At 43.7% G+C, this 288,358-nt stretch overlaps 8 protein-coding genes and 1 long non-coding RNA gene across 24 annotated transcripts in view; 5 read left to right on the plus strand and 4 right to left on the minus strand.

Annotated features, from left to right (window-relative positions):
* Window positions 1-21,942: 21,942 nt before the first annotated feature.
* rnf144ab (ring finger protein 144ab) lies at window positions 21,943-51,217 on the plus strand. 3 transcript variants are annotated; one of them, XM_064339792.1, is made up of 9 exons: window positions 21,943-22,096; window positions 22,198-22,284; window positions 39,440-39,593; window positions 41,245-41,349; window positions 41,884-41,944; window positions 42,846-43,056; window positions 44,793-44,940; window positions 45,213-45,302; window positions 47,147-51,217. In XM_064339792.1, exons 3-9 carry the CDS (start codon window positions 39,459-39,461, stop codon window positions 47,276-47,278), a joined length of 882 nt encoding a protein of 293 aa, XP_064195862.1. In that variant the 5' UTR covers window positions 21,943-22,096; window positions 22,198-22,284; window positions 39,440-39,458; the 3' UTR covers window positions 47,279-51,217. The 3 variants fall into 3 exon arrangements, with proteins under 3 accessions (XP_064195862.1, XP_064195863.1, XP_064195860.1); XM_064339793.1 differs by lacking the exon at window positions 22,198-22,284 and having other exon boundaries at window positions 21,959-22,096; XM_064339790.1 differs by lacking the exons at window positions 21,943-22,096; window positions 22,198-22,284 and adding an exon at window positions 22,294-26,707.
* Window positions 51,218-70,435: 19,218 nt separating this feature from the next.
* LOC135257250 (uncharacterized) lies at window positions 70,436-76,722 on the minus strand. Of its 3 annotated transcripts, none has more exons than XR_010330625.1 (3): window positions 76,257-76,722; window positions 71,590-71,771; window positions 70,436-70,949 (listed from the first exon to the last, which is right to left on the minus strand). It is a non-coding gene; the product is annotated as an uncharacterized LOC135257250 (long non-coding RNA). The 3 variants fall into 3 exon arrangements; XR_010330626.1 differs by lacking the exon at window positions 76,257-76,722 and adding an exon at window positions 75,018-75,876; XR_010330624.1 differs by lacking the exon at window positions 76,257-76,722 and having other exon boundaries at window positions 71,590-72,767.
* A 52,314-nt stretch (window positions 76,723-129,036) lies between these two features.
* On the plus strand, window positions 129,037-131,014 carry id2b (inhibitor of DNA binding 2b). Its single transcript, XM_064339806.1, has 3 exons — window positions 129,037-129,505; window positions 129,787-129,850; window positions 130,451-131,014. Exons 1-2 carry the CDS (start codon window positions 129,152-129,154, stop codon window positions 129,844-129,846), a joined length of 414 nt encoding a protein of 137 aa, XP_064195876.1. The 5' UTR covers window positions 129,037-129,151; the 3' UTR covers window positions 129,847-129,850; window positions 130,451-131,014.
* Window positions 131,015-133,151: 2,137 nt separating this feature from the next.
* Window positions 133,152-172,972, minus strand: kidins220b (kinase D-interacting substrate 220b). Of its 11 annotated transcripts, none has more exons than XM_064339797.1 (30): window positions 172,795-172,972; window positions 168,579-168,729; window positions 167,972-168,070; window positions 167,616-167,714; window positions 167,353-167,451; window positions 167,073-167,174; window positions 166,858-166,956; window positions 165,834-166,031; window positions 164,934-165,032; window positions 164,347-164,445; window positions 163,446-163,544; window positions 162,851-163,028; window positions 161,921-162,085; window positions 161,182-161,361; window positions 160,397-160,562; window positions 159,751-159,902; window positions 158,898-159,187; window positions 158,289-158,429; window positions 156,396-156,645; window positions 155,808-155,896; window positions 155,252-155,396; window positions 154,700-154,862; window positions 147,438-147,616; window positions 146,352-146,578; window positions 143,490-143,606; window positions 141,521-141,553; window positions 138,675-138,812; window positions 137,805-137,903; window positions 136,103-136,324; window positions 133,152-135,411 (listed from the first exon to the last, which is right to left on the minus strand). In XM_064339797.1, exons 2-30 carry the CDS (start codon window positions 168,708-168,710, stop codon window positions 134,173-134,175), a joined length of 5,298 nt encoding a protein of 1,765 aa, XP_064195867.1. In that variant the 5' UTR covers window positions 168,711-168,729; window positions 172,795-172,972; the 3' UTR covers window positions 133,152-134,172. The 11 variants fall into 11 exon arrangements, with proteins under 11 accessions (XP_064195867.1, XP_064195865.1, XP_064195868.1 ...); XM_064339795.1 differs by having other exon boundaries at window positions 168,579-168,735; window positions 172,795-172,971; XM_064339798.1 differs by lacking the exon at window positions 172,795-172,972 and adding an exon at window positions 170,763-170,922.
* A 3,077-nt stretch (window positions 172,973-176,049) lies between these two features.
* On the minus strand, window positions 176,050-236,289 carry mboat2b (membrane bound O-acyltransferase domain containing 2b). Its single transcript, XM_064339807.1, has 13 exons — window positions 236,019-236,289; window positions 204,510-204,655; window positions 201,412-201,489; window positions 195,325-195,420; window positions 192,941-192,996; window positions 187,873-187,927; window positions 185,996-186,179; window positions 184,238-184,430; window positions 181,300-181,403; window positions 180,738-180,802; window positions 180,174-180,306; window positions 178,218-178,369; window positions 176,050-177,766 (listed from the first exon to the last, which is right to left on the minus strand). Exons 1-13 carry the CDS (start codon window positions 236,100-236,102, stop codon window positions 177,595-177,597), a joined length of 1,518 nt encoding a protein of 505 aa, XP_064195877.1. The 5' UTR covers window positions 236,103-236,289; the 3' UTR covers window positions 176,050-177,594.
* Window positions 236,290-239,354: 3,065 nt separating this feature from the next.
* e2f6 (E2F transcription factor 6) lies at window positions 239,355-244,782 on the plus strand. The gene is made up of 8 exons (XM_064339808.1): window positions 239,355-239,774; window positions 240,323-240,393; window positions 240,516-240,568; window positions 241,246-241,468; window positions 242,106-242,261; window positions 242,738-242,852; window positions 243,279-243,426; window positions 244,227-244,782. The coding sequence occupies exons 1-8, from the start codon at window positions 239,448-239,450 to the stop codon at window positions 244,262-244,264; spliced, it is 1,131 nt and encodes a 376-aa protein (XP_064195878.1). The 5' UTR covers window positions 239,355-239,447; the 3' UTR covers window positions 244,265-244,782.
* Window positions 244,783-248,138: 3,356 nt separating this feature from the next.
* asap2b (ArfGAP with SH3 domain, ankyrin repeat and PH domain 2b) lies at window positions 248,139-277,216 on the plus strand. Of its 2 annotated transcripts, none has more exons than XM_064339810.1 (28): window positions 248,139-248,745; window positions 257,137-257,209; window positions 262,227-262,372; window positions 263,142-263,216; window positions 264,787-264,836; window positions 266,252-266,381; window positions 266,569-266,654; window positions 266,922-266,997; window positions 267,190-267,276; window positions 267,748-267,851; window positions 268,317-268,386; window positions 268,943-269,030; window positions 269,538-269,586; window positions 269,853-270,019; window positions 270,408-270,541; window positions 271,011-271,105; window positions 271,664-271,853; window positions 272,183-272,268; window positions 272,413-272,528; window positions 273,498-273,565; window positions 273,719-273,826; window positions 274,108-274,345; window positions 274,784-274,923; window positions 275,024-275,259; window positions 275,484-275,542; window positions 275,813-275,892; window positions 276,023-276,142; window positions 276,725-277,216. In XM_064339810.1, the coding sequence occupies exons 1-28, from the start codon at window positions 248,620-248,622 to the stop codon at window positions 276,797-276,799; spliced, it is 3,072 nt and encodes a 1,023-aa protein (XP_064195880.1). In that variant the 5' UTR covers window positions 248,139-248,619; the 3' UTR covers window positions 276,800-277,216. The 2 variants fall into 2 exon arrangements, with proteins under 2 accessions (XP_064195880.1, XP_064195881.1); XM_064339811.1 differs by lacking the exon at window positions 248,139-248,745 and adding an exon at window positions 255,904-256,112.
* Window positions 277,217-278,013: 797 nt separating this feature from the next.
* On the minus strand, window positions 278,014-283,215 carry itgb1bp1 (integrin beta 1 binding protein 1). Its single transcript, XM_064339815.1, has 8 exons — window positions 283,080-283,215; window positions 282,487-282,618; window positions 281,161-281,280; window positions 280,799-280,877; window positions 280,413-280,543; window positions 279,543-279,635; window positions 278,927-279,076; window positions 278,014-278,804 (listed from the first exon to the last, which is right to left on the minus strand). The coding sequence occupies exons 3-8, from the start codon at window positions 281,230-281,232 to the stop codon at window positions 278,730-278,732; spliced, it is 600 nt and encodes a 199-aa protein (XP_064195885.1). The 5' UTR covers window positions 281,233-281,280; window positions 282,487-282,618; window positions 283,080-283,215; the 3' UTR covers window positions 278,014-278,729.
* cpsf3 (cleavage and polyadenylation specific factor 3) overlaps window positions 283,167-288,358 on the plus strand; it is a 9,450-nt gene continuing 4,258 nt past the window's right edge. The window contains exons 1-11 of the mRNA XM_064339813.1: window positions 283,167-283,308; window positions 283,736-283,799; window positions 283,891-283,988; window positions 284,106-284,234; window positions 284,653-284,830; window positions 285,279-285,368; window positions 285,817-285,967; window positions 286,359-286,534; window positions 286,976-287,134; window positions 287,665-287,811; window positions 288,036-288,188. Coding sequence (XP_064195883.1) covers window positions 283,238-283,308; window positions 283,736-283,799; window positions 283,891-283,988; window positions 284,106-284,234; window positions 284,653-284,830; window positions 285,279-285,368; window positions 285,817-285,967; window positions 286,359-286,534; window positions 286,976-287,134; window positions 287,665-287,811; window positions 288,036-288,188 — 1,416 coding nt within the window. The 5' untranslated portion in view covers window positions 283,167-283,237. The remainder of the gene's footprint in view (window positions 283,309-283,735; window positions 283,800-283,890; window positions 283,989-284,105; window positions 284,235-284,652; window positions 284,831-285,278; window positions 285,369-285,816; window positions 285,968-286,358; window positions 286,535-286,975; window positions 287,135-287,664; window positions 287,812-288,035; window positions 288,189-288,358) is intronic.

A 288,358-nucleotide genomic window follows, 5' to 3' on the forward strand; every position in this document is an offset into this window, starting at 1 on the left:
CTGCTATTAAAATAAACCTCCCAAAGTGAGATGCTGAAGGACACTATGACCTAGTAAACTGTGGCCACGGGTCTTCCCTGGGAACATATCATTACATGAGAACATGTAAAACGCGTGAAACCCTGGATCCAGTGAAACGCCTAAGGGCTATGCACTATAACACAATATAGGACTTACTGTAGAATAAGGAACTAGCTGTCGTCATATGACTATGCAGAAGTGCAGATGTGGACGACTACGAAAATAGATTAAATTAAAAAATGATGACAACCAGAAGCTAAACGAGGAGAGGCCGTCCTCAAAGCTGCAAGAAGCTCTGAATGATTCAGAGAGAGAGAATATATTTATCTCCGTCAATAAGCCCCCCTCACAAAAAAAGGCAGAGGCACACAGGCAGTGTTTGCATAGCATTAATCCCAAACAAAATCCAGCTTTGGAGAAGCTGACTGTCAATATGAATAATGTGAGACAATCTGTCATTAATGGACTTAAGCTCGGATTGCTCAGAGCGCCACATCTGTTCTGTTTTTCCCCCCTCTCGGGTCAGGCCAGTGAATGGCTCCTGTATTCGGTCCCCCACAAGGATTAGCGGCAGTGAGGTTTCCTTAAAGACCCCCCCCCCCCCCCCCCCCCTCGCACGAGTCAGAGTCTCCCAGGGCTTGTGTGCGTCAAGCTGAGTCCTGCAGACTCGGCAGACTACGGACTGCCCGTACATTGAGGCGAATTAGCATTCCAGGATCATTCTGGACTGACATACCATATTTACCGACACGGTCCTAATGGGTCGTCTCATCTACAAGAAAAGTGACATTACAGGTTGTGCGGATTGTTGGTAATGATGTTTATGTATTTATTTATTTATTTATTTATTGTTACTGGCAAAGACAAATCTAACTAGGACAAATTATTTCTGGCCTAGACCTAGCTGTTGTCCAAGATGTTGCCTTTTATTTTGAGTTACATTGTACTTACATTGCCTCTGATTGCGTGAGATTGGCCATTTGGCATCTTTTGGATATTATGTGTAGAAGCTTATCAAGGTGGCACTCACAAGCTCCATTTTGGTCCAGACGTGGAAAGCCTTTAAACAATATGACAGCAGTACAGGGTTAATACAGCCATATGTAACCTATAATCAATGTACAAATTCATTTTTTTACTGAAGTCATCAAAGTGACCTTCCCAGGTTCAGGGTATGACAGCAGTACCTCCTCTGGGATTTGAGCACGCAACCCTCAGGCAGGCCTAGAGTCTGTTATCCGACCAGAAGCCTACCTGCCGTAATGATCTTCGCCTCATGCTTAAAGTATTCTCACCGGCCCATGGTCTCGGCACATTGTCAGACGCAGCATGCAGTACTCCCACTGGGCGGGCTAAGCCTTTGGTTGTAATGGGTTCTGTCTGAATCCTCTTTCTCTCTCTCTCTCTCTCTCTCTCTCTCTCATGTGTATCTTTTGCAATTTTCAATAGGTAAATTTTAAATGAAAAAAATGTAAAATGTACCAATTAATTTAACATTTAAAAAATAATTCTAAAAATTTAAAACTTTAAAAATGACTTATTTTTGCAAGGACTTAACACAAGCATTAGTATGAACACTTCAAGGGCTGGTCCAAAATAAGGAACAAAGGATGTCTTCCTTAGAGTCAAACAAACATGTGCATGCATTTGTGTGTAAACATTTGCAAGTATGGGTTTGTGTGTAAACTCATGCAGATAAGAACTGTACTGCATGAGGTGTGATTGTCCTTTTTACTGATTCTGTGTGTGTGCATGTGCGCCTGCTCGTGTAAATGTGTCCTGTATATGAATGTGGTTATACTGCAATGGGCTGTACATGTATGTGTGAGTTTGCTTGCTCGTGTAGATGTGTTCTGTATCATACAGAACTATCTACAGGAGTATGCACACACATACAGAACATTCCAGCATGCCCACATTGCGTGTGAATGTGTGTGTGTGTGTGTGCGCACATGCATGTGTGTATCCTGTAATGAAGATGAAATAAAAAACATCATATTTCAGTAATAAGTATTTTCATGTCACCGTTTGTTTTCTTTCTGTAAGGGTCAGAATTGTCATATTGACCTGGCTCCAGGCAACTTGCCCAAGTGAAACTAAAACCACTAAAGAATATTTTCACCCACCCTCCAAAAAAAAAAAATCCTTTGTATTTTTAATGAGAGCATCTGCTCTCACGTTCCTCTGTTCAAACTGGGCTGACTTAATCAAACCATTTATCCTTCGAGATCCCCTGACAGGCCAAGATACCAGAGATATCAGGTAGCGCCACTTGGAAGACTTGAGAGACAGAGATTATGCGATATTTGATATCAGAACTTAAATTTGCGTTTGATGTGAGTTAAAAGGAAAGAACGGGAGATTAAGCCAGAGAAAAATCTGTCAAAGAACTGTCTCCTGAAGGTGTTATTTCTTAGCACTATCTGCTTTAGGAGGAGGTAGGTGTTCTCTGTGCAGAGAGATGATGCTGGTATTTTGCGTAGAGTGAGAGGAGGTGGCTGTTATATCTGAGGAGAGAGGAGGTGCATTGTATGTGTGAGGAAAGAGGAGGTGGGTGTTATGTGTGAGGAAAGAGGAAGTTGGTGTTGTGTGTGTGGAGGTGGGTGTTGTGTGTGAGGAAAGAGGAGCTGGGTGTTATGTGAGAGGAAAGAGGAAGTGGGTGTTGTGTGTGAGGAGAGAGGAGGTGGGTGTTGTGTGTGAGGAGAGAGGAGGTGGGTGTTGTGTGTGAGGAAAGAGGAGCTGGGTGTTATGTGAGAGGAAAGAGGAAGTGGGTGTTGTGTGTAAGGAGAGAGGAGGTGCATGTTATGTTTGAGGATAGAGGAGGTGGGTGATGTATGTGAGGAAAGAGGAGGTGGATGTTATGTTTGAGGAAAGCGAAGGTGGGTGGCCCAGGGCAGACCTTTTATTCAGATAGAAGGGAACTGGTGAAAGTAGGTTGAGTGACTGGCTCAACCACCTGCCACTTGAACTGCCATTACGTCTGTAGGATAAAGGAAAGTGTTCAACCAAGAACATTCTTCATGTTTCCCTTATTGTGTGTAATTTTGAACTTTAATTCAATTTACTTTTTACTTTAAACCATTACATCTGTTTAATGAAATATAATATCAATATGTGATTCAGTCATTCATTGTAACCTCTGCTCTTTATCTGATAGTACCTGTGCAGGTATGTCTACAAAAGGGTGTTTGAAGGAACGTAACACTGTTAGATCATTGATTAATGACACGTTGATGTCCTTGTCTTATTTGTAACATGACAATGGAAGATTATGAGAATAGCACAGCTTTCTAGGAAGTGCTACTGCCCGCCAGTACAGTCTCACTCCGGGTGCTCTTGTGTGGGATTCCCAAGACAATTAGCAGACTGAAAAATTATAAAATTGACATAAATGTTCAGATCCATTAGCATAAACAAACGGTGCCCAATATGGTGACCTATGAAGTTACACAGCAAGTCAGCTTCCTGACTTAGAATGCAATATCAGTGAGGGGTTTTAAGCTCTGGTTCGCTAATGTGTAGCACACCTCTTATAGTCACCTTGCATATAGTCAAAGGTTGCATTTATAATGGACTGAACTATTCTGGTAATTCTATTTTTACACCAACAGCTGCCAGTTATTTATTTATTTTTTATTTTCTCTAAGAGGAATGTGATCTCGGGACGTTCAGCCATTCCGTTGACTTCACATTGATCTTCTTTCATTTACCTACTGTGGCTAATGACAGGGTTCCAATAATATCCCGCCGACTACTCCCAGACGCTCAGACTCTGTTACAAACTCTTTGAAAGAAATATTACCGGGACCGAGGGCGCACTTTGGACTTTTCTGCCCATGAGGCGCAGAGATCTGAGACAACAATGCGATGAAGCAAAGGTATTCATCTCCTCTGCTTCCTGTGAGCGGGGGGGGGGGGGGAACATCCAGCGTCAAATAGCGTGTGGCTAAGATAACAGGAGAGCCATGACATAACCCATCCCACCCCACACATCACTCTGCGGCTAATAACTGTCTGGCCTGGCAGGTTCATTGTTGTAACCCAAACGCGGCTGAAAGGAGATCCACCGCGCTGTCGTTCGCGTCAGTCTCCAGGCTGTATGTCATAGTTATAGAGTGAAGCCACTGCGAGTCGGTGCTCCGGCGAATGCAAATAAATCAAAGTCATTTCCAGCAGCATTACTGCTTCTCATCACCGAGAATAGATTTAGCAAGTAAACATAAAGGTATGATGATGAAGGAAGTGTAATGTAAAAAAATCTATAATGTAGTAAGGCTCCCCATGTCCTGTCTGGTTTTCTTTTCTACAGTAGTTGTTCATACACTATATGGCCAAATGTATGAGGACACCTGACATCCAACACCTCTTCCAAAATTATGGACATTAATATGGAGATAGTCCACCCTTTGCTTTTATAACAGCCTCCGCTCTTCTGGGAAGACTTTATACTAGATGTTGGAGCACGGTTGATGGGATTTGCTTCCATTCACCCCGAAGAGCATTAGTGAGGTTGGGCACTGAGTTAAGTTCTTAAGTTCTTCCACACCTTTCTCGACAAATCCTTTCTCACTGCGTGCCTATGGGCATTGCCATGCTGAAAAAGGAAACAGCCTTCCCTAAACTGTTGGGTAAGCATGGAATCACCCAGAATGTGATTGTATGCTGTAGCATTAATATTTGCCTTCAATGGAACTAAGGGGCCAAGCCCAAACCATGGAAAACAGCCCCAGACCAAGGGGTGCACAAATACTTGTGGTCATACAGTGTATAATATGTGAAGGTTTGTGGATGTATGGTATCTATGGGTGTGCAGAGACAACACTATCGGTATCTGTTCAACCAAAGAAAAGAATCTATATTCGTATTTGGAAATGGGGGGGAGGGACTGCATGCCAGAAAGCTGTTGACCAGGGGTTGTATGGGTTGAATCTGTCCTTGTGCATTGTGTCAAGAAATGCATAAAAACCTGCTTTATTGAGCAAAACAAATTCACATTGCTTCGTGTTCCGCTCAATGCATACTTTTCCCGATAATATCCTGTTCTGAATATCATTGCTCAACTTCAGGGAGAAATAAAATCTGTATAAAATGCATTAACTGTGCATTTCTGAGTGGTATTCAGGGTCAGATGCATCCCTGGTAGTCACGGAGAAATGGCTGAATGAGAGCATTCTGGGTTCTCATATTCGCTGCAGAATAAAAGCCTTCTGAAAGATTCACAATTATTGGCAGTGAGGGCTGTGCTGTATTGTGGGGCTCAGCATGACCCTTGACCCCCAGCCTCCATTACCACCACAGAAGGGGACCATAACAGCCATTTGCAAACAATCTCTAGTTTGTGTAAATTTCTGTGGACACCAATCAGCTCTCTGAGTGACGGGTATGGCTTTGAATGGGTGCCCAGGTTGTGAGCTGTGAACGCAAACAGGAGAACAGAACGCGCCCATTTGCTTATCGCATGATGTTGCAGGTAGCAGGGGATCAACGGGGGCTAGTGACTGTGAGCTTCTGTAGACAGGGCTCGAGTGGAGGCAGGGCGGGGCACGAGGACAGCCGGTGGCTGTGAGCTTATACAGCGCTGGTTCAAAATGTTTCATCTTCAGCCGAATTGTCTCTGCAGATACACCCTGGGAGAGGACTGCTCTGTATGCGTGTGTGTGTGTGTGTGTGGGTGGGTGGGTGTGCGTGTGTGTGTGTGTGCTCGTGTGTGTGTGTGTGTGCTCGTGTGCTCGTGAGCGTGTGCATGCAGTGCGTGCGTGTGTGTTTAAGGAACATCAGAGTCAGACGAGGCTACAGCATTCTTATTACAGATAGTACCTATTAATCGCATAAAAGCCTCTATCTGATTTATGTTGACAGTGTTGATATTGCACTGGTATATTTGTGCTTATGGGGGACACTTTTCACGTAAATTGCACAAACAATGCCTTTAAAATGATGTTTGGTGTTTGCGATGGTAATTCTGTCTCAGGGATTATACTGATGTATTCTGATAGTAGCTCATAATTCGCTTATTCACCTCTTTTGAGAGCTATACAAACTTTGTTGGCTGATATGCTTTCAAACTTTCCAGTGGTATAACTTTGTGTTCTTGGATTTTAAAGAAGGTATTATAAGGTGGTGTACCACTGTTCAAAATATTTTATTCCACGAAGAAGAGCATGTCTTTAAAAATGTATGATTATGGTTTTGCTGCAGTTGTTTAATTTCTTAGTAAGTGATTCTGTTCATTTTAGCTCTCTGAAGTATTGCTGTAAGGCTACATATTTTATTCATGTACTGATTTTTTTGCTTTTGAAGAAGTTGTCTGTTATATTCCGAAAGTCTCAAATGCATGGCTTCGCTGCTCCTGATGTTTTTATGATCCTTCTTCCCTTATCTCACCTGTCTGTCTCGTGGCAATATGATAGCCCCTTTTCACTGACAGAGCTGTGCTGAGCTGTGCTCTGTTGAAACCTTGCCAGGCCTCGAAAAAGTTCACTTGGTATCTTATAGCAAAGCAGGCTGTACTAAAGAAACAGATTTGAATCAAAAGGCACTGACATGCTTCATTTGAGTCTTCAAATTTCCCTTTCATAAACAACATGCACATAAATAGATTTGTTAACTATATTTTGTTTAAATCCTTGTTAGTCTATATGTAAACCTCCCTGAACAGAACTTTAACAGACCCTGTGAAACATTTTATGGTTAGTGAAGTTAGCAATTACTGTATTTTCATACGCAGCAAGAGAAACCAATGGCAACTCAGTGTTACTGGGCGATCTGAACATGCAGTCTTTTAATAGCCAAATTGCTGGCTCCTCTTCTTGGAATATTGACCGAAGCCTGCTGAGACATTTCCTCCCTCCCGGTGGCTTCGGTTCAGACTAATATAACCCTGTTCATTAACCCTGTGCCTGCCCTTCGTATAGTTTGGACCTCGTCAGGCTGGGGGATCACATCAATGGTTCTTTCTGCTTGACAAAAAATATACTCTTTGCAGTTGAAGGGTCATTGTTAGGCATGATTATATCTAGTTCCTGAAACCCCCTACATTTTGGGGCTCATGGTAAATGGTAAATGGACTGCATTGCTTGTGACATGCTACCACAGACAGAAGTTTGGAAAGGAAGTCTTTATTAAAGGTAATTCAACCAGGAGGGTCAGATAATTTCTCATTTGCAGCAGTGGCCTGGGGGTATGGCACGGTTAAAGGGATTATGCAGCTGGAAAATGGTCAAGTGGCAAAATGGAGTTAGGAACACAGCTTTAATGAATCCCCCGAAAAGAAAGCACCCGTTTCATGTATTATATCTCACTAAAGTACAGCATTGTCTTTTAGAGCTCTAAACTGTTTACCGGACAACATGTGCTCTCGGTGTACTTTATGTCTTGGTACGTAGTCTTCACTCCATGGGCTACTTTGTGCTTTCTAACCATAGAAAGACTGAAAAAAAGTAAAATTATGCTTGGCTGTGTGTGCTCGTTAAGTGCACATAGAGACATAATGTTCTTTATATAATTCAAATTCAAGACTTCCGATATTTTTTTACATAGAGCTACTTACCTAACGGCATCACTGAAGCTTGAAATCGAAAATGGAAGCGCTTTCCAAATGAATTAGAAACAAAAAGTAGTTGAGTGAAATTGATCTTTTTAATTATTATTTATTTTATTTTATTTTACTTTGGTATTAGTCTACACGGAGTCGGTACTTGCTAAAGGCTAAAGCGTGGGTTTCCGCGCCGTCGCCGGCAGCCAACTTGTCATTAGACCGTTACCGCCTGAGCCGGCTTGACTGCCGCAGAGAGCCGGGAGAACAGAGACCCGCTCTCGCATGTTGCTTTCCGCTGGGGTGGTCAGCCGGCCACATGGCTGATCATTAGGAGGATTTTTCACTGGAGCCGTGGGACGATTACAAAGCAGGCAGGAGATCGTCTTTTTTTCTCAGAGGCACAGACGGAGGAAGTTGAATGAAAACACGCACTTTTACTGGATAAGGAACTCACTTTCGTGCAGTTTTCGACTAACGGGCGGCGAGAGGGCAATCGTGAACGAGGCGGTTTTATTTTGCAGTTCAAAAAATGAACTGGCTTTATACCAGGAAGGTCGGTAACGAAGCACCATTTGTTACGCACTAAACTTCAGAGGAAGCTTTTAATATTTAGGAGATTAGACGCACGTGCTCAGGGTATGGCAGGTAATTCATGATAATACATTATAAAAAGCCCAGCAGGAGAGAAACATCTCTCTACAGCGTAGACTGTACTCCGGAACAATTTCTGCATCAGAGTTTACACAGCAATTGCAGCACTTATCCAAAACTCTCTTACCATTTTCTGCTATGTTATGCATAACACTATGAATAAATTATTATTATTATTAGTAGTAGTAGTAGTAGTAGCAGCAGCTGCAGTAGTAGTAATAGCAGTAGTATTCGCATTGTTATGTTATTAGCTGATTTGATTTTAATTAGTGATCACTGATGTTTCCTCAATGTCAGGGGTCTCTGTTGTCTGATTATGACAAAAAGAGAGCACTATTGTTAAATGTACTGAAAATAGATTCAAGAGTGTGAAAATTGACTTTTGAAAACAGTGAAGATATTTTCCTGTATTTAATTGGATGTTGTACCAAAATGAAGAAAAATACACAGGCTAAGTATGTGTTGAGCATCATGTGAAATGTAATCTGTATCTCATAAAAAACACGTTTTCAACGTACAAAAATGCCAAGTTACTAAAAAGTATTGATATCAAAATGACGCCAAGTTACGATACTACAAACAATATAGGCTATCTTGCCTCACCGAAATGACATAAGATGTATCTCAAAGCAATGCTACCCAATATTTCCTCAGTTCTTTCAAGTCACTTGGCCCTGTGTATAAGCATGCACTACATGGACAGGCCAAACATATGTGTGGATGGCTCTCTCACAGTCAAGATTGATTGAATAGGTGTGTGTATGTCCAATTTGTATTGGTATGTAGGCCTATGTATTTCGCTGCCCAGGCTTTCTGTTGCGTGAATGATAGTATGTTTCTTGGTACAAGTGTGTTCGTGAATGTGAATGTAAGATGCTGCCAGGGAAATGTCCCCATGCGGATAAAGAAGTTCTCTATGTATGTATGTACAATATGTGTTTTACATGCAGTATTTATTGTACGTAGCAAATATACAATAACTTGCACATGTACTCAAATTCAGTTCAGAAGCAAGTATAAACATGTTTTCTGGAGAAATGTGCTTCCTGTCGTTGCTCAGCAGCAGTTCTGTACATTAATGAATTTATACATTAATTTCAATGTACAATGTTCAATGTGTTCCATGAGGCAATTCGAAATATTTGTCTCTTTGATCTGACAGAAAGTTTGCATGACATTGTGAAATGGTAAGATTAGAAAACACAGGGCCAAGTGACTTGAAAGAACTGAGGAAATATTGGGTAGCATTGCTTTGAGATACATCTTATGTCATTTCGGTGAGGCAAGATAGCCTATATTGTTTGTAGTATCGTAACTTGGCGTCATTTTGATATCAATACTTTTTAGTAACTTGGCATTTTTGTACGTTGAAAACGTGTTTTTTATGAGATATCAGTTCTTTTTGCAAAGCGTTTTATTATGAGAGTGAGAAATGCGACCCTGCAAGAAACGGTTGTGGATTATGGCTATCGTTGTGTGAATCTGTACAGTCTGATGAGCGTGTACTGTTCAGCAGTTTCGGTTTGCTATATATGTAAAACAGTGGCTGTGAGAAAGGATGCAGTGGCGTAAGCGTAAACGCATCAGGAACGCAGATGGAATATGGTATGTACTCACGGATTTGACGTCCATCCAACGAGCCTTGACTGACAAAATAATCAACACGCCCGTAGAATTATAACTCCCTAGGTCGCAACTTGTGTAGCCTTCTGTCCTGCTCCGTTTTCTGTTATTTCGTGGAGATGCACTTTTAGTGTTTGTAAGGTTTATCCTTCTGTCCTGCTCCATTGTCTGTTATTTCGTGGAGATGCACTTTTAGTGTTTGTAAGGTTTATAAGGCATTTTGATAGGCTTATCTGCAGGTAGGAATCCTCTTCGCTGTTTTGCTAAACGAGAACCGGAAAACATGATAGTGGAGAATAGGAGCAGACGCATATGTCCCAGCAGGCTTTGCATATGAGAGAAAACAACAGTGTGAGAGAAATTAAAATGAAATTACGAAATTCCGTAGTTGAAACAATATGTTTTTAGCAGAATGGGCATGTAGGTGAAGGTTGACATGATCACGGAGTATAGTGCGAAGTAAATGGAGTGACCATGAGCGAGCTTATATTCCTTATCAAATGGTATATATAACAGTCGGTATTGAACATTAGTTGTTGAAGTGGAGGGTTAAATAACATTGTACTCATTATTTGCCTGTATTGTAATGTAATCTATTGCACGAATGTTTTTTTCTCATGTTCAGTGCTAGTAGTTATACTTATGAGTGAATCATGATTTTAAATGTAATGTTTTAATGCGGAGTTGCAGAACGTACACGTAGTAAGTGGCTAGATACTATGTGGCTAGATAGAGAACAGGGCGAGGTAACATGAATGTAGAAACGTGGCGTTTGCTGATATTAAGGTTTTGTACGGTAGCCAAGTGAAGAAATATAGTTAGTAGAAATGGCACAGTGGTGAACTGGTGTAACTTTTAAATAAAATGAATACATATGCGTCATGAAATGCATATGGGTGGCCGTGAGTGAGTGAGGTTTACCAGTCTGTGACTTCGTTAGCTAATGCCATAGCTATGCAATGCGTGAAATATCATTAGCGAATCTGTCGGTGGTTTTAAAGAAGAACACAAGCCAGTAAGCACGGAAGAGCTTCCGTTGAGTCCATATGGCTTAGCAATATTGTAGCCGGTCAATAACTGAACGTACAGACGGTAAGTCATAATGCATATATCTTAGCAATACTGTAGCCGGTTAATAACTAAACGGTGAACGGCGGGTAGATATGGTGCAAAAGCAATAATTAAGAAGTAGTAGACAATTATTAGTGAGGGTCGAAGCAAGTAAAAGAAACGTGTTCCAAGCTGGGCTTGAACATACGACCCAGTGTTCCCAAGCCTGTAACCTTACCCACTAGGCCACGGTCGGATTAGCTGTTCAAACTGCGGAGTTGCAGAATGTACATAAGTAGTAATTGTGTGTAGCGTATGTGGCTAGATAGAGAACAAAGCGAGGTAACATGAATGTAGAAATAGAAACGTGGCGTTTGCTGATATGAAAGTTTTGTACGGTAGCCAAGTGAAGAAATATAGTTAGTAGAAATGGCACAGTGGTGAACTGGTGTAACTTTTTAATAAAAGGAATACATTTGCCGTGATGAAATGCATATGGGTGGTCGTGAGTGAGTTTTGGTAAAGCAAATATAGGCGTAAGAAAACGTTAGTGTAAAAGAGGAAATTATCTGCCTGAGGGCGAGTCAGGGTTCAAGCCTGAAACCGGAGGTTTACCAGTCTGTGACTTCGTTAGTGCAGCACCATGCCATAGCTATGCAATGCGTGAAATATCATTAGCAAACCTGCCGGTGGTTTTAAAGAACACAGGCCAGTAAGCACAGAAGAGCTCCCGTTGAATCCATGTGGCTTAGCAATATTGTAGCCGGTTAATAACAGAACGGTGAACGGCGGGTAAATATGTTGCAAAAGCAATAATTGATAAGTAGGCTAGTAGACAATTATTAGTGAGGGTTGAAGCAGGTTAAAGAAACGTGTTCCAAGCTGGGTTTGAACCTACGACCCCATGTTCCCAAGACTGTAACCTTACCCACTAGGCCACAGGCGGACTAGCTGTTTGAACGGGAAATGTTTCTGAGTAAAAATGTATGGGTATTTTGCGTGTGTATGCGCGTTTTTGATTGGGTCGTGTAGGTGCAGATTTGGCTGGTGTCAGTGAAATGTCCAATGGGGAGACATGTTGTTAGTGGGATAGGCGGCAGGAAAAATAAGAATGAGAAGAAGAAGAAGAAGAAGAAGAAGAAGAAAGAGAAGAAGAAGTAGAAGAAGAAGAAGAAGAAGAAGGAGAAAACGCAAAATCCCCTTAGTTTGGGGCTTTATTGTGTGGACATGTGAAGTTGTTTATGAATTCTGTCTGTTGAAATGGGGTCAGAATGAACAGAATTTAATGTTTTTAAGGGCTGAGTGTCTGTGGCTGTTGTGGTTATTTCTGTGGGGAACCCTGAAAAGTGCCAAAGTCTCGGTGCTGTATAGGTATGGGGCATGCCCCCGCCAAGGCGTAACTTGGCGGGATGGCATACCTGCCATCCCAATAAGTTGTTAAAGTAATCTGTGTTAGTCACTCTGGATAATAGCTGCTGAATGCCAAAATGTAATGTAATGGCTCAGAAAAACTGACCTTCACTTCAGACCGGTTTCCTTTTGGGGGAAATTTAGGCTGTTTTGCTTATGGGTTACAGATAGTAAAACTATGAAAACGCCTTTGGTAAAACTTAACAGGACTACAAGAACTCACCATTGGGCAACCACATGCATTTGAAAGCACAGGAGTGCTGCAGCAAAGATTCATAATCTTATTCTAAATTCAATTAACTGGCCAGAATTTGACAAAAGACAATACCGAGCCAATGTTTTTCTCTGCAGGCTTTATTGTGTAACTGTGAAAGGGAAAAGGAAAATTCAATAAACGCGCGCTGCTTGTCGGAACTGTATTTTCAGTTAGGGCAGTTAGATCTGAGCTCGGTCCCAATCAGCTCCTGATATGCGGAGACCTCCCTGTTTCTGACAGAAAAATCATGATTTATCATGTCGTTTGCATCTGCCGTGAGAGGAAATAGGCAATAAGCAGTGTGTCACTTGAGCCCCATTGAGTTATGACAGAGCCTGATGGTGTGGACCAGGTCCAGAGGAGAGCCAATCTGGCCCAGCTTTGATAATGAGATTTCGCCGCATGTTTATGTATTTAGCAGATCGATGTGTGCCGTTTCTGTCCGCTGTCGGTTTTTGGCAGGCGAGATCTTCTCTCCCGCTAAAATATGAAGAGGAATCTGCTGAGAGCAGGAAGTGTCTGACCTTCATCTGGGGTCAATGACAAAAAAAGCATTTGATGCAAAAGTGAAAAAGCGGCGTGTAAAATGTAATGCCCGTACTTTAGAGTGTGTGTTTTTACAGAATAAAAGGGATTGCGCTGGTCTGAATTAGCATTGAATGTAATTAGTTTTATTACCTAAAATAAGTGCAGCAAGACCACTGATGGGGTGATGATAACCGAAGAATAAAAAAACAAAATTAAAACATCACCATCGATTGTCCGCCTTCTGACAATAGTTTGTCAGAGAAAAGGGCAATAATTGCATATTGCATCCGTACAGCACTTATCTCAGGTCCTTTAGGAGCGCATAGTGCACAGTAATTCTTGTATGCCCCATCATTTGGGGTGATATGTGACAGGCATTATGCTCACAACAACCGATGGGTCGCAGCAGGAATTGATTCGCCCGGTTGCATTGTGGGTGATCGCGCCTGCAGATAGGAGCGCTAAAGCTGCCGGGGGGAAACAAAGGTTACCGAGGTCTTTTACAAATGGCCGCCGACAGGGAGCTCGGCGGCGCGGCTGGGACGCGCGATCGGCGTTCAGCGACGGCGTCAGCCTCTTACAGCCCCGGCGTCGGAGTGGAACAGATTTTGATTCCCCTGTGACGACGCGGGATCAAAGCCCCCGCTGGCAGCCAGCCGTCCTCCCACGCTGAGGCGGGAGGGGGCGGGGGGAGGGGGAGGGGGAGGGGAGGGGAGGGGAGGAGGATGGGCGTGGCCACCAGCTGGAGCACCACGTGGGCGACTCGGGAGACAGAAGGAGGGCAGAGCCGCGGAGAGCCTTCCCCCTCAAGTGCCGGTGACCCCGCCCCCCTTCCCCCTTCCCCCATCCCCAACATCGTCCCCTCCCTCCCGCTGCTTCGGTCCCGCCCACTCTTCCCACTCTTCCCACTATCCGCAGTCTGGGACCCGTGCCAATGGAGCCGTCTCCCACCCAGCAACACATTACCCTGTTCCACACTCATCGGCCACATCCACTTTATATTCAGAGAGGCAGCACCCCAGCTGAGCTAACACACATCACTCTCATGAAGTTGCAGTGTACATTGCAGCAATGTGCTCACCCTTCCTAATGAAAAGCTGATATATGCTACAGCATAAAATACAGACATACCATTATATTTCAACTTAGAAAATAGTTTTACATACTGTATATACAAACTACATATTATGGTGTGTAACTATATTAATATTTTACAGTATGAAGTGGAATATTTGTGTGAATAGGGCACTGTTTTGTCAAATATTTTATTTCACATATTTTCCTTGCGTTTTCAAAACAGCATGAGAGCTCTGTGTTTGCAGGGTTTAACTTCAGTGGATCACTGACTCACAGAAGAGACTTTGCTTGTTATACAAGTCTGTTCGCACAGCCTACTTATTTCAAATAAGAACAAATGAAATATTGAAGCTGCTGTTGCATAAACACGCCTAGGGCTACTGGCAGACCTCAGGGCCTCCGTTCATTTCTCACCCCTGGCAATGGGGTGTCTACATTTCCTTTTTTTAATCTACAGACTGTTACAGATTATGCACAAAAGACCACATGCAACAAAAACACAACTCAAATGATCACAATGTTTGTTTGTGTGCATGTGTGTCTATGTATGTGTGTGTCCGTGAGTGTGTGCGTGTGCGTACATGTGTGTGCTTGTGCATTTGTGTGTGTGTGTGTGTGTGTGGAACAGAAAGTCTGTATTCCTGTAGTGAGTTCACCCACAATTATACAGGAATGGCAGACATGAATAGCATTGACTCACTTGTTAGTCACAAAGAGCATGACTTTACTTCAAGGTGAGGAGGTGTGAAGCAGTGTTTATGACCCTTGAGCAGAGGGCCGTGGGTTTGAAGTGGGTGCAAGATTTCCAGGCGGGAAATATTGCTCCCGTAAAGTATACGAAATGTCAGCTGTCCATGATAATGTTATGCAAATATGATGCTAACATACAGTAAAGTGAACATTTATTGAGTCGTACTGCATACATACAAAATTAAACATAAAAATTGAATAGCTGCCAGTGTCATTTATGATTATCTGGGGCCTTAGAATCCAATCATCCACCTACACATCATATTATAAGCTTTTGCATGACCAAGCAATAGATATAAGTGTTTATGATGTGTAAGTATCACATTAATTTAGGTTGTAACAAATCTTACAGGGAAAGAAATGCTTTACACACCATTTGTGTTTACACACCTTTTTATAATGAACTATATTGAGAACAGCTCATCTGCAAGAAGCACCTGTCAACAGCTTGCATTAAGCAGAATTACAAGTCTTCTGCTAAAATCCAAAGGTACAGGCTATCTCTCTCAACACTTAAATGACTGAGAAGTATATAAGACAATATTATACTTTTGTGGAAATTCATATTGTTCATTCATTGACTCATTCAACAGCCACATTCCATGTCGGAGACCTGAGAGCCCGTTTTATATTGCTGTTGTATTGCTTGATATAAAAAAATAATAATATTAAGAGAGAAATGTCTACACAATATGAAAGGAGAACATGCTGTCCATGGCAGGACACAGAATGTGGAAAAAGCTCTTGAAGCCATCCAGTCATTCGTTCTGTATTTGGGATGTTATTCAGGGTTATGGAACATGTTGTAGCATGTCCAGACATGTATACTGATGTGTCTACTCTTGTGCTGGCTGTTGGCTCTGTGCCTGTTCTATGAATAGTGACTGTAGCAGGCCTGTTTGCTTGCATGGGAGCAGACTTACATTTTACACTGCACTGCCATCTAGTGGAGCGGAAAGGCTGTGGTCTGAGCTGATGAAGACAGGAGGGGTCACTCTCTAGGTCTTTTACCCAGAAAGAGTAATCATGCAATTTTGACTTGCCCTTCATTGTTTACAATGGAAAGGACAGCACAATTTGTAGAAATAGACATGCAGCTTGCCACATTGTTGTGACTGTTGCAATCGATGCAGCCAACCAGTAATTGCTAAACTGTGAAACATGAAACATCTTAATGAGATAGCTGACAGTATGCCAGTAATGTATATAATAATAATAATAATAATAATATGTACTTTTAGGTTTATTAAAAAGTATAATGTAAGTTTTCGGCTTCAGCTTGTTAGAACTATAAAACAATGGTTCACTAGAATGTTATCAGTGAAAGTTATCAGTAGACCACTACTTTATCTGAAGACCACTACTTTTCGTGAGTGACAGCATTCTCTGAGCTTTTTCTAGCAGAAAGTTGAATTGCATTGTGCATGCACGTGCTCTCTGTCTGAAAGAGCCATTAGTCTTGACTGACAGCCACACTTTCTGTGCCACGTCCTCTCTCTCTGAGGAGGTACAGCCACCACAAGGCTGGCATAGTCCCATAGTATATTTCTTCAAATCTACACAGGCCTGAAACAAACTGCTCGCAGGCAACAAGTTACAGCAGTCATCACAACAGCCTCACACTCGCACTTCCTATCGCAGCGCAGCTAGCAATATGGCTCCTTCTGTTTAAAAGGAGCACTGATTCAGTGCTCTCGCAGATGGGTCTCTCAATTATTTTTTAGTACCCTTTCATCTTTCAGTCAGCTTGCTGTCTGCCAGATCACTTCCTCTCGCGGTGATTAATCTCGGGCAGATGTAATGTCTCCCATGCAGCCTAAGTCCCGGCGCACGGTGCTCCCGCTAAAAAATATCGGTTTCAAAGGGAGGCGGTCAGGGAGCCGAGAGACGCGGTCGATCGGCGTTCGGTTTCCGACGGTCCCCGAACATCGACATCCAATAAGGTTCTTTTCCAGGGGAGGTCCTCGGCCGGATTTACGTCCGCCGCGTCCGTATCGGAAGTCCATAGCGTTCGGGGCGAGAGAGTAAATCAAGGGGCGGCCGAGACCAGCGCTAATCACCCCCGACCAGCTCAGAGCGGCCGGACAAGCTCAATGGCGCTCTTTGTTCTGTCCAATTCATTCGCCGCTCCTGACAGGCCTTAAAATGGCTTGCCCCCGGTGAGGGAGCAGAATCAATGGTGACACGCTCTTTAGAGAGGCAGGAAGAGCGCGGGGCCAATCCATCACAGGGTTCAAAGGACTCCGGCCAGGTCGACAGCCCTGCACTTAAAGGACTGACCTGGCCATTTTTGAGAGCATGTCAAATATTCCCTCTTTACAATGTTATTTTCTATCATTTTAAAAAACATAATAATGCATTTAATATTATAATGCACAAGAAACTAAATGGGAACTGCTGAAGTGAGTAAAACTCAACTTAATTTATCATTACTAATAGCTTTTGACTCTAAAAAGCTACAATGCAGTCAGGGAGTTTTTCAGCATACTTCTAGAGTGGGATTTGATAAAGCTTTCTGTTTATACACTAACTAGTTCCATTTCTGTCTTTGAGACTATGACACAAAAGCATTTTTGTTTTTACTGCTCCAAAAAAATGAAAGAAAAAGAGGTCATAAAAGCAAAACACAATCAGGTCAAATCAGCCACAGTAGCCAGGGAAACCAATTTACCTGACTTTAAAAACACATGTGACCACATGACGTGATCAAAATAACGACAAATTTGTTTGGGAAATATGCATTGCGGTTTCACACTTCATTTTTTATAACAGAATGTACTCTATGGGCAGGCTTTGGAGGCTAAATAATGGGTAATAGTACAAATTGTATAATATGGTATATGTAGCTTAAATTTGTTTTTACTGCTAAATAGGAGCAGCTGATACAGTACAGTATGGCAAGGGATTTCAAATGAATATTAAAATGATAAAGAAATAAAATGAGTTGACAGTATGCAGTATTAACAACCTGGTTACACGTCTACAACTCATTTGGACTGCAGGTGGCAGTATTGTCAAGTATGAAATTAGTATAAATGTTGTGGGGTATCTCAATTCAAGCCATGCAACATATAATAGTGTGAACCACCAGCAAAACACAAATAAGCTACCACAGGCAATATCCACTGATTACAAATCAGATATACTATTGGATTGGTTTGTTGAATGAAACAACAGTATTTCTAAAATATATCAATTGAGCTTTATTGGGTAACTTAAATCTTATATAAATGATTTTAAGCCAACTATAAGCTGTTGCACATGTATCTATTGTATCAGTAGGTTGTCTTGTAAGCCTCCTCGGGTTGTGTAGAATTTTGTTGTGTCGTCATGTTTTTGTTTCAATCTTTTTATTTTCATTTGTATTGAATTCATGCTCTCAGGAAAAAATGCTTATCTTTTTATCCTTTAATACCTTATATAAGCAGCTTGCTCTCCAATCCATTGTCTCATTATATTTTTATCTGTTATGTAAATAATATGATTCGGTCCTTAATATATTGATTTGCAAAGCATCTGCCCTATACAACACACTGGAAGACAATGACTTTACATGGCTTTAGTATGAGTCTATTTCCATTCATTCTATAAGAATGCCTCCACTGAGCAGAATTAGAAGGCATGTCTGGCCAAAGCTGCTTCCTGTCCTAAGCAATGGGGAAGCTGTGGGTGTTCCATACACATGGGACGCTCCCAGGTAACAGACTAAAGGACAGTGTTTTGGCTGGGTTTCAGGCTGTGGAATGAGTGGTGGTTTCTTAATTCAGTGATCAGGACATGCCAGCTGTGCCTTTGCATTGTCATGTTTGTATATACGTACATACATACATACGTACATACTGTATATGCACACATGCATGCATACGTACATGCTTATATTGGTAAATGATGAAGTTTCATTAGTATGTTTTTCTTTGCATTATAAACCCTGTCTGATTTGACACAGCTGATGTGCAGTGTACTGGAGAGCAGCATAAAAATATTATGGCCATTACTGCTGCAGAGAGGCTGAGAGACATGCAAGCATTCACAGTAATTAGACGGGTGGGGTGGGGGCTCTACACCAAAACTATTCCGGCAGTATTTAAAGACACACACACACACACACACACACACACACAAACATGCACACACACACACTGTGTGTGTGAATGTGGGTATGCTGGTATGTACTGTATGTGTGTGTATACACCTGTAGATATGTTCTGTATGATAAAAAAAACACAACTACACGAGCAAGCAAACTCACACATACATGTACAGTCCAGAGCAGCACAACCACATTCTGACATACAGAACATATTTACACAAGTATGCACACTTGCACCCACACAGAATATATATATATATATATATATATATATATATATATATATATATAAAGGACACACACACCCCACAAACACACATAACATGTCTGCATTAGCATGGATCCATACAGTATAGTTCATACCTCCATGAGTTTACACACAAACACATGCATGCACATACATATTGTACATACGCATGCACGCATGCTTGTGTTTAATCCTTCCAAGATTTTAAAAAATGGCAAAAAAAAACTATTGGTAAATATCTTCTCATTTTGACATCAGCAGACGTGCAGCTTACTCACCCTTATTGACTCCCTTGTGCCTGCAAACAGGAAACAATATGTTCTCATGCTGTTTTAGCACTGCAGTAAGAGGCTAAATCTGTCTCTCCGTTCAATGCGCAGTGTGTGGCACATATGCAATCCACTTCAGGCAAAAAAAAAGAGCCAGACGTGATCTGTTCTCAAACTAGCAATTTATTCCCCTAATAAAGCCCTAAGAATGTTTCAAATGAGCACTTGCAAGCATGATGACTCATTTTTAGCTAATATTTATTGAATCATTTTGATATAGCAATTGGTGTCTGTCAATTTATTTCTCACCAGCTAAATCGACTGTCTCCCCATGTGAAAAGCAGTAATGCTACTTCCTTCTATTCTTACCAGTGGGACAGAGCCCACTGATCATTATCTTGGACCTGTGTTTGATTGTATTTCAAAAATAAAGAACAGGTCTATTGTAACAAAGTACAGTAATCAACAGATATTTCTCTTTTTAGTTAAATGTCACTTGTGACAAATTTGTTTTAAGTCGCGTGTATCTACAATATCTTTGTTATTGAATGAATGAATGAATGAATGTAGGTGTAGCCATAGGGAAACTGACACTTATTTTGTATATAAATTTGGCATCCAACGTGAGGCTGAGCGCATCCAATTCCTACGCCAATTTGGAATGACCAATCATCTGCAACCGCAGCCGGGTACATGCATGAACCCCGCTACCATTTCGGGAGAATGTAGTTCTTGTAGCATGCAGCCCACGGGCGCCCAATTGACCAGCGGTGGGTCGTTAAATAGCGATGAATGTGAATCCCCGTCTAACTGAACCCTCCAATACGCTGGACGATGCAATCGCCAGTCACGCGTTACCCTTTATGAAGGGGTGGCGGACCGTTGGGCCATTATGCGACTGCCCCTCAAGAGCAGAGGTTGGATCAGAGCCTACTGAGATCCGATCCTTTATCTATATGTACCCTCTCTGCTTTTTACTTGTCCGAATAAAGCAAAAACATACTTTATGAAGGGAGGGTGGGCTGTCCGCTGTACTTTAAAATAAAAATGTAATTCATGGAGCCAACTCCTTGCAATTAAAGTTTGAAATTTAGTAGTAGTGCAGCCTGTTTGCATGTTTTCACTCGACAATGCGTTTGCCCAGTGTATTCTCTCCAAATTAATCTTAGTGTTCATTTTACAATAATATGTTCTGATATATTAATCTATAAAATACAGATATATTTTTGTAGCTTTATATAGTCTCGTGATTGAAAATTTACTATAGTTTTAAGGAAAAGAATAAGAAGAAATATTCATCATTTTAAAAACACTGGTATTTCAAAATGTATGCTAATTTTATTCATCTACACACATTTATTCAATCTGATAATGTCTCCAGGATAGATATTACCAAGGCTATCATCATGCTTATCATGTTGAAATTTCCGCAATGTATATGGTAGATAGAGCTCAGTTTGAATTTGAATTTGAATTAAACATGTTATTCTGACAAGATTCTTGCCAATATGGTTTTTCAATTATTGCATAAATTTGACTGTAGCTCTTGAATAGCTTGCAAGTACAACTGTTCAAATTTCATTTGTATTATTACCTTGTGTAGCTTCGTCCAAGACTCCCAAACAATTCAAGTAGAGCAATCATTCTCCATACCAGTGACAGAATGCGGTCAACTGTTGAGGTTGTTAACACTGTGAAATATAAACAACTTTGAATCAATGCCAAGTCCCGTCCTTTCAGTCACGGATGGATAAGCTTGAAAATACTTCACATGGCTGTTTGTTCCACGTAAAAATTCAACAGCCTGCCTTGTATATCATACAAACAAGCAGCAAATGTATACATATTATTGGCTATCTGAACACGAAAAGGTAATTGCATTAGACTTTCTGTGTGTCCATTTGTTAGCCTTGCTAGCACTGGAGTAATATACAAGTCTCCCCTTCTTACATTCGTCACCAGAGGAAGCAAAGCAATCGGTGAGAATCAACATGCCCATGTGTTCAAAGAGAAAAATTGGTACTAGGTACGCTATCCAAGATTCAAACTCAAAATCTGAAACTGAGTGTTTTCGGCAAAATCCACATCAGCAGCAAACCTGATTAACTCAGTGTGGGCTGTCACTCACACATCACGAATACATAAATGCATGTATGGCCAATACAATCATTGGTTTTGTGTACTATTGGTTACAATGTAATTATTTATTATAAATCTCGGGGGGCAGGGAGTGGTATCTGCAACAAGTAGCAGTTAGCACAAAAGAAAGGAAAGTCACTGTAAATAGACGATACATTTATTTTTGACGTGACGAATGTAAGTATGTTTCCAGTATGAGTTTGTAGCCTCTAAGATAAAGCAATGCTTTGTCCCACATGCTGTCAGTGCTATGAGACGCAAGGCATAACTAATAACGAATGACGCCTCTTGGCCGACAAGGGGCGCTCCCAGTGATTTTTTGTCTTCAGAACAGCAAACCGGCGTTCGGTCGCTGAGATTCGCTTCAACTCCTCTAAACACGGACAAATGGCGTCAGTCCAGCAAGTCTTTGGAAACAGCTGATTTTCCCTGATGCGTTTCTTATATTGTAAGGGATTCTTGAATATTTCTTGAAGTACCATCACCTCGTGACGCAAACACGCGTACTTTTGGTGTAACATTGGGTATGTAAGTGTGCAATTGTTGCAGGGCTGTGAAATAAGACGTCACCTAGTCGTGGAGAGGAACCGGTGGCTCATGTGATTCTTTCAGCAGAGTGGTTAATTATATACAAAGGTAAGGTTGAAATGTATGATGCTACTTGCTATTTCACTAATAGTTTTCGGATTAATGTAGCTTTGTTTGATGCTTGTGTTCCACGGTCTATATAGAGTAGTCCCCACAAACGGTCCCCATGATATCAAGTAATTCTAAGCCTAACGCCGTGGGACGTGCCATTGATAGAATTATTATGGATTTCAGGTACGATGCAGTGCGATACTTGGTCCTTCCAACGTCATATGTAGTGTATTTAAGTATTCTTCCTGATTTTATTAGTAGTTACGCGTATGCCTGGTAGTTAAAAACATAATACTGGTTTAAGTCTGATTCAGAATAAAATCCTGGAAAACTCTCCAGATCCATGATCACCACTCTTGCGGCTCTCTTGCGCTTTGACGAGCGTCAACGCGGGCATTGTGCGTGTGAACATTGTTTATGTTTACATTGTATGTACTCGCTGCATTACACCATGTTGTTAACCTGCTGTGTTATTCCATTTTTGTTTGAGAAAAGCTGTTGATGTTTCACATTTCCGCCGGGACTCGTAAAATCCATCGTGGTTGTTATGTTTTTCCTCATTTATGTCTTCGTCTAGTTCATGGGTATGCAAACATGTAAAGGCTAAGTAAATTGTGTTCTTGGTGGACATTAGCTCCGCATACTGCAGCTGGAAAACTCCCTGTACCATGACTAGTACCAGAGCAAGGAGCAGTGCTGGCACAAGCCATTTTACCGGTATCTTAAGAACGTATCCATTTGGAGAAAGGGCACCAATTTAGAGATGTGCGACATAGGCTATCCAATGTCTATCAGCTGCATACAAACAGGACACCAACACGTTCCCGACAGTTACAGAAAGCTTGCTCAGTATAAATGTAGAGAGCCTGTCGGTCATGAAAGAAATAAGCGAACAAAGCTGGCAGTTCACCCCGTAATTGTTGTCTTTGAAGAACATGGTCTCCTTAAAGGTAGAGGGCGTTGGGCTCTCATCATCATCATCTCTATTAATGACGTAAGTTTCAGCTAGCTGTATGAATGTATGGGATTTATGATTCAACTGTTTATGTCTGGTTTGTGGGGAAACTGGGTAGTATGTTCTTCTTACAGGAAGACTGGATGAAATCATCACTGCTTCCCTGCTGTGTTTTAATGGTTCTCAGATCATTGGGGGGAAAAAATGTTGAAACAGAAGCGAGTCGCGAGGAAACTGTTCTTTCACTTGAAATGATTCCTTTGTAGTCACAACATGAACTTCGACCTTCAGAATGTCATTATGAAAGGACTTTTTTCAGCAGAGCGCTCAAGAGTTAACCACTCTCAAAATTAACCATAAAAAAATCCTCTTTCAGCTTCAGTTTAGGTAAGCTTTAGTTTTGGCAGGCTTTTATGGATATTTCAGTGATTGTCTTATCAATTAATTTAAGTGTGTGCATTTGCATATGTAGCGCATTGCACCTGGATGCTTACTGCAGAAATCAAGGTACAGTTGCTTGCCATTGGTTGCCAGGTGGGAGTCTAATACTCTTTCCGGCACTAGATATCACAGCTCCCTGGGTTGGGATTTTGGTTGTTATCAGGGTTTTTTTTTTTTTTGCATTTCTGCCAGCATGTCTCTTCACCATGCCTGTGGCGGTTGCATCTTAGCCTGTGTGATCCACGTGTCTGTAGATTAATCACCTGTTTGTTCTATCACACTGAAAGGAAACCGCTCATGTGTTTACATTAGATAAACATTGCAATGTGCAAATCAGTTGGCTGGACTCCTGAGGTTATGTTTTTAACAGAGCAGCACAGTCCATGTAATCTTGAGTAGAACCAGTCTGAAAATATTGATGTTGAAAACCAGTCCTGCTCAACCTCAAACTGCACAGTAGCAGCACATATCCAGACCTCAGAATGCACCAAATGCAGATATCTGGAATTGAATAAGAAGAATGACAAATAAGAACATCTAACCTATACATTTTGATGTCACTTGATATTTATCACTGACCTTTTTAACTCTTTCCTTGATTTTTAGCAGAATCTGGTGTAGAATTACCAGTTAGTGTTCAGGTGCACTGTTGAGACAGAGATGACACAGAAGGACGTGCCATCCAGGATTCCCTGACTTTTAACAAAGCTTTTAGCCCCTCCCTCAATTCTCCTGCTGGGGTGCCCTGTTACAGTAGCTTAACAATAGGAGACTGTTCAAGGTGATATAGCTTTAGAAACATGTGTCGCTTGTATAACAGACACCCAATCCCTTACCCATAAAAAAAAACACAACATGATTTCACATTGCCGAAACAGGCACTTAATCTCCATCTGACCTATCCCTGACCCATTAGATGTTGGAGCAGCTGTAGAGTACCATGCTAATAGAAGCATACTGTGCATTTATGACTCCTCGCCTCCCACTCCAAAAATAACCCCCTGGCTCATTGCTGCAAGTATGCCTTGTACACCCCTGTGAGAGATTCCTATGTTAGGGTGTAAGGGTAGGGGTTCAGCATTGATTCAGGGTTTAGCCTTTGATGAAACAAAGTGATGCCGAGGTTAGTTCATGGGGCATTGGGAGGGTTGCATTCATGAAATTGCTTTGTTCCCCATTGTATCCCCACAAACCTGCCATCTATTGAACGGGACTGAATACTAATATTGCAATACATCGTTAGAATATCTCATTGCGACATTAGTCAATGAAACAAATTGCTTTATTTATTCACTTTTCTGGCTTCCTTAGCCTGACTGCTCAGCAGTCTTGCAAGACCAATCTCTTTTTATGGCCAGGGGTTCTACAGCAGCAGGTGAGAGAAATTGCTTTGTCCAAATTAACAGGAACAACAGTCCTCCTGTGACCCCAAATAAATCAAGTTCCCTGACCCGACTGGAACTTGGAAAACATTAATCCACTGCTACCTCTATTTTTTGTAAATAATATTAATGTAAAGAGTATTTGCAAAAAAAAAAAGAAAAAAAAACCATAGCTTCATTGCTTCCATTCAGGACTTTTCCATTTCATGCCAGACTAGTTCAAGAATATATTCAGCAGACCGTGCTGAAAGTTTGCAATGAGTTATGGGGAATATTTTGCTCATTTAGTCTGCAGTTGCGTGACATTGCTCCCTCAAGAAAATCTGAAGCTGGAAAGGAGGCGTAACGCACTTCATTTTGATTGGACTGGCTCCAAAATTGGCGGCAAACGGTGCTTTTGGATCTCAAAGGGGATTCCTCTGAGTAAAGTTCTACAAGTGAAGTTTGTGAGGGTGGAGTAATGATAAGATTGGGACCCAGCCTATGGTTATAAAAATTGCACTTGTGAGATTTCTTCATTCGTATGTCATTAATTCTTAAGCACAACACTAAGACGTCTCAGATGCAATTATTGTCTCCCAGACACTCTGTAGCCTGCATTGCCTTGCACCGCAGTGAATCTGTGAGCCACGTAGGTACTCTTTTGCTCCCCCTTACATAACTTCATTCATTTCTATGACTGCCTTATCCAGAGCAACTTGGACATTAGCAGGTTTTGCTAATGAATCTTGTAATTGTCTAGGAGCTGCAGCTTCCTGGTTACAGCCTCAGACACCTGACCATTACTCCACGCTACTGCCTGAGCATACATGTCAGACAGCCACGTAGCATGATGGTTATGGAACTGCGCTTGCGACTCCAGGGGTGTATGTTCGTTTCCCAAGTATGGCACTAGAATTACACCCTTGCGCAAGGTGCTTAACCTGAATGGCTTCAGCAAACATCCATAAAACATCCTGTACTGTATATACACATTGTCTGCTAAAAGAATACAAGTTGTGTAAGTTGCTTTGGATAAGTGTGTCTGCTAAATGTAAATTCATTATGTTTCTGTAATGATCTCGATTTTATTAGAAATCAAATTTGCCGCATTCAACCATTGCAGATACTGTCCGTTAGTTGTTGCTGGGTAGTTGGATTCTTTTTTCTTTTTTTTTTTCTTGTGTTTTTTCACCCGAAAATGAGAGACCACTGGGTCCAAGTACATACTGTGCCTGCCAAGTCCCCTTCACCCATCAAAAAATGTCCCGTTGTCCCAGTTAATCGTGAACATCCGTGCACACATCCTGAATGGATGCGCACGTAGAACATACAGTGTACCTACTACTGGTCATCTGATAGTCACAAGAGTCTCTGTGCTAGAAGAAGGCTTGTATTAGAGTCTGAACAAAGATACACATTTAAAGCTATCTAATCTGTCTAAAATGGCTACCTGGCATTCTGAAGTAGAGGTGTCCTGTCAAGTTGTTCTTATTCTCTTGCCCAGAACTCAGTGTGCTGTCTCAGGTGTCCACTTTCCCCGTGATAGATTGCAGGTAAATAAATAGCCCGGCCCCTGAGTGAAAGGGTCCAGTTCTGTTTGGCTTTGATTTTAGGTGGACAGTCAGTCTGGCTCCCTTCAAATGGCACACTCAACTACTCAGTAAGTACGCATTGCTTTTTGTTGTTGTTGCTGTTGTTGTTGTTGTCTGTTTCTTTTTTCAAATACTTATTCAACAAAACACATTTTATTTAGTTTTCTATAAACCAGGATTGAAAGTCGTTGGGATACCTGCATTTCTTCTTTTAATGTTCAGAACTGTGCGAATCATTTTGTTTTTTAGTAAAAAGGTAGAAGGGTTGCTCTGTCCAATCTTCTACTGCATAATGTGAGTTTTAATTAGAGGATACCTATGGTGCATCATGCTGGGTGCACTGGGGGGTAGGTTACAGCATTCAGCCTATTGTTGCTTTTGAGGTGATTATATTGGAGATGATGGCCTGTGGAAGTTTTAATTGAACTTGTCGCTTGCTTAAATTCCCATTTCGCTGAGTTATTGCTGTTGATTTCATTTTTATTTGTGCGGTTGTGAGGGCAAGGTCCCGGTTTGAAGCTCTCTCCGGTTTTGAATAAGAAAGAGCCCTTGTTTTTAGAGCCGGAATGGCGTGAGCAGGAAAAAACGCCGGAATGCGACGATGACGTATTTCGCGGGTAAACGCAAGATGCGAAGTCGGGAGTCCGAGCTTCGCGTGCTGCCTGTGACCGGGATAGCGGTAAAAAGATGCGAAACTAAATCCTCTCCCTGCAGAAGCTTTCGTAATTAAGATATAATTGCTTTCCACCTTATTCCTACCTCCCAGTCCTAGATACTACCCTATGAGATGGCACCACAGCTCAGTCACTGATGCACTGTAAGGGAATGAGTTTCCCCATAGCGGGAGGGCCTTGTTAATTCTCACGGGCTCGTCAGTCTTTTCTTGGACTCCTCATAATCTTTTCTTAGCTCCCACATCTCTTGGATTTATTGCAGGAATGCGCAAAAACTGCTAAGCTTGACAACCTATTTTTAACTCGGAGCAGACCGAAACATGTCCTTCTGTCAAAGATGTGATGTTTTCTTCCACTTCATTAGCATCAAAGGCTGCCGTGCATATGCAGGATATACTGAGTTTTCTGTCTATTTTTTTTGCTCAAATGATGCATTCAAATGGTGAGTGTAAACAGCTCGACGTACCGTACTATATATCGAAGTCAAAGGGGCAACAGTAAAATGGTGTAGGAGATTAAGTCCACTGCTCACTCAGAATCCTTAGAAAATAAGAAAGAGAGGCAAAAGAGAGGATATAATTTGTATTAATCTTAAGAAATAAGTTCAAATGCACCGTGCGTGTGTGTGTGTGTGTTTGTCTGTACCTCTGTCTGCTTTCCTGCATGACAGAGACAGATAGAGAGATTGTGTGCTAGAATGTGAATGTATGCTTCTGTGTCTGTGTGTAGAGCTTTCACCAGCAGCGTCCCTTGTACTAAAGTAGTGCTACAAAGTCTGTCAGCCTCGCTGAATGTCCTGTTCTAATTCAGGGCCACTGTGCATCAGGATCCTAAGAGATGGAGGGACACTGGCAATCTCTCTCTCGCTCTCCTTTCTTTATTTCTTTCTTTCACTTCCCTCTGCACAGAGCTGTGCTGATAAGAGCTACCTTGATGAAAGATGTAGGGTTCTTTACTCGTCAAATACAAATACTACAAAGATGACACAATGATCCTTTCCCGTTTTAACCCGCAAGAACATACATTGCATGCTAAGATGCTGTTAAGTTACACGCAGTACAGTTTCTCAAAGGCAAAGGGTAAAGCAGTAAGGGGACAAAGGGCTCTTTATTCTGAGAAACGCATGTGTGAAGCCCGTGGTTTGTGGAAAAAGCAACTGAATTGCAGAAATTACTGTGAAAAGGAATTGGCTGTTGGGTATGGAATTGCTGTTACATAAAGGGAATTGGATATTTTATAAGGGATTAATACACACTTATGCCACCACCTGCTGTCATAGATGGCAAGCCTGCCAAAAATACGAATCAACTTAAAGGTTTTTAAAAATGTATTCATTTATTTATTGATTGACATGTGTCATGTGTTATTGGTGTGGTGAGGGCCTGGGCAGCTGAAAACATGTTTTTAACAATAAAGTTGACATATTTTCTTATGCGTGAGTAGAGTACCTTTAATTTAATTGAAATGTATTAGGCTGTTCTGTTTTTTTTTAAAGATTGAGCATAAATGCAGCCCTTTATTGATGTAACTTATTAAGATGTTTATGGATCTCCAGCAGGTATTATCAGCCGTGACACCAACAAAACAGTGCCCTGTTGCTTTACTTTACTTTTGGGAAGTGGTGCAGATACAGTATCCTGAGCTGTTTTATTAAAATGGGTGAATTAATGATGTGTTTAAAAGGTACGTAACCACATTTTTCATTTGAGCTGATGGTTGTGCTGTCTCCAGTTTGATTCATTTCAGGGCGAATGATTTATGTAGAGTTCAGGGTATATTACTACTCGGCCTTTGGCTAGTAAACTAAATGAACAAATGATGAATTGGTACTCAAGTGCCTTCGCGTGATCGTTGTGTAAAATGTGCCACTGGGAAGCTCTTTTTTCAACTTTTCGCATTAATATAATTTAAAGTTGCATTTGGCAATGAAAATACATTTTATGGATCTCCTGGGTTTGTTTGCCAAAGTTATTTACTCATTCATTTTGCAATGATCATTTCCTGACATTTACTCTTCAATATTTTTTATATAATGTTCGCTTTTACTGTAATTTACTATTATAATTTTGTGTCATATCATATAATATTAATACAAGTGATAGAATGTGCAACACACTCTTTAATGTATTCTCTAGGTTCAAAAAAAGTCCACGCAACAAATTTCCCTTGGTGACTACATTCATAATCTATCCCCTATAATTATTTTTAATAAAGATAAGGCAAGAGTCTTACGACCGTTCAACAGCGTATGAGCTTGGGGGAAAATGTTGGGTACCGCAGTTGGGTAAGAAGGTTTTGATTAGATTAGTCCCTCAACTGGTCTCTCAACGCAATTGATAGTATTTTCTCGACGAGAAGAACGGGTCAGGGAGAGCCCTCTTGCCCCGACGGAACGTTTGCAGCCGGATACACGATGGACTCCTGGAACGAGTGGAGGGTCGTGTGCCTGTCGATCCTTTCCGTTGAGGATGTTGAAGACGTTTACTTGATTGGAATTATGATAACAGGCTTTCTGCTGTTTGGAGCTGGCAGCATCCTGATTTATCGCAAAATGCCGAAGGCGTTGGCAGCACTAATTGGGAAGCTGCCCGCCATTGAGGGAATGGGCAGGGCTGTCAACACTCAGACTCAAGCGATTTGTGAGCTCAATCGCAAACTGGATGCGATTGGATCGCAAATTCGCATGACGGATACCAACTTGGAGAAGTTGTCGGTTCGGCTCACTGAAATGGGCCACTAATTCGGATGATTGGAACAACGCTGAGAGAACCACAGGACTAAAGGTAGACGAAAAATGCAGAGCCTGCCTGAACCCAAAACAATCCTTATCCTCATTGGCTCCCCCACATCGGCCTTGGAAGGCTGATATCTCTCCACTCTCCTGGATTGTTATGCAGACAGATGCTCGGCCCTACCCCCACCTCCCTGCTCCTATGGAACTTTGTCTCTGGATCAGGACTCTTCGAGGTTATCTCCACGGCAACGGCCGTGTCCTCGTCATCAGTATCAGACGGCAGAGACAATGTTGAGACTGTGGTGGAGATGAAGTCCATGGACTTACACACACACGCACATGAAGATAACACACACACCACCTCCTACTCAACGCCTTCTTGGCTCCCACCCCCCTCCCTCCCCGTTACAGTGCAGTCTGCTGAGGGTTGATGCGATGCGCCTGAGCGGCTGCGCGCTCCCCCCAGTGTCTGTGCTGCGACACTTCCCCTCCCCGACACCCTACCCCCTACCACATGTGCAAGTCTTCGAGTTTTTGTTGTAATGTTTGTAATGTTTGTAATGTTTTTATGATGTTGCTATGTGCTGAGGTTTTTCTTCGTTTCAATGAAACGAGTGCCCTCTCGTTTCATTGAAAGGACTGTTTTTTTTTCCTCCTCCTTCCTCCTGTTCTCTCATTTTTCATCTAATACGTTGGCGCCGCAGATGGCTGCCTCGGTGTGTTGACCAAAGCAAATTCCTCGTATGTGTAAATGTACTTGGCAATAAATTCGATTCTGATTCTGATTCTGATTCTGATTCTGATTCCTTTCAGCACGTCCAGTACTGCACAGCTGAGGTTTATTATGTCAGTTCTTTCACAGAGCGTTCTTTTTCCTGCGATATTCCACGGTTTGTGACCGCGCTCTGTTCTGCCTGGCAGAATCGGGTCTCAGCTCTCAGGAGACGGCGACTGCAAGGCGCAGTCACTAATGTGTAGATGAACGACAGGAAGTGGAAAGGTTAGCGGGTAGTTCCCACACTCTCGGTTTGTGGCTGAGCGATCCACAAGCTTTGGTTTGGCCGCAGCTGTGGTCAGGACAGGGCCCGAGTGACGGACAGCTTGCAAAAGAACAACCTCCATTAGCACGGCATTTCTGCTAACATTTATGAAAAATGAGAGGTGTTGAGATTCATGCAAGTTTGTATTATCTACATTTAAATTAGGTCAGTCAGCTGAGAACTTGATTTTCATTCGTATTGATTGCCTGGAGAATGAAAGTGGGTAGGGAATGCAAGGGGTTGTATAGCCAATTAGATGAAGTGAATGATTGGTGGTCAAATGTGGAGAGCTAGTTTTAGTGGGACCTGGACATTAGGGCTAACACCCCTCTTTCACCATATACCATAGGTTCTGTAATGACCAGTGAGTCAACTCCTTGAAGATGTCAAATGTTAAAGCAGTTCAGCTGGTATTGTAACAAAGATTCCTTCCCTTTAGCATGGGTGACACATTATATGAGCTGAAAGTGATCCAAACTTACCCGTTTGGCAGACATTCTTTGGATGAGTGCAATGAGAATGTGCTTCTGGGACAAATCCTTGCCATGCCAATGCCACCTGTAGCCAGGAGGGTGATGTATAGGCTAGGGTTGCCAATGCAGGAAAGTTTCGGTTGGCAGGGTAGTCCTTGCCTCATTGCGCAGTGGCAGTTTCACAGATTGACTGGGTGCTTGCGGTCTGCCAACATCAGCAATACAAGTCTCGCAGTTCTGAATTGGCTGGCTGCATATGCTCTGAAGGACACATGCTAATGTGCACCCTCACAAGTTGACTGTGAAAGTTCTGAGCCTACACTTATGATTGGGTATTCCTAATTACCAGAGAAAAGGAAAAACAGGGACTAATAATTTGCAACAAAAAAGGTTCCACTGGGAATTAAATTTTAAACAAATTAGAAATGGTGACACTTTCCAAATTATCTTTACTGAGTCAAAATTGTGCATTAATAATTTAGTTGTGTTGCTGTCTGTAACACACCATGTCATACCCCTCTCTCTAAGTGAGAGATGGTGGGTTTCAAAGGAGGGGCTGTGTGAAAGTGCTTTCTTTCCGTTAGCGATACACATGGCACCACTCCCTTTTCCTCTTCTTCCCTCTCTCTCTCTCTCTCTCAAACTCTGAAGCGTTCCCACCCATGTCTTGGGCATGATAACAGATGGTTCACTGTTAATGGCACCCGGAGAAGGCCGGTGATGTAATCCATTCTTGTGAGGCAGGCGGAGTGCGTGCCCTTTCTCTGACAGATTGCCAGACTGCGGTTTGACGTGAAGGTGGACGCGGACCTTTTCAAGGTCTTCCCAGCAGCCCTTTGCACCTGCCGGAATACTGCCTCATGGAATCAGGCTTCACCGTGTGTGCAGGGAAGTAGCCAGGCATTGCGGACATGCTGTGGTGGGGTGTGCTCCATACAGGAAGCATTGTTCCAGTCCAAGACACTTGGCCAGAGGGTTACTGCTTAGCAACCACATGCCAGTCGAGAGAGAGAGAGAGAGAGAGAGAAAAGGACACACCATGACCTGAATCCCAGCTTGTATAAAATTGGAAAATTAATAGCATGTGGTTTTGATACACACGTAAATACACGAACACATATTTGAAACGGTGTTGACACATAGTTATGAGAGGGTTTTGCTTCCTGTTACAATCACTCTTTGGGTAAAGGGGCAATTCTGACAGTTATTATGGGTATCTGTCAACAATGGTGGGAAAATGTGCAGTGGATGGATTTAACACATTTAATGGCATTTGTGTTGACGTGGATTTTGACTTTTTAAACCAATGGAGCGGAGCATGGGTGGAGTTTTCCCAGGGTTCTGGTTTCTGTGTCTGCGTCTCTGTGATTAAGACTATTTTGAGAACGTCCAGTGATTATTTTTCTTTTTACATCTATTGCTTTGTTATCTAGAGACAAACTATATCTAGGCTTGGGGGGGTTTGTTTATTAAAGTTAGACAAGTACAAATTGCATTCATTCTTGCTTATGTTTCCAGTTTATGAGATCTATTTTTGTGCAAAAATAGGCTTGATTCTAATTTGAAATTTGATGGCAAGAAAGGCCAATGTACAAGAATAAGACAACTGTAACATGAAAAACTTTTATCAGTCAGAACCATGTATTCACGTGATCTAAAAGCCAATTACTCAGTCCTCTGATCGCTGGCATTAATACAAGCTTTGCCCTGTACAAGTGAATGGTCAATGCGGAGGTGCACATAGTGGTGCAGTACAAATGGGCTGGACCATTAGAAAACTGTCAGCTGAAACTTTTGGGGTATTTTGAGATTGATGGTTTGGAGAATTCCCCAAATGGTTATTCCTGACAAGCCTTATCACATCCGAAATTCTTTCAGAGTTCAGTTTTTGCTATAACGCATGATGGGTGTGTGTCAGAAGTCACATCAGTTTATCTTCCATGTTTCATTTCCCCTTATGCTAAATGCTAGTGTCTGAAATTTCTGTAAGCTGCATTATTGTTTACAAAGCAACTGTTGGCTTACTGTGAACTTCAGGCGAACCTCTGCCAAGAAGACAAAGGAAGGCTTCTTCCTGGAGAGAATGAATGAAGAAGAAATGTAGTAAAACTTCCGCAGTTATAGAATTCCCCCAAAAGTCCCCAGTCATAGAATCGTGTCATTATCGACTTCAGTTTTTTTTTTAATGCTATCCTGAAATAGCCAGTAAATTGTTCTGTGGAACCAATAATGGTCTTGATGATGGTGGTAGTGCTAAAGTAGCTGTTAGCTCCAAGGAAAGGTTCAGAACAGGCACCTTTTCTAAAAACACAAAAATGGGGAGTTCTGGCATAACTTTTCAAGGTGCATGGCATATGCAGCAGCATCGGTAAAGATGAAAATTCCAGTATACGTGGAGTTTAATGGAAGAAAATAATCCGTTATTGTGAAAATCATCAGTCCATTTTCGCGTGCAGCTCTTTTCCAAGATGAAACCCTGGAAAAGGGTTTTTGCCGAAACACATTTTAACAAATGAATGATGGCAATTCTCCATTCAGTTCCAAGCGGAACTGGAATTGTTTTCTCGATTGATTTTTCTATCACCGTAAAGATTTTCAAGCAGAATTCTGAGATATTGCACTTTTGATTCCTCTCCATTAAGGATGATGATGCAGTAGAAGTGCTGGCTTCGGCATTGCTTTCTTGGGGAAGCTCGAGTGTTGTGAGGCTATGTAGTGGCCAATTACAATAATGAATCACCACAATGTTCCCCTGGCACAAGCAGCTGAATAGCCCTCTATGTGAGACATCCCAACGATCGCCTTTCCGTGTGTTTTGAGAAGTGGGAAAGTGACTGACAGCAGGTTGTATGTTATGTTTTGTGGTGGTTATATCTGTGTTTAGTAACATCAGTGAGGGCATCTTTATTCTTTTTTATATACTGAAGCTCAAAGGCCTCAATGTGCAGAAAAGAAATAGCTGCTCTGGGAACATTTCTGTTTGATTTGAATATTGTGGGCACACTTAATCTTTCAAAGGGCCTGTGGAGTCAGTTTACCTATTTCCAAAAAACTGTTCTGTGAGCGTGAACTATGTTAACTAGTTGTTTCTTGTTGCTTTGTGTGCGGGTCTGCATGTGTGCATGCGTGCATGCATGCGTGCATGTGTGTGCATGCGCACTTTCCTGCTTCATCCTTCTGTTCCATTCTCCTTCTTTAATAACTGCAAATATGATGAGACTGTTGAAGCTTGTTGCTTTCATTTAGTCCGTTGGTAAATGTCAAGTGGTAATAACTGGAGGAACTGTGAATCAATGAAATGGGGGGGGGGGGGCGGGGGACAGAAACTAATTCTCACGGGAAGCCTTAACAGGTTTATCAGGCATGCATAGTTCATTGCCGCAATAAGGTGCTGCTTCTGTCATGGTTTCCATACCAACGGAAGGCAACAGCTCATTATTTAATGCCGGGTCTGCAGATGTGACCTTTTAAAGAGACAGACGGATTATGAGCGGGTCGGCTCGCTGAGTGCAGACAGCTCCTCTGGTTTCAGCTAGGCTGGACAGCACTGTCCTATTGGTGGCGGTGGGGGGGGGGGGGGCTGTCACTTTAAAGAGCAATTCTGAAACACACAGGCTTCTGTGGTAATCCTAATATAACCTGAATGTGTGAATCCAGTTGGATGGATGCTATGTTTGGTTATTGAATATGTTGTTGATTGCACTTTGCTTGAAATGGAATGAATTGCAATTGGCTCAGTTGCAGTAATACATCGGCTTGGATAGAGTACATGGTACATACATTGATCTGAGACAACTACTGTTCTGCTCAGGTTCATGGCAAGTGGATTTTGTAGCAATAGATTTACCAAAATACTTGGTAAATATCAAGTAAAAAATATCATGGGTGATTTCTCAAATACTGCTCAAATCTACCAACAATGTAAGTCACTCTGAGTAAGACTGTTTGCTAAATTAACGTAGCATCGTATGCAGACTTGAATAATTTGAATAATCAGATGTGAGATTGGTTAGACGCATTTGATTGGTTAGAAAGGCTAGATGCATTTGATTCTTGAGGCAAATACCCAACCCTAGATGAACTGTACTTCTCATTAAATGTTTTTTTTTTGTTGTTTTGTTTTATGGAGAGGGTCCTTTAAAAAGGAGCGGATGACTTATTCATTTTCTTGGCCGAGATAAAGTGAAGGAACAGTGTGTCACGTTCTCTACCTTCTCTGTAATCATGTACCCTGCTTTGCTAGGCTAATTGTTAGTGGCTTTACTCTAATTTGTATCATCATTGCCTCCTTGGCCGTTTCCAACTTCTCCCGGTTTCCTTGGCTATCTTCCACTTTTGACGCGACCTCTGAGGCTCCACGGCTGAACTGTAATTGTTTGTGTGCCACCTCCATGTGCAATCCACTCTCTCTCTCTCTCCTTGTGTTGCTCTCAAATCGGGCAGTACGAGTCACTTCTCTGTCTGATTTGTATGGAATCCTCCTCACGCTGATTTGTTGGGAATGTTGCTAGTCACAGTCCTGTCTTGCGGCCATTTTTACGCTCTGATCTGAAGCCGAGAATAAAATCGCACGCAGTCGTCCTGTGAACTGTCGGACGCTCAGCGGAACACTGCGAAGGTGTGATTTGCCGTGTGCATACAGAATCATTGAAATAGCAGGAGTGTGGCTGGCATACCAAATTACTGGTACCTGCGATTAGGTATTGCGCTTGTATTCTCACACACAGAATAGCATTCGGTTTGCATATTTATCCGTATATGGTGAGACCTTTCCTCTTTATATTCACTGGTCCAAACTTCACTACTCGACAGATACCACAACCTTTGTCTGGTGTTGTCGTCGTCAAGTTTTTGTTTTGTTTTTCTGCTCATTAAAGGAAATTTCAAATGAGACTCTCTCTTTTTCTCTCTCTCTCTCAGATTTGCTAATCTCCCCATTCTCTTGATTTGCCTCATGAAGTACCTGTAACCAGTTCTTGCATTTTCCCCAACATATCAGGTTGGAAGAATTTTGTCGTCTTTCAGCCCACCTTGTTAAGCCCCGGTAAACTGTAAAGAACTGGATGGATACAGGTTCTCATTAAAAAATTACCTCAGTATTCTCCGCCGGGCGATGTCTCAATAGTTTGCTGCTTCCTGAGCGAGGCGTGCGTTCGAGTGGCAGTGCGTTGCAATGGCGAGCGATCATTTGATGTGACGTTATGAAATTACGCTGAGAGTTGCGTGACAGGTCGCAAATGAAAGCTGTCTGCCCCCCCTTGTCTCTCGACCGCTTTCGGATTTCGCCTTTTGAAGAAGAGGCTTTGATGATTATTGGCGGTGACGGTGTTACGGAATGCTCATGGCGTTGATGCTGTGGCGCAGGTGTTGATTTAGGAACGCGGCGCCGCGGCTCAGAACGTCATACACGGAACGCTGCATGCTTTTGAAGGAGAGGAAGTAGGTTGGGCAGCAGTTTGTATTGGTTGCAGAAATCAAACCAGTGGGGGAGGGGAGGGACCTCTGTTGTACTCATTAGCAAGGTGCAGTAATTAATGTGTAAAAGATTAAGCAATTCCATACCTTGATTCCATGTATTATGGCGGTACTCTACATGTCAAAATGTCTCTCTTGATTATTTTTGTTTATTTTTTTTTTCATTTGCACGCTGTCAAAGAAAACAGCTGTCGCATTCAAATGCCGCAAGTTCTCATACTCAGGCTCAATCGCTTCTCTTGAGTTTACAGCTGTTGCTTCTCTCAGAGCCTGCTGGCCTGACTGCTAAATGAAGACGTGTACAGTGGAGTCAGACAAGTCATGGACAGAAGCCACGTTTGAGACCTGACAGGTCATCCTGACCTTATCTGGATTTTTGTGACCTAGAATAACTTGACTGGACAGAGGTCTCTCCCTTTGTCACCTTTGTGAATTTTCTATGCCTTGTGTTGTTTTAATATCTTCTGCCAGTTATGCCTAAATCCCCCCCCCCATGTAATGGTACAGTTGATCATCTTTGATTATTTCATGGATCTTCGCGTTCATGGATCACGTCAGCGCTCCTCACTCGGGATGGATGGAGTACTGTGTGTTTTGCATGATTGCCTCTCAGTAGAGTGCGTGCGCGCAGTCAGCGCGGTGGAAGGTGCATTTTTAAACGGGAGCCTTCCTTCCCGGGAAGCTTTCCGCCGAAGAGCCGTTTGTCTCCGTCAAACGAAACCGCGCCGGTGCTCCGTCATGTGCGCTCGGGGATTATTGACTGTGCCGGCTCTTTCGATAGGGAAACGAGGCTGAAGCGGAGGTGGAGGAACACCGGATTGTTTTTCCCTCCGCGTCTGTGGGCTTTTCCTAACATGGCGCCGCAATCTCTCCGGAGAGATAAATAGACGGGGGGAGCACGGAGGTGGGGGCGGCACGTGGCCGGGCCGTCCCCTCCATCTGGTGGGAAGAGCCCCGGGTCTCCCCCCTCCCCGGTCACCTCAGCCAGACGAAAGTCTGCTGTTGTCTGCACTTCACCGGCCACGGGCTCTCCTCCCCTCTAACCCCGCCAGGATTGATGCACTTAACCTCAGGCAACAGGCTCCACCGGCTGCCACCGATCCCCCCCCCGAGCGAACGCGGCGGTTTATTGCTAATATATATCTTAAGGCTATCATTCTGTCGTTCTGCTGCAGCTACAGTAGGGGAAGTCAGAGATGGGAATATTTGTATTGTGGAGTTTTAAAAAAAAATCATTTTATGATTTATGTTCACCTGGTTTGTTCCCCCTTCAGGTGCCAGTAAACGGCACAGGTAAGAAAACTGTCTGGGTACTACTGCAAGAGCGGTCATAGAACTGTGTGTTAATAGCACTAGAATGTACAGCATAGAGTGTAGAGGCAATCGTATGGTGGGGGTGTGGGCAATAGCCCCCCCACCATATGATTGTCCGTAAACTCTATACATTCTAGTACTATTAACACACAGTTCTATGTATAGAGTGTACGGGCAATCATATGGTGGGGGTGTGGGCAATAGGCCAGCCATCAGTTGCCTAGCAGCCTAGGGTACGAGGCATCGGTGCATTTCCCATGAACACTTGAGGCTGGAGCCGCTCTGGACTCGTGTGTTTTCCATGGTGGGGTGAGGAGGGGGGTGCTGGGGGGGGGGGCAGTCAGGAATAAACCCATCCTTTCTTTAGCAGCAGCAGCTGCAGGTGACTGAAAAAGGGCCGTTTGGCTTGGCTAAGTGTCCACGCCGGGCTATGAATAACAGAAGACGCGGACAGCTCGCGAACGGCGTGCGATTTCTCTTCGGTTCCGACAGCACAAGAGGCAGGGTCGCCCCCCCCGCGATTGTTCTCAGGAAAGCGGAGCGGGAAAAAAAAAACGTTTCTGTAGACGTGGGTTACGCAACGCTCGCTCCCCCGGGCCGCCGCCGCAGTCGCTTCCACGTGTCGGAAAATTTCCGGCAGCCCCCGCGGCCGACGGGCGGCGGCCCGGGGCCCCCGTTGGGCACAGCGGGTCTCTGAGCGACAGCGTTTGGGGAAGCCACCGTCCAGGTTGTGTCCTTCTGGCTTCAAGCACTCCACTAAAGGGCCAGCCGTATAATTGGGTACACTGTGTACCGTGTTGAGATTGCCTGGGTGACCGTGTCCAGGGGAGAATGATCGTATATGGAAAAGAGATGGCGTTCAGTACGCCCCCACCCCTTGTTATATAGAAAGGTGTGATGTATGGGCAGTAGTGTAGTGTAGTGTAATGGGTAAGGTGACAGGTTCAATTCCCAGGTTGGATACTGCCGTTGTGCCCTTGAGCTGTATGAATGGATGCTATGTAAAAGTTGTGTAAGTCGCTGTGGATGAGAGTGTCTGCTAAATGCCTGTAATGTAATGTATGGTGCGGTCCATGTGTCTCTGTTTCAGGACCACGCCGCCCGACCACATGACCACTGCCAGGTACCGGCCCACCTGGGACCTGGCCCTGGACCCCCTGCTGTCCTGCAAACTGTGCCTTGGAGAGTTTCCTCTGGAGCAGATGACCACCATCACACAGTGCCAATGCGTTTTCTGTACTCTGGTCAGTAGTGTCAGTGTGTATTCTGTACTCTGGTCAGTAGTCTCAGTGTGTATTCTGTACTCTGGTCAGTAGTCTCAATGTGTATTCTGTATTCTGGTCTGTAGTGTCAGTGTGTATTCTGGTCAGTGTTAATGTATACGCTGTACTCTGGTCAGTCGTCTCAGTGTATTCTGTACTCTGCTCAATAGTGTCAGTGTGTATTCTGTATTCTGGTCAGTAGTGTCAGTGTGTATTCTGTACTCTGCTCAGTAGTCTCACTGTGTATTCTGTACTCTGCTCAATAGTGTCAGTGTGTATTCTGTATTCTGGTCAGTAGTGTCAGTATATATACTGTACTCTGGTCAGTAATTTCAATGTATACTGTGTACTATGGTCAGTAGTGCCAATGTGTATTCTGTAATCTGGTCAGTAATGTCAATGTATAATCTGTACTCTGGCCAGTAGTGTCGGTGTGTATTCTTTCCTCTGGTCTGTAGTGCCAATGAATATTCTATACTCTGGTCAGTAGTGCCAGTGTGCATTCTATGCTGTGGTCAGTCGTGTCAATGTTTGCTAAAACTAGTGTTCTGTGGCCTGGTGAATTGGGGTGTGCTTCCCAGCAATGTCCAGACGTGCATGTCTTTAACGAACTGCCTGTTGTCCTGAGGAAATCATTTTCTATTTAACTCATAAATATGTGGGTGTTAGCCTGGCTCCTGTATTGATGCAATGGTAGTTTGTCATGACGTTACCCGGTTTTGTAATAGGGTTGAGTAGCTAGAATGTCTATCCAATGTAATTCAATGATATCAGAAGAACTGAGATGTAACTGCTTCTCATCAGGGTGTGCTGTGGTCTACTTCCTACCTCCTCCTTACTGGCTTGCTGGTTGCCAGGCAGTGAATGCCAATTAAGTGAAAGCACTGTCATTTCATATTGAAGAAACAGGAGCAGATGTGTGGCTTTGCTGTGCCGTACTGCAGTATTTTTAGGGGGATTTTTTTTCCTTTGAGATATTCTCAGCTGAAAGGTACCGCTGTAGTATAAATATAGTCAAGTATTAGTCACGGGGACTGCAGTGAATTGGCTAAGCGGGAAAATGTTATCTGTCAAGGGCAGATGAAAGCAAAGTATGAAACGCAGTTTGTCTGAAGTGGAACCATGATGTAAAGGCGCCAGCTGTAAACAGAAGACTCAAATGAATGTTAGCCTTCTTCTCCTCTTCATGTTCGTTCCTTCTCATCACGGGAGTTCTGGCAAAGCCGTAATGGAATTCGGGTTTCAGGTTGGATTGAAGGGCGCCCTCTCCAGAGTGTGAACCTCTATTGCTCGGGGGCCCTGATTCACAAAGCAGGATTACTGAGTTAGCTGGATAACTGCACTGAGCGAACTGCGCTGAGTGAAATCTGGAACATGGACTGAAGTAAAAAGAGCCGTTCCGGGTTTTACTCAGCCCAGTTATCCAGCTAGTTCTGTAATCCTGCTCTGTGAAATCCTCCCCTCGCCCCCCCCAGTCTCTCGCTTTCTCACTTTCGCACTTGCAGCTGGATTCGGGAGCACGACGATGATGCTGTGATTCGCCTGTCTTCTCACTCTCTCGCTGTTTTTCTCTCTCTCTCCTCTTTCTCTCTCTCACTCTTTCTCCCCCTCCCTCCTCCCTCCCTCCCTCCAGTGCCTGAAGCAGTATGTGGAATTGCTGATCAAAGAGGGGCTCGAAACTGCTATCACCTGTCCTGACTCTGCCTGCCCTAAACAGGGACACTTACAGGAAAATGAGGTAATTAGATCTTTACCTTTACCCCCTAATGTTATTATCATCACCTTTCAAATCTGCCTGCCAGGCTCTCTGGGGTACTGCCAAAACTTAACTCGGATTTTCCTCAACTAGCCAAAGCTATTACAGTAAAAAAAAAAAAACAGCCATGTGTAAATATTACTGCAGGTTTCTGTACATAAACACCAGGTGCCATTTTGCTCACTGGAAATGGACTTGATTGACGCTGAGCACAAGGAATTTCGGACTGACTTTATACACTTACCGTTAATCAGTATCACCACGTTCATCATGTGATAAACTGCAGCTTAAATACTTCTGTTATCTGTTTACCTGGCAAAGATGTGATGTGGCACTGACACCACGACTTGATTTACAGTTCTAGATTTTACAATTCCAAACACAGATGTATGCATCTGTGTTTGATGTTCTGAGGCTGCGTTGGTTCTACTGTTCATTTCACGGTTTCTAACGTCACTGACAATCCATTCACAACGTTGTCACCATCGGTGACGTCTGCGGTTCTGCCTCCCACAGATCGAGCTCATGGTGGCTGCAGAGATCATGCAGAGATACAGGAAGCTGCAGTTTGAGAAAGGTGAGCACATCCTTGTCAGCCTCGTGTTGAAAGGTTTTCCTTCTCGTGCCTGCATCTATGCCACCTATACCTCTGGACATCATTTGTTAAATGGGCTCCTTGGAACTCCCAAGAAAGTAAGCGTATTGGGTGCACAAATGTGCTTTTGGCTCACCACAAATCACAGGGACCTTGCGGGACACAGAAATCGCTACAACGCTATCTGAAATTCAAAGCATCGAAAAGCCTTTGGAATTTGCCTCAAATCTACCTGTGTAATTGCAGGTTTTTATAGTAATGCTCACCTTAGCGAGGCTTTGTATATTACTTTACATACCGTATTTGTATGCAGAAGGAAGCATGCACTGTCTTTAACCGCTGCATATTTCTTGAGGCAATTCAGGTTGTATGAAAGTAAAATGCTAATGGTTTCATTGGCGGTGCCCGACCTGGGAATTGAACCTGCAGCCTCTAGGATTAGCGTACATCTCCTTAATTGATGAATTCCACTGGTGCCCCCCGGTGGCAAATCAAACTGATTGTGAATTCGGAGCGGCGCCCCGTGTTGTCTTGGTATTGCCGAAAATACCAGGGAAACCGAGAGCCCTTTGCAGGTTTTTTATCAGATTTATTTTAAATGGGATTTTTTCTGGATTTAATTACATGCTTCTTTCTGGAAATAAACCGAGACATTTCTTTGTATTGTTGCATTGAAATGTCGATCACACCGCCGTACACACTCTCAGTCATGGCTTAAAAAGCGGCGATCGGTATTAAAGAGTGAACGACCGGGCACCGCAGATACAGAGATGGTTTTTGTGTGGCGCTGAACGGTGCCATGCCGTGTAGCAGGCTGGCATCGTGCCCCTTTTGCCCTTTGCGGAGGGGGGTTGCCAACGCCGTGTCGTGTCCCGTGTCGCAGAGGTGCTGCTGGACCCGTGCAGGACCTGGTGCCCGTCCTCCTCGTGCCAGGCGGTGTGCCAGCTGCAGGAGGCGGAGCCCGCGGGGGCGCAGCTGGTCCAGTGCTCCGTCTGCAGCCTGGAGTTCTGCTCCGCCTGCAGGGCCGGCTGGCACCCGGGCCAGGGCTGCCAGGAGACCCCGCCCACCAGCTCCTTCCTGTCCGCGGAGAGCAGGTTAGGCCCCGCCTCCGCCTGGCTTTCATAATCACCGTCACCGCCATCATTATAATCAGCAACTTTACAGGCGGCTAACGTTCAACGCTTGCAGTGCATTCCGTGCTGATTGGACCAGCCACTCAATGAGACGTGCCTAATCCAATCAGAGATAAATTCTCATCCCAATCATTATCTATTTTCATCCTCATCACCAACATCGTTGTCGTTCCCATCATCGTCTCTGCTATTATAAAGCGTTAAACTGAGCAGTGGACTGCGTAGCTCTTGTCCATTTTTATATCTTCCATCTTACGGTCTCGCTAGTAGGACTGGAGGAGGTTTTAACACTTTGTGACTCATCGTCTTAAAATAGCATGTTATGTTTGGCGAACGCAGTGCATGGTCAATATGACCCAGACAGGAACAAACAACACACTGCTAAACACTCAGTTACCCAGGCCACTAATCCACGATACACAAGCAAGCTCCCAAACACTCATCCCCGGTGGAGCCCGGCAAACTTCTATTCTGATCCGACGGCGGATTCTTATTACTCCAGGGAATCGGCGCATGAATGGGTTTCCAAGGTTACAGAGAGGTTTTTTACCCATTTAGAAAAAAGAAAGCGTCGTAGTTGACTCCAGGCACCAGTGCGCGCGCCGCAACATAATTCTTTGTTAGCGCGCGAGCGCGCAGCGGTGCTTTAAAGTGATACGAACGCTCTGCTGAAAATCGGTCAGGGGCCGCCCTCCTCCGTCGTCGGAACGAGCGTTTCGGCTAGCCGATCAGCGTCACGTGAAGGAAAAACGAAAGGTGCGATTTAACTGCCTCCCGTTCGGATCGATACTCTGAGAATTGCCCTGGAAGTGCAAATCGGCTTACCCGCTCTCTGCGGGGGGAGAGAGGAAGGCCGCTCGGTTACTGAGCAGGTCGGTTTCCTGTCAGGCCTTCTTTCCGTCTCCGAGGCGCGGCCTCTGGCGACACGCGAGGGAACTGACGCGTGTAAGGGAGAGCAAGTTACCACGGAGATGGAGGCAATGCCTCCGTGAGCGTCAAAGGAGGGACCCAGTGTCACAGAAAATGGCCTCAAGTCCTTAAAGCCGTATTCTTCCAGAAATCGCATTCATTCAGCTTTCTCGAAGCTGAAATGTAGTTATATTGAACCGTGTATTGTGTAATATTATTATTTTTTTAAATATTCTGTCAGTAAAGCTATACAGTTTATCTGTTTTGGGCTGATGCCAGAATTAAAATTGATTGGTTGTCTCACTCTTCTCAAAAAACAAATCCCAAACAAATTAATCAGTGTTGACACAAATACACAATTAATCAAATACATGAGGCTTTAAAAATCATTTAAAAGTCATCTTTTTTTGATGGTGTAGTGCTGTAGCTGTAAATGTTTTTAGTTTGGATTTCATTTGTCTCTCTCATTTGGAGAATGGCCTTGAGGCTCTAAATGCTGTGTGCGATTTAGTACCACAGTAGATCTGGAATGATCAGGGAGTCACATGGTTCCTAGTCTGCAGACCCCATTTTGATCGTATAGTTTAATCATACAATACCCAGTTAGCTTGATATCGTTCCTAGCGTTGTTTATCCCATTGACCTTTGTGCAGTGATCAGATTCTATATTGTTCATGTTGTAAATGGTAGCATTTAACAGCATGACCAGAGGAGAATGTGCGCGAGGACGGGACGGGACTGTGCTCGCCGATCGCGTTTGACGTTGCCGTCGCCCCCGCTTCCCTCAGCTTGTTCTACAAGGGCGACGAGGACGACGCCCCGATCAAGCGCTGCCCCAAGTGCAAGGTGTACATCGAGCGGGACGAGGGCTGCGCCCAGATGATGTGCAAGAACTGCAAGCACGCCTTCTGCTGGTACTGCCTGGAGTCCCTGGACGTGAGTACGCCGCCGTCGCACGCCCCGCCGCGCCGCGCCGCGCCGCGCGCATCGCTACTTCCTGTCTCTACTTCCTGTGCGTGGCTGCGCTGGAATTTCTGTCAGGGCCCTACGGGCTGGCACCGTGCGCACTGCTGCTTCCTGTCTCTCCGGGCCCGCCATCCGCTCGCAGCTACGCTGAGGTTTCTGTCAGGGCCCTGCGGGCGGGCGCTCGCACATGTACGCGCTGTGGAACGCCACCAGTGTTTCTGTGCTCTCCTCTCTCCCCCCAGGACGACTTCCTCTTGATTCATTACGACAAAGGGCCCTGCCGGAACAAACTGGGGCACTCCAGAGCCTCGGTCATCTGGCACAGGACCCAGGTGAGGCACGGAGACGTCCCGCCTATGTCTTCCTTATTTTACTGTCCAGCTGGTCCTCTATTCGGTGTGTGTGTGTGCTCCTCTGTCCGATGTGTGTGTGTGTGTGTGTGTGTGTGTTTGTGACTGTGTGTGTGTGTGTGTTTGTGACTGTGTGTGTCTGTTTGTCTGTGTGTGTCTGTCTGTCTGTGTGTGTGTGTGTGTGTGTGTGTGTGTGTGTGTGTCTTTGTAACTGTGTATTTGTGTATATGTCTGCATGTCTGTCTGTCTGTCTGCTGGTCTGTGTGTATGTGCATGTGTGTGTGTGTGTGTCTGTCTGTTTTGATTCAGCGGTAAAACCTTGATCCTGGATGCCATCAGCAAAGCCTGTCATTAGACCGCAAGCTCGTATGGAGTCCATGTGTTCTGTGTCAGCTCCTCAGCTTGTGGATTCGCTCTGAGGCGCAATATCGAGCGCGACTCCATACTGAGTTCTGGGAAGCACGCCTGCACGGTGGACTCAGTCCAACCCAACCTTCGCCTCAGCATTAACTCTCCGGAGAGCTGTAGCTGTAACCAGTCATGAACGCGTCGTCACGTTCTTACAAATTCGCGCCACTTCCGCTGATGCAGGATTCCTGCCTCATATTACAGACCCATTCACACAAAGCAGGTCTATGCCTGAGAGTGAATTGGGCTTTGAATAACAGAAATTGAATTGCTGAGTTGACTGTCTGTGCTTTTGCGCATTCATACATCACATACCTTATGCCAATATAAATCTTTTTTTTTGTTCTCTGCTGCCCCCTTGTGGGAATTCTCATGTCAGATCAGGGTTGTATTATGGAGTATCGTGACAGAGGAGAGAGTGTTTGAAACTGTTACTGTGTTTGGTATGTTGTCACACCTGACTGGTGGCATGAAATACCCACAATCTTAAATTCAGTAAAGTTTCAGTTTTGGGAATTACCAGGCCTGTGGAGGTTTGACACAGGCCCTGTCCTAGCACAATTGGGTTGGGGGAGACGGAGCATCTGAATCTACAAGCAACTACAACAGCACACAGCTTGGTTTAGGTTTGGTCTAGAAATCAATTCATGATCATTTAATGTAGCTTAATTAAACAGTATCATTAACTATCCTGGTCATGATAGCTACACTACAAAATAATGAATGAGAATTATTTACTGATGTAAGAGCATTCAACAGTCCTTCAGCCAAAGGGGTGAATTTTAGTTTGCTGAACATAAATGGGCATTTAATGTCTGCCTTTCTTTGGACAGATGCCATAAATTCACAGGTGAATGGGGAGTGAAGGCTCTTGGGGGCTGAGTGGATGCTGCTGGTCAGCAATGGAAAGATTATTATTGAAAGTGATAGTATTTTGGCATCTTGCCAGTTTGTTTTAAAGAGATTTTAAATATAAGTGGACTGTGCTGTTATTTCCGCCCTTTGAGTTAAAAACTGGAACTCTACGGAATTCAGAGTTGACGGAGGTTCTGATTGGGTGACAGTGTAGTATAATGGGTAAGGAGCTGGCCTTGTAACCTAAAGGTCGTAGGTTTGATTCCCCGCTGCTGTTGCGCCCTTGAGCAAGGTACTTAACCTAATTGCTTCAGTATAAATCCAGCTGTGTAAATCGATGGAATGTGAATGCTATGTAAAAAAGTCGCTCTGGATAAGAGTGTCTGCTAATTGCCTGTAATGTCATGTAATGGTGGAGTGGTGATGCAGAAGAGTTCAAGATGGTCATTTCACTGATCAAGATATTATGTGCCAAAATGTTTTAATGTTGTAGCCTCATCTGAACTGCCAGTATTTTCTGAATATAGGCTCTGCTAATTCTCCCATTCCCATTTCATCCACAGGTGGTGGGGATATTCGCCGGGTTTGGGCTCCTGCTCCTGGTCGCCTCGCCCTTCCTCCTCCTGGCCACGCCCTTCGTCCTGTGCTGCAAGTGCAAGTGCAGCAAGGGGGACGACGACCCCCTGCCCACTTAAAGGAACAGACGCAGAAGAAGGAGGAAAGACTCGCTGGTTACCGATGGGCCAACTCCCCCTTTTGTTCTCGTTTATTTTTTCGCTCGCGCGTGCCGGAGAGCGCTTTGATTTTCGGCAAGTCAGGGTCTCCCGTGGAAAGCCGTGCGATTGGCCCAGCTGGGCTCACAACGCTGTTGAGGCAGAGCTTTGACTTTAAGGGGCGGGACGGTAGGCGGAGACCTTACGTGCTGCTGGGCGTGGGAGGGAGGCGGGGCCTCAGAGCCTCTGTGGTGTGGTGTAGCGCTGGTCAGCTGCTGCGTGTCCATGGAAAGCGGTGGTTTATTATAGGGTCAGGGGAGCATTACAAGGGATTTCTGAACTTACCTTTCTGACTCGGGTGTCTTGAATTCTGTATTGGTTAAGCGCAGTGTAATTTATGTATGGGTCTTTCTCTCCATTACCTCATAACATTTTTCCAGTGTGGATTTTGTGGGGTGGCACAAATTTAGTACTCCGATGAGATGAGCACACTCCCCCTGGTGGTCACTTCTGGTATGTGTGACTGAATTCTCCTTTACTGGTCCTGCAGGTGTGTGCTTGTGTTCAGGAAGCGATATTTTTGATTTGTGCATCTCGACAACAATGCACATACATCCTTTTCCACAGAACAGTGCGTTAAATTAAGTTTTTCATATCTTTGTCAAGTTCTGCTATTGACTATTCCTTAAGGATATCACTAAGTCTCTCTTCAACCCAAATCTTCAAGTCATACCGTGTCAAACATATTTCTAGGTTTTTTTCATATAGCTAATTGTGTAACATACATTACAAATCCCATGTCTCTCTTATGTGAAATGAACTGAGAAAGTGATGTGGTTGTTTTGGTTTTGTTGAGAGCTGATGTTTTTTGGCTTTATTGTAGATACGCAGAAGGTGCTTCGATTGTTTTCTTGCATTTTGCTTAATCTGATGTTCAAACTGGTAAATGGCTTGTGGCTTTATAAAAGGGGTAAAATTCTTCCTGCGTTCATGTCGCTGGAGTTCACAGTAGAAACTGCCCTTTGAAAGAGAGGGATTATTGAACAGTTGCTCATTCTGCGCTGTTGAGTTTGTGCGATGCTAAAAAATTTATTAGGAAACCTCACACAGTAAGATTTTGCTCTGAGCATATTCATTTTTCATTGAAGGTGGAAAGCGTGTGTCTGTGTTATTGCTGGCAGTTTTGGAGTTATGCATCATTCCTGACAATTTATTTAATGTCAACTTGTCTGAATCATGTTTTGTTTCTGAAAATCAAATTAAATGTTCATTTAAAGCAGGGGTGTCTACTCTTATCTAAAAAGAGCCGGTGTGGGTGCAGGTTTTTGTTTTTACCCGAGCACTAAGACACCTGATTCTACTTATCAAGGTCTTGACTGAAGACCATGATTAGTTAAATAGTTAAACGAGGTGTTGTAGAGCTAGGTTAAAACAAAAACCTGCACCCACATCGGCCCTTTTTGGATCAGATTGGACACCCTTGATTTAGTGGGGACTAAAATGAATATAATGCTCATTGTTTTCAAAATGGAAGACGGTTTGATAGGTTGGGACCGTTCGTATAAAATGTGCCGATATATTTGCAGACCAACGACGGCGACATAGCTCAGGAGGTAAGACCGATTGTCTGGCAGTCGGAGAGTTGCCGGTTCAAACCCTGCCCTGGGCGTGTCGAAGTGTCCTTGAGCAAGACACCTGACCCCTAACTGCTCTGGCAAATGAGAGGCATCAATTGTAAAGCGCTTTGGATAAAAGCGCTATATAAATACAGTCCATTTACCATTTATCAACACTTTTGTATCAAATGGATAACTTCATTGCATTGTTGTATCTATGCAAGTTTTTATGGCTTTTAAAATCAATTTAATACCTTAAGCACTGCTTATGCCATGCACTTCAGTAAGTTTCATTGTACAAAGCTGGTAAAAAAGCACTATATCATCAGAGAAACTTCATTTGACATTCAATTCATGTTGTATCAGGGACAGATGAACAGATTTTCAGTTATACAACTTAAGTCAGGTAAATAAAGGTAACACAGTTCCATTTGTTTTATATTGTAGCATACTGTGTTACAATAACATTTTTCTGAAGCATTGAGAATCCAAAAAAACAGCACTTCAAGTGTACTGTTCTTGAATGCTCATGAATCTTTTTTTTTTTTGTTGTCCAATCAGCTGGCAGCTGTAGCAGTCAGGCACCATTCTGACCTATCAGCATAGCTGTAGCAATTAAGTCATTTTCTCTGCAATCAGCACAGCTGTTGCAACTCAACCTCTTTCTGTCCTATTTGCACAGCTGTAGCAATTAAATCCGCCTATATGCAGTCAGCATCGCTGTAGTTGTTCATCCCCATTTTACCAATCAGTACAACCTTTGGAATCTGACGATTTTTTTGTCCAACAAATCTTTAATATTTTCATTTTAGTTATATTCAAAGTTGGAGCCCAACCAATGCTGAGTGGATGAATTATATATCATAAGATATTAGCTGAACTGTTACATAATGCAGTCATAACTAAAAGATCATTTGAGCATAAAACAAAGATCATTATTGATCAAGTTATGTTTTATTCCATTCATACCACACACTGTCACATTTCTTATACCCTTTTATTGTTGTTGTTGTATACTGTAGTCCAATTAGAACCACTGAAGTTGCATATCCATTTGTTTCCACACTTCTGATATGTATACAGTTCAGTACTGTTCTGTATAGGTGACAATAAGAAAACAAGATGTTCATTCAACTCAGTGGAACTTAATCGTACAACTGGCCCTGTAGCCATTAGCTGAGGTTTATGGAATGCAGGTCTTCGATTTTAATTGGTTCGCTTACTGCAACAAACCACTTTTTGTAATTGAACCAGGTGTGCCATGTTTGACGTTTTGAACTGTATTTCTTTGTGTGTGCATCATAGTAGGACCAAATTGTGACAATCACACCACGAGCCCAGAAAGTTTCAAAATGGCGCATGCACTTTGGTGTGCATTTGCAGTATTTATAAGAAACGGGACTGGATTTTGTGCGTTCACTCTGGATTCGGCGTTGATTCGTTCAACCATGCATGCGTTCATCTGATGCATTTGCACTACGTGCACCATTTTGAAACCACCGTAAATAAATAAAGGAGTTCTGTCACATTTGTTTGTTGAAATCCAACAGATGACAGATTTCCACTCAGTCAAGCGATTCAGGCCAGTGTTTGTGGATCGACCAAATCAGCGGTTTCAGTTTGGGTGGTTTAAATATTCTGGGGAAAATATTTATTCTTTTATATAATTCTCTTCATGATATTATATTCTTACTGCCATTTTTCGTAGGTTCACATGAGATGTGTAAAGCGAACACCTTTCACCGCCTGAAACTTGCTGCAGACAGGCAATATGAAGAGACGGCTATTAGAGGAAAGGCACCATGAAAGGCCCAAAACCATCTTTTAGCATTTATATTTGTGAAACATTTGAACCTTATGCTAACAGGCAAGGTATATGGCTGTATATGTTTGCGATCCTTTCAAAAACGGAAACATAATATTATGGACTAGTATCCTGAAAAAAGCCATCTTGAATGCTGCCATGGATTCTCTGAAAGTCATCTCTGATTGGTGTCAGATCCTTATGCAGTGCAGTTTCTGTACCCTTTCCAGTTCATCGGGCGGATTTCTTCATGTGATCTTGAGTTTGCCAAACCAGTTATGTGACGTCTTTGACAATGCAATGCCTTTGAACCCGAGGCTCACCTGTCCGTTTTGCTTTGTATTGCTCATCGTATTTATGGGTTTGCTTTATACAAATGGAAAAATCCTAAGTGTTTGGTTGAATTTGTATTTACTGTACATGGAAAAGCCTGTAATATAGTAACCTTGTATATTGCCAAAAAAAAAAAAAATCACTGTGACAATAAAAGAATTAAGTGTGTGAATGTTCAGCGTGCCTGATTCTTACAACAGGGATAGCTGGGATGTCCATTGGCCATGCTCAACTAAACTGGAGGTCACATTTTCTCTCTGTTTATTAAGACCTGTCTTGAGCTGCATAGGAATAGTAATGCTATCTGTTCACAGTAATTAGAAGCACTGTGATTACTATTGCACACAGCAGAGCTAAATAGTGAGTCTGTGGAAAGTGATATGAAATGATAACTCTGCCCTCTAGTGTTTAAAAAGAGTACTGTTTCTCTGTGATAATAGGCCACAAGAGGAGCAGGCTGGTTTCCTTTACTTTTGTTTCTTTCCATTTTTTTACATTGCCTACTCCTGATTATGTGAATATACTTCTTAAATAAGTGTTATTTGGGTTTTAACAATCTGGCAAAAGCAAAAAAATGTATTCCCCCCATTCTGTGCAATGATATAACATAGTTTTGTGACTCCCCTCAAACCAACCTTTTATCAATTTTGATAAAAGACCCTCCATGCTGACTGAGTTTAGTGGTGCAAAAGTTTCAATTCAACCAACAACGGCTGAAACCTCTTCTTACCTGATCTTTATAAGCTGGTTTTGTTCCTACAAAGGATGCCGCATAAATGCGATATTTGGCTGTGGTATGTCCTCTGGCATCTTTTGAGTGCATAAATAAGCAGGCGTGAATCTGCTGAGCCTTGAAATTGCTGATCAGAATATCACATATCTGACAGAACGCCGTTTCCAAATCGTTGCCGGCTGCAGCTGGTTTCCAGAGGAACGTGCCAGGAGGTGTCCAGCAGTCATTAGGTATCCTAAAGGTGTTTGCAGGTGCAGCCCAGCTGCGTCCCTTAATGGCCAGGTCCCATCCCCTCCATTCTCTGTGAAGTTCCACGGTTGCCCTGGAAATGTAGATGATGTCACAGGACCAACAGAATTGCTTTTCTTAGCCAGGGTCCAAATACAGTGCTGTGGAGCACCTATGCATATAGGAAGTATAATGAAGAAACAAGCTCAGATTTTCATATTAATTATGATCTGTTGATTGATAATAACTTAATTGGTTCATAATCTGTTAATTTATCTTCCAGATTTTAGTATAGGTATGTATGTGACTGAAGGCCAGTATTCAGTGATTTAAAAATGCGAACAAAAAGAAATAAGAGCATTTCAGCATCACATGACAATAGGGGGACTAAGCACCATTCCCTGGGGTTTTCACATGTTATTGGTAAGACCAGTGAGAAATGCAAAGCAGTGGGCATCACTCCCATACCCCTAACAGCAGACTGACTTTGGAATACTGCAGAGACCCTGATGGTGTGCTGATGGTAGAAGAAAAGGCTGAGCAGTGTTTAAAGAGTAGCAAGTTCAACTACGGTTCAACTGTTTTAGGTAAGAGAGTGACAGGGTGATTTACCCAGCCCTGTTAGTTTTTTCTGTCTGCAGACAGTCTGAATGCTAGCTAGCCGTGAGGGAAGGATTCCATCCATCCATTTTCTAAACCACCTGGTCAGGGTCACAGGGGATGGGGTGGGGGCTGGGGGGCACTGGAGCCTATCCCAGCATGCACTGGGCGAGAGGCAGAAATAGACACTTGACAGGTCGCCAATCCATCACAACACCCACACACCACTCACTCGCACATTCATACCTATGGGCCTTTGAGAGTCTCCAATTAGCCCACTGCATCTCTTAGGGGAGAGGGGTGGAAAGCCATGCAGACACAGGGAGAACACGCAAACTCCACACCCTGCGGGGTTTCGAACCCGGTACCTTCTTCCGGCGAGGCGACGGTTCTGTTATTCGCTGCACCGCCCAGGAAGAAATCCAGAGCGGTGAAATGAACGAAAACCACATCGGGCCCACATCAAGAGATCCAGAGAGCAGGTGGCCGGTGCTCCTGCGAGACGGCGGGAAGTTGGCGAGATCGGATCTGCGAGCGGGAGGGGAAGGCGCGGCGTGGCGGGAGGGGACGGCCAGGTGAGCGGGAAGGCTGCGGCTCGAGCAGCTGGAGGCCTCACGGAGCCCACAGATGTCAGCAACTTTGTTCTGGAAGAACGCCGCAAAGTCATCCGCAGCGAGAGGGGGGAAGGAGGGGAGGAGGCAGAGAACAGTTTAAGTGGGTTAGTCGCGGCGAAGCCTTTGACTAATTGTCATTCCCACAAGGGGGACATCAGGGGGAGACATACGACCTTATTTTCTGCACCTGCTGTTAAATGAAATTCCGAGCAGCGCCCCTTCTCCGAGTGACGTATAAATCAGACGCACTGCCTTAGCTCTCATTTTATTTCCTGTTTCATGCGATTTTTTTGAAGACTTTCTGGCCCGTCAAGTCCGTTATTTCATTTAGTCTGAGCACATACAGTACACTGTACGTGTGTGTGTGTGTGTGTGTGTGTCGGCACACGCGAGTACATGCTCTGAATAAATAAAAAAATGGGGTAAATGGGTGCAGGAATACATTGATGTACTGCAAGCAACACAGAATGCATTTATGTTGGCATATTCATTCCTTTTGTGTGGGTTAAAATAATCCACAGAAAATTACTTCTTGGACAAAACATTAAAGTGACTGTAAAGGGGCTGAAAATGGTTAAAATAACTGTAAATGATCACAATAATGTACCCACTACACATCCACCAAATATCTATTCAAAGTAATGTCATTAACTATAATAGCACACATTTCAAGTCAGACATAAACTCTGTATTGGAAGAAACCTCAGGATTGTGCTGCAATAAAGGCTATGTAATCAGTTTAAAAGGACGTTTGCTACTGGCAATACGACTTTCAGTGGCGCTTTTGGGAGATGTTGCTAACACTGGTGTCAAAATATTAGCACCGTTACAAGCCTACAGTGCTCTGAAAAAAGTATTTCCCCCTTCCTGATTTCCTCTATTATGGTTTCAGATCTTTAGACAAAACGTAATATTAGACAAAGGGAAACTGAGTAAACACTAAACACTTTTTTTATTTCACTTACATAATTTTTAAAGAGTTATCAAACATCCGTATCACCCCTGTAAAAAAAAGTAATTGCTACTATAGTTATTCAACCAATCAACTTACAAAATTTAATTGATAATTAGATTCGGTTGATTGAACACAGCCAGGCTTGATTGCAGCCAGCATGGAAGAAATTAAACATACCTGTGAACAACATTGCTGAAGTGCACTACATGTTAAGTGTTTATTGCCCGGGTCAAAACTGGATCGGTGCAGTAGTTCTGTGTGTTTGAAAGTGAAAGGCTGGGTCTTCCAGATCGGTGTTCCTGCCAGCGTGTAGGTGTTATACACAGATTCGTGGCTGCAAGGGACGCAGCGATTGGCCCTGGCTCCCAGCAGGCCGGGCATCCTGGGCCATTCATAATAGATGATGTTGATTTGGCAAGCGCTCGATCCTTATGGCCTGTTTCTCCCTCCACAGCTGCCCGGTCCCTGTGCTCTTTAGCTCCGCCCCCGGTCCCTGTGTGTGTGTGTGTGTGTGTGTGTGTGCGTGCGTGTGAGCACGTGCTTGTGTGCGTGCGTGCATGTTTGCATGTGTGCACGTGCGCGTGTGTGTGTGTACATGCGTGTCTAGAGGTGTGCGTGCATGTGTGCACGTGCGTCTGTGTGGCCGTGCGTGTCTGCATGTGTGCATGTGTCTGTGTGTGCGTGCATGCGAGCACGTGTGTGTGCGTCCATGTCTGCATGTGTGCGTGTGTGTGTGTGTGTGTGTGTGTGTGTGTGTGCATGCGTGTATTTTCATGTGTGAGTGCGTGTCTGCATGTGTGTGTGCATGTGAGCATGTGCGTTTGTGTGTGCATGCTTGCGCCTGTGCGTGTGTCTGTGTGTGTGCGTGTGTGCGTGCATACACATTCGCATCTGCATGCCCTTGGTTGCATTTGCACTCAAGCACCTCACCTGCCACCATCCGTCATTCACTGTCCAATGTCATATCATCATTCACTGTGTCAAAAACGCAAACACCGTACTGAAGTGCCACATACAAATATATGTTTCCTGACGCCATATAATGATATCATCTTTCACTATATCAAATAAATAAATCTACGTGTCAGTTTTAGCAATGAAAGCGCAAGCTTTAGACATTAAATATTCATGATATTTAGTATAGAATCATAATTCAGTGTACAAGGTATAATGCCAGCATTAATTTTGTCCAACATTAAAATGAAATATTGAATATTTCAACTAAAATTGCATGCAGGTAAGATCATTGTCCTATTTGTCGTATACTTGATAGTGTCACATTTAGTATCATCATCGTATACATCAAATATACATATTTATGCCTTTTTAATAAATTGCAGAACATCAGTCTTTAATAGCTGATCATAAATGTGCATCTCTCTCTCTCTCTCTCTCTCTCTCTCTCTGCAATCCACCTTGGTGCTATTTTCCAACCCCTGACATGTGTGTAGAATCCCTCCATGTATTCCTCATTCCTAGATAATGCCATATTTTGCATGGCTGCTGTAACGCTGCACAGAGTAACATGGAGAAATCCCACCCATTACTGAAATGCTCTCAGATACAGTTGTGTTTCATTCTATTTGTCCATGTTCATCACATCGATCCTTCTTCTGATGTTTATTTCAAATTTCCCTTGTCAGGCCTTGTTACTATGTTCTGAAAAGATGTACCTTTCAACTAAAGAGAGGCCCTTAAAGAATGTTTGATACAGGTGTTAGTTTTGGCTGAAGGCCGTTCATTTTAGATTTATCTTTCAGCTTCTGGCATTATAATTCTTGAAAGTTTGATCTCAAATGTAAAAGGCCTGGAGAATACACATTGAAAGATAGTAAAAGCAAGCATGCTTTTAGGTAATTATGTTAAAAAAAGACTTTTTGTGGTTGAGACCAAAATAACATTTCTGAACAATCAGACATAAATAGAGATGAAAGTATTATTAAAACTTCTAAACATCAAAACAAAATTGTGACATCAAGACTAGTATGCCTATTTTTATCCATTGCCTGAAGGGGGTGCTGTGACTTCAAATAGCCTCATGAAAAAATGTCCTTGAGCAGTCAATATACAAGTAGAATGGAGATGAGCAGAGTAAATTGCAAACAAACAACAGATTTCTAAAATCTGGCTTCTTAAGCTGAGAACCTACATAGCTCTCCCTAGCCCGGCTTCATATAATTAGTCTTAGTTTTCACACCTCAGTATCATTACTTTCCATTGGAGCTCATTTAACAAACACTTTGTGAATGCACAGGTGTTCGGCACCTGTTCGCATGATCACGCAGATGGTTACTGTATGCATTTTTCAAAGTTTGCTTACCTGACAGATGCTCGCGCTGATAACGGAATACTATTTTTAATCCGCGAAACAGGTGTGAATTTCCTATGAACCACACACCCGTCCGTGTTCTTAAGCGGTCAGGGTTGCAGGGTTGAAGCCTATCTCGGCGTACATTGGTTGAAAAGCAGGGATACTGGTCACCCGTCCATCGCAAGGCCTGCCCACCATTCGCTCACACGTTCATATCAAGGACAATTCACTCACACGGTCATACCAAGGACAATCTTGATTCAAACTCGGTACCTTCCTCCTCTAAGGCGACAGAACTACTTACGGTAACACCTTCCCACAGCCCATAAAACCAACTGAAGATTATATTCAAATGTATGTACATCCCCGTAGACTAAAATGAAACTGTGGGTTATCTACAAAGTAGTAACCACTGATTAAGCACAGGTGACTCACAGCACATGCTCACATGCACGCACACACACACCTCATATTAGTTGCTTTTATGGATGTTACTAATGCCACAATTTATAGCCACTCAGTTGTATGATTAGACTCTTCCTTGACTTGATTTGAGTGTCTACAGGGACCCCAGGAGGATAATGATTGAACTCCATACTGTGCCCCCAAAAAGTACGGGAACAGTAAAGTGAAATTTATCTTGCTATATAGATAAGGCGTTTGGATTCTATCAAAAGATGAATATGAGACAAAAGTACAGACAATAAAATAGATTTTCATGGTATATACAGTACATATGTATGTGTTTTGCCGCTTTACAGAAACAATTGATTTTGTGTAGAGTCCCCCCCCAGCAATATCACCTGCTATAGTAATAATCGAGACTCAGGAGAGACATTTACTCATCATTACCCTATGAGTGTGGCGTATGACACAGAGAACATTATGTATGAGTTTAACACCCCTGCATGCAGACTTATTAAACCAGAATCAGCCCCACCTCCCACACAGGGTCTGTGAGTATCCCACATAGCTTTCAGCACTGCATGTTTGAAGACAGTAACAGCTGGTAAGGGAGGCTAATGGGCTGGCATGCAAGATTAAATTAAACAAAAGGTGGGACGGGGGGAGTAAGAACAGAATCAGAACAGTGTTTTTCTTTGCTTCCGTTTCTTTAAATTGTCAAACATTGACTAGACTTACCATGCCACCGAACGCGGAGAAAACTTGGTTACAAAATATATCCTCTAAAAGCAGGAACAATAGACGGACATCTGCGGATATTGCAATTTGGCCCTCGTTGTTTTGCATTCTCTTTACCGAGGCTGGGTATCCTAAGGACCGATCTACAAAACATGGACAGCTGGTGCAGCTCTGTCGCAAAGCCTGCTGGGACCTGTAGTTCTTTGCGGCACCATGTGCAAATCCCAGCTGTGCCACCCGCCCCCAGCTCCGTCAGCCGGCGAGGGAAAAGCACCAGGGCCGTTACCAAGCCTGAGCTGTGCTCTCGCATTCGTCCTCTCATTTTCTGCGGGTTCCTCGAATTTCCGCTCGCTCCAGCACAGATTGTCTGCTTTGCTCGTGGAGATGGATGCCTTTACTCAAGCGAGATGTAAAATGGAGGCACCCATCTGCCGAGCGGATTTCTGCGGTCCCTAAATGGTTTGGCAAGCTGTCACTAGAGCCCCTTTTTATCCAGTGCAAACTTTGGATTAAACCTGGCCCAAGGCATGGCTTCGCTCGTTCTCCCACTAGCTCAGAGTATAAAGGCTGTTTGGGCCCAGCGATTCTCAAATTGTTAGTCAGAACTTGAAGTTATTGATGAGGGGGGGGGGTCAATGCAGGTCACATGGCACATATAAAAATTCCTGTATGTTATATGCATTCCTTAGACTTTAACACCAATAAAAAACTGCACTCACAAACCCACCAGCGTCTACATGTCAGTAAAAACATGTTTTTGTGAGGCCCGTGTATTTTTTATATTAATTATAGAACAGTTTTGTACATTCAATCCAATATAGTTTTCCTGTCCCCAGCAGTGACGCTCTTTCGGAAGATTATTTGTATTGCAGCATCTAAATTGTGTTCTCAAAAGGAGTTCTCATTCTGTTTTGACGTGTTAACAGAGGTGAAGTGGAAGATACTGGCCAGAGGAATATTAGAATGCAACAAATAAATACTATCGTGTATTACCGAGTGTCATCAATCTCACTGGTTCAATTTTCATCCAGACATAAAGGTTACCAATCTGCCAAGCCAAGCTGTTTTGACACACAAATGTCTCGTGATTTTTTCGCATATCAAGTATATATAAAGCAATCCACTCTTAATTATTTTTAAACATTACATTTACAAAAATGATATAATATATGAATAATAATATAAACAATTTTATATTATTGAAATGTAAAAGTTTATTTCTTAAACATATATCCCCATTAATATGATATCCATCATATTGATCTTTGTGTGCACATGAATACTTGAAATTCTCATCTACTGTTTTGTTTAGTTTTTTTTTTGTGGTGGTGACCAAGGTAGCCGTATGTAAATAAACTTCTTTATTTGTTTCTGCTTTCTTCTGCAGCTCTGTTGCATTGCATGCCTTGCAAACTTTGACTGTGGTTTTTTCTTTTTTTTTCAGTCCTACTTTCCCTTTCAGCCCGGCTTCAGTTTAACACTTGTGCCAGTTCTGAAGTATTTATAAAATTTGCCTATAATCTGAAAGTTTATTTATAAAGTTTAGTGTATTTTTAAATCATGTTGAATGAAATTATATCTTTCAAAATTATGCCAAAATGTATGAAAAGGATAAAGATGTCAATTAATGGATCAGATCAGCATGATAATGGAGAGAATATTATATGAGTGAAGTATGGTAATGTAATATTCAGTGGTTTAAACAAGTAAGAATTGTCACTAAACTAATCATTGCAGCACTTCATTCACATTGAACGTATTACCTTTATTTAAGGTGGACAACCTTTAATCCCTTCATGTTTTTTCCCCAAATACCTGTACATATAAATTTAATAAATATCTAATTTCCTGTCTCTGTATATATATATATATGTATGACAACACAAATAATCAAATAAACTAAAATTAAAATTATACTGTTCATCCAAAAATACTTTTAAACTCATCACATTCGATCACTGTTGTGCCAAAAAAGGTACCATAATTCCTCAAACAGAGGCTCAAATTGCTGTATCTGCTTGGGATTGACTGCTCTGATCTCAGCTGAGAAGGTTTCTAGAAACCACAGCGCGAGATAAGACCGAGCTTGGGGTCTCCGGTACCAAAACCGATGTCTTTCTCACGAAAGAGCTGAGTGTTGCTTCTGGGAATTTACGCGAAGCTGTGACGAAGTCAGTTTTTTTCATAATTGTGTGCGGTACTGCAGCTGCAGGGGTGTGATACATATTTGGAGACTCGTATAAAGTTACTAGGAAAATTGACCAGAAATATTAAAATGGGAAAGTCCCGAGGTGGATGACACTGCCATTCTACATAATGCGTTTAGTTTTGCTCTGACAGTTCTATTACCAACCTAGTGAATGTTTTATTTCTTAAGGTTGCAACCGAGGTATCGTTATGTCTCATTCCGCCAGAGACATGTGCCACAGCTCTTCTTGGAAAAAATAAATCAATTCTTTTTTTTTTTTAATATTTTGATTTCTTTGAAAGCAAATTTACCAAAAGGATTAAATTCCTATCGGTATGTGTTTACTCTACATAATAAAATGAAAAGGATAAAGACAGGCTCCCCAACCTGGTGCAGAACCATGAAAAACAGGGAGAATATACTTCATTCTCATTTCTCTCTTCTGGAGAGAGATCTTTCTACACCCATTCCCTGCCTGTAGCCTGCTTGTGTAGCTGGGCTGTGAGCGAGGCTCCGATCATCAGACGATAATGAGAATGCAGTATCGCTGCCGGTTTTGTCCAGTTCGGCGTAAAGCAGCTAGGCTACACTGTCCTCTCTGTATGGACGAATGTGAACCACGCCGCGTGGGTCTCTGGGGAGGCTGAAGGGCCGAGGGTTCGCCCGGTCTTCCCTCGCCCGGTGCCGCGTTCGTGGCCTGCAGCGCTGGGCTTCATCGCGAGAAGGCCTGAGGCGGAAGGCAGGATGTCAGCCGTCAGGAGGCAGAACCAGCAGGAGCATCGCACAGCTCCGCTGCTGAGTCTTGTCCGTTTGCACTGCGAGCAGAGGGGGAGCTTGGCACCCGCAAGGTTTCATCAGAGTTACGACAAGGGAGATGTTCTTTCGACAAGTCAGTCGAGCCGTAGAAAAGAACCAGCAGATCTTTAATGGTTGCACTGCTGAAAACATGTTTTTAGGATAGCATTTCCCTAGCTGCTTTACTAATTTTTTTTTTTTTAAATCTTTTTCTGTCTTATTGTCTGATTGTATTTTTCATATGTTTCTGGGGCGGTTCCATGCAGTTTAATGATTGTTTTTATTTGATCTCTGGAGTATGTCTTGCTGTATCTTGTCCTAATTTTACCTTTTTGTTTTAGTATCTTTGTAAAGCACCTCGTGCTATCTTACTGTAGAACATTCCTATAAAACTATTATTATTATCATTTTTATTTTGTTTATTTATTTTTGTTTTGTCATTGTTGTTGATGTTGTGAATAAAGGTTTAGATGGATATAGAAGATAGCATAGGCACACATTGGTTCAATACTTCACTCACATATGTGCTGCTCCATGATAATGATCTGTGTGTATATCTATGCTTGACATTCCTATTTATGTATAGCATAAATATCGTAAAGCTACCTCCCACATACCGTCTATTTTTTTTATTATTATTATTTTTTCTTTTTTTGTATTAGCAGGATGCCTCAGTTCCATTTCAGGTCTCAGTTAACAAATCGATGACTATGAATCATCAAACCCAATTCATTTTAAAGGAGACCAAACAGGCAATCCATGACCACCTGGATCCACGTGGCCTTTTCTTCTACATTTAACATAACCAAACTCTACTCTTAAGAGATGAAGCTTGCACAACGAACATTTGCAGTTAAACTCTGAAGATCTCATTCGCTAATTTGTTTTCCTATTTAAAATGTTGCCTAGGGCCATTCAAAGAAATAAGATTAATGCCTGGCCTTGCAATTTCTTGATGTTACTGTTGTGAATAATGAAAACATAAAAGTCAACTTTAACCTTAATTCCCATGTATCAAGTGCATACCAAGCCATCCAGGCTCACAGTGGGATTCAATTTCTGGTTCCTCAAAAAAAAGAAGAAAAACATTTCTCGATTTTATTGCACAGAGACCCATTCTACATGCCATTTAAGAGGAAGAGAGCAGTGTGGAAAGGTATTATTGTTGCTTGTAATACCAAGCAGACACTGTTCAACATTAAGACAGAGATAATGTTTTAAATGCCATCATTTCTAACTCTAAATACGCATTTGTTTTCTAAAACATATATAATACATAAAACACTGTTCATTGAGCTCCTAGAATAGAGTTGGTTGTCTGAACACAGCTAAATTCAAATGCACAGCTGTGGATAACCATATGAGATACACTGGTGCTAATAAACAATTAGAATCTATTATATACATACAGTACACAGTATGTAGACATGTATGTGTGTGTGTGTGGGTGCTTGTTTGCATGGATGTGTGTGTGTGTGTGTGTGTGTGTGTGCGTGTTTGTGTGTTTGTGTGGGTGTATGCGTGCCGGGGTTGGTGGGAGCTGGGGTTGTGCGTGTCTCAGACAGTGACCTGGGAGCTGACAGCACATCTGTCACATTTGAAGTGAACACTTTGGATTTCATCATTTCCTGCTCCGTCTGAGGGGATGGCAGCACCTGGTCCACACAGCTGTACCTCATTTGGAGAACAGATTAAAGGGAGGGAGGGAGGGGAACGAGAGAGCAGATTAAAGAGAAGGAGGGAGGGAGGGAGGGAGGGAGAAGAGGAGCAAAGCCCTGGTGCCTCCGCGTTGTCATTAAGCGAAGCAGAGTGGCTTTCACTCCTGAGACGGCAGAGGCAGAATATTAGCATCCCTAACGAACAGGGTGGCGATTGTTAATTCTATAGGAAACACCACCATCACCGTCCCTAAGAAACCCACTGTTTCAGTGTTACATATGTACATATTCAAATATTCTGCATAAATACTCGTACTTGTGTAAATTCTGAAGTATACTATAAGCATATTTATATTGAAAATGAGAATTCATTTCTGGACTGGCAATATGTAAATTCTGTGTACAACAGTGGAACCGTAATACACAGCAAATTTGACGGATGTTCTTTTCAGAGGACACACAGTAGCTTTTGTCTTGCCCACTGCACAGCGCAGGGAAACGAGTGAAAGTTTATCTCGGCTCCTGAAATAAGTCAGGTGAGTCAGAGCCATTACTCTGAAGTTGATTTTCATCAGGCTTGACAGGCGGAAAAAACAAAGTGGACGGCGATCAAAGGCGGCCACTTTACCACCACACCAGAGACCCCCCCTTCCCCCGCCCCCCTTCCTCCCCCCCCTCCACCCCCTTCCTCCCCGCATTTTCTATTCTACCAATCTGTTGAAACAGGCTGATGAAATCCTGCGACGGGGCTTCTTCAAAGAGCAGGCTGGGGGACCCAGGCCGTTTGACAGCTGCAGGGAGACTGCGCGAAATATGGACAAAAGCAGACTTCCTCCCCTGCGCGGATTGGACGAGGAGGGACGTGGCATGAGGACTGTTAATCGCATATTGCATTCCGTAATTAGACCCGCGTTTTCAATGTTCCTGCTGAATCCGCGCGCGAGCTGAAATAGCATGTTCATGAAGCGCTTGTTTCAATGGTCAGATTTTACTGAACTTACAGCTTTGTTGTTCGCTAGTCCTAAGTCATTTTACGGTTATAATTGCACATTCACAAGACTTATGAAAACACCAAGAAACAGTTTCTGACTCAATAGGGGGAAACTGAATAAAGGGCAGACATTTGACAGTAAAGACACAATCTCAGATTTAGGGTGACAAATAAGTCACGTTCTGTTTATCAAAGATTGTGGGTGTGCTGTGAGCATCTTGTATCACATTAAACATTTACTTATATATAGACCAAACTGTTAACCTGGTAGACAGTGTACCTGCCTTCCCAATTACAACTGTGTGGTGGCAATACACTGTAAAATATCTAGTAAATCAACTATAACTCTGGCTATAGTGGATTCATAGATATAAACTCTGTAAGAGTTGATTTAACACTGAACATTTTACTCTTTAGTAAGGCACAACAGATTTCTATTGTGTTAAAGGTGTTTTTGATGGTAAAGATACATATATGTAGCACAGAGAAAAGCATTTTGTTAATGTGTATAACATAAAGAAACTTACTATAATTTTAAGTATTAGTCATTGGCTGAATTCTAAAATTTCTGAATCCCCAGAGACCTAGCCACTGCCAATTGTCAATTTTGAGTCAATGTTCCCTAAGATTATGTCACATGCAGTGTAGGACCTTTTATATTCATATAATGACATATCTTGTCTCATCAATAACAGGTACGGTAGTGTAATGTTTCCTGTAGGTATTCAGGGGAATGAGAGCAGTCTCCATCAGGCAACAGAACTTTCTAGAACTTGAGTAGAGGAGCGACGTGTTAACGCATCGCCTACCTTTGTCCTGCAGGGGGCGAGGGGAACAGGGATGCATTAAGACTTGAGCGAAGTAGATACACACCTGGCAGCTGTGGGAGGGGCTGGGGGGATTTTGGGAGTGGAAAGCGGGGTGGGGGAGGGGGGGGGGGTTCTGTGATAATGGCCCAGGTGTCTCCTCCACAGCTGCAAGTCCCAGGTGAGCAAACTCAGAGCCTCCCGTTCCACGCACCTGCAGCGAGACAAAACGCATCAGTTCCACGCAGCCCCGCACCTCATCTGCTCCATCTAATAATTATAATCGCCCTCCTCATTAATAAAATCTCCGCAGGAACCCAGGTGCCACTTCCAAGTCAATTTGCAGCGGCGTGCTGACGCAGCACTGTGTCTAATTCGAACAAACAAAAAGACGAACTCGGAAAAAAAAATGTGAACGGCGAGCGAAACAAACTCGCGCTCATCCGCAGCGATGGCTAACTTCAGCAAGCGCTTTGTTATGATTGTGAGGGCGGAGTTATACGGAGGGGAGCGCTGGAGAAAGAGGGGCGAGAGGGAGGCGGTTCATCCGGACCTGCGCCCCGCGTCTCCTCTCGTCTCCCCCGTTGTTGGCCTCCCGTTCAGGCGGGACCCCGAACCAGCCCCCCGGATCAGATGGTCCGACAGCAGCCTCGACCCCCCGCACCACGCACCCCAACCCCCCCCCGGCGGGTCCCGTCCGGGCCGCGGCGAGCCACCCCGCTGGCAGATGGCGCGATGCCGCCGCCCCCCTCCTCTCCTCTCCTCTCCTCTCAGTAATTACGGGCCCCCTCCGCAGATGGAGGCCTCAGCCGGTCTCGCGGGCCCTGCCCGCCTCCTCCGCCTCGGCCCGCGGCCCCCGCTCCGCCCGGCCGCCCCTCTGCCAGGAGCTCGCCATGTGTTTCCCCGCTGCTGACTGGGCAGCCAACCAGAGAAGCCTCCTCATGAATATTAATGTCGGGGACACGGGGCGCACGGAGTGTCTGCCGTGCGGTTACTTCAGTTACCTCGTCTCTCTCTCTCTCTCTCTCTTTCCTCGCGCTGCGTCCCCCATGCTTTTTACGGCCCCCCAGGCTCACAACAAGCCCCCGCCGAAAACCGAAGCCCTTTTCGCCGATTGGAGAACTTCAGGAAGTGATGCGTTTCGTTAGCAGGTACATTTAAATGATTCGGAAAAACAACGCGGCTGCCAGGACCGTGGTAGCCCACGCTTGCCACAGGCATGTTCAGTCTCGCGAACGCAGCCCAGAAGAATCGGATGAAATTTAATTGGCCGTTCACGGATAATGTACCTGCGCCGCAGCCAAAAAAAAAAACTGCTTGCCTGTTCTCTCTGGCCATTTGTGGTGCCAGGCTCATCAGAGGCCTGATTATAAACTTGCAGTGTATCCTTGTATGCCACTGTTCTCTATCTGAACCATACCTTTTACAGATAAGAAATTACACTTGAGTGTTTATTGTTATGCAGATGTACAGTAGATATTATTTCCATTTTTACATTACATTACAGGCATTTGGCAGACGCTCTTATCCAGAGCGACGTACAACAAAGTGTACAACCATAACCAGGAACAAGTATGACGAAACCCCTAGAGAGAAGTACCGGTCCAAGTACAGGGAACAACCGTATAGTTCAACTTGGACCCTGGTGGTTAAACTGATTAACACTAACAACGAGAACGGCAACAACGCAATCTATGGAAAAATAAAAATAAATAAAAATACAAGTAGTCGTTAAGACTGGCGCATCAACTAAGTCACCTATTAAACAGCTGCCCAGCATTTATCGGTTAAATCAAGAGTCATATACATCTGAAATAAAAATCTCTATTCACACAACTTCATTAGAATGCAGTTTGCTTGCTTTTACTTGTGAGTAACAGTAACAGGATATTCCCAGATCATCGTTGTACCAGAGTGAAATTAGAGGTTCCTGACATAGTCGATGCAACTGGTTCAGGGCAGGGTTACTTTGCAGACTGCAAACCTGCTGAAGTTGTCGACCACAAGCGGTGGAGTGCAGATGCAATGGTGCAAATTGCATCTGCCAGTTGCATCATCAGGAAATCTTGGTTCCTGTTAACTACGAGATGTCCATAGGACACGTACTGCAAATTATTTAATGAAGGGTTAAGAACATAATTTTACTTAATTGTCACTGAAGACAGAAGCCATTCTGTCCAAAGCATTAAGTGAGTAGCCTGTAAAATATGACCCGATTTCCCCATATTGACTTTTTTTCTTTCTTTATTAAAATAATTTTTTCATATGTCTATGGTGTTTTCAGGAGGCTTGTGATTTTTCCCTTTCATTTTTGTTGGCACATAACATCAGAGGGCACTGTATGAATTAAGAACTTTAAAATTTGGGCTGCAGGATTCTCTTATGAGGTAAATAAAATCATAAAATCATTTGTGATAGAGAAGTTTGCAATTAAATGAAGACATCCTTCTCGTTTTGTTTCAAATTCAGTTGTGCTTTTGTGCATTTTCCGGTCCAAAACTTTGCAATTTAATAAAATACCTCAAGGCTATCAAGGTACACCTGGGGAGAGAATCCCGCAGGTTCCTCTGATTCTTTTAAATTTTTGCTGTGAAGCTCCGTTGCTCAGACTTTATGTAAAATATTGGCTGTTTATTTTATTGCATACATTTAGTTTATTTATTATTTCATTCTGAAGTAGTCCACAATTCAGGAATGTGTGTATTTGTGTGGGTACATTCCAATACCTTACACAAGGTGAAAAATAATCTTTTTATTCCTAAGTTAAAGAATGTTGATTGGATCACCAATGTTATTCTGCTCTCAGGTCACAGCAGTTATGAAAGCAGCTAGCACTGTAGCAGCGTGCACTAATAGCAGCTAGTACTGTAACTTCAATGGTGCCTGTTGTGGAGCCGGGGGCACTGATATTAGTACTGTCAAGGCTATTCTTGGTATTGAATGTTTGCTTTGTCTGTTCTGTGGAATAAAGGGAATTTTATAAGATGTAGTATTTGGCATGCTCTGGTTTACTTTCAGTGAATAAAATGAGAAAGGTCATGAAAATAGTTATTATGGTAAAAAAAAATAAAAAAATCCAGAGGGGGGCAATACAAGAGGCTCCAGGGATCGAAGGTCAGGCAGTGAAGAATGTTAAATGTATTGGCACAAAAAATTTTGCTCTGGACAAGGACAATGTGCCAAAGTTCAAAACTAATAGGAGAAGGGGTTAGCTTTTGCCTGTTATCCTCCTAATGTACAGTATAGGAGAGGTGTGTTCATGGTATTACAATAAGCTTTCCCCATGCTGTACTTTACAATACAGCTGATACAAAATTACTTTATATACCTGTCAGTAAGGTAAGTAGTGTTTTTAAGTACATATTAATTTTCAGGCATGTGAACTACAGCTTGATAATACCTTTGGATTATATGTGAATGTGTTTGGGCAGGTGACACTAATATTGTACTGTGCAAGACAATATTTGTGTGTGTGTGTGTGTGTGTGTGTGTGCACATGCGTGCATTTGGTATGCACGTGTGTGTGTGTGTCTGTGTCTGTGTAAAGGCGCATGGATGGAAATGATGATACAAGATGATAATTTTTAATCTCTGTTTAAATTAATATCTCAATTTAAGATATTCATTATATTGTCATTTTGTTTTTGTTGTAAAATGTATTTTATTTGTTTGTTGTGCTCACTACACAAAAACAGTATCACCTGTGCAGAACTCACTGCATTCATAATCTAATTGCTTTCATTAATAGCATTTGGCCATTGAAAGCACAACAGAAATTAACTTTAAGCACCTTAACCCTCCTGTTCTGTTCATTTTTTAGGTACAGCAAAAATGTTCCCGGGTCAATCCCCATACAGGGGGGGTTTGCAAATACATGAAATGAACCATTTTCATTTAAAATGTTGATTACACTAATTAAGGCTAGTAGAAGAAGTTTCATACTGAAAAAATAATTTTAAGTATTTTTCCTAGATTTTCAAACTTTAAAAAGGGTCAATTTGACCCGCAACATAACAGGAGGGTTAAGCAATCTTAAGCAATTGAAAGCAGAAGGTCAACCACCCTTGACAGCATTATGTGCTTCACGACTCCCTCTATTACCCATTTACTAGCTCAAATGAAACGGTAAACATGCTGGGGCCTTTACTTGGTCTTTGTTAAAAAATAACAAATTTAGTGCGTTATCCTTGACAGAGCAGAGCATTTCTTCTCGAGAGGCTGCAGGCCGGTAACACACCTGTTTTCATCTGCGTTCGCTCTCGGCAGAGAGAAGGGATCACGCGCCGGAATCGTGCACCGCTAAAGCGGCCCTTTCACAAACGAAAAGGTTTGTCTGCCGTCTCAAACTCAGCCCTCGCCGAACGGTACGCAAACCTCCACTCCGCGCCTCCCTTCGTTCGCCGAGGAGGAACACGTTCATCATTCATCGCCTACCATTAGTTTCAGGATATGATAGCTCAGTGTTCCCCGTTAACACGTTCATTTCATTCCTGACGAAGAAACAAAATGGCGGAGTATAAAAATAAGCTGTGTGTGATCTGTGACTGCGCGATGCCTGAGGGCCTAAGATTTCTGTAGGAGCCGCCACTCCATGACCGTAAACACTGCATACAATTCTCTTTGCTCGCTCCGGGCAGAAATTCCAGCGCCTAAGTTGTCGGCAGGAATACGTTATCATGGTGGATGCGTTCATCGCGGCAAACTTTTGCCTGTCCTCTTCCGTGTAGTGCGGGGTTGAAAGAAGCGGTAGAGAGAGAGAGAGGGGGAGAAAGAGCGAGAGGTGACCTTGTTACCAGCCCGGTTTGAATTGGACAGGCTGACAGGAGGCTGGTGTCTGTGGGGAGGCGCAAACAGATGCTCCTCTCTCCTCCTCTGGGCGCGGCGTCGCCCTCGGCGCCGCGCGGGCAGAGGAACATCTGGACCCGAGCATCTGTGACCCTAATGGCCACCGGTGGCGCCGCTCCCGCCCGGGCCCGGCCTCCTCGCGCCTCCTTCTCCTCTCTGACCTACAAAGCCAACCGCGCTCCCGAAAAAAGGGGGCCGGTCCGCCACCGCGCGCCGAGGAGCGCGGAGGAGCCGGGCCTTCGAAAGTTTTACATCCTGCGGTTCCTAAAACCGTAGCTCAGCCAAGGATGTGTTTGAGGGCTAAATGTTCCTTCTCTTTTGCTGCTTGCTCCCATGTCGTTCTCCTGGAATACAGCTTTCAGAACTGTGGGTTTCAAGCCATTTGTGTGATGACGCTTTATGTGATGTGAAAGGTTGTCCATATGTTCTCACTGTATCTTCACAGCATTATTATGACACAAAATACATAGGAGCAGCATTACGGAAACATAACACGGTAGGACATATTTGAAACCTTATCTTCCAGTTGTCAAAAAGGGCCTGAATTTGTATGAGCTTATTTTTATCACATTCTGTATGATGACCAATATGACTGTAAAACTTTAGTTAAGAGTTTATCACCTCTTAAACCAAGCTTGTTTCCTGTCCATGTATTTAAAGAAGCCCTCTAAGGCAATTTATATTGTTGTATGCATGTACATATTTAGGAAATTATTATTATTATTAGCATTATTATTAGAATTGTTGTTGTTGTTGTTGTTGTTATACAAACCTGCTGTATAGCATTTTACAAGTGATCTTTCCTTCCAACAGGGGGAGCTAGTTAGCTTAGTTAGCTTGTAGGCTCAACATCTGAGGCTTGAAGCTGACATTAAATCTTGCTTCGCACGCTGTGCATTGCACTGTCCATAAATACTGTATTCAAACCGATGCAGGAAGACATGACATGCACTTCAAACTACACCTATTAGATGTGTTTTAAAACATTACCAGGTATGTGCCATGTTTTTTCGTACTTTGTACAATCATACATGCCGCTATATGATTTGAGAGTGGATGTTGCTCATGGACATACAGCATGACATTTGAACGCTGTCCCGTTTAACCGCTCCGCGTCGGCGTTATTCGCCGCGCATCGTCCGCAGTTAATCGGCGATCCTGACGTGAACCTGCTCCAGCCGTCCCAAGGCCGTGCGAAATCGAAAGCCCTCCGGAGAGCCACTCGTTACTTTCATGCTCTGACAGCTGTGGGAAATTAGAGTCTGATGTCTTAAAGTGGAGCAGCTTCTTGAAAAAAAATAAAAATAAACAAATCCATTAATGGTGCCAGGAGACCCATTGTCTGCGCTCTGACTAGTCTGATCCAGCTCCTTTAGATCGTAAGGCTTTATAAAGTGGTGCTTTATTATCCCGTTTTAGGGAAATGCATTCTTAGTTGCCAATTCTATGCCTTATAAATAATCTTGACACAAAACATATAATAATATATTAAAGATAAAATATAGCAGTACCACATTAACACAATTAGTACTAATTTAATTTTCACAATAAAACCTTATGGGTGCTGGATTGAATGTGTCCCCTTATCTCCTTGTGTGCATTTAGTGAATTCCTCCATCTTACTTTATTTTCATAGTTTGACATGTTAGCGGCTGGCTAACATTGCCAAGGATTTGCTTTGCCTAAATCTCTGATACATGCTAATCTCTGCGCATTAAATTTCTCTCAGTTCCTCACCCCTGCTCTAGAATCAATATGGATTCTGGCGCAGGTACAGTAGTTTGGAACACTGCTGCTCATTTTCACTGGTCATCCCGCGTTCCTGACGAGTATCTGTCTGACAATAACGAGAACGTCAGAAGTCACTGGCACCTTTTCGCTGGTTGATGAGGCCTGACGGTTGGGACTGAAGGTGATCACCTTGGAGTAAAAGGGACGGCCTCTTTCTCAAACATGCCAGAGATCATGCTGCTCCTCTTCTTCCTGGCCAGCTAACCCCTCCAGCAAAAATGATGCCGAGCCAGCCACTGTCTCTGCAATGAATGGACACAGAGGAAGTAAGATTAAAGTACCTCAGAGGCCGTAATGAAAAACAACATAGCTCAATTACACAAACGTTCTGTAAATCGCAGGGCTACGGGGCAAAAATATTAATAATGAAACTCAAGTCAGTTCTTTTTTTTCGCTTTGAAAACATGCAATTCAGTCTAGACTGCAGGCCTGGTCATTTTAAACCAAGCCACTGGCCAGTCAAATACACTGCAGAAAAATGATCTGTGATTGGTTTTTTTTTTTGTTAGTTTTTTTTTGTTTTTTGTTTTTTTACTTTAAAATGTCACAGGAAACAGAAAACCCACGTAAGAAGAAGTATATGATATATATATATATAACTGGGTCGAATTTTATCAGGCCCAACTTAAAAATAGTGACCTGCCAAAAATTCTGTGTATTCGCATAAACACGTTTTTCTAGTATAAAGCATTCATTCGGCCCTCCTCCGTGATTCTGTACTCAAGCCATTTCTAACTATGAAAGTAAGAAGCAAACGATGGAGTGATCACTTCCTGTCTACCCTGCTGAACATAGCTTCACTGTGCCTCGCAGATAAGCATAATGCGAGTAATAAAAAGATGGTGTTCGAGAGATGCATTATTAAGGCTGAGCTTCGCAGACCTGACTCAGGGAAGTTGCCGTAGCGATGACCTCAGCGGAGAAGCGGGGCCAGCATGCTGGGTTTGTTTGTGTCAACATCATTGAAACTAATGAGGGTTGCTGAGGGACTAATTGAGAAGTAATGCCCTCATTTTAAACATTCTCCTGCTCCCTCTGCCTCCTCCTGTGGCTAAAGTGCCTGTCTGAGGTGAGAAAATTAGATTTTATATGCATGACAAATATCTGGTTTTTCAGAGGATAACAACATAAAAATTGATTGATTAGCATGTATCTTTAAATTTAATTTTACTTTCTGGGACGTCAAAATAACAAACACCTTTACACTATATTAATGGATACCCTTATCCAATGTGAGTCAAATTTTACATTATTGTACTTTTAGACAACAGAAGAACTTCAGGTGAAGTATCTCAGTAAAACAGTAGAGTAACCTTCTGTCCTAAGCAATTTGACAATGCCACCCCAAAGCAATAACACTGCATTTAGAAACTCCATTAGTTTTAGTCTTGGTACATACACTGCTGATGTACAGAGAAGAGAAAGATCATTCTCTGAAATTTGTCATTGAGTCTGAAAAGGAAATTGACTGCACCTGAAACCTGAATTATACTCGTATTTTATACAGCTAAATATTGCATAGCATTACATTTCTAAACAGCATAACATTTCCCCTGTAAAATTTGACGAGAAGAAGAACGAGAAGAAGAAGAAAGGTAATAACGTCGAATGTACATTGGCACAACTCTCTCAGACTCTTTCCTTGAACTGGTTGTTCTATCAAAGAGCATACAGAGCACGATTTTTCTATTTAAATACCGCCCAAATGCAGCGGGTGACATCATGCGAAAAAAAAGTATTTTGATGGAACTAAAAGTGAAATAATTCCATGTTGGTGGTTCAAAAAAAATCAGCCCAGAATGCTAATTCGAAGACACCCACATGAGGCTTCCTGAGGGAGTCCAGATTGTTTGCGTACGGGAGGTCCGGCTTTTGCTTCGGTGGGGAACCTGCTCCCACGCGAGCCCCAGCAGGGCAGATCCAGGATATCTTTAGCGTGTCGTGATAGACAGTCGCTAACATTGTTCTTTAGCATAGCCTCATCCAGAAAAGGCCTCAGAGCACGACGCCATCCCAGGATTGGCTCTGCCAAACACAGGGAGGATTGGGGGGGGGGGGGGGGAGCTGGGGGGCTAGCGGGTTGTACCAGCTGCTGAATATGACATTTTCTGGCGGGGCCCCCGAACCCCAGCGGGGGTACATCTGTGCGCTTCCCTTTCATCCCTCCTTCCCCCCGTCCCCTGGATCGAATCGCTGAGTACCTGTGCTGGAGCCGTACCAGTAGCTGCTGGCTGCAGACGCCAGGGGCAGATCTGTCACAAAAGGCAACCTCGTCCGAAACGATCCCGTCCACAGACGTGACAGGCCTCTCTGCAGTCCGTACGGATAGAGTCGGGGTCAGGGGCTGGGGTCAGGGTTCTGGGTTTCTTTGAACCTGTTCGTCTTTTTTTTTTTTTTTGAGCACATCTGGCTCTGACCGTTTCCAGGGAGACGTGAGAGGGGCCCGGTCGATGGGACTCGCCCGTCTGGGGCTCCTCGCTCCCCCCCGGGGCCGTGCCTCCGTCGCGGCGGGTCCCGGCGGCGACAGCTGCGTTCTGAGAGAGCCCTCTGATCAGCGGCCGACTGCCCAGGGCGAGGCGCTACGCGCTACGTGCTACGCTTCCCACACACGCTAGCCCTCTGCAGCCAGGCAGCTCGCCGCGCTCTTAGCTCGATAGCCGGCCTTGATCAAAGCGAGCGCGAGCAAAGCGACGTGAAAAAATAAAAGGTGAGGGGGGATGGGCTCTTGGGAAACTGAGTCCTGCCAGTCACGCGGCTCTCTGACAGGTTAACCCTGGCGACGCGCAACTGCGGCGTTGTCAAGATGGCTTTCGCGCGCAACGGGAAAGCGGCATCGCTGTTGTTCTTGGGCCGTGAACAGGCTGAGCGAAGCCATTTTTGATTTGACTCATTTTCTTATTTTTATTGTTCCCTCAAAACTCGTAAAAAGATGGGTGTGTTTGAAAATATCTCTCCCGTGGAGGCGGAGGGTCAGCTTCAGGGTGGAGACTCCTCGACGGAGAGGAGCAAAACCATGCGGAGAAGAGATATTTGTTTTATGTTATATGATGCTTGTTTTGAAGAGCCGTGGAGGCATCAGATGTAATTTACGTCGAAGGACTTTGAGACGCGTTTATTTTCTTTGGGATGCAACGTGTGTTCGCAGCGAAGACGTACGTGCGACTGTGTGTTTTGTTTATAATTGCCTTCCCTTCGGTAAATATGACATACGTTGCCGTTGCGTGTCCCACAAATATGTATGGGAAAAGCCCTCAAATTGTTTTTCTGGTTTCCGTTCAAACAAACTTGAACTTGACACGCGGGCGTAACGTTATAATGGGAGCGAAGAGTAAGATGCGTGTTTTCGAATCCTGTCATTTTCCAGGGGACGTCAGAGGCCCTGGAAATGTGCGCCGGCTGCCAGGGTGATGCGAGCAGAATGTGTGGTCTCCGCCGTCAACTCTTAAAGCCGTCGCGGACGTTGTTTACTGGTCGCTCGCCGTTCGGTTTTTTTCGCACTGAAGAGGGCCTCAGTTTCCCCTTTTTCCTGAACGGCGTCCAACACGCATACCTCGCATTTCCTCCACGCGTCATTCGCGCTGAGGACCGGACGTACACGTATTAAAAACGATTTTTAAAAAAACGAGATGAAACCGATTAAATTACCATCACGTGTAACCCGGCCTTCAGCTGTCTGTTTCGGGCAGGAGCTGGATGATGGGTTGTAGCGTGGTATCGACGTGATTCAGCGCATAGATTCACGGCTGCGGTCCTGCGTGTCCTTCAACCGAAAGAGGAACAGAATCCGCTCGGCGAGCCGCGCGGGTCCGAGAGCTGGCGGGGTATGGATCGGGCCCGAGCCGGATCGATACGGCCCTCTCGCGTTCCCCGTCCAGAGACTCGCCATGGATTTATGACTCAGCAGCCTTTCAGCGTGATGGAAAGTGCCTGCGCCCTTTTATTGCGGGGCCTGGTAAATTGCCGCTGTGATCAGAGGCAGTAATTGGACGGAGCTGGAGAGACGCTCGGGGGGCCACGACAGCACATCAATAACGCCCCCGGTCTCTGTCCCATCAGCCCCTGAATCCATCCCTGAATTCTAAATCCATCCGCGGCATTGTCCAGGTTTTTTGAAAAAGAACTCCAGAGAAAATATTGCAGAATTAAACTTTCATCAGGGTCAGTTAAATTATTATGTTCTCCAGTGAGATCATTTTAACGTGGTATTGTATGTGCTGCCATTGATATTCTTCTTGACTATTGTTGAGCCCATTTGTCTTTATTGATCTGATTGATTATTTCTACTAATCACGTTGTGCGGTTATACTCACCTCTGTCATGAATACGTCAATGCAGTCCTTCTTCCAAAAGCAAGACAATGGTGCCATTTAATGAGACTTATATTGTTCCGGGAGGTTATTTTATCTACCCTTGATAATCTTTTTCTGCTATGTCAGCAAATTTTGGCATATGCATCAAACAATCCTCAACTTCAGCCATTTGAAGCAATATTTTCATCAAACACAGTGAATATACTGGTAAATGCCACATATTCATTGTTTCATTTCAAATCCAATGTGCTGGAATACAGAGCCAAAACAACAAAAACTTAGTCACTGTCCAAATACGTACGGACTGCATATGTAACTATATATGTATATTACATATGTATATGCATAACGGCTGTTATTTTTAGCATTTGTGGCCATTCTGTTCGCTTGAACGAGTCTGCCCATGCTCCTCTGGCCTCTCTCATTAACAAGGTGTGTTCACCCACAGTACTGCCACTCACTGGATGTTTTTTGTCAATCGCACCATTCAAACCAGTGCATGAAAACCCCCCGGAGGGAAGTTTCTGAAATTCTGGAACTTCCACGTCTGGCAACGACAATCATATCACAATCAAAGTCAGTTAGATCACACATTTTTCCCATTGTAATGTTTGGTTGAACAACAAAAAAACAAACCTCACCTTCACCATGACCGCATGCTTTATATACTGAGTTGCAGCCACATGATTCATTGCTTGTAGGAGCAGCCGATTTGTGTTAACAAGCAGGTGTACCTAATAATGTGGCTGGTGAGTGTATATACACATCTGCTGTATATATATATTTTTTTTTTGTTCACTTTATATTTTGTTGCAGCAGTTCAGTTCACGTGCCTTTGAACAGCGATACTCCGCCCCGGATTCTCCTCTCACGGATCGTGATTTTGTGCGTGAGCCGAGAGCCGTGAAGCCGTGTCATGCACGGACGTAGACGAACTGTGGCAGCTCACTCAATAAAGTAATCAGGTCCTGAAAGCGCTGATACAGTTGTTCACTCGGTGCCACAAGTCTGGCCTCAGGCACCCCGAGTGCCATTTTAACAGTAATGCGCGTGTGGGCAAACACACAGAAGCACGCACACACAGAATTTACACAGTGAATGATAGTCTCTCTCTATCTCTCTCTCTCTCTCTTGCTCTTTCTCTTTTGGTCTTTCTCTCTCTCTCTCTCTCTCTCTCTGAAATACACACATGCCCTCTCACACTGACACATGCATCGGTTGTCAGACAAATATACTTACGCATGGTCTATCATACCAGCATAAAATCCCTCCCTCAGAACTTCATTTCTTCACAAATTTAGGGTTTACACGGAGCTTCACTGTTAACTCACTCTGGTGGACAGCTTTATGGCACCTTGGCTTTTTCAGTCACAAGTAATATCTCTGAACTGAGTCAAAACAAACAGAAATGTGCACCTACTCATCCGTATCTGGTCTCCACTCGGGGCAAGTATTTGAACAAATGTTCTGTCCAGCCCAGCACAAATTCCATTGGTGATTCTAGGCTGTGGTACAACAAAAAAAACCACATACATTTTTTCATCTAGAACATTTCAGTGTTAGCTGGGTTAAAGCACACATTCCTTAGTCATGGTCACTGTTAGCAGTTGTGCTCTTATTAAGTCTGAAAATTCTGCAGTCCTGGCAGCAGAGAATTATGATAAATCTGACTGAAAGCACTTTCGCTAAATGTTAATAGAAACAGAGAGCCAAGGCAAGGGGGTATTTATGAAGTAAATGGAAAAAAAAAGCAAACACAGAATGCACAATCTTGAATCAAAACAAAAGAACCATATAACAGTACTTGGCAAATGTGCATGCAATCTCCACTTGCGCCTATCGGTGGGGTCTGCATCTGAATGAACAGTATTCAGCATGTATGCAGTTTCAGATGAGAAAAAAAAAACAACAGCACTTTAAATCGCATATGTAAGCAATAATTAACCATTCTCAAACAAACCTCCAGAGGGGTCTTAGTTACCCTTTTCCAGAGCACCTATGACTTCAATTCAAATCTACGCCAGTAAGAGAGTCTTTGGGGGGTGGAAAGACATCACAGGCAAAACATTTTGGTGCCTTAAATGGAACTATGCAAGACGTTTCCTCATTCCAATCATTTGACCACCAGTGCACTTTGTTTGCTTACTGGCTCAAGTCATTTTTTTCATAGGTTAATCATTTTTGTAACTTTACAATCGCTTCTTGGGCAACATCTGAATACCATCTGAATGTTTCAATAGGTCACTGTTCTCCTCTACTGCACAAGACCTTTATTATACCGTTAAACCTCCATTGGTGCCTCACGGAAGAATGTAACTCATGTCACATTGTGAGGAAAACTAATTTTGCCACGGAATGAAAGAGTCGCAGCCACCAAGCAGTAAAATACGATGGTGAGAAAGGCTTTCTTGGCAAATAAGGTTTATGTGAAAAGAAACGCTAGATTTTTTTTGTAGGTGTGCAAAACAGAAACACTCAGAGAAACAGCAGAACACTTACAAAGTCAGGCTACTGTTTTGTGCCCCCCCCCCCTCCCCCTTCACTCAGTGCCCAGCTTCCCCCTGACGTCACGACGACCTAAAACTGACCAGCATTTAAATATGACAAGTCCAATATGCTTTACGGCCACGTTGCCCGAGATCGCGTTACAGGAATAACAACTGGGCTGTCACGGTCGATATCGCTCGCAGACTGCGAACAATCTGCGTGAGCCCCATAGCCGGAGAGACGGAGGAGGGGCTGTCGGGGCGGGGCTGGGTGGGGGGGGGGGGAGGGCGAAACAAACTCTCGACTGTAAGGGAGCTCGCGCCACCTCGGGGGTGCCGGGGTCCGAGACGGACGTGATGACAGGTATGAGGGAGAGGAGCTGTCTTCGGCGCCCAGGCGGTGGCCGGGGGTTCCTGCACGTGTGGGTGGGCCCCGCCCGCGTGGGGGTGGGGGGTGGGGGGATGGGTGGGCTTGCCTGTGTGGGGGTGGGGGAGGGAGAGGGAGCTCTGGCTGTTTGGATTAAAGCCTGCGGTCAGGGTTTGCGGAGGAATCAGCATGAGCCATCGCACCTGGAGGGGAAAAAAGACGGTGGAGTCCGGCTCCCGGTACCAGGACAGCGGCTCCGCCGTGTCTGGCCGGCATCTGGAGGGGGGGTCGCCCCCCCCCCCCCTCTGACGTATCTGCGCGGCGGCGCCCGCGTCAAACCGAGCCGGCGCAGGAGGAGAGCTCACGACGCGCGGCTGAGAAAGACGCCGAAAAGCCTCCTAATCTCCACTAACCCCCCCGAACTGTTGAGGTTGGATGAACGCGATTGCTCAGAAGAAATGCACATTTTTAACAACCTTCTCGCTCCCAGTTTGGAAATCCCGATTGCATTTTTGAGCCCGTTCCGCAGACGCGATATTCTCTATCGATTTGCGAGAGCGCAGACGAGCTCACACTTGTTTTCACTCCACGGTCTATTAGTTGAATCCACTTTTTGAGCAGTTGGTGCAGGCAGACTGCAGGCAAGCAATCCAGAACAGCGCGGCTCCTCCTTATGGAAAAACAGTATCACAATACATGCCAATACACTGTAACAAAACATCTTCCCCTAATGGAACATGGGTCTGAATTCCATTACAGGCAATGCCCTATTACGGGAACATCTTCCCCTTATAAAACAGTGTCCCATTACAGGTAATGCCCCATTACAGAACAGTTTTTCCTTAATGTCCCATAGCAGGTAATGCTCCATTACAAAGCAACTCTTCCTTATAAAACGATGTCCCTTAACAGGTAATGCCCCATTGCAGAACACCTCCTCCTTATTAAACAGTGTCCCATTACAGTAAGTATGTAATTCTTTGTTTACATACTCCAGCACTTTGCAAACCAGGGTTACAAAGTGCTTCAGAATAGAAACCAAAAATGTAACACGAAAACATGAAACATCATTTACACAACATCATGTACATAACTTCACAAAGACAAGAGGAAAGAAAGTAGGAATACCAAGAAATGGGTCTTAGGCAGTCTTTAAAAGTAATCGATGAGTCAGATAGTCTTATGTCCAAAGGAAGACAAAGTTTAGGGGTACATATAGTGAATGCATAGACCCCCTTTACTTTTAATCTTGTCCTAAGGCTGGCCAGCAACCCTCGGTTAAAGAGCCTAGGCAACGTCACGTTGCTATGAGGGGGCAGCAATTCAGGAACATCTCCATTACAGGACTGCTCTCCCTTACAGAACAGTATCCTGAAACAGACGTGTCCCATTAAAGCTGAGAGAAGCATGGCGTAGCATGCTGGGACATCGCATCCGGAGCGAGGAAACGCAGCGCGCAGCGGAGCGAGCTACGCCCCCCTCGCGCGGCCCGTCGCCACGGAGGCGGGGCCCCACCGCGTACGAGCCTTCATTAGCCGCCGCCGCAGTTCTGACGCGCAGCCAGAACAGCCCGGGCAGTCAGCACAGATGCTAAACAACCTGTTCCCTAATCCCGTCCAACCGCAAAGATGCATCGACCGAGTTCATCAGAGTCAAAGCTACAACCACGCTGGTTCAAAGTACAGTTTAACAGTCAAGCAGCGATTTTCATTTCGACTGTAATGGTCGGCCTGCACATAATGCAACATCATTATTCAAAATAATTGCAGTTTGCATGGAAAATAACTTTTGCTTTACACCACCGTAGTTACAGTACTAATGAACTGTGGAGTTTTCATATAGTTATAGTATATAGACTACAGTTCAAATAATTACATGAGTGGCAACAATGTTCCCCGTGTCCTATCAGCGATTAATCAAAGGAAACACAGAGTCAAGCCAGTCTCATCTAATCCAAGAGGAGACCATCGAATGACCCTGCAGCACCCAGAGCTATCGATCGGTATTCTCAGCCAGGGAGAATCGATACGGGGGCTGGGGAGAAGGGGGCCGGCTCCCACAGCTGCAGTCCCGCACACGGCGAGCCTGACATGCTCAGAGCTCCACCACCTGGTGGGGTCAGGCTCCTCCGAGGGCCGGGGAGGGGGAGGGGGAGGGGGAGGGGGAAGGGTAGCTTGCAGCTTAGTTCATACAGTAACATCTCAAAGGCACCACTGTAAACTGCCAACATGCTGCACGGTCCCCACAATGTCATACAGTCAGACACATACTTACAGACACACTGACACACACGCACGCACAGAAACACGCACACACACACACAGATACACTACTTGAAGAAAAGCGATACAGTGTGTACAATAATAGTCATTAATATATTATTATGGATTAAGGTGCATGCACATCCATAATTATTGTAGGTATAAAGTGAGACCAAAGTAAATAATAAGGATATTTTGAACCCTCTCACTGCTGTTGCTTACAAAAATGATGTTTTATTGTGCATTCACAAAGACCATTTTACCGAACGTCTTTGTCAGGTAAGATACCTGTAGGCTTTGTGGCTGCAAAATAAAACATGGTTTTCAGGAGCAAACTCAGCGTGCAGTTTTGGAATGTCTCCGTACAATGGTGTAGAATGCCTGCAGCTGCCACTCTTGTGTTGCTATGGTTTTGTTTTGTAAACCTCGAACCTTGAACTCAGAAGCCAGGGAAGCTTGCGGTAAGAATCAGAAAATCACCTATTTTCTGTTGTTTCAGAACGGAACAACGTGTAAGAATTTTGGATATGAAAATATGTATCCCGTACACATGACGGCCTATTCATTTAGACAGATACCGAGTCACCCCAGGAATGTGGTTCTCTGTAAAAATAAACAGAAACTAAATCTGAATAGCCCCTTCACAAGTCAGTTATGATGGATGTGGTGTTCCCCCTTCTCCTGATGTTAAAAGTGACAAAATCTTAAGATTTATATATATAGTTTGCCAAATGCAACTTTTTTTTGCTAATTTTAATTGAAAGGAAGAACATGAACATAAGCCTCATAATGGCCACATGACCCCCAGGTGTGAGTTTTCCTCTTTCCTTTCCCATCTGCTGCACAGGCATTGCTACGGCCGCTGGACAGTCTTTCACAGGAAACCCTCGATAAAATCCCTCTATAAAATCCTACCAATTAAAAACGTTTAGGCGTTTCGCCTTATGGCGAAAACCGTATTAGCGAAAACTGAAAAAGTCGTCAAAAAGTTTTTGCGTTTTCGCTTGAATTTCGTAAACCGATCGCATTTAAAAAAGCGTTATCTGCCTCTTTTCCTCCGGTCTGCTGTCCTCATACTGGATAGGAGCCTCAGATCCTGTGCCACGAGAGACGAGGAAGCCGGAGAGCTGGGCTTGGCGCTCATCTCGCGGCTAATTAAGGACCCACGAGAAAGAAAAAAAAAAGAGAGAGAGAGAGAGATTCATTAGACAGCTCTTCGGTTGGCCCGGCGCGCGGCCGGTAATGAGCGCGACTGTAAACAGGATCGCGGTTTAGAAGCGGCGTTTCGGTTTTTTTCTCTCTCTCTCTCTCTCTTTTTCTTTTTTTCCGAACCGAGCGGCGGCCCGCTCGCCCGTCCCCTCATTCAAATGAGGATTTCGGCGTTCGCCGCGCTCATTTGCATGCTTCGAGAGAGACGGTTATCCCGCTTCGGGGCTAACGCGCTTCGCCGGATAACGCGACCCGAAGGCGGGCTCCGGCTCCTCCGCCGGTGCGCTGAACTTAATCCCCCGGGAAAATGCAATTCCGTTAATGGCGCAGGGCCGTTTAAGTGTGCCTTATCGCGGGGTAAGGCAAAACCAGACCCCCCCCCCTGCCCGCTACGAGTCACCCGACATCGCTCAATATGCTATTCATGTGCTTAACAGATGCCGGCATCCAGGACGACGCGCGATTTTTCATCTTGCATATTCCGTAATTCCATAATCTGATTTTTTTTTTATTAGAACAATAGAGATGAAGGACTTAACCCGGCAGCAGAGTGGCGATTGGTTCAGAACCCCAATGCTCGAACCGCCGCGCGTTACGGACGACCTCACGCTGGAATCATGGTGATTTGCGATCTTCGCTAATTTCATTGCCTTCCTATGTATTCATTAAACCAATCGTTTCCTGGCGCAGAGTTTCTCAGAGTGAAAGGTGCATGATGCTTAACCTCACTATCTTTTTAATCACACTCCCTTTAAGACAAAGTCTTACTAGTTACAAAGCAGTGACTCTCATCTCCACTGTAAGCCCACTGCCCACCTCACTACATTAGCCACGCCCACATCCTTCAGCTCTGTTCAAACGCCCTCAAACAGCCTCTCTGTCTTGAGTCATCATGTTTCACATCATCAAAAGGACTGCTGCCAATGTCTCATATACACTGCTTAACCAGAACACCCTTCCAGCGCTGCCAGCACATTGCAGTATAGTATGTGGCCAGTAGGCCCCCTTATCAAAGGTCACATATCTTTTTTTATGGATACTTCCTGCAGCAATTCAGGTGAAGAGCCTCGCAGATAGAATACCAGGGTACAGGGGAATACATTTGAATAATGTAACCACAATGCTACAGTATGTCACCACCCACACATGGCCCCACCTCCCGCCCCATTTGACATCATCTCCATTCTTAGACGCCCTCCCCATCTCCGCTCACCCCCCCCACCCCCACCGGTGTAGAAATACAATCCGGTCTGGAGAGTGTAACCATACCCCAATCGATACAATGGGGACACTCAGCGCTGAAGACAACTGCAATTAACAGTGGCGGAAAGGGGTGGGGGAGAGTAACGTGTCCGTGCGATGTTAACCCAGGTCTGAAATAGGACACGCACCTGGGGCCATACCACCAGACCAGAGAGAAGAGGATCTGCGGAATGAGGAAGACATCAGACCACCACCCGCTCCCCCACACACACACACACACACGCATACACACATCGCTGGTTAAGAACAGGAGGAGGTGCTGCGATTGCAAAGCCAAGAGTGAAGTGAAAATGAATACCTTCAATGGAATATAACACATGTCAGTTTCAATAGTGGGGCCCCTGTATCAATGGTATGATACCTCTACAGCACACTGTATGCTGTATCTCTACAGACCTCAGACTACCTGCTGAGAGAACAAATCAGGTGTGTAAACCAGGTGAAACCATTTGCAGAACCGCTGAGCTGCCTTCAAAATATGTGCACACTATATAGAAACAGTGGAATGTTTTCTTAAACCAACCATTTTTCTCCAAATCTGGACAACCAAGCATATTCATATTGATGCGGGAGAGCGCAGACAAACATATGCTCTCCTCTGAAGCATGTGATGTCAGCCTCCACTTCTTATCACACCATGGTTCACAAATCGGGTTCACGCAGACATGAGTCGGGGGTAGAAACTTCATGTGCAGCTCGAGGGCCGGGGGGGGGGGTGCCAGATCGACCAGCAGTGGGGTGCCTGATCGACCAGCAGTCGGTGTGCAATGAGACGCTGTCTTCCCAGCCGACTGAAACCTCCCCTTCCCTGGGCGATGCCGCAGGCAGCTGCGTTATGTCGTACGGGGTTGTCGGCCACAGCACTGACACAGTCCAGATTCAATACCAGAACATGGGGGGGTCCACACACTAGAGCAGATCCATAACATGATGAGCCACCGCAGAATGTCAAAGCAATATCTGACTTCCTGCCAGTACCAGCCCTAGCCTTTGAGAGGCCCTAAGCAGGATTTGATTTGGGCCCCCCCAACCAAAATGATAAATAATATCTATATTTTAGAATTATTATGAGTCCCTTGGAGATCACGGGGCCCTAAGCGGCAGTATATGTCACTTACTGGGTCAGGATGGCTCCACTTCCTGTCATGAAGGACACAGGAAAGCACAATACATCGTACAACTGCTTGACACTGCCACAACATAACAGCAACAGTTGCCGCCAGTCAAGCTAATAATAAAGCAGTGTATTATTATGAAGAAGAAGAAATGACTTGCTGACTGGTACTGAGCAGAAACAGAAGCGGCATTTGAACTTAGAGACATGTGCACGAGAATTAGCGAGAAGCTTAGCGCGCTCCTTCGCGGCGACACACTCCAGCTGGCTTTCCGTCACCCTCCTGTCACAGAGCCCGCGCTGCTGTTCACTCAGAGGACACTTCCTCTCATGTTTAATTCAGAGGCCACTGGGAGATGGTGTTTCAGAGGGAGCCGCCGCTGGCCTCTTTTCCCCGCACCCAAAAACATAACCAATAAACTGAAAACTACGGCAACTGAATGCCAAAGGGAATAAAATGCTGCTAATGTTTCGCTAAAAAGACAAGCTAGTCGAAGTTTAAATTAGTTGAAACGAATGAAAAAGAAATTGTGCAAACCTGGAGCTGAGACGATGAAAACCTGCAGAAGCACTTACTCAGACACTCTTTCACAGCTCGGGAGAGGGTGTTTTTCGGTAACGGAAATGTCACTGACTCCGAAGTCTCGCAAGAGCTGCTTCATTATCAAACAAAAGGCCTCCACTGTCATGTTTAACAAAGGTGCGGTTTTTCAATACGTAAATAGGATGTAAAATAGAACAAAGCGATGTAGTGTGTTTATGACCTGGATAAGAACCGTTCTTCTATTCCCAATTAACAGGGGGTGGCCAGTGTCTGACAGTTCCAGTACCAGGGAAAAAATAAATCGTACTGATCGTTTTGAGAGCATTTGCTCTGCAGCTATTTAGCAAGAGTATGTTATGATAGTAGGTCCTACAGCTTTTCTCCTCCTCATTCCAAGAAGTCATTTTAAAGTGAACGATGTATCTTCACGAATCATGTGTACTGTATGAGGATGAGTATGCATGAGCTCTGTCTGCAGGGTCTTCTGATTGGTAAAACAGTGTGTTATGTTATGCATTAGCTGGATGGTCTGCATGCTTCGATGAGCTCATCAACCCTATTCGGAACAGCCCCGCGCTTCTCAAATAGCTTCAGGCTCATCTATGTCCATGACTGATGTGCACTAATATTCCCTGTGTAAGGATGACAATGATAATGAGCCTTTTCTTCCACTCTGGATCAGCTGGGACTCTGCACACTCATATAATGTAGGCAGAACAATCAAGGGAATAGGGAATATTTTATCTCATTAGTCGTTTTTCGTAATGACTAACTTGGAGGTGGACGAGCGTTAAAATGGACGGGCGTCACACGAGCGAATGTTCGACGCGCCGATATTCGTTTCCAATTTCCGACCGCTTGCTCTCAGTGTTCTTTCCTGGTAATTGCGAACCGGTTTTTGCCGATTTTTTGGCGAAAAGATCAACGACTAGTCCGAACGTCTCTGAGGCCCCGGGCTGGAGACGAGGCGTCTGGACACCGCGCATCGCGAGGAGGCTCGCCGCATCCAGAAGGTTCCGTAAGGAGCAGACGACTCTGCAGGCTTCACGCCGGCCCCCTTTCCTCTCGCATCAAAATGTCTGCTCCGGCGCTGATATAAAAAGCGGGAGCACCAACAGCGCCAATTAGTCTTCCCGACACCGAATCGTTTCCTGCTCACAGTGTGAGCGCCCGTCTCCCCCCGGTTTGTGTGCATAACACTTCCGTCTGTTGGCGCACCCCTGCTCTGGCTCTCTCCTCATGCTAATTAGCGTATACGGCAAAGCAACGATAAAGAGACAGGATGCAAAAGCCACAAAATGAGACTGTGGATACTAATGACAAACAGTTAAAAAAAAGACACCAATTTTTTTTTTTTAATGCGATGCGATGGCATTAGGCGAATGACCACTTGTCCCAATATTGACAGCTACGTTGTAACTGCAATTCAGTATGTATTGTCACTTCTAGAACTCAGGAATGAGATTCTTGGATATTTCTTTTTTCTCTGTAAATTTTCCCATTGATATCTGTTTGAAGTGAATTTTTTTGTCTTTGTTTCAACACGTTTAACAACCTGGAGCTGTAGACTGGAGCTGGCGTTGGCCAGAGGATAGCATATCTGACACAATAAACGTGTGCAAATGCTTCATATCAAGGTGGTGCCCACAGGTGGAAGGCATTCGGCACCTGTGTTCTCGGGAACAGGAATCGGGTGAGAACACAGCCTCGGGGCGCGAGTGGGGAGGGTGGAGGTGGGGGGGGGGACACAGGTGTTCCTGTCTTTTCCACCGTAGTCAAAAGAGCCTGTCCCACAGCACCTGTCACAGACAGGGGTCGCTGGGACCGGGGGGTGGGGGGGGGCTGATAAAAAAAAAGTTTGCATCTTATCCCCGTTAGCATCTGCCCTTTTGGCTAACCGCTGGCCTACGCTAACGCATGCAAAGCAGCCCTCGCCCTGCTCAAACATGGCCCCTCCGCTCCGCTCCGCGCGCCCGTGCCCAGTCCGCAGAGGATTCAAATTCCGCACAGGTGTCACGCAGCCGAATGCGGGGCTTTTTTTTTTTGGTTTTTTTTTTTTACAGTAACGCGCCAGAACGGATCATTCGCCCTCCTGACAACGACAAAACAGAAGTCACCATTTCTGCGTGCTCCCAGCCCATTGTTCAGATGGGCTGGCTTGCAAATGAACCGGTGATTACGAATTTGCAACTCAAAGTAACTAACAGTTAGGTCTCGGCCCAGGTGATTTGCTAGCGTACACTGGCCTGTTCGTCCTCAGCGTTTGGAAGATAACCGCAGCCGAGCCTAAATTTGTCAGAGTGACATTGACACAAAAGGACAGTTGTTTGTATTTATTTCAGTTAGAAGGGCATAGATCATAATGTGTGTCTTTTATTTGCTAAATAATGATCACATGCATTTAATTTCAATCTGATTTTACTGGCGCATGGTGACTAATCAGAATGAATAATATGTTCATGGATCATTAATTTAGTTGAGTACAGTAATATATTGCTACAAGCTTTAGGGTGGCTGAAAAATGATTAATGTAACTGAAAGATAACCGACAATGCCAACACATACTTTGAACGTCCTATCAACACATACTTTGAAAAACTACCTATTTATCACGTTCATTGTTTCTGCAGAATATGATCAAGGTAGGAGTGACCGGTTTTGCTTCTCACAGTTATCATTTAAACACGGAAATGTGTGCATTTAATTTGGGAACAGATGTGCAGAAAATGTCCAGAGACAGATCAAGAAAAGCACACGGAAATCACACGAAGCGACCTCCCAACCGACGCTCCGCGGAATAAAACGCAGCAAGTTAACAGCAGATGTGTCAAAAAATGAATAATAATAAAACAATTTCAGCTCAGTAATCAGTTCATGAGCTGCTTGTGAGGACACATATTTTACCCAGTGTGACATTGACCTCGCTAATGGGTTTACAATTCCCAGTGGCATGAGGAGTCATCTCAGTCGCAACTCTTTCATAATGAGATCTGTACATCTGGGGATCCTTCTGCGAGGAACACTGACGTCTCACAGTTTGGGGCTAATAAATAATGACCTAAATCTGCCCTTAAAGGGAGAAAACAAACCTTTTTTTCCCCTCCCCCGCCCACCTCCCCACCTTCCCCTGTTCTGTTTTTGTTTCAGGCGACAGCTTGGCCACCTCTTCGGGGACCTTGTGCATCGTGTCGCTGTTAGGCGACGGCTGCGAATGAAGCCCAGGTCCTCGGGGCCACCGCGACTGCTATGACTGTACAGCGTGATTGATGACTACCGGATCCCCCCGGGGGAAGTTCTGGAACGTTTCCATGGGCAACATCCCCTGAAGTAAACGCACAATAATTGATTGTGTTATTAGTGCACTGAGCCCAATATATTATTTGGATTTTTTTGCTGTTAATTGTGTCATTACACACATTCTGCCTCCCTGTTTCATTTCTGACAGCACGGAGTGCGTTTCGTAATTAAACATAATTGTATAATTGAACAAAACAGATTATCTCTCGATTCCCACTCACCAGCTGTAGCGAAAAACTGAGATAAAAGCCTGTTCTTATGGATCATAAAGCACTCGAAAGCAATGTGTTAACATAACTGGTCGGCTTTTGGTCCCCAGTGAAAACGTATATTATGCACCCTTCTAGTTCATTCCGAGAGATTACATTTACAATGGAACATTGCTTTTCCATATTTTCAAATATCATAAAAGCAATAATATTTTATTTGAATGGCTGTTTCCTGCAGCGCTGCATCTCTCCTGCTGCCAAACAAAACTAGTATGAACTGTATTTTTTAAACATTTTTATCCACATTGTGAGTCTCCAGATTTAAGCGTTGCTTTTTTACTGCCTCCATGATGTTCTAATTGTTTATTTTGTGCCGTATATCAATGCCTGATGCATCAATTCTACAGCTGCCAAGGTCTCTGTATATTAGATTAGGTCTAAGAGCTGCTAAAGTTGTGTTGTGGAGGTGAGGATAGGAAAAAATGCTCCTGCTCGCCCCTGCCTGTGGCCTGGCAGCCGAAGCTCATTTAGCCTCGTGTGCTCGCCTGCATCCACATCCCACTGTGCAGCATTGTCTTCACCCACATCCACAAACCCATATGTGCTGATTTAACTTCACTCTGCTGCTCCTATCTGGATCTAACCGGATCATTTTCTGTTGATGTCCAGACTCAGTGCCAGGCTGGATTTGCATTTTTAAGATGAAATTTAAATAGTCCTACTTCATCAGCTTTACTTTGTTTAAACGCGATGTTATGGGAAGCTTCGAATATCTTTTTTATGGTTGTCGCATACGGTATCTTTCCGTTTTTAATTAACTGAGCATAGTTTTTCAGCTTTGGCAACTGGTCATTTCAAGTTGAGTTTCCTGTAAAGATGGAGGAACAGGGATGGTTTGAATCAGTTTGTGAATGGTATGAAAGGAACTTTTGAAACTGTATCTTGTTTTGCATCTGGCAAGAGGAAAAGGTTGGGAAAAAAACTGTGAATGTGTCTCTTTAGCCAAAATCCTTAGTCAGCTGCATCTGATTCCAAATCCTAGGATATTAGAAGACCCCACAGTGGACACTACTAATACAAACCTGCTGCCCTGTTGCGGTTCTGTGGCTGTTTGTCATAGCTATAAAACTACAGCGTGATATAAAACTACAGCGTGATAAAACCCAGCATGCACCCGCAGAACTGACACTCAGCTGCAATGAATTATCTCAGCACAAGAGAATGATACAAAGGGGAGTCACATGCTACACCTCCGTTAATCAGGAAAATGTATCAGGGCAGGGAAAATTTGAAGAGCGTACACATTTGTAAATGGAAATTTTGAGGCAGTTTGTTAATCTGTGAAGAGGAAGGCCTGAAATGCCTTGTGTTTTTTTTAAGGTAATCCAGACAGAGGTTGCAGTATAGTTGTAGCTGAACCACTAGGGACAATTGACCACAGAGTAATTGCTTTGGGCGTATTTCGGCAAATAAAGAACACCTCTTCCAACTCAAGAGTTTCTTTTTTTTCATTTTAGATGAGCTAAATTTAAGAAGAGCGTGCAGTTTGTGGTGAATAAATAAATCTTTATGGGACTTTTTACCACAGAAAACATAACAAATCCAAATGCAACACTCTGCAGGTGGAAAATAACAATTTATGATGGGATTGCTTAATAAAAAATGAAAATGTTAAGTTGGGAATGTAATTGTTGATCTGAGTTTATCAGGATATAGAAATTTTATTTAAGTAGGAAAAAGTTTAAAAAAAGTCAAACCTGCAACTACATACAGTGTAGAGTATTGTATCTATATCTGAGCACAAGACTTAAAGAAGTATGTCAGAAGCTCTTGAGGAGGACAACTAATTTGGGTCCAGGTACAAAATTTTACAGTTAAGAAAGATATGTCACAGCTAAGAATGATATGTCACTTAAATTCTTCAGCCTTATAAAAAAGAGATTCAGTGAGGATTTGACTGAATTGTGTGAAAGGGCATAGGAACTTTGTTGAAGGTACATTTAGCGATGATATCAGGAAGCGTTGTGAAAACATAGAATAGCTTGCCGATATAGCCATGTCTGGAAAAAAAAACATTGCCATGAACGTGGAACGGAATATAGAGGCACCAACAATGCTGCTCCAGGGCAGACCGTGTCTTGACTTGTGATCATGCTCGGCTCAGAATTGGGCATCTTACAAAAGCAGCCCTTGGGCATTTCTTTATTCTTCTCCTCGTATCACATTCCGGGCGTATTTCTCCAAGCCCACTCGGCCACCTGAAGTCCTCTGCCCAGCGGTGGCCTGTCTGTGACTCACTTCTGCTCAGCGCTTGCTTCTCTGTGACTCAATCCAGCCAGCCATTTTGAGTGTGTGACTCACGCAGCCACAGCAGGGCTGGGAAACAAGGTCCTGGAAATCTGGATTATTTTCAGCCACGGCTGAAAGAAGCAAAAAAGAAAAATGGTGTGTAAAACAATTAAGGAGAAAAAAATCCTTAAATTCCATCCTTTTCCAAATTTGTCAATCAAAATTATGGCCCAGCCGCTAAGTACAATTGAAATTTGTGTATGAGCGATCATGCAATCATGCAATTTATACCCCCTGGGCCTCTGTTCAAAAATGCATTTCGCTGATATACGGGGAGGAAAAATATTGTGATTCCAGCTGAGACCCACAATCAATGAAAGCTAAGGCACTAAAAATAATTTAAGCTCGGGAGGTTATAATTACTCCCAATTATAGTGCACCGATACTGCGTGTTTGAATGAATGCACTGAGAAAAGCAGTGCTTGGAGGCTTAAATGTGAGAGAAAACAAGAGGACAGCGTGAAGACTGTAACAGTAGACTTCTAAACCATAACCTATTCCTGATTCTTGGATACATCACTACAGTTAATGTACAACATTTTTAAAATACTGTTGTAGCAAATTTTTAAGTGCTTTTGTACAAAATTGAATGAAACAAAGGCATGAAAATCCATGTTAACAATTGTCACTGAATGGGTCTTGCCATAGAAAATAAGAAAACGCTATATCTAGCCTGTGATGTGGATAGTGAACAGCAGTGCTTTGTTAAACCACTTTATCTTTACATACCTTGTTTTAAGTACCAAGTGTAACTTCCCCAACCTTGAGAAATTTCTGCTGCTATCACTTATACATACAGTATATCTGCAGTGGCCACAGCAATTACCTGTGAATGAAGCCAAAGGAAATAATCATTATAAGCAGCCAAATGTCAAATAACAAACAATGCATACTCCCCTTGGCCAACATACAGAGACTTTGATAAAGATGAACAACACTGAAAAATTAGCTGTTTTGTATGCTTCCAACACAACCCCATAATATCATGTGCCAATCAAAGTTCAGCACAGAAAGCTGAAGCTTCAGATGAAGAGTGATTATTTTGAAAAGGGTGCCATAAATATAGTCTTTCAAAGTCTGCCCTCGTCCTTGATGTTACAGGGTTGTTCTGCAGCTACTGCAACTGCTTGCGCCTACAGTCTAGGTTAGAAGACGGATACTGCTGTTCTGACCACTTTGGGAAGTTCATCCCACCACTGTGGGACGAGTACAGGAAGGTTTTTTTGACAAGGACAGGAAACCACGCAGGGAGGGGATAGACTTCTGCTTTAAGGCTGCCAAATGAACAGAGCTGGCCAGGGTTCCGTGTTTGAAGACTGGAAATGGGTGTGAATAATTACAACATATATCTTTCTGAAAAAACGTCTTTTTCTCTGAGCATTTGTATCAGTGTAAAAGAATATAATTTTCCCATTTTTGAATATGCAATATAACCCATTGCCTGTATTGTTTATTTTATACCAGAGCTGCCCCTGTTCCTGGAGATCTACTGTCCAGTACATTTTCACTCCAACCCTAACAAAGCGCACCTCATTCAACAGCTAGAGATCTTTATCAAGAGGAATTATCGATGTGGCAAGGAAACAAGTGTAATGACTTGGTAAAAACCATATAATATAATAAACTTGCAGTGTTGGAGTGTTCATTCCCTGCTTTGGCAGAGCCTTCACCCACAGACTTTGCCCACAGTCCACAAGATCTCAGCCAGAGCTGATTTTACTTACTTCTGATATGCATCTGCGATGTCTGCAAACTGATGGCAAAAATCCCCACCATGGAACAATTCTCAAAGGCCACCACGGACCATGGCTGCAATTCAATCAACATTTGTCCTTACCATTGACTAGCAATTAAAAGCAAGATTTCTTTTGTTATCACACTCATAGTTTGGAGAGTTCAGCAATCACAAACAAATTCACCAAATTGAGTTTGTGAAGAAAGTGCAATATTTGTGTTCACTAAAAGTTAAGAATCTTGATTGAATAGAAGCCCTTTCCTCCTGACTGCCTACACTGAAAAAGTGTCCACTCATTATCAGCATCTTATGCCTCGTAGCTGAGCAAAAACAGGGCGACTCCCCCCATTTCAGGTCACATTCCTGTTATGAATTGATATCTGTATCACCAACATAAAGCAAAATAAACCTACAGATTTATTGTTTGTGGAACTTGTGGCTACATCACACAATCTTTGTTGCACAAATATTACTCACCATATAATGTGCAGTATAACAGCGGACAAGAAAAGTGCTTAGGATGATTACATTTTTAGCTGTTCGAGGTAATGTTGTCTCTGTGACTTTTATTTTCATACATTTCTAAATATATGAGGATGGTGGAAACTGCAACCACCTCAACAAACAGCTTGTATATATTCCAGTGTCACCTGGCATGTGGTGGGGAAATAATAACCTTGTACTATAATTTTCCAAATGGGAAATATGGAGCGCAGCTGTAGAAGCAACCAAATATTTTCCACATTCTTCCAGGTACTTCACTCCTACTGAGATACCTACGGGGTAGTGCAGGAAGACAGCTGCACTGTATAATGAAGCGGGATGTATTTTAGGAACCTGACAGTAAATACGCGGGTGATTTAGCTGGTGGGTGGTAGAAAATAATTTCATAACCCCCTCCGAGCAGCCAGGGCCTCCGAGTCAGCTCCAGGACTGAAAATGTGCAGGTGGTCATGCTGTGGGCACACCGTGGGCCTCTCGCTGTACCCACAATGCACCTCCCTGCGGCGCAGCTGACAGCATGCGATCCACGGAGCGGTCCGAGGCAACATGAACACGGCACGCTGTCTCTTTCTCCGCACAATGCCACACACGACGGCTAGCCGTCCGCACATCTTCCTCTCCGAAGTACGCTCTTGGTCACATGGTCACATGGTCATTTCACTATGCTGTGTTCAGCTTGTGCCATTGCAGAAAGCACAGAATGGTTATTGTGCTTGCCTTTTGCTAGGCTGCTTTTTCAAACACGCATAATTCGCACGTCACACGACAGAAAGATTGCTCGACGGCATTTGGAGTTGACGATTCCGCCCTAGCGCATGAGGAGGAGCCGCTGAGTTTCCCGGTCCCCGAGCTCTGCGTTAAGTCAACGTTATGAGGGCTACCCGTAGGGCGGGGTCGTTTGTCAGATCGTCAGCGGATTCGGCAATTAATGGCCCGTGTCCCTTTCCCCCGACGCCCGGCTCCGCGGGCCTCGGCGTTTTAAGGGGACGCGTCTCCCCCGCTCGCCGAAGGGCCGCTCCGAGTTTTAATTCCTCATCGTTAGGAAGCCTTCAGCCACAGCAGGGCATTTGTTTGCTCGCAATGACAAACTGCCAGCCCGCTGACCCCAGACGTCCATTCCCATGTCCTGAACGCCATTTAAATGCTCCGTCTCAGAGAGAGAGAGGGGGGGGCTTCTATAGGAAGGTGGGGGGGGGGGGGAGTACCATTACCCACAAATAAGCTTTCAGTGCAATATTTCAGCACTCCCACCATGCATAAGGGGCACTGGAGTACAAATCCATAAAATTCACATTAGTCTTGTGCGCCTGTTTGTTCGTTCCAGACTTTTTTTTTAAAAGTCTACATCAGCATGTGATAGAAGATAGATAAGCTGCAGAGAGATAAGGCCATATGGACAGACATCGCTAAAGGAACAATTTCAGAGAGAAAGACACAGCTGGTGCTTACTGTATATTAACTGGGCAGCCTACTTTCCAGCACCATAGATATCCACAGCAGGGCTACTGGTTAAGTCCTGTGCTTCATTTGAACCAGGAAGTCCCTGACTACATAAGAAAGCATACACTGAATGAAAATGATGGTTTCTAATATGACTAATACAAACACTTTCTGCTTTCAGAATTGTGTCTGTGTTCATAGTACCTTTTTAATTATAATAGTTAAAAACCAGATTTATATTTACAGGAATATTTATAGCTATCCAGTATGTTCTCTTCATTTCCTGCTAAAATAAATCTCCTGTTTCAGCCATAAATAGTGAAGAAATCAGGCACCTGATTTAATCTGACAGGAAATGTCAGTCAGAGTTATTTGTTGCATGGAGGGACATGCCTAAAATGACAGAAGCTGAAATTTAAACAATCAATCTCGATGAATCTTGATTGACAGTCACTGACAGATGTCTAAATAAAACCACTATACAAAGAAAGGCAGAATGAACACAAATAATGAACACAACAGTAAAATGGTTCTGACAATGCATTTATTAGTATGGTTTCCCATACAAAAGGAGTGGAACAATTAAAATATAAAAACAATAATATTCATGCAATTATATCTGAATGGCAATACACTGTATTCTTTATTTTTAAATTACATGGTTCGTTTTGATGGCTGGCATTAATTTTCAGCGCTCATTACAAACACTAGCAAAGGTAGCTTCAAAGATCTAATTCTCAGGAATATCATCTATAAAGATCTTTGAGAATAAGGCCAGGGTGAGGCCCAATTGCCTTTGTGTATATGCTTTAGAATTTATAAGTGGTTTATTCATCTTACAAACACCACAGATCAGCCATTCAGTGACACAATGTGTATGATTTCACCCACAATGTGGGAGATATCCACTGGGAGATGTCAGAGATATGTTTTTTTTTTATTTATTTTTTTATCATTGTACATGCAGTGTGAAGCTATCATTCATTAAGTGAGATGGGGCAAGAAAGAAAGAAAGAAAGAAAGAAAGAAAGAAAGAAAGAAAGAAAGAAAGAAAGAAAGAAAGAAAGAAAGAAAGAAAGAATAATGGACTTGTAGCCATTCTAGACAGACCCAAAAACAGAAAAAACTGAGTGTTGTTTAGCACAGAAAAAAAACAAAACAAAACAAACCTGAACAGGGAAACAATTTAAAAGATTCCACACAAAGGCAACTAAAGCCTATCCTTTCCTTATAGGCCCGTTACCTCAGGGCTTTGACTATTATTTCTAGAGCAATCCATCTCCTCTCTCTCTCAAAGCAGGGAATTCTGGGAGTAATTTTCTACCCAGAAACCCCTGGTGGTTGCAGATGGGCGGCTGTGATAAATGTCTTTTGTGTTTATGTGTAGATGATGTCTCCCGGCCCTGAGCCGTTACGTCTGTAGGATGAGTCTGAGGGTGAGGAAGAGGGGGTCTATGAGAGATTGTGCTGAGCACCGCACGAGACTGATCCCCAAAGATACCGGGTACGGAGTAAGCGGCTGGCTGCGTGACCATGATGGGACCTGCCATTCCTCTATCCCGCCGAAATTATTAATGAAGCACATTTAGGATAGTCACTGGAGAGGGAGGGAGAGAGAGAGAGAGAGAGAGACAGAGGGGGGGGGGGAGAGAGAGAGAGAGAAGGACCACAGGTAAACTGGTTTCATTTTTAAAACGTCTTTAGTAATGTCCTTTCGAATTCATTACTGTCCCTTCATATATTCCTGTGATTTATAATTCAATTAATTTGAAATTGCAGAGGCATTTTGTACCGTACGATTCCTCAGAACACAGCACACTCACTGTAGGAATTTATCTACAGGAATATTAAGCAGTGACCACAGTCCACAGTCCACACTCAAATCAGCAGTGTGAGATATGAAGCAGTTTGAGGCTGCTGAAATATTGAGGCTGTTTATATTAGAATGTGGGACAGTCCTGCTCTGAAATATAGGGGCTGAGTTAGCCCTTTCACAGGATTTAGTACAGTACTATCTGTGGCCCTTTTAGATCCCGTCCCCTAATTAAAATGTCTAGACGCTGTTCGGTGAGGTAAAGTAGGTGGCAATTAGAGGCAGCGGGCCTGGGAGAGCATGGTCATTAGGCCACTGCTGAGCTCCCCAAGTGTGCCATGAGATGGATATCGCACTTACCTGAGTGAAGGAGAAAGGGATCTTAAATGGATGTCACTCGCCCTTGCACTGTAAAATGGGTATATTGTCCTTAGGACATCCTGTACAGGTTAAAATAAAAGGAAGCACAAACCGACAACCATCTAGAATAGGGGATTTTCAAGAATAAACTCACAGACTCTCACACATAAAGCCGAGTAGTCATCCACAGACCTTTAAGAAGGAGGTGCGACATGACTTGACTTAGCTTTTCTTTAAATTCTGACAATTATCAGACATGGTAGCAGACATTAGCCAGTCTTGGCAAAGGACAAATTCTGTTGTTTCTGCACAGCTAATGTTCTATTGTAAAGATCACTGAAGCCCTTGAACAATCCTCCATGAATGATATAAGAGCCCAGGATAAAAAGGAATTTCCCCTAAGCATGCAAATAATGCAATTGCAGGAAGGGACATTTCAGTAACCATACGCTGACCTGGCTGAATATGCATAAATAATAAATAATCAGAAATCACAATATTGCTAATTATTATGCATTATTAGTAATAATACATAATGATAATAAATATGTGTGCATGAATACCATTCCTGTTGGATATTAAAATACCAAAACAGCTGAATTCATGTCTTTTTAAGAAAAAATGGCTGAAATTCCTTTCTTTGTTTCATTTTATTGTTTTCCGTGCTGAGAAACAGAATAACAGCAGAGGTTGAGAGACTTGACACAGAACAAAGATGGCTTGATTACACTTATATGGTAGGGAGTGGGCTGACTGAAAAAAGGACCCTAGCATAGCCCATCCATCCTCTTATATCTTCAAGCATTGCTGGAATAATACACAACCATCAACAGCAGGAACATAAATGTTCTTAAATGCTTGAAGCTATGCTAAGCTGTAACATGATTCAAACACCACAGGGTTGATATGTGTCGTGCAATCTGTCTGTAGACCTACTGACTGCAATTCTAAAGCAGGGCTCAAATCGAGAGGAAGGGTCTAACCCAGCTGATTCGTGTGTTCATGCACAGGACTAGCCCTGCTAGGAAGGCCTAGCCGCCCCATCCTCAGTGCTGCCAGTAATCTCGGTGGTCTTCCATTGCATTTTTGCTCTCAACCCTCGTTTGGATGTAGCCCGCTCCGTCTCACGAAGTGCTTTCCGTGGACGCGGCTGAGGACAAGGGCTGTCGGGGCCACTGCCGATGGACGCGAAGGCGCTCTTTGATTTATAACTCGGTGTCCCACTCATAAATCAAGCCCGCGGCCCACCACTTTAAAGCCCTGCTCCCTGACAGCGTTTACCTTTTATAAATGATTGGAGTTTACCTCCCATCGCGATGCAACCCGCTGCAATTCCTTTTTCTTTCACCCCCCTCCCCCTTTTTCTCTCTCTTTCTCTCTCTCTCTTTCTTTTTCTCATGAATACCTATCCCCCCTCCCCCACACCTGTCTCAGGCTGCCTCTCATGCAAGACCTCAGGGACGGGGACTATCTTCCCTGAGGTACTTCTCTGCAGGTCACGTGACTGCTGAACACCCCACAACATAACTACAACCAGAAGCTGCCTACAACCACTTTGGGTGGAAAATGGACCTGTCAGTCTTATCTGCTGAAGTATATTTACCATTATGATGCATTGTACCAAATTCAATGCAGCGGGTTAGACGTACACATGAACATAAAGGATATACACTCGCATACACATACACACACACACACACACAAACACACACACACACACACACACACGATCTTCTAGCATAACAACAAGATTATCTAATATTAATCTATAATATTATATATTGCATTACAGTGGAACTGAATAGTGAATATATGAGACTACCTGACACATTAACTGATTGTAGAATTATAATACAATGGATGATGAATTGATATGACTTAATATGAAAAATTGATTATTCAATTCAATTTATTTGAACGTACAAACATTTTTCATAGTTTTTTTGGGACGTGAAATTTTCATGGACATAGAGAACAGCTATGTCCTTGAAAATTACACATGTCAAAAAATATGTGCTGGATGAAAACATGAAACTGAATGCTCATAAATTAATTAATATTTCTTTACTGCCCTTTGGCTGATGCTCTTTGCCACAGTGTCTTACATTGCAAACACAAGCCCAGTGATCAAAGTGCAGTAATTCCCTGGAGAGGGAAAGTATAGACCAAGACTGCCAGCAAATGCAAGAAGTGCAGACTCAATCCATGTGTTAAACATGGTTCCCAGTGACAGGCATGTGCACAAGCACGTATGCGCACAGACATACATGTGCACATGCATGCATGATTCTGTCCGGGTTGGTTAATCTTTTCCAGTAGTTTATTTCCCTTTTTTACATTTGGCTTTCCCCCATACATCAGAACATACTATCTGTCAGTACCTAATGGATGGCCAGATGATGGGGACAGAAGCTAACATTAGCATGCACCCTGGCTTGGTATCATTCGTCAACTATCTGAGCTTTAACTTAAAACCAACAATGGATTAAGGATTTAGCCTTTTCACCCCCCCTGAAATGACTTTACAAATGAATGGAGCACTTGGTGCGGTATGACACTTGTTAAATGAAGTTGAAATAGCTCACAGCGCCCTAGGTTAATTGATTCTGCCGCTGCCAAGGGCGATATTTGTCTGGTGAGGCATTTCATATCCCCCAACCGCTCACCGCGATAGCGTTATTCAGGTGGCCTTAATTACAGAGCGCGGCTACGAAGTAAGCATTTTCCGAATTGATTGAAGGCCTCCCGCCGACGGAAATATGTCCTTTATAGCTGCCTGACTGCTACCCTCTTGTGCCATAACGTACTGGGTTAGGAGAATGGCATCTGTTGAGAGGAATTTCAGTCAAAGGGACCGAAATTCTTGGACTTTTTAGTGCAGTAAGTTGAAACTGAAGGATGACGTATAGGATATTGTACCTATGTGGCACACGGAGAACATAACCATCCACAAGTCTAATGCCATTTTATTCATATGAATACCTTATAGAACTGTACTGAACAACTGCCAAAAATGGCCAAAAAAGGTTCTGTAGTGAAGCACTAGTAATACTGTACTATAATAAATAGTTCAGTTGTTCCTGAATTTGCATTTAATAATGATGACAGATTCATTTATATAGCTTCTTTCAAAGTTTTACAGTGAAGGGGGAAGCACACCTCATCCAGTACCTGAATGTAGCACCAATCTGGGTGATGCCTGGCAGCCATTTTGTGTCAGAGCACTAATAACACATTAGCTAAGATGGACTGGGAGGGAATAAAGCAGCCAGCTTTCAGAGATATCAGTCACTGAGTTTAAGGTTGTTTCACAACCTTGGCCCTTTATACACAGCCGGTAAACAGGTCTGTTTTTCAACTGAGTGCCCAGTTAAGGTTAATTGAATGCTGAGATGGATTTGAAGTCTGCCTATGACACCTGCTTTTGGCTGGTTATTACAGCTATGGGTTGTTGCAAGTGTGTTCTAATTAAGATGCAAGAATGGTTTTGTTTGAAGAATTGCATTAGAGAGAGCCTATGCTTAAAACTTGCTGCTGTCTTTCCAAGTGCATGCAAATTGTGGATAGTGCGGGCCTCTTTGTAAATTGACAGGCCGCTTTAAGATTGAGATTCCTTGTTGTTTTATCTCCCTATAATATGATCATATTGTATAATAATCATTGCATTTATATTCCTCACATCGAATGCTATACCTTCTAAAAAGCACTTTGAATTTGCCATTGCATTTTGATTTCTATAAACAGTGGCACTTGGTCTTCACCTATGATCCGTGTGAATGTTAAAGCTAGAGTAACTTTGGATCACTTTTATGAGTTGATAGCAGCTTTATTGGAGCCATAAAGTGAGGCATAAAGGTTTACTGTACTGTGGTATAACTCTGAAATTAATTTATGTCAGAAGAGGAATATGGGATTATTAAACTATTAAACATATATATGTTCTAAAATACATGTCACGAAGTAATGAATACATCGCTGTATAACATGATGAAGCAAGTCACATGGGAAAAAATTGTATTAAGCCAAAGAAAATGAGAAGCATAGAGGGTCATATTTGTTGCAGGACAGCTAAATTCAGGAATGACGGCACTCACTACTATGCATACGCAGGGTCTGTGCCCGTGTATTTATCTGTGAAGTACCACTCATAAATGCAGACAGGAAATATAAAACATTTTTCATTTTGTACCATTCCAGGGAGGAAAAACTTTGTCATCCATCTTTAAACTGCTTCTGACCTGAAATAAATCCGTAATACTTGATGTATATGAATGCTCACGGTTCTTGCAGTCCAATCTGTAAGAGTTAAGAGTCAGATTTAATTAACCGTTATTATTTGTACCTTTGGACAGTGAGAAGCAATCAGATCAATTGCAATGCTCATCCCCACTTCGATACATGGCGCTCCAGGCTAACTTAGGACTTACGACTTCATTCTTCTCTCTCAAGTTGGTACAGTATAGCTGATCCAGCATTCATCCCCGATCAAGGAAGCAGTTCCTTGCAGCTACTGCAAAAGCCAAAGACATCAGCAACTGCCTCATCAAGAATGGAATTCACACAACCTGATAGGAATTTGTCCTGGTTAATGCAGGTGAAGGCAGGCCTGAAAGAAGCCTGGCACTTTGCCTGAGGAGACTCAACCCTCTGCACTAGCTTTGAACTCCGCGAAAAGAGATTACAGAGGCTATCGACTCTCGGGCCCAGGCAACCTCCACCCACAATCCTTTGTCCTTTTGGGAAAACCCATCCTGTCTACGTGACAACGCTGTCCGCTCGCTAAAACGCCCTCGAATTATCACCAGAGGTGGCAGAGAGCCAAACTGTCTGGCCTTGTTCTGGCCTCCTCCCCATCAAATTCAAATTCACGGAGGGACATTTTCACCTACTCTTGAAACTCTATAAATGACTTGTCATTCCCAGAACAACAGGTTGTGGACTTTCAGGGAGCAGTTGAAGAATGGCAAAAGTGCAGGTGCTTAATGTATCTGGGGTTTATGATACTGAATTACACTGAAGCCCCTTAGCCTGAAACTGCCTCACAAAATCCTCAACGAAATCCTTCTTACACGAGAGCAAAAATCATTCTCCATTTTGGTGACATAATCTTTTTGGCCTCTTTACATTGATCGCTCAAGGGTCTGGTCACAGAAATAGCTGCTTAATTTGAAGCTGGTTATAATTCATATCTAGGATAGAGTCCCACACTGTGCTCTCATACAGCAGGACAGGGCCAAGAGAGTTTTGTTTAGCTGTTCAGGCAATGTGGGTCAAAATTGTCTTGTAATCTAAGCCAGAAGTCATTGGCAGATTATTAAAACCATGTGTTGGGGAGGGGAGAATGAATTATCTCATTCATGTCAAGCACTGAAATGCTGCTAATTGTCCAAATAATGTTGAGCATGAAAGATATAGTTAAACTGTGAGCTTTAGCTGTGGAGAACAAAGCACGGGTCAGGTGACTTTAATGTCTTTCTCCTCAGCAGAGGATGTTGAATAACATCACTAACCATCATGAAGAAAACCACCATGCTATACTTCCACGTACCATAACTCTGAAAAGTTTAATGAGCACATGTTGTTGATAGTCACTTTAGAGCTATTATAGCCGTGGGAAACTTTAAGAGCTATATCACGTAAACGAAAACAATATCTTATCTCCACTGCAATTTATTGCAAAAGTTTACAAGTTTAGTGTTTCATCCAGGGAGCAGAAAATTGTATATGGCTTTTTGTTTACTATAGAGAGTCAACAGGTCATACAGCAGTTGTATCCAGCCCAGAAAATGTGCCATACATCAAACAAGCAATAAAAATATGCCAACATCAAATCACATGAAAAAGGAAATTGCATTTTAGAGTAAAGCTTTTAAACACACTAAAGCCCTGGCAGACCAACACCAACAAAAAATGACAAGATATGATATACTTTTGTTTGTTTTGAGTATCTTTATGTACCAACTTTCTTAAAGTTCAGGTAGCAGTTGAAAACCCTGGCCAGTCTCTTTAAAGACAAATTGAGAACACAGGGAGAAAATCTTTCAGGAAAAGTTAAGCAACCATATTGTATGCTGTGTATATTAAAGACATATGTCCGCATCTGGGTGCACCTAATAGAAAATGATATTCTGCTTGACGCAAACATACAACTTTCCTCGCTTGATGACAGTGAAACCTCAATGCCAGATCCCCCCTCAGAGTTGGACCTAGCAGCAGAAAAAGGGCTAATTGTCATAGTGCACTATCTGCATTCTGCTCAGTCCTTAAATAACACTCTCACATAGGGTATATAATTACACCCAGGGCAAGCTGAACAAAAAACACTGGCCTCTAACAGGGGAGCCGCTATCCCGCCCCAAACATGCTGGATAGGCCTTAATGGCCGAGCATTCCTCCGTTTTGGGTCTCTTTTATAGTTGTTTTTTTTTTCATGGTTTACTGCTGCTGTCAGTTGCAGCCCAATTTCTCCTGGTAGATTAATAAAATGCTACGATATTATGGAGCAATGTGAAGCTCCATTAGAGAAATTCTGTCTCCTGTCATAAACGTGCTGCCATATAAAAGAGGGAGCCAAAGGCCACAAACAAGCGTTTATGTGATCAAGCCTTTACACCAACACAACAACGACTTCTGCGCTACTACATCTTATTCATAAGCCTGAATGAGACTTCTTGGTCAGCTGCCTATATATGGTCAATATGTCAACAAAGGCAAGCAGCTGAAGGGGAAATAATGAGCAACACATTTTGAGAAGATTTTGAGGGCCCCTTAAAACTTTTCCACCTCTGTTGTTTCAAACAACTGCCATGCTCTGCAGATTCAACAGGCCTCGGGCCTACTGGATTCAGGCCTCTGGTTGGTAACCCTGCCTTTTAGAGAGCATGCAGGGGAAACACCAATGTATCAAAGCATAGCCAGACCTAAAGTCTAGAGGGGTTTCTGGATTCTAATGAACTGATGCCGACAGGCTTTCCCACTCTCTCCTGGAGACAGTCAGCCACCTGCTGTCATTGTGGACCAGAAGCTTTGGCTGCAGGTACAGGTGTGGAGGTAACGTGTCTCAACATGTTTACTTGGAAAGTACTCCACAGCCCAGCTGTCCATAATTACAGTGTCCATAAAAAACACAATGTTCAGTCCTCACATTCAGCTGAGAAATGAATCCACTTTATCAAACTAACCTCAGGTGTCAAATGTTCCAGTTTCTGCCTCCAGGTGTCGAGTTAGACCTAGTTAGGCAGTGCAATGCTGGGTCAAACGTCACTCAAATTAACCATGGGAAAACAGCAGCTGTCCTACAACCTGTCATTGAAAATGTACATTGCTTGGAAATACTGTCATACGGTTTGTTGATTGTTTGTTTTTTGTTGCATCTTTTCTTTCTTTTTCATTATTGGCAATGTGAATTCAGCTTGTGTTTGTCATTTACAGCAAGATTACCTAATTTTGGAGTTAATGTAGCTGATATTACCTATTCAGTTGGCTATCCTCCTGTCCTCTTGTATAATTTCAAAGATCACATATTATGACACCTTGAATTTAGGCCTCTGATCTTCTGATTCTTTATCATAGGGAACCGTGTGTCTTGGCTTTTAGCCCATTTGCAGGAAAATGGAATGACGCTGGCCAATGGTAAGTATGAGGGGAAAGTCAAGACATAATTTAACTGGCTGAACAATTTAGCATGTTTATGACAATCATCAGAGACACCCCTTGCTTGCAATTGTTATTCTGGCAGTAATACAGTAATACACATTTATAGTCACTACCCTGAGATATACCAGTGTACTATCCAATGCTGGACAATGGACTAGAGGGCAACCACTGATATTTCTCAAATGAGTCTTTTCTTCTTTCTTATTTTGTTCTTTCTTTCATCTTCAGACTAGATGGTTGCAATAAATTGCAGTTTTTATCTCAACAATGTTCTTTTCAACAAAGTTCAGACTTTAAAATATTTCTGAGGCTTTCACGAAGGCCTGAGATTGAAAGCAATAGCAATCCACTTTACTTCGAAACCACTCACAGCAAAAGTAACCACATAATAATGCCCGAATCAATTTAACCCCACAGACCATGTCTCTCTAGCTTTTCAGACTGTCTTGCAAAAAATGATCTCTGTACGTTCTGAGATACAGAGCTATTGCTTGAGCTTCAACAGACAAAGAGAGGGGTGCTCGTGTACACGCAGAAGCACACACGCAAGCACGTGAACGCACTCGAGTGAAAGCGCACACATACACGTCCACGCGCAGATCACAAGGAACCCTGCTGTGATTCTCCACTTGCAAACCACGCAGTCACTCAGTACACAGCTGATAACACTCATGACCAAGACCTCCCTATGCTCATACTGCTCGGTTAGCGCCATGAAAAAAAGCCATCCAGATATGCGCCACATCATACTGACAAAATTTGCCCACCCCACCCGGAAACAAGGAACCATGATAATGCTGTGCGTTAGCTGGCTATGTGCACACTCGAAGCTTGTTAAGTGTGGCAAATCTTATTTTGTCTTTCAATTATGAATATGGCAGCGGAAAGACTGGCTGGATTATTGCTTTTTTGAGGCATAGATAGAGCTGAGCCAGTGGCTGTAAAATATTGTTTTTTATTACTAGCAGCTGCCAAGATTATTACTGAATGTCAGAAAGATGCAGCGTATATTGTAGAAACAGGGCCAGTAATGGCTTCTCTCACCGTGTTCATCTTTGTTTCCTAAGCACGCTGCTGCAGAAAGCCCCTCGTGTTTCCAGCACTGCATCATTCATTCATTTTCCTTCTCTAATAACTCTCCCTCAAACAGTACCTCGGTAAACGCTTGCATGCTTTTTCTCATTTTGTGTCTAGCCATTAATGTGATGGCGTCTCAGTGAGTCTCAGACTTCCTGGTGAAGTGCACCCCATGCTTCACAAGTCAGCCTCAGTATTGGGGAGCTGAATGGCATCGCTGTGCAGACTGGTCTGGGCGGCAGTGTAGCATAATGGGTAAGGAGCTGGTTTTGTAACCAGACGATCACAAGTTCGATTCCTGGGTAGGACACTGCCGTTGTACCCTTGAGCAAGGTACTTAACCTGCATTGCTTCAGTATATATCCAGCTGTATAAATGGATGCAAATTGCTATGTAAAAAGTTGTGTAAGTCGCTGTGGAGAAGAGCGTTTGCTAAATGCCTATAATGTAATGGTCTCTGGTGGGAGGCTATATGGTGAACAGGAGTGTGCGGAGGTTAGCGGGGACCAGAGAGAAAGCGGGTACCACTTTATCCAGCCCATCCTGGGAACATTCTTTTGAAAGAGGGAAACAACTCAAAAAGCAGGTTCAATAATTCAAGGTTAAAGCACGCCTGCACTCTTCCCTCTACTGTAACCGCCAAAATAGAGAACAAAGGGATGTTGTGTCTGCCATGAAAGGCGTAGCACCTGCTAACTGAAAGACCAGATTTTTTTTTTTTTTTAAAGAGTGGTGACATCGTATTGGTAAGGGCAAAGTGGGCAGGGTTTAGGGTAAGCTACATTCCTGTCAAGGGAAATTCACTGCCTGACCTTTCTGTCCATATACTACCATGACACATGCAAGGTCAACACCATAGTGATTTCATAACCTTTTAACTGGCTGATGGTGATGCTGTAAAGGCTGGTGTTTTGTTCTGATGATATATCATATCATATCATATAACTGATGTATAAATGAAATATACAAGAGATAAATAAGAATCTGGCAAGTCATCTTAAAGGTGTATGAAAGCAGTTATAATTATGCCTTATCAATAGCAAGTTTGTTTATAACTGATGCAAAAACGCAAACATTGAAGTGAAATGAGGGCCACTTTTGATTCACAATAAATACTATCAAAGAAACGGGCATGTCCTATCGTACTACTGACACGCAGGATGTGAAAATCAACAGGGATGAATAGAAAGTGAAGTCAGAGCAAAATCAAGGAACATACAAAGAGGCCAAAGAAGGTCAATAAGTAGAAGACTTACCATTCATGATGCTGACATTTATTAGAAATATTGAGTGCTCTAATCCTGATTATTGCAGGTTTCATTGCTGACTAATTTAATGTCCATGGACACAAAATACGGGTAACCTACTTTCAAAGTTACAAACACAATCATATCTCAGAGGATCTACTGTACTGTAATGTAAATATAAAAACATGTAAATATTATGATGTGCCTGATATAACCTTGGACAGAGGAGTCTTATTCCTGTCATTGATATAATACAGGAGATGTCCTGGTGCTAATACATAGCATGGTATGGTATGCTTATACATGGAGCATTCACACACAGTATGGTTCCGGAGGGGAGTGATAATTATCTTAATTAGTCCTGTCTTTGCTTCTCAAGCAAAGACATGACTAATAGCAATAACAACAGCACACAATAGCAATGAGTATAATTAGTTACTATGGTTGTCAAGCCAAAAGATGTCCATTTTATCATAGCCTAAGCTTTTATAACTTTCCTTCTCACTTCACATTTTTGCTTCTGTATATAGTTCATATTACATTCATATTATTTGACTTCTGCTACATAAAATAGCTCCATAAAAAGACAGGGGAAGTTCTAGAACATCTTGGGCTCTTTGTGTTCTCCCAGCCAAAGCAGAAACTGAGAGTTCTGGAAAACGGATATGGCATGCAGAATGTGCTGATTGACAGGTATTGCGCTGCCTGCCAAAATGACCACTTCTATCTCCCAGCATCCTCAAAACAGAACTCAATAATTCTGTGAGTTCACATTGACCTCATAGCCTCTCCACCCTGCTCCCCCACCCTCCTTTCCATGAGAGGTACTGTACATGATGCCCCATTAGAATTACAGCAGACAAAATTAAATTTAGTAATTTTTCTAACTCGGAACACAAGTTCCTGTGACTCATGCTCTTGTCCCCATTCACGACGTCAACAGTCGATACTATTTTACATTTCTGGGCCAAGGGTGTGGGAGTTTCAGTCAGAGGGATTTTTATGTCCTCGCTGAGCGGGAGCAACTCCTCAGGCCAATAGGGTGCTTGCAGTTCGCCTGCAGTAACCGCACGTGAAATGATCTCCAAAGCAATGATGACCGTTAGACTGCTGAGCAAAACGAAACAGGGGTTGGCCAGACACTCTTTGGAGGTTGGGTGTGTGCCTTACCCAAATCAACCGAGGACTTTCACAGTGAGGCTTAAGGCCTGCAAATAGCATTTATTGTTCCAAGTCAGATAAATAAATAAATAAATAAAACCCGATTTCATTTGGAGGCACTGAATGACAGCGTGTGAAAGAGGGGCATGTGTTGCAGGAAAAATTCACGGCGAGGCACAAAAAGAAAGACACTCTCACTCCCCCCGGCAGCTCTCGCTCCTGTCCGGAAATAATCGCCACACTTCCTTTGAGCGGCAGTGCCGTGTGAAACACACGGTACATTAAAAAGAATGAGGATCTTGTAGCCATTTCTGTGGAAACCTGGATAGCAGTGGCAGCGCTCACAAGGCCAACACTCCGACCATCACGAGCCACAAGGGGCAGAGCCGTGGGCCGCCAGAGAAACTTTCCTTTTTTAAACGTACGTATTTCCTGCCGTCAGCGGGCGGCTGGCATGCCCCTCGCGTGTAAAGTTATTACAACCTGGGGAAGATAAAAAGCCGCAGACTGCGTGATTCACCGGCGATCGAATGATCGACGAGGTGACATCAAAATCTGGCCACGAAATCGTTGTGCCGGCAACACAGCTGGCGTGGCCCCCGCGGCAACGTGGCCAAAGCTCTGCTTGCTTCGTTACTCTTTAAATGAACGTCCCGTTTCGACTGCGGTCACAAGAGTGGACACCAGTGTCTGCTTTCATCATAGATATGGAATGGAAAGATTTAGCACAGATTTCAACATAAAATCCCTCACCCAACTTGGTGCTATGAGCAGGCGTGGACTCCAGTTAACCCACTGTTTTTGTTGTTTTTATTTATTTATTGTTCTTTAAAGCCCTGATTAAACTGAAGCAGCTTAAATTACAGATTTACTTGCAGGCTCATTATAATATGGCTGCCCATCTTGCACACATCCTACTGTTGCCATCAATGGGGGACGTCCGGTCTAGTAATTCTGTATCCGCGATATTTATTACCTTGATGCCACCAGCTGCTAGTGCATAAACACTCATCTCGGCGTCGCTCGAATTGGAGAATTAAAGCCGTTATTCACCAAGTGTCTATTTGGCAGCAGTTTAAGCCGCTGATTTGACAACCAGTAGACATCTGGTGGGAAATCGGCTCTTTCTGGAAAAATATAAAAAAGAAAGTGTCTGTGCCAGTCGGCAAGCCTCCAAGTCATTCTATTGTCCCTTAAAAGGGGACCCACCCCCAACCCCAAACAAACGAAACATAATTTGTTTAGACACCCATCTATGGTCTTGTATGTTTCTGAATGTTGACACTTTTACTTCACTATAGAGGTCATTACCATGATATTGTAACTATCCATAACGGATTGTGGCAAATACACGACATAGATTGAAAACAACGCTGGCTCTCACAGAAATGTTTATCCCCCTTTGTAAAAAAAAAACTGCAAGTCAATGCTGAATGTAGATATTTGACATGGTTGCCTGAAAATTCTCTGTGAGGAGAGTAGGATAAATTAAAGGTTGGTTGCAGACATGCTCTGATTTACCTTGCAGCTCAATTAATATGCTCTTACTGTATATTTGTTTTATAATACCAATGGGTTTTCTAAATAACCCCGCCCTGGGCGTGTCCAAGTGTCCTTGAGCAAGACACCTAACCCCTAACTGTTCTGGCGAATGAGAGGCATCAATTGTAAAGCGCTTTGGATAAAAGCGCTATATAAATGCAGTCCATTTACCATTTACCATTTACCATTTAAATATAGTGTTTTTATGGATTTCTGTGTGAGAAAAATAAAGATTTTAAAGGTTCTTGGGGATGCTGAACAAAGCGTATAACCCAGGCTAAATGAAACAGGGGTGTGTCAGTGGACTGAGGTCACATGAAAGCTGGCACTTGTGAAGTGTCAATATCGGGGAGATGTAGGAAACCAATGTGTGCACACACATACACACACACACCTGCACGCATGCACACACGCACACACATACGCATGTACACATGGTCACACACACACACTTCTGGGAGAAAAGTGATTCTCCAGATTGCTTTTTATGTTTTATTGAATTTTCTATTAAGAATTGAACATTCAAACAGTGGTGAGTAATTTCATCACAAAAAATATCAATATAATGTTTTTGAATAAGCTAGCAATGTCTATGGAAACTGTCTGCAACACACTTACAGCATTGGGCTGCTATCTGCTACTGACTGCAACTCAGAGTTAGCATCTTTTTTAATTCTCCTATGACATAGACTGAGGTTCGAAAGACTTGGTCATCAAATGTAAAAATCCAGGTTCATCTAACTAGTGAGTCACTACTGTCACCCACACATTTGCAATATCCATACTTTTAATTTGAATTTGTGGGTGTGTTAGGTGTGTAGGCCTATTGTGTGTCACTTCAATATGGTGGTGGACAGTATTATTGACTCATATCACGGTTGGGAGCATATTGCTCTGACTGGCTTTCTTTATGACGATGTCATGATCCCACCGAGGGTCAATGTGTACGTAGGCCTAAGGGTGACTGTGCCAGTACACAGGTGTGAGCTGCAGCTGGAGGCTCACGAGGCCTTCATGTGAACTGTTCCTTCATCACCTCAGATTCCCTCTCACACATGCATGCAGGAAAGCTTCACCTCAGCCAAACATCCAGGTCCAAGTTCACAGGACTCCTGTACATTTTCTGTTTGCTTCCACTGGCTTTGATGTCTTCCCACTGTCCTGAGGTCCGGTGAGGAGCACCTGTCCCCTGACATCATGCCTGAAGCATCTTACACTCTATCTATGAAGGGAAAAAAAACACTCTACCAGCCAAATCAGTCCAGAGGCCCTCACCTCATACAACTGTTGTCTACCAGCAAAAGGTGCTGTGTTGCAACTGACACCAATTCCGAACCACTGTGTAGATATGGAAAACCATTAACAAATCCCAAAGTTAACAGACCCAATCCTACAGAAACAGAACCTGTCTTTGGGGAGGATTTTTTGTGCATGCTCGTCATTGTTGGGCGGGCAACGACTAAAACACGACACATGGCATGAAGAGCTCACAAAAACATATAAATCACTTATATTATTATGCACTGGTAGGGGAGAAGAATATTGTAACATATCATAGCTGCTCACAGTTCATGAGGTAAACTAAAAAATATTGGTATTGGTCCTTCTGCTGGTTAGACGCCAAAGCAAGACACAGTCTCTGGAATTTTTTCTTTCGTTATTTCATTTCTCGGAACCTAGAATGCGTAATGAGTTCTTAATCCACGCGACCTGTTAAACAGTGCACCAAATGGTAGCAAATGATGTAGCATTTCTGTCCATTCCTTTTTCTATGTCATGTTTGTGCGTGGTGGTGGTTACCCAAAAAAAGTCCCATTTTGCCATCAATTCTAGTGTTTTCCATAGCCCTCAGAACATGTCTTAACTTTTCTGCCTGTCAGCCCCGAACTTACCCATTACCACACCTCTCATATGGCTCTGTGGGTGCACCGACACACTTGTGTTTTCTGACCAAAAGCTCTCTGGTCCCAGAATCAAAGGAACAATGACACTATTGTCTGACACAAAGGCCATCAAGCAACCCAATCAATTTCCTGGATTTTGTCTTGATTACAGCTAAAATAATTTCCCTTCTGCTGTCTCACAGCCTGAAAATTGCGTTTGAATTTGCACATAGATTGTGATAACACCATCTGCAATTCAGCCTGACTTACAATTATTTCAACCATTCTGGTTATTTAAATCACATGCCGTGAAAGGCCTCCCAAGGCCAGAACACTCCTGTGCAGTTTCAGAATTTGATGGTCCGTAACTAAATACGACCCAGCAGCTACAGTGATGATTAAAGATTTACCAATGAATCACAGACCTGATAAGTCACTGATTTTTCCTGAAGTTATTCAGTAAAAATTCTAAGGAGGTTTTTCACAATCCAGGCATATACTTTTGTTTTTGTTTCTTTTTTTTGTTTTTTTTTTTTTAAAGGGGAAGGAAAGTTCAAAGCTGAAAGATTGTAAAGGGTTATACTCAATGCAGCAGACCTGGCCATTCCAAATGTTTTTTTCCTCTTCAGATTCAACTGCATAAAAGCATAAAAGATGGACATAGCTTGTGCAAACTGTGGTGTGGGAAAATCTTATTGTTTATTTAAATCCCATCAGTGTTGATTTTTTGCTACAGTAATTTAGCTAGGACATCTTGGACATTTTTCCTGGGTGGTATCAAAACTATGCACCTGGGACAATTAACCCAATCAGCTTTGGGCTGTTGCCCCAAAGGGAAGTTGTTATTAGCCCAGAGAACTGAAGCTGTTGATTACTGATTTGTTTTCACTTTTAATAACTGTGTCCAGCTACTACAAATGCCAGTCCAACTCATCAAGATGAAAATAATCTGAAAAGAAAAAACAAGCTAAACAAAACCGTATCAAGAACAGTTGGGGAGATTTAATCAATCATTGTTTTTCAGCAAGCTCACAGCTCATCACATTCCACTTTGTTGTATCTTTTGTGTTGACAAAAACTGTTTATTCTCTCATTCAATACCTCTTTTATCTTCATCTTTGCTTTTGCCAAATTGGCCCCCAGCAGCCATGACCATGGCTCACAGTATTTTTCAGATAATTTCGGGAAATTGGTGACAAAACAAGTCATTTATCACAATCAAAATGTGTCTGGAACAACGTCAGACAATCACCCACACTGTCCAATTATGTTGCAGCGGGGAAATTGGGTTGACAAACAGTGGACTTAATAGCCACCTCTTCTGATGTGGTAACATGACAGACAGCCATGTGTGTGTTGAGTCTTTTAAATCTTTATCTTCACTTAAATGCTTGAGATGGTCTCTGCAATCAGTCTTTAGGAGGAGGACTCGCAGTGTACAAGTCCCAATACTGAAAGGATTCTAGGTGATGTCATTTTTGGTGTTTGTCCTTTTTCACTGGAATTTGTTTTATTAAATTGTAAATTGATAAACAATTACCTCAAGGCCTTCGTACAATGCCAAAATCCAGATTAAACATGCTCATAAAGAAAAATTGGTGAACAAATTTTGGGGGATTTTTCAATCAAAACAGACAGCAACAAGTTTAATTGTTTAAGCTTATCGGGATTAGAGTAGCAGATAAGGTACCAGAGATGTCATCCCACAGAATGGAAAGATTTGTGTAACTGGAGTCAACTGATTCCATTTAATGAAGGCTGTGTCTTGTGGCTTCGCGATGCATGATACAAAATAAGGCTGCGGCCAAGTGGATTATGAAAGGCCACTGCATGTGTTGTCTCACCTGTGAATCAAAGGCCATTTTTATTTTCTGTTCCTAAAGATTAACTAGATAGCATGTGCACGCCCTTCACGTTCCAGGAAAAGCTCAGCAGCTGTGTTTTCAATATGCACATCTTCAGATGCAGTTGGTGTTCAGCTCTGGTCTTTTGTTTGTTCATCATAATTCATACAGTATAAATCAGTAGAATCATAACCCAGCGCTGAGTTCCAAGACATGACCATGGCCAAAAAATAAATGCTTTACATACCATTTTGAGCCAGCCAGAAAAAGTACACACACAGTAACTCCTGGGTCTTTCCACACTGGATCATTTGAAGAAAATGAATCTGTGAAACCAGTGATCAAGCTGAGCACCAACAGCAATTTTTTTTACGTTATTCTTTTTGGAAAAAAGATGTAAAAATAGTGTTTATTGTCCTCAGTAAAAAAAATTAAAAAAACACAGGATAAATGTACGTGCAGATGAAGAAACAACTGTTTATTACAAAATTGAAAAACCTGAAAAAAAAACTCTGAAACAAAAACTCCCAACCTCACCCTTCTAAACTGACCCAGGAATAGAAACTCTGGTCCCACAATTTTCCTGCCTACATGACCATGCTCCAAAATACATGCTATGCCCACAGTTCATCAGCGCCAAATGCTGGACTGAAAATTACCTTTGTCTGAAAGGGGGTGTGTACTCTACTGACATGGTGTTCCCCCAAAAGCTCTTCTTCCTTGGAGACAAAGTATGTCTCTTCCCCTGCAGATGGTATGCCCCGTCTCCCCCCAGCCCCCTGGACTCTCCCTCTGTTCATCCCGGGCCTCCTGCTACCATTCACCAGCAAGCTCACTCACTCCCCTGCTGCATTCTACAAGGTCAGCACCCTGCCAATAGCTCAACACAGCTTCTGCTGTTTCCATGGGCCTTTCTGTCACAGACACCAGCCTATGAGGGTAAGACAGCAAATCGCTAGCCGCAGATGAGTACATGCATGACAGGGGTGTCGATGTACATGAACAACCCCCAACCTCCCCCTCAGTCCTCGATCACTACCTCCCCAACCCCCTCACGATCTGCAATCTCGCAAGGGCAGCACAAATGTTTGAACCGTTCCTTGTTATTTCATTAGTCAGTAAAGAATGAAGGTGCTCAAGCAAATAGTAGCCTGTGATACTTCACATAGGAGGCATGTGTTGGAGCAAAGGTCACTATCACCTGAATACAGGTTAATTTGGACGTATTTTTAAAAATATCTAAATTGTGCTAGGGCTGTATGTCTTGTGCCACAGCAGAAGATATCAGGCTGAGCTGTAAAAATAAAATAAAAAAATATAAGTTGAAATTTTAAAAGCTTGGAAAATCTTCTTTTTTTTTAGGGCTAATCATTTAACTTTTTTCTTTTCAGCTTGTTTTACTGGTTTTAACACACTAAACCATGTGAAGGTGAGCGCTGTGATTTTTTGTTATAAAATCAAAATTATAAATACATATAGATAATGAATAATGTTGGACCTAAAAAAGAGCCTTCATGAACACGCATACTATACAGTCTTATCATTAACAAAAATACCAGGGGTTTTATTTAAAAAACAAACCGTATTTAAATATTCAAGCATTTTCTAATTGCTCCTCCTTACTCTAGTATCATCGTATAACCCTGCAATTCTATCCCTGAGGTCACTAGCAAGTAAAATATTAATTTGATAATGAATCAAAATATTGATTTATACATAAATTCAGTCCTGGAATTTTAAGGCAGTCAGGGTTAATGGTGAACCAAGGTTAATGGTTGTGAATTATCCCAGGGTAATTTGAATCAAAAAATCTAATGGGGCATAAGGGGTATTATCTTGCAAGAACACATTAATCAACAACGTGGAAAAGGCCATAGGGACGGGGAGGATTCTCTTGACTAGTACAGAATAATAACTTTTGAAAGGTAGATAACAGAATGACAGGCCACCCCATTGATCCCATATGCCCCTTGTATTCACTTGCATAGTACATTGCGGTGCTCTGAATGATTTAGGGAGAAATTAATAATGCAGGTTTCTCCTCAGCTAATTCGATAAGCATGCTTGCTCGCTGGCTGTTAAACTGTTCTGAGACCTGTGCCTTATGAAGGATTTACTGGTGGCTATGCTGTAATAGATAAGTATATGCTCAGTTGTTCAGTGCTCTCTAAAGCACAGGTAGCCAAAAATTCATTTCAAATCAAAGATTCATTTTGCCCTGAATGAACACAGAGCTTTTCCCTCTAGCCAATTCATTTTAACTGGTTTCAATACAGTAATACTGTACTTTGTAAGAGTCCTGTGTCAATGTTTAATGAGATATATTAAGCTGCTTTTTTGTTGACAAAAGTCATGTTTCACAGATGGTCAGTGGGGAGACAAAAATGTCATGCACAGTTTGTTCATCTGTGAAATAATCTTTACAACTTTCATTCAGCTGAGCATCTCATCTGGTGTATAGGGGGTCACTTCATATCCTTGCTGACAATCACTCTAAAATAATCACCGTTAAAAAAAAGAGGAATGAGCGCAGATGGATGTGTGCTACAAACACAGTGAACATTCCGGAACTTGGAGACGCTAATCTCAGAAATTCTGAAATCCGTCGTCACGTGTTTCGGGAGTGTGAGCTCGCAGTGTCGCCGGGATAAGGACCGACGTTGTGCAGATGTTGCTCAAACGCTTCCATTACCATAATCTTCTTCGGGGGGAAGACCCTTCTGTCGCTAAGCCCTTTTGCAGAGCCATTCGGGATTTACACATCAGCCTGATTTAACACTGCAGGACACACATGTAAGGCAGGCTGTGCTCAAGCTAATGGGCTTTGTGGCGTACCATGTGGGGCTCTGTTGTTGAGTCTATCAGAGATAACGTTGCCCCTGCCTGTGTCACCCCCCCCCCCCCCCCCCCCTTCAGTCCACTGTAACTAAACGCTACCCTGTGAGAGGATAGGATTCATTAATTACTAATGTGTCATGAAAAGCACATCCTGCTAAAATCTCACTTGATCTTGGCGTACTGGCAAATTATTTACTGTCACTAAAAATTACGTGTTTGTCGTGAAAATTCAAAAAAAAAATCCAGGGGAGCGCAGTTGAAAATAGCTTTCAGGCCCGTCCACCAGATGGAGTCCTCAGTTCCCTGAAAGTCTTTCTGCTAATTGATTCCTCCCAATTGAAACCATATGACCTGTTTAGAATTAACCCGACCAGGGGGAGACACCCCCCTATCAGATGAACAACATGGCAAAAACCCCATTACAAAGATGAGGGAAACCTTTGCATACATGCAGAACACTTGAAGCCCGTCCGAAAAAAAAGATTTACCCTCTGAAATGCACTTGCCATCCCACAAAATTTGACCCAGGGGAAATTCACCATCAGGAAAACCATACAGGACATTTTGAATACAGTCAGCAGCTACTCAAGATGACCATGTGAAGACTTGCTTAGCTTAGCTGAAATGCGCACAAATCAAATACACGCCCTTGAGAAATCTCTGAATATTTCTCTGTTCATCTTCTTCCACGCGCAGGTGCACAGTTGTGGCGCCACGCCGAAAACTAACAGCGTGTACATTCGCAGACCTCCAACTGCACGTGAGATGTCCGCTGAAATTTATGTGCTGTTGTCAGTGCTCTGACTGTTTAAATTGAATGTTGGTGAAACTGAAAGCTGAGTTTCTGATTGGTCAGTCATTGAAGGCAACCCTGTGGACGAACCTGGAGGGATAGATTGTTTTTTAGTGAGGCCCATTGGGTGTCAGTATAAAACAACTATGCATTTAAACAGCTAATAATGGAACAATGTATTTTTCATAGATAGATTTCAAGATATTGCAATTGTATGTACTCTACACTATCTATCATAGAACATATAATTAACAAGATTAATTTTCTCTGGTATGTGAAATGCCTGACTTGTTTGTTTGATGTGTCTATCCTATGTGTTCTGTATTAAATAAAGTTTGATCATTCAAATGGCAGAATACTGTTATTTTTCCATTTTCAGGCCTAGTAGCTTTTTTCAAACAGTGGAGTCACCAATCATGTGACATTGCAGGAAAAACACTATCAAGTGTCCTACATGTCTTTTACACTGACGTTCATGTGTGACCATTTCTTCTTGCTAATGGCAATTGTCACACAACAAATTCATCATGAATCTATAGCAGAATTAGGCAGGGCAAGAGATTTTTATGTGTGTTTTTCTGATTGGTCAACCAGGGTACTGATTAAATGTACTGGGTATGCTGGGTTGCTGCTCCAGTAAAAATTAAGGGAAACATATTGTACTATAGTCTTTTTTGCCTTGTGTTTTATAGCAAATAAATAATACTATGAATACTTATTTTTTAAGTGCTTTGTGTTGTGCGCTGCATATGTACATGTATATTTAAATATAGTTCAAAATAAAGGGGCTTTCCAGCATAGAATGACCTCTACCCTACCCCAGATGGAATAATGATCTGGAGAGAGCAAGCATCACATGTCACAAGAGGTGTGAACACTCTCGCAAACTTCCCTAAAACAAAAATAGAGAGCAGCCAGTCAAGAGAGGCGTTTGAAAACTTCTCAGTTTTTGTTGAGGCCTTCTGAAGCCACAGTATTCTGTCTTCCTTTACATTGTGTGCTTACTTTTATTTAAAATTAATTCCACAGTTGTTTAATGTTGTACCATTTTTATGTTGAATGTTTGCACATTTTCTTATTTCCTGTTTTACTTTTGTTCTCCATATTTGTAAGCGACCAATCAAATGTTCAGGAGACTCCCATCAGGAGATCATCCACTGAGAATTCTTTGCACTGTGAGATTCTTTCCACCCAGAGATTAGCACAGTGACAACACTTGAGGACTGTGCAACTGATGTCACTGGCACAGGCCCAGTAGACCAGAGAACTCACTATTGAATGATGACACCAGGAAAACCATGCCAACCAAAACACTCCTCCCATGGGTAGCCTTGGAGCCAAGTTAGAGTCTTCTCCGGGACTCATGGCTACAACTGGCATTGACAGAGAGAAGATCTGATTCTCAGTGTGGAGCACATCACCGCATGAACAGCTTTATATCCACCATGTATATAGACTGCATCAAAAGTAAAGATGGTCCTTTTCTTGTTTAATAATTTAATGAAATATTTTGCTTCAGTAAGATTTTTGTAAAAAAATAAATATGACTATATCATGCAGTAGATAATATGCATGTGGTCTGTGTTTGTTATCTAAAATATAGATATACAGCTATGTTTTTCCAATTTCCTGTAGAGCAATCCCTGGTACACCAGTGTTGCCTTTAATGAGTGCCAAATCAGTGATTACTTTCATTACTCTGAGTGTGCATGCTAAATCGCAGCGGCCGCCACTCCCACCTCCATTTTCTGATTAAGGTATAGTGCTCCATATGGTTTTGAGGTCAAGCTCTGTCCCTGGGGTGGAAAGCCAGCTTAATGGCTAAGCTTGTTATTTTCATGAATAATATTGAAAGGCAGGAGGAGACATCTCTCTCATATGCAAGACCTGTCAATGTGCAGTAAATTATGAAATATATAGGAATATTTTTACACACACACACACGCACATACACACACACACACGCAATCTGTATGTATGTGTATATATATATATATATATATGTATATTTATAAATGTAAATACATACTTAAAATGTATTATTTAATATATATTCCTTTCCTTTTGAAGGTAGTACTCCCCTCATTTAACCCAGCTGTAATTTACTAAATAGATCTCCCTCCATACACCAAGGCCTGCTGACGTTCATGAGTCTCCATGGGCTCCCACTGCTGTTGACAGAGCGGCTGCACCTGTGGTCCCCATGGCGATAAAACCTCGACTCCGCCCCTGGGAAGTCCAGCCTCTGTCCCCCGGAGCCCGGAGCCCCTCGTCTTCCCCTCTCCATATGCTGACCTTCGCGCCAGTTGGCTGAGGCGATCGGCTCTGAAATCCAGGATGATCACCTGTAGGAGCGGAGAGGCTGACCTCGTTCACCGGATGGTATTTTTTTTTTTATATCCGTCCCCGGGACTGGCTGTTCTGGCCGTCGGTCGGCACGCGGCCGAACGTGGTCCACGTGCGGAAGGTCGTCTGAAGAGAGGCACCCCCCCCCCCTGAGCGCTAGGAGTGCCGCCGCCTGGCGAACGTGCAGACGAGCGCCCAGGTGGCACTGCAGGGCTTACCGGCAGCCCGTGCTCTGGGGGGTGCCACGCCCTGGAGAGCCCGGAGGGGAACAGAAGGGCCTCATACGTGGGGAGGGGAGGGGGGGGTAAGCCCACTGCACCAGCTCCTCCCTGGCAACATGCCATCAGTGATCTCAAGTCATAAAACTTTATCACCATGTAAACCGAAGTTGCCAGGAATATGCTTTAGCGCTTGCTCAAACTTAACAAAAGATAAGGTATAAACACTTAAGCAAAATAATAAGCACTTAATATCTTAGCATTACATACACATTCACTTCATGAGTTCTGCAAAGCGATGCTGTACGGTTCGTATAAAATGGAGGCGTTCGCCACTGGAAGCCGTCTCCTGCCACAATAGCAATTGCATCATCCTTCCATGTTGAAACAGACAAAGCCTTACAACCTCTATCTGCTCGACGCAGATCCCCCCGTAGAGTTAGACTGTTTATCAGCGATGCTTTTGGGGGAACTTTCACCGCCACATTTACAGGGCTTAGGCCTAATCTCAGTCGGGGCTGCATCGCCACAGTCAGATGGATGCCAGCTAAGCCTTCACTCTTAGCGGCATTAAGGAGCTCGCTAACATCTGCTAATTCCCCTCTCCAGGGCGAAGAGAGACAGCCGGGACACTTCTTAAATACTCGCACATACTCGGCAAAGTCAGATAGCAAGGCCGTTTGTCTGAAGGGGGCATGTTCATAACCAGAGCCGTAAATATGTAAATAATGAAAACAGACAAAGGAGTTTACTCCTACAAAGCCATGCAAATCTAGACACACACACACACACACACACACATACACACACAGAATACACACTGGTAGAATAGACAGAAATTTTCAAATACATTATTATTTATATAAAATATATCATTCAATAAGGTATTAATCAGAACCAATGTAGTACACTCTCATGTAATGAAAGTGGGAAATCTTCAGTGGGACATATATCTTCCATTGGATCTCTCATATCAATTAGTCATCATCACACTTCCTCTGAGTGACCCCAGCAAGCTACACTGAAAGAATGAGGCTAAAGCTCTAGTGACATGGGAAGTAATGGAACTGGAGGCTTTGCAGGGGACTAGCTATGGTGTAAAAGCTGAGTGACAGCTGTTAGGATAGATACTGAAAGTCCAGAACTGAAACCATCTACATGGGGCTCACAAAGTGTTCGCTTGAACTGCCAATAATATAACACAACACACAATCATCTCCCAACAGGCCAATCCAGAAGCCTGAAGTCACATCATATATGTTTTCTTGCATACATACGTTCATGAACATTTCGTCTATTGCACAAGACTGGGTCAGCATTATTGAGTCATGCCACAAAACACATATCACTGCCTCTAGGTAACCTCCATCATCATGAATCATACTGAGGAAGCCCAGACTAATGTACCATTCAGAAAATTCATTGCTGATGAACCACCTGTGTCATTGAGCAGTTGACATCAGCAAACCGGGTGCATTGATGTTGTCAATGGGAAATTCCACTATCTGATTGTCTATACCGGATGTCAGTCTTGCTACAGTGGGACCAGAATGCGTCTTTGTAGTAATGTTGGTGTTGGTGTGACCTCTGCTACAGGATTCAAGCCCTCAAAAATGCTGTTGCAGACTCTGATGGGCAAATGTTTCTGCCTTTGTTGATATGATTCAGTCACTTAGTGGACATCCTTAGCTCAATGCTAAGGCCATACCTTGTGCATTGTGTTATCTGTGTACTTAGCAAGAGGTTGAAAGTCCCTTGATCAGGCACTTGAGTATGTGAGCACATTGCAAAGTGATACTCAGGATAAACTTCAGGTTCAATGCTGAAAACCCAGAGCTGTTGCCATTATACCAGTTAGCTCTCACAGTCTGCAGATCCCACAGTTGGCAGTATATTGAGAAAGTGTTATGTTTGTGCTAAGCATCTCTGGCTTTGCATATCTTTTTCCCCAACAGCAATACTGCAGAAGCTGAAAGCACAGAGCTGCAAGTTCACATCAACAAGCCAATGGACAGGTTTTAATGTCTGGATGCAGTGAGAGAAATGTCCTCATACATCAAAACATGTATGAAACAAACCCGCTGAGGACACAGCCAAGTTCACTTCATGGAAGGCGGTGACAGAAAGTGCTGATCGGTGGTTTTACTAACTCAAACTGCTGAAGTCTGTCAAAGAGATCAACCACACAGGAAGCACCCAACACAACATGGAAATCCCTCGACGTAAATAGGTTAGTCCTTGCGGTTTGGTCGCCATCTCAATCAGCAACGTGCACAGTAAAACAATGGAGCTAGAAAATCGCCAGACTTTCAAGACGGCAGGTTCAAAGGAATCGCTGTTTTGCTGCGGGTATACACTGGAAATATGTACTGTCGCACTCCATATGTGAACAGATGGTCTTGATTGTCGTTCACCAGTTATCAGCGCCCATAAGCCTACCTGCATCTGGCAAATCCCATCATACCTGTTTAATTTCATTTGAGAATGTACTATCACCCCCTATCTTCCCCAAAAAAACATCTTTTGATGATGATTTTGCTGTTTTAATCCCAATCATTAGGAAATGTACAATGGAATGAAGTGTGGCTGGTCTCCACAGAAAACAAAATGTATTCTAACCAGCTGACTGCTCATGCATAATTGCAGCACACATCTTTTCTGAAGATAGAGCAATGGCCTTTCTGTAACGCTACTGTTGTTCAGACTTCATATCAAACCACACGACCACTCTAATTCTCGCTCCGAAGACTAAATTTAGCTCACTCTTTTACACAGTCTGGGCCTAGTGAATTTTCAGTCACTTTTTAAAGAGAAATAAATATATCCAACCGAATCCCAACTAAGGAGCAGTAAGTGGACCTAGTCTGGGTACCTCATGAGGCCTACATTCCAGTCTCTATGAGAGAAAGTTTGAGCTGGGAAAAATAACAAAAATTCACAAGACAATTACACCAGTTCAGCAGCCCAATAGAAAATTCACCTCTGAAGTTGTGGGTGTTCACAAACTAACCCAGTCATCCTAAGGGCTTTGTATTCCTTGACTTCCTAGCTTCTCTTTGGGCTTCAAACAAGTTCAGAAGACCCTTCCAGATAGTCTGTTACCAAATCTCTTTAAACTCTGTTTAAATATTTTAAAATAATGGCACCTACTAATCTAGTTGGCTGAACTCATAATGTAGCAGATACTCAAATTAAATAGTCTTTTTAAGGTGACTTATGTGAGCATTTTTGTAAAGTTGTAGATAAGGCAGTCTCTAAAATCACTTCACGAGTTCGCCCGCCAAAGGCTTGTAATCTACTGCGACAACCAGGTGGGGATCATTTCATTAGCCGTTCTATGACCTTGGCAGGTGATTATCTGAGCAGATGCTTCAGCCAGGTCACCTGTGGAGAGGGGCTTTTGTTTAAGCTCTGCTTCAAAAAGCTGTCACAGGTGTTGGTAGTGCCTGAGAGTTACCTGACCAGGAGCATCGTGTCTTCGGTATGACACGACTCAGTGGTGAAGTCATCTAGCAGTGTTGTATTACTTGCTGACCATCATATCAAAATATGTTGATGGTCCTTCAACACAGCTGGCTGGAATACAGTGCTCAGTAGTATAACAGCAGTACACGGTTTGGGGTTCAGATCTATACTTCTGAATTCCAGAGTCCAGTATTCTAACCTGAGCACAACAAGGTCAACAGGGAATACTAATGAAGACCCATTAGGAGGCAGATGACATGCACAAAACTCAACGTTGCTGCATTCTCAGCACAAAAGCATAGTTCACAAGTAGCGCTTCTCCAACTTTAGCCCTCAGTGCAGGAAAAAATATGAGTTTTCTGCTCAAACCCCTTGACAAGGACAAGATTTGAGAGGTATTCAGCCCACCTGGGTGAATGACTTCATTTGAAATATTTTCATCCTTTAGACATCGAAAACATTCCTGTAGGTTACAATCATTTTTTTTTTTTTAATTGATTTTCTCCAATACTGAGAACAATTTTTTTTCATATGATTGTACCTTTTGGATAACGACACCTTCGATTGAACACCTTTCCCCTTTATCTCATTCATCCACATGTCATTGGCATCTAAAGAGTTAAAGTATTTCAAAAATGCATTTGACCCTGGTCTGGTATTCAGATGAAGTGTAACTGCCAGAGACATTTCTGTTCTCTCTCAATGTTCTCTCATCTGTGCGTGGGTACGCATGTGGGCGAACGTGCATTCCCATGCGTGCGCTTATGTGCCTCAGAGTCAGAGCACAGACGCACCGCTATCCACAAAACGCTGTTTGAAAAAAAAAATAACCTAAGAAAATAAATATGAAATATAAATTGTGCTGTTATTTTTTTAAATCGATGAACATAAATGAAGTATAAAAGAAGCATCTGAAAGTAGAGGTACTGCAAAAAAAAAAAAAAAAAGATATTCAACACAGTGGTAGAGAGCAGAGAGATGATGTAGGCCAGCAAGGAAGAGCAGAATGGAGGTAGAGATAGACAGAAGAAGCAGGGCAAAAAAGGAGGGTAACAACAGAGGAGGAAGTAAGAAAGAAAGCCAGCAAGGCACATATCTTCTGTAAAAACACTTCATGTGGTGACCTAGCCCAGCCATAACCTTGTGAAGGTTCCTAAGATAACCAGCGGAGTGATAAATATAAACGCACCTGTGCTACAGGCTAATATAGGCGTGAACAGCTGTGAGGATGTGACGGAGAGAGGTGCGATGCAGCTGCACTTCGCATCGCATGACAGACGTCTCGAAGTGCTTTTCCTGTCTCTGCACGCTGCGTACGCAAGGCAGCGCGTTTTCTGGAAATAAACTGTGAAACTGTGTAAAGCGGACAGATGGTCTAATCTGGCGGCCACGGCTAGAAATGTCGATCGCAGCCTTAGTATCGGTGACATGAGTTCGGCGCATTCGGACTGCCTGAGAGTTGAGGAGCACGTTTCTCCTTTTCCTATGAAAAACCGACGAAAAATGTGCGGAGCAGTGCGCGTTCGTATTTTTTGAGGCACCACAAATGTCTTACAAGTGCAACCTCAGATCGCGCGCGAACAGGAATGAACCGCGTCAAGGACGATACCTGTGACAGTTTTAGACGACTCAATGCTCTGAGCGCCTCGGCGTGTCCGGCCTGCGTACAGATGGAGATAACGCGAAGGCGGCTCAGGGACACAAAGCCGTGCGTCTATCTGTCGAGGCTCTGACAACAAGAGGCGGGAGGGAGGGGGGCGCGCTATACAGCTGGCGCTCCGATTCCGCACAGCCTGCGCATAGCCATCCAGAGCTCCTTAACAGCTTTCGCAGGCCCCGGAAAGGTGCTGTACAGCTTCCACATGGCACAGACGGCAAACCTGATTAGCAGCTCTGCCGCTCGCGCCCGGCCAGCTGCTGGGTGGGACCTACGCAAAGCGCGAGGCAGGTCCTCCTACCAGCCAGTTTCAGAACAGAGATTCTGAGGTTTTAATTTTCTCAGGTTTGTTGTGGTTCTGTGAACATGCTCGCGCTGATAAAAACGCCATTTTCTTCTGTCATGTTTTTTGCACCAGCTCACTCTCCAGAAATGTGCAGTCACGTTCCATTTAGGAAGGTATTAAAGTGCGAAAGGGGTTGGCCTGGTTGCATTGAGACATGCTTTTTTGAAAATCAGACACAAGCAATGCGACTGGGTGTGAATTCTTTCTAGCTGGTTTTCAATTCAGACAAGTATTAAACAACGGCCATTTGGGTTGCCAGGGTGGAGTCCTTAAACCCCTACCTTGTGGAGGTAAAACTGCTCTGGATAGATACTGAGTCTCAGTATTCATTTTATTCTCAGCAATAATATGTTTTTGTTCGTTTGTGCACGTGCTGGCTATTTTTAAAAATGCATCTCAATTTCCAGTACGGAAGGCTGAGGACAAGCTTCAGGCCGCAATGCAGCTGAACAGCCCAAGGACAGTGAAGGACCATTGAGTGCGAGGGTAAAAAACATTGTCTGCACTTACTATAGCAAGGTGAGAGATACTCAGAGCAGCATTTATCCTGCAGTCTTCTGCAACAAGTGAATCATATCGTAATTTTAAATACAGGAGTGTCTTCCTATCTTTCAAGGCTATTACTCATTTTATCCAAACTACTCATTTTCGCTCTACGCGCCTGTTTTTTTACTCGACCATTTAGCCTGTTAGCATCCACGTAAATGATTTCACATGTGTCGTGCATTTTTGACCATGGGTAAAGGGGTACAATACTAATGGAGACAACGGGGATGTTCCTGAAACATCTCTGACAAAATCTCTCCCATGGGCTACAAGGCCAAATAGAGAAGCTTAGACATGGTACACCTGGAAAACAGGAGGGAAGAAGCAAAATACAAGGTCCCCTCTCTCCCAAACAAGAGCCACAGAGTGATAAAGAGAGAGCCCTGTGTAAATAAGTGAACCTCTAGCCTCACAGTAGATGCAGATGATACTAGAGAAATGCCGCAATGGTACAACCCTGTCTTCCACATTTCTTATTACTATTACAGTGGAGAGTTGGGCCTTTGTTTCAGTCTAGTGGAGGTGCCAGGAGGAAGTTGCAGGCATAAGGGCGCACCAGGAAACAGGATATCAGCGCTTCACCAGGGGGCCTTCTCCCACACAAATCCTCCATGCAGTCAGCACACTTAAATTGTCCTGAGGCAGCACCCTCTACACATATGGGCCAAATCATATCAAGCCAAAACCTGCAGATGTGTCCATTCCCTATCAATTCTTAATAGTCTTCCTCTCCTCATAACAATTTCATGAATTATTCACCCAAGTTGCCTTGGGATGGTAATAATCATACCTCTCTGGAGCTAAATGCATACACATAAAACCTAACCTCATTGTAGGTATGCACAAACACACACTCACTGGCGTGCACACACACATGCACATGCGCACCCACTTCACCCAGCATGATGGTTGCACTTCTAAAACAAATTCACGTTTATACCAGGTGTTATTGGATCTACTAAGTTCAGTATGCAGACCCTTCAACAGTATTCAAAGTGTACACTCAATACTTCTACTGAAAACAGACTGACTGTAAGCATCAACTTTCATGAAATGCATTATATACATATTGCTTAATGAATTAAGATATGCTCCTTTGTTGCTTGTTATGCTTTATGTCAGCCAATTACAGACAACATTGGATAGAGGCTTATTTATTTACTTTATGGGTCTTTGGTGTAGCCTACTCCTCTGTGCGTTACTAAAATAAATAGGTAACTTCTCCATGACTTGCTCTGTGCCATTTAAAATACACATTCATAGTTCTTCATTTGTTTTCCTCGATAAACCTGTTTCACTGACGCTGCATCTTGATTTGACCTCAGTGCAGTTGCATTCAACTTCAGGCTTCTTCGTTGTGTGCATTCTAAACAGCAGCCACGCCTGTAGAGTGATTGCTGCTTGCAAGTGTGGCAGCTAGGGCACTGTTCTTATGTGTGAACTGTGGCACACGACCGGCGCGTGGTAATCTCTCAACGTTACTTATGCTACGAAGTTAAACTCTCCTGAACCATGACATGGACAGCCCGATTTTACTCATGAAATGAATTGGTACCCCCATTGCATTGTATTCAATCAGAGCAATCAGGGTGAAACCGCAATGTGCGTGCACCTGCAGTTTGGGAAGCTATCTGCTTTTCTTTTGCCATGGAAATTTTTTCTACATGGCAAAAGAAAAGTCGTAAGTCGTACAAATTCGCCTAAAATATGCACTTTTGACGCGTTTGGATATGGATTTTGAATTTAGCATACGAATAATCCGAATAATTCTTCTTTACAACGGTTTAGGCTTGAATGTTTATAGTTGTTTATATTTTAATAATAGGCTACAACGTGATTGGCAACCTAGTTTTTTCCAAAATTCAACTTTCAGTTTTTTTTTTATATATATAAATAAGTTTCCTTATTTGTCCTTCATCCTCGATTAAGTTTAAAAAATAAAAAAAGAACTTCGTAATTCTGGGTGCACGTAACTGCTTTGCACAAGTTGAATATTCACTTCAGAAAGAATCTGACAAAATTATTTCAGCGCGCCCTCATTTGGCACGGTAACTGCACAGATGTTGAACTGTTTCGGACTCTATCTTCCTCAGAAAAGCTCTTGCCTTTTTGTTAAAAAGCAGCTGGATTTCATCACGTTCAATTTTGTTTCTGACACGACTGCAAAAAAGGGAATTGTCCTTATTTCCCAATAAAATGTAGGCCCAATGTTGCCAACTTAAGAAATACAAATCGATCCAGGTGTGCGGCTCCCGAACGGAGAAGGACAGAGGTGACGCTGGCCCAGCGGAGTCAGCAGAGAATTCTAGTTGACTGGCAGCCCCCGTCGTCATAGCAGCCGCCTGAGCGGCGCCGTGCGGACTGGCTCTGAGGGCTACTGTGAATGGGTGACGTCACGATGCTGGCGCCGAAGAGTCGGCAGGATCAGGAGCTCGCGGCGCTGTTCAGTACCGCTGCTAGCTTGGTGCCAATTCATCACCCGTCAGGGATCACTCAGAGTGTCATGCGAAATGTACACAGCTGCTAGAACAAAAAGGAGGGGAAAGAAAATGGAAAAATCCAATTGCACCAGATGTGTACAGGATTGCATGGATCCCAGATCTCATTCCATTACATTATAAATGCAGGGGTTTGTTGTAGGCAGGATAGTTTTGGCACTTACAAACCTTTTTATGACCGGAAAAATGTTACGGCATAAGCCCAGGCAAGTATTTACACATATAGCGCAACAATTCGGCAACGTATTACATAAAAGCCATTGATATGATTTTGAAGTACATGGCCCCATGACAAAAAAACTATCCCCGAAAAAAACTGTTTGGGTGGAAGAGTGCTGACCCCACGCTTCTGGGTGATACATAAACATGTACCCTAAAACATGACGATTTAACTTCTGTCTGTAGGTTATATCAGTTCATATCGGTTTAGTGCACATGTAGATCTATTGGTTAACTTCATCATTAGTAAAAACGTGCAGGCCTTGTACGTTATGAGGTATCAGGGTACAGTAATCGGCTAATTCAGCATATTGACTGGCCTTCCTATGGTATTCATTGCGGTAGGCTACCATCCAGCTGTTTATCCATGCGCGCGGTGTCATTCTCCTGGAAAGAAGCGCTTATGTGTGGGGTCTGGGGTCGGATCTAATTTATTGCTCGTTCCGTGTGCTGGTATGCTATAAAATACGCATAGACTGCATCACCGAATTAAAGGAGGACTGAACAGTAAGTTTGACATCCCAGTGCAGCGAGAGAGACGTAGGACCCTTTGTGCCTCATTTTACCGTTTGCGCGCATCAAATCTGGTGCACCACCAACTAAGAAAAGAATTGAAAATCACATTTATGCACATTTTTCACCACCAAAACACTCATTCATGCAGTCCATTACATTTAGCAAGTATTGGTTTAGTAAATGTTCTTCTCGTCATGCAAGCAAATCGCCCCTCCTTTAGGGTCTTGCTCAATGTCGACACCACTGCCACACACGAAAGCATTTCCCCTCACTGTATGCGCCTTTCACTTATGTATTTAAAAATATATATATTTTCATTTATGCTATCGATAACTATCGAACATACATGCGTTTGTTCATTTGCAGGTCTTGTAATATATGTTTATATGGTACTGATTTAAAAATGATATAGACTATGTGCTATAGTAAAATGTGCAGTGATAAATCAGTCTTTACAGGGTACATGGTCCCAACATGTTTTCTGGTACTCTGAGTTTAATTCACGTTGGACATTTCACAGTGTAGGATTGTTGGACGGAGAGACGGCTGCCACTAAAACGGGAACATGTTTTCTCTTAGCACGACAAAAGCGTTTATTTGCATCATATCCAAACTGTCCGTTGCAGAGAACCAAACAGCTGTATAAACCTTTATTAGCCTATATAAACACAAGCCGGGTCCGTTAAGATTGCACATTAGCGCCTCATAAAAAGGCCAACCTCTAAATAAATTGACCGGGATTTATCCACTACCAACCCATGTTTTCAGGGTAAAATCAATTATAATCAATTTACTAATATCACAGAAGCTTTCTATATTGATTTAATCACCCAGATTACGCCAACCTGCATATAGTGCTCCTTTCGTGATCGAGGGAAATAGAGGGCGCATAAATGATAGGTGCGGAAATTCAAAATAGGCTACTTTAGTTGGGCTACAGACTTCAGTTGGTAGGCTACTCTCTCGACAGTTGCATGCACATTATCCAAGCCCTTTGTCAGAAACATGATAAACTGTATTTTCTCCAGAAATGCTGTGCCCATTTTGTACTTCATCCGGAGCTTCACTGGTTTGGTACATGACGTGGGAGGGATTTGCTACACTGCGACGGGCTAACCTATGTGGTGGCTTCAGAGCATTGATCGACGTGGCATTGTCAACCAATCTACATCAACTACAACCCCCAGATCAGCAGCTATATAGAAAGACACTGACAGCATGCAAATTCAGTTCCCTTTGGCTTCTTAGCAACTGTCTGTAAAACGCGGCGAGGACAAACACTACATTTCACTTTACAAGCAAGCACTGAGCGGCTCCTCCGTGGTGTCAAAATGAAAGCAATAAGTCCGGTGAGGTCTTTGAGGAAGAACAGCGCGAGCTTGTCGGAACATAGTCTCGGAATTTCTAGGAGCAAGACTCCCGTGGATGACCCGTTAAGTCTGCTCTACAACATGAACGACTGCTATTCCAAGCTCAAGGAACTCGTGCCCAGCCTCCCACAGAATAAGAACGTTAGCAAGATGGAAATTCTGCAGCATGTCATCGATTATATTCTGGACCTTCAAATTGCACTTGACTCTAATTCCGCTATTGTTGGCCTCCCACACCATCAGCGACCAGGGCAGGCTACATCCAGGACTCCCTTGACAACCCTCAACACAGACATAAGCATCCTCTCTTTACAGGTGACGGTAGCTATCTCCTGATCTTGCCAGTGTGCCTGGATTGCGTAGGAACTGTTGTTAGTTATTCACTAATCTGAGACAAAATATATGGTAACAGATACCAAATTTTAGTTAAAATGAAATGCATGCGTTTCACACGGCTCTTTTAAAGGTATTTAATAGTAGTTTCGCCGTGATTATTTATTTGTCAGACACACGGTCTTGCTGACTAATTAGCTAATGATACTGCGTGTTGAGTGTGGATGATGAAATGAATAATGAGCTGGTTTGTTTACTTACAGTCTGCTGAGTTTCCAACAACAGCAGTAAACACAGATGACAGCAAGAGGCTATTTCGCTGAACTGGTAAGCATTTTACTCTAACCTATTGCAGCTCAGTTCCATACAATTAAATAAACCTTAGTCTAAGCGCCATTCTAATGAAATTTTAACATCTACTCCGAGGTTCACGTGAAATTAAATATGACTGGGAGTGGATGTTGATGGAAATATTTGGAAAGCGGACTGCCATGTATGAAATCAGTTAAATGGTGGTTAGTGTAGGCTACTGCATCAGAAATGGTTCTCTCGTGTAGCTGACTTAATGCGCAATGAAATGGTACATTTATTATCTTCATACTTATTTAGAGAATAGCCTAGTGGTTGTTTGGATAATGCATGCTATTGATCTAAAGACAGGCGCCCGACACAAAAATCGAACGCATACACCCATACCCACACATGTTCAGTTGTCAGAAATGTTTGGGATGTACTCCTTGGCTGCGTGAATGCGCGTACATCTGGCGCGAGTGCACGCAGACTACATCTGGAGGCCAGGGTTTGCCCAGTATTTGAGTGTTTGGTTAAATGTTAGAAACTGCGGCTTCCTCCCTGGCGCCAGTCTGTCCGGATCTCTGCCCTGGTCGCCCTTTTCTAAACACTCCTCTCTTTCTCAATCTTTTACAGGTGTTTGGTTTGGACAGAAACACGGGACGTGACATTTTTTCAGTTTTTGTTCTGGATCTGGATTTCATCTTTAATTGAAGTAAGAGACAATATTTTCCCCAAGAAATAAAATAAAAATAAAAATAGGAAGGCAGAAAGAAGAAGGACTGCGTCTATGTTATATTATTTCGGACAGTTATTTATCAAGCCAGACTGTTCTTTCTTCAGATGGAAGACTTATAATATTCCCGACAACGGGAGCAAAATAAAAATAAAAAAGTCGCATGGAATCCCCACACCTCATGAAAAGTCTTTGCCTTCTTGCAAAGGTGGAGCGTGAATCGAAGAGAACTTGGATGTTGTTCATATTTTAATTCTGTTGTTTTGTCGAACAAGGAACTGGACATACCTATAGTAAAAATGAATGCGTGAAACCTTGTGACCTCTCTTGTATAGTTGCAGATTCCATGTTTCTGCAGAAAATATGATTCTGTACTTGATGCTGAATTGTTTTATAAAATAATATTGTAAATTGTATCTTTTTTTCTACAAAAATAAATAAATCACATGGTTTATTTAAATATTCCAAGGATCACCCTAGTAAGTTAATAATTCTAGTTTGGACGCATATATACATTTTTCGAGTCCAGTTTACGGAATGTTAATCCATGTTGATTTCTATGCCTGCTGATGAAGGCTGATTGATCTGTCTGTACTCTGGTAGTTTACGTGTTTTCACTCTAATGCCAAAACAGAATCCAAAGGCGTTTTTTTTTTTGCGATATGTGAAGGCATTTCGTTCAGTAAATTCCACAAAACACTGTAAGAATCGTTTGAAGTTCCCCTTGTTTGGGTGTTCATGTATCGTAATGCTTTGTTGCGTTATTTTAGAGCAGCTAATTGCTGTATGATTTGTTTAAATAATGCTAATTTTGGGGTTTTATTCAAGAGCATGAATCAAAAACATCGGCTATTTATGTCCAGTACTGGTGTCTGAGAGAGTCCTCTGAAGATTGCATCGTGGAGAGCATCGGCGTCTCACCTGTGCGCTGCATTGTCAAACTGGGTCACACAGGTGCTACGTTGGCGCCAGGCAGTCTGGAAGAACTGCCCAAAATGCCTCACGCAGACATACTCATCTTACCATGTAGCCGTTCGCCTGGTAATAATTAACAACACTGTGACTCAATTTAACTGAACACGGGGTTCCTAGCGGGTAGAGTGGTATCACAGAAGTTTAAGTTATTTAATGGAACATAGACAAGTGTCCCGGTGATTGTCTGCAGAGAAATTGCAATACTGTTGGGACCCACGACAAAACACCCCATATAATGATAACTATGGAGGGTAGCCAAAACATTTTCAGGATGAGTGAGATTTTGCTCATTTTAAATGTATTACACTGGAAGAACCATTTTAAAGTAATAGACCGAAGCTTTTAGTAATATCCTTTGCTCCGTTTATATTGGCCATTGTCAGGGCGGCTGTGTTGAATTATATTCCACAAACAAGAAATGTACGGTACTTAACTTAATAGAGATTTGAGTTACTACTAGTGCACAATTTATATGTAATGTAATCAGTGGAATTTTAAAGGCTAAACAATTTCCAGGGCTTTAATATCTCAAGCATTCGCTATGTCTAAGACTGTAGAAGACTATGGTCATTAAATGTGACACCACTGCCTCTTTCCCTCATTTCCCCATAAGTACAACATCACTGCACTCCAATTGTACAAAATAATATAAAGTCGTAGAAGGTGCGCCTCCTGCTGGTTGCAAGACATGAGGGTAAGGAAAAAATGGCCTTTGGAACAGACACGTGTACGAATATCAGGTGCTCATAACAAACTGAGGGTATGAAATTATTTATTTTACAAATGTTTATTATTGCACCACTCGTTAAATAATGGTTCGGGGGGCGGGGAGGGTCTCCGGGTGGGGCCTGTATTGCCCGAAGTGCCCCTTTTATTTGATAAAATAAATGTTTGTACTATTATTGTTGCTGTCATTAATTTCCATTCAATTTGGTCAAATATATTCTGCAGAATAACTGGGTGTCGTAAAAGTATTTTCCCACCCACTTCGAACACCTCTCACGGTGTCTCTGCACGGCCCTGCATATTGGTATTATGATTACCCAGAATTAACTCATTTGACAAATTCCTTCCCTAAAATAGATCGTTTTAACCATGCATTAAACCTGCTATTTTAAACTTTAATAGACGTTATTTGATATGTACTAAAGGTAAGCGAAGTCTTGAAGGACCGTATTATTAACATCGTACACGTGACAGCTATGCGCCTTTTCCTGCAGCCAGAAACCGGACAACGATTTAATGTGAAATATTAAGCGGCGTTCTTACTGAATGAACTCGCTTGTGACGGTTCAAGGTTCTCTTGGCACCTATGTGTAAGGTCGCACGTCGTGGCCAGGGTTTCAGGTAAATTACTGGCCACTAGGTGGTTAACGACACGCAGAGGGAATTATTACAAGACGGCAAATTTTTTTAGTAGTAGCCTAAAGTTATTTCGCTACTCCATGGTCAGGAAAACAATATAGCTTTGTGGGTTTGGATTATGGCATACAGAACCGTTTGTCATTGTAGCAAACTATCTCAGTCATTGACAGATCACCGTCTTTCCTCTGCAAGACATGACAGACGGACAACATCCTTAAAACGACTAAGGCTACTGTAAAGTGGTAAAAAGACGAGACACACTTATTATAGACGGACATTTATTTTTTCAATTATTTATTTTTTTGTCTTAACCACGACAACATCACAATGTCCTTCATAAATTCCAAAAAAAAGTACATTCGTGTTAGAGGTATGCTCAACATAAAGGTACACCACAGGTAGCATGTTGCATTGGGGAAAAGAAAAAAAGGTCAATTTACGCAATGCCACGATTCACACAGATTTTTATTACTACTTAAAATGCACAGCAACAGGCAGACCAAGTTACGCCTGGGGGTTTGGGTCTGGGGTCACAAACATATTATTAATAAATTAACGTTTAACCAACAATAAGTTCACAGCTAAGCTACACCTCACACTTTTGGCATGGGTGCCAAAGAGCTTGGGTTTTAAGAGCCAGGGAGGTTTGACGGCATTTTATAGCGTCAAATCAAGCAAACTTTAAATACCGCTAAAACACTATATTTATTACAATTAATCTACACTCAATTCTAAATCCGTAAACCTTGCAAAAACTATTTGAGTCACACTGGACATGCCATTTCAAGTATGTATTTACTCTAACACCACACTAAGCCATTTAACATTAGAAACGCCACAATCTTCTCTAACTACCACTTCGCAAGCTCAGTACAGAACTCGGCAGACGTAAGCAAACACGTCTCAGTGACATTAGCAACCATAAATAAATCAACGTGCTAAGTGCTTTTCAAAATATGCTTCTTTCATGCACAAGTTAATCAGCTTAGTTTAAGCATGAACATGCTTGGAATAGCCGTTGTTTTTTCAGCTACTTTTAGTTTTACAATCTACAAACATGCACTACGTTCTACTAAACAAAAAAAAACTGTTTTTAAACCTGCACTTACGAATTAACACTGCACCGTACTGCACTTTGACATACTACCTTACAAGTACAGACCATGAAACATGCAAGGTTTGTTTTTTTTAATGTCCAACTACCTATATTACTCTATATTACTACGCATGCACCATGGACGATGTCGATCATCTGGACCTACTCCAGGGGAGACCTGGGCCTTCACAGGATGCTCTCCCGCTCGTCCCCGAAGGTGACGGCGTCGGAGGTGGAGACGATGTGGATCTCGGGCGCCTCCCCCGGGTTCATGCTCCTCTTCAGGTGCACCACCCTCACGTTGTCGACGGCGGGCACGCCGGTGGTGGTGGTGGTGCTGGTGGTGTTGGCGGTGGTGCCGGCGGAGGGGGCCACGATGACCTCGGGGGCGGAGGTGGGGCCCTGGCCGGGCGGCCCGCGCTGGGCGTTGGAGTTGTTGTTGAGCGTGGTGTTGCTGGGCGTCCGGTTGAGGTTGAAGGTCTTGGAGGACGGCCAGCTCTCCTCGGGGCTGCTGGCCAGCAGGCTGCACTGGTCCTCGGAGCAGATGGACATGCGGGCCACGGCCGGGTCCTGCAGGCCGCTCAGGCTGTGCGGGAGGCCCAGGCCCCGCTTGCGCCCCAGGCCCTCCTCGTCCAGCTCGATCAGGTTGGCCCGCTCCAGCTGGGACAGGTCGGCCTCCTCGTCCTGCAGCGAGTGGTTGGGCGAGCTCTCGCTGGACCTCACGCCCGAGTCAGACGAGTCCTTCTTGTCCAGCATGGCGTCCGACAGGTACTCCTTGCCCTTGGCCGGGGGGCGGGCGCCGCCGCCGTCGCCGCCATCGGGGCCCGGCTTCTTGCCGTCGCCGAGGAGCGGGGCGTTGTCCGACTCCTCCGACTCGTCGTCGTCGCTGGTCAGCTTCTGGTAGCGCAGGCCGGTGCCCTTCAGCTTCAGCTCCGCCCCCTGGAAGAGCCCCGCCCTCTCCGCCGAGGTCCGGCGGCCCGGCGCGGCCCTGGAGGAGGCGTGGTCGGGCTTCTCGTCCTCCTCGGTGATGGGGTCCAGGGGCGCCGCGTCGGCCGCCGAGGCAGCGGGAGCGGCGGCGGAGGAGGAGGAGGAGGAGGAGGAGGAGGTGGAGGTGGAGGAGGCGTAGTCGGCCGGGTCGGGGGCCTTGACGCCCCCTCTCTTGCCGTAGGGCTTGCGCCCGTCCGGCTCCGCCCCCTCCTTGCCCTTGTCGTCGGAGGAGGAGGAGGAGTGCATGAACTGGCCCGGGTGCGGCTGCACCGGCTTCTCCCCCACGTTGCCCGACCCCTCCAGCCCGGCCATCTGGGCGATGTACTCCTGGTAGGCGTTGCGGTACTCGGCCTGCTGCTTGTCCGTCAGCTTGCAGATGTCGTTGGACGACTCTTGGGAGTTCAGGCTGGACATGCTGGGCGTCCTGTGTGTAGTCACCTGAGCGAGGGGTACAAGACAAAAGACTACTTAGTCTCCAATGACAAACAACCCAAAGTCACTGATCCTCGGTCCTGGTCCTGTAGATCCAAGGGTCTGCGGGATTCTGTTTAACCTTAAAACAGCCATCAATTCAGACCCAGGGATTCAGTTGAGCTGACTTAAGCCATCATAAATAAATCAGCTGCCTTAAATTAAGTTCTGATAAATACATTTAGAATATCCTGGGGTACTGCTGTTGCAGCCTTGCTTAGCCAAAATTGCTCCTGTAAATATCCAGCTAAATGAACTTAACACATAACACAAAATGTTACCTGTGGTGGACTGTTTAAGCAAATAAATAATTTAATGATTGACTGGCTCTAAATTTGTAGGTGTGCTTTGAGAAGCAGGAGAAAGTCATCACGTTCTGCTTCTCACCTCACTGGCCAGTTCCCTTGGCAACATATAAATTCACATATGCTTCCCGATGAACAAAGTACTGAATCAGTCAAACCGTAATGAATAATAATTTAACTTGGCACCACCACGTCATTCAGTTGCTTAAGAAACTTAGCCTGTATAACTCAGAAGCTCTATCGCCACTAGTCCATAAAGTAAATCAAGCCTGTGCCAACAGAAAACTCTGTCCCCGGGGAAACCGAGGCTGTAAAAGCGATGGTTCCGATTGCGCGGGCGGGCGAGCACGCACCGTCCACGGCGGGATGCTGTGCCTCGGCGGCTCCTCCAGGCCCACGTTGCTCAGCTCCTCGAAGCTCAGGTTGAAGTGGTACATGGGCGAGGCGTCAGGGTTCTCGTGGTGCGGGGGGCCCGCCCGGCGGGCCGGGTCCGCGTGCCCCGCCACGCTGCTGCCCTGCTCGCTGCCCGCCACCTCGTGCATCGCCTGGCTCTCCACGTGACGCAGCTCCATCACCTGCGGAGGGGGAGGGGCAAGAGAGAGAGCGAAGTGGGGGGGGTGAGGGACCGCAGTGGAACCCCACCGAACCAACAACACGCTGGTGTCTAAGCTCTAAACCCAACCGCCACAGTATTACTGCAGTCATACTGAATTACTTAAAAAAGCACTCTGCTCGAAATGCTATTATTTTCAGTATGTCCCATTGTCTGACAATAGGAAAATATTATGAACTGGTATGCGTGCTTCATTTATTGTGAATACTGAGGTTAACCCGCATACTGTATGTCCGCAAAAGCTGTCGTGACTGGCAAAACAGATGCAGCATTGCAGATGAAGTAATGCTAACAGTCACGTAGATCGGTGGTTCTCAAGTTCGGTCCTGGGGGAACACTGTGTACGCTGGTTTTCATTCCGACCGCAGTCGCAGCCCCAGAATTCCAACAAGCTGTTCATTTTTTCTTAATTACGCCGTTTCTTAATAGCCACGCATCCCACAATGAATAAAAGTCCCATATTCACGTTGTGCAATATCGTAACCGATTACATAAAGAGAGGTAAAAAAAAAAAAAAAGTAGAAAGTGAAAATGTGGACACCTGGCCACTAAAACAAACCATTTGGAAGATAATGACGGATTCAAAGACAAAGCAAATGATTACGAGCCAAACCTGTATCGCGGTAAGAAGTCATGAAAGAGCTAAAACACCTGTGTTCGACAAACTTAACTGAGCGAGAGAAGACTGGTTGGAACAGAACCCAGAATGCACAGTGGTCCCCCAGGACCGAATTTGAGAACCACTAACGTAGATGATGCCCGCCAACTGCCATGGCGGACTTTGAAAAAGCAGACGCACGGCTGAGACACATCTGCCTGGAGTCCAGATTGGCTGAAATGCACTGTTGCATTCCACACAAGAGTGGAAGCAACTACATCCATCTTATGGATGCTCATTGGCCGAGTGTATGGAGCGCTCTGGAATTCTGTCACGCCTAGTGCCATTTCATTTTGTTGTGGCATTTTGCTTCACCATATGCAGACTGATCTGGACCTTTTTATTAAATAAATACTAAAAATAAATATCCAAAATAAAAAGGAAAACGGTATTAGAAAAAAACGAAAGAAAAACTGAACCAGACAAGGGAAAATTAACGCAGCCAATGTTCCAAGTAGAATAAAAGTGAAAATATCAGACATGAGACAGCAGCTCTCCTCTGCTTCTCCTGTCAGAGTTAAGCCCCCTCAGACAGTGGAGTCTCACAGAAAAATCTCTTCAGCTTATTACTGATATTTTGGTATGGCTAGCTTGCTTTTCTTAGCAGCACAACATTCACTGAAGCAAAAATGAAATCTAGCCAATGGAGCTACCGTGTTGATAATTTTGACTTATCGTACAGTGGTTGGCTTTTTAAAGCTCCACTTCTGACAGTTTCAAACCATTGGGGAACAACGAACTGTGGAGAGCGAAAGGTGTTGTGCGCGAGTCGTCCAGTCCTTACCGCTCCTCGGAACAGCTGCCAGTCTCCGAAATTCATGCTCATCTCCTTCTTGAGCTCATCCAGGTTGCACTGGGACAGGACTCTGCCGTTCACGTTAGCCTGGGAGAGATGACAAGAGCGAGAGGTGGGATAATGGGGGGTGGGCTGAGCAGGCCTATCACAGGTACAGTCTGCTGAATATGTGCCACAAATCACTCATTGCTTTGAACCAGTCAGTGTTGTGCTGTGAGGAGAAACTCGTGTGAGCCAATCAGAAGAGTTAAGTCAGTGGCAGCGCGGTGCTGTCTTCCATAAAACGGGCTCGCAAATCTGTGTGATAATACTGTGGCAAACGTTCAACTGCAGGGCTGACTCTCTCACTGAATCACTCCAAAGCGTTTGTCTTGAATTAGCATCCTGTTATGCAACAAACAGGCTGACCGTGTGACAGTATGGGCTGTAAGTATCTGCTACTTTTATGTAGCAGATGCTAAGAGCCCATGGATTTCAGCCCAAGACCACATTCTGAGCTAAGTGGGTTTGGCGTTCAGCAGTGCTGAAATTTAAGAAACCTTCACAGTTTATTAAAGTGCTTCACAAGGCAAATAAACATTTCATAACTGCACAAAAAGGGTAAAATCACACACATTCCGGAAAGTATCTGACCAACATCCAAAATTCACAAGCAGAGCAAACTTGCTTAGAGATAAAGTCGAAGTGATAAGGCATGTATGTGCAAGCACACGCACACACACGCACACACACACACATGCATGCACATTCGCGCACACACGCGAACCACGCGACACACACACGCATACACACACACACACACACACACACACACACAGGGTCTACAGTGAGACACAGGTGAGCAGAGTCGTCCCTCACCTTCTTGATGGTGGCGGTGTACTGGGCCAGCATGCTCTGGTCGATGCCCTCGATCTGCTTGACCCGCTCGCACACGGCGTCGGTGTTCATGGAGCTCAGCAGGGTCACGGTGGCGCCGGACGCTACGGAGGCAGAGCCCTGTCCAGCGCAGGGGACACAACCAAGACCGAGACCAGACCGTCAGAAACGCGAGGGAGCCCTCAGCCTCTCACACGCACGCAGACACACACACACACACACACACACCTTCACACACTGCATGGTGTTCTAAAGAGGTAAGATCTCCCCCTTCATTGAAACGACAGTCTCTGGTCACTGGTTTGCTGTTTATAACATCAGTAAATGTGACATTATAAAAATGCATTTGCTTCAGTATGACTACCACTGACCACAGCAACATCTTCAAATGTGTTGTGGTAAAATGCATATGAACCTGAAAATAGATTCTCAGACCGTAGAACCAGTCATCTGCTTCTCAACACAAACTTCTTCATCCACAGCCCTTGTGCACTAAATCACACATACCTGTACTCTTTACTGGAAGCAAAGGCACAAGACATAAACCTACGGTTGCTAAAATCAGACCAGAACCAGAGTGTGAGGCCTTTAATAATGCAGTGACTTCTTCTCACTAAAGAGCAAAAGTACATGCTTTGTTGTAAAATCAGGACTGTTAACACAAAGATGGAACATCTTTGTCAAAAAGATTTCACTACCTGGATTTAAGCTTGTAAAAAATGGAATAAACAAAGATGCCAGAGGACAGAGTACCTCCATCATTAAGCACATTCACTTCCTGTGGAAACAGGAAGTGAGGCGGTCCAACAGATGCAGAAGCAACGCGCTTTGAAAAATATTCAGCATCAAATATGAATTATCATCCATTTTCACTACTATGTGGGAAAATCTTGAGGGAGGGCATAACATGGAGGTTTAGGGCAACATGCAAACAGTATGTATTATTTCTTTACTGAAACCCCTTGTAATCATGTATTTTTCCCGCCGCAGACTCCATTGTAACTAGAGGCTTTTAGAACATGACAGTGAAGGGGATGGGCGGGGAGTGGTTTAGGGGTGATGGAAACAACTCGGCTAACGCAGCACATGATGTCACGTTGCTACAAGCGCAGAGCTACGCCAGGCATGAGCAGTGAGAGCAGGCAGTGCTGAGGGGCTCTACCACAACAGTGCTTCCCTGAGACAGAGGCGCTTTGTAATCAGGCCCCAGTGGCTCCAAGTCAAATTTACAGCACAGCTATAGTTTCTCTCTCTAAAAAGATGCTTAGAAAGGAGGATTAGGGAACAGAGAATAACATATACTAAGGGAATATATGGAAAATGCCTTGTGCGTGTAAACAACTGTAATGAATGCATTTACATTAAAAGGAAGGAGTTTTATTATTTATAAGACTGAAGGCACTGCTTTGCCAGACTGCTCTTGCCTGAGGTAAATCACGAGGTATGCGTTGGCTGGTTAGCCTATTGTGCGCAGGGCTGGGCATTTGTACTTTCACAAACTTCAGAGGAACCTGGTGCGTATCCCATAATCCCGAGGGTATTAGTCTTTAGGGTGTCACATGGTGCACTAAGTTCAAACTGGCAGTGACTGAGGCGGGTTTAAGGGAGGAGAGATTACTGAACGTGCCTTGTGTTCTCCACACAAAAACAGCATTTCTCAACGTCTCTGGGACTACCATACTTATCAGGATCACTGTACACTGATGAAGAACATTCTAGTAGTCAAAGCAGGCAAAACATCTCATCAGTCCATAAGTTCCAGGCATTCAAAAATCCAAATTCTAATGAACTTTAATGACAATGTTCAACCTGTGTTAATGGTTGCATGGAATTGTGGGATACGCTTCCATTCCTCTGCTACCAAATGATAAATCCTAGGATGGAATCAGAAAGGAAGGGAAACCAGGCATTAACATCATTGCTGGTCTCCCACCAGCATACACTGTAGCATGTTTTAGTGTTATAGGTACATGACACATCTATACACTATAAAGGTAATGAGTAATCAGTAACCAGTGGAAAAATATAGCAGGTGAGGTTTAAAATCCAGCTTCACAGTGAAGTGATCTTCTCATATCCTGCACAATTTGTAGTTGAGAGAGGTCGGGTGAGGTTATGGTAATGCCCCCATAAAGACCTCTCTTTTATGTCTACGAATGGTGCCAAAGCTCAGAACACTGCAAAAAGGTCTGTCTTAACAAGTGTTTTAGTCTTGTAATAAGACTTTAAATCTTATTTCTTTCTCTCAAGTAGAAAATATTAGCTTGTTTTTAGTTACTTTTTGCTTGACAAGTGAAATTGTCTAACTCCATTGGAAAATATTAACATGAGTCAAACTGTTTCACCTCATTGGCAATTTTTTTATCTTATTTTAAAAAAAGTTAGGAATAAATATAAGACTTGTTAAGATGTGACTTATTTTTCGGTTTTTGCAGTGAAATACCAGGCGATGAAGACCGGAAAACATTTTCGGTAGGAGAGGAGAGAGTGTACAAGGGTAGAAAGAGCGACAGGGTGTTAGCAAGAAGGCCTGGAGCAAGTCAAACGTTTGAGCCTCCCACTCCTACCCAAAAACACGCTAGCGCTCTACAGACACAAAGCTGGGGGCAGCTCTGATGGATCAAAGGTTTGACTTGGCGCCAGGCTGTAGCACAACTACAACTACGTGTCTTTGACCCAATTCCCCCCCCCCCACGAGCTAAGTTTCCCGCGGAGCATGCTGGGAAGGTGTAAGACCACACCAGGAAGCGTTAGTCTCAAACTAGGGAGGGCGGCGAAAATGAGGTAGTAAGCCAGAGGTAGTTAGCGAGGTCCGAACATTTCTGTACCTGTTTCGGTTTGAGAGACTGTAACTTAAACTGCTTCAGGGGGGAAAAAAAAAGAGAGGGAAGAGACAGAAGGAGGAGAAAACATTAGACAACATGCACACGTCTTCACAATGATGGGGTAGAAAAACCAACCGACCACATAAGAAGTACATTCAACATTATAGTTGATAACAAGTGTATGTGTAACCTTTTTTCTCATTTAAATGACAAATTTCACATATACCCACAGAAAGAAACAATCAGTCTGTAAGAGTAGCATAGTATTACACACAACCCGCAACAGGTTCTACAAAGAGTCTTCTGATGAACTGTTCATGAAATTATTCAATAACTCATCTTCAAGGCTATATGGGTCTAGTTGAATATAGCCATGCAGACGTCATGTATATATATATATCCAACAGGCCAAGGTATCTGTCATAGTTCTGAGCCGATTCAGTCATGAGGGGACAGATTACAGAAGCCTGCACGACTGCATGTCATTGGGAATGAGAAAAGCGACCGATTCCAAAAATGATCGACTGGAAACCACCTCGGCTTGTAAAACTCAACCCTTATGAGCAAAGCTTTTCTCGGTGAGATCGGAGCCAATCAAGCCGGCTCGCGCACACACGCTCTCTCTCCCTCTCACACACACACACACACACGCACAAGTTTCTATAATTACATCCGCAAAACGGAGCGCAGAGAGAAGCCGCGCTCATCGTCCGCGCTTTCCGCGGAGCGCGCATCGGGCGCGACTCGGCCTCTCCCTTCTCTGCGAGCCCTCTCGTGATGGAGGTCAGAGCTCTGTGGGACTCTGTGGGCGAGTCTCGTTTTCTTCCATTCTCTGGGGAATGAAAGAATCCGGCGGTCGCCGCGGCGCCGCGGTAGCTCCGCTGGGAGAGTTAAGGCCGGCGGGGCCTGAGCGCCGTGCGTGTCCCGACCGCGAGAGGAGGCGACGCCGGGGTGCCAGCGCTCCACATGAACACGGGGAGCTGTCATTATGTTTCGCTGCCATGGTTACCGGGAGGGGGGGGGGGGATTTGCAGGGAAGAGGAGGCCCCTGATTGGCCATCTCCTTGACAATGGCAGGAGGAGTAAAAAAAAAAAACGCTGTGGCGAAGAAAAAAAAAAAAGGCAAAATAATTTCCACTGGCTGATAGCGATCCTATTGAGCAACCAAAGTATAAAGCTAAACAAAACAAAAATGAAGCAAAACACCCGGCCAAAAGCGAGGGCTCCCAGGAAGTGACACGCGCACGTACACACACGCACGCACGCACGCACACGCATGACCTGACAGTGACAAAACCCGGGGCCAGTTCAAAAATGAAGTACCATAGAGTTGCTGCGTTTCAACTCAAGGCCACTTAACTCTGCAGAAGATCTCGTGGCATTCAAGAAGATCGAATTTTAAACATGCTGGACCCCTGTAATTGTTTTTCCCCTAATAAGAAAAGAACTACCAGGGTTTAAAGGCTGGGTTGAACCGTGTTTGCGTAGGAACAAATTACGCAAGTGATACATACTTTTATAATTGGTCAATGAAAATATGGTTTCATAGGCAAGGCACGGACCAAGAAATAACTAATCTTCCTAAAGAAATTGACGATAAAATTGTATGACCGAAGTACACAAAATGATCAACAGTCCTACATCAGTCCAGGGTAAAACTGTCTAGCATGGAGCTCAATTCTTTATCTGTCCATTGAGAGAAACTGCCAATGAACACAGAATGTGGAAACATACAAATTACTTTCTTTTATAAGATGAAAAAATGGAAATGCCACTACAACTAATACTCTGGATAAAGCTTTCACAATGTCGTCATAATGTCACTATGACCTCACTATAACGTCAATGCAACGTTATGAAAACTTTATGAAAACACTACCTATTATGCAACCATGACAACCATACATACAACCATGACTACCATGCTTAATCTAGTCAGACTACGTTTTAGCATTGAGAGTTCTGTACTTACGAGTCCATTGCTCGGATCCCTGGGAAACGCAGTTTTAATGGGTGGGCGTAGCAGGATATGATGGGTGTTGCCAAAGTACTGCCTTGGCAGCTGATAAACATGATGGGGGAAATATGGCTATGGAAGGGAATTCAGGAAAAAAGGAAACACATTTAAGAAATAAAAGTAACATGCACAAACTCGGGTCAAAAATTTAAAATATACGTAATGGCATGGCTAACATGACAGGGGCTGCACACACAAGTGAACACACACACACATAGGGGTGGGCGACATGACATCATCACTGGTACAATTTCAGCCAAGATGCACCTTTTCGTGCAAATCAAACTTCTCCGTAAAGATACCTGAGTATGAATGCTAACCAGCTAACCTGCTAGCCAGTGTTATTTTGTAAAGACTTCAAGCAATGGTGATGGATTTCATCACCATGTTGAAGTAGAACTGCATTAAATCTTTATTTACGGGAGTATAACTGTCCTGAAAAGTTCTGTGGTAACCAAAGTTCCTTCTTCCTTGGTAACAGTAAGTAACAAATTCAGTGCTATAAATGAATAATATTTAAAAAATCACACTGAAATCACATGAAGAAGCAGATTCATAGTCGCTATTCAAGCAAAGAACTTAATTTATATAGACACTGAAGAACTGAGGTAAAAAAAATTTTTTTAAATCGTATATCAACCATCTGAAATAGAACAGTGATTTAGTTTTTTTCTTTTTTTGCCATATTGCCCACCCCTACACAAACCATATCTGTGATCAAAGCTTGGGAAGCACTTGGTCAAAAAGTGAGAAAATATCATGGAAAAAGAAGCAGGAATACAAATTCATGAAAAGAACAGTCGTGGGGTGAACCTATGCCAGTGATGGCCAATCCTCTCTGTACCCTGAGCAAATCTCCCTGGTCTTCCGAAGAAAGGCAGTGAGGTCACAACCGTTTGGTCACTGGTTATGGATGCAACCATTATTTACTGAACCTAGCCTAACGAACAAGTAAAAGCTCATCCTGAGGAACCTTTTTCCTCTGATGAGTTTCAAAATATGAAATGCATAAAATCTGTTATTGACATGAACGCTAACTGGCGTGTTATTGACGTGAATGACACCGTAAACTGAAAGCCTTAGCTAAATTAATTCTGCACCCTACAGTGAAGACAGCACAGTACGTTGCATCTTACTGTGGTATTGGCAAATAAGAGTAAATAAATCAACAGGAAATGGCAAAGCCAGGCTACCATCCTAGATGGCATGGAAGAGAAATACATACTCACCATATTATACAGGCACATACAGAAAGACTTTTGTGAGAAAGACTCACAATAGTATGGAAGAAGTGTAGAGGCACATACAGTAGAGAAACTCACCATGCTGTAGAAGAGGTGTAAAGGGCCATAGAGAGGCTCATGGTGTTGAAGAGGTACAGAGGGGCATTGAGACATACTCATCATGGTATATAAGACGCATTATGTGGGTGTGTTGTTTAAGAGGTACATAAGAGTGAAACCATGTTGAATAGGTATAGAAGGACGTGGAGAGTAAGACAGAGAGTATAGCATTGTCCCTGTTGAGGTAGGGCAACAGAAGGTTGAAGACAGAGACAAACCCTGTTGAGGTAGGGATACAGAGGGGTGAAGCGAGAAGAAAAAAAACAGAAAGAGACAGTCACCATAGGGAGAGACATGTGTAGACAGAGGGAGAAAGAGAAAGAGAAAGGAAGACTCCCCCTGTTGAGGTAGGGATACAGATGAGTGTAGATAGAGGAAGAGAAAGAGAAAGCAAGACTCCCTCTGTTCAGGTCGGGATACATACAAGTGTAGATAGAGGGATAGAAAGAGAAAAAGAAAGGAAGACCCCTCTGTTGAGGAAGGGATACAGAGGGGTGTAGAGAGAAGAACAGAAAGAGAAAAAGAAAGGAAGACTCCCTCTGTTGAGGAAGGGATACAGAGGGGTGTAGAGAGAAGAACAGAAAGAGAAAGTAAGACTCCCCTCTGTTGAGGTAGGAATACAGACGAGTGTAGACAGAAGGAGAGAAAGAGAAAGGAAGACTCCCCCTGTTGAGGTAGGAATACAGACGAGTGTAGACAGAAGGAGAGAAAGAGAAAGGAAGACCCCCCCGTTGAGGTAGGAATACAGACAGGTGTAGATAGAGGGAAAGAAAGAGAAAGGAAGACTCCCCCTGTTGAGCTAGGGACCCAGACGGGTGTGGACACAGACTCCCCCTGTTGAGGTAGGAATACAGATGGGTGTAGATAGAGAAAGAGAAAGGAAGATTCCCCCGGTTGAGGAAGGGACCCAGACGGGTGTGGACACAAACTTCCCCTGTTGAGGTAGGAATACAGACGGGTGTAGACAGAGAAAGAGAAAGGAAGATTCCCCTGTTGAGGTAGGGACCCAGACGGGTGTGGACACAGACTCCCCTGTTGAGGTAGGAATACAGATGGGTGTAGATAGAGAAAGAGAAAGGAAGACTCCCCTGTTGAGGTAGGAATACAGACGGGTGTGGACAGAGAAAGAGAAAGGAAGACTCCCTGGTTGAGGTAGGGACCCAGACGGGTGTGGACACAGACTCCCTGTAGAGGTAGGAATACAGACGGGTGTAGATAGAGAAAGAGAAAGGAAGACTCCCCTGTTGAGGTAGGAATACAGACGGGTGTGGACAGAGAAAGAGAAAGGAAGACTCCCCTGTTGAGGTAGGGACCCAGACGGGTGTGGACACAGACTCCCCTGTAGAGGTAGGAATACAGACGGGTGTAGATAGAGAAAGAGAAAGGAAGACTCCCCTGTTGAGGTAGGAATACAGACGGGTGTAGACAGAGAAAGAGAAAGGAAGATTCCCGACGGGTGTGGACGCAGACTCACCCTGTTGTAGAAGGGGTGCTGGGGGCCGGTCATGCCGCTGTAGTAGCTGCTGTGAGGCTGGGGGGACACCACGCCGGGGGGGTTGAAGGGGCCGTTGAACGAGGCGGTGGGGGAGCAGGCCGACGAGTGCTGGCTGAAGACCGAGGGGGCACGGGGCGGGGCATCCTGCAGGGGCAGCGTGGGATAGGGTCCTCCGATGGTCACCTGTTCTCGGGCCGCACGCACGTCTGAGGACAATACCAGAAAGCAAACCCTCATTAACCTCATCCAGACTTGTCTACAACCATAGTCTTCATTCAAAAGACAAAGGCAATATAATAAAATGGCACTTATCTTGCTTCAACACAAATAGTTTCTGATGATTTCCATAGTTCGTAATAAGGAATTATTGTATGCATTTTGGTATGAAAAGGCAGCCCCAAAATCAGTTCTCATTAAATTCCAGTTGCAACACTGTCGCCATATTGGAAACAATCAAAGTTCTCCTTTTGTCTGGCAGTCGGAGGGTTCCCGGTTCAAACCCCGCCCTGGGCGTGTCGAAGTGTCCTTGAGCAAGACACCTAACCCCTAACCCCTAACTGCTCTGGCGAATGAGAGGCATCAATTGTAAAGCGCTTTGGATAAAAGCGCTATGTAAATGCAGTCCATTTACCATCCATTTACCATTTAGTGAAACATCACAGCGGTTTGTGCAGTGCATTTTCCAGCGAATACATAAATTACATTTACAGTAGTAAAGAAGCAAAGTTCTGACTTGCAAAACTCCCCTAATGCTCCAAGAAATAAACAATGGTATTTATTTCACCATGTGAACGGTCTTCATCGGCGTGGTCGAAGCGTCAACCGTTCACATGGAAACATCAACCGTTCACCAGTGTGGTCAAAACATAAACTGTTCACATGCTAAAATAAACACCATTATTTGTTTTTTTTGGGGGGGAATTGAGGGGGTGTGTGAATCTTTTCTTTTCTCGTCTTAATTCGTTCCTGTGGCCCAGCACCACGCGCAAGTTTTCCGGTGTGTTTGTTTTCTCAGATACAAAGAAGAGAAGCTGCAATGAATTACAAGACCGGGAGGGGACTCACCCGAGATGATCTCCCGAAGTTTGGGGTCCAGGTTGACGGTGCAGGGCAGGAAGGTCTTGATGTCGCGCGCGCCGAGGACGGGGGTGCGGGACGAGAGGAAGACCTCGAAGCTGCGCACGTCCCCATCGATCTCCAGCAGGGGCTCCACGTCTTTGGTGGTGGGGATGTTCTTCGAGATCCTAACAGAGGTCACGTGCAGACGGGGTTTCGGTTACGCGCGACGAACAGGCTAGCTAGAGTGCGTCGTCTCGTTTTCGACTTTTCGTTCAAATCAAGCGCTTTCCCTTTGAATCTCAAAATGCCACCAACAGCTGCGTAAATATTATGATCGACAGACAAAGCAAACGTCAGACGCCAAAAGACTATTGGCTCTAAGAAACATGAGCAATTTTTTTTGTTGTGGTTCAAGTCTTGGTCGTCGTCCATTGAAATCTTTAAAAGAAATTTTTTTTAAAAAGACCTGGGAATATCTGCGTTTATATGTATAAAAGTATTTTTCCCTGCATTTGACCATTTTTTGTGTGTAAAAAATGCACGACCACTGCCAAATACAATACTTAACACGCTAAACCTGAGCTGCGTCAGCTGCTATTTAGTTGTCTAAATGTGTAAGAGCTGGTGAAGAAGGGAAAGAATTTCTCACACGCAGTCCTTATTTATTGGTTTATAACACCGGCCAGCCAACAATGTCCATGTGCACACTGGTCCTATGCAGTTTGACTATGTGCTTATGCTGTATGCTTTCAATAGTCAGAGATTCCACAACTGAACCACTGACCCAGATACAGTGATTCAATGGACTATAATGAACTTCATCTTTTCAATAACAAGGGAATTAAGCATTACTTTTTTCACATGATGAACATGGGGGGCGGGGGGGGGCTGCTGAAATGTTGTGTAAGACGCATTGTGCAAGAAACAAAGCTTCACTTTCCCACATTTAATACTCTTATGATATGAACAGAGTGTACTGGATCCGGGCCTGGAAAGCCAACCAAGTCAAAAACAATAACAAGGCACGTCCAAATGTTTCTGCTGCCAGTGCACTGTCAGTGAACTGGTATGTACTGTTAATTCACAGTACCACACCGGAGCGAAGAGAGGCTAAATCAGGACTCAAATCACATCACCTCTTGCAAAACTGATTTAAAAAAACCCTTTTAAGGTGGACCGCGGAAATGCTGGCTTTATCCTGAAGTTACAATGAATTAAAGAGTTACTCAAAAAAATCATTACCGTTGTTACAGGAAAAAAAGGCTTAAGCCGATTTGTGCCGATATTAAATCACTGAATTGTGCCGATATTAAATCATTTAAAAACTGTTCCAACTATCCAGTGCTAACGTGTTACATTGCTGTCTTTATTTTAAGCTCAGCTGCTGATCTTCAGAAATGCTAAAGGTGTTAAGTTCAGACTCTTCGTACTCAGCCAGATTGTACTGCTCTAATGTCAACATAGCATCCATTATGCCATTTAAAATGGCCACAGATGGAAAAGAACAGAAGTCTCCCGCTATCGTTCCCATCAAAGCAACTGAATGCCTGTGCTTCAGTCTGTAATCTGATGCCTCCTCCGACCACCTTGTGTACAGTAACACTGTAGATGATTGGGAGTGCTGTGCCCACATACATTTCTACGGGAGCCGCGAGAGGACAAAATAACAGGGCGAAACTGATTTAATCAAGCGAGAGAAAATTTTCCTTCTTAATAAGAAAAAGCGAAGCAGGCCGAGCCAGACGTGAGGCTGGAAAGCCTTCCACTAAGACGAGTTGGCTCACGGTGTTCCAACATCGACTCTGGGGGCTTCCAAATCGCACCGTTACCAAAACCAAACAAATGTTTTCGGTTTAAAGCCATGTCCTCTTATCTACTTTACATCTTCAGATTTTAGAAACACATCTTACTGTAGTGATTCCTTAATACTAAATCGCATGCCGTTTTTGGGCCTTCTCGACGGAGACAAACTCCTGAATTCAGGGCATTATGGCCAAAGCATAAAACCCATAATTGTCAGTCAGTTCAAGGAAGCCAGCTTTCCCCCGTTATTCCCCCAAGTAAACAGGGAAAATAAGCACAGAATAATCTAGAACAGACCACGGCTGATACAATCTGGGAGCCATAAAACGGTCCCTGATGAACGGATTCTGATTTGGGGGGGGGATTCAGACTTTCCCCGTTCGACCAAACTCATGCATTTGAGCGAAACCACGACCCTCCAGCAGCCAAGATCCCCAACTGAACTCTCCGAACAAACTAGCGGCTATGGTATTCACGGAGTGAAACGCTATCTATGCTATCAATCTGATGTTATCTAAATGGGCCCAGTAGTATGAGGCCCTATTTGACTTTTTTCCCACCATTGGATACAAAACTGACCACTAATACACACATTCTAACAATATCAACGTAGCATTGCAATGCATGGGAGAACATTCTGCATGGGGTTACGTTTCAGTTAGATTCTTTTTTCTTTTTACATCATCCCTTCCTTGATATTACTTCTCCTCTCCTTGCCTACCGGTGTGTAAGACAAAGATGAGATTGTCCCATTCTGAATGCTGCTTATCAGCCTGGCTCCAGCTATGAGTCATTTCTCTCAGTTCTTCTTCACCTGTTCCTATAAAAGAGGTTTCGGGTTGTCCGCGTTCGCACTTTCCTTTCTGAGCGCTGTCTGAAACGCTACGGTCGATCCAGCAACATATTCCGTCGGTAAGAGCGATGTCCATAGCTGCTCGTGTAGCTCGTTTGAGGAGCTTGCCGTCTGAAATAGTCAGTGGGCAGAAAATTCACCTAATAGACGAGGCAAATTTTCTGTGGAAATATGATAGTTTCCTTAAGTTCGCTGCTACCGTGTGCCAGGATTCAGAGCCAAACATGGGGAAAAATACGCAGATACATAGAGCTCCATCAATACATAGCGCTATGCTGTTCCCATTGACTTACAGTATACCACAAATCCCTCATGCTGCCAGCGATTCGTCATGTGCAGACATCGCCCGTAGGAACTCTTTATATTTCTGTATCACCCCCTGCTGTCCGCCATCTGCCAGCTTTCCCAGCTCATTAAATGCATATAAATGAATTATTTAAAACCTTTTATATAACCAGCAAAAAAAACAGAATAAGGAAACCTGGTACTGCAGGCTCTCCCTTCAGGAGAAGTTGTCCCTCCCTCACACAAGAGGCTCCTTGCACAAGTCCTTTTAATCTCTCATCTGGACTCCTGTAAAGCCTTGCCGGTTGGTTCAAATCAATTACACTGGCGAACAAAGCTGCGAATGGCGCTGCCCCCTTTGTTTCTTCAGACAATGAGCCTAAGTCACAAAACTTCTTAAATTATTCTTACTGTTCTGAAAAATGTGCCGATGAAAAACCAATATGGGATTTATGACACGTGTGCAGACCTTTGTTTTTGAGCATACCCCAGTTGTAGGAGATGATTGCTGACTGTTTGTAAATTTCATCCTGTTCCTGTGATTAGCATAAGGACACAGCCATGAACAAATACAGATAAGAAAAAAATCATGGATGCCAAAAAGTTCACGGAAACATTCTTACACAGCTTACGATCAAACATGATCGTACGCCTGTTTCGTGAACGAGGCCCAACGATTACACCACGCAAGCCAATCAGATCTCTCCGTTCGGCACCTTCTCGCCAGCCGGCTGTGCCAGCTCCTCACGCACCGGGGAGCCGCTCCTCGCGGCCCCCGCCTCGTCTCTGCCCCCCATCCCCCCCACGGCGGAACGACCTTCCGCAATCGGGCAGGAAGTCTCGCCCACTGGCTGCCTCCCACAAACGTCAAAGATCTTCTCAGACCTTTTCCTGACTACACCTCAATGTTTTTCATTCATTTTGAGCGACTGAACCCTTCTCTCCCTTTACCTTGTTGATCTTGAGACGGCGCGTACGGCTTTGACGGTGGCACGTGACACAGAAGACACTCTAAATAAGAATACGTGTGGTCAGCGTAAGAAGAAATAAATCAAACGTGTCAGTCATACTCTGCTGGAGTTCTGCTGGAGGAACACAGAGGCATTTCAGAGAAACAAAGAGACTCTTTCCCGCATTAGGCAACCACCCGTGAGCGTGCTAAAAATAGCAACGGGGAAAGATCAGTCAAGGAACCAGTGCAAAGGCTGGAAGGTTGAAGGGTCCTGAGAGGTTGCTTCAGAACGTTCTAGAAGAGAATCAAAACAGCATAAAGTGAGTGAGTCTGTAACCACTCCAGAAATACCAATACAGCGGACAAATTGATATCAGTCATTTGTGGTGTTAAATAGGCACTTTTACTGTAAGTGCCGGCACAGAGCACTGAAAACAGAAACTCGTAGGACTGCTCTTATGAGATAACAGTCAATTCGTCTTCAATGCCAAGGCTCCATTAAGTTTATAATTAAGAGTGCGGGACACATTTACAGCAAAGCTTAAGAGCCAGCATGTGCTTATGAAACACGGCACTTCAAACAAATCTTGAAATTCTGAAATGCGCCATCCCGCAAGCGTGCCTTTTGTCTCGTTAGCTAGACTAGAACTGCTTTTTATAAAACAATCTGCAAAATTTGCAGCTGGTTCCAGCCGGACCCTTGAGTTTCAAAACAAAAAATGAAACGATAATTCGAAAGACTGGTCTGGGGGGTAAAAATGCCTAAATACCAGGAAGGCGCCGTACGGGAGCGCTCGACGTTCGGGCTTCGCTACAAAGCGACGAGAGGCTCCGATCTGGCGACGCGCCGTGAACGTCGTGGGCTTCGAGCCGGTCCTTCGTTCGGAACCCAGAACGGAGAAGGACGCCGCTGACTAATCGCTCTGACGCGCGGCAGTTACAGTCAGCCATCGGGACGCCGGGGCTCGCAGCGGACGGGGGCGTCGAAGCCAACGCTTACTGTAAGCGGCGGGAAAAACACGTCTGAGACCAGCCAAACAGCTGGAGCTCCTTCACCTCCTAAATGAGTTGTGCAACAAGTCCTCCCCCAGGTACGCAGAGCTGGTTTCTGGAAGTCAGAACGAAAGCGAAAATGACGCGGCCAGCAATCTGTTACTAAATTTATCGAGGAGGCAGTCAGGATATGCTGCTGGAGAGGATTTGTTAGTGTTGACGTCTTAGCCTAGCTGTACTTTGGCTAAAGACTGGCCATTGCAAACTGGGGTGGGAACTGTACATGCTCAGCCCCATGTTGGATGCCAAATTTATTATCTAAATAAATAAATGTTAAAAACAAAAAAAAAGGCAGAGGATTCCAAAGAATCTTCTAGAACTGGAACTAAGTTCAGGTCCGCATTTTTTTCTGCAAGCACTACAGAAACTGACTGGCTCAAGTGAACCACGGTAGCCACCAAACCAAACATGGGTCCAAGTGATCTAATATCTATGTCAGACTGAAGAAGTGTACACTGTAACAACTGCAGCATAGTAGTAAAATAACAAGCTAATTTTAATGATGACGCTGTCCCTCTGTACAGGCTAGAAGGTGATGCGTTTCATTTCGGCAGCCAAGATCATCAGCCATAAAGAGCCCAGCAGAGTGGCAGTCTGCCCTGCAGTGTGTCTGTAATTACCAGCCCTGGAATACGACCGTTGTAGTCAGAGCTGGAGCACATTTGTAATAATCAGCCTTGGAGTGTGTCTATCGTGGTCAGGGCAGGAGTGGGTCTGTAATTATCTTCCCTTTGGCTGTTATGGTCAGTGCTGGAGTGCTGGCCGTCATGGTAACACTACCGAGCATGACCATTAATGTCAGACTTTGAGTATGATGTTATTCTCAGCTCTGGGGAGTAGCTTCAGGTATTTGGGCCTAGCATTTTTTCCTCTGTGTGCACATTGACGAAAATTCTTCCTTTAAGACAAATAAAACCTCCCTCTCTGGTCTACGGTGCCACACCAGTAGCACACAACTCAGGAGACCACACTGGGATTCAGGGTTCTGGCTACCTTAGAAAAAAACTGGGTTCCCCTGGGTTCTTAGTCAGCTTATCGACAAAAAGATCTTCAGGCTGCTGGGTAAGCACAGGCCACACAATTCTAGCACAGGCACGACTTTCCAAACACTTAATTCTTTCATTAAGTTGTAGTCTTGCTTCTGTTTAGGACAAACTGCTTCCAAGTAAACAAATAGAATTTCCTTTCTTAGACGTACTATATGTTTATGTACTACCTCATGTTCAGAATACTGTACCTCATTTAGCTGCGTGTACGAACCAAGCAAAAGCTAGTCATTGAAGGGGGGGGGGGGGGGCGAAAGCTCAACAAAAGTATTTTGGCGAAAAGAGCAATCCCTTTTATGAAAGCAGTCTTTAGCAGCTTATTCGGATTTCACGTTTTAAAAAACCCCCACCGACAAGGCTTAAATAAAAAGCTTTCATCTCAACGTATAATTATGGCTAAATGACAATAATTGTACAAATTAAACTAATCCAAAATGAACAGTGTCATCTTAACGCTTCAGTGCTTCAGAGGAAAAGTCTCTCTCTTAATTTTCCGAAAATTGCTTTCACGTACCGATTTCAGATGTCATTAGTCAGAAAGTCTGAAGGCCGAGCGGCTGCTTTAAAAAGCCACTTTTGGAATAAACACCGAGAACCAATTGTTCCCGAATGTACAAAGCAGTTACCCAGATATGTACCAAAATTATTTTGTTTTTTGTTTTTTTAAGAGGAGCAGTCGGCGAGGCTGCACGTGTCTAGACGGCTGGAGTGGAAAGAAAATAAACGTGAGCTTGTCTGAATTTGTTTCTATTGTTTGGTTTTACCACGGTGTTCTGCTGGGGGGCCATGCATTCACCCACACAGTAAGGTGCTGCACGCCCACACACCATACACTACAGGGTGCAGCAGTGCGGCCTTTCTGCATGTGCACACTTGGGTAAATTGACGCTAACTCTGCAGCACTGCAGTTTCCCCCTACCACAGAGTATTAAATTACTGAGGCACAGTAAGAAATATTATTACCATTGAACAGTAGGCTTTCTGGAATGTTCTTTCAGTGTTCTAGAACTCATTTTCTTTCCATTACGAGTAGTGATTGTTACATCAGCATTAGAATGTCCAGTGAAGAACATTCTGATCACGTATTTGCGATCGTGCACCATAAAGGCTTAATACATGCTTGATGCAGCTTACTCAGTTAACTAAACTGGGTATTAATGCTGCAGTCAAAATGGGTGATGTAATATTGCTCGCTCCTGATTGGCTGCCGGTAATGCGCAGTGGAGATGGTGTATCTGCGCAGCCCTTGCGCGTCTTCGTTCGGGGGCGGACCCACCTCTCGTATATGCACTTGAGCGTGGCCTGGTCGGGGATCCCGTCGGTCTCCTCCAGGTACAGGATGAGCCAGGACGTCCTGTAGGGCCACTGCTCCGTCAGGTTGATCCAGGAGGCCAGGCGGTCCCAGTTAAAGGTGATCTGATTGGCTCTCAGAAGCCGGCCTGACAGGGAGGGCGGGACCAGTCTCAGTCTAACTAGAACAGCAGCTAAAATGGCCACCGCGTCCCTTTCAGCCAATTGTTTCTTATCTCTGTCCATCTGTGACCCCACCACGCTCAACAGCTCTGTCTCATCAATCCGCCATCTAAGTTAATTACATCACTGCTACTAGTGATGTAATTAAAGAGACATTAAGTGACATTAACCAATGAAGTCACATATAGCTACAAGTGACAGTGCACCACTGTTAAACACTGATGTAAAACCACCACACATAAGATGGCTTTCTTAATGCTTATTTACAGGCTTATTATGAACTCCTATTGGACCGATCGGCCGCGTGAGAACCAGAGGCCACGCCTCCGCAACCGTGCATCCCCCAGGAGGTCACCTGTGACGGACACGATGTTGAGCAGCCTCCTCATGGTCTGGGGGCTGATGTCGCTGAACCAGTCCTCGGTGACCAGCAGCTTGGTCAGGTCGAAGGACATCTGGCGCGTGACCGTCCGCTGCATCTGCCGGCGGCGGTAGGTGTCCTGAGGGGGGGGGGGGGGGAACAGACGGCGCAGGTGCGGTCAATCAATCAGCGATCGTTCGAATTTACCCGCTTAGCGCCCGTAGCGAGAGGGGCTCTAATGATGTCTCTAATGATAATGCGGTTTACATGCTATCGGCTCTGACTGCGAGGAGCTCGCCTGTGCTCTCCGTGTCTGCAGGGGCTTCCTGGGGGTAATCCCGTAGCCCCTCAGTTCAAAGACAAAGCTTCAGTAATTCACCTGCCATGCTAATATGCTTTCTGTGATTGAGTGTGCGTGTGTGTTCATGCGTGCGTGTGGGTGCGTGCGTGTGTGTACGTGCATGCGTGTGTGTGATGCACGCGTAGACTTGTTCTTGCGCCATTTTCTCCAACTCAGCATCAAGGAAAACAAGAGCAGAGAAGGCCTCACCCTTCGGTTGAGCGTGGTTTTGCTGCCGACCTTGGTCAGCTCGCCCAGGCTGTGCTGGGACAGCTTCCTGTCCAGGTCCTCATGCCACCCTGGAGAGCAGAGAAAGGGGGAACGTACCAAATAAAGAAAAGGAATCAAAAAGAGAGAGGAGAAGGAGAGAGAGAGAGAGAGACAGGCTACAAACAATAGAGTACTTCTGTCCAAAATGATGGGGGTGAAACATGTATTGTTCTGTTATGGTCAGTTCTGAGAGCAGACAAGATAAGTCTGAGCTTCCATTAAAAAATAAAAAATAAAAACTTTATAATGACTGTGTTAAAGACTAGGCAGCTCGCACCAGAATTGCATGAAAATAAATAAAAAACAAAACGAGGGTCAGAAGTGATGAACAATTACAGCGAGAGAAGAGTACAGAGTAAAGAGTGAGAAAGAGTGGAGAGAGGGAAAGAAGGAGAGGGAGAGAGGCGTAGAGAAAGAGGAAGAAGGGGCAGGAGGGGAGGAAGATAAAGAAGAAATAAAGGGAGAAGATGAGAGAGAGAGAAACCGGGAGTAAGAGAGCACGGCGATGGGAATCTGAGGGGGCGGTACCGTCCGCGTTGGCGACGTCGCCGTTGGCGGGCGCCTGCGCGGGGGCGGCGGCGCACATCTTCCGGGCGCTGCTCAGGCCCCGGCTGTTGAGGAAGACGGGCAGGTGGACGATGTTGCGCATGTAGTCGTGCCCGTTGATGTTGGAGTCGCGCAGCACGCTGTTCAGGTTCTGGTTGATGGCCTTGATGATGATGTGCGGGTCGCTGGCGAAGATGGAGATGAAGGGCCCCTTGGAGAACAGCACCCTCACCTGGCCGGAGGTCAGAGTGCGTGTGCAGACGTTAGACGCGCAATGCAAAGCCAGGTTTACCCAGGGTGCACTGGACACTTACAGCTTAACACCTAACACTTAAACCTAATACTGTGCTTAGATGACCAAAGGGCAAAATCTGAAAGGAATAAAAGGAGCGCATTAACTGCCAATAATATGCTCGTATAAATTTTAAGGACAGAGCAAAAACTGGTTTGTAAAATTTGTTGTAAATGATGCACAAATCACTGCGTGGTATTTTATTCCTCTACCCATCTGAGCTCCTTTGAATGTTTTAGGAATCCGACTTCTGCTACTGTTTACTAACCCTAAGAGCTTCTTCAGGCACTTGCCAGAACATAATATTTTGTTTATTTTCCCGGTGTAATTCCTTTAGTTTCATTCCTCTGCCTTGGCACCGCGTCTCAAGGCGAGTCCCCTCAGCATCGTGTGAAGGCTTCGCCCTTTGAAGTCGGAGGAATCTTCCAGAAAACTTGAATTCTGCGATCCCTTTCAACCGTCTAGACAAAACGGCTGTAAATGCGAAGGAGTCGCTGACAATTAAAAAACGACAAAGGCTCCATTCACTGGGTTTCAATAGACTCCCTCAGAAAGAACACTGCATTAGAGCCAGGAAGTTAGGACACCGATTCAAAGGGGGTCATTTTCCTCCGAGACGAACAGCTGGCTGGAGGAAATTCTATTAATCCCACTGGAAAAAATTCATTTAGAGTCGGAGAAGTAAACAAAAAGCGGTTTATGTACGATGCGAGTTTCGTAATTAAACCGAAAAACCCAAAGTTTGGCCTGCTTGCCGCGACCTACGAGCTCGTTTGCGCGCGGCTTCTGTTCTTGCATTCTGAGAAGTTGCCCTTTTTTTGTTTTTCTTGTTGATGAGCAGCAGGTGGTACGGGGCCTGGACTCTGCGTGAACCCCGGTCCCGTTAAACCTCTGAGTAAGAATACTCGGGAACACAGCCCAGGCTGAATTTCCACAGCCCTCAGTCTGCCTCAGAGTAGCTCCTCGCTGTTCTGCCCTCTCATGCTCCGTCTACAGCGTCGGTCTGTTTGAGCTGATGTCATCGCTTATTACCAATCATGTCACTCCATTATTTTTGTTTATTGGTTCATGTCAATGATCTCACCATAAAAACAATACTAACACCAGACCCTGCCTGGGTGTTAAATTCGGTATTATATTACCAAATATAAAACTTTTATTAACTAATAGTCTTTCATTTAAATCAATTAATTTAAACGTTAACGTGTCTTACTAACATAGTGGCTGCTTGACTAGGATGTTTTTTGAATTACTGAACAGAATTATTAGTCAAGTAATCACTTTATATTTCATACAAATTGAAGACTTAAGGAACTGCAAAATTGATACACTTTTGTAATTAATGAGTTAACATCTGAATGATCTTTATCGTGTCTTTGCTACTCATCACTTCAAATTACATTTAAATATGTTTTAAATAAACAGAGGTGAAACAAACAATATGATCATATAGGCCTTATAAAACCTCTACCTGCTCTCTGCTGATAGGACCCAGTGCAGTGTAGCTCTTGAACAGTTAAAGGTGCAGCACTGCATCGTAATGACTGAGTGTGACAGACGGGACAGGGGCAGGAGGAGCTCACCGTGTCCAGCATCTGCAGGACCTTGTCCTGCTCGCAGGAGTCCAGCCCGTCGATGATGACGGCCAGCCGCGTCTGGTTCTGGGTGAAGCCGTCGATGGTCTTCGCCATCTTGGCCATCAGCTCCACCTCGCACTTGAGCACCTGTTAGAGGGAAGACACAGTGAAACGTCGCTTTCGTCTAATTTACCCAACCACTCGTGTTTCCTATTAACAAATCGGTTTCAAAGGAGAATGCATCCATTAGCCCCAAAGAGGAGGTATGGCAACATTCACTGTGTGTGTCATGAACACTGTACGTGTTAAGCTGTGTGTGTGCACGTGGGTGTGTGTGTGTGTGTGTGTGTGTGTGTGTGTATGTGTTGAGGGGCGATTAAGTGTGTGTCTGCGCATGTGTAATATGTCTGCTGTGGTGTGATTAAGTGTGTGTGTGTGTCTGTGCGCGTGTGTTATATGTGTGTTGCGGTGGGATTAAGTGTGTGTGTGTGTGTGTGTGCGCGCATGTGTTACAGCATGTATGTTAGTGTGTGACCATGCATGTGTGTGTGTGTTATTGTGTGTGCGCACATGCGTATGGAGACACACTAAGAGCACAGCCCCGCGCGCGCTGACCTTCATGAAGCCCTCGCTCTTGAGCTTGTGCATCTTGTTGGCGGCGCTGTGCAGCCTCTTCCTCTGGGAGTTGAGCACCGAGTCCAGCACCTGCCACCAGGTGCGGCAGTTGAGCACCAGCGCCAGGCCCACCACGCAGGCCACGGCGATGAGCACCGCGTTCACCGTCCGGTTCCGCCCGTCCACCTTGAACACCGCCAGCAGCGTCATGCCCGTCACCAGGCAGCCCAGGATGAAGGCGAAGATGACGAAGGACGGGACGCAGCACGTCTTCTTCCACTTCTTCTTCCCTGGACGCGGCAGAGGGCGGGAGAACGAACGTCTGAGCTCAGCCAAGGTTATTGACAACTTACAAAAGGAGAGGGGCTGGTTCTGCTCGCCAACAACAGCCATGATATCAAATTACGAACAAGATCATTTTGAATGGTCCCAGACGGCTTGCACTGACACACACGTACACACACGCACACGCACAGTCTCTATATCACTTCAGAATGATGCACAGCTACCCACGCACACACACACACACACGGTCTCTATCTCACTTCAGAATGATGTACAGCTACCCACGCACACACACACACACACACTATCTCTCACTATCTGTGGTCTCTGGGCTAAAGTAAGAATTAGGTAAAGTCCCACTCCCTTTCAAGGCTCAATGCTAACATTTTCTACAAAGAGCTCACATGCTCCTAAGTTTTAAAATTTAGGAGCAAAATAATGCATCCCAATCAGTAGACTCCTGAATTATTTTTTCCAGTTAGCACACCTCAATTTTCAGGAGCAAATCCGCCTAAAATGGGCGCACTGCAGAGCCCCGCCTCTCTGCACCCCGTGTCCTCTGCGCTACCTTGAGTGTCCTCCGTCTTGAAGACGCGGAAAAGCCGGGTTGCCATGAAGCCGAACTCGCGCTCGCAGGCGTCCGACAGCGTGGCGATCATCTCGGCCATGGAGGTCTCCCCCCCCACGCTGGAGAGCCGGTTATAATCCGTGAACAGGAACCTGGGGGAAGACCAGCGCAAAGGCCACGTTCACCAAGGAGAATGTGCAGGGCGTTCACGCTCTCATTTAATCACGCGTTAAGGACAGACCGCTCCCACTTTTTTATAAAAACCCACATAAGGCCTGAGGGGAAACAAGCCCGCATTGGGATAGGCACGGGTTGCCAGGTTTTTGGGGGACTGTGGTGGATTGAATGTGTGGTCAGGGTTTAGGATTCTCAGGCTGGCTGTTTTTATTTCTGAATTGGCGTTTCCCAAAGGTGACAGTGTAAGTGCAAGAGGTTCTGCTTTTGCAGGGATGGGATGTAGTTGAGAGATAATTACTTAGCAGGCAGGGTCTGGTTCTATGGCGGGGACAGGATGTGGGCGGGGCATGGATACCTGACAGACAGGGTCTGGTTCAATGTTGGGGGCGGGATGTGGGCGGGGCATGTTTGCTTGACAGACATGGTCTGGCTCTATGGTGGGGGCGGCATATGGGCGGGGAACAGTTACCTGACAGGCAGGGCACGGGTGGTCTGCTCTGGGAGCTCTGGCGGGTTCACGAACATCAGCTTGAGCAGCAGCTCCAGGTAGCCAATGTGACGAGCCAGGCGGGTGCTGAGGACCCACGCCCAGTTCCAGCTCTCCCCCTCCCGACGCCCGCCAAAGTACACCACCACTGCAGAGGAACGCAGCACAAACACACACATCTGAGCCCGTTTTAAATCATCTCATTTTGTCCCAGGATACGCCAGTTCCTTCTTAGGGAAAAGCTAGTTAATAATTCAGCGACACATTACATTTTAAATTCTTTAAACCTTTGAAGAGTAGGTTTTTTTGGAATGTTTTTTCTAAATTTTAAGTCAGTGTTCCAGAATTCCAGCAGTGATTGTTACATCGGCATTCAGTTAAGAACATTCTAATTACAAATTTGTGATTTTACGTATTAAAGAGTTAAATCACAGTGAAATCAACAATAACTTAAATCAGTGCTTACGTAACTTAAATCAAGATACAAGTTTTAAACGGACTTATGTAGCACATTGATAGTGCAACACTGCCCTCTAGTGTACAAAATGAATAACTTTCTTTCTACATTTGAGAGCTGCTATGAGAATAGCTTAGTCACAGGCAAATTGGCTTTTATAATAGAGAATTCCAGCTACACTGCATTGGGAATAGGTGAACTCAGAGGATATTCCCAGTCTGTGCTCGGACCCGCGGCAGCTATGGCAGCTCCGGTACGGTCCTGGGACCCGAGGTTGGGGGCCGGGGGGCCAGGGGGCCGGGGGCCTTACCGAAGAAGACGTAGAGCAGGGCCAGCAGGCTGAGGGACACGGCGATGGCCAGGTTGGGGTCGACGGTGAAGCCCAGCACCAGGGCCAGCGAGCCGCACAGCAGCAGGGACAGGAGGACCACCAGCCAGGAGAACTGGAAGAGCGGCTCCACCTGCTGCCCCGCAAACGTCTTCATTTCATCTGCAAGTAAAGGGGAAGCGGGTCAAAGCGGGTCAAAGCTAGCATGTGCTAGCAGCTACACAGTGGACACGGTATAGATGTAGAAGTGATACAGTGACTACAGTACAGAGGGGAGAAGATGGAGGAGAGAAGCAGTGGACACAGTAAAGATGTAGAAGTGATATAGTGACTACAGTACAGAGGGGAGAGGTGTAGCAGCCCCAGTAAAGATGGAGGAGAGATGAAGATGACACAGTACAGAGGTAGGAGTGGTGTAGCAGCCCCAGTGAAGATGGAGGAGAGAAGCAGTGGACACAGTAAAGATGTAGAAGTGATACACTGACTGCAGTACAGAGGGGAGAGGTGTAGCAGCCCCAGTAAAGATGGAGCAGAGATGCAGGGGACACAGTACACAGGGGAGTGGTGTAGCAGCCCCAGTTAAGATGGAGGAGAGAAGCAGAGGACACAGTACAGAGGTAGGAGTGGTGTAGCAGCCCCAGTAAAGATGGAGCAGAGACTCAGAGGACACAGTAAAGGTGTAGCAGAGGCGCAGGAGCAGAAGGAGCACTCGGGCACTCACCCTCCAGCTTCTTGAGCAGGAAGGACTTGCCGCTGCCCCACTGGGCGTACAGGCCCACGCAGATGGGCGGCTGCATGGTGGGCTCGCTCAGGATGTCCGCCAGCGCGCTGCTGTACAGGTCGTACCCCAGCATGTCCCCGTCCGACTCCGTGGGGGACAGGTGTCCTGGGACAGACACGCGACGCGCACAGGGTGAGGTCACACGTCCTCAATCGCAACCAGGAACCGAGCTATGTGAAGCTCTATGTCCAGGCACGCAACTGCACAGTGTTAACATACATACCTCCCAACTCATCACTGAAGTAAGATCCATGCCGTTAACGTGAAAGTGTTTACTTGCAGGAAATTGCTCAATTGCGTTGTTTGTCGCCATAGCAACGCAAACTCTACAAAACTCAAACCATAAACATAACTGGTTCTGCGGCCCTCAGAAAACGTAGTCACAAAACTAAAGTTTTCTGAAAAAAATATTTTAAGCTCTGAATTTTTATACTTGAATGGTACTTACACTATCCTTCAGCCAAAAGTTGTTTCCCCCACCCCCTCTCAACCCCCCATTGGTCAATGTCTTTAACAAAACCGAGCTTGTAACAAGCTGATTTCAGCTGAGATTACTAGGATGGGACTCTGCCAATGACCCCCTTAAGCTGTAGCAATTACTGAAGCAATTTACGCTACTTCCTGAAAACAGCTTCAGTAAACATCCAGCTGTATAAACGGACAAAGACGCACGGAACCGGAGAACAGTGTCCCTGGATAAGGGCCTGAGCCAAGCATCTAATTAAAGAACTAAAAGAACAGGAGGGAAAAAGTTACAGCCCAGAATGTGGTCTTGGGGGGGGGGGGGGCAGCAAGAGAGAGAGAGAGATTGAGAGAGAGAGAGAGAGAGAGAGAGAGAGAGAGAAAGAGAGATAGGGGGAGAAGGCTCACTAGCTCCGAAGATCTGGGTGAGGATGCTCTTCTGGTGGCTGCAGTCGATGTTGTAGGGCGTCTCCCCGGCCTTGTTGGGGCGGTACAGCAGCCGCCCGTCCTTGGGGTTGCGCAGGAGGAGCTCGGCCAGCTTGCGGCTCCGCCCCCGGATGGCGATGTGGAGGGGCGTGTCCCCTTTCTGCCGAAGAGCCAGAAATCAGACCACGGACGGACGTGCCGCCATTCTCATAGTCACACTCTTTCTTTATAACCAAACAATATGATTCTAAATGAAAGTGAGATCATTGGGATTATTGCATACATTTAAGATTCACATTCTTAAACCGTTATAAACCTATTAGAAGTTAAAAGTACCTTCCGTTACACTGGCAGGATGCTACGGTAAAGCTTCCGGAAGCAATGGATTCGTTTATTTAATTATGGATTCATTCAATTTCGTAAATAATGGATTCAGTTCCATCTGTACTGAGCTTAAACCTGTCTTCTCGGCAAAGTAAGAAAGGAGTTGAGGCTTAATGAATGCTGTCAAGTAAATGAAGTCAGTGCTCGTTATCACACCTGATACAGGCAGTAAGGAGCCGTAAGGAGACGGTACCTTGTCTACGGCAGACACCTTGGCCCCTTTATCCAGGAGCAGCTCCACTATGTCGATGTTCCTCATCTTGGTTGCCTTGATGAGGGGAGACTCGCTGTCCTGGAAGAGGAGGAGGCAGACAAAAACAGAGACCAGACGGGGTCAGGCAGGGGTCAGGCAGGGGTCAGACAGGGGTCAGACAGGGGTCAGACAGGGGTCGGCTAGAGCCCGCACACTCTGTGTCCAATAACAGCTGCAGTGCTAGCGGTTGCCAGACTCTGGGGAATGCACCATGAGAAGTCAGCCGATACACAAGTATTACATATCATCATTTTATTCCGTTAGATGTTTTGCGAGTGCAATTGGGTATATACTGTATGAACCTCGGGACTTGGAATCCCAGCTCCTGAACTGCTAAGCTACACTGTTTCAGTGTGATTATCTCCTTCTTCAAAGCCAGTAGAGCATGTCATTAAAACAGCTGTCAGGTAGCTACATCCAATACACTGTAGCGACCTTCACTGTTTGGCTGATCATAGATCAGGTAAATTCCATGAGGTAAATAGATTAAACCTGTACTGTGCTGTATATAAGTCAAGACCTTATGTATCTCAGCTTGGTGCAGGTGTCTGTATAGTCAGGTACCACATTATGTGCATGAGCAAAGATCAAGGCTTGGTGCCTGTCTCACCACGCAGGTCTGGTTCCTGTGTGTGTGTGTGTGTGTGTGTGTGTGTGTGTGTGTGTCCCACCTTGGTTCAGGTCATTGTGTCAGTTCTGTGAATGTGTGAATAGGTGTGTGTGCGCACCTTTATCAAGTCCTCTCTCTCTTGCCTTGGTGCTTTGGTTTCAGGTTTGTGGGGTGTTTGTTTGTGTGTGTGTGTGCGCGCGCGTGTGTGTGTGTATCAAAAACATCTCTCACCTTGGTGCAGGTCTCCGTGTCTGGGTTACACTGCAGAATGTCCCTCACCATGGTGGCATTGCCCTTCTCCACAGCCCAGTACAGCGCAGTCTTATTGTCCTACAGAACACAGTATGCTTCAGCTAAAAGGAACAGCGTAACATGAAATAAAACCACATCACCTTTACCACTGCTTTTTGGCTACAACTCATTTCTGACTGCTTGTATACACACACACATAAAATCTGATGCAGACTGAAAATTCCGGCAAACCGAATTTCCAGACTAAATCCAGCGCTGTTGTGAAAACAGCGTATGAAATACGACCCACCGCTAAGCCTGCTGTGGGCGTCACTGCTGAACACCACTGAGGGCCAGTAATGAAGAGAAGGTTTGCACAGTGCATGCGTAACTATAACAACCAATATGAAAGCAATGAAGCCTCCCAGCAGATCAGCCCAGGTGATGTAACCCGAGATGTGATTGGGCGTCCGGGCCCGTGGTTCTCCTGGCAGGGCCTGAGCTGCTGACAGCAGGCTGGGTCACACACCGGTGCCCCTCTGGAGGAGGGCAGATGGGGCACGGGTTCGGGGGCCACGGGCTCCTACCTGGCCTCTGATGTCGATGTCGGCGTACTTATGAAGCAGGGCGCGCACGATCTCCACGTGTCCCCCTCGCACCGCCCCGATGAGCACCGTGTCCCCGCTCTGGCACCCGCACACGCCAAACACACGCATACACACACACACACACATATACACAGAGACACACACACACGCCAGACACAAACACACATACACACACATATACACGCATGCACACACGCATACACACACACACACACATATACACAGAGACACACACACACACACATGCCAGACACAAACACACATACACACACACACACACATATACACAGAGACACACACACACACACGCCAGACACAAACACACAGAGACACACACCCAAACACAGACAACACATGCACACACACACACAGAGAGAGAAATGCAGAAGATCAGATTAGAGACACTGATCAAATTAACCTTAAAACACTACGAGCATCATGGTGAAAATCTAACGAAGCAATTGGCTTTTTCATTACTTTGCGACAATCATCTGCACCACCTCACAATCATTATATCAGGCAGCAGCCAACATTAACACTTTCAAGAATGTCTGTAGCTACAACAATCAAAAATCAAATCAGAACAGTATCCCAAATGCACGTCTACACATATATTACGACTGCAGTGGCATTAACTATGGCAGATTCCGGTTGTGTTTTAAGTTTAGCCAGGGTAGCACACATACACGATGTCACAACTATAAAGGTGCTAGGCCAATGAAAAGGCTGCATACTAATTTAGCTCCCCATGCCCTATATTTATCAGAGGGACCAAGCAATAACCTGCATGGGTATTAGTCAGGTCACTCTCCCCGTATTAAATATTTGAACATTAAACGCGAAGGCCCTCCTCCTCGGGCGCGGCCTGGCGCTACCCACCCGGTCGGGGATGTTGACGTAGGTGCCGGCGTCCAGCAGGTCCTGCACGATCTCGGTGTGGCCCTCCTTGGCGGCGATCATGAGGGCCGTGTTGCCGTCCTTGTCGGTCATGTTGACGTTGGGGTTCCGCTTGAGCAGCTCCTTCACCACCTCGGTGAAGCCGCCCTTCACCGCCACGATCAGCGCCGTCATGGAGTTCTGCGGGAAACGGCAGCGTGCAAAACTCACCCACCGTTCATCACAGTATGGGGGCGACCATTTCAATGGGCTAAAGGCTAACTAAAAGCTAACTGCTAAATTATACATCATAGATTCCTAGTGTTCACGGTCCACACTCAATATATGAGCAATGTTTCAAAATGACCAAAGTAGAAATGTTGCCAATACCAGCCTTACTTTCATTCTAAAATAACCAGGCTAGGAATGGATAACTAAAGTACGCTTAGTGACGTTAGCAGCCCATGGTAACCCAGGGAAGGGACGAGTTAAGATTCTCTATTGCAGACAGACTGACAAGCTACGCCGCCCTTCATTGAGACAGAAGGCAGGATCATCCCCTTAAAATGTGAAAATGACAGCAGTTTTTGCCTCTGTATTATCTTGTAGTGTCACTTTAGTTTATCTTCTTTCTAGACTCTACCAAAAGGTAAGGCTAATTTTCTCAGCTTTGTTTGCCATTGGGGGTCCAAGAGGGAAATTTTCACTTTTTCCCCCTCAGGATTAAAATATAATTTGGCAAGTCAATCAGGGACATGTTGAGGACCATGGACTAGGAGTCAGGGAAGGAATTCCTAAGTGTGTTTGCAAATGGAGCTGAAACTAGAGCAATGGTGTGTTGGCTACTGTTTGTTAATAGATGTCATTTTACATATTCCTACTCTTGATTGGTCACCCAGTTGACAGCAGAAAACAACCGGCATGATAGGTGATCCTACTGTATCACTCGCGGTTGGACAGCAATGTTTAACGGGGAGCAATCGGGATAAGTGTCGACGCGCATCCTAGCTCGACGAGCGCCACGTACCGCCCCCTCCTGGTCGACGTCTGCGCCGTTCTCCAGCAGGTGCATCACGCAGTCGAAGTGGCCCTTCCTGGCCGCCCAGATCAAGGGCGTGGTACCATACTGAGAGACAGCAAGAAGAGTCACACAGTCACCAAGCCAAATTTACCTTCAGACACTCATGTAAATATAACCCCCAGCTGTATGAACCACTTGCTGAGATTGTTGGGAAGTCTCACCTTGTCAGAGCAGTTGACTTTGGCCCCGTGCTCAAGCAGGAGGTGAACGATCTCCGCGTGGCCCCGCCCAGCTGCCCAAATGATGGGGTACACGCTATACTGCTGGAGGAGGAGGGGGAAGGGGGGAATTCACAAAAGCTGTTATCCCAAAAGCGAGGGTTGACTACCAGTCATGCACGCTCCTGACCCACCTCATGCTTTTTCACCCATCCACCCAGCATTACAGTATGTCCAAATAAGCCCCGCCACCTAGAAAGGTCTCCTCCCCCGAGCAGCTCACCTGTCCAGTGGTGTTGGGATTGGCACCGTTCTTTAGGAGAACTGTGGCCACCTCCACACGGCCCTTGTACGCTGCCCACATGAGGGCTGTCCAGCCACCCTGGAACACACACACACACCAGTGTTTAATCTGATTCCCTACAGAAATTCATAAATGGCCAAAGATAACCAAAACAGCTTCTACATATAATTAGGTGATTCCTGGTCAGTATAGCAGCCCTATTCTCATTTATCCACCTAGTGCTTTTAAAAGGCATCTCTCACCATGTCTCTGTGCTCTATGTAGGCACTGCTTTCCAGCAGTTCCTTCACAACCTCCACATGGCCCTCTTTGGCAGCCGAGATAAGAGCCGTCCAGCAATCCTGAGCACGGAATAGAAAACAGCAGGCCCGGGTTACCATGGAGACTCCAACGGAAAGAACACCGTTACCATGGAAACTCCAACCATTTCCTGGCCTTATCACGGCCCATACATTGTGAAGAGTGGCAATATCCTTCCTGGTCTTGGTATACATTTCAACATACTGCAGTACACTCCATGTTCTGTGTACTAGGTAACTTTATGCGCAATTCATAATCGGGACGTTGTATTCCAGTTGCAGCGGAAGAGCATGCTCACCACATCGTCCAGATTAACGTTAGCACCCCTCCGGATGAGCTCCTGTACAATCTCCAGACTGCCCTGCTCTGAGGCCAGCATCAGGGGCGTCTGTCCGTTCTGAGGAAGAGGAAGAGGAAGAAGAGTTAACTTTACACACATGTGCGTGCACCTGTGATAAATGGTCATGCAGTTATTATAACACCAGTGGCTTTTAATTCAATATGAATCAGCTGGCTTAAGAAATCCTTCATGTTTTCCCTCAAGATCCACATTTTTTTTCTTGAACGCCTCATCATTTGTATGACGTTCAAACATGTAGCCAGACGTTCAAAGACTACATCAGAAGGTACTCCACTGCAGCTCTACCCAACTCCTGGTCCTCAGGGCTGCAACATGTGCAGGTACTTGCTCCAACCTTGCACTACACCACCTGATTTCATCAGATATTTTTCCTGGTTTAGGAAGTAAGCTCGTTAGTGAAATCTGGTGGTGTAGCGTATGGTTGGAGCAAAAACCTGACCTGGAGTTGACCAGCCTTGCTCTACTGGAACAAACAGGCCACCTCAGATTGACTGAGAGGACCCCATACATACTGGTCCTCACAGGCCTTACGGAAGCCACTCACATCGCTCCTCCCATCCACCTCCTTGAACTTCTCCAAATGGGCTTTGATCGCGGCCAGGTTTTCCTCTTCCACATAGCTGAAGAGGTTCTGGATGGCCAGAGTGGTCATCTTTATGGATGTAGTGGTGTCCATGGCTGCCTCTTACACACCACTGCTCCTGGGGGGAGGGGCACAGAACCACAAAAAATAAACATATGCATGATATTCATCTCTTGCACACAGATACCCAAGCAAAGCAGGTACCTTACACAAATAAAAATTAATCACTGTTGACTGTCAGAATACTTTTTGTATTTATTTCCGACAAAAACGAACAAATGCAATATGACTGCATTCAAAAGACAGGACTTGAATGTCACTGTTTAGCTATCTGCAAATGGCAATACACACAGCAGGCATGGGAGGAACCATGATGTCACTAGGAACCAGTGCTAAATGCAACCCTGATAACGAGCAAAACTTGAATGACTTGAATCTCTCTAAGCCGCTGAAAAGCCAGCAGGCCGAGATGAAAGGGGCTCCTGTGAAGCGGGCAGGGTGGGCGACGGCCGCAATCCCGCCGCTCAGTCGTCTTCCCGTGGCTTATCTGCTCCTAAAATGCCAGGAGCCTTACTGGTGAAGGCAGATACAGCTGCCGTCTCCACAGACATACCATTCCGAGGGCGACTTCCTCTGAACCACAACTCGGAAAGCTTCACAAACATTCTGTTCTTCACAGATTCCCTTTTTTTTTTTTTTAACTCCACAAGATAAAGGTGTGCAATATATGTGGCAAAACATTAAGCTGGGTGGGTAAAGGGGGGGGGGGCTTAAACATAGCAGGTCATGGAATTACTCTAGGAGGAATGATGGTTCTCCTCTGGAAGACTTCTGACTGTACTTTCATTATTAACTCCCAGCACAATTTCACCATATTTGCCTTTCAAACCCACACCAGTGAGCTCAGATATGGGATATGCATGGGATACAGTGAAGGGCTCTGAACTTTTGAGCTAGAGGGCATTTGCCTGAATAGGGTACAATCTGTAAAAGGTGTAAAAACTACAGGAAAATCATGCAAAAATTATTAGTTTTAATTACTTGCAGATTGAATCAATACAGGCCCAGGATATATATGTATTAATATTCTGTGATGAAAGTTCCCCCCTCTTTGATACAGTAAAGTACTTCAACAATATTTAGCCTACAGTGAGCTGGTTTTAGAGCCAATGTCAGAAAAACACCATCAAGACAAGGCAAATGGACTGTTATATGCTAAATAATCCAACAACCCAGCCCCCATCAATGCCAAAAAGAGGTAACTGAAGGATTGGGCCATAAGCCACATTTCCCTGCTCTACATAAAACAAAAAGATCTCTAACATTCTGTCAAATAAATTTTCTCAATCCTCGCTGAATCAACGATGAACTGATATTTTTCATCAGTCCATTTTGTAACTAGACAATAACAACAGCCCCAAAACGGATGCTGGGAATGTGGATGTGTCAAAATTCCGCAAGAGACACGGTCGTCGCAGCAATATCTCACATCTAAACGCAGGCTGTTAAACATAACTTAAACCGATGATTTCACGGAGAGTAGCATCTCTTTTGGGTAAAATTCTGTTTATGGTCGAAAATAAAAGCAAGAACTGGAGCGACCAGATATTCCACTGGTGTAGGGAACACAATGCAATGACAACAGCGGGCAATGTTTCAAAAAGGCCTGGCATGAATCTGAACCCTTGTGACTCACTCACACATCGAAACCTCTAACCATACGATTTTCCTGTGAATACGAATATACAGAAATTCAAAACAAAATTACGATTAGCCAATATATTTCATTGATTAATGCAGCAATATGCATTTCCGAGTCTTGGGTCAGAGTGAAACAATGGGCTGTATGAATTCCTTTACCTCCGACAAACCCTTTGTTGAGACAGACTACAAATCTGTACACAGACCACGGAATTTGGAAAGAAAAGATGCGGTAAGAGGCGAAAAAACCGTGAGCCTTTTCTTTTGTGAACTGTGATCATGCGGAAGGGGTCTTTCGAAAAGACAGCATCGCAAGAAAAGAAAAACGGCTATCAACGATAAACAACAGCAGCTAGACTGACCACAAAGCTACAGCTTCCTCTCGCAAAAATTACATTTAAATCGTACGTCTTAAACACTGAACATCGGAGTCCTGTGCCTTACCTCTTTATGCGACTCTGTATATAAATCGTCGTTCCGATGCTTGTATTTTGGGTACTGTACGACGTCGCCTGATCTAAATATCAACACGCTAGCTTTTACTGCACATCTCCTGGCCACTATGAATTATGCATAAGGAGACGCCCACAGCAGCCCCATACGCACGCACGCACACAAGCAATTCAAAATCTGAAACACATTAGGAGCACCAGCTCTAATGCAGACTGCCTGACAGGGATTCGGATAACAGCACGACGATATTTTAAAGTACCTTATATAATTCAGAGAACGCCGAATATAATTTAAATCATATTTTTCATGCCATATAACTAGACTAGCTGCCATACTTTCATAATCACATGAAAGGTTCAACTACAGCGGATGTGTTAAAAACAACAATTAACCTGTCATTTTTTAACACCTCCACGTCTAGTTAAGGACAACACATTTTGTTACTTTCAGCACAGTACGTGTTATAAAAAAGTATTCATTTGTGACACATAAATTGTATATTTGTAATTGTAACACAAAAGTAGTAACTTTGACATGAAATATGTTGAATGTAACACAAAATGTATGGATATTAACACATCCTTTTTCAGACTGCAGCATTTTTCTTTGTTTACTTGACCGTTCATCCGTTCCACTAAAAGCTCAATGCTTATAAAATATCTAGTATTATTCTAGTATTGTGCTACAAAAACATTTTGTTGAAATTCTGCACTGGCCTGCAATACTTTTAAAATAAACAGCAGGTAGACCTAAGTTAAATATGAAACACTTGGAATAAGCTAGCGTTGCATACAATTAGGGAGGTTTTAATACAGACCCATGAAAACAATAGAGCAGTATGACTGATTTGACTGTGTGATACATAAACCAGATGTAGTAATGGTAATCTATCCCGTTAAACCAAATTGCTATTTTCAATGTGGTGATTTGTGTCCTACAAACCTGAACTTGGTTCACTATGGAAAGCCAGCAGCTAACCTTCTGAGATGTTGTACCAACATTCATTCAAGACCAATGTAACTTTTGATCTTCTGAACAAGATAAACACATTCTTGATATCATATTTCCTGGATGTTGTGGCTTGTGCTGGCGTTTGTGTGTATAGGCTACAGCAGCACTGCTGCTGGCTGAAAGTAAAGAAATGTGAATATGATTTTGCATATAACAAATGTCCAATCTAAAAAATAGGTCAGCTGATTAGCTAGCAAGATAACGAACGACTCGTGTGACAGTCACGAACAAGGTTATGAAATATAAACTTGCCGTAGACAGGGGCATTGCTTCAGTCATATAATTGACAGAAAAATCCAGCTATCATACATTATAATAATTGTATGAAATGTTACACAAATAGTCTAATAACGTTTCGTACGTTGATTGGCTAGGTCTAGTCTAGATATCATCACACAAAATATCCCGAGAATGCTCATAACGTTAAACGGCTGCAATGATACTAGTCTAACATTAAATATCGTTATATTATCGCCTTTGTCAGTTTATCACTTGTGATCTTCCAATATTTTCATGAAGCATCGATTACCAACTATCTAGCTATCGTTAGTTAAGTACGATAACTGACGTTACATGCAGTAGCTCCTTTATTTAGGTCTAGTGGTTATACGATAACGTTCGGTAGTTAACATTGAGTAACCAAGCCTATTCTTTAAAGTTAATTTGATATCGTATTAGTTAGCTTGCCAGCTAGACTAATGATGTCACATAATATCCACCGTCAGCAAGCCGTATGATTTTTCCAATAGCGATATACAAAATATACAAAACCAACAGACAGCAAAGTGACCATCAAGGAAGAAACAGTCTACAGTCAGATAGCTCTCGTATGATAGGCTTTGCTTGACTGAGGTTAGCCAGCTAACGTTATCATATTAGATCAATTGGCTAGCGATCTTGCTAGCATAGCTAGCTGTCACGACACCGGCAAGATGAGTCGGGGACTCGACTCAAACGACACTGCTCGTGGATCCCAGTTCAGCCCACAAAGAAACGTTAGTGAGCACCTTACCTTGTATTTATATGAGAAACAATACCACTGCGTCGCTTTACCGGCGTCCTACCGGGGTGAATTCTTCTCCGTTCTTACTTGGTTAATTTTACAACTGTAATCTCAACGACAGCCATTTTACAGTGGCAACAGATAACAATGGCCTATAGGACAACACTGTCCTCTCCGCCTACCAAAGTATGACGTAGTCGTCAGAGCATCCACGAACGATGCGGGAGGTAGCCTACTGACGCACCCTCATGGGTGATTGTTTTATTGTAGGCTAGCATATTTCGGAATACTAACTTATAATTGTACACAGTAGGCCTACATTTTTTTCAAACTACAATGTAATATTTGGAAGTCAAACGCGTTGCATTAACATATGTTGCTGCTGCCACATAGCCTACTTTCCAAATGGTCATAAGAATATAGGTGCAATAATGTGACTTCATTTGAAAGTAGTCCGCTTTTCAGACTGAGCGAATTGCTTAGAACTCATTCCAAAGTAATTTCGCAATTTCGAACAGGCTAACTGCTATAAACTCGCGTTGTTTTTGTACATTGATGCTAGCAGTTTGTGGGTTTTTTGTTGGATTTATTTATTTATTTATTAATTTATTAATACTGATACATCGCAAATGCCATCATATATAGGGTGCAGGTGAACTGACATTTAATCATTATATTAAACCGGTTTAATGAATAAGGAGCCGTAAATAAGTTTTCGCGATTCATGCACATAGCTTGCATGACGGTCCAAAGAACAGCATACAGTGTAAAGGGCAAACTTGTTGAGGCATTGCTATGGACTGATGGCATGCTGAAAGCACACGTGCTGCTAATAAATGAAATTCCAGAGTCTAGAGCACGTGCAGCAACAAACGTGAAGCAGCGAGTCAGATTAGAGGTTGGTGAGCCCCCAGCATAACCGAGTGCCAGAAATAACCTTGTGTTTTAAAAGGGCACTTTATCCGGCGCTTGAGCCCATAAACAACTTGGACGGTATCCAGTACAAAAATAGTAGACATAGCCTATATGTGTTTTGCATTTTCGAAAAGTCAAATCTGTAGGTACTTTCCAAAAATATGTTTTAAGATACTTGTGTATTAATGTAATAAACAGTATATGTCAAAGCTGAAGCTCGAACTGTTAAATGTGGATTGCAACTGGCTGAGCCACTGCAAATATTAAATTGACACCGCATTGCTGACAGACAGACCGACAGACAGACGGACAGACACACACACAAAACCTTTCTTTTCCTCAAAAGGTCACTCCACTGAACATAAAAAAATATTTGTCTAGAATGGAGAACCCATGCGAGAACAGGGTTCATATGGTATGTTTTCTTCTATTACACAACACTGACATTTATGGATTAAACAGCCAAGCAATCAAGAGACCAGAGTTCACAGACTATGATAAGAGAGGGAACATAAAAAAAGAAAAAGAAACACAGGTTTATACCAGATGGGAGCACATTGACAAAGAATTAGTCTTAAGATTGTTGTAGGTCACAAATCACTTCATAGAAAAGCACAAACAAAGTGAGTCACCACATCAATAGCCCATGGAAACAAGACCAGGTTAAAACCTAGTATATGGCTGGACCTAACACACGTGACCAATGGTGTAATTTCATAACTCGGCCGAGCAATGGTGTAACTTCATCACTCAGTCAGTCATTCGCGTTTGTAGGGCTGGCCCCGCTGTTGCAGTCCAGCCAAAAAAATATTGATGAACTTGAGTCTGTAGGCTGCAAAACAGCACATTGAATACATCCTTATTTTTCTATGCTTGTGATTCCTGTCCAGAATGCACACCACAGCCCATCGATCGACCACGGCACATTTTATTTATTGTATTACATTGTCCTTTTCAAGCCTGTGACGTACCCGATCATTTTGAATGCAGACAAAAATGCATGTGAATCTCATTCATATTGTATGGCCTTTAAGTTTGAGACCAATTATTAGCCTTGGCATTCTGGAAAATGCTTCATGAAATTCACAGTTCATGAAGATCACAAAGAAACATATTTTCTTCCTAGTTTATTTTTATTCTTTTTTTTACCAGTATCATGGATAACCAAGCAGTTAGAATTCTATTGTAGTCCCATTGTATTCATCTTCAGCAGATTAAAGAAACCTAAATGATGAAGGTTATGCAGAATTGTTGGTAAATTATCATTCCCTGTGTGGTTCAAAATTTTAGAAAGCTCTTGCTACCAGTGTAAAGAAAATAGTTCAGTTATTCAAATCTCTTGTCAAATCTCTTCTTAAAAGAACTTTTATTATGTGTTTGAATAAATAATTCAACAATTTCCAAGGACAAATTTACATTACATCCCACAAGGCCCCGACACAGTAATCCTCTCCGTTCCACCAGGGGGGGCTGATAAACTCCATCCCATAGATTAGCACTCCGTGCTGTGAAGTTGTTTGCATTGATCTGTTGATTTATTTTGCTGTAACATCGTCCAGTCATGTTTAAAAAAAGCCTCACAGCAACACTGCACTCTTTGAACTGTCAGACAACAGCCACACTTTTGTTCACATGTAACCTTGTACACATACATACGTACATCAGTAAACCACAATAATGGCCAGAGGTTCGATGAAAATACGCAAGCTTCAGTCTTTCTCTTCTGTTAAGCAAAAGTGCTTTTCATCTCCTGCTAGAAATGTTTACCTCAGCAGTTTCTATTTGCATTTAATTGATGAGATTATATGCCATGTGCTTACTGGCTAGGAATATCTCGCAGTTGATCAGAAGTGTTGGAAATAAAATCATGTAGGTCATGTACAAGCATTTCCGATGATTTTACCCAACCGGGAATAATTGAGAACCACTAAACATTAAAACTCAACACCATAATTTCCAATACATGCTTTGAAGCCTTCAGGTGCTAATTGCCAGTAACCTTTCCCTCCATCCCACCATACATATTATGCAAATATACCATATCTCCTTGTAAAATTTCAGCCCATTAAAATTTTCCATACCCTGCTGTGTTCTGTATTTTAGCTGATGGTGATGAATTGAAACAAAATGGCTGCCACATCTCGAGCAAAGGCAACACTGATGCTGCACAAAGTGAGTGAGCCGCTTTCAGTGTGAAGAGCACAGAGATCCAGGGAGGAAGAGTGCTTTTGATAACGTGCGCGCATTATATCCTGGAAGCACACGGCAGCACTGTCCCTTTCTCTTGTGATTCAATCTCCACGTGAGGGGCAGGGTGAGTGCGATAAACCAGATCTCCAGGGCCCCCAGTTCAAATTCATCCATCTTTTTAATCACATATTTCACAAAAGGAAGAAAAAAAAATGCAAACACAAAAAAAAAGTGACATACAAGAGATTTTCCAGTCATCGTGGCATAATATCTTTCACTGTAAAAACCTGACAAAATGCCCTTCCCTTAATCCTGTTACAATCTTTACCCCAGCACCCAGCTCTATCGCACTCCTCCAGTCCAATGTCACTTGGAACAGAAAGGAAAATACATTTTAAAAGAAATCCCGTCTCGTCTTCAATCGACTCTTGATTTGGACTGGCCTCCAATACGTTCTAATTCACACTCAACAACTGGAATAACATAAATACAAATTATTGGAAAATACCTTTCTCAAAATCAGTGACTATTGTTTACCTTCACAGTGGACAGTGTTGGCGAATGAAGATGATTACGGGTGAATGATGAGACCTGACAGACTGGATTACTGACGGATCTGGCAATTCTGACACACTGACATTACTTCTAGAAATGTGAATGAGGCAATTCTCCTTTCCTGGAAAACATGTTAAAATGTGAGACATGAAAAAAAAATAAAAGCAAGAAAAGGTCCTCCAACACATTCCTTCAAACTTGTCAACTGTGAATTCTCATGATTTGCCGAATGCCAGTCTTGAGGTTAATGACATTGAACACTGACACTGATTAATAAGGAACAGCACGGCTATTGGCTGAGGAGGCCTGCGGGGTGTGACTTGTAGAGAGAGAGCTGGAGGGACCACAGACTTAAACGATGGCAACAAAGACACTTAAAATTCAAACCATATCACAGAGATCAACACGCATCCCTTCAGCAACTGCCTCAGGCCCTGGACAGATGTACTTTGCCTGAGGAAAGCATCATACAACAGGTCCACAAGGTCAGCGAGTAAGAGAACAATTCCTCAGAGGACTCAGAAGCTCCTCTGAAGAGGTTGGCATCCAACATACATGTGGTGTTACAACTTTGTTTTTCTTTAACATGTTGTTTTTCTTCAAGATTTATTTTTCCAAAAGGAGGGGGGGATACGTTTTCACATAGACTAAAACCCTCTAAATACCACAACCAGCCATAAGAAGAAGCAACCCCTACTGGCCGATACTGGTGCCTGAAGACCACTGCTGACGTGTGCAAGTGTGACACCCTGGGGGTCAGTCCTCTAGGCCTTCAAACCAACACTCACCAAAGTCTGCGAACCTGCTGAGTAAATAGAGGGTTTTTAAAAGCCTTTCTGCATAATTCCATTTTCAATTTGACCACGTCAGCTGATCCTCCGATTGGCCTTCGTCGTTAAGAGTCCTCATTAAAACTGGAAAACTCGTCCTGCAGCAGCAGTCCGTTCTGCCTCCAGCCGAAACACAAATTCCCTCTCCGTAATGTGGCCAAGAGGACTTATGTGTGTTCGTCCGTCTCTGCGTAAAACACGATCTGTGCAGTGGTCTCAGTGCTGGGCAGTTCTCGTTAGCCCGTCTCTGCACGCGCTTCCCCCCTGACCCCGCCCTCCCCCCCTACCCCGCCCCTGCCCCGCCCCACCACGCCGTCCCTCATGTGGCCTTCCCCCTCTGGTTGCTGTTGCTGTCTGTGACGGACAGGCCGTCCTGGGGGAGGCTTTGTGGCAGGCTGTACTGGTGCTCCTTGGCCCGCAGGTGTCTGGTCTTCACCGGCAGGGCCGCCACCAGCAGCACGCAGCCGACGTGGATGCAGAAATACCATGACCTGGAGGAAGAGGAGGGAGAGGAAGAGGGGGCGACAGCGTGGTCATTACTGGACATTTAGACTTGAGCCACACTGGCAAAGACAGGAATAAAGAGTCAAAGAGACCAAAATGCCAAAGAGCAAACAGTAAGGTAAAGTATGTAACAAATGAATATAAATAGCAAATAAATATTCTACTTAGATCCTGGTAATATATTTGTATCGTTTATGTAGTCAAAAAGAGCCATGACCAGCACTGACATGCATTGGTATTTAGTGCTGAAAGGTCCATCTCTCTCAATCATAGCCTCATTAGTTGTATTACAGTTTTCTGGCATGAAGCTGTCATGTCGATGACTCTTGATAAACAGGAGTATGTGTATGAGCATAGGGAATATAATGTGTACAGTTATAAAGTGTGTGTATGCATCTATACACCAGTGTGTGTGTGTATATACTGTGCATCAGTTACCTGTAGAACTTCATAGATGGACCCACTGACAGTAGCACAAAGGGTACCACTGTGTAGCATATGGCAATCTGAGTCCCCGCCCACGTGATGATGTCATAGAACTGCTTGTGTGTTGCTGAACCCAGGAAATATGGCCTCACATTGTGTCTTATCTGAAATGGAGACAGGCAAAAATTAAATTGTGTTGCAGACCATTCCCCACACAGCATTATCAACAACAGTGATTTGACTGGTAGATGTCCATACAAAGAAACAATAATATAATATAAAAACACAACATACAGTACTGTGTAAGTCAGAGACCACAATTGTTCAATTTCCAGTCACTGAAAAACAAATAACTTGCACTTAATGGCAGTTTTCCCTTGAAAGTAAATAGAAGAAAGGATGGGTTCTGACTTTTGCACAGTACTGTAAAGTACAATAGGATTTGTAAAGGGTCCTAGTTTATATTAAAATCCATGATGCACACACAAAGACAATGTGTAAAATGTGCCCCACGTTCAGTGGTTTTACTTTCAGTGTGAAACATCCCCAATTCACTTCTAACCATCTGTAGTAGCCATAATTTGATAGGACATATGCGTTTACTGATCAGGAGTTAGAATTTGCTTTCCGTCACTGGATGACCATAACATTTATGTCAAGGTAGTGAAAGAAAACAATAAATGTGATAAAATGTGAGGATGAAATCCCCATCTCCTTGTAATCATGGCAAAACCTCCAAGAGACGAGCCACACTACACTAAGGAACTGTAAAGCAGGCCAAAGATAAGGTGTGGGAGATGCTGCTAAGTAGAGATGCTTAGAGGTTCACAATTTTAAAATTCAGGCTCTCTCACTAACCCACTTTGTGTCAGGCATAAAGCACAGCCAAAAAAAACCACAACAACAAAAAAAAAACACGTCATTACATCCTTCTTTTAAATGTATCCACAAGAGGGCAGTTTTAGCTTGAAGAACTTGCACTGAGATAACAGGATAATTAATTATCTATCCCCTTTTCAATTTGATGAACAAGGTGCACTGTCACCAAGCATTGCTTTTGAAGAAAACTGGCAATAAATCCACAAATTCCACAAATCTACACAGTGGACAAGACAGCCACATTTCCCCATTGCTCAGATAACACCTCTTCTGTCTGTCTGTCTCTCTCTCTCTCTTTCTCTCTCTCTCTCTGTCTCACAACATGTGCACCAGCATTGGAGTTTAAACCAAGACAATGTAGCACTTCATTACCCAGAATCCCTCATGCTCCTGGGTGACATGACTGGGCATGCTCACCGCCCCTCTGAGTTTATAAATAACTTCTACTTCACACAGGCCTTCAGTCCTCTCTCAAGGCCCTTTCATCAGTTCAAAGGATTAACTGCGGTTGATCTCATGCTAGGTACACACAAATAAAACCGCTTCAGGACCCTGGTGGTGTAGGGTTTTATAGATATACATATAAATAGTCAGTACGCTGAAGGCTCGAAAAGACATAGCAGCTCACTGAATGGTGATGGATGAGTTGTCACTGGAATACATTCCCTCCCACTCAGCACAGTTTTCTCAGGGTTCAGATCTGTCACTCTGACAGAGTGCGCCTTTCGCACAAACACCAAATAAATGGCAGCGACCAGGGTTATGGAATACATGCAGATTTATTATGCGCTCTAGCCATTTCAGGGAATCTCAGGGAGCAGACTAGAGGTCTTTTTAGAGACAGTTGAAGTTCATTCCATCTACCATCTGTTAAACAGTGTGAAAAGTGTCAGTACAACACTGCACGGTTTATACACTGTACCCGAGAAAGCAGAGACAGAGAGAGAGGGAGAGAATGAGGGAGAGAGAGAGAGAGAGAGAATGAGGGAAAGAGAGAAGAGAATGAGGGAGAGCGAGAGAGAGAGAGAGAGAAGCAGAGGGCTCAGGCTTTGAGACTGCTAGAGAGAGACGGGGAGGTGTGTCGCTCACCGCTCGCGCCGCTAATGTCATCAGGATGCCAGTGAAGAAGGTGAGGTAGTACCCGGGGTAAGCACCGTGCCACATGGCCGACAGCAGGAAGGTGGCAGCCGTGGGGTTGTAGGGACAGCGCTCGTAGCACACTCTGCACAGAGCCAAAGAGCACAACCAAGTCTGCACACAGCGCAGCGTAACCATACTATACACAGTCTATCTGGGCACAGCGATGTGTAGTTACAGTATACACAGTTTGGTCTACCAGCACAGCCCTGTAAATACATAATACTTTGGACACTATACAAAAGCTATTGTAGAACAGAAGCGTTATGACTTTATATGCAGTGCAGTGTAGTTGCTCCTTCAACTAGTTTGAATCCAAAATGGAGTTGTATTGTATGATATTTCCTCATAACAATTGACTGTGTTATATTATTGTCTAAAGTTCTTCTAAATCTAGATTTAAACAAAGGAATGTTATCAATGTTATCAAATTCACGGATGTTATTTAAAAAAATGTTTGTTTTTGCATTCTTCAAAATCATTTGATGCATGCAGCAATCAGACATCATTCCTTACCTTTTGAGCCAAAGTGCTGTTTGAATATTCCAATTATCAAGGAACATCTTAAAGCTGGTAGCAAACTGAAACAGAACATAAAAATGCAGGTTTTTAAAATTTGTTCGTCCTAATTTGGAAATGCAAAGTGCAGCTCTCTCAATGCTGTGCCACCCCCACTTCACAAAAGGAGCACTGCGGCTAAAGCACACACGCTCCTCCAACATGCTTACCCCTTGAGCCAGTGACAATTTTCCACCTCCACAAGGTACTACAGGAGAGCTAACACATGTATATCGCTCCCTGATGACCAGTAAATAGTGGGTGCTCATCATTAGCAGTCACTGACTTAAACCCACCCTACCCCCAGCTGAATGAGGGCAACAGTCCCCCTGATGCTGCAAACTCCTGCTCATTTTCACCTAATGACATAACCTTGACTGGAGCCCCTCTATAGGCTATAGGGCCCAGCCTGCACTCGTGGCAAGCGCCTTTCCTGACTGAGCTAGCGCGTACGCTACCAGCCTTGTGTTATCAAAGTGAAATGAAGAAGTGTGAAGGATAAGGCAGTTCTGTGTCCAACCTCTATATCCAGTATCCTCAGGTTTGATATCAGGTCCCACCGGGGCAAGCCGTCCACGCCGTAGCCGTTGAAGCCGAATCCCGCTGCGTTGTTGATGGCGTCGGCTGGCAGGGATACAGACGCGTCAGGGAGGCAGCTCTGGCTACACTGAACTTTATTCATCTTCGCTACATGCAATCTCATCCAGGCTGACTTCCAAAACACAAAATTTAATCATTTACACAGCATTTCAACTTGTCACATAATTACACCCTTTTTAGAAAAATACACAGAAGAATAGTGCCTAGCAGGGGGAGGAAGAAGTAGTTCTACCAAAACCAACATCCCTCAGGTATAGTATTTTAAGTGCTCTCCTACTCCACAGTCAGAAATGCTTAAATTATTGTCTCTCTTCGTTGGTAATCAAGCACGTTTCCTCTGGCAGAATGTTAATAAGGAAGATGAGGGTGCTCAAAAAATCTCACAGCAAAGAAAGGGGAAAAACTCAAAGGAGCTCACCGAGTAAGAAAAAAGACGACTTATTAGAGCACTCAGCAATTCAGCGCTTTTGAGCAGGTTAAGGATTAGCGGAATGAGTTCTCGGGAAGAGCTTATCACCGAGTCCACAGTCGCAGTCAATAATTACTCGGTTTTCAAACTAATAACATTTCTGCAGCTACACATTCGCCCTTAAATTTCTTCAGATAAACTATTGCATCAATCACCACGCCACTGCAGGCACCTTAAACTAATATGTTGTTCTTGTTGTTCACATCTAGAAAAGTTCACTTCTCTTTTAGTAGCAACTACCAACATAGTCCGATAGCTATGGAGTGAAAGAAGACCGATTATTGGTCACTTTAGGCTGATGATTCCCACCCATGTTATATGGCCGCATTCCAAAATTGTATATAAAAACATTGCAAACAAAAACAAAATCAATGCTTCAATAAATTATTATCATTCGACTGAACCTTGTTTAAACCCACAAGCTCTCTCAATTCTTATGCACGATCATCGATGTTGATTCGGAGATAACGTTTTCAGGCGAAATTCCCCATTCCGCCTGACGGGGGCAGCATCGAGGCAGACGACGACCTTCCCTGCCAGCTGCACCTTTACCTGCGCGAGCGCGTCATGAGCACAAAGCCCCAGAGACGCACTGCTGCAGGAGCGCGGCTGGTTCGGTAATGCCGCAGCTGCCGTCCCGTAAAACGACCGCCGGTCGCGAGGTCGGCCTCCCGAGTCTCAGGGCACTTAACGCGGCGGAGAGCCGCGCGGGGAGAGCCAAGCGGGGCTCCTAACTCCGTCTAAGTGCTTATTAATAATGCCCGTGCGTTCGACTGAATGAATTCGATTTCTGCATGGGAGATTAAGAGGAGGGCCCGGTCTCAGGACTCACTCTGCTCCCATGGCGCTGCTCGCACAGTAACGGGAGCAGGAACCTGGCGCCCCAGCCAAAATTCTCCCACCCACCCGCCCACCCCATCTCTCTCGCTCACTGCCATCCTGCCCACTTAATCGTCCCCTGAAGTTCATGAGCTGTGTAATTCCCTCCCCTTCTCCCTTCCCCTCAGCCATCACTGTAAATGAGAAACTCTGGCTCGCCAACATTTCTGGTTAAAATACGGTCCTTCATGTGTTTGTGGTTTTATAGCATTAGGCGGCTCAAAGCTGCCCGACCAAAAATGGACCATTAAAGCATTGCCACAGACCTTGAAGTTTACAGCGAGTGTTCATTTTCATGAAAGGAACACAGCATCTCTGTGTCCAAACAAGAGACGCTCGCACTGAAATCACAAACACATCAGGGCATCTCTCCTTATATAGCTAAAATGTACCTGTCCTGTGCACTGGACCCATTAAACCTACTCTCTTCTCTCAAATGTACTTCCATTTTCTTATTTGAAAAGCTGAAAATACTGTTCAGAACAAATGTCTAGTACAGTTTTTTTAAAAAGGGGTTACCTAGCGTGTATATGTGCCTGCAAATGAAAGGTAGGTATACAATTTCTGAAAGCTCCTTTCCTGAGAAACACATCCAACTTCCTCTTAAAATGGCTGCTGGTAGAGGGAACCATAACCTGCATCAATTTAGCCCAATAACTGAACAAACAACACAGGCTAATTGCTTACAATGAACAAACAAACAGATTCATATCCAGGGATCCAGGGCCAGGAACAACAGGCTCTGCCCTGGACATTAATTCTGCAGGTCATTTAAGTTCCCATGCATGTCAACAGCACTTTTAAATGGAACATGCCATGGCTGTATCAGCGGAAGCCACTTCAAAGCCATTACCCGTGTTCTATTTCCGTTCCATTCCAGTGAGCTTCAGTTAGAGACTAGAATCGACTACAAGTCTCAAGTTGACTACCAATGTAGAATCTGTGTGTGATCATGAATATGATTGGCACACTCTGACTGATCTGCTTTGCGTACTGCATTGCAGTGTACTGTGCAGAGTGTCACAGCCTTCTGCTTGTTTATCCATGGCTGTCTTTTAATTGTTTCTTACCCTGTATTCTTACAATTACAATTTGTTATTTAGCAGACACTCTTATCTAGACTTACATAGTAGGGAGTGAACATCAGGAGTGAACATTCAACGCTGGCAGGGTCAATGATTAACCTCTAAGTGCCATGAATATCACGAAATACATTGACAATAAGGCGTAGACTACAGAACATGCATATACACTTAGTACAGAGCAAAAGGTGAAGTATACATCCGACCTAATACAAATCAAGCAAGAAGAGAGCATCAAGTAGGGTCCAACTAAGTGCACAGTGTGCAAGGATGTTCTCCAGAAGAAAAAAGGATATTCTGAATGCCACTGAGAGAAACAGCAGGTGCCTTTTTCCTTCGTGGCCTGAATCCACAGCCATGCCTGTCACTAAGAATAAAGCCAGGTGTAGGCCTAACCATAAAATCCAGCGAGTGAACACAAAACTCACCGAGGGTCCACACAAAGTAGTACTTGGGCCGCGTGGTGAGCATGGACAGGTACAGGTACACCACCTGGCCGTAGAACGGCGTGGTGGCTATGAAGTCGTCGTCAATGTTGCGCTCCACGGGGAACACTTTGCAGACGGACAGGAAGACGAGGAGCGACACGGCACAGGCGAACAGCTTGTGGATGACGTCCACCTGAGGAGGGAGAGAGTCAAGGGAGACAGCCCGGTTTGTCAGCGCGCTACGACGCACGATATTTAGCAGGCATGGCATGTAGTACTGAAAAACGTCCATGTTCACAGACCAAACAAGTTCGCTGACTTACTAGCTGACGGAACTTTAAAAAAAATAAAAAAATCCATTCAACTGACCTCAGCAGACCCTATTGAGCCATGATTCATTCTCCTGCATGAAGAACGGAGCCAAGATTTGCTTGGCTGTGCTCCTTTTTGTTTTTTCTCGAGGAAAAATGCGCACGGTTCCCGACACATCTGACAATGGGGTTCATTTGAATTGCGCCCAGCGCCGCAGCTCGACTTTATTCGGCTGCCACGGGCGGATCAGTCGATCGGGGTTCTGTGAAGGGAACCTCTCTGTATGCTGCGGGCCGCCCCGGCGCAGAGCCCTGCGCCTGTTGTTCGACAGCCAAAGAAGAGAACGCGCTCGAGCAGATTTGTCCTGAACAACACAACAGATTCCCGGCACTTTGTCCTGAAGTAGCCCCTGCGCATAAAATTGCCACGCTGCAGCTGGGTTTTCGGAGTCGCTCGCCAGAAAACGCACTTTCGCCGCAAACGCTTAAATGGAGCAAAGACGAAAACAACTAGCGGTTCCCCAGGTAAGGGATTCGGTTAGCTGACCGTGAGATTGACTGCAAATGAAAACCTGGCAGACATTGGGACACAGATAGCTACTCCCTGCTTCGAAACCCCTGCAATACAGGAGGAGAAAGCGCAGGAGAGGAAAGGTAATTCTTCATAAGACGACAATATGATTAATGGGGGAAAAAACAGAGAGTTCTCCAGCGCGGGTTGGCTAGCTGAAGATTAGGATATGAGGACAGGGAGGAAAAGCATTAGCTGACACCAGAGAAACCCAGGTGCCTGCCTGCTTAAAATCCTCCATCATGAAACTGAGAGAGCTTTGGCAACGACTCCTACCAGGACCGGCCTCTGTATTTAACCATCTGCAGCTTGTGGCTGAAACACATTTTAGTACAAAAATACATATGACAAATATCTGTCACATATTTGCAACTGACAGTGCAAGCGTTAAGCCAAACATCAACTTGCTTGAACCCCGTGCTATGAGAAGTGAAGTCCAAAGTTTTCGTAAATGCACCACACAACTTGTAACTAAGGTGTCAAGGGCTATATTTCCCATCAACACCGCTCCAATATTTAGCCCTTTGAATGCATTCCAGGCACAGCCGATGACAGGTAATAGCATCCCACCTACAGTAACTATCACACGTAGAATGTGTGCCAAGTGGACATTTTGTTAAACATGGCAGTTGCATCTCCCACCAGCTCTCTGAAACAGTAAAATCTTGCCTCCAAGGCATTCATATCTATCAATTGTCCTTTGAAGCGCCACAAACCTGGGCACGAAAACCCCTCCCCTGACTGCACGCAGTTTCCTGTCATTGGTTTTCTATGCCTGTCAATCACCCGACTGTTACTGGATATAAGGGAAATAAATGGAGAGCTGTGCATTTACACGGGGGGTCTATTTTCAGCCTGCGATGCGGAGGGGCTTACCCTGGGCGAGGGATCGCTCTGCTTGAGCTTCCCGTTGACCTTCCCGTTGGGCTCCAGGTGCTTCTGGCAGTAGGCTGTGCCTTCGATGAAGGTGATATAGTCCTTGTACGAGCATGTGGGCCCTGCCAGGATTCCCATGAAGTTACAGTTGTAGCTCAGATACTCCAGCAAACTAGGCATCCTCCTAAAGCAAAGCCAGACCATGAGGGGCCGCCATTAGACACAAGGTCAACAGCACCCAGACAATTGCATAGATGTGGAATACAAAAGGTCCTTGTAAACCTTCATAATTCCACATTTTTCCACTTTCCTTCCAGTATAAAAAATATGTATAGAACTAAACTGCAATGTGAAAAAAATGTCTGAGTAGATCTTGCAGCCAAGATAGGTTGGTTCAGGCTCATAACTTTCAGTATTCTTAATTTAAAATGCATTACCACGTAGAGGAGAGGACAGCGTTGCGTGTGCCAACAAAAGAATTTCACTGGCTCGGTTGCATCAATCGCACCTGAAGTAGCAATAACCCGTTTATTGGCATTGGGGGAGAAATTCCGCTGTCAGTCTCGGTTCATCATATTGTGATGCAGCAAAACCTTTGGCAGTCACCTGCCATTTTTATAAGAACCGGGTCCTCTGGGGTGAAAGGTATTGCTGCCTGCTGGCATTTCAGAGCGAGTGGTTTCTTCGTTAATTATTTTTTACAATTTACCATGAAAATTAAACGGTCACAGTGCATTTCAACGATAAACTATAAACAATAAAATCCAGTGAAAGTTAACAGCAATAAAATGGAGCGTCCTGAACAGCTGAAACAGTCTGCAGCCTTTGTGAATTCCATTATTTTTACTTTATTAAATACAGTTTTCATGAGTATTTACAATAGATAAATATGCATGTCCTTTAACAAGACTGTCATCGTTTGTGTCAAAATTCATGCCACAGTTAGGTCCACTTTCACTGACATCCCTCTCATTGCAACTGATCTTTCAACTAATCTCTTGTAAATATCTGCCCTCCCTTGAAAAACTTCCTTCACAAACGTCACACGGCACCGGGTGAACGTGCGGTTGCTTTGGCAACCAGATAGCGCGCTTTTGACGAGGAGCTGAGAATTCTATTGTGGCTCTTTTTGATCAAACTCCCTGAACAGTCACTGTGGGAAAATCTCATTCTCCTGTCAGCATGCGGACCCTGTTCTGGTTTTTGAGTCAAATATTACAGTAGAATTCAACGGCACCTCCCTCAAATAAGAAGCATACAAGCAATTTCTAAACCAAGCCCTGGGGGTAAGATCATACTGAAAAGACATCACAGCAGGTCTTTAAAGCGCTGTACAGCAGGAGCCGCCTGCTCTTTTCCTGGGCAGCCACAGGATTTGTTGTCTTTGTTTGTGAGGTTAAAAATCAGCGGGTCAAAAACCATTTTAGGACTCAAGAAACCAGACGAGGCGAGTTAACCGTGCAATCAACTGCTTGAACTGATCGGTTAAGTGCCGAGTAACCAATGAAAAACCAGCAGACCCTGCGGTTCTCTGGGACCAGGGCTGGGGATCCATGCTACTGTAACATTCATGAATTTAGAAGAAACGTATGGCAAAGGGACTCCAAGCCATGAGGTACTGGTCCTGTTCGAGGTCATGGCATTCATGTCATCACAGACAGAATATGCAAGAGGAGCACAGGGGAGTTAGGTGTTGACACCTTGGAAGGGATTTCCATAGGATGAATCTGCCACATACACACACACGTACGCACGCACATCCATAAACCGCATAAACCAATGCACGCATGTACATACAAACACAAACGTGAGGCTAACACAGCCATGGCTAGCTCTCCATCCACACTAGCATAATAAAGCATACCTTTAAAACATACCTTACAGCTAGATATCTCTGACTGGCAGTCAGCTGCTCATCCTTACGAGCCATTCCTGGGGGAGGGAGGAAGGGAGAGAGAGAAAGAGGGAAAGAAGAGTCATAAAAGAGGGGGATGGGAAACAGACAAAGCAGGGAGTGGTAGAGAGAGGGAGGTAGACTGACTTTTGACATTCTCTACTTACGCATTATAATCTGTTTTATTTTAACATTCAATGTCAAAACAAACTAAATCACAGACTGAAAAGATAAATAAAACCATGAAATGAGATACAGAGAGAATGACAAAGAGTGGTCAGATCATGATCATGACACAATCTGCATTGCAGCAGTGCTTCTCATAAATTATCTCAAATGGACTGTCCATATTAAAATATGCAGCATATTATTTTTCATAATCCTAATGGTAATACTTAAGAGTTGACAGATCCCCATTAAACAGTGATCCTGGGTCAAGTTTTCACAATGGATTCAGGGTGGAGTCAGAAAAACCTAGACTGGTTTCTGGGATGAGAGAGCAAGGTCATCGAGACAAGTAAGATTGCTATCAACTGACCAAATGTAAACTGAATTCCCACATGAATCTCACTGAAAAAGAATCTCACATCTCACTGAAAAAGTAATTTATGAAAGCCCAAGAGCTATACACTATTTTGTAGACAGGACTGTATTTTAAAGCTTTTGTGCCCCTACTTCAATAAGATAAAATAATCTGTTTTCATTCACCATTCAATCTTATTAACAGCAGGGATATATAGTACAGACTTAAGATGGGAGCACATTGTTATGGCACACGTAAAATAAAGCTCAAAACCTTATATAATCTCCAATTTATTCAAAAGGAGTGTCAACATTTAATAGAATCTCAGGCTCTGGAATATATAAACATGCATTTTGCATTTTACAATAATCCAACACAGAGGAAACAACCCTTGTTTACGATCCAAGGAAATGTTCAAATGCCATTGATCAAACTGTACATCGCTCCGGTTCCCCTGGATCTTATACAGCATCTTCTCTCACAGCTCAACTACGTCCAAACACAAATGCGGTCTCCCCTTGGATATTTTGCTTATATTCGTCCTGCTAGGTGGCTGGTTCAATCATTTTTATACTGCATCTTAGGCGATATTTTAATCTGGATGTAATGTGTTTGTCTTGAACTGTTGAGCTGAATTTCCTCCTCAATGGATAATAAATGTACATGGTTTTGTATTGGGCATTTGCAGGTGCACTTCAGTTTCGGAGTCAGGAGCTAGCTAAAGGTGCTAAGGCTCCACAGCCATTTTCTTCCCTGTAGATCAGCGGGTCGGTGAAAAGTCCACACCCGCAACAATTCAACCGCACGAGAGGAGGGGGAGGGGGGGGGGGGGCAAATGCCCCTGCACAAGCTGACATATGAAGACGTGCACTTCACTTAACCCCGGCGAAATCTCTTTTGGCAAGGACCCTTGCCTTTCTGGAATGGGGACATATTTTAACACCCTGACAGCATTCTGGCACGCCGCATGTTCCTATATGGTTTTTCCCCTTCCCCACCAGCGGCAAAGTGGACCGTGAACTGGGAGTGGTTTGGAGGGGGGAGGAAGGTTCCGCTTTAATGGAACGTGAAAGGGTCACTGCAGGAAGAGCGGGTCTTATTAGATCAGTTGGCGGTGAACTGATGCGCTTCACTTTATGGGTTTCGGATAATCAGCGTTTCAGAGCGCAGTGGAACCTGCATCACACTTACATCGCGCCGCCTTTGTGAAACTGAACAGAGTATCCCAGTCACATCTTATTGTAGTAAAGCCCTGGCCAGATCTGGATGAACTGTAGCATGTGCTTAAGGAAAACCTACGGAAGGGTCACTACCCATTATTCTCACTTAAGGCCAGGTGCCACATAAAGTACCCTCAACTTGGCTGGGTTGCTAGTGCTAGATTATCAATACTCACACAAGATCATAAAGTTATAATGGCAATATTTAGCTCTCCTTGAATTAAATAAACTCAAGAAGCACTCGCCCTCAATCTTCAAGGTTTTGCACAAACCAATAAACCCCTCTCTCAACAAGGCCAACAGATATATCATTCTTACAGTAGGTGAGAAACAATAAATAGAATTTTAATACTTTCTGCAATGTATGTTTTTAGTCACACCTACTGTATAAACACAAAAAAACAAAACAAACGTACCATTGTATCTTTATTGAGGGGGTTAGTGTTCGGGCCCAACACGCAGGAGCCACAGCGGTAACCTCACCCACTGCAGTGCCTCCCCATGGGGAGTCTCGGGAGTAGGGATGGGGATTGTTTTGATTTTGTTGACACTAGTGTTAAGACAATACTTTTAAAACGGCGCCGGTGCCTAAGGGGTGCCTGACTCAATACCTTCTTTAAAATAAAGCTCAAATGACGACATTCAAGAACGTCTTTTCATTGCAGAGACAAAGACACTGAAAGATTTAATTGTTTAAAGTATATTATCTACTTCGCATTTTGACTGAGTTTAACGTTAGCTAGCTTGCCAACAGTACCTACTGTCACTGACTGAATCAATAGAGCATGTGTAACATTAGCTAATGAAGGCGTGGTACCAAAATGAGGCACTGAAATCAGCACTACGAATCAGGCTGGCAGGTACCGGTCGTATAGGAACCAGTTCCATAGTGGTACCGGGTTACAGTACCCTACCCTACTTAGGAAATGCAGATGGTTTGGGAAGAGCTCCTGGGCTTTTGATTAATGAATCAAGACAAAAGGCTCTCCAAGGGTCCGTGCTGATGAATTGGGGTGATTAAGTGGAAGTAACTGGATTTTCACAAGTCCGTGCCCGGACAACCGACGGGTCACTTCCTGCGGCCATGGATGGTCCGGCGCGCAACCGGGCGAGGCGGGGTTAGCGGAGGAACTGGTGCGTATAACTCCTCGTTGTTTACTGCGGCCGTTATTCTGATAACGAGATTAGCCTCACAAATCGGCTCGCATTACGGTTAATGCCTGATGGTAAATGGTGCTCAGTGAAGTGCCCTCCCGCCACGAAGCTTCGTCAGGCCCACTGAAGGCCTCTCCCCTGCCACAGTGGCTGGAATAGGCGGGGTTTACTAGCATTAGACACCGAAGCAGTACAGCTTCAAGAGCATCCTCCACACACAGAGACACTTATTCTCCTTGTGGCCATCACAAGGCAACTCCTGAATTTAATATTTCCGTTGTGGGAAAGACACGTTACTGCAGACGCATTTTTTTAAATAATATTCCTTATGCATTCAATTATTTATTATTTTTATTCCTGGAATTTAAAATGGACGGTTACATTTGTATTCTTTGTTGTATGCCACCACTGCCCATGATATCTCCACAAAGCAGCCGTTTGACCATGACAGAACTTGTGCCTCACCGGTTTCAAGATAACAGATTAATCACGATAATTGCCTGCTTTGATAAATCTGTTACGGCGTATTCATTTACATAAACCCTTCTTGGATTTTTGCTGTACCACATAGCAATGCCCAGACTGCGATAGCACGGGTCTAAAATGATTAGTAGCTAGTCAGTAATCAGCCTAAACACCCCAATTATCTACAGCAATAACAGTAATAAATAAGCTGCCCCCAAATCATAAATCAGAATTTATAAGTCAGAACATTCCATTTAATTTTTTCTTTTCCTTGGTATGGTCTGTGCTCAACAAATAAATCTATGCTGCACAACTACACAAGATAATACACACAATAACAGTCCTATAGGTAATGCTGGTATGGTATTAGAGGTTTTATACCCAATATTTGCAATACATAATTACCTTATTCTTTTTTTGTATTTTTATTTTAACTGCAAATGAGAAATCTGGTGTTACCAATCAAGGCATAACATACATAAAAGTGCAGGCAGTGTCCTTCCAGGGAACTGAAAGGTCACAGGTTCAATTCCCAGGTAGGACATTGCCGTTGTACCCTTGAGCATGGTACTTAACCTGGTTCAGTATATATCCAGCTGTATAAATGGATGCAATGTAAATGCTATGTAAAAAAAAGTTGTGTAAGTTGCTCTGCTAAATGCCTGTAATGCAATGTAAAAATTACATATATAGCCACAGCAATGAAAAACTATCCATATGAATTTATTTAAATGCTGAAAACATATTAATAGTAAATTGTATACTATAATTTTGGAAGTTGAATGGGTGCAAGCACACAGATCTTAAATCAAAGTGTAGATGAGTGGAAGGGCAGTTCAGATAACTGAGTGTGGTCCAGTAATTCCCCCTTCAGAAAATCTCTGCACACTGCACTTTCTTTATTACACTGCATGCAAGAGGACGTGTGCTTTACAAACAGAAGTGAAACCGTAGCCTGCGAGCTGTTGAATCTGTCCACACTCAGGGAAATATAAATGTAAATCGAAAGTTTGTGGTATAGACTTCCATATCTTGTTTGTCCGAGTCAAATAGAACCTGAAACATAAATAACTGCCACAGCAGAAAGAAAGGAGTAGCAGTCCTACTTGTTAGTACTCTTGTTAGTACATCCTGTTGTTAGAATTAAAGCAGAACTGTGGAACTGGAAGAGTGTTATTGTCTGATCAGGATTATGAATGGATGGAGAACTGGGATTCTCACCTCTGTGCATGGGCAGAATGAGCTGATCAACACTCCTGCTAATCCCAATTGAGATGGGACACTCAAAACTGCAGAGCCACACAAACACTTCGAAACACTAAAGCTCAAGTTTTTAAAAGAATTTTCACAGATAATTTGCTCATTTACCCAAGTGGCAAAAGCCATTCCTTTTGGGATCAACACCATGAGTGTGTCAAGGAAAGTGTTTCTGCCGGAAAAGGATTAATTTATCACAAGCAGCACCTATATGACGCACCTTCACAATAATGGCAATGACACAGTCTTAATATACAGTGTTGTGAAAAAATATTTGGCCCCTTCCTGATATCTATTTATGATTTCTGAGAACATCTAGCTTGTTTGCTAATCCAAGACAAATAAGGCACTGTCTGGCAGGGACATCTCTGCTTCAAAAACAAGCTTTAACTGTTCCAATAAGCTTTAACTGTTAACTGAGTCCTGCTTACCGTCATGGATTTCAAATGCTAGGCTGGTGATCTTCTGAGTGATTACCATCATGGGCCTGCAAGAGAACACATGACATATCAGTGACCAATCAGGGGCTGAGGTGTTTTCAACACCCAGTGCCACTGCCCAAGCCTCAGTGCCCAGTGTAGGTTCAGTTTTCCCCAAAGGAACATTCCAGCACAGGCACTACCTATGTTCTGCAGGGATGATGTGGCCCCATTTAGTGCAGGCTACTTAAGTTAATGATTACAGCCTCAACTAAACTGCTGACAATTACTCTACAAGTTGGTCAACAAGTACTTTTCCATAACACTCACACTTTGTGTGACACTCCCTGAAGCGGTTCGGGCAAGCAATGTTCAGTAAATAAAGAATCCGTCTCTACACAATTACACAGTCGTATCAATTTACAGCAAACTAGTGTGAACTGAGCTAGTCTCTATGAACAATTTGTCCCTAAGGATGAGGCTGAATTCAGTAATGTATACGTCATGATACAGTAATAAAAGCAATGTTTTAGGGCCTACTGATAAAATGATTCATGGTACATCCACCTTCAGGCTCTTTTATATTAACCCTTTAGCCTTTGTTGAACTAATTCATTCTCCAGACATTTCCTACAAAGTAAGACGGTTTATTACATTATATCAGACGTAATCTCTAATTCTGTGAACTACTTATAAGACTCTTTTATAAACCTCTTTAGAACACACAGGAATTAACCATTGCCTTCTCACATTCTCTTCTCACTCACCTTTCAGTCAGTTCAAAGCTGCAACTAACTTTCAAATGTCTTAAGTTATGCCTCTAATTGATTTATATATATTTTTTACAAATCTGAATAGTTCTGCTAATTTGTTTCACATTAATACAGAAATACAACCATATTTTATCAGTGGCAAACAGACTTTCAGGTGTGCGTCCAGTGATAAAGAAACAGTGGCTACAGGAACCATCTAGCGGATTTAACTCTGGGTGATTCCTGACACTGGACAAACTGTCGACCAAACCTCTTCTAACCCTGCTTTATATTTAGAAAACGTCCTGCATGAATCAGATCGTTACCTTCAGAGCACCACCAGGTCAGCTGAAAACAAGAAGCAAATTTGAGAAAGTGTTCCCATGAGAAAAATTACTTCTGAATTGCTTCATCCTCTTCTGTACTGAAGTCTAGCAAGGAACACATTCTAAACGATCAATCAATAAACAAACAACCAATATCAGCAACAACAATGTTCTGTAGCCAGAAATGAGCTTTTAATTAATGAGTGGACAACTAAAACAGAGGCTAACCTTGGGAGACCTTCTGACCCCTAGTACAGGTCTCTCTCCAACTCCACCACCATGTCCTCATCCCTCCTCCCAACAGAACTGCGATGCCACTGTCACCTACAAAACTTCCAACTTGCATTATTCATTTACCCACGCTGTACCACTAAAGTGTATGCTAATGCAATTGCAGACTTACTGGAGTGCAAATCCTCGTACAAACAAGACTAGAATCACCTCACTGGGCAGCCTTAGAGTTGGGAGTTAATGTATCTCAAGATGATCTGTGTTTTACAGTAAGTTCTGTTTCTTTGATGTTTTTCTTCAGGAAACAACTACACCACATGAAAAAACACCTGGATGGATCCAATTTCCTTCAAAAGGTATGCAAACCACTGTGCCAGATATGTTGGACTATGAAAACTATCAAATTCGGTAATTGGTGAGTTGGTAGAAAAACAAGTAGCAAACAAAGATTCAGAATGAGTTTTTTTAAACAGAAAGCAAAGAGTGTGTCAATTAAACTTTACTCCTAGACAACATCAGACATTCTAGACTGAGAACCAGGAATGTCAACCGATCGATGTAAAGCTATCGCTGTTAATTTTTCTGCAATTTCATAAGCATCTTGTTTCTGTCTCATACGCTTTCCTGTCTCACAAGTCTCCTGGTATGTGGTCACACCTCTCACTTCATAAACCACGACACTCAGTCAAGCTGTGTGTCAGACCGAGCATCTCAGACACCACAGTACCCCCCCCCCCCCCAGGGGAGAACAGAGCTTTCAGGCACGCGCACCACATCTACGCATCCACATATTGCACTACAGCTTCACTCTGTCCATACGAGCGCTCGTATAGAAACAGCAGCAGGGCTGGGTCCAATCGGTCACTAACGGTGAAACGCAACAGGAAAATGTGTTGCTGCTGGAGGCGGTGGCGTAGGGCCAGCGTGGGGGTGCTCTTCTCCCCTCGGCCAAATAAATCCAATGTCCCGGCCCTGTAATGAGGGCTCGCAGATTGTGAAGATTGTGCTGACTTCGGATTACGCTACAAGTCGTGGCAGAGGTGCGCAGGTCGCTGGAAATGAAAAATTGAGGAAATCCCAGCCTCACCCGGTGAAGTCTGCGGAGTACATCCCGTAGTCGAAGACGTACACCCGGGTGATCTGGCAAAAGCTGAGGTACCCCAGAGCCACCACAAAACAGTACCTGGAGGGACGACAAAGACAAACAGTAAGGTCACACGGTTTAATTTTGCCACAAGCAATCAGAGATATGTTTCTCCTCCCCCATTTTCCTTGTCGAAAGAGGCTTTCCGGAAACTTTCGCCAAATGATTGAGATTTTCCATTACTTGACTGAATGCTAGTGCTTCTTTAGCAGAATGTGTGGTGTGCGGTGGGGAAAATAGCCACTGACAGCCTAAATTACTGGCTGGTAACTGGCCTAATTAATTCAAACACCGAACACAAGTGGACCTGAGCAGCACATACTCAAAACTGATCTTTTCTTTGAGTGCATCTCACTCCATCCAAGTACAAGGCTTGAACTTTGTGCATACAATTCAAGGGAAGAAATTCAACCCACCGAGAATAAATGAACGAAATTTTGAATCATACGATATGAGTCAGCTCCTTCACGCTGTGCCATGGTCTGATGTCCCATTGTGCCAGTGAATTCAAAGACGAGGAATAGTCATTTTAAAGTGTATTTTAGATTAGGAGTTAGCACAGAAGCATAACATACAGCAATTTTTTTTAAATATAGGTATTTTCATGTTGTACACAATGGTGAGTGATGCGAAACTCATTGCCATGTTTATTAATGACTGACTTCACTTGCAATCTCAATGTAAAATATGATTAATAAAACAGCAGAAGAACATGGTCAAAATAATTTGAGGTGAGACTGCAATAATAAATCACTGTAGTGTGGAAAGGGAGGACAAAGACACAGAGAGAAAAACTGCTGTCAAAGAGACAAACAATTAGCAAGCAGATAGTATTTCTGTCACAGACAACAGAGTATCTGCACAAAGCTGCAAATAACCAATTGCAGGCTTTTCCCTTTTATTTGTCTCATAAATAACTGCTTTATGGGAAGATCGTTGGATGAGTCTGCTCTGTACTACGCAGAGCGACTGAAATATTAAATATGGTACAAACAGCATCTGTACACAAGGGTAACACTAGTGACCCCTGATACTGTCACTAAAAACATCGGTACTTACACAACAGTGCACCCGCAAGGGAATGCAGTTCTACAGAATGTAAAAGAAGATTCAGTATTGCATGCTGTGTCAGAACTCAGATTCAAAGAGAAAAGCAAAGTTTTGTTTCACCAAATGCTTCCAAATTAACTTCAGCATAACTGCCTAATTAAACCATTCAAGTTCTGGAAATAGCAATGTTTTTATTACACATTTTTGACAGGCAAGGATTCAAAGGAAAGGAGCTGTGTGAGTGAGTGTGTGTGTGTACACACACACACACACACACACACAGCAGCTACAGCTTGAGACGCAGTCAGTTTTACGCAGGCGTTTCATTAACCTGAAGGCTGTTGACTGGCGGGACAGGCGCATCCTCGCTCTTCATTTACAGCGTAGCGTCCCGGGCAGTCCCAGAACGCCCAAAACCTCCCCCCTCAGAAACGGCCATCTCTACCAAGCACTGGCCAGCGTTAGCCAGAGCCCACCCCGGTGTGAGCACACAAGCCGCATTAACACAGGCGCGAATCTCCTCCAGCAGACGAAAGCGGGACGACGCGAGCCTCGCAGAGCAGGATTTCGCCTCTCCCGCCGTGATCCCCGATCCCCGCCGGCGATGACGCGCGAACCGCGCCGCAAGGCACGCTGGGTACGCAGCAGTCGGGAAACGGGAGACAAAGCGGCTGAAGGAGTTTTCAAGGTGCCAGCTTCCCCCCGTGGCTGTGAATCTCCACTGACAGGTGATCTTCATTTACAGCACATTTTGCGGCAGGCTTTCCTCCCGTCCTTTTCAATTACCCGGCCGTCGCACGGTTTGCCAAAGCGCAGGAGTGTAGCTGTAAATAATTTTGATAATGAAGATGATTTTCACAAAGACACGGCTATTTCAGGCTCCGGAGCCTTTGGATTGAACAGAAATTAATTTGTCTAAGTACCGTCCCTGTTAAGTTAGCCCCCTTAAAAATTTTGCTAAAAACGGTGGGGGGGGGGGAAAATTGAAGTTCGGTCCATTCCTTTCGGAGTTGGCGGTTACACCCGGCGTGTTGAGAACGCTCGAGCGGAAAAATGATTGAGGACATAAAAAATGTCTTCATACAAGGAACGCAGAGCACTGCGGAACAGCACAAACATCAATTTTGCTCAAGTACAGGAAAGAGGGACAAAGGGCAATTTAGTCATAATTGGAACATTAGACTACCACAGTAATCAAGAGAAGGGAGACGAACGGCCACCAGGCTGGCCGCGGAACTGATTGATCCTCTCCACGCCGTCGTTGCTAAGGGTCGAGTTTCTGTCCGTCGCCGCCACGTCGCTGGAGTGGCTCTCCTGGGCCCAGCGCACCTCATCATTTCATTTACGAAACGAGCTCGCGGCGAAATCGCTCCGCTTAGTATTCAAGGGGCCGAAGTCGCCCGCCGCGGGAAAGGAAAACCATGACAAATAACGATGGCGACAAGCTGCCCTTAGCGTCAGACCGAGCCCTTGAAAAGTGAAGAGTGGATTCATTTTTATTTTCCCCCCCTCTTTCGCGGCTTCTATTATTTTATTACAACAGGAGAAGACCGGAGGCAAGTTGTACTAATGGTCCAATTGCATAAATATGAAAAGGAATTAACTGAAAACACACGTTCGATGGTCGCTTTGCCGTGTGAGAGCGGAGTAGTTGTGGGCAGGATCGTATTGAATGTTTCCTCAAAACAGCACACAATCTTATATGCGCACCACAGAAACGCTCCTTATCACAACATCCTGCACATTACAAATTTGCTGTGTAATCCACCATGTAAACCAATACAACGCAAGAACCTGACTGCACTGTTGAAGATGAACCCAAGTATCTGCGTAGACCGATGCATAAACGTTACATGAATCCGTTGTGCTCGGTTTCATTTCTGTGGAGATTCACGGTTTATCTTCGCCTGGGGCCTTTAAATGTCAGTAGCATTAGCCTCTGGGGTCCATTAGCCACACGCTACGGTGGACAGGAGCCTCCATTAAAGTCCTATGTTTAGCAGGCCGGACAAAGTTAGGCAAATAAACAGAGAGTGGAGGCCGGGGGGGGGGGAGGCTGCAAGGGGAGAAGGGAGGGAAAGGGCAGTAAAGGGCAGCGGTGAAATACGAAGAGGACTCGAGACACCGAAAGAAAGCCACGGCGATCGCTTCCTCGATCAGCCGCTTCTGAGCGCGATGGCCGCTCCCCCGAGAGCCAGCTGTCGGGTCCCCTCGCCACACCGAAGCGGGCGCTCGAAGCGTGCCTGTGATCTTTGGCCGCTCAAAGGACACCGCCTCTCTCGCTGCCTGGAGCAGCGCGGCGATCTCCCAGCGACGGAACTTACTACCGCGTTGAGTCACTGGATACCGCGCTCCGTTTGTCACGTGTGTGCTGTGACAGTGCCTTCAAGCTTACCCAACTACGACCCAAGATGTTAATCATTTACAGTTTAATGGTCATAAATTCAAAATGTTTCAAAAATTCCCAAATCGTTTAGACTTTACCAACGAGATTAGACAATATTACTAACCGTGACTACACAAACATTCACCTTTAAGAAACAATGTAGCAGGGATAAAACCTTTCATAACTCTTCATAATTTCATAAATAAAGCAAATATTTTTTGCATTTTTGATCTATTGTAAAGTATGAGGTGGTAATGTGCTGGCATTTCTCAGAATTTAAAGTGTGTGTGTGTGTTTGTGTGGGTGTGTTTTAATCAGTCTATTAAATTGGGCCAAATTATTTCTTGAATTAACTGCATGAATTTCTGAGGGCTTTACTGTATAACAGGCTGTAGTATCACACAGCGAGCGTTTTCATCAAGCTCGTTCAGTCTGCCAGCATGGAGTGCATACCTCTGACATCACTAGTGTAATTGCGGGCCACTTTGCAGTAGGACGGACAGTAATGTAGGAACCAGGGCAGGCCCAATCCAGAAGCGGCAGACCCCGCAGCAAGAGGTCGCAGCTCAGCGGAGGCCCACGTTCGCCCGGGGGGGGGGGCGGCGTCTCCTCAAGTGCGCGTGTGATCTTTTTGCGGCCGCATACCGGGGCGAGAGAAACGGGCGTTTTCTCTGGACTGCGTGGAGGCTCTGCGGCAGACATTTTGAAGTCATGTGTACGCAATCTTGGAAATTACTACCCACTGATGCAAAACCCCGGGAAGGGCTTTTTATGTAAATGACTGCCGTGGAAGTGGAAACGCCACAGCAGATAGATCAAAGAAGGCAATTACAGCCGGGAGTGTCACCGAAACGGTCTTGTGAGTTCGGAAATTCAGAGACCCGGGGAGGCGCAAGCTCCGTCGCGCTCAAATGGCCGCCATCGCAGCAACTGGGAGGAAGCGTACCGAGCAACGCTGACAGACCATAATACGAATGGAAGAGATTTTTCCTTTAATTAAAGGCAGAATGCACGCAAGTCACAATGTGCACTTAGATGGAACAGAAAAGTAAAAATATCCTTTTATATATATTTTTTTTCCCCCAAAATGTGGCGCCCAATGTAACATAAGGTAAGATTAGATTGGACTTTATCATTCGTTAATACGGGAATTTGTTTTATCGCCACTTCCTAAAAACAAAAAACTAAACAACCACAGAATTAAAAAGAAAAATGAAGAAAAAACAATGGGTGCAATGTGGTGCTGAATATGTACAATTCCCACCCTAATTTGGAATGTCCGATTAACTATGTCGCTGCGTCCATGTGCAATCGCCTCTGCTGGTACGGGAGAGTTAAGATATCATGTTTCTCCTCCGAAACATGAGGTGTCACTAGCCTGTTTCTTTTCACACTACAGCCCATGACCAAGCTCACACAGACGTGAGTCAGAGGAAAACATTTCATATGTAGCTTTGGCAAGCAGTCCAATGGCGCCCAATCCACCAGTGGAGGTTTCCAGAAGGTGCAGGATCGCGAACCCCTAACAGACTGAACCCTACCATACCCTGGGTGGCGTAATCGGCAAACGCACATCGTTCTATGGTGCTACCAGCCACAGGCGGCACAGTCGACAGTCTGGATTTGGCCCGGTCCGGATTCGACCCGAGGCCGTGGGGATCGTCCATGCACCACAGCGTGGCGCCTTAACCAAATGAGCCAACAGCCAAAGGCATGTTTTCTATTAAATAGGGGGCTCTAAGAGAAGTTAAAGAGAACTGCTCCTTCTCTCCCAAACCCTACCCCCACGCGGAGTTCGATTCCTCTCTTCAGCACCGCTCTGCAGTTTGTGACCCTCAGCAGGGTTGCCAGAGCTAAGGGGGCTCTTCGGGACAGCGGCAATCCCTTCCACGTCCGCATTAGCATTGGCTGTAGGCCATGGCAACGAAAATGCTGCCAAACCCTGCCACGCCCCTCAGAGGTTTTCCTATGTGCCGCTGGGAGCGTTTACTTAATTGTTGCCGCTCACTGTTAACCCTTTCATTACAAAACAGAGCAAAAAAAATAACTTTTTTCTTAATTCTGAGGACATGTGAAAGGATGCTGAAAATGTGTTGGCTCCCTGAAAGGCCACACATGCAGATTACAACTCTTAATGTACGATATGCGCTCGATGGACGGAAGGCTGTGGAGGTCTGGGTGATGCTAGTGCCAGTTGGGCTTTGCCCTGTTCATTTACATGCACGCTGTCTCCTCTTAAAACCGGCTGTTTTACTGCAAATCTTCTTTCATCTCCTGATGCAAAACGCATTGGTGATTGGGAGATTTGCGGTGAGGGGCGTTTAAATGGGATGCCTGTGGGTAGTGCCATAAACATAATTATTACTGATAAATACGCCTCATTTGTGACAATGTGGCAGCCATAAAGGCACTCTTCCATAAATCAACCCCCATTTTTCCAGCCAGACATGAATATGTCACCAAGGCCTTTTCTTTGAGCAGTCAGCAGATACATGTTGACCAACTACTCCTAAACTCCACCCCCATCTGTGAAAGCCCCACCCACAGTATCCTTGCCACAGCCGAGTGAAGGAAACCCCTGAAGCTGGACTCACTTGTGCATGTGCTCCACTCCCGCCAGAATCATGATGCTGTAGGTGATCCCACTCTGAACCAGGAAGTGTAAGGCATACCTGCAACAAAAGGCACAGAGACACGGGTCAGTATCACAAACAGATGGGGGGTTCACCGCTCAAAGACAACAACACTGGCTGGTGAGTCACAATGAACACCTCATTTATAGTACCCATCACAGCGGGCCATCTGTTTCAAGGAACATCACAGTGGGGTCACCTCACACAAAATAAGACTGGGAGTGTAATCCCTCAGCAAATATCAAGGGGGTTCTCTCACAGGGGATACCATAAGGTAAGAGTCAACTAACGGTTATATCTTAACTGTTAATATCTCTAAAGTTATAATACTAAATATTACTCAGAAGGTAATAGGTAATTGCCTTCTTCGGTCATAACGAGTAAAGATAATAATAGTGACTAAGATAACTGATCCTACTAATTTCCTGAAAAACATCAGGTCCTGTAACCCTGAGAGAGAAGTCGACACGTAGCGTACGCCACAGAAAATGGGCCAGTCATCTGGACTTGCAACAAAAGCCATTCGGCCCGAATGCAATGTGCATTCCTTCACCGCAGAGCAGGGCTCATATCGCAGCAGAGCCAGGCCTCCCGTACCGTCGACCGGAGTCACGGAGGGGAGGCGGTCAGACGCCACTCTCCACAAACAGCCCACAGACCGTGACCTTTGAGTCAAGTCAGATTACCCAGCGTGCATCAGGAGCAAAAATGCCACCTCTTGTTTCCAGTACAAACAGAAATAGCAGGAAGTGAGCAGGCGGGGGTGGTGTGCCGGGGCTCTGGGTAGAGTACGATTCCCCATTCCAACCCCCCCCCCCCCCCCCAGGCTAAGACCTGTCAGATCTCATTCAGATTGACAACTCGTGCTTTACAGCACCACATCCTGTCCAGGAAATGCAAGTAACCAATGAGAGAGCTGAGCTGAGCGTCTGCACTACAGTACAGAGCGTGCACTCCGAAATACTTAAAGCTGGTTATTAAACACCAGAGGAGCGAGGGATCAAAGTAACCGTCTCAGGAACGGATGTTTCCCCTGATCACACACTGACTGAGCCAGCAGACAAAACAAGATCAGAAAGGTCCTGGATGATCAAAAACCCATTCAAGTTCTGGAAATGGCAATGTATTCCACAGAAGTTTTTGATAGGGAAGAGAGGATTCAAAAGGAAAGGAGCTGTGTGTGCATCTGTGTTTGTGCATGTGCTTCAGTTTACATCTCACCCATAAGAGAGAGAGTGTGCATCGTGTACGTTCGTGTGTATGTGTCTGTCTGTGTGCGTGTGTCTGTGTATATACGCCTCAGTGTGTCCACATGAGTGATAGTGCATCATTTCTGTGTGGGCGTGTCTTGTATCTGTGTGCGTCTGTCTAGAGGGGCTTGTGGAAATTCTGTTCAGCAGGCTATTTATACCTCCGTGGACAGGCGTGATTACATTCACCTATGGTTCAGAAAATTCCAGTCATTTTCTGAAACATGTGAGCATGCAGCACTGCAGTTCAGAAGTGTGCACTCCTCCACTGCAGTTGCCCACGACCCGGAGGCCATTTTCTGCCATAAGCCACAGCACACTGAGCGAGTGCTCACTGGAGGGGAGGTGTATCTGCCATTGAGAGCATGCACCTGCAGGTTACCAGCTGCCGAGTGGCCAGAGGGCATGTACATACGAGTAACCTGAGAAACCGTCTAACTTAAGCCCGTAGCATGACAAAAACCAATTGTTTAATACTACTGTTGACTCCAGGTCTTCAAATTTTACGGCACACAAAAGTTTTACTCTTCGCATGAAGGCTCGCAGTTGGCCAGTTCCCTTGTCCCACAGCCGCTTAACGAATCGTTTAGCATGTGTATGATGCGCGACTCGGTCCTGGGCCGACTGAGCACTGTAGACAAACAGCACAGAGCGTGCCAGTAATTAAACGGTGCTCACATGCAGCTCAAACAGGTGTGCAAGTATGGTTCAGTAGAGCAGGACGCATATAAACATGTTTATGCAAATCTCGGGTCTCATCCATTTCAATAGAATGAAATAAGTGCATGAGCAGTTTATTTTTAAAGAAGTACAATTCTTCTTTTGTTCGGCTTATTGAAACAACAGCAGTTAATAAGCAAATATTTTTTGTTGAAGTAATTTAATGTTGAGTTGCAGCATATTGATAAAGCCCAAAATAAAGGACTGAGCTCTGAGACTTCTGAACATAAATATTGCAATAACCTGTCAGCACACACATAAATCCAGAAGCATTTCCAGCAATTCAATGAATCAAAAATGTACTGTAGTATTCAGTCACTTCTCTGATGTCACTAAATAAACAGCTACAGATGATACATTTGACATATGATACATATTATAACAGATGCTGATGGAACATGATACGGATCTCAGCAGACACATATGCAAATGGCTCTCACAATAAAAAATAGAAATTAAAAAATGGAATATAACCCATGTTGGCCTTCTGCTATATGATCGCATCAAAACAATGAAAAGAGATAGCTCTGGAAGAGAAAACGCAGGACTGTGTCCCTTCTGATCAGGTCCAAAATGAGAATTACTGTCCAGCTAAAAGGTCTCTCACTGTACTGCATTTCAACATAATTTCATCATAGTCTTTTCAGAATCTGGTAGTACAGAATTCACATAATTTTTTTGGGTTTTCCATATTTTTCATATTGATAAGGCACATAAATTATGACCCGGGGGGAATTTAGATTCAGTGAATTCAGCTGGGGGGGAGGCCCTGTAATGATATCCTCTCTCTATAATAAAGAGGGTCAACAGTGAACAACACACCTCGCAGCATCGAATAAAGTTACAGGCCTGCGAGCTCTCTCTCTCACCCATTCATATGCAGGGCTGCAAGCGCACACAAAAAGTCTCAATTACACTGAGGCGAACCGATCTGACAATCACAGCGGCGTGTTTAAGGACAACGCCACGGCTCGCCGACAGGATATCGGTTACCCCGCCGGATCGACCCGCTTGCCCCTCGGAACGGGGGGTGGGGCCGCGGGGGTGGGGGGGGGGGGGTGGGAACCCGAGACGCCGTAAGGCACTCACCAGCCGAAACAGAACAGCGCAAAGTGGAACCCCAGCAGCGTGGCCACCATGTGCCGGACGAAGGGGCTGGTTTTACTGGGGTGGAGGTACAGGCGGAACCAGAACGCCGTGAGCAGAGCGAACAGCTGGCAGACCACGAAGTTCACCTGGGGGGGCAGACGGACAGACAGACAGACAGACAGAGACAGACAGACGGACACATAAAGACAGAGGGACACTTCAGTGCACGGTCAAAATGTACGCCAAGTCTTTGAGCACTGCTAAGCGTGGTTGGAAGGTCACATTAGAAACACAGACTGAGTATTGTAATTACTGCTGCTCAGTAGTAGTATACTGCAGTACTGACATAATATTAACCAGTTCTTGGAGGTAGTGAGCATCAACAAACTAGCCATAAAAACATTTTTTAACACAGCTGTCCTTTACATTTCCCACAGTTCCAAAGTATGCCCTTTCTCAGGTTAACAAAAATCCACCGTCCTCGTCCTTTCCCAGTGTGTGACTGGACCCCATGCTATGGTATGAAATCCAAACTGAGCCAGTGCTGACAATGGCCATTAGCAAACCGTAAAGTGCTGTAGCATTGGCCAGGGAGGGAGGGTGGGATTCATTCAGATGACTGTCTCATTGTGCATCAGTGACCCCCTGTGGTCAGTCAGGCACCTGCAGTCCGCCTGTACAAGCTGCACATTAAGTGTTCCCCTCAGACGCAATGACTGTACGAGCCCAACTGGTGGACTGTGGGACAAAATGAAACGGTGAGCAACAGCAGCACGTGCTCCAGAAACAGGATATGTGATACGGGATAGGGAAGGTTGTAAATTAGAATAAGTATAAGATTGAATATAAACTGAAGAAAAGCGAAATCACTTTTTACAAATCTACATAGAAAACATTAGAATGAGAGAGAGAGAGAGAGAGAGAGAGAGAGAAAGAAAGAAAGAGGCTTAAGTCCCACCCTGATGTTAAACATTGAATATTCTATCCCTAGCATCGCAAAGTACCAGCAGGTGCTCTTTAACATTCATAAACTCCCAAACAACTTCAATATAGACTCACAAGGCTAAGCCAAATCAGGAGGGGCAGCGGTGCCCTCTAGATAAATCACAGAGCACCTCACACACAATGAATAAGCTGCCACCATTGACGTCTAATATACAGCATTAAATCTTCGCTGGGGGCTATTGTCACAGGCAGCGCGGAGTGACAGGTCCGTCCTGAAGCTCCCGGACTCTGCGGGCTGAATAACAATGGCACGAGGTGACGGGATGCCCGTCTTTGATCGCGCCGATCGTTATCCTCTCAGATCACATGCTCACGCGATCGTCGAACGCGCTGTGCTGAAGCACATTCTGAGATGAAATCTCAGCTCAGGTCCACCGTCGTCTACCTTCCGCCCCCTCTTCAGTGCTTATAGAAACAAAGCATTCTGGGAGACTGACAACGGCCGTTGGCATCCCCCGTTGCCAGTGGTGTAGCCCTAGCGCAGGCCTTGCCAGTGGTGTAGCCCTAGCGCAGGCCTTGCCAGTGGTGTAGCCCTAGCGCAGGCCTTGCCAGTGGTGTAGCCCTAGCGCAGGCCTTGCCAGTGGTGTAGCCCTAGCGCAGGCCTTGCCAGTGGTGTAGCCCTAGCGCAGGCCTTGCCAGTGGTGTAGCCCTAGCGCAGGCCTTGCCAGTGGTGTAGCCCTAGCGCAGGCCTTGCCAGTGGTGTAGCCCTAGCGCAGGCCGTTTGAGGGGAAAATTCAAGGCAGGAGGACCATAAGGGAGAGTCGACCAGGACAATCCAATTACAGAGGAGAAATATAGCAGAGAAATTCAGTTAGGACACACCATACCCTCCAGCACGCTAAGCGTTCCTTTCTAGGAAGTTGACAACACTCACTGCTCACAACTTCCTGTACAACACAGTACAGGCTTCAGGATCTCTCTCACAGCATAGATAAAGGAGGTTTTACCCTCCATTTCCCTGTTCCTCAGCCCTGACATAGTGCAGGACACGAGAACCTATCATTCTTCTGCGTATAATTCATTCAAGCGTGAGCGGAGGGTGTCAGTTTTCAATGACACCTTGCAGGGTGAGCGGACCGTGCTCTCAGACAACCGAGCGCATCCGAAACCCAGCCGGTTTCCCTTTTTTTGTGTGATGAAACCCGCGATTAGCGACGGAGGGCTGACCGATCGGAGCTCGGCGTGCAGCCGTCTCTCAGCGCTGTTAAAACATGTCAGCCGGTGTTCTGTTCGGAGAGATAAGTCAACATCCAGCACCGTGGATCAGCGAGCCAGAGCTCAGACAAAATCTGCCTGCCACGCACGCGGCACCCCGCGCGCATCCCAAAACATCTTCCCACCTGCCAACAACCACCTTAACAAGGTTCCTCCCGGGAGACCAAACATTATGAGGACAGGGGAGTGTCCTCCCTCACCAAGCGCACAAGGTCAAGAGGAAAGGCCTCATACGAAAAAAATGCATTCAGTTCGGATTGAGACAGAGTCCCTAAAATGTGACTTTAACTTCCGAATGACATCCATAGGCTATTAACAGATACTGACAACAGCTAAAGTCACTTGCAAGGCTGCATTCCAAAGCAGCAACGTGTTCAGCATTCCAAAGGTGCCTTTTGTTACATCACCCTTTTGGTTACATCACCCGCAATGACACACACTGTACTCCAGCTGACCTTGAACTGCATCCTTTTTTTTTTTTTTTCCTCGGCACAAGATGGAGTAACATCCAGGCTGGCTAAAGCCTAAAATTAGCCATTTTAAAAAGCAGCAGGTTAGCTCTGAAAGGCTAGCACGCCAACCAGTCAGTTCAGATGGAGTATCATATTTCGTCACCACTACTTAATGTGGCTATTCAAATCGATTCAAAATACTGGATTGGTACCCACTGCCCTTTATATCTGGGGTGGAATAGTCCTCACAAGCATGCAGCAAAGAAGCAAACATCACACAACGCATCAGAAGACAAAAAGATGAACACACTCTCTGGAGAGTCTCTCCAGCCCCTCCTGAAACCACATTTTGAAACCTGTCACTCACTGGGTGACACTGATACAGAATTATTGATTGCTAGTCTGAGAACACATCCACACAGAGAGAGCCTACTGCTAATGCTAGAATGGTGGAGCATTCACTTTCCATTGTTATGTACTTACAACCCTAATGGCTGTTAACCCAACTTACTCAGAAATATATTATTGCGTTGGATTGAGGTCAAAGGGGTAGCCACACACAGATTCTGCATCCCTCAAAAATGGACAGAGCTCAAGCACTTTCTATGGAACTCCTACACTGACAGAAGACGGAGAGAGCAAAGGGCAAACCATAATTGTGTCCACACTTTTACGTACACTTTACGCATGCCGAAAGATGAAAGGAGCTGGACTTTTTGACGGACTGTAGTATATGCAATCATCCATTAACGGTTTGACAGCTAATGGTGACTTCCTCATTCCGTTCCTCTCCCAATATCAAACCTGCCTGTTTCCAGAAGCGCCACCCTTCCACTAGGCATTCTGGACAGATAAAAAGCGGACAGTGATAACACATGACATAACAAAAGGTAACAATGATAGGCAGGATTAATGGCTACAAACAAGAGAGCAAGAGAAAGAGAAAAAAAGAGAGAAAGGGGGAGGGCACGGAAAGGAAGAGAAAGACAGTGAGACAGAGACCAACTGAAAGCCTGGTCTGGCTCAAAGCATTTAGTAGCCATGGTACATCCCCTCCCTGTGGTTCTTAAATGAGGTTCAGAAGGGGGACGACAGCCAATCAGGCGCCTGCTCGCACAACCGCCCCGGCGCATTCATAATGGAGCCGATGCAGCCCCTAATGCAACTCCTACACGAGACGGCCGCACGTGCCACAGTGTCTGCTCAGCTGCCCGCGTCTTGACAGATGTTCCGCCCCAGTGAAAGTCACCTTGAATGAACGCACAGGCCAGGCGACCTGCTAATCAAGAGGAGAAGGAAGCAGGGCGGCGTTAAGGCTTGAGCGGAGCAGACTGCGGCTTTCTTTGGACCAGCCTTCTGAAAAGCACAATGCCATTTGCTTCCTTGCCAGTGTTTTGACTATCTATAAAAGCTCTACATAAATACAATACATTATCATTACTTTTATTATTTTTTATCATTGGGATAATAAAAAGCATATTTATTATTACTTTCTTCTGCCCTCTTTTTAACACAAGCCTGAAAATGACATACCCAAAGTAAAATGACTACTGAACCCTTTTCACTACAGGCATAATACTGATCTCTTCTGAAAGGTGAACGTTGGGAGTTTGTTTTCCAAGAAGCATTGTAGCATGTTGTCTTTGTTTCTCCAAGTTAGCACGTTTTTGGGACTAAAAACATTTAGTGAGTTTTGTTCGCTGGATCCTTGGCATGATAAGGACCCAGTCTTTACCTTGATTCATGTCATCTGTGGATTTCCAAAACACATGGAAGGTGAGGACCCCCAAGCAAAGTTTTGTGTCCACATGTAACAACTTAAGGAACCACTGACATTATAACATTGGTCAAACAGTTTATAGAGATATAACTGTGAGTTTAACATCTTCAAATGGTATGTTGTGTGACAAGGCATACTAAATGATATATATGGTGATAAAATATTTCACCATAAAAAAAAAAACAATGAATACAAATAAACCCAATCCAGCCAGAATACGGGCTGGTGGCAGTGAAGGGGTTAAACTCTCCCAAAAATAGCACACATGCAAAACAGGATTCCTGTTTCTTTTGATGATGCAAAACTAAGTTAAAAGATTCCCTGTGTATTCCTGGTTTAGCATGTACCCTGAGACTCAAACTTAACCGTCCAATCAGGCTCATGCATTACTGAGCTTCAGTGGCGCTGCACATGTGGTAATTGCACCCTATTAAACAGAGGCAGCACACAGAGGAGATCTTTGCAGAGAGGATGAGTTCTGATGGCAGTAAGAAAAGCCTGGTGAAAACCGGGAAGCGAAGGGCCTATATTATTAAAGTGAGTCAGAGCAGGAGCACTGATCTGGGATCAGGTTTCCCCTGTCCGTATCTTAACCTATCCACTATGAGCCTACAGGCAAAGCTGACCCTAGTTCACTCTACTCTGGAGATACTTTGAGAAAACTGCTTTGTGAATACTGGAAATTTTTGTGCCAGTAATACATTTTGTACATGTTGTCAGTTCTGTAAAATGTGTATCTGCAACTTTAATATATTCCAGCCTCAGAGCGTGTGCTGTTCCACACAAGGTTCTGATCTCCCTTTCACCCATGGCTCTACACACTGATCCTATAATCCTTTTCTGACACCCAACAGAGCATTTCACACAGACCCCAATACCATCAGGCTCCATCCACGATTTCACACAAAACCCAAACACCCACACACACCATTCATAATTTCACAAACCCCATGTTCACCATGCCCCAAATGCAATTAATTCAGTGTTTGACACTGAGGAGAAAGGTTCCACTTCACATGCTATGCTACCAGGGAAAGCCAAAGTGAGAAAAAAAAACCTTTTCCCAGTCCAAATAGGGCATCTGAGTGGAAACCAGGACACTGCATGTAAAAACATACATTGTTGTATGCAACCTGAATTGCTTCAACAAATATCATGGAGACACTCTTATCCAGAGGGACTCAGTGATATTTATTGAAGCAATTCAGGTTAAGTACTTCGCCCAAGGGTACAATGGGAGCAGCCTGGCTAGGAACTGAACCCACAATGCCTTGCATTACAAGCCCACTTCCCACACCACTATACTACATGTCCAAATGAAATAGGGCTTGCCTGTCAGGTGGTTCACTTTTTTTTGAACCAAAACGGATTAAACGGATCACCACCTTACCAGATTTGAATGCTTCGCTGACATGATTCATTAGGTGGCTTGTAACATGATACAGACCTACATGGAAAAACCATGTCACTAAAGTGATCTTCAAGAGTAAGTGATCAGTTACAGTCAGCATTTTGCAGTAGATGTTTGCCAAGCCTGATTTTATAAATATTTTATTCCCAGATTTGATAGTGGTTCTGGTTCTGAATTGATTTGTAATGTGTGAATCATGTAATAAACAAGTGTTGTAATTATACAATTCAGCAAAGGCATTAGCATGTTGGGGCCCAGTATTTTCCCAGCACCTTTAAAACCAAAAACAAAAAAAGCCTAAAGTGGACCCGAGCCCTTTGGCAGAGGGAACGCAAGCCAGTTCCTGAGAGAGGGAATCAATTTGAGATAAAAGAGGAGTTTGTGATTTCAGGAAGCAACCGAGCCAAAATCCCAGGTTGGCAGAGGGAGCCCAATTAATTTCTTTAATTGGTCATGCACTCCCAAAACAATAGACATTGATTTTCAATGTTATACTTCACTGAGGTCAGCAATGCTACATTCATGACCGTACCAAGTCTTTGTCTTCATATTTCCAATTCAAGATAATCTTTATTTTCCCAGGTAAGGGGGGTACAGTCAGTTTCAGAACTACTGGTCCCCTTGGTAAGTATGACCATAAAGGCTGTATAAAAACTGGATACAGCCTGGACAGGAAAGCCAAGGAGAAGCAACCCACAAGTGCAGCACATCTGTGCGAACCATGCTGGTATGAACTTTCAGAACCATATGACTGCCCTTGTAGAAAAAATGCCATGAATATGCTCAGTAGTTATTACTGCAAATGGGTTCTATTCTGATGTATCTAAGACTTAGATATTGTTTTTGCTGTAAAATAAAACATGTTCACTTCTTTATCTCTGATTGCTTGAAAATTGCAGGTGTACTAAAACTTTCTGACCAGTAGTGCATTTTCTTCATGTTTCACTTCTTTTATTGATGAGAATGGAGGTGGCGAAGGAGCTCTACTTAGGATTAGGTGCCACTGGGGCAGTGGGTAGGGTGTCATCAGTGCCTTGTCACCCTCCACTGTTTGAGCACCACAGGTAACGGAGAGCCAGGCAGAGTCCACAACACCCGCATAACCCAAAACCTCCCTCAGCCGGAAAAGAGCTAATACTCTATGGTGTTCTTCGAATTCTGAAGAGAACGCCTAGGCGAGGCGATTTTTGCACTGCGCAAACTGTCACTCTGGTCAAATGCTCTCGCAGCATTCCAGCGCCCCGTTACGTCACAATGGGCAGAGGGCTGCAGCTGCTGCTGACTGCAGGAGACTGGGGGGGGGGGGGAGGGTGGGGAGAACTTTCCGGAGCTTCCAGGCCGTTAGACTAACACAAACACAAACAGGGCATATAATGAGAGCGCTGTGTGCAGAACATGTTATGTACTGAAGCCACCCGACGCCCGAGGTGTTTTACGCGGCCGCCCATCTGTCACTTTAGAACTGCCTCGAACAACACGATAATGACGGCGATTACACCGCAACCTTGAAAAAACAGACTGGGGCAAACAGCATTGTATTGCTTTCCACTGTAATCTCAGGCACGGAAACCCAAAACAAGAGCCGGCGTTTGCACTGCACGTGCTGAGGGTCCATAAATTATTCTGTCAACTGTACGGTCCGCTCTTCACCAGCTTCACAAGAGAAATAATTACACAAGAAGAGGGGAGCAGAGGGGGAACTGCAGGTATTTTGAGTTCACACAAATGTTTTTTAAAGCCGTACCACAGGGCAAAGCCGGTGAATTCAGATTTGAATGTGCATCATTAATGCGCCATTCGATCGGCATGGTAACTCCTCCGTAACCAGGTAAACGATGCCTGCAGAGTCATTAGACTCCTCTTTTCCTTGGGGGCTGGGTATGCAGGGTCTGAAACTGACTTTTTGCTGAACCAGCCACTGTCTCTGGTGGATGAAAGAATTTACCAGACACTTGGACATTTTACCAGACACTATTTTTTACCCCCGAAACTATACGAAAATGAAAATCGCAGAACCGCATGATCATGCTTTGTAAAATATTTTTCTACAGTGCTGTGAAAAAGTATTCTCCTGTTCCTGATTTCCTCTGTTATTGCATATTTGTCATATTGAATGGTTTCAGATCTTTAGACAAAATGTAATATTACACAAAGTTAACCTGAGCAAGCACAAAACACACTTTTTAAATTATTATTATATCATTTATTTCATGAAAAAAGTCAAACATCCATATCACCCATGTGAAAATTTGGAATGGGGAAAGTGCTTTCCTGGCCCTGTGAATTTTTAAAATATATTTCACAATGTGACTGAATGAACAAACAATAGCAATTACAATATTTAGTCTTTTTCTTTAACAAAGGCAAGGCTACCAAAGTTAGAGCTACATCTCTAATAAAACAATGTATGTCACTCAGGAGTGTTATATTGACTTTTCTTTATCAAAGTAGCCCATGGAAAAACAGGGATTTGTGGGAGTTGAAGTCTCGCATTCTGAAGCTAATGCTTGTGACTGCTGTAAACGCACAAAATTCCATGCATGTTTCGGGAACTTTCAGCAACTTTTGATTTCTACACGACAGTATGCCTGGTAAATTGGTCCCGTTTAATAGACACTGACATGGGGAGCTAGTTTCTGACCCTGGGTATAATAAAATGGAAGAGAAAGCCAGCAAGGCCTAAACCCCCCCCCCCTCCTCCCCCAGTGGAAAAAGGGGGGTTTGGGAATTCATTTATTGAACTGCCATCATTGCTCACCAGCAGAGAGAAATTGGCGCTAGAAAATAATGGAAACCCATTTCGTTGGAAGAAGGGTTGCTCACGCAGAACATCATGCATAAGTGAGAATTGAAAGGTGACATTGTCGTGCAAAAACTTGGACCGAGCCCCCCAAACCGATGTGCTCCAAACACTGATAGACAAAACTGTAGCATATCAACAGAATTGGAAATTATACAGGAGTGCAGGCAATTAAACAAAGAAGTGTGAACAACATCAAAAAAATGCAGCACAGGATCAAACACTGGCTTTAGAGATCAGAGGGCAGAGGAGACACAAGAGCCACACTAAATTGTTTTAATCAAAAATGCTACTCCATTTTGCCATTTTGGACAAAGAAAAATGGCTACCAACATCACCCTGCCATTTTCACTCTCAGACACGGGTTCCTGCAAGAGGGCAGGGTGTCAGCTGGTTTTGTTCCTGGCGCATCTTGCTCGACGGGTGTTGGTGTGAGGGTCGGCATGTTCCCAAAGTTCTGCCTACAGCAGATCTGCTCAACCCAAATCACTGAACACTCGCAGGGCCCGAACACTGAACAACCCTTAAACTACAAATACCAGAAGTAAAATGGGGTTGGTGAAATGAGAAATCAGAAAATTAGGTTTTTTAGAGAATAGAGTTTTTTTTTAACTGCACTTAAAGTGTGCCTATTGTCAAATCAGTACAGTATTCACACACGATAGACTGCAATTTCGTTAAACATAAACATGCCTAGTTTACAGGAAGTTCCACGACAAAACCTAAGGACATAAAAAGTTCACTTCTGATTTCAAATCCGATTCCAAATTTGCTTTTAATGCTTTTTAAAGCCAGGTAGCTAAATTATCCAAATTAGGCTGATAAAGATTGCTGTGAGCACTTTAACATTATAATGCTCAAGAAAAAATCCCACAGACAGCAACATTACCATGTCAACAGTGGCACAGATTTCTAACGTCAGATCTCCACGGTAACCAGCTTTATTCAGTCATTCTGTCACAATGTCATATGCCCTGTAAAACTGCTAGTTCCCCTTACACGCTACTGGTTGCCACGTTTGTGCCTGGTTGCTGTCAGTGCAAATATGTTCACAACATCATGGCAAATGTACAAATATTTACGTTATAAGGTCGGGTGAGAGACAAGAGAGCTTAAAACAAATGCATAATTTAACATTTAAACCAATTAAAAATAAGCAATGGCAACTTTCTTTGCGCAGTTCCATAACCCTTACTCTTAACAGTAACGAAGGATATATTATATCTCTTGATACTTTATTGTAACTAGGAGAGGTCAAAGTTCAAAGTTCAAAAATGCAAAGTAGTAAGGAGAGGATGTGGAGAGCAAAATATTAAAAACAGCAGTTTCTGGCACCTATGTGGATACTGCGTCATTATTCATCACATTAGGCTACGGTTCTTCAGTTGTTCTGGAGGTTTCCAGAGGCTGTGAGAGCGAGGGAGGCTGAGAACATGGGGCGCAATGTTCTCTGGTCCCCTTCCAAAATGGAGCCCCTTCCTCCGCTGAGCCCGTCCTGCTCGGCTCGGTGTAACGCACTGTGCCCGCCACCTCGTTTTGCGACGGGGGGAAGAAGAGCTCATAAATTAAGGATGAGTTTACCCTGGAATCTGCTCACACACTGCCGCAAGATAGCATCGCTCCTCACATTACGGAGCCATAAACGGCTAGCGCGCGCGGGTTTTTACATTCCGTTTATTCTGTTCTTACATTTCCCTTGCATTATTTATACCAGGGTACACAATCCTCCCTGACTGTCTGTTATGTTATAAGAAACGCCATCACAAATCTAGATGTTTTTTTGTGGCCTGAATGGGATATATGAAAGTTCTATTCAGACTGTACATCATCAGCTCTTACTTTTGATATTGCAATGACAGATATGTTTCTTTACGTCAAAGTAATTTCGTCAACTGCTGCATTTTTTTTTTTTTTTTTTTTTTTTGCAATGTGAATCACTTGAAAGAAGAGTCTAAACAAATAAAAGCCAGTGACACAGACGATCTAAAGAGATGAGTAACGAGCATCTGTATGAAGTCGGAATGTCAAATCGTAAGCTGTGATGAAACTTGCAGAAGTTCCCGTAATATGCACAGCCAACACCCAAAGAAAAACTTTGAATTCCCACTGCAAATACATAGCCAGTAAAAATTTAACAGAGCTGATTGGGGGCTACAGTTATCGTAGCTGATAGAGCATTTTCATTCAAGGGAGCACTCCACCCACAAAGAACAAAAGACAGTCACACGTCACATTCGGGCACATTAACGCTGCAAGCAAGCAGAGATGATGTCGTGGCCAATAAATCATTCTTACACAAGCAAATAAAGCAGCACAGAAATACGTGCATTAGCTATACGGCTGTTAAGCAGCATTCCTTACCAAGGAAACAATATATACAAGTGTGGAAGGGCAAGAATGAGGAAGAGGGAGCGAGAAAGAGAGATACATAATTGCTTACAATAGATATGCAAAGCAACGGAGCACTGAACAAACAAGAGAACAGTAAAATGTACAGTGTTAATTCAAGTCTAACAGAATACAAATCAAACAAGGACTCCGTGGACTCTGTAAGGGTTGCCTTTACACTGGGCATGTGTCTGCGCATGTTACTGTAGCTGCACAATCTGCCTATTACTTTTATGGGCTAGAGACCAGCGTTGCGCAGAACGAACCACTAGTTTTTAACTGCATAAACCGCTGACGCAAACAGATTTTTACTGTCTAGTCACAGAGCGCAACTTCCCCTGAAAACACGCGCCCACAACCAAGATGTACATCTGCAGACTATGTCAACGGCGTATTTTGAATTTCAATTGCGCGCACCTGCGCGCATTCCGGTGAGGTCGCTTTCGCTTTCACAGTTTGCTACTCGGCTTTTCAGAGGAGAACCTTTCACGGTACTGTTCGACGGGCTATCGATCAGGCCATGTCTGACACCTCTGGCTCCGACACACGCACGTGCGCAGCACACACTTACGTCCCGAACGCACACTGTCTGTTCTTTAATTCATGCCCGCTGACGTTTCTAGTTACCGTCTAGACTGCCTGGCCACCCGGTATCACGTGAAGTGAACTTTTATCTTTTGAAAGCCATACCTCGAGGGAGGTTTGGATGTTCTTGGGAAGGTCAAATTAAGGCCAGAAACAAACGCGCTACATCTTGGAAAGCCTCACAAGTGGCGAGGATAAACTGGCTTGTATACCCTTGGGAAAAGAATCAGGGCATCTTCTAAAGACATAGGCTACTGAACTAAAAATGCCTGGTAAATGTTCACAAGGCCTTAAAACAGTCCGCACAAAGCCACTCAAAAGAAACATAAGTGTATGCTAAACCTGGAAAACATTATTCATGAAAATAGATTAGACTTTTAAAAAACATTCATTTCACTTAAATATGTTTAAGTGAAATGAATGTCATTCCCAAATCAATTGCACTTATATTAATAGCTGCAGGCGATTGTGAAGGTGATGGAAGGAGGAAGCTATATCAAAGCCTTGAGGACCAACAGTGAGCTTATGCTACATAATACAGACAGAACAACCTTGATGTTCCTAATACTGGGGTCAGCAATGAGAGGTAGGCCTTACAGGATAAGGTCCTCCTGAACGCTGATCATTTGAATAAGTTCACACAAAGAATGTGCTGATGGTGGAAAATCCCCCTTATTATTTGAAACGAAGAAAAATATACTTGCCGGCTGCAATAATTATTAAGAAGGTGAACATAAATAATGCAATCATAAAACCTACTCTGTTCTGGACATATTCCAATACAATTAAAATGATATACAAAGTACATCAAACCTCTGTTTATCCTAATGCAACGGTCTTCAGCATTAAGTAGACTTGAACAGGCAGGATTGCAGTCAACTTGTTCAGTTTAACTGCCTAAATCAGAGAACCGTGCTACTGCAACAACAACAAGTCTTTCTACTAAGAGAGGAGTTTAGGCATATAAAGAAAGCATGATGAAAAGGTCAGTCTGTAAAATTGACCACGTTTTATGGGGAGAAATAGAAAGGGATGGGTTGGCTAAAATAATAATAATAATAATAATAATTAGTGCTCCAATTATATGTCATTCAGCCAGAATGGGATTTGTTCTGGCACTTCACAAAGAATAAAATTTTTGCTCTAAAACGGAGCTGGCATCCTAAAGAAAAGGCTTGAAACATTCTAACTGCCATGGAAAAGGATTATAATCATGCATAATGGATTTTTTCTTTTTTCTTTTTGGACCTGAACATTTGCAGCAAACGTTGCCCTCATTATTCCTGTCACATTTGTCCATTGCCCAAGTAAGCTGTAAATGGGTAGTTTTAGACCTTTAATCAGGATTCCCACTGGCTGTCTGCTTTCATAAAGACCAAGCCAATGCTTGTCTGTGGCTTCCTGTGAGAACTAGCAGTTCCTCAGTAAACCTCCAAAACTAAAAAAAGGTTTATAAACAAAGGGGCCCAGTCGCACACATTTGCCCAGATTCAGTCAATTTCCTTACCTTTGACTAACAATTAAATGTGATAACTAGTTTTCTCTTTAAAAATGCAGCGTAGCAATAACTGTTTTCTCCAAGGAGTAAAGGCATTTACAACATATTTACACTGAAACTTAATATCTAAATCGTGTTATGTCTAACACGTTTTATAAATTAAAGATTCACATTCTTATCACTGATAAATTCATTGGATATGCAATGCACACCAATTTTCAGATGGAGACAATGTATTCTATATACTTAATATATATCTATATTACTCTTACAGATGCACCTATAAAGCAACAATACTACCAACAGCGTAAAGCAAGCTTGCTGCACTGACAATGTTGGCCATTTGACCGCGAGGGAAATCAGTCAATGTATGTACAGTCCACGCAGAACCCACGATACTCTTGAGAAGCATCACCCTTTGAAAAAAAGAAAAATATTAAAGCAAAGCACACATCAGCCAGCCAGTGACTAAAAACAGAGAATACAGTCATGTAGCGATATGTAGGTCAGAAAAAAATCTGAAGTGAACCGTTTATGACCGAGACTATTCTAGTGATAAAACCTTCAAGGAAAAAAATAACTCCGCATACAAAAATGTTTTTATAATAAGTGTAGCCTTATGTGAAAAATATCTTAATTAAATATCATTAAACACTTCAGATACGATTGAGAATATTCTGTGGTGTGCATAGTTAAATGCATTAGTACTGAGAGCAGCGATTCACCTTGTGGCCGAACATCTATCTATCTATCTATCTATCTATCTATCAAAATGATTGAAGCCGTTCTGCCCCTCCTCTTCACACACAAGCAACTGCTGTTATCAAGTGCCACCAGCGTGACCGCGGTGGCTGCAGAGCCAGTGCAGTTCTCCAGCACAATGACTATGCAGCTGAACCGGCAGATTAGAGAGGAAAGGAATGAACGGCCGTCAGCTGCAGGCACTTCAGAAGACAGGCATGTTATTCCGCGCCCTCCCAAATTGATGGCGCGTGTTGCAGGAAAACGCAAAAAAAAACCATCTGCATATATTAAAATAATGCTTTGATTGCTAGCAGCTGCGCTATTTATGCGCAGCTGTGATACATGGAACCCTTTGATTTTCCGTCTCAAAGTGGTCAGAAATTTAAAAAAAGGATGTCGAACGGGGAAATGCACTCTCTCTACAAAGCAGCCAGCTGATGGGTCTAATCCGCCTCCGTGCCACAAGGCATCCTGAAGAAGCTTGTTGCTAGGAGACCTCAGCCTACAGCAAACTAAGGGTTGAGGTACAGAAGAGTAGCAGACCAGTTTTCATTACGGCCCTCTCTACTGTGCACACAAACACAGACACAGACAGAGACAGAGGGCTGTAGGGGCCACCTTTGAATCACAGACACTGAGTACCTGAAACACACTTCAGTGCTAACAGAATGTATGAGGAACAAATGTCTTGAATGGATGATAGGAACCATTATGGGTTATGTGTGTGTGCATTAGGGAGAGAGACAGTGAGACACAAACATAATATTTTACATGCAATGTGCCGTAACATCCCAAGACCTCGTTCTGAAGAGAGGTTCATATAAGGTGCCAGGGTTTGTGGCGATATAGAAATTCTGAATCAGATGCATGGTTTTTATAGGGCTGGGAATAGGGATTGAATGCTGTTCAATCACAGTTCACAGCATTGCTACCACAACAGTTACAGGCCATCTTTCTGTTATCTACTCCTGCCGACATCAGTCCATGCAATTTCTACAGTGACTGTGCCAAAATGAATGCATAAATCTTGAGCCAAACAAACACCGCAAACAAAGCTGTAAACATTTTACCAAATATTAAGCTGTCTGAATAGTCAGCATTTCTTATATAGTTCCTCTAATGCATTTTCATTATGGGTCGTTCAAGGGCCCCATCAATTTCATTTAAATGCATTTCCCCGGATTCATACTTGAAATTTACTTTTCATGTACATTGTTCAGATCAGCATTTTAGTGCACACCTCTGAAATATCTTATAATTACACTTCAGCAGCAAGGCAAGCAAGAGCTCTTGTAATCCACGGATTCTGGCACAGCTTGCCAGTGTATTTTATAGATACAGGGTGCAGCCAAATAAGCTTTATTAGGGCTTTTATGTAGTAAAAACTGGAACCATTTGGCTGGTCATGGATTGTAGAACTAGGTGACCTGAAATTGCATACATAAAAATAAATATAATAATAATTGAATATAATGCACCCTGAAACCAAGACAGATCAATGGTGAATAGTTCACAGAGTTTGAAAATAAAGAGAATTGTAAAAGAATAAACATCCACATTTCTACTTTCTGTGCTGGCAGACTGTTCACCGTTCTCTTAAGGAAATTTGATAGCTCTTAATCCCACTCTAATAGGCCAGAAGTGGGGGGAGAACAGCCAGGAGAGGGCTTGTGAAAGGCTAAAGCGACTGAAACAAGAACAGTAGCTGTTCCTTTCTTTTTGGCAAGCTCGTGGCGCTTGCTCCCGGGTTTCTAAAAGTGGAAAAGCCCCCACCGTGCAAAAAACAGCACAGCAACCTACTTAGTAGCAACAATTAATCTGAATGCTGGGAGAGGAAAAGAAAACCTAGCCACGCAACGCACCTCCATTTCAGTCAGCTAATCTATGAATGGCCCCATTTAGATGCATTATCACATTGGTCATGCAGCTCAGGATAGCTGTTCAGACTTTATTATAAGGACTTCTTCACTGAAAAGTACGTTGGAACATCATCAGAGAGATAAAGCCATATAAATTTTAGTTGTGCCACAAGTGTGGACGCAAGGTGAACCAATCACCTCCGAGAATAGCACAGCTTGCACATCAGCCTGGATAGAATGATCACTTACATCAGCTTTTGTTTTGAATCAACCTGTGTCAATGCTGACGAGCAGATTATCTTCATGGCACACCCAAACCAAAATATCTCAATCCATCAGACTCATTAGCATTTATACATTGCCCTTTCATTTAACCAGGAAGGTCATCTGAGAATGAATCCGTCATTAACAGGGGCAACCTGGGGAAACAATACGGCCATAGCAAATGCAATGGACTGTGTAGCCAATAAACTGCAGGTGAGATAATTAGGTGGCCAGATGGAGAGAGATAGTTTGGGAATCTGACCAGGACATCGGGGTTAACATCCCAGCTCTTTCAATAGGTGCCGTTGGACGTTTAACGAGTACTCAGGGGTTTTTGCCTGCGTAGAGAACTCAAATATGGCCGCCGTGATCATGTTTCCATGCCGCCTTGACTAAAATGTGACCAGTGTCGCCGGTAATAAATCAAATTTCAAACGTGTTGCGCACAGTGGATTACTAGCATTTGAACATGGAACAGCAGCGCTGCTCCAGGAGCGGCATTGTAGAGTAAGCAACAGTAACACCCCACAGGGACAAGGCAATGACAACAAAGATGGCTACGGCGCTGCTGTAGAGCTCTGTGAAGCTAAATCAGCCACGCTACGACTTTCAGTTTTAGGCTGCCGGTTTGCATTTGCAGTCTCAGCCTAAGCAGCATTTCTTTGAGTGCAGTGTCAAATCGCTGGGCTGCACCCCTTCCCCAGGGAAGGGGTACTAATTAATGGCCCGCCGACACCATTTCCAACAGCAGCCTGGTTTTCTCAGGTCTCCCGTCCAAATATTGACCGTGCCAAGCCCCGTGTGGTTTAAGCCATGTGGCCACAGAGCTAGGCTACCACACAGCCTGGCCGTTGGTCAATGAACACGTAGCTACTGAATGGCAGGCTAATTAATACATTTATATTATTATTATTCAATTTCTCAAGTGCTGTTCTCAAAAAGTCCATGTTCCACATTCCCTCAAAAGAGATGTCCTCTGCATGAGGAACGTTAATGAATGTATGGATGTTTAACAACAGCTGCCTGTGGCAACACGGTCATTAACAACAAGGGTTCAATCATCACATTAACACTTTAATGCAATCAGGGAATGAAATGGTTGGTATTTTGTGTGGAATGGCTACTCTCAGATGACTAAACACTTCCTGATTACATGGCCTTCTCTTTAAACACTAGCTATGTTAGACGCTGTTAGGCACCTCTAGAACTTGCATGTCCATCACAAGCCAAGTCAATGGCATAGAAAACAACCATTACACATTTAATGCAGAGTAATGGCTAAATATCACTTGCTTACCAAAGTACTTACTTCAATGATTTATTAACGGTAAACACAACCATCATTCTTGGATACTTATTACTGGTAAACACCACCATAATTCTTTAATGATTAAAACAGATTTTACATTAGCATGTGCAACACTGTAAAGCTAAGTATAATCAGTAAATAAATAAGCTGAGAGAGATAACAACCTACAGCATATTGACAAAGGATGTGTATATATCACACTAAACCCTGGACTCGCAGAAAGGACACAGGTGCAGTGCAGTTTATAATGGTCCATCAAACATTAACAATTAAGTAAACTGACAACAATATAAATACCATCTTTAAACTGAGAAAATTTGATCTAAATTTTTTTAAGTATCTCTCTTCATTCATCCCTTGTTCATCTGAAATCAAAGAACCAATTTCAAATGGAGATCAGCCACCAAGCAGCTTCAGCTTCCCAGGCTTGATCACTGCCAGAAACATTGAGCAAACCAGTCACGGGTGGAAAACCAGTCACGGGTGGCAAACCAGTCACGGGCACCCTCTGCATGCCAAAGATAAACTGGCATCAGAAAGCCAGATAGCCCCGGAGCAGGAAATAATAATAATTAATTTTATTTATATAGCGCTTTTCGTGGAACTCAAAGACACTTCACAAAAATATGAAGATAAAATATAATACGTGCAGACAAAATAAGCAGATATTAAAAGCCATTTTAAAAAAGGTTACATTTTTAAAAGAAAGCAATGGGTCCACAAATCGAAGGTTACAACAAAAATCTAAGGTTTTCAGCCCCTACTAATCTGGCAACAGCAGTCTTTCACTGTAAGTCCCTTAAAGGATGGCGATGCCCGATAATGCTTCATTTCAGCGACTCGCAACGGCCCAGTGCTTCTCTGAAGATCCCATCCCTAACCCTTGACCCCATCTCCATGGCCACTCATGCAGTGAATGATGATCCTATTCCCACTGGACACAGCATCGCACGCCATGAATACAAATCGAAGGCATACTGAATGCAAGACGCACAAGGGAAAAAAGCCGTTAGCCTTCCAACTGGACCAGCTCTCTTTTCTGTGAATGCTTGGCATTTTTAATAGATCTTCAGTTGTCCCTAATTTGCACTGACCTAGAATTAAACCGCCCTATCAAACTCAATAGAAAACTGTTATTTAGGGGGCGATTCAATCTAATATTGATCATAGCATACTGGACTCAGGACTACAATAGGCTGCATCCTGGACGCAGATTTGCAGGTTGCATTTTAACGCAAGGAGACCCAGCACTTAAGATATAATGCAATAGCAGCCATGATTTAATAAAAACTTCCTTTCCTGCACTTGAGCAAGACTTGCAAGGATATGAGGAAGGGATATGAGAAGGGCTGTGTGAGAGAGAGCGTGCACGTGTGAGTGCAGGCGTGCATGCAAGTGACAGATGCAATTTTGACCAAACAGGACATGAACATGTTCTTGGTGACAAAGCAGGAGTTGCTGAGATACTCAGTAATGGCTTTATTGGATGACAGACTACGGTGGCTAGGTTTACAGTGCTATGGATTTTTACACTGAGCCGTATTTTAAGAAGACAAACTTCTATTTGACGCAATATTTAAAGGGCGGGAAAACTATTTTGAATATTAATTTGAATTACTGAGCCAGCAGAAGTGAAATGACATGAGTTATGAAATTTTGATTATGTAAAAGAGCGCATGCTCAGTGAAACACCACAACATGCAAAGGGCAGAGATGTCCTGTCTGGCAGGTGCCATGAAAACATGAAGCCACAGGGACAGAAGAGCTTTGAGACTATTTCGCCGATGCTTGATGGAGAAGGTCGAGTAACGGGGTCAGCGAGGTCAGCGAGAGTCTCTGGAATATATTCTGCATTAGAGGCATTCCAAATCCCGACAGACCTTTCAAATTACTCTGCTGCTTTGTTGTTTAAAAAAAAGCTTTTTCTTTCCCTGAAAACAAAGCTTAGTTTAAATGTCAGTTCCATATACAGTGAGCTCCGTAATGTTTGGTACGAAGACATTTTTTTCTTGATTCAGCTCTGCACTCCACAATTTTATATTTGTAATCGAACAATTCACATGTGGTGAAGGTGCAGTTTCTCAGCTTCTATTAAAGAGTATTTTTAGTTTCACTATGTAGAAATTACAGCACATAAATGATCACAAAATAGTCTTAAAAGGTCACCAAGTCTTCTTAAATGAAATCAACACATTATTATTATGCACTTGGTCAGAACCCCCAGACCAATAGGGGTAGATGGACAGAAATTAGTTTAGTGTGTGGACTTCCAAAACCAAAGCCAAGTGATAATAACTGTGCTACGGGGGGGGGGAGGGGGGGTTGTTGTGGTGACTAAAGACACAGAGAACAACACTGGGACATTGGGGGGATGTACTGTAAAAGACATAGTCTTGTCTCCACTTTGTGTATTACAATCTGTCCTTATGGGTCACTTCACCCCAGCATCAACTGTATGCTTTCAATAAATCCATTACTGTGTGGTTGCTCACTTGCTCTGAACAAACACGGCTGGCTACTTCACAATCCCTGAAGATCACAGAGGAAAACCAAGCTCTGAAGTGAGAGAAAAGCCCCACAGTAAATATTGAGCCAACAATGTTAAAAGGTCAACAATGGTGCACAGCAGGAGTCCGCTGTATACTTTCAAATTTCAATAACCACGCTTAAGCCTGGACTTCTGAGAAAGTGCGATGAGAACCAAAACAAAGGAGTCTACAAAATTAGCAGGCGGAATTAAAGGGGCAGTTCACCCAAAAATAAGCAAAAGCTATATTTCTACTAAACCAGAGTGCTAGTATCTATCCATCCAGGCTTTGCTGAGATTTGACTAGTTTTCTAGATGTCCACTGAAGCTCATGCCGACACAGCAGACTTCAACGGGGCTCAATTTACAAAAAAAAATAAAAAAAATCAACAGCAAAGCCACTTATCCAAACATAATGACACGGTTTAATCGAAAACTACTCTCTGCCAAAGTATGCCAACTGTGTATATCCACGCAAAGTCTCAACTGAAGCACGCCAGTCTTTTGGGATGCATTGTCAGCACTGTTGAAACAGGGTTAAAACAATGCCTCAAAAGAGCATTGGCTCTGCTGGTGTGCTTTGGTTGATATTTGCACAGATATACGCAGTTGACGTAATTCAGAAGAGAAAGCAGTTCTCGATGAAACAGTGAAAAATTAACCTTAGTGGATTTTCATGAGTAACTGTGGCATTATATTTGGAAAGAGATGTTGCTGTTGACTTCTTAAAATGTCAAGTTTTTTGCACTTTGAGCACCACAAAAGTCGACTCCGTTGAGGTCCACTGTATCAGAGCTGCAGCGGACACCTAGAAAACTCGTCAAATCTCAGCAAAACTCTGGATGGATAGACAGCACTAGAGGGAAGTGGAAATATACAGTAGCTTTATTTTATTTTTGGGTGAACTACTCCTTTAAGCTTACTTTGATTGCATGCATCTCTGTACTCTTATATTCTGACTGCAATAATTCTCCCAGCCATATTCCAGCTGTTCCAGACTTTGCCTCTACAGCAGGGCAGGCAAATGGGACAGTCATATACTACAGAGATGAAGGCTATGAGTTTGGCCTGGCTTTCTCGGACCACGATGTTTGTATCTGGAGGATAGAATCCATTTAGTCCTTTCTAGCCAATGAATGGACTAGCTTAAAAAACAAACATGAATTCTCCTCAAGAGCAATGCTTCCCAATCATGGCTCAGGAAACCCAGTATGTACGTAGGTTTGGTTGTAGCTGAGTTCTGAAGTAAATGGGGTTAATTGAGCTGTTAACTGACTACTTGAATATCTGGATTTTCTATTATTTAAGTACATCAGTTGCCCATTCTTTTGGCAAGTAATTGATGTTAGAGATACAGACAACAGTTTGGCTGTTAGCAAGTATAATTACATGAGTCTGTTAACCACATTAGTTAATAAAGGTATGGATTTCACTTCAGCTATTCAGGCTACCTAGCTATTCAATGGTGCCTTGAACAGTTCATCGAACAATGAATGAAGCTTAATTGAAGCCATTCCAAATTCATTCAAGGGAAGACGAACAAAAATATGTCGAGTCAACATCTTGAGTTGAAGATTAGCGCAGAAACCTCCAACAGCTCTCAAAAGAACGTACAGCAAATTAAATGTTGAGATATTTAACTATTCAATTAACAAGTCAATCAAACCCGATTAAGTGTTCTTGCCTGGACAACGGCCACTGGCAAGGTTTCCATTACAAGCTCTTCGCTCGACTCTCAGGCAGTGTGGAAAAACAGGACAACAACCTCAAGGGAAAAACGGGTGTGATTTGCATTCAGAGAGCCTCAGCTTGCAGAGATTATTCAGAGAGTTGTTGTGCTGAATGTGTATGCATTTGAATACCTTCATATTCAGTCAGTGTAATGGAAACAGACACAGAGCTCATGGTGGGGGGGGAGACAGTCAAATTATAATTCAAATATGCTTTATTGGCATGATCGCACTTCTGACGATGTATTGCTAAGGCAATTGTGACCATCAAATTTAAATAAAAGCAATAACAGTATTGACACTAAAACTGCCACCAAGGAAAATACCAACAGCGCACTCCTTCCCAGGCTATAAAGGCTGTACTGTGAAGCACACCGAGCAGATCATCATAGACAAAGGTAGGACTAAAATGGTGCATTTTTCAAGAAAAGACCATTATACCTTTACCTGCTTTCTAAATTATTAAAGGTGTCATTAGTGCAGAAACATTTGAACACATTTTCCCCATGCTCGTCAAATCCATGTATTTTAACAAGAGGACTAGTGCAGTCATGTTCTAGCTGGATAACAGTTCAGATAACCTACATAAGCGGACCTGGATAAGGCTGTTCGTATCCAGTAATACTTCATAATTAATGTCCTCTCAGTAAGAGAAATATGCCCCATCCTCCAGCCTCTTCAGTTAACAACATTAAGGTTACAAACTGCTGACACATGTGTGTGCCAATCACACTGGCAAGGTAAATAAAAATGGCAAGAAAACGGTCACATGTTCAAGGTCACCTTGGAACAAGTGGCTCGTGCGGCTCCAGCCATAAAGCAGTAGATTCCTCCTCCTCCTCACTGAGCAGCCTTTGTGTTTGCATAGAGAGCTAACCTGGCCCTTACCACATTGAGACGACTGCTTTGAGAGTATTAATTGTCACAATTAGCCTCTACCTAACGACTGATTCAATCTAGCGCTGTCGAAGGTCAACTGGCCCTCAATCCATGTTCATAAGCTAACTGTACGGCTAAACGCTGAAGGCCAATGCACATTTAACATTAGCAATGTCTGTGTGGAAGCCAGTTTATAATCTAGGAAAGAAAAGGAAACTGAAGTATCATTTTGTGTGCTCTTCCGAAAGGGGTTTCATAGACATTGATATGCCCAGGGACTGCAGTTGAAAGCTAGCCAACTGGATAATACTGGCACATTTACAATGATGTTGTAATGTGCATTGAGCCTGTAAAATAAGTTTGTAAAATAAAAATAAAAACAATAATTACAGCTGCCAGATTGAGATTTTAATTCATTCTTCCAAAGCAGCTAAACTGGATGGAATTAGTATGGAGTTCAAAAACACATTTATTTTTAAAGGTGTTTAAAAATGTGTAAATCCACTAATTTGACCAAATAAAGTGCTTTTATTACTGGTATACATCAACACTTTAATAAATGAACAGTCGGCTGACACTGGCCTTGCTCAGCATTAAACCACAGCTGTATTTCTAGCTCAGTTCTGTAATGGAAGCGTGTGCAATGACATCCAGGTGAAAATGGTCCTCCAGTCAATTATGTCACAAAGAGTGGAACAAAAAAAAAAAAAAAAAGCCCGGCCCAGTTTTGGTAATAACACACCAAATAAGTGAGCGAAGAGACACGGACATATAACCAAAAAAAGTTATAAATCTGGCTTAGTGTCTTCTCGCAGTACAGAGCAGTACTGGTTGACATCTCCAAATTCTACAGCGAGTCGGGTTCACATTTTTGAAAGGTGGCAGGTATTTTAGGTGTTTGTGTTGAAAGCCTTCACTTCAAGTCTACACTGGTATAAAAGCCCAATGATTTCACAGAGGCTTGTGAATGAAACAAAGACAAGCAGTGCACAAGCCATTGAGGCCCAGAAAGAAAAGCCTATACATCAGTCCTTTCTGTATGAAGTCGTATCAGGTGAACAGTAGCCTACTGAATTTAGGCCAGTTACCCTGTACCCCTTTCTGAGCGACAGAACTTAAAGTCCCTAATGTCCTTTTGCACAATGAAAAACAAAAAAGGATTCCCCAAGAAACAGACCCTAACCTATAAATAACAAAACCTGGAACAATATTATCAAGATTTTGTCCTCTAAATAAAAGCATACAGTCCTCCGTTTCTGGCTGAACAAATGCCAGCTCTTTCTGGGTTGTTTTACATTGAAATGGGCCTCAAGTAAAACTGCAGCTGCCTGAGAGAAAACCACCTGATGCAAATTCCGAGTTTTATGAGCGTGGTTACAGGGAAGGGGGAGGAGCTAAGCGAAACCCCACTCCAATCCACTTTATTTTTATTAAATAAATCTCAGCAGTGCTGATCAATAGTGACATCACTGTGACAAGCTCTTACACTAGCTCTTTTACACTGGGGTGCATAAGAGAAAGACACACCCATAAAAGTTTCACGTTCCTAGAGATGGCCAATCAGTGCAATTCACACGCAGACCTTGGCCCAGGCAATCAATTTACACAACATACAGTATATGCCAGAGAACAGAATTTTTGGCAGATTTTTGGGAAGCTGACCTTATGAAGAATTTGACTTATCGGCTTCAGAAACAAATTTGCAATGCCCTGCGATTTCTTAGAAACATAACGAACAAACAAGATAGAGAGTCAGTTATGAACCGCAGAATGCATTATGCATTACAATGCAGGGTGTTAGACTGATGCATCATTCACAAGTCGGGGAGTAAGAGTAATTAGGACCATTTGAAGCTGCTATGTGCAAGTTATTCTTGGAGCTGTCAGATTCCATACCAGGCTTCCTACATGATGCTATAAGCGATCTAATCTCCCATTCCCCTCCAGCTGAGTCACACCACAGCAGGACTCCTCCATTCACACTCAGCTGAAAAGAGACCACAAAAAACACTCCACAAAAAAAGTCACAAAATATAAAAATATTACCAAGCTGCAGTAACTGTAATTTTGTTCAGTGTTCACCACTGAATGGTTTCACAGAGTGACCTCATGAAGACAATATCAAACAAAGTCAACCTTGAATGACAAATGTGTAGCAAATTTTTGAAATAACAGTGTAACAAAACAAAAAAGCATACCAAAAATGTCCATCTTAGGATAGAATAACAATTAATCTAAGATCACAAGGAATATTTGGAAATAAGACAGGGAAAAAAAAATACAAAACGAGGCTTGCTCATGCACCCTGAAGCACAGATCATAAAAACCAAGCTATCCTACGGAGACAAAGCCGATGACACAGAGTGACTCTTCAGAGTGAAATTCAGGCCAAGGAAACCAGGTGAGGGAAGTCAAGTGCGTAATCCACCGGTTTCATTGATCAAGTAAGTGCTGAGTCATGGCAAATAGCAGCCGAGCCTGTAGGCCTGGGGGCCCGGTGTTAGGGCCCCGGGCCCCCTAGAGAGAATGGGGGGGGGGGGTAGTGGAAAAAGAGCGTGCCCCCTCCACAAAACCGCAGGTCCCAACCAGAGACGGAGAGCGAACAAGCGAAGTTAAAAGGGCAGACGAGAAAATAAAAAAAGGAATGTCAAACACAAGGAGCTCTCACAGGACTGTGCGGCAGACACTGCCCTCTTTGTTTGCACTGAATTCTGGGCCATGAGGCGTCACCAGTAAAACATGCATATTTTTAGCGACTGAATGGTCAACATGGTCTACCTTCTAACCATTCATTTTTTAAAATTGGAGTTTGCATACAGGAGTGACAGCGGCACACAAAACAAAGAACAACACAAGCTTATCTCACAGCTCCCTACCCGTCGTCGACCTTTTACGACACTCTGGCCACACCGAACACCTGGCGCTCCGTCATCACGTCACGATATTTAATCTTCGAACGCGGAGATCGCCGTTCTGCAGTGCCATCCACAGCACCGGGGAACCTCAACTGCACCATTCAAGCCGGCCAAGAAAATTTGACTAACAAATGAGCTGCATTATTTCCCTCCTCTGTGGTTTCTATGCATTGCAGCCCTCCAGGATCGCAAAAGTGCAACTTATTTTGAGCCCCTAGCGCCTCGCCAGCTCATTAAAGCCCAATGGCAAATTAAATGCACAAGGTAAACAAAAAGAGCCGGCCTGCTGAGAGAAGCACCCAAGGGAGTACACAATATGCAAATGGCGACACAGACACTATGATGCACTCGGGATCCACTGCCCCCATCTGCATGGAAGAAAACAAGAAACGGGGGGGGCAATGGATTCCGAGGCCAAAGCAGGAAGGGCTTAAAACCGAACGCAAGCTCATGAAACAGGTGATGTTGCTTTTTTTCTTGCTTCATCAATACTGTAGAAGGTGTTAAGAGAGCATTCAAGTCCACAGGGTTCAGTCAAAAGAATTGGTGCTAATGTCATTCATTATTTATTTGCTTAACAGGTGCACTTATGCAGCTGACAAGCAACGTAGGTGAACGTGTCCACTTGTCTCTGGCACCATCGCTGCAGAGAAGTTAAGGTTGCTTTGCTCAGGGGTACGATGATAGCACCTCACTTAAGGGGCTTCAAGCAGCCATGTTTCCCTGTGCCACATTGCTGAAAATACATCCTACTGTTGTATCCAGCTTTTAATCGGTCACACACCATTTTAATGCAGAAAATGTAAGCACCCCCCACCCACCCCCGCCACCAAAAGGATAATCAAGGTGATACCATTGTTTAGTTAAGATGGGCTGCCTTGATTATAGATTGTTGTAGGAAGCCCTGTGTGTAGTTTTATGCTGCATATAGTTAGTTCATAATTAGGATATGATATAGTTATTGACGTGCATATACTGCAGCTCATCATTGACAATAAATCACCAAATGGGAGGAGGTGGTGGGGAAACAGAAATGGGTATGAAATTAAAGGGAACAGACTGAGTCAACAATAAGCAATAAAGGCCTATATACTCAGTTTATCATTAAGACAAATAAACTTGTACTCAGGTACAAGTACTTCTTGCTCTGTACTGGATTTGAAATTAAACAATGCACATCAGGTTAAAGTGCAGACTGTCAGCTTTAATTTGAGGACATTACATCTGTACCATGTGAACAGTGTAGGAATAACATCCCTTTTTATACGCAGACTACCCATTCTAGGGGACCAAAAGAAATTGGAGTTTTGCTCAGCTGTTTCTTGGCAAACTGCGAGTTGTTGCATCGTTATTTCATGCACAAGAAATCTAATAAAAGGGCTACAGTTGATTCAATGTGTGACATATACACTGGCATAACCACTGGAAAGCCTCAAGAACAAAATAGCCAGGTTAGAGTTTGCTTTAAAAAATGTACATTAAAAAACTAGATTTTTGTAACAAATTCTTATGGACAGATGAGTATTAACCTGTGCCAAAGTGATGGAAAGAGAACAGTGTGGAGAAAAAAAGGAACTGGTCATGATCCAAAGCACCCCCAGGAACTGGTTCACTTGTCTTTACTGATGATGTGACTGCTGATGGCAGTAGCAGGATAAATTCTGAAGTGTATCTAAATATCAGCCCAAATCCAACCAAATGCCTCAAAACTCAATGGACAGCACTTCACCTTGCAGCAGGGCAATGAGCCCAAACATATTGCTAAACCAAGTAGTTTTTCAGGGCCAAAAAGGTTCATTTCAGGGTCATTTTCCTTGACTGGCTACGTCAATCACCCAACCTAAATCCAACTGAAGATGCGTTTGCCTTGCTGAAAAAAAGACTAATGGCAAAATCCCCTAAAACAAACAGGAACTGAACATACTGCATTACAGGCCTGGCAGAGCATCACCAGGGAACAAGCCCGGCAGCTGGTGATGTCTATGGGTCACAGAACACAGAACCCCCCCTCCATAATATGAAAATACTCCCATTAGAGTCATAATGAATCCAGTGTGTGCTAGCATTTGCCATCACTCACTGGAAGAGACATACATACTGCATACGTTACACAGGAAGAGACACGTATTACATCAACATGAATGGCAAAATGTAAATCATTGTTGCTGCTTGTGAATAAATAATAAATGATTACTAAGAAACACAATAGCCCAATTCAATATTAAATACAAACTCATGAGCAACCGAAGAAATAGGCCCAATGGATCAAACATATAATAATAATTCCTTTTAAAGATAGACCATGTAGGATTTTGCAGCCCTTGTAGACTCTGTGTTTGAACAAAAAATCTGCTCCTTCGTCCTCAACCCCACCCACACCTCCGTTGAGGACACACTTTCGAGCACTACAAGCAAAATATCAAGCGAAGAGGTGAGGTGGTCAGAGTTGAAAATGGCATTTTCGCAACATGAATGATTCTATATAGACAATAAAAGTAATTTAGTAAGTAATTTAGTAACCCTTAGTGTGTGGGAACATCTTACGGTAGCTACTCCGTATAGTGCTGCTGCAGCTACTTTGTGTTTTTCCTCATTTGGCATTTAGCTATTCTGGGCCCTGTTTCACGAAGCAGGATTACTGAGTTAGCTGGACAACTGCACTGAGTAAAACTCAAAACCCACCCAAATGGAGCATGGATTGAAGTAAAACAAGCTGCTCTGTTTTACACCGCGCAGTTATCCAGCTAAATCACCAATCCTGCTTCATGGAATAACCTCCTGGACATTTAGTTAGAATTGGGATGTAAACATGGAATCGCGTGTGGAATAAATAGCATTAGCAGGCCATATGTCTATAATAGCTAATATACTTGTAAAGTGAAAAAGTTATCCATTGCCTTTTAGTCCAAAGTTAGCAACTTTGTTAGCTTTGTTATTAAGTTCCCCTGATTGAAATAAATGCAGGTGAATTACCAAGCTAGCTACATTGCAACTATCAACAGTACCAGCATTTCCCACGGGGGGGGCATCTTGATGGAAGAACAGACTTTGAAACAAATGCTACCCAAACAGGCCAATGCCGCATTGCTTTTCATCTCCTTGGCGAATTCCAGCTGACACCACCAAAACCAAGTAATTTCAAGGTTGAAACGGTTTCAACAGTTTCAGTTTCTGAATGAGCCCTGTTGGCTGGTCTTTCTGTTTTACTGTATCTAGACTTCTTAGCATCATCTACCATTGCAGCAGCTAACTAGCAACAAAAACTTTGCTCTCCCAAACCACAGGCTCTGTAGCCACACACACCCCTTCCCACACAAAAAAGTGCCACACCCAGAAACATCCTGAACACATTTTAGAATAACAAATACAGGTAAATGTCCATGAATTTGTTGAAATAGTGTAAAGACTGAGATTTCCAGTGCAGCATAGATATGCCTTAGCATAGTCATTTTATTATATTTTCAAATAAAAAAGCATGCATATGTCTTTAAGAGGCAAAAAAGTGTGGATTCCAAATCTATGATGGGGTGAAAAAAGTCAAAAGAGGAAATATGCATCTTGAACAGGAACATGACACTTCATGGTCCAATTACTGTTAATACTTCAAGGTTGGGGGGGGGGGGGGACGCATGGTTCCCTACAACCATGCGTCTTCAGAACATTGTGGTGTGAATGCAGGAAGGCAAAAAAATAAATCGATGAAAAGCCAGATATAAGTTTTCAAGGTGGCTTGGTTTTTGGGTGGATAATCAATTTGGGCTCCGACATCCACGTGTCCTAAAGGCCTCTCTGCTGGGAGTGGAGGGGGTGGAGGGGCAGCACACAAACAAAGACCAGTACGCTTCTATGTCCAGGACCATCTACTCCGACTGCACATAAGGCACGTCACCTCTCTTAAAATGGTCCAGAATGGGCTATGCTCACCTAAGGGTTATCAGGTTAAAAACAACGGGGTGACATTAAATAGTTTCAGACATTAAAAAGAGGTGCTGGACAGCAAATATCAAGATCAATCCTTGTTTAAGAAAAAAATATGGAATGGAGGCACTGTAGAAGGCTTATTTGAATCATCTCTTTCTGTATTTTTGCAACAATAACAAAAAAGACATAACTAACAATGATAGTACAACAATTTCCACATATGAGATTACTGGTGGCAATTTAAAACAAACTACAACAGTACAAAAAATAGCAACTTTCAGATCCTCTTTTTATCATAAAAAAACAAAAGTTTATGCAAATATTTTTATGCTGACTATTAGGAAAGAGCCAAAAGACTGCATATTGACCACCAATGTAGCTAATAATAGTGGATGCTTAAATAAATTAAGCCAAAGACTTTCCAGTGCAAATGAGCATTTCTCTCAGCTGGCTTACCACCAAGAGAGTACAGAATTAACCAGTAGTTCCCATGGTAACCAATCTTCATTGAGAAAACAGGGGTTATGAACAATAACTCCTGTCTATTGGAGGCTGTGCATGTTACTGCTGCAGTCAACTGTTACAATCGAGAAAAGTCTCAAAAATGTCAAGCTATTCATCTGCACATTGCTAAAACATTTTGTCAACACAAGATCATATTTGCTCAATATTATGGAAAGGAAAGGTTTTGCGAAGGGAAAAATGTGGACCATTAGTGTAATATAAAGAAGGGCATGCAGCTCGTCCAGCTTTTGGGAAGAGGTTCAAATGTTCATCATCAATGCATGCTGAATGCTAAAAGATTTACAAAGAAGCAATTCTCACCTAGGTTCGATGCTCCTTATACATAAATTTTTATTTCTACAATGTAAAGTGAATTTGTGCTGGAACAAAATAATCATTTGTCAATTAGTACATTAAAACATTAATGCTAAGGCATCTAATGCTATATAATGATGAGCCACACAATGGCTGTGATGGAGAGAACTCAGTATAGTAATAAAGAGTACAGTACCAGTATATTTAATGACACACTCTATTATCTTCCATAGAATGGATATTCCTACAACTACAAAATCATATTCAACACAAGTTATCAAGTGGGGTTGTACCAGTTATCCAACTGTCTGTTAAATGTGCTGGTTTAAATTCATGATACATGATGTAAGGTTAGCTTGTTTACATATTAACTGTATATCCTTGTTTTTTTTTAAAGTGTTACACAGTAACCACAAGCAAAAGGTGAGTTGCTCCATTTCCTCTGAATTTTCTGAAAAAAGGGCAAGCACCAAATATTTTAAACCACAGAAAAATACTTATGTAAAAATATCAGTGATTACATTCTAGCTGCGAACTATAGCCTATGCACATTGGCTTTATCTTTCAACTGAGCATGGTTGCTTTAACAAGCATAAGCCTGCACAAAAGTCATGCCAATATGATTATAATTAATACTGTAACAAGAATGGTAAACTCAAAGATTTGACGGAAAAAATATACACGTTGCTCAACGTCTCAAACTACATAGCGTAACGAAGTGCATCAAAAACGTCAGTGTCCCAGACAGGAACAGAAATGAGAGGAAGGCGTATACGCCCCGAAAATAACGCCCGGAGAGAAAATTACACAGGATCCAACTTCAGTTTTTGTAAACAGTTGGAAGCCATAAGCCTCCATATAAATCTCGAAACAATACGACACGAACAATTTCAGAATGACCCAAGTTTTGGACTGAAAAATGCAGACAGGCGGGAGGGGAACAATTCACGTCCTCGTCTCCATCTGCACAAAAGCAGCTGGGAAATTCGCATTTTTTTTTAGGAGGGGGGAAATTTCAAAGCCTCGCGATGTTCATCTTTCCTGTCCATTTTCCAAGAAAAAATGTTTAGAAAATGATAGAAAATTCGGAACGTTGCAACATGTCTGGAATTTCATTTGGTCGCTATGGTCGTTCGTTCCCACTTGGATGAATGAAAATAAAGGGAATAAGCAGCTTGTGATGTGGTAACAATAGGTTAACAATCGGATGAACCATACTTAAAACCAGCACAGTGAAAATCTTTCGTGTGACCAACAGCATCAATACTTACATTGCGTGCTACCCTGTAGTACGGAATTCATTGTTTTCCATTAAAAGCGTCTGGTAGCCTATGCAATCAGCCCTATGCAACAGTTCAGAAAGACAATTCATAGAAAATGCTCGATTTTAATGAAGATCAAACATTACCTGATCCAATGGGAGATTGACGATTTCGCTTATCGGCTGCAGTAAACTGGAGCCTGTGCACGAGGATATTGTTTCAGTAGCCATGATTCAGTCAGTGCTAATTGAATTCTTGCTCCTCTCACCCTGAGACCGTGAAATCCCGATACACCCCGAGTCGTTTCTGCAGCTGCAACTGTAACTGCTGGTGTTGCTGCCGCAGCTGCTACGGCTACTGCTACACTGTACCGCTTACGTCTATAAGCAGCGCTACAGCACCGCCGAGAGACACACAGCCCTTAAAACAACGAATCAGGAGTAGGCGGTGAGAAACGGACACCAATTCTCCCATCAGCCAATCAAACATGGAAATATGACAAGTTCACCCAATCACAAACATGACGTTGCCACTTCAATGTTGATCTACAGATTCTGGGGCAAATCACTGCGGAACCCTCTTTCCACCCATTAATCGCGTCACCACCATTCATTTCTTAAAATATTCCACTGACACACAACCTCCTGAAACTGAAAAATCTAATTAAAACAATTGGACTTGTTTAGGTGCTTACATCCCAGAGCAGCTGTTTACCAAAAAGGAGTAGGTTGAAACTGGTGTAATTTTAATGAATATGTGAGGTCCTATATATAAAAATCACATGAGACCTGAAGAATAAACTAGTGTTTTTTTATTTGACTTCCCAACACACTGCATTGAAACGTGAATAGCCAAATGCATTGATAAACAGATTAGTATTCTACTGACATTGTTACGTTTTCAAAAAATAAAATAAAAAAGCTGGCTTCTATACTATTCTTATTCATGGTGAATAAATGCAAGTCTTCTTCGGACATACACACACTCTGTGGTTGATTCAGTGTGGTTTATTTCCATTGTTCAAAATATTTTATACTGTACTTTCAAAAAATAAACAGTTTGCTTTCATGAATAAAGGCTAAACTGCAAAACTGAATGGTCTGCTGTTCAAAACAAAGACACAATGGTCAAAACAAACAACATAGGCTTTACAATGTTAGGTGTTTTTTCACCAGACTTTCCATCAGCATGTCCTACTATTGATCCCTCACACCATCTATACATCATGTCTTTATATCTACCTTATGGTTGCTGTTACCCAAAGCCCAGACCTCAAAACAAACCTTCCCCAAATGTATTCAGCTCCTTAACAACCAACAATGGCACAATGTAGCACAATTTTTGGAAGTACAGTATTGTTTTTGACTGTGTATCAACTGTAATTGGGCTTTATCTGCTTTGTGTGAGCCACTTGTGCCAAGCAATTTCCCTTCAAGGACAATAAAGGATTCATGTGTCTATCCAACCTACTACTAAACTGTTATCACAACGGAACTCAGCAGTCTCTCACTGCACAGCTTCTATCTGCAAAGGCAGTTACCCTTTCCTCTGCTCTGGGCCTCTTTGACCTCCCTGCAGCACTTGACACCACTCAACAGTTGTTCCTTCCCAGTTTCATGGGGAGGTAGAGTTTTCAGACTTGATAACCTCACTACAGGTGTCCCCCAGAGTTCGATGCTTAGTTTTCTGCTCTCTATATATTCAGTCTCTTGGTCCTGATGACACTCATATCTTTATGAATTCCGTCCTTCCAATATTCCGGTCTCAGAACACATCTCAGCTTGCCTACAAGAAATTTGAGCTGATGGCAAGCTGTCACCTGAAGCTCACCATGGCTATAACTGAGATGTTATACTTTCCAAGCAAGTCCTCCCTCCTGTTTGACCTTTCACTCATCATGGAATATACTACACTGTGGATCTCTTCATCTGCTTGGAAACTCAAGAGTGTTACTAAAGAACATATTGTCCTCTCTGATAACACCATGGTAGTATGTTTGGCATGCGGGTACTTGCTGTACGACATGCTGAGAATGTGCCCTTTCCTTACCACCTACACAACAAAGCTCTTAGTCCAGGGCCTAGTCATTTCCCATCTTGGCTACTGCAACTCCCTCTTCGCCCTCTCTCCACAATCAGATCTCTATAGCATTTCCAGAATGCTGCTGCTTGCCTGATGTACAACCTCCAAAGGCACAGCCATTTCCCACCCCTTCTCATTTCCCTCCACTGGCTACCAATATCAGTTTGCATCAAATTAAAAACCCTGGTGCTATTCCACTGGGCAGCTAAAGGGACCACTCTATTATATCTTCAAAATATTAGCAGACCTGACACACCAGCCAGACCTCTTCACTCAGCAAACTGGGCGCCTCGACGTTCCCCCCAGCATTCTTGCACTTCCTGCCAACGTCTCCTGCCCTTTCGGCCCCCCCGGTGGTGGAATGAGCTATCACTGTGGTCAGAACAGTTGAAACAGTGCCCGTCTTCTGACGCAAACTTAAGACTCGCCTCTTCAGACTTCACCAATCACAATGGCTCCACAGGCTCTATTTAGCCCTTTAAGATCCTGAGATGAAAGGTACAATATAAAAGCCCTTATTATTATTATTATTATTATTATCATCATCATCATCATTATTATTATCATCATTATTATTATTATTATTACAAATGAGGTTGAGGGGGGCAAACTGGATCATGCTACATGGTCAAACTTATGTTACCTTTACTCTGAGAACACTGGAACATCTGTACCATATCAGTTACAATCTCTCAGTGTGAAAAAATTTAAAGGATTTTTAAAAGACCATAACAGACCTCTGTTGCTTTTAATGTAATTTATTTAATGCACATGTACTAATATCCTTTTTTTATTTTTCATGTGGGTTGCATAGGTTTTGGAAAAATCATCTATTGTAAATTGATGATTGATCGTCATTTGAGTTTGTAATTTTGTTGAGTTGAATTTGACTCCTTTATGGTTGTATAAAGGGATTATTTAACTAATTATGGTCAAATGAGATGGGCAGAAAAGACACAAAAAGTGCATGAAAATGTAAAAATGCTGGTCACTGAGGTAGTACTATAAAGGTACATAAAATATTCCCCTAGCCAGCAGTACATAATTCCTTTTGCATGTAAAAGGTACTTATTAGTACCCAAATAGGACATTATTCAACTTCAGGGTACATTTGGGGAATTTGTTCCTTAAGGAACAAAAATTTACCTCCACTGTACCTTTATTTCTGAGAGTGCATTAACATGGCAACGGCTAGAAACCCACTTTGCGTTTTACTTATTGGCAGGCGCTTTTATTACATTTCTATTATGGGTAAAAATAGTGACAAAAGTCTTAAGAATTAAAAAAAAAAAAAAAGCTGCATTGCTGAACCATATGTCGAATGCACACTCCAACACATTAGATGGTGATAATATGCGAAGAACAACCAAAGAAGAAGACATGTCGAAATAAATATCCGGTTGCATGGCGTCATATCCGTTCCGGGAGCGAAGCGTTGCTGCAGAAGACGATAAACCGTGCAGCCTTAAGGGCTTCTGAAAGCAGCTTTGACCATGGTTAAATGCGTGGTCCAAGGCTGCCCTAACAGAAGTTACGCAAAGACTGAGCCCACAAATCGACCTCGCAAAAGGTTTTTCAGTTTTCCTAAAGACCCAGCCAGAGTTAAAGTTTGGCTAGCCGCACTGAGAGAGACCGACAAAGTGCCTTCAGATGAGCATCGAATATGTGAAGACCACTTTCTGAAAGACCACATAACGCAACGCGGAATAAGTGAAGATGCGATACCTATTATGCCACCGTATTTGGATGGACCGCTAGCCATGAGTGCTGGAACCGCCTCTGATGAACAAGACGACCTCTCAGATGCTGCCGATTTGCAGGTTTGGAAAGTTTGACAACTTGTCTGCAAACTAGCCTGCTTTGCAACTTGGCTACATTTTCAGCTGTTAAAAGTTACTGTTACGAGCTTGTATCTGTTCAATTGTTGCATTCAGAGCAGGCAGTGATCAGCCGCGTAAACTGGCTTGTTATGGACTCGCAGAATTTTTTGACTTTTCGCTCGTGAACGGTTCAATTTACTCGTCTGTGGGAGTTTTGCAATACGCTTAGGGGCATCACAGTTTTGTTTTGGGGGCGTATCAGCATGGCGAAGGTCTTGGTCGGTTTTCGCGGGACAACTTGGTGGCGGGAATTGGTGGTAGGCAATTAAGTACAGGCTTTGGATGATCAAAGCACATTCATTGGAATTTAATATCGGGGGATTCCGTTTGCTTTTAATTAGGCGCACTCCATTCCACACACGACTGTTAATTGTAATTTGCCGATGGTGTGGGTGTATTCCGTGCGCCTTAGGGATGCACAAGTTTGTCAAAGTGAATTCTGAAGCATGTCATCAGCATACCATCAACTCCTCCATTGTTTGTTTCAGGATGAAGGTGGGGAGGGTCAGTCGTGGGAGGCAGAAGCCCCTGAAAGACCGGACTCCGTGGATGAAACGGAGTAAGTGTGCATCATAGCTTAGATGCTGACCTGTACTGAGAAATTAAAGGTTTTTCTGCGTTGGGGACGAGGTCAGGTAAGATGGAACAGTGCTGACGAACAGTTTTGTTTTTCATTTGTAGCACCTTCACTGCACAGGCATCGGCTATGACATACGGTCCCCATAAGTGCAAAGGTATGAAGTTTATTTGTCATGAACTTTGGGCCCCCAATATTTTACTTTGTTTTCCTACATATCCATTAATACATCTCTAATTCACCAAAGCTCAAAAGCATCTTTTTCTGTTAAGCTTTTCAGTCTTCTGGCAAGCCCATAATCTGCAATATTTTTGCTGTCCTGCTTTTGATAAAGTAATCTATTCTTGATGAGTTGATGAGCAATTATGTTGTTTGTGATATTTTTATAGTTGCAAACATAACTTTCATTGTTATCTATTAGTCAGTTACCTTAGTGGGCAGATCTTGGACAAATGTGTCTGAGCAGGAGCTTTTCCTGATCCCTGACTTCATTTGGACCTGAGACGTGTGTCAATGTATACATTACATTTTACTCTTATCCAGAGCGACTTACACAATTTTTTACATACATGGCATTATATAGCATTTACATTGTATCCAATTATACAGCTGGATGTATACTGAAGCTATGCAGGTTAAGGGTACAACAGTGTCCTAGTCCTAGAATTGAACCTGCGACCCTTAGGTTACAAGACCCACTCCTTACCCATTACACTACGCTGCCGCCCGACACAGTGTTTTTGGTTCTGTTTCATTGGCCATAACCTAAGCCTTACGGACAGACTGTTCGTAAGTGGGGTTTGCCCCTGACAAACGGACCGTCTCTCTACCCAGTTGAAAACGATTTCTCCTTGCCGCGGTACCGCTGCGACGTGTCGTTGGGCCGGCTCACCAAGCGCTTCATGGAGCTGCTGAGCACGGCCCCCAACGGCATCGTGGACCTCAACGAGGCGGCCCGCGTCCTGGGGACCCGCAAGAGGCGCGTCTACGACGTCACCAACGTGCTGGACGGCATCCAGCTCATCAAGAAGCGCAGCACCAGCCAGATCCAGTGGGTGTAAGTTACAGTGGATTTCCGCTCACATTCAGCCAGATCCAGGGTGTGTAAGTTACTGTGGATTTCCCCTCACGTTCAGCCAGATCCAGGGTGTGTAAGTTACTGTGGATTTCCCCTCACGTTCAGCCAGATCCAGTGGGCTTTCCCCCACATTCAGCTAGATCCAGTGGGGGTACTGTAAGTTGCATTGGCCTTCCTCTCCTATCAGATGCACCTTATGCAAGGAAGGCCAGAAAACCTGGAGCAAGAGCCAGAAATTCTACATGTTTCCTGTGTTTTTAAAATCTCTTGAGCTGGCTGTGAAAGCAAAGCATAGTCTCCCAGTGCTCCATCAGCGGTTTAATGTGGCAGTCTCCAGCTGTCACCTGAAAGTACTATAGTTTTGACCATTTTAAGTTGAATTTGAGTGAAACAAACGTAATGAAACTTAGCCAGGGCAATGTCAGTTCTGTTGGAATCAAGTGGTTTGGGTTGAACATCTTTTCATCACTCTCATAACTTGATGCGAATGTTGTCTGAAGCAGATCAACTGTATTGCCTTTTTGTGGAGTAGCACATAGTCAGAGCTGGGGTTTTTTGGAAACGCGAGTGAGACTCTGACCGCTCTCGCGATCCCCTCTGGGTTTTTTTTCCGCAGGGGTTCGATTCCGGCCGGCGAGCTGGGCGTGCAGTGGAAGGACAAGCTCCGGGAGGAGCTGCTGGACCTGTCGGCCATGGAGGAGGCCCTGGACGAGCTCATCAGAGACTGCGCCCAGCAGCTCTTCTTCCTTACCGACCACAAGGAGAACGCCGAATATCCTTCCCGATCGCCTCCGCCTCGCCGAGTCGATCCAGCGCCTTCCCAAGAAAAATAATAAGAAGGCAATTTTGGATGAAAACCTACACAAATGTGTGCATATGAGGATTACACAATAGATTAGTTTCCCTCCAATGAAGACTGAGCTTGTAGCGATTTCACTTTGCCAACGTTGAGATTCAGCAGAACAAATAGTAAATGCTTGACTCCATCAGGATAACCATCACTGATCTTTATTATGTTTGTCAAATAGTTGATTATTTATCATAATTTGTAATGTTTAATATTAATCATTAGATAATCATGAAGACCACTAAGAAGCCACTCAATTACATGGATCAAAATAGCTTTAATTTTTTCTGGTTAAAACAGGTTTTGGATGCATGACAAAAATCTGTGTATTTCTGACCTTTAAAAGCCAGGCTTATTTCAGGTTTTTCTTGTGTGTATATTCCTCTTTAACCCTTTCGCACCTCGGCCTATGTGACTCATGAGGACATCTGCAGGATCGAGGCCTTCCGGGAGCAGGTGGTCATTGCCATCAAAGCTCCTGAGGAGACCAGGCTGGAAGTCCCCACGCCCAAGGAGGTGGGCTCCAGAGTCCAGAGTCGGGCACTGTTAGGACACTGAACTTGGAGCACAAGTTTTTGGCTTAAATCACATGGGATCTCTTGTGTAATGTTGCCTAATTTACTGTGCCAGAAAAAAAGCTACTAAATTGTGGCAACTGGACATTGACTTACCGTAAGCAAGTGCAATGTAAAGCTTGCTGCTGGCCAACAGCATTATTGAAATTAGCTTAGTTAGGTATTTGGTCACAGAAAGTACATTTTCTGTGTTTAGCCGTCTTGGACTGAATGCTTTGGACCTGTCTGTACTTGAGGGCTAACCAAAGTTGAGTGTCTGTACATTCCCTTCTGTGTATCTTCAGGAAAGAGAAAATGGCACGATAGCGTCCGATAGCACGGTTGAATTTATGGGCGTGAGCCGGTTTCCTTACCTTTTGATTCTCAGGATGGTATCCAGATCCACCTGAAGGGCTCCAGAGGCCCCATCAGTGTGCTGATGTGTGAGACGGGGGGGCAGGATTCGGAGAGGGCGGCGGGGGGCTCCTTCTCCACACTGGAGGAGAGCAGGATACACACTACGCCTCTGCTTAAGGGTAAGGCCGGCTTCCCACCCTGTGGCGTTTACTGAGTACCAGGGGGAACCGTAGGAATCCAGGTTTGCCTGGAGCAGGTGGCCTGTCGGAGCCTGGTAACCGGGATGGCGTCGATCTCAAAAGTGATTCTGAGCAGAATCGCCCAAAAATGAATGGACAACAGGTGGCACTGTTCACCTTTTTTTCTTAACAAAAACACAGTCAAGTTGCAACTAAAATTTGGTATTTAGCAGATGCTCTTATCCAACAGAGATGTACAGCATCAAGTCTCACTCATTGTTTTCAGGATAAGAGAATATGGTGAGGTGGGCAGTTGTGGTTCACAGCATGCTCTTTCCCTTAATGACCCCATTTGTTTGACATCCATTAACATCAGGGTTTTTTGGGATGCTAATGATTATGCGTTCATGTGTTCAATATGCTGTGTCATAAGCTCTACTCATGTCTTTTGGGTTTTTATATGTATGGCTTAATATGCAGAACGTTTGTGAAGGCTGAATTGCATTTTTTACATTACATTACATTACAGGCATTTAGCAGACGCTCTTATCCAGAGCGACTTACACAACTTTTTACTTAGCACTTTACATTGTATCCATTTATACAGCTGGATATATACTGAAGCAATGCAGGTTAAGTACCTTGCTCAAGGGTACAACGGCAGTGTCCTTACCCGGGATTCGAACCTACGACCTTTCAGTTACAAGCGCAGTTCCTTACCCACTGTGCCACACTCCATCCTCATTTGGTGCAGGTGTGAACCAAAATGACTCTTCTGTATTTTTATTTTGTTTTTTCAGACAAATCAACTCTTCCTCCCTCTGTGAAGACCCCTTAAAGACCAAATTTACCTCTGCTCACCACTTTACTCAACACTACTCTTTGCCCTCTGAGAGACTTTCATCATAGACATTACAAATTGCAGTACAATGAGCCATTTGCTCTGGCTGAGTCTTTTTCTGGGACACTTATAAGTTAATTTGTATTTCTTAGCTGATATTTTGAGGAGTAGGTTTTATTTTATTTTTTTGTACAAGAGACAAACCTTTCATGTAAGGAGAAGTGCATGGAGCTCAAATTGTATCAAAATGATTATGATAGTAGATTTATTTTTATACATATAATTTTAAGATGAGAACACGAAAGAAAAATGATCATGTGTCATGAGTCCCTTGGTGACTGAGCGAATGACATGCAGATTAAAGTGTTGATTTATCCTGTCTCTATTGCACTGCAGTGTAAACATGTAGGCATTTTAATTTTGCTGCAAAGAAAATAATGTAAGGCTGCAAATTATGTACTCCTGAAATGTGTGCCTAGACAATGTGAATATTAAACAAATGTATACCTATAAAAGTCTTTTTTTTGTAACATTGTGATACTGGTTTGGTCATTTGGGTAATATCCCTCAGTGTTCCAAATCACCATAACCTTTTGTGTTAATAATTCTGTGGCGTTCTGCTAAATTAATCCAGCTAGTACCTTTTTCTGTTACAATTCAATTTGCAACTCAGCCTGTCTTTGTTTCTCTGGAATAGCAGATTTAAATAATGTCATCTAGAGCAATATAGTTTTTGGGCTTGTAGTTATTAGGTAAGCCAAAGCTTTGACTGGTGTTCTTCTACTGAGTTGTTTCCCCGCTGCCACGTGTGTACTGGGTGACTAACTGGATGTCCTAAAGAGTTTGCATAATTTTGGCCGGCTCTGCTCCCTGTAAGCCTGTCTCTAGGTTCTGCAACATTTAAGGAGATTATATATAACCTCTCTTATGCCCTGTGATGTGGATTAAGTAAAGGTAATGCTCTTGAATTAATGATACTAAAAGCCTCTTGTCTATTAACCCTGCTACTGTTGTAAATCAAGGCACTTCAATCAGTTGATGTTCTTTGCGCTTGCTGCATTAAGCTAATGTTCATTATGCTCATTGTTTTTGAAGATGTCTTTAACAAAGCTTATATTTTACAGCTAGAAATTTGCTGTCCCTTTCTCAGAAGGACAGCAACCAATCTATACACAGTGATTTGATTCAGAAAATCAATGCTGAAACTTCTCTTGGTGTAGATTTACTAGCACATCATTTTTTAAGGTAATATTTTACAGAAGCATTGCGAATGTTTCACATTTAGTAAAAGTAGTACTCCTGCTGGGTTTTAAGATGTTGTTTCTCATTTAGAGCAATACTGTAAATGGCATAAGTGCCACGAAAGGATACGTATTGAGTTAAAATTCAGAGAATTTTTTTTTGTAAAAATAGGAGACTTCAGACATTTGCAGTCTTCTCAAATATGGGTTTTCGTAGCACAGTAATCTCACTGCATTAATAAACATCTGTGTCACTGCTGCTGGGTATTAGGTATTTAAATCTAACAGAGACCAATTAAATCTTGATGGCTTAGCATGGGTCTGGTCAGCTGTTGCCCTTGTCTCCATGGTAACCTCTCCGGCTGCCAATTGGATTCCATCTGTGGGTTGTTGTGACATTCCAAGTTTCACCCAGTGCCAGACAGGAGATAGACGCACAGACCTCGGTCCGCGTGAGACCGACACCGCACCACATATCTGCCCACTGGAGAAAAAAGCAAAACTGATGAAAGTTTCCTGAATGCTGTTCCTCTCAAAATGAGGACCCTACTTCCGAGAACTCTGAAGGCTAACAGCTCTTACTTTTGTTTCTAAGTGTGTGATGTGTATGTTTGGATATGGGGCAGGGCAGTTTCCCTCCCCTGTAGGTTCAGATGACAGGAGTTTGCTTCTCTTTTTTTAAAAGATGGCGAACATCCTTAAAAATATATTTAAAACGTATCTAAATATCTCATTGGTAGTTTGGGGCTATGTTAGTTCCCCTGTTATCTGTGTGTTACACCTGTGTCTGACTCCACCAGCACGTTCAGTGTCTCCCGCCTCCCATGTTAACCGACAGAGGCACTGCTCACACGTTAACAGATTTTGTCTCAGAGTAGAAAACTTTACTTGGAGTCTGTAGTGCCTTTGAATTCAACAGTTTCTTTCAGGCACTGTCATATGACACAAACTCAGGCAGAAATTTACAGCAAGCCAATTTGACGTGCAAGAACTGAATACTCTGTACCAAGAAATGTATTCCTATTGATGTAAAAATCAACAGTGAGGGTAGTGTGACTAAGGGTGCCCAAAGTCCTTGTGAGGAACTTTCTGGTTACCATGGTGATGAGAAGACCTGACTGGTGCTGTGGGTGAGCAGGCAGAAATGACAGACCGGCTCAAAATCAGAAAAAAGCGTTTGTTGCTAACAGGACAGCAACTAGCTAAATGACAAGGCATATTATTACTTAGCATTAATTTTCCAACTGTTCTATTCTTGCCCACTTTTGTAGCAATTTAAGTGCTGGTTAGTGAAGTATGATTCATTAATCCTCTAGTTTGGGATTAGCCTAATATATTAGTTGCCCAACTTCCAGTTTCGTTGGCCAGCAGCCATATTGTACTGTGGCTTTCTCCTGCCTGATAGCTGACGCTCTGCAGTGCTGGAGACCAGTGGAACTACATTGCTGCTGACGTGTTGTTGGAGAGCCAGTAGGTGGCGCTCTTCACTCTGAACCCACCAGAAAAAGCAATGCCCCAACGCTTCCTTTCAGATGAGACATTAAAAACACACTCCTGACTCACTGCAGGAATTAAAGATCACATTAATTATTACAAAGGGTAGGATGTTCTCCCAGTGTTCTGGTTAAATTTCCAACCCTACTCACTGAATATAATACTGATATCCCCCTGTGTAACTGCCTTAGTAATCCCCCTTTTTACTTTGAGCTGACATCTATTGTAAATGGTTTACTGATAGACAAACTAAAGGAAAAACTTATTTTTGAGTAAAGAATCCAAAGATATAATCAAATAAAACCCCAATTAAAACCAAATTAATTGAGCATATTCTGCACTGAAATGAGACAAAGACTTGTAATCCACATTCAAAAAAGAATATAATGTAACACAGTACAGAGATGCAATTTAAAAGCAACATTTCTTTCTGTAGAGGGTGAGAGGGAACTGGTTTACTTCTCAAGTCAGCAGATCAACTTTAGTTTTTATCAGTGTTAGTTCACATCCTCCTTTCTGTGGTGGGCCTTGGGAGCTCTGTTTTCACATTGAAATTCATACAATTTAATGTGTCAATAATAGGTACTAACAGTTGTCAATCAGTTATTGCAAAAGACATTTTCACATCAGAAAGAACATTGTCTTGCAAGTCTTGCATTGTAGTTTTTTAATTTTTTTTATTAATCGCCAGAAAAGTGTGGCTTTCTCGAATACAGTTCACTAACCACCTGGTTAGCACTTGGACGTCGGTGATATGCCTCGTCAGTGTTGTGTATGAATGAATGTATGAAATTAATTAGATGTTTATGTCCCGCGGAGAGACTGCTTACTGGACTTGTTGTTTTATCCAGTATATATTGTTTTGAAAATAGGTTCCACTAACATGTTGTGTTTATGATGTGCAAATAAAAACATTTAATTTCCTGAGGCTATAATCTTACGTTAAGAACAGAAACGCGCCATAGCCTACTTAGTTCTCCACTTTTGCAGAACGAGAAGTGCACCACAGAGACGTGCGCAACCAGTTGGTTCTACACCTGAGATTACTGCTATCTCGCTCCCCGTCAACCCTGTCAACCTGCCACCGTAATCTGAAAGGTGACTACGCCTTTTCTTAACCGTGATTGGACCGATTCTAACCACTGATGATCTTGATTGGTTGCCCTCTCCTACATTGACTCTGTCAATTTCTGCGCTTTATTGCTGGTGAAATTCCTTGCTTCTCTGCTGTGAAATTTCCAGCCTGTAGCCTACTGATTGCTGGGGCGTGCATGAACAAGGAAGAGACTCGACAGTGCGGGGAGAAAGTTTGGAAGCAAAGCAAGTCTTTATTAGTTTGCGCATTTCGATTAGGTGGGTGCGTGGGATCCCCGAATTAAAACAGAAGGACACATTATTGAAAAACAACTGCTTTAGTAGCGATTCATATGAACAGTAGGCTAACCTGTAATTTTGATTTGGACATCCCAGTGGGAACTATGCGTAGACGGCAATGACTGACTGGCTATAGTTTAACCCGACTTTTTCCAACTTGGTTGTTACAGCGGGGAAAAGAATCAAAAACGATATTATTAACAATTCTTTGGGAATAGTCCAACGATATTAAAGGGATTAAAAATGCCGGACATAATCTCAGTGTTGGAATTCATGGCCGAGACAACCGAAGATTATAAAGCTCCCACGACCTCCAACTTCACCACTCGAATGTCTCATTGTAGGAATGCCGTGGCAGCACTGGAAGAGGTGAGTGCTGTTCAATAAAAAAAAACATACTGTAGCCCGCTATTATTGTTTTTATTATTAAAGTAGGCCTATGATCACTGAACTGGGCTTGTTGCAATTTACTGCAACTTCACGGCAACTTTATGTGTGGCTTATAGCACGCGTGTTAACTGCTTTTATATTTTTATTATTATTTCCCGTGTTCAGCTCCAATTATTCCCCACTGTGCGAAAGAAAGTCATTTGTTGTCACCAAAAACGTTTCTTGTTCTGTCACTTAAGTTCAGCGAAGATGCTGCACATATTCAGTGCACTGATGTGATCACTTGAATACTCTAAGTAAACAAGGAATTGAATATAATGTAAAATTGAGATCATTTTCGTGTATGTTAATGAATGAGGGGCCGTTTGCTCTTGTACCACAAGAAGTCAAAAGTTACTTTAAATCGAGTTGTTTGTGATTTGACGAATGTAAAGCAAACGATCGGTGCAACTGCTGTAAACTCGCATAGGCATACATGCCTCGATTGGTTGGTAATTTTATCGGCTACAATCCAACAAATCGATTTTTTAAATAAAATAAAATGCGCATTTCGCATAGATAGATAATTTCAACATTCGCAAGTTAAACTGTTTCCTATCGTGTTCAAAAAGTGGCTTCGAAAAGCTAATCACCTTATAAAAGCATCGAGAAAGTTTATTTAGGATTTATGCAAATTTCTAAATTACAAAAACATGAAAGAAGAAGTGTGCTTCCGGGGTTGTGAAGTGTAATAGGCTTGGTCTCAGTAATGTTTTGCGGGTTTAACCGCTCCCTTCTAGACAAATTGCCTTCCTCTGTAGATTTTGAGTTTAAGTTAACCGTGCAAGTATTTCATTTCATTCATACAATGTTAAGTTTCTTACCAGTTTCCGGTTAGCAGTTTCTTTTTAAATAAAATGTATTTCAAGTAACTTCCCACCGCTCGCTCACTCTCCATATGCAGATTAGGGATGAGGGTCGTTATTATTAATAACAATATTTGATGTAAGAACATTTTTACTTTACTCATTGTTATGTGTTGGAGTAGGCCTACTATATCTATACTAATAGTTTTGCCTGTTCCGTCATGTCTAATTCTATAAAGTTGCACTCTGAGTGTATTATAAGTAGGCCTAATGTCTTCTGTGCACTGCGCGCATTCGAGTTCGCAGTACCTAGAGCCAGTCTATGGTAAACGATAATACGAAAAGTATTAAATTGCCAGGTTTCAACTAAGCGTAGCCTAGATTTTTAAAAATTGAATCCTATGTTTAACTGAGATTAATGCTCCATTACTCGACATTGAAACACGGAGCAGCTATGAAGCATTAGTTACTATGATTTTGCATTATCGTGCTCCCACAAGGGCGCGCGAGTGACTTGGGCAAGCCCGTTCTTGTGTTGTTCCAACGAGTAAACGCAATTCTGTTAACAAATATCAACTGTGCGATGGCAAGCAGAAGCCCGTTAAAATGTTTCTCATATATTTTCTTAAACGAGAGAAGTGCTTTGCTTGATTTGGCAGTGAAGACATGTGTTTCCAGGTATACTAAATCTTCCTGAGTACAGTTTTTGACCAAATTAAAGAACATTCATGGAGCACTTACTGGTTCAGAATGTCTTATGAACTGCTTATGAAGTCAATGATGTATTTCAGTACATGTTGTGCAATGGAGAAGAAATCTTCTTTGTCACTGTGTCTGAATAAATCTACCAGTACCATTATGTGCGCGTTTGAACAGGCCCCTTGCAATAATTTCATAATTCATGCGAATGGTAATCTGACCAGTAAGTGTAGGATTTTTTTATATTGTTAATGACAGGCATGCGACAAAATTTCATTGTTCTGTGGCACAGTGTGTGATTTAGCAAATACTACAGTAATCAGTGTGAGTGCGTCGGGTTATATTTTAATTTAGTTCCCTTTCTTCTGCTAGGCATACAACATGGTTCTAGCCAGTTACTGCCAGTGATGGCTCAATTGCCATGCTGGGTGATTTGTGTGTGTGTGTGTGTGTGTGTGTGTGTGTGTCTATTTGTGCTGTGCCAAAGTAGGCAGGTGTAGATTGTCTGAATTTTATGTCACTTATGAGCTCATTGTGCACTCAGCTATTTTTTTTCATGGGACACATTCCTGGTTTCCCTCAACTGGAGGGACCCGAACCGAATCCACATCTACATGGCCGTTTGACAGGTTATCTCAGGGTTGTTCATTTTTGCTTTCTATGCCATAGGGATGTTTCTCATTTTGAGTTGTATTGTAGGAACAATATTTTTAGATTTGCCAAGGCCCACACAAGGTCCAAATATTTGCATTGAATGGTAGTATATTTTGATTGACCCTGAGCTTCGATCTGAGTGTGTACAAATTCCCTTGTGCTGGCATTTCTGTAACATGTTGAGAACTCTTGGAAGAACCTACTTGGCTTCTTGAGAAAAAGGTATTTTGCCTTCAGGGCACTCTGCTCTTGAGTTAATGAGAAAGAAGCGTCTTCAGACAAATCAAGTGGCTGTACATTCACAGACTGTGTGAATCACTGAACTGTTTGTCACGCAGCACCAGACATTACCTATGCGTTTGTGTGTACCTTTGTATGTCTCTGCGTGTGTGCATACATGTATCCATTTGTTAGGAATGTTTGTTCCTCCTCCTCGGGATCATAAGAGAAAGCAGATTAACCTGTGACACTGGCCACAGATCACAACAATATTGGAGGTGACTATACAGGGGCTGAAAATAGTTCAAATAGACAAATTATCACAGAGGGATGTGTCCACTACGCTTCCACCAAATATATATTCAAAGTAGTGCCAATAATTATAATAACAAATGTTTCAAGTCAGTCATGAAACCTGCATTGAAAAGACCTGAGGATTGAATGGGCGTGGTCAGTACTGCCCTGTCGCTTCACCTCCTGCCTCAACTCTTCCCAAAACATACCACCCACCTGTAAACAAACACACGTGGCTAGCATGGCTACACCTGACTATCGAGAATGGCAGAGGGCTTTGCGAATGTGAGTGCAATCGAGCAAATACGACCGTATATGTATGAGCCAGAAGAGGAACCTCACCCGGGAACAGCCCCAGCGACTAGTTTGGGGAATATGACCAAGCCAAGAGGTCTCAGGTTATAATTTTGAAAGCTGTCCAGTTTTGTGAAATGGTCACTGCACAAGCAGGTGTTTGCACTGATCATGCCAGTGTAGCCATAGCTTCAAAAACGCTACCCATTTCTTGGGAATTTCAAAATTCTTAGGAAACTGAAAAAATGACACCTGAACATTCCCCTTGAACATAGCCTCTGTGTTAATGCATCCAGGGAAAGCGGATACATGGGGTAAATTCAGGTTGCTTGCAATGCAAACAGGCTTGATAACGAAATGAAATACCAATAATGAAATGAAAACCATAGCTCTAGCTCTAGGGGTAATACAACTAGCCTAGCTAACCATCCAGCTTGGTAGCACCACCACAAAGGGATGGAGAAGAGTTGAGAAAGCGGGTTGGAGAAGGAGGGAGACAGGGAGAGGGCTCAGGTCAGTAGAGTGATTAAGAGCGATAAAATAGCTAAATAACTACAGCTAACTATTACAAATCTCTATTTAAAACACAGGCAGTGATTCTCTATGGCAAAGTAGTGCTTTACTCTGAATCGAAGATGCTGTTTTAGTGGGACAGAATGCTTTTATTTGCTTCTAACCATGGGAGGAGAAATGCAACGAGACTAAAACATTTATTGGCTATTACATCACATCCTTCATGATGTCATGAAGGACCTGGACGTAATGGCTCAGAACCTGGTAATAAATTGAACTGCACTCATTTAATCTCCACATTGGAATATACATGTTTATACTGATCTAAGTTAATATTGCAATGCAGTTGATTTCTCATACTGTTGATAATGCTTAATGCATACCATAATAACCCCATACAATATAGTCTGAAGCTATTCACGGATTTGCCTTTTCAATCACTTTAAGAAACAGATCCCAAGCTCCAAGTAATGCCTTAATGAATCTGTAATAGTAGCTGTCCTCAGGAATGCAATACATGCATTTGGCAGCACTATTAACTTTTTAATTCACTAGAGGAACGAAAAGAGGAAGCACAAGGAGAAACACTTATTGTTTACAGTGCCAATTAAGACAGAACTGTACTGGAATGGCCATGTGAGTAGCAGTATTAATGTATGTATATGTATAATCAAGTACAGTATGTATACAGCTTCCCGTGTCCGCATGGGTTTTTTCTGGGTACACCAATTTCCTCCCACAGTCCAAAGACATGCAGGTAGGCCGATTGGAGACCCTAAATTGGATGGTGTGTGTGCCCCGCGATAGATTGGCAGCCTGTCCAGGGTTTATTCCTGCCTCTCGCCCAATGCACGCTGGGATAGGCTCCAGCACCCCCAGAAACCCTGCTCAGGATAAACGGATATAGATAATGGATGGCTGGATGGGTGTATACAGCTATGACTCTGTGGTTCTTTCAAGGTAAGGGAATGCATCAGAGGGGCAAATAGTATGACCTCTTCTTTGATTGGGCTGGTATGTTGTATAATCTCTGGAGGAATCTGAGGATGGGGTGGCAGCGACTATTTTTTTCTGTGTGCTGGCGGTGGGCAGCGGTCCAGCCATCGAACAAGGAGTTATGTGACTGAACAGGTAGGTATCATTCTGGGCATCAATAAAAATGTGGACAAACAAGATATTTGTGCAACCCTGCTCCCACATCTTCCTTCAAATTATCAGGGGGTCATGTGATTTGCAACTGTACAGACTCGAGGTTTCCACCCATTAATGCAGTAATTATAACCCCTTACCATCAGGTTTTCCCTGAGTGTCAAGCTAGCAGTTGTGCTATATTTGTAGATTTGATGCAGTTGTACTGCATGGTGTGTAAACAGCAGTTGGCTCAGCCAATCACAGAGCGCTTAAAAGTTTTTCCTTACTTCCTCCTTCTTTATTACTAATACTTCCTGTTTGTGGCATGCTTATAAATCTTCCCCGGGCCTTTCAGAACAGCTTAGTCTGCACACAAAGGCACTTGTCAGAGTGACTAAACCTAAAGATGCACATACACACTGAGTTTCTATAGACTGAGCAGTACCAGTGAGGTCACACATACACATTAGTTCTAGTGAGTAAATGTACACACGGACACTAGTCAGAGAAATAACATTGAGCAATCACACAGACTTCTCTCATTCAGGGTAATCCTGGAGGGCTGTAGGAAGTCCCCTCACCTGGTGTTCCCGGTGTAATTTGTAGCTAACAGAAACGTAACACTATAGCTACCTGGACTCTGACCCTAGGGCTAGAGTTGATCCTCCCTGTAGTAGTTAGATGAGTAACAGGGAACACGTGCAATTCATATAGCCCTGTGGATCAAGTAAATAACAGTGAATACATACATACCTGCAGTACTGGGGATTATATTAGGAACGGTGCATAAATGCATACAGCATTAGGGATATTAGTAATAGGAAAAAAGTACATAAAAGCTTTTTGGATTGTGTAAGTAGGTAACAGGGTTCCATAGAGGGAAATTTAAAAATGTATAGTTGTTATTGTTGGATCTTTTTGTCTTAATACATAGATTTTACCAAGTTCTATGAAAAATGACTCCTACAGGTTTTCCCTCTTCCTGTGGAGTACTGAAGTACTCCCATAAAGCCAAGGAGCCCCAGATCACACCTTCCTTCCCTAAGCAGAGGAGAGGAGAGGTGGGGAGGGGAGGGAAAGGAAGAGGAGAGGAGAGGTAGGGAGAAGGGAAGAGAGGAGGGCAGGGGAGGGGAGGCGAGAGGAGTGGAGTTCTGTACACTGGGAATATCCCCAGGCTCTGGGCTGTGGGTACACTGCTCCTGTCTCAGCGTGTCTGTGTCTCTATCTGCCTGCTTTCTTACCTGTGTCATCATTCACCTCACTGCCTGTATATCTCTCTGAGCTGTGTATGTGCGTGTGTGTGTGTGCGCATGCATGTGCATATGCATGTTTTTCACATGCGTGTATATTCTTCTGTTAAACCTGAACACTGCCTTCTGTCTTCTACGTCCTTTATGACTTTCAGGCGCTTCAACTCACTTTATTTGATCCATTTTAAACATAAATACCCCAACTACACTCAGAGACTCTCGCATGCTACATGGAAAAGTGGCAGTGCTGTGATGGCAGACTTACCTTACAGCATGTTAGAAGTTTATTTGAGTTTAACTAAGGTATTATGCTCTCCAAACACCTAGAGACAAATATGCTGGGCATCAAAACAACTGTACCTGAGCGTAATGTCCCCACCCACACACACACCCGGACCCCTTTGTGGAATTGTTCATTTTTACTTGCTTTAAGGGGCCAGACATATAGTCCTCAATCAGCTGGTGCTCAGGAGGCATAGATACAGCGTGCAGGAAGCTTCTGGTTACCTGTTGCCATGACGATGGCTGAACACATGGAGGGGTCTTTGGAGTCATTATAGCCTGCGGAAGTGAGACTGTGGGCAAACCAAACCTTTGGTCTGCGGTCTGGGAACTTTCGCTTTTCTATTTCGGTTTTCATGCTTTAAGCTGTTTCTCAATTGGCCCGGGCAAACGCACACTTGCACAAACTATACTTCTTGACTGGTGTTTTTTTTGTGAAGTGGTAATGCGTGCCATTGGAAAATCTCGACTAAACATTTATAGTTGAGTTTTTTTTTGCCTCAAGTAATGGCTTTAAAAATATGGTCAAGTGGAAATCCGAATGCAGAACCAACAGTTGTACTTGTTGGTCATGTTAAGGCCAGGGTTGCTCAGCTATAGTCGCGCCTTCATTAAAACCACCTGGTTCCTCCAGCTGGCCCCCAGCCAATGAGGAAGCGTGACCCAGTATGCAAACAACTGATGGTTTGAACCAAGGTTAGCCTCAGGAAACCACATATAATGGCTGTTATACTGTAAGCAGTGTGACAAGAAGGTCGACAAACTGAAACTCATTCACACAGATCTGTGCTTTGTGTAGTCTGTGCTTTTTGTCTTTCACAACGTTCTTTTTCTCCCAGCCACAGTAGGATTTAATTGTGGGCTGAAAGTGAGGAAAGAAGTCTGCGTTGAGCTGCTTTTCCTCGTAAATCCTCTCTCGTGTGGCACCACTGCAGCTATGGGAGTGGTTTTGTGGAAAGCTCTCCATTTTGAAGCTCGATAATATGACTCCGCTCTGGGTTTCAGCGAAGTTCTATGGTGTTTTACCTAGTGCCACGGAATCTTGGTCTCTGAAAGGTTTTAAACTGCATTTAAAATACCCAGTATCAGTGTCGGCGTGTTCGGTTTCCTGGCCGTCTCGCCTGTCCCTGTGTGCCTGAGGAACGACAGCCCTGTGGCTGTGACGGTGAGTGCAGCTGGCCGCGTGCTGTCTGGTATGTGATTGTGTAAACGGCAAGGTGGGGCAGCATCACGGCTCCACTCCGCGGTGCCAGGCAGTGACGGTGCGTGGGCAGAGCCAAGCAAGGATTTCATCAAACCTCCACGGTGTTATAGTGAAGATAAGCGATGTATTTTTTTAAGCAAAGGAGAATCAAAGGCCATTTAAATGCAATAGCCATCATGATGATGAATGGATTTCTTTTCCCTCCAAACACAGCGTAAAGTAACATGACGCACATTTCCTATGCTGTAGTCCTGAGATGAACCCTTGCAAATGCTGCAAAAGCTGTGATTTGGCAGTATTTTAAGTTACTTTCAGGCTAAATCTTACCCAACTATCTGCTCCCCTGTTAACCGGCATGGGGGTTAGTGACCAACGTGGTTTAGTGTCTGTAGTCCTCTCTGTGTGGCTAAGCCTCTTGTGGCTTGTGCATGGCCTATGGAAAGATACTATATAAAAGACATGCTTTTTCACAGCTTTAATGTGTCGTGTGACACATATATCATTCTGACTGTGTGTGTGTGCCAGTACGTGCGCAGTCGTGTATGTGTGTGTGTGTGTTTGGTAAAAAAGCAAAAACATTTCAAGTTCTATTGGTATTCTAGAATGGCTCAAGAAGCTTGTGACATTTATTCATTGTGGCTGGAGGCAGAGTTTTTTTTTTTTTAATGAAACTTTGAAAAAGAAAAGGAGGAAGGTCACATCTGTCACCTTGGTGACTGGAATCTGGTGGTGAGAATGAGGTCACAGAATTAACCCTCGACACTCACTGAAACGTCAAGAGGGAAAGAGTAATAGTCTGTTAAAATTCCAGTTAAATACCTACTCGCAAAATTCACAAGACAAAGCGTTAGAGTTTGTTTTATAAGAGTCTTAATATATGTTAATATTATTGACATATATGTGAGTGAAAGTAATGTTTAATTGACATCCCTAATCACAGATTCCATGGTGATTATTGACCCCCATGCCTCTCTCTTTTCTGCAGGCTCTGGATGGTGACCGCAGTGTGCTGCAGAAAATGAAGAAGTCAGTCAAGGCCATCAATAGCTCTGGTCTTGGTGAGTGAGACGCCCACCACTGAGTGTGTGTGTATGTGTGTGTGTGTGCGTGTGTGTGTGTGGGCGTGTATGTGTGTGTCTGTGTGTGTGTGCGTGTGCACATGTCCGTGTGTGTGTTGGTGTCTGTGTGTGTGTGCGTGTGTGTGTGTGGGCGTGCATGTGTGTGTGTGCATGTGTGGGCGTGCATGTGTGTGTATGTGTGCGTGTGCAGGTGTGCGTGTCCGTGTGTGTGTTGGTGTCTGTGTGTGTGTGTCCCTATTTGTGCTGTGCTAGAGTAGGTAGGTGTAGATAGTCTAAATTTTAAATCACTTGTGAGCTCATTGTGCAGATTCAGCTGTTTGTTTCCTGGGATGCATTGCTGGCTTCTCTGAACTGGAGGGACCCAGGCTGAATCCAATCCAGACTAGGCAGCCGTCTGGCAGGCTAACTCCGGGTTGTTTCCTTTTTGTTTTCTGTGCCACGCGGGGACATTTCTCCTCTGAGCAGGGCCGTAGGTATGACATTTTTAGACTACCTGGGGCCTTACAGGGTACAGATATTTGATTTGAATGGCAGTATATTTTGCCTGACCCTGAGCTCAAGGTTAATTCAAATATGCACTGCTCTCAGGACCGTTACCTGGTTACACTGGGTCATGTGATAAAGAGCGGCGAAGGGGGAGGATCAGAGTGCGGGGGAAGGTAGCATGAGCACACGGAGGGGAGGGGCTTACCTGCAGCATTCCTGCCATTCCTCGCTCCTGTAGAGGTATCTGTCCCAGCAGGCCTGCTGATCACAGGAGATGGGGCTGGAGATTCATGGCTCTTTTTCTGATAAATGCTGCATATAGATTTTGCGCAGTCACACATCTTTTAATCAAGGTATATTGATTGGTATATGTAAATAATAATAATAATAATAAAACTTTAATAAAGTGTCTGCAATTATCTCAAAACATTTTACAGCGAAGGGGGGAGGGGAGGTTACCTTAACTAACTTAACTATTGCACTCACCTCTGTGGTAGCCATTTTGTGCCAGAACATATTAACACATGTTAATGTGCAGTGGGCCTTTTTTTGCTTCTTAGGTCTGATCGTCATGCAAATATTTGCCATTTTAAGGCTTCCGTTAGTGTGCAAGTGCATAAAAAATTTGATTTGAGTGCTTTTTTATGAATGAGTGTAAAACTACAATGACTATCGGGTCATGTTATGACTACAAAAAAGTTGAAGCAGCGGTAGCGTCTCATCCATATGAAATGTTTGCATTGAACCATCCGCTTTTCCCTTCCTCCATTTTCATTTGTCTCTTTAGCAGGAGAGACGGTGAAAGCTCTGTCTACTGTCATCAACATATGATTAGTTTTAGAATAAGTAATTGTAATTAGTGCCGGCAAAAGAAACCTCATCACACCTGATGTAGTTTTATTGGCATACAGGATGTGTCGCTGACTCATTTTTGTCGTCTTCAGTTATTCAGTAATCTTCAGTTGAGTCAATTACCTTTCATCAGAAATTACTAGTAATTGCAGATTCCTTGTTTTTATGCTTCAAGGGGAAACAAAGAGGACCGCTTGAAATGTGAATGGCAGCCTTGCTAGCTGACTGTACTTCGATCACAGATGTGTAAATTAAATAAAACTCACATCACAGCAGTGAAAGAGTGCTTAAACAGCAAGGGAAAAATCAAGAAAGGGAAACCTTATATTTCAAAAGTGCTTACTTTATTAGAATATTTATAAACTTCAGCTTCTGCCTTTTCTGCTGCCTCGATGAGAATCTGTGGACCGAAGATGTTACTTGTATCACCATTTCTGTTTTTTTTTTCTTTTTTTTTGGCTTGTGGTTTTTACCATCAGCACAAAAGTTATACTATATTAAAGGAACAAATGCAAGGTTTTCAGTCTTTCCCTTTTTTGTGTTGTTTTTACATTGATATAATGCCACAGAGTAGAACTTCGGCTTTCTTAATTTCCTAATTTTTGTGTACCAGCGATGAGAGCTCGGCACGATTTTATCCAGTTCAAGTTTATTTGCACAGTGCCTTTTACAGTGACACATTCAACGTCAGTCTACTATGGGAATACAAAAGAAAACTGCAAAAAACCAGGCCTGAACACTCAAAAATTGAGCAAACGAGATACAAATAACACACCAGTGTGAAGAAAAACACTCAAATGTGGAGGAAAGCCCGAGGCAATCTGAGAGGAGCCTGCACAGAGGTACCATCTTCTCTGGATCACCCGACCCCTGCTCTTAAATTTGTTTAAAAGAAATGTCTGTTTCAGATGCAGACCTTGCTCTGAATTCCATTTTCGTCCCTGAGTATAAAGAGTTGTAGGACAATTTGTCTAGCTGTAGAAGGTGCAAACTGTGGATTTCGGCAGTGCTTTCACACGGGTGAATTTTGCCCTGTGTCCGGTCTCGTGCATTTCTGGAATTTTCCCTGTAACCACAAAACCGCAGACATTAATTCCTTTGGCGTGCTCATATTCAAGGGGTGTTCTAAGTTAAGATTGAAGACATGCAATTATGGTTTTATCCACCTGCCCTTTAAAAACACCATAAATTCCGGGGCGGCACATTCATAGCACCCACTGTAAAGTTGCTATGAAAAGTCACACGCCCTTAGTTTTTTTTTTGGTCACAGCGAGAGCTTGGTTCTCACTGGCAGTTCGCCCACGTCATAGAGCCGCTGACATCACCGGCTTCCGTGCGTACTGCAATGCAGCTGGCCGTGCGCTGTGTCCTGTCCCCCGAAGGTGCGAGCTGCCCAAAGTAGGACACCCGATGTCGCATCTACTGTGTTAATGAGAAGGGGGGAGGGGCTTTAGGGCTCTGTCTGTTTCAGTGGCTGAGAAAAAAAATGGAGGGAGAATAAACGAGAAGGGGGAGGGAATGGGTGTGAGGAAAAAAAGGCAATGGAGGGAGGGAGAGGGGAGGGGGTTGTATACACACCCTGCTTCTGCATCCACTGTTCTAACAAGGTTACTGGCACTGCATCAGAATGCAGCCCAGTTTCCTGCTTTTCATATAGTGCCGCCATATTGTTTCCTGACCAGTAATGTACGACGAGAGGGCTTGTTTGTGTCAGTTCTCAATGGAAAAGGCCATACAGTAGGAATGGGGTTTTATTAAACAAAAAGAAGGCTTCACTCAGTTTAAATTTTACAGGTTAGTTCTGCAGCAGTTTCTTAGAGTAACTGTGTACCGCCATGACTATGTACTGCCATGACCTCTAAAAACCATAATACGTCCAGCTTTGTACTGTGAGCTACTTTTTGGACTTATTACACCAATCAATCTTGGTTGATATTGCTTAACTACTTTTTTGTGTGTTCTTTGCATTCCTGGCCCTCATCAAAGTGCTTTGTTAATGCATTAATGGCATTATTGGGCAATGATACAGAACAGAAACATTGAGTCAGACTCCCGGACATTATATTCAGTAGATAGTCTGAATGTAATGCATGTAATTAATCATCAGGGCTGTTTCTTTGCTGCAATATTCTCCTATCGGTTCAGGATTGTGAATACCTGCATGTGTCATGTGATCAAGTGCAGCTGATGCATGCATGCATAGATACCTGTGATTGGGTGTGTCGGAACTTTCCCAAGACACAAAGCAACCTCGAAAGCATATCCCTGGACAGTGAAAGGAAGCCAGAGAACTTGGGGAAACACACACGGACATGTGGAGAGCATTCAAACTCCAAACAGGCAGACCCAGGATTGACCTTTGACCCTGGAAGTACAAGGTGACATGACAAACTACTGCAGTGCAAGCATGTCGCACAGACCTGGGTCAAATACATATTTGTTTTGGATTCAAATAATTTTCTATGGTTTACTGATCTTGTCTGGTGTAGTGGAACCAATGAAATACTCTCAAAAAGTGCAAACCCTGCCTTCTGGTCATATTGGCAGGCTCAATTACACCAGGCAAGATCAATAGAGCACTGAAAAGTATTTGAATCCAAAACAAATATGTATTTGACCCAGGTCTGACATCGCAGTTTATTGCAGTCATCCCCAAAAAGAAATAAGCTCCACACAATGTGCTGTACTGTGAAACAAAGGCAGTTCATGTCTTGATCTTTTTATTATTGTTATTGTTTTGGCTGTGGAAATTGTACAGTTGCCAGAAAGACTACTAAGTGCAAAGATGTAAGATAATAAAAAATGAGCAGCTTTTTATAGTTTGTATAGTGTGTATAATATAGAGTGGAAACAACTCCTTTGTTCTAGATTTTCTGAAGTAAACCCCAGAGATGAAATACTGTTGTGTTCTTTCTGTCTTTATGGCAGTGTCCCCCTGGTGTTCTCATTGAGCTAAATGGTGTGTTGCTTATTGGTAGTGACAGAACTCCTTCACCTAGGTACACTCTAAATCTTACATTCTACTTTGATCAGTTATGATAGCGTACTTCCTGGAATTGTGGGAGTTTGGCTCACTGTGTTAAAACTACACTTATCTAACTGTCATATCAACTGAAGCTGAGTTATGGTCCATTTCATTTGGGGTTTGTGCTTTTACTTTAAATAAATATTAGATGTTTGATTTGTTGGCTCTTACTATCAGTTTTATTCCTACTCCTATTGTTATAATTTGTGAATGTAGATCATCCCCACCTGTTTGCAAGTGATTGTCTCTCCATATGAATATGGTTGGTATGTGATTGATGTGTAAACCTGGTGCTGTACTATATCTTTTTGTAACTTTTCTGAGCTGGTGTGGTGCTTATTCATATAGCTTGCATTTTTGCATTTTGGCCATCTCGACATTTATTGACACAAAGTAATTACTATGTGATTACTTATAGCATACTAGCAAGTGACCATCCTGGATTTCCATCCATTTACCTCTAAATCATTCATCGAGGTACTAGGAAGATGTTAGGGGCGGTGCCTGTCCCTGTGTGAGTGACGCCATATTCCTGATACTGCCCCTCTGCCCGTGTCATTGGCTGTGTGCGAACTGTGGCATCTCTTATTGGTTGGATGATTGATGCATAACCCAGCTGCTTTGTCATTTCAGCCCATGTGGAGAACGAGGAGCAGTATATCCAGGCCCTGGAGAAGTTTGGGGACAACTGTGTCTGCAGGGATGATCCAGCCCTGGGATCAGGCTTCCTCAAATTTTCCGTGTTCACCAAAGAGCTCACTGCTCTGTTCAAGAACCTGGTTAGAACCTACGGAGATGGCGTAGATACACACTGTCACCCTGTCTACTGGAAATGTCTCTCTAGCTCAGTAATCACACCTTTCTCTCCCTCGATCTTTTTCTCCTGCAATCTTACCGTCTGTTCAGTTAGAAAATATAGAGAAGTGATCCCATAGAATGATTGCTTTATTTTTTACAAGGATGTTCAGCACTGTCATTTATCAGGGGAAATGCAATATCCTGATTACCGAAAAATCCTCTTTTCTCTCTTTATTTTTTTAAAAGGGAGACTGTTCACTGAGCTGTACTAATACAAATTGGTGAAAAGGTATAAGGGATTTTGGAGATTTGGGGCATAGGATTTGGGATGTAGTTTAGGTTCAGCAAGTGGAGAGGGGGAGCTGGAAGAGTGCGTGAATAGATGATGTTTTCTGCAACGATTTTTTATTTATTTCCTTGCTTATTTTCTATTCTGCAATTGTCAATTTATGCTTAATGGTGTTTTATTTCATTTTCAGTTTACCTTTTACTCATAACTTGTGTATGTATGGGTGAGTGGGTACTACATTTATGCATGGTTGAATCGTAGTGTTTGGACATATAGGTTTGGTTTTTAAAGCAGGATTTTAAAGGGGATTTCAGTTTTGAAAATTCTCTCACACTTTCTCAGTTTCTCATGAACTATCTCTCTTCCTTTCTCCTTTCCATGCATATTCCCAAAACATCATAAACAACGATAAAAACAAAAAGAATCTGACATCATGTCCCTCGCTCCTTCCCTCCTTCTAGTGTCAAAACATGAACAACATTATCACTTTTCCGCTGGACAGTCTGCTGAAAGGTGATCTGAAAGGTGTGAAAGGGGTAAGTTTACACCTTCTACCGACCAAACTGCACACAATGTGACCAGAACGTGACCACAACCGTATTCTGGCCGGGTGCAGGGCCTAGCGTCCTGCTGGCCCGGTCGTGGTGTTTTTAGAGCGGTGTAAGAAGTCAGGCCTGGGTACACAGCCTGGCCCTAGCTTGCCTGGCTTGGCTATTAGATTGGCCTCCTGTTGGGGCCTGTGAGTGTTAGAAGGCTGGCAGAGCATTTTAATACCGGCTACTGGACCCCGCTACCCGCCTACTGACTCCAGACCTGCCAAAAGCTATGGACTGCATTAGCTCTGCGCAACACAAGCTCTAATCTGAGGCTCAGGACTTCCCCCTCCTCCCACTCGTTAAATGTTTTGTTAATGTCTGTTGTTACGCTACTGGTTTCGGTAGGGCTTTATGTAGGGATGTTGTCACTCAAGCGATGACGTAAAAGTGGAAATGGCAGAATCCCACACACCCTCATTTTCTTCACAGATGGTGCAAAAAAAAAGTTTTAGTTATATCTGTGGGCGTGGGGAAGCACTGTGTACGTCAAAATTGTTCCCTGTACATTAGGTAAGAGGCTCCAAGAGCTCTCCTCTTACAGTCCCACATAAGTATGAAATAGGGTGTGGGTTAGCAGAGATGAGTTCAGGCGGATGGTCTGTGGGGTTCAACTTATGCGGCGGGGTACACTGCAATATCGAAATGCTCAATCTCGTAACTGGGATAGTATACACATCAGTACCCCCTTCCCTTCTCTTTTTGTCCCTCCCATCCCTTTCAGTCTATCGCCCATACTCTCTTTCTTCCTCCTCATCTCTCTCTCCCTGCTCCTGTCCTACCTTCCTGCACTTCTCTCTCCCATAGTCCTCCTCACCCCACCCATTCTATTCTTTCCCCCTTGCTCTATCCCTCCCTCCCTCCCTCTCTCTCCCTCCCTGTTCCTGTTGTTTGAGCCCGGAGGCAGAGCACCCGTAGAGAGGAGGAATGAGTCCAGGCCTGTTCGTAAAGCTTAACGATCAAGTGAAACAGAGGCAGAGGCAGCGGCAGCGGCATCAGCCCCCGCTGTGACATCACGTCACCATGGAGAAAACCCTCTGCCCCTGAAAACACAAGCAGCCATTTAAACAAATGAAAGGATAATCCCATTGTGTCAAAGCCCGAGTGGGTTCCAGACTGATTCTCTCAGAATATTGAATGACCTCACTTTCCCGTAAACCAATCAGGTGGCAGAGAGACAGGGTGTGCATCAAATCAGCTGCGGTTTACAAGAGGTGACTTGTCTCTCCATTCCCTACGTTCTCTGAGCAGTACTATGGCCTCACAGCATGATACCAGGGCACAGACAAACACATTTTGTTATTTTCATGGTGCTTTCTTGGGCAAATAACTGTCTCTTTTTGCAGACAAATAGCAATGCTGCACCATGCCATACCTAGATGTGTTCCTGCTACATTTTAACAGCTGTTTTCTTTCTATCTCTCTTACTCACTCTCTTTTACTAAGTTTGCAGTCTTCATTCCAGTGTCCATGTTCTTTGCAGTAATCTTCACAATCTGTTCTGTCCCTACAGGATCTGAAAAAGCCTTTTGATAAGGCCTGGAAAGACTATGAAACAAAAGTGTAAGATCCAATTTCTATTTCTGTCATTCTTTCATTTCTACACTGTGCCATTGGAAATGTGAACCACAAGTTTTCTGAGTGGTTGTGTGTGTGTGTATGTGTGTGTGTGTGTGGTGTGTGTGCACATGCGTGTTTTTGAGTGCGGGTGTGTTCAGTATGTGCGCAATCTTGTAGTGAGTGTGTGTATACATGCCCATCTGCCTTTGATTCCAAAATGTAAGATTTTGAGAGAAACTTTCTAAAGAAGCATTTTTCTAAATTTTATGGGTCAAAAGGCCTCAAATTCAATCTTTTAATGTAACAGCTTACTGTGGAGGAAATACAATACAGAAATAAAAATGTAAATGCATCAACATCTAAAAGCAATTTTTTAAAATATATCATGAGGTACTGATAAATACAAGGGAAGTGGGGAAGTGCTCACTGTCACATATTACACTGATGCTGAAGCTTTGGTTCACAGTCTTGAAAGCACACTTTGTGCTCATCTCTATGCAGAACAAAATGAGCCATGTTAACTTCTGTTAATAGCAAATTGGCTGAGAGAGCACTAAAACTGTGAAGATTCTGCATCATGATTAAGAGGTGATGGTGATCGTGCTAAATTACATTTGTAAGATGAAGGCACAAGTATATATTGCTGTATCTACAATCCCATTCCTTACTACAACATCAATATAACATTTACTAAAACATTAGAAAAGTTGCTAGCCACACTTAATGGACAACGTCTCAATATTGAATCCTGTCGAACTTAAACATGGTTTCTTGGAGTTTGTGTTGACCTAAAAAAAATCTAATACTTCTACCCCTGATGAAAGTTGAGCAATTCTATTGAATCCTTCAATGAAATTCTGTTTTAGATGTGTATATGAAGACAAGCTATTAATCTGCCACATATATTCTGTCATTACCATTGGTAAACATATTTATCCTTGTACAATAAACTACTGGATTGCATTCACCTATCGCTATGTTTCGAAGTTGGATGTTGAGTTGTAGATTCATTGAAAATATATAAATAAAATGAAGATGTATATTAAGGGAGCAAGCTGAGTTCTTCCTTGTGAAGATTGTTCACATTTGCATCCCTTACTTGCATATTTGTGAGTGCATTGAAGTACGGAGGGACGGAGTGTGGCACAGTGGGTAAGGAACTGCGCTCGTAACCGAAAGGTCGCAGGTTCGAATCCCGGGTAAGGACACTGCCGTTGTACCCTTGAGCAAGGTACTTAACCTGCGTTGCTTCAGTATATATCCAGCTGTATAAATGGATACAATGTAAAGTGCTATGTAAAAAGTTGTGTAAGTCGCTCTGGATAAGAGCGTCTGCTAAATGCCTATAATGTAATGTAAAGTAGCCAGCTGTTGCATTTGTTGGCGTGACGTTGCTAACGGCGACCTCGTCCCTGCAGCACGAAGATCGAGAAGGAGAAAAAGGAGCACGCGAAGCAGCACGGGATGATCCGCACCGAGATCAGCGGTGGCGAGATCGCCGAGGAGATGGAGAAAGAGAGGCGTCTCTTCCAGCTGCAGATGTGCGAGGTGCGTGAGTTTGTGGTCATTGATGTGTGAACTTTGACCTCCTGCCTTTAGGGGGCGCAGTCCGGGCTTTGTTGGAGTCACAAATTTTCCTTTTTTTCCCAGAATATGAATGATTGGTCAGTTGTTCCTTTTTTGTTCCCTTTTTTGAAATGGACCGTATGTTTGTTCTTAACATTTCTTTTTGCAGTATCTCCTCAAAGTGAACGAAATTAAAGTCAAGAAGGGCGTCGACTTGCTCCAGAACCTCATCAAATATTTTCATGCGCAGTGCAAGTATGTCATACATTTCTCACATTTCTTACTTAGTGTGTTTGCATAATTACCGGAATGTCCTGTGTCAGAAGATCCATGCATTTCTTCCCTTCTGTGAAACACCACATGTTCTGCTTACCTCATCTTTGTGAAACACCACATGTTCTGCTTACCTCATCTTTGTGAAACACCCCATGTTCTGCTTACCTCACCTCTGTGAAGCCCACATGTTCTGCTTTCCTTATCTTTGTGAAACACCACATGTTCTTCTTTCCTGTCTGTCCTAAGCTTCTTCCAAGATGGGCTGAAGGCAGTGGAAAACCTCAAACCCTCAATTGAGAAACTGGCCACAGACTTGGTAGCGGTAAGACTGGTTTTTTTCTGTCATTGTTAAACACTTCCCATTGGTTCTCACAGGTGTGTTTTGCTGCCAGTTCAGAAATCCATTACTTTAAATGCCCGGTGGTCTATGGCGAACAACAAAGCACTTGCGCAATACAGTCACTCCCTGATGCTGAATTAGGTGCTTGTCTCCCACCTCCACCCGTATTATCAGATCAAACAGACTCAGGATGGAGAGCGGAAGCAGCTCGCCCAGCTACGGGACCTTCTGAAGGCCTCCCTGCAGGCGGAGCCAAAAGAGGTGAGTCCTGCTTCACCTGAAGAAACAGGGAAAGGTAATGCCCTGGGCCTGTGTGTGTGTGTGTGTGTGAGTGAGTGAGTGAGTGAGTGAGTGTGTCTGTGTATGTGTGTATGCTTGTCTGTCTGTGTGTGTTTGTGTGTGTGTGTGTATGTCTGCATGCATTTGTCTGTCTGTGTGTAAGTGTTTGTATATGTGTGTGTCTGTCTGTCTGTCTGTCTGTCTGTCTGTGGCGTGCATGTGTGTGTCTGAGCCTATGTGAGTCTGAATGACTGTATGTGTCTCTATTGCTTTTGTCTGCTTGCTTTTGGTATCACTATCACAAGTTGTTTGATGTGGGCTTTGTGATGGAGGGAGGACATCGAAGCAGCTTACGTACTGTATGTTTTTTTTGTATCTCAATCACTGTAAATATATAAACAAAGTTGTCTTCTGATTTCATTACTAATGTGTGTTTTTTTACTGCTGTGTAAGGACTCCCAGGCACGGCAGAACGCCTCTTACAGTTTGCACCAACTCCAGGGAAACAAGGAACATGGCACAGAGCGCAACGGCTTCCTGTTCAAGAAGAGTGACGGGTAAGCGAGCAGAGCCTCCCCAGTGTCTCGCTATGACTGCTTACCCATAATGCACCATGGCCGTAAAACCTCAGCTTCGTGCAAATTTGTAGAACTGAGGATACATTTCTGATGCACCGAGGCTACGATAACTGTGGTAATGGCCTGTAAGGTGATATATTCCATATGTGCATGCACAAAACCAAAGGAGAGTCCACACAAAAGATAAATGTTCAATGTGCGGGGGAAAATATATCAATCATATAATCATATTTTCATTAGAGATGAACCAGCATTGTGCTTAATGTTATAATAAATGCATGAATAAGTATCCATTCAGTATTGTAATAAGAATGTTTGGAATTATTATGTGTGCATGATATTCATATTGTGAGATTGCATTATATTGTGAGCATTGCTGTGAGCACAGGCACAGTTAATTGTGAGAATGTGACTGTTGACTCCCTGACTGCCTTCCTCCTCCAGGCTCAGGAAAGTGTGGCAGAAGAGAAAGTGTTCTGTGAGGAACGGGTACCTGAGCATCTGCCATGGAACGGTGAGACGCATCGCCATCTACTTTGCTTGGGACTCAATGTTGCGTGAATCTTATCTGGAGAATCTCAATGAATCAGTGAATCTTAAGCAACGAATCAGCTTTCCACAAAGAACCAATCAAAAGCTGAGGAGGACAGGGGTGGGTTAGGCATGGTTTGACTGTCAATTTTGTTTGGTTTGAGTCAATCAATGACTCTAGGTAGTGTCATTAGTGGGCCATTTAATCCTGTATGCTCTGCCATTATTACAGATGTCACTTTTACAAAAAGCATTTTTCAAATGACTAAACAGTAAACTATAATTGAAAATTACATTTGTGGTTTAACTTAAACTAATTTTCCTCAATTATTGTTCTTATTTCTGCCACACCTGTTACTGTTTCCCCGTCAATGCACCTAAACAGAAAGAGTGGAGCTTTTTTCATAAACTGCTGGGATGGAAATATCGGAGATGCTGATATACCACCCCCATCCCCCCGAATCGAAAATGACATGGAAAACGAGAGTGCCTTGTTTGCTTCCGTTTCCTGAGTTTTCTTGGGGCTTTTTTTTGGCTAGGTGAACAGACCACCCGCTAAGCTGAACCTTTTAACCTGCCAAGTGAAATGCAACCCAGATGAGAAGAAAAGCTTCGATCTTATATCACGTAGGTGGACTCAACATTCACCACGCTCTGTCCCCCCCCCTAAATGCCAAAACTACATTTTACACCCTTCATGCACCTCAGGTTTTCTACAGAAGCATTGAGATAAAATAATATAATGATATTACATGGTAAACACTGACAATATCCTGTAGGCTCACATGTATTTCTAGGTAATTAAAGAAATGATAGCCATCATGTGTTTGTTAGCATTGTCAACTTTTCAGAAGCAGAAAAAAATTCCTCAGGATTTAGTAGCAAATAATGGTGTCAGTGCTATCTGTTGTAGAGCTGAGAAGTCAGCACAGTTGAGACTTTTTAACTGCTCCAAAATGGCTGCAGTTTATTATGTAATGATTGAAAGTTTTACTGGGGCTGCAGGTGATGTTCAGTAAGTCCTGCCTCATTTCTTTGTCTCCGCCTCCCACTTCCACTGCCCCGCCTCCTGTGTGCCTGATGTGCGATTCACACCTCTCTGCCTACTTCTGATCACCTTTCCCTCTCCTGCAGATGACCGAACGTATCACTTCCAGACGGAGGACGAGCGGGAATGTCAGATGTGAGATCCGTCTGGTCTTTTATACGGATGTAGAGTGCGTGTGCTCACTGGCGTGTTGTGTTTGCGTGTGCGAGCGCGTGTTCGCGCACCCATGAATGGCATGCGCCTGTTGTTGCAACGTGTGTGTGAGACTGCCCTCTAGTGATCACTCTTTGTCTGTTCCCACACACACCTCCGCATTCATTACCGGGCCTTCTGCAGATGCCGTTGTCCCGGCAACCCTGCCCTGACCCCATGTTAACCCTGTGGCTGCCCTGCCCTTTCAGATGGATATCTGTGCTGCAGAACAGCAAGGAGGAAGCCCTGAGCGACGCCTTCAAGGGCGATCAGAATGAGGGGGAGAACAACATCGTGCAGGAGCTGACCAAGGCCATCCTGGGGGAGGTGAAGAGGATGTCAGGGAACGACGTGTGCGGCGACTGCGGAGCGCCGAGTGAGTAACAGAGGAGGTTGCTGGGAAGTGCAAAGAGCAAAGCATTGTGGGTTTCTGCTGAGTTTAATTCTCAACCCTTTCGGATCGATTCAAAAGCAGCAGCCAGTGCTGGTCCTGGAGAACCGCAGGTTCTGCAGCCCTTAATTGATCAATTAAAGTAGTTAATTTAGGTTATTTTTTATGGCAAAAAGCAAAACCAGCTGACCCTTTGACTCTCCAGGACCAATGCTGGCAAATTCTGATCGAAACAAATACTGGTTCAGATATACAGTATGTACGTTGTGGTTGTCCGGCTCTTGCATATGTTTGCATATACATGATTCATATTGCTCTTAATTGGAGAAAGCACTGTAAATCATTTCATTAAGTGTCTCTGATCCGCAACCAGATCCTACCTGGCTCTCCACTAACCTGGGAATCCTGATATGCATCGAATGTTCTGGGATTCATCGGGAAATGGGCGTTCACTACTCTCGGATACAATCTCTGACGCTGGATGATCTCGGAACGTCTGAACTCTTGGTAAATATTGGGATGTGAATTAACCTCACGCAGTGCTGAGGAAACGTACTCTGCTTTTACCCCACTTCCTCCCCAGTCTGGAATGCCCGGTCACATGTCCAATCAGCAACTGTTTTGGTTTCCATTAGAAAACACAACATATAATGCAGGCTTTCCCTCATGTTGTTTACATTCTTATCTCCATGTGATTGATATCTAAAACCACATTTGATTGGATATTTTTTATACTTAATTGCTATTACGGGGGGTGGGGAAGGTGGTATGTGTTTTGGTTTAGTAGTCAGCACTTAATACTGCCACAGTAAATACATTTGGGAAAAGAAATGAATGATATGGGAAGAGAAATGAAACTTAGTGCTGGTTAAAAATACACAGGCCCTCCCTGATTCTGGTAGCTGGGCTGTTCAAAGTATCATAATCAGAGAGGGTTTCCTTGGTTAGTCATGCTTCTTTATCCACACGTGTGCAGCTGGCCAAGAACGTGGGGAATGCAGGCTTTAACGAGATCATGGAGGCGCGTCTGTTGGAAGAAGGAGTGGCCAAACCTGAACCTACCAGTGACATGTGAGTCAGGATGACAGACTCCGCCCCCGCATGCTCCTTTGTGCATGAATATATCAACGCTCAACACATTCTAAAATCCTGAATGCCGAACAAATGGCTAATTATTACAATTAGCCTACAGGTGCTCGCTAGGTTTAGGCCAAACAGAGAAAACCTCCACACAGTGGCAGAGTGACAGATAGCTTTGGCTATACCTGCACACAATGCATGCAATGCGTTTATCTTCATGTAGTACACAATGAGGGTGGCTGTGTCCTCCCTCAGTAGACATGGAAGCATGCTGCATGCTTTGGTTGTGCATATAGAGGCATGGCTATACATTGGCTTCTCTGTCACTGCACTGTTCTGTGTTGGTGTACATTAACCCTCACTTGTGTTACAGAATCTTTATTGCCCCTTTGAATACATTTTTACTGTGTTTTTCCTTGTCAGCACTGATTTTCAAACTGACATTGTTCCTAAATGCTGTTTATTTTAAGAAAGAGAGCACCTATTAGCATTGCTGCATGGTATGGTTTTCTGTCTGACTCCTCCTCCTCCTCCTCCTGTCCGCTACAGGCAGGTGCGGAAGGACTACATCATGGCCAAGTACACGGAGAAGCGCTTCGCCCAGAGGAAGTGTGCCGACAACTCGTCCAAACTGCGCGCCCTGCGCGACGCGGTGAAGAGCCGGGACATCTTCGCCCTGATCCAGGTGTACACCGAAGGGGTGGACCTGATGGAGCCCATTCCGATGGCCAATGAGCACGTGAGTATGGACGAGGGGCGGAGAAGGGCTTCCCTCCTTCTTTGAAGCTTCTTATGAAGAGATACTTAAAGCCCAATGACCTGGATCTCATTTATTGATTATGATGACCAGTAATGTATTGCATATCATATGTCATCATTCATAACATGTCAGCAGTTCACATGAAGCAAGCCTTGTGTTGCAGATTTACCCTGATTGACTTTTAACCATACGTTTATAAATAAGCATTCCTGCATCTTTAAAGCTGAACAGAGCTTCACATGAGCTTCACCTCTGCTTCCTCAGTGTTCCACAGATCTCATCTGTGTCTCTTCTCCTCTCATGTTCAGGAGCCAGGGGAGACAGCACTTCATCTGGCTGTGCGGCTAGTGGACCGGACCTCGCTCCACATCGTGGACTTCCTGACCCAGAACAGGCGAGTAGGCTGCAGAACAGACCAATGAGGGGTGGGGGGTAGGGCAAAGCTTGTGTGATCAAGGCATTTGACTGGATGCCAGTGTGTTTCTCTCTACTGTTCTGCCTGTCTCAATCTCACCTCTGTCTCACCTGTGTCTCCCAGTGGGAACCTGAATAAGCAGACAGCCAAAGGCAGCACCGCCTTGCACTACTGCTGCCTGACGGACAACAGCGAGTGCCTGAAACTGCTGCTGCGAGGCAAAGCATCCATAGACATTGGTAAGTGTCTGCATGGTGAGAGAGAGGGGAGGGGGGGGAGAGAGAGAGGAGGAGCATTCAGCAGCATCTTTTCTTGTGTTCTGTAACATCTTCAAACACAATAAGAACAGATTGGGCTTGTCCAAGCTGCAGGGGGAATGGAGAACATAACACAACCATGTATGAAACCACTTAAAATCAAAGGGGAGAGTATACAGTGGGCTCCAAAATGTTTGGGACAAAGACATTTTTATTGATTTGTCTCTGTACTCTTTTAGATTAATTTTTACATTTGCAATTAAACAATACACCAGTGGTTAAAGTTCAGATTCCCTGCTTTACTTAAAGGGTATTTTTATACATTTTGGTTTCATTTAGAAATGACAGCAGTTTTTATACATAGTCCCCCTTTTTTAGGGCACCATAATGTTTGGGACAAATGGCTTCACAGGTGTTTCTGATTAGTCAGGTATGTGCAGTTGCTTCCTTAGTGCAATTATACGAGTTTACAGGATGTAGTGTTTTCTAGGCTTTTCATTGCCTTTGAAGTCAACGTGTTGTCTTCAAATTGCCGGTTGTCAACATGAAAACCAAAGTTGCGCACATGAAAGTCAAGGAAGCCATTATGAGGTTGAGAAATAAGGAAAACACATAGGCCAAACCTTATGCTTAACAAAATCAGCTGTTCGGAAGATCACTAAGAAGAAAGAGAGCACCGGTGAGTTCAGTAATCGCAAAGCTGAGAATGTGCACTTTATTGACATCTGCCTCATTCAATGACAAATCTAAAATTGCGCACAGCCAAACCACGATTTTAAAAAAGAAAGTCTTTGTCTCAAAGAGCTCACTGTCATAATATTTATCCATCTAGCAGAGCAGGACCAGCAGCTGTGCTTAAGCAGGTTGGGGCCTCAGCTGAGTGACAGCTCAGTGTCACCCCTGCATGTTCGCCTATCCACCAGGGTAACGCTATTTGATTTGCGTGTGCAGTTAATGAGGCCGGGGAGACCGCGCTGGACCTCGCCAAGCGACTGAGACACACACAGTGTGAGGAGCTGGTGAGTGCGTCTGCTTCCCACTCATACAGCGAGCTCAGAAGCTAGGATAATTTAAGGAACACATTTAAGAATGTTCTGGAAAGACTCGATGACCCACATAAAAGTTGATTTATTCAACATTGGTCTTTGTTTTGCCGCTGTTGTGATTGACAGCTGACCCAAGCTCTGGGGGGGAAGTTCAATGCCCGCGTGCACGTGGAGTACGAGTGGCGACTGCATCACGAGGACCTGGATGAGAGTGACGATGACATGGAGGACAAGGTGGGCTGCCTCATTGCCTGCCTGTTGAGAATTCTCCTAATTCCAGTTAGGAACATAGACAATAAATCATCTACTCTGGTTTTTGACTGCAAAAATGTATTTGCATGACTCGCCTTATTTTGCAAGAAAGATGATAAAAAATAGTAATGAGTGTATATCAGGTCCGTAGGGTTGGTTGATTATCAAAATAATTTCAGTAAATGACCTTCCAGTCAAATTCATTGCAACATCATGATGATGATGACAATGATGATAATGAAGATGATGATGTCTGTGTTTAGCCTATCCCCAACCGTCGCGAAGAGCGTCCGGTCAGCTGCTTCGTGCCGGGCACGCACCCCCTGCAGCCGAACATGACCTCCCTGGCGCGGGACGCGGCAAACTTAGCCAGAGACCGACAGAGGAGCTTCATCCCCAGCATGATCAGCAACGAGACCTACGGAACCTTCCTGAACCTCTCGCCCCCCGGACTGCCCGGCATCCCAGTCCCCCAGCTGCCGCCCCGGACCGTGAGCAAAGGTGAGCCAGGGAGCAGCTGTCAATGCTCTGCAGGGTTCAGCATGTCTTTAACAAGAATCTGCTTTTAAATGGAAATTCACAATGCTAATGTGTGGGGACCATTTCAGACAGTAAACTTGAAGTGGTCTGTGCTGGAACTCATGGGGTTTATTAGTCTGGCTTAGTCCACAGTTGGGGTGTCAGACTCTTTAAAAGGCACAGACACTTGTAAAATGTAATAAAACTGGTAGTTCACAGAAGAAACTGGTAGTTTAAAGTCTCATCAATTTAGGCATGCAAGAATGGCCATCAAGTATGACCCCTTCAATAGCTCCTTCGCATGCCTGGGAGTTTATGAATGAATGGCATGTACACATTGACTTATGCATGTACATGTGTGTTTGAGGTTGTAGATCGTTGAGGATCTTAATCTCTGGAGGTTTTTCTTTGTTCCTTTAGGACCGCCCCCAGTACCGAGCCATGGAATTCAATCTGGCTCGGCGTCGTGGAAGGCCGACACCGTGGAGGTAGTGGGCCGACAGAGATCCTCCTCAGACCCGCAAAATCTCTACCCCCAGGAATCCCCCACGGCTACATATGGTAGGTTCCAGTGCCTCCATCTCTGCACTCCCATAATGCATTTGTTTCTGCATCTTCAGTGTTGTTTTAGTAACATTATGTGTCTGCCTTTCCTGTACGGTTCTCCCACCAGTTCCACCACCACCTCCATTACCAAAATCAATGAGCAGGCCGGTGCCACCAGCACCCCCAATGCCCCCCATGACTACTCTGCCCCCTGTGCCCACGGTCAAGTTCATCCCACCCCCGCCCCCGCTGCCTGGCCCACCTCCACCCCCCCTGGCTGGCCCGCCTCCACCCCCACTGCCAGGCCCACCCCCCAGCAGACCACCAAATATTCCCAAATCTCCCAGCAGGTGAGCCCCTCCCGCCCACCCACTGTATCCACACACTGCACCACACACTGCACCATACACTGCCCCCACACTCTGCACCAACCACTATATCATGCGGTGTAGCACACACTGAACCCTACACTGCACCACACACTGCATCACGACTACGGTTTCGCCTGACTGTAAAACATTAAAAGACACAGAGGGTTCCTGCTAAGTGTAATGGGCCTTTGTGTTGGTTTCAGAAGAGAGAAATCCGTCAATATGGGAGCTCCTTTCATGTCCAGACCAGCCGACAGACCAGGTGAATACAAACTGTCATATCCACCGGTGTGGTTCGGATAAATCCTGTCTGTGGAAGTGTGCAATGTGAAAGCACCTGAGATTACATTAGTCAGAGAAACTCATTCTAGCATATCTCTCCTCCTCTTCTTGTGTGGTCCTACTTGCACTTTCTTTCAACTTAAATCAAGCACACGTTTTTAATGTAGTGAGAAATTGGCACTCATTTTTTCAGCAGAACAGATAAAGATTTTTTTTTCACTGTGATGTCATATCCTGTTTTTGTGGGCAGGAAAGGAAGCCCCTGGATCCTCTAAGAGCTCGTCGGGCAGGACTCAACCCCCTGCAACGATGCCTCGGACCACCCAGCAGGTGAGACCCCGCCCTTGTTCCTGGAGTTCACAAGACTTTCAGCTCCTCCCTCCTTTGCGCAGGTCTACTGTGGTAAACTTTCATCTGGCATAGAATGAAATATTTGCTTGGTTTGTTTTTTGTGTTTCAGAAACAGAAGGTTCAGAGGGTGAAAGCCATCTATAACTGTGATGCTGATAACCCTGATGAGCTCACATTCAAAGAGGGAGAGGTGATTGTGGTGGATGGGGAAGAGGACCTTGAGTGGTGGGTGAGTACATGAGTGTCAGTAACTAATCTCCCTGTGCCTGTGTCAGTTTAATAATCACACTGTCAGTGCTGATTTGTGTATTTGCCTACAGTGACTGACATCACTTCCAGTGAGTGTCCACAGTAACTATGTGTGATATAAATCAATATAATATACAGACATTTTTGGAGGAAGTCCTTTGCCTGAGGGTCACACACATGGATGTGCATATGAATATCAATGACAGTGAGATACTTCTCCTTGCAGCCCTGCTGCATGAAGCTCTTCTCACTGATGCCGTCTTGTGAAGCTCTGATACCATGTCCTCTGAAGCTCATTCACTGAAGCATTGCTCTGTGAAGCTCTTCTCTCTGATACCCTGTCCTGTAAAGTTCTTCTCTCTGATACCCTGCTCTGTGAAGCTCTTCTCTCTGATACCCTGTCCTCTGAACCTCATTCACTGAAGCACTGCTCTGTGAAGGTCTTCTCTCTGATACCCTGTCCTCTGAACCTCATTCACTGAAGCACTGCTCTGTGAAGCTCTTCTCTCTGATGCCAGCTGTGCTGCCCTACCCTGATGCCCTGCGCCGTGTTGTATTGCAGTACGGCCACGTGGAGGGCGATCCGGTGAGGAGGGGCGTTTTCCCCGTGACGTTTGTGCACTTCATCACAGACTGACGGAGGAGAGTTCTCCGCCCGTGTGCTGAGGGAGGCCTGCTTGTACCAGCTCCACCACCCCTGGATGATCTTCCATACCCACAGTTACTCCTCCATCAGCAACAGGACATTCGACCGCTGGAGTCAGAGCTCGCAGGAACATTTTTACTCGTGAACTGTATATATTTTTAAAACATCATGGACAATGTCTTTCTGCAAGATATGCACTTTTACATATGTTTTCGTTTTTGTTGGTCTTAAAACTGAAAAGAAAAAGGAACTGAATGTTTCGTCAAAGTTTAACGAACATCACTCCGTTCAAGCAGATGTGAACTGGAGGATTGATCAGTAACCACCGTGCAGGGAACGACATGGGAACAGAAAGAATGTGTGTACTTTTGGGATTTTTTGTACGCAAATACAGAATTTTACTACTGACGTTCTCGACGTGGTTTGCTTATAGGACATCTTTAAAATACAGAAAGTCACCATTGGACACCCCACTGGAATCGAGTAAGATTTTACTATGGTCCTGATAACCTAAGAATTTGTGTGCTGTTGGGGACACTCTCCCATATCTGATAGACTGTGGCATTTGGGCAGCAGCATTCCTAGTCTGTAGAAGGGTTCATTATGCAGATCTGACAAAAAGGGAAAACTCCACAAACATACCATCCTGAAAGTGTAGTATAAGTAAGGGGCAAGTGGTAAGTGAACACAGTGGTGAATAATTTACCCTGCATATGGGATTCTGTGCAGCATCACTGTTCCCGATTCTAGCCATTACCCTGCAGAATTTTATGAGCTGGGTGCAGCTTCGTACTCACCACTGAGACCAGAGGACAGCACTGGAGAGCAAAGGTTAGCAACAGGTCAGATAAACTGACCGCAAGACCAAGAGGTCAAAGAACCGCTAGGCTAATGTTTTGTGCCATTCTGGGAATAAGGGTTTCATCGCAGTGCACTTGTTCAGAGAGCCGCAACTATGAATGTACTGGACTCCTGTCTGATTCCAGCCCCCGCTGTCTTTGTTTCAGTCTCCATTAAATCTGCTTCATTATAAATGGCATGTCACAGATAAACAGAACAATGAAGATTCACTTTATGTGATGCAATTGCAGAGGTCACAGTAAAACAGGGAGGATTCAGGAAAAATAAAATGAAACATAGCAATGTAAAGCACAAATAGCACAAAAGACCCACTCCCTACAGAAAAAAAAGAACTACAACTGCCATTTAAATTAAACACCGTACTTTATTGTACCGCATATGTGGTCCATCCCATCTGGACCAATGAGTTGGGCATGTAAGAAAAGAGGTAATAGGGCACTGGGCTGTCAAAGTATTTCTGTTTCCCATAATGCACTGAGTATGAAATAGGAAAGGGGGTTCCAGCATGAGTGTTTAAGAACCCCTCAGAAACAGTCTTGTCATCACATGACCCAACGTTAACACTGACGTTAATGTTTAACAATGCTTATTGCGATCCTCCTGTTTCCATCTGTTGTGATTGGCGAGAGGGACGATGACATCAGCACACATGAAGACTGATTGCTTCCCGTCTGAACTCTGAAGTTGGGTCATGTGGTTGAGCGACTGCTCCTCTTTGACAGCATCTTTGTGCTCTGTGGTGTACCACTGTTTTGTCCTTCCATTGAGAGTTAATGGGAGTCTGCTGCAGGTCCAAGGCAGCCAATAAGCAGCCAACTGTTCCTCCAGAAACCTTACAAATACCAGGTAGCACTCATACATACATACACAAACCATGCACTGTTCACAAACAGAACATTAAATTAGATGCAATTAGATTAAAAACAGTACAAAAGTCCTTGTACGTGGTGATGGTGATCCCCCCCCCCGCCCCCCCCCCCACATGGCTCAGCTGATGGCAGTGGTGCATTGCATGCTGGGTACCGGCCTGGCTCACAGCAGAATCTCCGCCAAGCTGGCCTCAGGACTTGGCGTCTGTCGCCAGCACAGAGTCGAAGGCTGCAGACAGCACCTTGCAGATGGCTTGTGCTTGCTCCTGAGACAGAAACACACGCATTAGCCTGGATTCCTGTGTGCCAGGCACCTTCCATTTACAAAGTCTGTGTGTGTGTGTGTGTGTGTGTGTGTTGGTTTGCTACTGTGTTGTGACACACTCACGGAGTTGCTGCACTGGTACACCCAGATACTGCATTCCTGCTGCTCGGGGTTGGTGGTCTTCAACGCCAGCAGGTTCCTGCCGGCTCCCAGCCCATCTTCATAGCACAGCATGCGGACCACTAGGTAGAGAGGGTGCCTATGCAGCACCTCCTACGGGCCGAAAGAAATTAGCAACGTGGTGATGTCTGTCATTCTTTCTCCATTTTTACCCCTAATCTGGAATACCCAAAGCAGGAGCCGTGGCCATCACTGCAATGTCCTCTGTGAATTTGAGAGGACGAGGACTAGTGTGCAAAACCGTGTGTGAAGTCAGCTGGAAACTTCTTTCCCACTCTGCAATCTGCTACCTGCGCCACCCAGCTATGGCCAGAGATCATGTCTTCACCTTAAAAAGGACTGCTATTATTTATACATTCAGTTATTTCTATTATATCTTCAGTTATTTAAAAATGAGAATACTTAATCTTAATTTCCCTCTATATAAGACCAGCATGTGACCGTGACAAGACTGTAGCTCTGTGCCTTCAAGGTTAAGCCACATTCAGAAGAACCTTCATAGAGAGAGTTGGCCCTCTCTCTATGAAGCTGTGGCGATGGTGTAGGTGTAGGGACTCACACACTGGTCGGAGGAAGCCACTCTGATTCCATACTTGGACACTGCGAGGACCATCTCCTGATCTGCAGCCACGAACGGCAGCTTTCCTTCTTGCTTTGAGGAGGAGCAGAAATTTCAAAAAAATAATTCAATGGGAGGCAACACTGACAATTACACAATCACAGAATTACACAAAAAACATGGTATATGCAACAGAATATGCATTTGTGTAAAGTGAAAACTAACAGTGCACAGATTAGTCAATTATTAAATGTTGCTTCAAAATGGTATACTTTCTCATTTAAGTTATGGGCTATGAAAATCTACAAAATCAAGGGTGCACATGGCTCTTAACCATTTAGTTAGGTCAACTGTATCTTGTACATTTTTTAAGTAAACGTTTCTGTTAACATTGAATCAGTACTGCCATATAGCCTTCAGCTGTTTATAAAACTAATCCAGGGTAACTGGTTAGAGCAAAAACCAACATATACAGAAGCCCTCCATGACTAGAGTTATACAGCCCTTTACTAAATGAATAAACAATCATTATTAGCAGCTCACTGTCAATGACAATTACTGTTACTTCAATTAACTCAGTGGCATTTTCCCCCATTACTTGTCTCAGTGTCATCACAGAAAAGCACTCAATTCTAATGTCTCGATTTATTACAGAATAAACAGTCAAATTTTTACATCATCAAAATTTTAATTATGAAGCATGAATTCAAATTAAGCTGCTTTGCTTGTGTTAAGCACTATAATTTGGACAACTTTGCCTTTCATATTCGATGGAAAACAGACCTGTTGAAAGTTGTGTTGTCGATTGCTTAGGATAAAAGCATCTGCCAAATAAACGTAATGCAATGTAATGTAAGTCTTGGCGCTCACCTGTGCAGTGTCTATATAGCTAATCAAGTCTGGGGGCTCCAGCAGTGACTTGCACATCTCGAACGGCAGCTTCTCTATGGACCCCAAATACTTCACCTTGAACTCGGCACATGTGTCCAAGGTGCTGTTGCCTGGGGTTAAGGTGAGAAGCAACAAGTGGTTATTACTTGACCGACTAAGTTCTTCACCACAGAAGTTCTACGTCACAGAGACAACCTGACTTGTCACCATCACATCCCATAATTTTACTCTTTTATAGGTCATGAAAATACAACTACTGTAAAATTATTGGGAACCAAGACCATAAACTACGTTAACACACTTTGAACGAACAAGCAGAACTGAGCCTCACTGTGATTTGCAGTCCTTGGGCCTACAGTACTGACCTGAGCTCTTCGTTGAGTCTGTGTCAAGACTGGCAACCGTGCTGGACCTGGACAGGCCACCCAAACTGGAGTCTACAGACTAAAACAGCGGTGAGACAAACCATGAGTTACACACAGCCAGGAACCTGATTCCTTGTGCTTTTATATTTATGACATGGACAGTGACCAATTTTGGATTTATTTAGCCTATATCAATCTACACTGTAATCAATTATATAAAATGGTGGGAAGGTTTTTGTGCCTGTGTCCTGAATCCTTTGGCCTGGTGGACTGTAAAGTCTGATATATCTGAAACCAGTCTAAATGTGTTAAGTGCTGTGGCTTAAAACCCTTCGGGTAAAGGTCACTCTGAAAGCTCCCACCTTGCTCTTGGTGCTGATCTCACTGCTCTGTGAGCTGCTGCTGCTGTGACGCTTCTTCACCTTCCGGAACATTCTTCACCATGACGACGGACACTTCAGCTCTCCAGTAAGGAAAAGAATCTTGCAGACAGTCAAGAAACATTAAATGTCATCCCAAGCAGGAGTTAGAAACATTAATCTCTGAACTAGTACAAGTGCAGGTAGGGAGCAGGTTTTGAAAGTATAAACAGGAAATTGCTCTATTACAGTGGTTCTCAACCGTTCTACCCACAAGGCCCTCCTTGGAAATATTCTAGCCCTCCCACAAGAGACATGATAACCTGTCTGTTGTGAATAGGCATTTCAAGTTGCCTGATAATAATGACACATCCTGTGATCGCTCTCACACACCACCAGTTCCAGTGGTACCAAATCTAGAGGTATTTAGATGCCAAGTGATATTAAAATTTAAAGAAGTTTATATTCTCAACCAAATGGTTACAATGCAGTATGATACGTGTCACCAAATGTGCCAAATGTTCTGATAACTTGCCAACAAAAAAATATATAAAGGGTAATCTAGTGACTGCTCTGGTAGCTACAGAGCATGTATTTCAAAGTCTGTTCACCTTGTTTCAGTGTAGTTCAAAGCTTATTTTCAAAAAGTCTATGATTACATATGTATGCATTTACATAAGAATCCTTGGATCTCTTTAATCATGACACTATCCAGGATCTTCATCTGCGCAAAAACATGCAAAACAAACGGCAGTGCAGGTGATTATGTTGGTGGTCCCTGACTGTAATGAGGAGTCAGCACTTCTACGTGCCCAGCCGCCCCCCCTTTCAGTTTTGGACTCCGCTGCCTTTTGTCAGAAAGTAACTGACAAGCAAATATATATCTTTTAAACATGAGACTCGTGCATACGTAATGTTTAACAGTGCCTTTAACTTGAAGATGTCTAAACATATAGCAAGCTTGCTGTAGTGTCACAAGTTTACGTAGCTTTCGAAATACCAACAAAGCATACTAGCACTTCCACCCGTAGCACGCACAATGACTTGCGCTTGCCACAAAGGGTCCCGTACTGAGACTCGTGTGTTCACTGATCCCCATTGTCGCGAACTTGTTAATTAGCTAAACATCCGAAGCGCGAGTAACGGAAACCCGTTGCTAGGCTAAACATTGCACCCCACCCACTCCTAGTTTCATTCCTTAAAAAAAATCCACACATCCCCTTGATTCATTGACATAAAAATAATCCGCATTCCGGACGCTTCACTTCATAAAATGGCAGCTACACAGGGACAGTTTGACAATCTCACTCGCATCTTTACGGGGCATACCTCTTTATGTTTTCGCTTTGTGTCAGTTTAATGGCTGTAACTGAGGTGTAACTTCTGCCAAGCGACAGTATCCGGTTCTTTCTGTTTTGGCGAGACTCGATTTCAGGCACTTCACTTCCTTTGCAGCTCCACCTCAACAGTTTAAAGGAGACGTAGCCAAACCAGAAGTTACTTGAAGTTGTTCTAAATGTATTACTAGTTGTTCAAATAACGTGTGCTGACAATAATATATCATATAAGCCTATAATATCATCCTAAAGCCAGGCATATTTGTCTCCTGTAGGGGACATGAGTCTCTGGTAGGCTAATTAATCTCGCGTATTCTGCTATGCTGAAACCAGCACTACAGGGGACATTTAATAAAAATGAAATAAATTATTATTATATTATTAATAATATTGTGCAAACCTTTTTTTTTTTTTTCTTAGGACGATATCGACACATGCAGGCTATCATAATACATAAAGACAGAATATATACATAATATGTGAATATATTTCTTAAAGTATTATGTTTTTTTTTTTTTAATACAGTAAAATAAAACATGTCAAATAAATAAATAAATAAGATCGTATCATCTCAGAACTACTTACTGCAGCTCTGTGTTTTGTTTCCTCGTCGGCCGTATGTATTTTGAGGGACCGGAAGTTCGTCCTTTGAACTTCGCTCAATGGAGTTTAGTTTTGAGTTAAGCAATGTGTGATTTTGTGCACCGTTAAGTTATAAAATACATTTGTTATAGCTATCCATTATGGCTGCAAAGCGTAAAGCGGATATATCAGTCCCTGCAGAGGAAAGTGACCAATTACTTATCAGACCTCTGTAAGTCTTCCCTCCGTGTTCCCGTTGAAAAGAAGATGAATAAATGAATGACTAGTGTAACGGTAGCTAACACAGCTAGCTACGTATGTTGCAATTGATGACTGGCTTGTGGAGAATGATTCATTTGAGTGGATTTTAAAAGTTGAACTGAGCGTCTGTACTAGCTAACTACTTCACTGTATGGGAGGCTGGCTTAGGCTGGCTTTTTTTCTGAAAGCTAGGTGACATTAGCCAGTGAGCTCCTCTGAGTTTATGAAGTTTCGTTTGCCATGGGAATTAATGCGCACTTTTGTTAACGTTGTTAGTACATGCCATTAGAGATGACAGGGCAGTTTGTACGTCAGTTAGTTATATTTACTGTGAACATTTCTAGCGCTGGTCATTACTAAAATTGGGTGGCGCTATTCTGTGCTTCGTTTACTGACAGTGGAGCCGGACAGGAGGTGGGAAGGTCATGCATCATCTTGGAATTCAAGGGACGGAAAATAATGGTAGGCACTGTGCTCTAATAATTATTCTCGCCCACATGCACTGTCTTTGTATTTTCAGTTTTGTGAAAGCTCCTTTCGTTAATCTCTGCAGCTGGACTGTGGCATCCACCCGGGTCTGGAGGGCATGGATGCTCTTCCCTACATAGACTTGATCGATCCAGCCGAGATCGATCTGCTTCTGATCAGCCAGTGAGTGTCCTTTGCGCTTGTCGTCATCCTATACCTGTCATCTGTTTTTGAAGCATGGATTGTGAACATACACCAAAACCATGGACACACGGAGTAACCTTATCGGTTCTTTTGCAGTTTCCATTTGGATCATTGTGGTGCTCTACCTTGGTTTCTTCAGAAGACAAGCTTCAAAGGAAGAACCTTTATGACACATGCTACCAAAGCTATCTATCGTTGGCTGTTATCAGATTATGTCAAAGTCAGGTGGGTGCATGCTTTTTTTTGTAGCATGTTGATATTGAAACATATTCTACTTCTTTCAGGTGCATATTTAAATGGCAACATAGAAATGTGTAGCCTTATGAAAAATGTATAATCTAAGCACTGAACCAGATATGCCAATATGCCAAAATGAAAAAAATGGCATAGGAGGGTGCATTTGATTGGCAGATTGCTTGAACTACATAATTTTTAATGCACAAGTGTTTCAATTGTAAGTTCGGTTTTAATTGGATTGTTATGAATGTAAAGATTGTTAATTTATTAATTGGACATTAAGTACACATTAATTGTTATATAATATCAAAACAGGGGCTATATTGTGTAATTAGCATTCAATAATTTTCATTGTCATGGTTTCACTGTTTATACTGACCCCGATGTTTGACCTCTCCGTTTGCAGTAACATTTCAGCAGACGACATGCTCTACACCGAGACCGATCTGGAGGAAAGCATGGACAAGATCGAGACCATCAACTTCCACGAGGTGAAGGAGGTGGCCGGCATCAAGTTCTGGTGTTACCACGCCGGTCATGTGCTGGGGGCCGCCATGTTCATGATCGAGATCGCCGGAGTGAAAGTGAGTGCGCAGAATTCCCTGCTTAACCCATGCGCTGCTTTACCAGTGTCCAGTTTGATCACTGCGCAGGTGCGCTTCCACTTGAGTTTTGCTGGTCAATATCTATGGTGCTGCATGTTCTCCAGGCTCTTGGTAGGAAGAACGTTGATAACACTGTTTATATTCTGTGTTGCTGATAAGAAAACCACTTCAATAAATAAAATTCTCCTTCGAAATTTTCTAACAAGTGGTTGCTGTTCTTTCTAATCGAAGAATTAGGCCAGCTTTTGCACAAGCAGCCTAGTGGCACGCAGCTGTATTTTACAGTGAACCCAAGACATTATGTCATAGGTAGGGTTGGAAAAATCAATTATTCATACAGGAATCTAGTGCGTTGGAATAAGCATGATCTCTGTGTTCTCCTTGTCTGTTTCCCCTTCCTTCTTCCTGTTCATCTCCCGCCCCACAGCTGCTCTACACTGGGGACTTCTCCCGCCAGGAGGACAGGCACTTGATGGCAGCCGAGATCCCCAGCGTCAAGCCTGACATCCTCATCATTGTGAGTGATGTGCGGCTCTGATGCATCTCAACAGTACTGCCAGACGCGGATCGTTTGGGAGGGAAAGATTCCTGCATACAAAAGCACAATGCGGGGTTGAGATAGAGGAGCGATGTGTTGTTGTCCTTGCTGTTGGCATTTGTGCAAGCTCAGCGTGTACAACCTTGTAGATGCGATAAATTTTAAATATGTCACGGGCATATTGCTTGTAAAACTTGGAAATTTTAAGAAAGTTTTAAACTTTGTCATAGGAAACTGCTGTCTTGTTGGGTTCTACATTTAGGTATGGTTGTCAAATTGGTTGTCATGTCCGTCTTATAGTAATACCATGTCAAGATTTGCAGTGGGGAGATGAAATGGTCTTGTTTATCTATGGTTTGAGGGGTTATCATTCTTATTGGTATGCAGAGGTTAGCATTAAGCCTGGTCGTGTGTCCTCTTTTCCCAGGAGTCTACATACGGCACACACATCCACGAGAAGAGAGAGGAGAGGGAGGCTCGTTTCTGCAACACGGTGCACGACATAGTGAACCGGGAAGGCCGCTGCCTGATCCCTGTGTTCGCCTTGGGGAGAGCCCAGGAGCTGCTGCTCATTCTGGGTAAAGAAATCCACACCGCCTCCCTGTGTCTCAGCCAGTCTGATCCAATTTTTGAACCAACATTCATAAAGTAGCTTTGAAACTATCCTGACACTTAGCAGAGGGGATTAAGTGAAAATGGGCATAAGAGGTAATATCAGCTAAAGTATGGTTCATTTATTTTGGGAGCAAAGATGCAAAATGCATTTTGAGGAAATAATAATTTTTGTTGCTTATTTTGCACAATCAATGTCTGAGATGGATTATAAAGGATTTTTTTTCTGACACTGGCATTTGTTTTAATCATCCTTGGTTGCAAATGCATAAGTTCAAATGCCTGGGTGAAATGTTTTACCGTATATTATATAGAACTGGAGTCAGGTTGGAATCCCCATGTTTGTTCCTGTCACAGACGAGTACTGGCAGAACCACCCCGAGCTCCACGACATTCCCATCTACTACGCCTCCTCCCTGGCGAAGAAGTGCATGGCGGTGTACCAGACCTACGTCAACGCCATGAACGACAAAATCCGCAAGGCCATCAACATCAACAACCCCTTCGTCTTCAAGCACATCAGCAACCTCAAGGTGGGAGAAAACCGCCGCGAAAAACCATGTCCTTCCTTCATATGCATGTCCCAGAGAAGGTACTCAGAAAAATGTCCAGGGTTAATTCAACTCTTAACAGGTTAATTCAGTTCTTAACAGTGTTCATTCAACTGTAACATTGATAATTGAACTCTAATATTGTTAATCCAAATCTTTACAGTGTTAATCCAAATATTAATAGTGTTAATTCAACTCTAACAGTGTTAATTCAACTCTAACAGCGCTAATCAAACTCTTTGCAGTGTTAATTTAAATCTTAATAGCGTTAATTCAATTCTTAACAGTGTTAATTCAGCTCTTAACAGATAACATTTGGTCCCACATTCCAGAGTTAACACAGGTAGAGTTGAACTAGCACTGGACGTTTTACCGCGTAGCGGCAGATCTGGTGACTCTATATCTGCGTCTTGCCCTGCCCAGAGCATGGACCATTTCGACGACATCGGCCCCAGCGTAGTGATGGCGTCCCCGGGGATGATGCAGAGCGGCCTGTCCCGGGAGCTCTTTGAGAGCTGGTGCACCGATAAGAGGAACGGCGTCATCATTGCCGGGTACTGCGTGGAGGGGACCCTCGCCAAGGTGAGCTAGAGCATGCCTCTGCAGGTTAGCAGGACAACAATACTGACCTAGGGCACTTTTGGAGTACATTGCATAGATAATACATTAGTTAATTACATAACTGGGTCTGAGGTCACACCTGCGGTAACCCATGAAACTGAGTTATGCAAGAGGTGAGAACAGTGTGTCATTTGCGTTTTGTGCACTATTGTTGAATGGAGAGTGAAGTTGCCAGCGGATGTTGCCACTCATGCCTATGGACAGGCCACGCCCTCCTGGTTTTTGATTGGATATTTTGTAATAATTTCCTCCACAGGTGCTTCAGGCTATGCCGACTTAACAAGGCAATCAATTTTCATCATGTAATTCATTCATGACAGTCAGCAATGGCTGAAAAATGTCTATGGCTGTTCTACTCCACCCCAGTACCCCCACCCCATCTTCCAGTACGTCTGACACATTTCAGTTGCGTGTGGGTCTTCACATTGGTGTAACAGCATCATGTGACCGTGCGCGACGATGCCGTTGGGCGGCTTGTGTGTTCCGCGCAGCACATCATGTCCGAGCCGGAGGAGATCACCACCATGTCGGGCCAGAAGCTGCAGCTGAAGATGTCCGTGGACTACATCTCCTTCTCAGCCCACACGGACTACCAGCAGACCAGCGAGTTCATCCGCGCGCTCAAGCCTCCGCACGTGGTAACTGCCCCCCTATGGGCCTCTCTTCCCCTGAAAATTATACTAAAAGCCATTCTCGCACATTTACGGCTGGTTGGTTTTAAGTCTGGACAGAACCCATCCCACAGTCTGTGACCTTGGGCATATTTTTAAAAATGTTCGATAAACGATAAACTTGTTCCGATAGACGGTGTAAGTAGCGCGCGGGTGTTTCGCGTTGTTCCTGACGCCCTTATTTTGGGCAGATCCTGGTGCACGGGGAGCAGAACGAGATGGCCCGCCTGAAGGCGGCGCTGATCCGGGAGTACGAGGACAACGACGAGGTGCACATCGAGGTGCACAACCCCCGCAACACGGAGGCCGTCACGCTCAACTTCAGAGGGGAGAAGCTGGCCAAGGTGAGCGCCCCGCGCTGGCGTCGCTGCCTTGGAAACGCGTGTGAGCTGATCCAGGATCAGTATCCAGGATCAGGGGAGAGTGGTACGCCCTCGGCTGAAACTGATCCAGAATTTGGGTCGTGGTAGAATTGGAGCAGGAATGGTTTGTTTGACATTTCATAGAACCTGCG

This window comes from Anguilla rostrata, chromosome 6, assembly GCF_018555375.3.
Source record: "Anguilla rostrata isolate EN2019 chromosome 6, ASM1855537v3, whole genome shotgun sequence".
NCBI classification, from domain to species: Eukaryota; Metazoa; Chordata; class Actinopteri; order Anguilliformes; family Anguillidae; genus Anguilla; species Anguilla rostrata.

Coding starts and splice junctions, on each gene's coding strand:
- rnf144ab (XM_064339790.1), top strand. CDS start 26,688: ATGGCACACTCAACTACTCA. Junction 39,594..41,244: donor AATGCGTTTTCTGTACTCTG/GTCAGTAGTGTC, acceptor CCCTCCCTCCAG/TGCCTGAAGCAGTATGTGGA. Junction 41,945..42,845: donor GAAGCTGCAGTTTGAGAAAG/GTGAGCACATCC, acceptor CCCGTGTCGCAG/AGGTGCTGCTGGACCCGTGC.
- id2b (XM_064339806.1), top strand. CDS start 129,152: ATGAAAGCAATAAGTCCGGTGAGGTCTTTGAGGAAGAACAGCGCGAGC. Junction 129,506..129,786: donor TAAGCATCCTCTCTTTACAG/GTGACGGTAGCT, acceptor GTTTACTTACAG/TCTGCTGAGTTTCCAACAAC.
- kidins220b (XM_064339797.1), bottom strand. CDS start 168,710: ATGGACACCACTACATCCATAAAGATGACCACTCTGGCCATCCAGAAC. Junction 168,071..168,578: donor AGGTGGATGGGAGGAGCGAT/GTGAGTGGCTTC, acceptor CCTCTTCCTCAG/AACGGACAGACGCCCCTGAT. Junction 162,086..162,850: donor CACCCAGATCTTCGGAGCTA/GTGAGCCTTCTC, acceptor TGTCTGTCCCAG/GACACCTGTCCCCCACGGAG.
- mboat2b (XM_064339807.1), bottom strand. CDS start 236,102: ATGGCTACTGAAACAATATCCTCGTGCACAGGCTCCAGTTTACTGCAG. Junction 180,803..181,299: donor TGAGGATACTGGATATAGAG/GTTGGACACAGA, acceptor GTTCTGTTTCAG/TTTGCTACCAGCTTTAAGAT. Junction 177,767..178,217: donor CCATCTATGAAGTTCTACAG/GTAACTGATGCA, acceptor CTCTTCCTCCAG/GTCATGGTATTTCTGCATCC.
- e2f6 (XM_064339808.1), top strand. CDS start 239,448: ATGGTTAAATGCGTGGTCCAAGGCTGCCCTAACAGAAGTTACGCAAAG. Junction 239,775..240,322: donor CAGATGCTGCCGATTTGCAG/GTTTGGAAAGTT, acceptor TGTTTGTTTCAG/GATGAAGGTGGGGAGGGTCA. Junction 242,853..243,278: donor AAGTCCCCACGCCCAAGGAG/GTGGGCTCCAGA, acceptor TTTGATTCTCAG/GATGGTATCCAGATCCACCT.
- asap2b (XM_064339810.1), top strand. CDS start 248,620: ATGCCGGACATAATCTCAGTGTTGGAATTCATGGCCGAGACAACCGAA. Junction 274,924..275,023: donor AATCCCCCACGGCTACATAT/GGTAGGTTCCAG, acceptor CTTTCCTGTACG/GTTCTCCCACCAGTTCCACC. Junction 275,893..276,022: donor TGCCTCGGACCACCCAGCAG/GTGAGACCCCGC, acceptor TTTGTGTTTCAG/AAACAGAAGGTTCAGAGGGT.
- itgb1bp1 (XM_064339815.1), bottom strand. CDS start 281,232: ATGTTCCGGAAGGTGAAGAAGCGTCACAGCAGCAGCAGCTCACAGAGC. Junction 280,878..281,160: donor AGATCAGCACCAAGAGCAAG/GTGGGAGCTTTC, acceptor CCGCTGTTTTAG/TCTGTAGACTCCAGTTTGGG. Junction 280,544..280,798: donor AGACTCAACGAAGAGCTCAG/GTCAGTACTGTA, acceptor CCTTAACCCCAG/GCAACAGCACCTTGGACACA.